The following is a 246,273-nucleotide window of genomic DNA, read 5'->3' on the forward strand; positions in this document are numbered from 1 at the left end:
CTTTGGGAGACGGAACAAAAAAGAAAAGGCCGACCTGGTAGGTTATGATGAAGGTCTGCGCGGCGGGGCTTCGTTCTCAGAGAGGATGCCATACAGTAATTAATGCCTAAAAAGGGGTTAATTGTCCAGCCAGAAGGTGGCGATAGTTGTAGCTGAATTGGTAAACCAGTTGAAAGACTTCGGAAGAAAACCCTGTGCAGCAGGAAGCACTGTGATTGGTAATCTTGAGAAGTTTCTACCGGCGTGCTGCGCGGCTCGCGTTTCTGCCCCCGAGTCCGCTCCTGGTAGCCTTCCCGCTCCTCAGCAGCTTCGACCCGGGACAAAGCCTCGCCTGTTCTGCAGCTGTTTGCTCCTTTAGGGCAGCATGTCGGATTACGGCGGAGTCTCCTCTAACGGTGTTGGCGCTGGGGTGAAAAAAGACGCCTTTGCAGACGCCGTTCAACGAGCCAGACAGGTCAGTCTGAAACGGAGGAAGCTAGCTAGCTGCTAGCATAGCTGACGTTAGCGTCTCACTGCCATTCATTGATTTTCTGTCTTTAATTCTATTTAATTCGTCGTTTTAAAAAAAAAAATACACTATGGAATGAAAATGTAAACATTTGATTTACACATACGAATATTTTGGTATCTGTTTTTACTGATGAATTAAAGTAAAAACAAGCTAAGTTAGCTCGGTTACCTAGTTGATGTTTAAGCTGATCATAGAGGTCTGTTAGCATCCCACATGAAACCTAATCTAAAATGTTACTTTACTATCGGCTGTTATATTTAAGCTCCGTCTCGCAGTTTTGCTACAGATCATTTGAAATAATCCGTGTAACGACCGAAAACGTCTTGTTTACATTTCATTTGTCAATCAATGAGGAGACACATGTGGAAAACGTGTCTGAGTACAAGAACCTGAAACAGACCTGGAAAACGTTATTTCACAGTTGATTTGTCTGTTAATTATTATAAGTAAGCACCCATCTAACCCAAGGTATTTCTTAACTTGGGTTAGAAAAAATATAATTTATCCGATCTTTCACTCATTTTGTATTTATACTTTAAAGACGTTGCTGAACATCTGTAGAGTATTTTTTCTTTTTTACATATTTCACAAACAGAAAAATTATTTGAATACAAACAAAAGAAGCGTGTGGCTTGAATAAAGGTCCCCGATTTTCCAGCGGTCCTCAGAAACGGACACGTCCGCGGTGAAGTCCCACGTTTTTCACACCTGAGGTTCAGGCCGTAATAAATGAGCATTCAGAAATCCCAGCAATGTTTAATCAAGTTTATGTAAAACGGAATCACTGATTCACGTTGATGACCAACAGGAAGGCAAACGGTCAACCAAACTGTACGTCAAGCAAGTGCAGAGCACAAAATGACGGAACTGTTTAACATTTATAAAACAGTTAATAAAATGTGCATTTTTTTTTAAAGCATTTTATGAAATACAGCTTTACGTATTTAAAAAATCTGCACCCGTTTTTGTTTTGTTTGCCTCAGATCTCGGTGAAAAGTTTAGTCGACTTGGTTCATTCATTAGTGAAGTCACCTCAATCAAATTCAATCAATCAAATTTTATTTGTATAGCACATTTCAGCAGCAAGGCGTTTCAAAGTGCTTTACATCGTATCAAACACAGAAACACAACGCAACATAGAATCAACAATCAAAACACAACATTAAGTCAGGTTCCATCAATAAATTTGTAATTGATTACATTTCAAATACAATCCTAAACAGGTGGGTTTTTAGTCAAGTTTGCATCCATAGAAGGTTTACCGGTTTCACTCCTACTGTGTTGTATGAAACAAAATACCTATTGGTATTTTTATTCCCACTCACGCTCACAACCACACAGTTTAAAACGATGTAGACAGCATTTTAATGGGCTTCTGGCACACGGCTCCAAACACCTCTTATACGAAATTTCGAGCTGGGACTCGGCCGTCCCTCACGGATTTTTGTGCAATTCTATGGTACCTGTTAGTGTCTAGAATTTACAGGGTTTCCGTTACGCGCAATAACCCTCAGTCACTCGCCGTTTTTCTTCCTGCACGGGGCTCCGTACACCTCTTTCATGGAATTCAACCATCTGAGAGCGCTGGGACGTCCTTTTCCTCCTCCTCAAAAAACTCCTGAATCTCTGTTATTTAGTATGTTATTGAAGGGACAAAAACAATAAATATCTTAAGAAATAAATCTTTTCAGTTTTAATGTCACACATGTAATCAGTGGTAGTGAATCTGGGGGGAATGAAATAAAGGATAGCTGTTCTAGTTAGATTTTTTTTTCTTGTATTTGCTCATCTTCTCCTTTTAGTGAAAGCAATAGTTTGAGGTTTTAGTCAGAGGACACGTACAAAATATCCACAGCTAAAATTTCTAAAAATGTTTTAAAATTTGACGCTTGGCACCAATACCAAGAAACGGCTTAAGTGAAATATGAATATTTCACACACTACTACGCTGACGATGTATTCGCATTATATTGTACAGCTTTAGTTTTGTGTTTCTGATGATTTATTTAATATTGCACATTGCTTGTTCGTATGTTCTTTGATGATCAACCAGAGGCATGTTGCCATGGTTTCTGAAAATTTCGTCTACTTTTGGTCGGACCGGGTCTTTAAAGAACACAAGCAGTTTAATAAATTAATATTGAAGTCTGCAACATGCAAATCATTTTCTCTCAAGCGCAGAGAGATGGAGGCTGCAAAGAAACAAAACATATTAAATGAGCTGCAGCTGTTGTCTTTTTTACATACCGTTTGTGTTCTGTATGCTTCAACCCTACTGAGAAGTTGGGTTGCTGAACAGAATAAGTCCAGTGAAAATGTCTCAGCCTCACTAAAATTTCATGGAACCTTTTAGAAATTATGATTTTGGTTAAAACTAAACAGGACCTTAGTTGTAAAAACTGTGTTTGGAACAAAAACATGATGGTGGCAGCTGAAGACTTTTCAGCCAGCTGAGTGGCTGTGCTCAGCAGCATTTGTGAGAGGATTAGATTTTCTCTCTATCAGGGCTGCAACTAATGACTCTTTTGGCAATCAGTTATTCTATAGACTATTCTGACAACCAGTCCGATAAAGAAAATGGCACATTCTACAGATTTTTCATTCAGCAATTTAAGCAATGTTATAGAATATTAGAAATGTATTATAAGGTGCAATTAATTCAATTCCTTTTTAAATTAAGAAAACATTTTATTGCCTAAAATACAACACCATAGCATTCCTTTAGGAAATGCTATGGAGAACCTGGTTCTCCTTATAGAACCAGGTGAAGATAAAACTATAAAGGTCTTGACTAAACCATACCTACAAACATTTATGTTTTTATCTTAAGTACAAAATGTATTTATTTTTTTGTACAGTTTTGGCTCTGTTACTGTTCTGAACATATGTATTTTCTCAGTAAAAAGGCCTTTTGAATCTGAATACTCCAGTTAATTAATTGATTACTAAATTAGTTGAGGGTTATTTCAATAATTGATAAATCCCTACTATAAGTATATAGGGTATATATAGCCCTTATAGAGCCGCAGGAAACTCATCTCTGGCATTTCGGTGAAAGTACTTCAAGCAGGAGGTACAGGATGATGGAAAATTTGACTAATTTTGAGTCTAGTGATAGTACCAGTAACTGACCCACTACCAGTCCTAAATATTAACTGGTCTTTCTGACTTGGCAATCAGTTTGTCCTTTTCTTCACCCTCTGCTCTCTAGATCGCAGCTAAAATCGGTGGAGAGACTGTGCCCCAAGTGACAAACAACGGAGGAGCTGAAAGTTATCCGTTCTCTGCACAGAAACGATCCCTTGAAGAAGGAGGTGGGAAATCAAAATCAAATAAGAACTTGGTCAACATTCGCTTAGTAGAAATGCCCAACTATTTATTTATTTATTTATTTCAGATGAGCCCGATGCTAAGAAGTTAGCATCACAGAGTGAAAGAGATTCAGCAATGTGTATGTTAAAAACACTCTGTGGATTTCTGAAAAGCTTTTGCTTTACTTATTCTCCAATTAATTGCGTTCTTCACTTTTCCCTCCCTCACAGCTATTGGAGCTCAGTTAGCTGCTCTGTCCCAACAAAGGTGGGTTTTTTCCCTCTGCGTTTGTTTTTTACATGAACACTTCAGCCTTAGTGGTTGTGTTAAACTGATTGTTTCCCCCTCCTGTATCTCCAGTGTCAGGTCCTCCACTATTACAGAAGAGTACAAGGTTCCTGACAGCATGGTTGGCCTCAGTGAGTACAAGCCCATATATTTCACTTCAACAACGCGGAATAGGGCTTCATGTTGCATTTGTTCAAATTAAATTCAAAACGCTTTTTTTTTTTTCTTTCGTTCCCATCAGTCATTGGACGGGGAGGGGAACAGATCAACAAAATACAGCACGACTCTGGCTGCAAGGTCCAGATTGCGCATGGTGAGTTGTGTGAATCTCTTTATTTTGCACCACCGATATGATACGTTTTAAATGTAACAGGCATTTTGTCTTGTTTATTTACAGACAGCGTCGGTCTTCCAGAGAGAAGCATTTCCCTGACTGGATCACCAGAGGCAGTACAGTAAGTTTGGTAACCTAACTGTTTTTTTGTTTTTTTTTTAAAGAATTTTGTTAGCTTTTTTAAAAAAATTTGAAACTTATTCATTTTAGGGTTGGTAAACCCACTACAAAATAGCCTTCCTGTTACCATTAGAAACTTGTTTACTTTCTGACAGCTTTGATGACTGTAGCTGCATTTCCATTACGAATGTATGCAAAACTTTTGTCGATATTCTGGTGATGTTGAAAAAACACAATTTCGGAAATTGCGGTATTTCAGTTAAATAAGAAATGCAATTCAAATTACTTGTGAATAAGTCTGTTCACAGGGTAAGCCATTAACAATCATGGAGGCGACGGATGTAAACACAAGATGGATATTTCAGGCATGGCACTGTAGGAGACGTTGGGATCTTATTCATATACACTCCCATGTAGATCAATAAGATCCCAAATGTATGCAGCGTTTTTGGAAAATTGTAGTTGGTGATTTTACAGAAGCTGTATGTATTCAACACTTTCCGATGATAAACTCAACTTCTGATGAACAGCATAATGCTGTGTGACCTCTGAAGTCAACTGAGCAATGTCTAAGTTATTGTATTTTTAATTGTTTTTGAATTGGATCCAAAAAGATCTTGTTTTTCCACATTTTCAATTTTAGTCTTGGATCAAAAATACAAAATGCAAAAATACGACCATAGGATGAAATTTGATTTTAAGATTTTATCGCTCGGGCTTTTGCAACCCCCAAAAATTTGTTTTTTAACAATTTACATTTTCTCCCAGGAGGGCCAAGGCTTTTCTAGAGGACATTGTGTCCAGAGGTCATGATTCAAGTAACGGTCAGTCCGGCTCCATGCAAGAGATCATCATTCCTGCAGGAAAGGCCGGCCTAATTATTGGTAAAGGAGGAGAGACGATCAAACAGCTCCAGGTGAGATGTCCGTGCTCTGCTTTGGAGAAATATTTATAGAATCAAATGCTCCAAAGTGCCGTTTTTTTTTTGTTTGTTTTTTATAATCGGTGCATCATGTTCCTGTCATGAATTTCTAGGAGCGAGCTGGAGTTAAAATGATTCTTGTTCAGGACGGATCACAGCCACCAAACATAGACAAACCCTTGCGCATCATCGGAGACCCTTACAAAGTGCAGGTACCGACTGGACGCAGACAACACGGGTTTGTTTTAAGACATGTCCGCTTTCGTTTCTTACCGCCTCTTTCTCTACGTGTTCCTGCTGCAGCAAGCAAAGGAGATGGTGAATGAGATTCTACGAGAACGGGATCACGCTGGGTTTGGAGATAGGAATGAATACGGCTCAAGGATGGGAGGGGGCGGCATTGATGTAAGTGATTCCTAGTAAAAAATTTTACCACACAGTCACTTGTAGATGAGTATTTTTCAGAATTTCAGAGTTGTGATCTGATGTCTTGTAATCCTACAGATAGCTGTACCGCGACAGTCTGTAGGAGTTGTGATCGGTCGCAGTGGGGAGATGATAAAAAAAATCCAGAGCGATGCTGGTGTGAAGATCCAGTTTAAACCAGGTAAACCACACACAGGCCAGATGCTGTTAGTGTTTTTGGTGATGAGAACTGATTTTATTTCAGTACACAAAACTGAATCATAGATTTATTTTGCTTTCTTAGGACTTGATCCTATTTTTTTTGTCTATTTTGTAAACTATAATTCACAAAATTAGGATTGGAAAGGTTCTTAAAATGCTTGATTCAGTTAGGTTTAATAGCAGTGGATAAACCTCTAGTTACAACTTAAACATAATTTACTCTGAAGGAAACATTTGGTCGTAAAATAAGACAATATTCTTTAGCATATCTTTTAATGGTAATGTCAAGTTTAACTAGATATAATGGATTACATCATCACTGATGGTTATTCCAAACATGAAAAATTGGCAAAAATAGCTTCTGTCGATTTACGATATTTTAACATCAAAAAATTATTTTAACATGTAGCGTGTTGCATACCTTTTTATTTTATCCTGGTTTATTTGGGGGGGGAAATATACTGAAATAAGTCATTAGATTCTCATTTTGACCATCTAAGGTTACAGCTGGGTATGACTGTACAACAATGAGGGTTTTTGTTGTTTTTAAAAGTGAATTGCCTTACATTGTTGATCTTAAGGACACCATTATCAGGAGGGCTTTCCCTCCCAGGCACGGCTTCTTACAAGTACAACTTGTACACTCAATTGTCCATATTAAAACAAATCCAAAGAAACTTAAAATGTTTGTTCCTTTATTTAATATCAAATGTCAGCACAGTCTTACTAAAAAACTCTCTAAACAACAACTTTGGCTGTTTTTAAGTAGTTTAATTGTATAATTTTACGAACTTACAAAAATAAGCCATAATCTCCAGTCATCTCTACATTGGTCTCTGTCTGAAATACTAGAACACATTAATAAAACCAAGTGCTTTCATAAAGGGCCTAAAGTGTTGTGGCGCTTTGAGTGAGATAAAACATGATGGTTTAAATTCTACAAAACTGTATAGGCTGTGCAGCAGGCTGTCATGACAACCAGGTCTTTACATCCAGGGTCAAATCTTGCATGCGATGATGAAGATACTACTTTTATGGTATAGATCCAGCACTTGGACTGAAACACTGACGTTCTCCCTGCTCCAACTCTGGTCTTTAGAGTTGCTTATTAATACCATATAAATTACAGATGACGGTACAGGCCCTGATAAGATTGCACACATCATGGGCCCTCCGGACCAGTGTCAGCACGCTGCTTCCATTATCACTGAGCTGCTGCAGAGCATCCGTGCCCGAGATGAAGGCGGGCAGGGGGTGAGTGAGAGGAAAGCTCTGGATTTCAGATGTTTGTTCCCACGCTTCTGAGGGAGGGAACAAATGGCATGTTGCTGACTGGAGTACGGTGTTTCTGCGATAGGGCCCTCCAGGTCCCGGTATGTCGTCGGGAGGCCGAAGTCGTGGTGGAGGTCAGGGAAACTGGGGTCCTTCAGGAGGAGAGGTGACCTTCTCTATTCCCGCGCACAAATGTGGGCTCGTCATTGGCAGAGGAGGAGAGAACATCAAGTCCATCAACCAGCAAACCGGGGCGTTTGTGGAGATTTCCCGTCAAATGCCGCCAAATGGCGACCCAAACTACAAACTGTTTATCATCAGAGGCTCCCCTCAGGAGATTGACCACGCCAAGCAGCTCATAGAAGAAAAGATTGAGGTAAATTTTAGGTTGGCTACTTATTGGTCGCGTAACTTCTCGACCAATCCTTGAATGGTTTCATCTGGTTTTTCCAGGGTCCTTTGTGTCCAGTAGGAGGTGGTCCCGGTTCTGGAGGTCCAGGTGGGCCGATGGGCCCCTATAACCCAAATCCCTATAATGCAGGGCCTCCTGGTGGAGCGCCGCAGTAAGTGCAACACGCTGCAGTTGTTGGTTTATTTACATTTAGACTGGATTGAAGTGTTTAAGGTGTTGTGTATAACTTTGTAGTGGAGCTCCTGGGGGTCCCCAGTATTGTTCTCAAGGTTGGGGAAATCCTTACCAACAGTGGCAAGCTCCAAATTCACATGACCCCAGTAAGTGTCTCCAATTGGCCAAATTCTCTTTTTCTGTGGTTTTGAAGCATGATTTATTTTATTGGTGTTTTTTTTATTTTATTTTTATTCTCTTTAGACAAAGCAGCTGCAGATCCAAACGCAGCATGGGCAGCATACTATGCTCAATATTATGGGCAGCAGCCAGGGGCCGCCATGGCCCCCCAGGCACCAGGTGCCCCTGCAGGAGCAGGGGACCAGGGCCAAGGAGCTCAGACTTGTGGGGGCCAGCCTGACTATACGAAAGCCTGGGAGGAATATTATAAGAAGATGGGCATGAGTAAGTCGGATGTGATGAAACAAAATCTGACTAAACTTTGAAATGCAGTTTAGTGGCTCAGGCTGCGCCAGTCGATCTGCTAGAGATTTTAATCCCCTAAATTTCTCCTGAATGGTTCGTATTGGTGAGCAGCGGGAGCAAATACTGAATTTATGTTGATAATTTTTTTTTCAGGGGATTGGTGTGTTAGTAAAAAAAATCACAATGGTGATTAGGAATAGAAACAAATAATCAACTAATGATTAATTGTCAACTAATGTTTTTTTTAGATTTAAAGTAGTAACAATCTAATAACAGTTCACTTAGACTTTATTTCAGTGTTGTAGTTTTGTCGCCATCCAGCAGAGGGCACCGCTGGACCTCCATAAGCAGAGTCAATTGATCAGGAATAAAGGTGGCAGGGCCATACAGAGTCTGGTTTTGGATGCAAAATCCTTTTGTTGTGGTTCTTTTGCAAAAGAACCACAACAAAAGGTTCTTAAAATTCTTTTGCAAAAGAACCACAACAGTGTTTTACAACAGTGTTTTATTTTTCTAAAGACCAACTTAAGAGGTTCCTATTTTGCTACGTTTTATAAATATACGTTTAATAATGTGAAAAAACGGCAATTAATCAGTCAGTATTGGATACAGTTGCGCTGACTCAAAATAATGCATTTGAATTTTTAATTCAGCATATCACAAAAAAAATAGTCCTTGATGTTATGGAAAGACGGTCATAACTCTTGATACCAGAGAAAACTGAGGATTTTTTAAAAATGGCTGCTTAGTCGATCCATTAGATCAATCTACTTAAAATTAACTAATTAATCAATAACTTACATCCCTAGTAGGGAATTATCTCTTTATCTCTATCAAACTACTTGCAGTGCATTTTTTTTTCTTATCCATTATTGCCTTGTCAGAATATGCTGACGAGACCTCAAAGAAAACGAGATCAATATTAACCAGGAAGACCGTGCATCTCTAGTTTTGTCTAGTGTCTAGTCTAGACACTCAAGTCCTATAACAAATTACTTTTTTGAAAACATTTTCTAACTTTCATTAAAACATACAATTGCAGACAAAGCACAGAAAATGACGATCTAAAATTGATATTTGAGTTCAAAAACTCAAATATTAAACAAAACAGCCTCATCTGATTAGCATCACACAGTAAACTGTCTAAAGAATGACAGTCTTCAATCTGGATGCCTTTAATAAAACAACTGGTGCATCTCTAATCGATTTTATGACTTACTGATGGATTATATATATTTTTCCAGCTCAACCAGGTGGAGGAGCAGCAGCCACTCCAGGCTCAGCACCAGCCGCTGCAGCTGCAGCACCAGGTGGCGCTGACGCTGGTGGACAGCAGGACTACAGTGCAGCCTGGGCTGAGTACTACAGACAGCAGGCTGCCTACTATGGACAGGCAGGGCAAGCTCCCGGACAGGCAGGTGGTCCACAGCCGGGACAGCAGGTAATGCACCTTGTTGCTTCTGATGAGACATATTTTTTTTGGAACATGTTCACAACCTAATATCTCGTACTCTCTGTTGAGGCTGCCAATTTATTTACTCTATGAGAGGACCTTAGCACACAAAAATAATCATCTTGTGTCTGTTTTCTCTATTCAGCCCCAGTAAACCCATGGTTGATCTGTTGGACGGCTGTATTGGATCTCAGGATGCGTTTACTTTTCCTTTATTTGGCTTTAATAAGACAAGGCCAAGGTCTGCTTATCCCTCATAATGTTATCCATGTGACATAGTTTTTTTATGGATTTATAAAGGGGAACACATTGCGCCCATAAATTGAACAAAGCACTAAATACCTTTCCTGTTCGGTTTTCCCCTTTACATGACTGCCTCACCTCATTATTCAAGTAAAGGTTTCTTTTTTTTTTATGAAAATGTGAATGAGCAATTTTGCTTGCAAGCTATCACAACAGCATCTCAATACTGATTCACATTTAGTATTTCCCTTCAGTTTTCAGAGGGTACAAAAAGCTGTCTAGCAGTATTTTGAATATATTCACTAATTATCTTTGTATGAAAGATAATTGCAAAGTCGTTTTGACCTAGGTACTTTTTTCCCCAACATTCCTAGTGTGTAATTTGCAGGTGTTAATCTTCCTGCTGTGATGATTTTTTAATTGTATTCTTTCTTTTTTTCAAGAGGGTATTGAGTGTTTGTAATACCTGTAATGCTACTGAATGCTACAGAAACTGAATGCGGTTTGGCAGCAATTGGTCACTAATTGTCCTACTAACTGTAGGCTGGTTGTGTGTGCATGTATATTTGTGTGCTTGACTGCCCTCTTTTTCATTGTCAGCTTTACTTTTGAAACATTTCTTCCATTAGGTTCTGTCCTATTTTTACTTCTTTTTTTTTACGGTTTGTTTTTAAAGACTTCAATAAAACATTAATATGATACCGCTGTGTTGGTGTGGCTCAATTCTTATCCACTTAGTGATTTCATATTGTTTCTCATGGAGAAATATTAACCAAGGCACATTTAAATATCCCAGTGTGTAGACTACTGCAGGGGCGTAACCTGGTTTAGCTTAACCCTTTGAGATTTTGATTGAAATGTCCACCAACCAATAGCAGTTCAGTATTGTATTGCAAGAACCAATCAGGATACACCTTGCTTCAACTGGGAACAACGGCTCAGTAGGATATGGCGCCCAGCTCGAAATCTGAAAAGGACGATAGCAAACAGAAACCACAAAGGAAACATAAAGACCATGTCGTAAAGCTTCTAGTACGTGGCAAGGCGAGTATATATAATACTGACCTAAAATTAGTTATCTTGTCAAGAGACGTAGACAAACTAGTTGAGACCTCCCCGTTTTTGCAACCGATGAGGCTATTAGCCAGTTGCTAACTAGCTCAGCAGCTAACCAAGAAACAACTGGCTACTGTCAGGTGGCTAATTAAGCTAATGCGACAAACAGTAAACCGTTGCCGTTTTCTGGTATTTTAACGTTTTCCCAACATTTTGTGTTCGGTTGCACTTCCTAATGAGCGCAGACTTTTTTAAGAATGAAGTTGACCGATGACAATAGGTCAGTAACAAGATAAACGATTTTTTTTCTTGCTATAATTCGTCAATGTCTGATACTACCTGTCTACTTGTGTCATCTCATTAAACTTTTTAAATAAATTGAACTCAATTATCAGGCCAGTTGTTTTTAACGATTTATTTTATTGTTGTATAACTACAGTACTCCGTCAATCCAAAATGCTAATAAACTTCAGACCTGAATATTTAAGAGTTCGTCCATGACTTTCATAAAATATGAAAAACATTGAAGGAGAATGAGCAGCTTCACCTTCCTAATTAAATGGGTTCTCTGATCACACCCCCAAATCTGGCTAATTTCAAGAATTCTGCATAAAGACATTTTTCTTTTGGGCTTTTTATCTGTTAATTCTTTTCTGGCCCTTTTTACCAGTGAGATATAGGCTGACTAATAATCACAGCTTGATAGTGTTGATCTCCTGAAGCCTCGCTTTCTCTGAACTCTGCAAACCTGCTCCTCCCAATACGCTCAAATTCAACAAGTATTCAAGTTTATGCAGCTTGAAGTTAGAAAATACTCTTAAAATTGAGTGGCAAAATTCTTAAGTTGCCTTATAATTGTGCAAACAGAGGTTATAATATTTATATTTAACTTTTTGAAATAGTTGTTGAAATGAATAATTTAATTTATCAGGATTAAACTGTAGAAAACCGGCCTGTCACTGTTTTGTTGCTACTATATATTTTTTTTGTTCCACAGCTGTCGGGACAGTTTTCTCAGCGCCTGTTTAGGAAGCTGCCGCCTAGAGTTTGTGTCCCATTGAAGAACATTGTCAGCGAGGAGTTTCTCAGAGCGGGGTCTGTGTTGCTTCATATTTAAAAACAAATCTCATCTACTCGCAAATAATCACTTAGCCACATTACCCAGTGGACTTCCAGCTAAACAACAGATAAGTGTTTAGATATTTCTGTAACAGAATAAATGCAGGAGTCATTGGCGATTTCTCCAGCTGCAGGGAGCAGAAAAAACATTTTTTCCAGTAGAAGGAAGAAAAATTGGTTGGGAAATGTTTCCAGTTTGAAAAACATTGGCAGCCATTGTGTTGAAACTGAAGATGTGCTATCCATCACTCTGACTGAGCAGCCAGAATATCATCTTGTCATGTTAAACTCTGCAAAAACTAAAAAAAAGACAGAAAAGGATATTATTCTGATCACTAAACTGTTTCAAACTAATCCTAATCAAGTTTAAGTTTCAAATCAACATAATGAACAAATGTTACTGATATAACTTCTGTTATTGCTGCTTTATTTAATATTTGTTTGTTTTTCTGTTTTAAATCAAAGCAGTTTGACATTCTTATACATTTTCATATATTTTATTGTAAGTATAGTGTTGCTGCGATATATTTCCAGAAGGTTATCATTAGGCCTGTCACGATAGCAAATTTTGCTGAGCGATTAATTGTCTCAAAAATTATTGCGATAAACGATAATATTGTTTGAAAACCTTTTTACACTGATGTAATGGAAATGACATAATAATCCATGCGATTTCTTGCCAAAGATAGATACACTTTATTTTCAAAAGAACACTAAACACTGGAACTGATAAACAAAATAAACAAAACAACCAAAAACGAAAATAAAATGGTCTCCATTAACAAAAAACGCACTTGAAAAAAAAACTAAACAACATAAAGTAAAAGTGGAAATAAATACTGCATTCAACCAAAAGACTGCAGATTATGAAGTCTGTATATTATGTTGCCCTTCAGTAATAATTAGATTTAAATAGAGAAGATGGGCACATCGACTACCTGATGCAATAGTTCACACTACACGATTTTTTGCTCCTATTTTTCCCTTTACAACAATCTTAAAACGTTAATCTTTCTAAGATTGTGTGGTGTGTTACGGTAGATCATTGTTGCCGCTCCGATCTAAATCAGGGATTTTCCCCGACTGGGCGCTTTAACGCAACCTGTTGAATGTGACAGGTAGCCAATCAGAAAGCGCGGATTCTCCTCCGTGCTTTCTGAGGGGAAATTACGGAGGGGAATCCCAAACAGCTGACACAGCGCAACCCGAAGTCCAGCGGACATTGGAGATGATAGTGGAAACAACATTAATGTTTATTCAACATGCAAAGAATATAGAAATGACAAGAGGAGGAGTTGGAGCGAAATTGCTACCGCAGTTGATAAACCCGGTAACTTTTCAGCTGATCTTCGACGTAAATAGGTTATAATGATTTTCATTCAGTCAGGACTTTACGCTGACACTAGCCACATGCATTGCAGGTAGATTGTAGTAAAGCATTGATTAATGCCTGGTTTTAAAATTAGTTCACTGGACTTGTAGCCATTATTTTGTGCCCATTGTTGGACACCACACAGCAGGAACGAATCTGATCGAACCAGAAATCCTGTCACACATTAGTCGACAGGATTTCTGTCGACTAATGTGTGGTCTCAGGTTTTGAAAATGGGCCGACAATCGGCCGACAGCTCTAAGATCGTGCAGTGTGCGCTGGGCTTTACACTGAGGAAATGAGGAAGGGAGGAGTCAGTGGAGAGCACCGGAGTTGAGCCTTTTTTCATTCAGTGTCATTAACAGAAAGAGAAAAAGGCTGGAAGAGACGATAATGCCAATAATTAAAATGACGTCGATAGTTTTAATTTATCGTACGATTAATCGATTTATCGTTTATCGCGACAGGCCTAGTTATCATACTGTTAGAATCTCATTTGGAAAAATGCCTATTTCAGATTATAATAACCTGCTTTTATTGGGGGACATTCAGGCCTTAAAGACACAATATAATATAACTAAAGACAAGTAAAATAGTTTGAATCTTTTGATTTTTAATCAGTACAATCTTCTTTTCATTCAACCTTAATTGGCAAATAATTGGATGAAAATGTAACTAATGCTTCATATTTTCACACCGTCAGATAAAACGAGTTTCAAAACCAATTGGAATGACAGAAACTGCACTACGTTTTAAAAATAGTTCATCATCACTGTCAGTGTGCAGCTTCTATACTGCACATATATTCCAAACGTTTTGAACTGAGTCTCTCTGCAGCAGACAGCCGTACCTCACTCACATCACTACGCTCACCAGGCTAAAGGTCACACTGTGTGGGAACAATTGTAGCGAAAGCTGTGAAAGAGAGTAGTGCTGAACGAGTAGGTTTAGTACAACTGATATGATTATCACAATATTAAATGTAACACTGCGCTTGCAGGATTTTTAGCCTTAATACCAATGTTTTCTTTTTCTAAAGCGTGAAATTGGATTTCTACATGCTGTCCTGTATACAAATAAACACTAATTGTAGAAAAACCATAAATGTTCTCTAAAAATGTGCATTATAGCATTGTTATAAGAGAGAAGTTGCCACAAAAAAAACAAAAACAGATGCATGCAAAAATGCTAATGAAGATGTTTCCATTGATTATTGAGAATGATGTAAATAATTTTCTGTTAGCCGTTGTCGCTAAAGTGTTGCAGTTCAAACGGCGTTAAGTATTACCGTTTGGTTCCAGGCACATCTTCCTTGGCTTCACCAGATGCGGCCGCTACGTTCTGTCTTACACCAGCGACTGCGGAGAGGACGACGATTTCTCTTTTTACTCCTACCACCTCTACTGGTGGGAGTTCAACCTGCACAGTCGACTCAAACAGGTAAGTGGAAGGAAACCAAATCGTCCTTGCAGGTGTTTTGATTGGCAGGCCTCTGTACGAGCATCTTCCCTGTTGTTCTCCTTAGGTCCATCATGTGCGACTGTTTGCAGGGGAGGAAATCTACAGCGACCTGTACCTCACCGTGTGTGAATGGCCAAACGACCACACCAAAATTGTCATCTTTGGTTTCAAGTAGGAAAATACTGCTGGCACACTTGATCTAAAATTCTGTCAGTGCCGATGTTTAGCTAAGAGGTTTTTCCTGCTCAGTACCCGCAGCTCAAGTTCTGTGTTGATGAACCTGATGATGAGTGATGAGAATAACCGGGATATCTACATCACCATTGCCTCCATGCCTCCGTCCCAGCCGTGCTCAAAGTGCTGTCCGCTTCCTTCGGCCACAACCATACGAACAGGTGAACCTCCACGCACACACAGCTTGCTCCTGCTCTTGCCTCCTTCTCCCAGCCGCATTAATCAGTTTGTCTCCCGCAGGAAGTGGTGAGTGCCTTGAACACGGGTATGTGCTGAACAGCAGGTACCAGGTGGTGTACCCGTTTCCCACGTTTCAGCCAGCTTTCCAGCTGAAGAAGGACCAGGTCGTCCTGTTGAACACTAGCTACTCTCTGGTGGCCTGCGGCATCTCGCTCTGCCCTGGTGAGGCCAAAACACAACGAGAACGATCTAAAACGTTAGCACGGATGCATTAGACACTTTCAGATTGCAATGCAAAAAAGAATTAAAGCAGTGTTTAACTTCACATCCACTTTAAAACTATGTTTGCGTTGTACAGGCATATCATTTCCCCTGAAAACCACTGAGGTGCTCTATCTTTATTAGGTTAAGCAGAAAGGGCTGAGCTTCTCACATGTTGGTAGAAATGTTTTTAGCTGCAGATTTATTATTTGATATGTTATTGCATTTTTGTATAAAATGTTTTCTTATTGGCAAAATGAATTATTTGTTTTCTTGCATCTTTTGATGTGTATTCAGTATTGTGTAAGAGACACTGAAGTGGTAAAATGAAAGATCTGCAGAATGTGACCATTTTGTAATCCAGTTAATCGTCAGAATCATCAGTTACTAAAATAATCATTAGTTTCAGCCCTAATCTTTATCATGATTAGATATTGTCATCATTTGCCTTACATGTTGTTTTCCTGAAGTCGATCAATAAAATTTTATTTGTGTAGCACATTTCAGCAACAAGGCATTTCAAAGTGCTTTACATAATAAAAACACAAAATCATGCAGCGTAGAATCAACAATTGAAACATTACATTTAGTCCAGTGCCATCATTAAATTCTTAATCGATTATGTTTCGAAAGCAGCTCCAAACAGGTGGGTTTTTAGTCTAAGTGTTTCAGTCCACATACATCACAGGTCAGGTTTTTTTTTCCCTAATCTGTGTTCACTTTCTTTTCAGAAAAACAAGACCAATCATCCCAGATCCTTTACACGAAGGGAGCTGCCCAGTCAACTCAAACCTCATCCTCTCTTTCTTCAACATCACCTGATTCTTCATCGTTACCCCAGGGATCTCCAGAAAGCCGACTTTTTCCCTCCAGGACCCCTCCGGTTCCCTCGTCGCCCAGCCAATCGCAAGCAGCCATGAGAGCCCGGGAGTTTGCAGCCGACCTTTTCCGGCGAGCCCAGGGAGGGTTTGGAGCAGCCAGAGAGACTGAGCGCCCCGGGGAGAGGAGAACAGCTGACGGTGACGACAAGGAGGCACCGCAAAAAGCGGCAGATAAAGGGATTAACGCAAACCCCTCAAGAGCGGAGGAGGATTGTAAAGACAGGAGAGCAGAGGACAGACGGACTAGCTCACAGCAAGCATCTACGTCATGCGGAAGCCCTCGTCTCGCCGCGTCTTCCGCCTCTCCTCCATCGTCACTTCCATCAACCTCAGCGCCGTCCTCAAGCCAGGAGCCGAGCCCCAACGAACCCGGATACGTCAACTACTCTCGTCTCCATTACCGCCTCCAACAGCAGGGGGCAGCAGAGCAGAGTTCAGGAGAAGCTGGGGGTGAGAGTTTCAGTGTCTCAGAGTTCCTTCCACACTTTCCTTAGTAAATAGTTTGTTTTTCCAGGCTATGAGGATGATAAAGTCCAGCTGCCCTTCACTGTTACCGATCTAAAAGGAAGAAACCTGCAGCTGGTCACTGGGCCGCATAATGGACAGGTGTGTGTAACATTGTTATGTTAGAAAATACGTCCGTCAGACCCGACCTTAACTGGTGGTAAAATAATTGCTTGACATGACTTTTGCAATCTCAACAATCTCATACTGACCTGCTTCTATGTTAGTCATAATGTTGTGGGGTTTTCATTGTGTGTTGTCCTCCATTAATTGAATATATGGTCGTAATAACTGAACAAACCATTCAATTTCCCATTTAGCCAGTTTCGAGCTGCCTTTGTGTTTCTGTGGCAGAGTGTTTGTGTAGAACAGCTGACTCTGGATTTCGAGTATCTCATCAATGAGGTGATCAGGAACGACGCTGCCTGGGCTCCTCTGTTCTGCTCCTTCAGCGATTATGACGTCGTGATACTAGAGGTAAATACACACCCACCCACTCACCCACCCACTCACGAGTCACATAGTTAAAACCTGTAAGGAATAGCTTCAGAATTTGGAAATATGCAGGTAAAGCAAGAGTTTGTTTTTTTGTTATCAAGAAAATAGTAGGTCGAAGCTTCCATAGAGGAAGGGAGAAAAAAAAGTAAAAACTTTTCATTCAGCGGCTCCCAGAAATCTTCAGACCGCTGTTAAAATATCAGCATTTTTTTCCAATTAAACTGTGGATATGGAAATAAAATCTGTTTTTGCTACATAAGCAACAGTATGCTTATGATTCTGCATAAGCATACTGTTTATGCAGAATCACCATTTTTGCAAATTGCATGCTTTCTATTCTACGATCCTGGTTTGTGCAACATAGGACAAGAAAGATGTTAATAGCAGGAACAGTACAAAAACTGCACATTATTAAAAAATATATATATTAAAAAGACAGTAAAGAAACCAGTCAGGGAGGCGACAAGAGCCAAGCAGCAACACCAAAGAAGTGGCAGGAATTTCCCACAGGGCTGCTTTTGTCAACATGAAGCCAAAAATATTACAAGACGTGGGACGATTACGGAGTGCTGAAACCGAAAGCTGTTGGATCTGTTATTTCAGCACAACTATTTAAACTTTTGAGAGGCATTGCGTATCTGTACCAATTTTTCAAAACTGATATTTTGAATATGAAATCTGGATACTTAAGTTTGGACAAATTGTGAAGTTAGATGATTTCCTGAAAACGTAAAACATGAACGATTAGCCCTATTTCGGCTTTCTTTACTCTTCCAGTCATTATAAAGTTTTGGCAAAGATAAAAGATAGGATAGATGCTACTATAGTTAATCTGGATTTTATATATCGTTTCTAACACTTTTAGAAAACTTTGTTTTTGTGTGAACCTCTATACCTTGATGCTGCTGTTATACCCAAATCTGTCCTTTGCTGGACAATGAAGTCTGTTTCTATTCTATTCTAAAGTACCTCTTGTTGGTAGGCTGTACAGCAGGAATCCTCTAGAGTCTGATTTATTTAACGTGATGATAAATGAAAAATGTCAGATAAATACATAAAGAGGGCTTGATGCTCCTCAGGTTTGCCCAGAGACCAACATTGTGATGATCAACATTGGTCTGCTGCTGTTGGCCTTCCCTGTCTCAGACGAGGAGCACTGCAGGTACTCCTTCTCTTCCTCTTCCTCCTAATTCTACTCTTTAGCTTTTTAGCTCAGCGTTTCTCTCTGTTCTTATTTTGTGTTTTTCAGGCCAAACACATACCATTCCAACCTACAGGTCAGTTGGGACCTTAACACAGGTGTGTGTCGCACTGTGGGTGTGGGTGACTTAACGGAGGTTAGGGGGCAGACTAGGTGAGCGCACACACACACACACACACACAGAGATCTGGCTGGTTCTTGAAAAGCTGAGTGTAAGGGTCATTCCTCTCTGTCCCTGGTAGTGGGAGTGTGTGGAGTTCCTACAGAAAGTCGTGTGTGAACACCGTGATGAAGTGGTTGGTTCCTGAGAGCAGCTCCCGCTACATCAACCGCATGACCAACGAAGCTCTGCACAAAGGTGAGCGTAGTGTTACACACACACACACACACACATCTGTGTCATGTCATCAGTCTTGTCAAATGAACTGGGATGAACATAAAAATAATGTTGGGCGATTTTATCGATTAATCTAAATTTTGCTTTTTGGAAGATGTGGATTTTTTTTTTTTTTTAACCAATCCTGTCTTTGGGGTTTCCATAGTTCTGAGTGATGTCTCATCTTGCTTGACAACCGTGTTTTAAATTTGAGTAAAAATCTATTAAATTTTGTGTGTGAATCCCCGCCCTAATTTTAAATAGCAGCTGTGGAAAAAAAAAATATATATATATATATATTGTTCCTACAAAATGTTCTAACGTCTTGATCAACTTGTCTCGCTCAGGCTCATCTCTGCAAGTGTTGGCAGACAGTGACCGATGCACCTGGATTGTATTATGAAGGGAAATTTAGAAGAAACTAGAGTTACAGAAACCAAATCACACATTCACCCATGAAGACGGGTCCTCTCTTCAGCGAAGACCTCACGTCACAGCAGCACTCTCCACTGTAGAGGTTTTAAGTTTAAAAGTCTAATTAAAACTAACCAAACAAAGGCTTGTCTGCTGCAGATTTGTTTTGTTTATAGATTTCTAGTTGTTTTGTAAATCTTTACTGTAATATTGCAGCCACCGAAACCAAGAGCTGAACAGAACAAAGATGTCTTTTGTACTTTGTTTTTTGTTTGGGTTTTTTTTTTTTTTTTTTTTTTACACAGGAAGGTATGCTGTTTTAACCCAGAACCAGCTCTGTACTGTTTTCATATTCCTGTCATTATCATCTCCCAACTGGATTAGAAATGACTGACTGACTGGAAATATTTTTGTTAAATTAAAATATCTGAATTTAAATGTTATTTCGAGTCTTTTGTGTTCACAACCTGACAGATTTCAACAGTGGCTTCATGTTACAAGATTGTATTTTAAAAGAGCAGTGTTATGTATTTTTCAGGCACATGCTGTCATTTTCTAGCACAATTTAGTAACTTATGTTGATTTATTATAAAAATGCCATAAATGTCAAGAAAAAAAAATTGACTTTGCAATTTAGCTCCTTGAAATTGGCCTCTGTCTCTTTAAGAAACTCCTGTTCTTTCTGACGGTCCGCCCTCAATACATCATCACAACAGAATGGTTACCATGACGACATCTTGACAGATTCAAGGATTTGCCAAACATGCATGACAGAATCATGGCAACCATTCATGTTTTTGATGAGAAAATAACACAATATGAAGTTCAAAGAGTTGATTTTACATAATGCAACCCCATTAAAACTTCTTCCACAGATATTGACATTAATTCCACACATTTGTTTGTGGAGATAAAGATAAAAGGTGGCACAACATAGCTCACCCTTAATACTTTCTTTACCCACTGATCAGCTTTGGTTTCAACACTGTCTTAAATTCATTCCAGCCACCAATTATGGTTGATCTGATTTACCTAAAATAAAGTTAATGTTTCTGCCGTTTTTTACATCCACATTTGCCTTCTTTAGTTGACGCCGCAGTTTGTAGAGAAGCTACAGAATGGAATGGAGGATGCAAAATTCAGTCTGACTACTTTCTTCTTGTGATATTAGTGTTTTGTTGGTTTTTCTTGCTGTTTTTAATGGGGCCAGTTGTACACTTAATGATCAACTGTGGCTGAAAGTTTAATGCTCTTTACACACTTACTGAATAAGTGGTCAAGTTGATCTGAAAATTCTGTGGCCACGGTATGTATACGGTATGTTGTGCAAGTAGACAACATGCTTAGATGTTGTCTATTTCTGAGTCAGTTTGTTTTCACATTTAATATACACATTAAATGTTGTTTTTTTTCTTCGCTGTGTCTAATAGTTACTATTATGACAAATACTTTGGACTTTTATTTTCTGTTTTCGTGTGACGGCCCCTAGAGGGCGTTGTAAATCAGAAATGATACACAAGTCTAGTGTGGCTTGTAGACTTTCGTGCTGCGCTTCTTTAAAAATAGTTTAAACTTTTGCTTCGAAGGTTAGCCTAAGTATTCAACATGCTAAAGTGACAGAATCTTTATCATTGCAGACAGAGCCCCTGCATGTCGTCTCATCGTATTAATAAGTGTAGATACTATAGTGTAGCTGCTACATTTGTGTAGGACCTTTATAATTCTTGCTGTGGCATCTTTAAGCATCTGGAAGCGGCTTGGTTTAGCTGGAGATTAAATTACGTTTGTATCTGATAGATGGAAGGGTGAGGCTGGAGTTAATTTACTTAAAAATAAGACATGTAACATTATGTCGGAGTTAAAATGGATACGTTTAATTTAAAAAATTGAATTTGAACTTAATTTGTATTGCAAAAAAATAAAATACATATACTACTGAAAACTTAAAAGGCCTGACTTGGCATCTTGATCAGATGAGAAAGACGTGTATAGGTGAGGAACAAAGACGGGACAAAACTCAGGCGTGGAGAGAAATCACATCTCTTTAGTTGAAGGGACGAAGCTACAAACGTCGATCACAGATTTAAGTACAAAGAGCTCCAGTATAACATCAAGAGGACAAAATTTAGAAAAAGGGTTCCCCAATACAAGCAAGGAACAAATTCACAAACTTTGACATCAAAAGGTTAATTTATACTTTTCAAGTCAGATATTTCTGTCATGTACATTTAAACAGAACATACCATTTTTTTTTTTTTTCTTTTCATTTGCAAAGATCTTTGGTGGGATCTCGGTGAAGACATGGTCCTGAGAGACATCCCACAGCTAGAATTTTTAGTTTCACACTTGGAACATAAAAGTCATTTTTGCTCATGCAACACAAGAAGCTGCAGGATGTGAGCATTATGTTCTTTGGAGGAGGGAGAGGAGGGGAGTCCACACAGAGCCACCACATTCACATGCTGAGACCGTTATCACAGAGGAAACGCACGCCATGTTTTCACTCCGGATGATGGACGTTAGGACAACATCTTAAGGCAATAATGGTAAGACGACATAAAAAATAGAGCAGATATAGATATTTAACCGTTTTCACAAAAGATACACAATAAAATTCATCCACAGTATGCCATTTCATAAAATAAACATCAACTTTCTTCTCTACAAAAACCTCTGGAGACAGCTGCAGCTGGTACGACGCAACGGAAATGCTCCTCAAGAGCCGGGATGGGCTTTGGCCTGGCCATGTGACCCGCTGAAAAGGGGCACAGCGTTGTAGAAAAGGTGTGTGTGTGTGTGTGAAGGTGTTGCACGTAAACCGAAAGATAGGTGAAAGGGAGAAAAGAAATAAAGACCATCACCTAGCAGGAGTGCCACCATCTTTTTTTTTTAGATAAATATACAACACTTTGCAAAATTATTCATACCTTTTTTTTTTTACATTAGAACCAAAAACGTACGTTTTTTTTATTGGGATTTTATGTGACAGATCACTTGGAAGTAGTGAGCAACTATAAAGTGGATGGAAAATATTAAGTTATATTTTATCTTTATAATAAATATTCTGGACAGATTTCCAGTTTTCCACAAGCAAAGTAGGGGGACACATGCTGTGGGAATACTTTTGTTCAGCGGGAAAAAGGAAGAAGGAAATTTTTTTTTTTTTTTTTTTTAAACTTGCAGGGAATAAATTCAATATCTAGATGTGGAAAGGTGGTAGAAACATATACCAAAGAGACATGAAGCTGAAACTGAGTTGAAAGATGATTTATGCAAATACCCGATTGACTGCAAAACAAAAACAAAACCACATATTTTTTCCTTCCACTTCACAGTCATAAAGTGCTTCCTGGTGATCTACTCCATCAAAATCCCAATAAAATCTGCTTTGAGGTGCGATTTTAAACAAAGAAGTGAAAAAGTTCAAAGGGTGTGAATACTTTTGACAGGCACACTAGTTACTAACTGTACTAAAGTTCATGACAACACCAAGACCACTTCACAGGACATTCATTTATTAATCCACAATGCAGAATAGAATATATGTGTGTTTATATAGATCACAAACTTTTTGTTTGTTGTTTTTTTTTTGAGATTAGAAATCTCTTAAAGGCACAGATCATCAGTTAGGTGGCCGAATCAAAAACAAACTCCAAAAAAAAAAAAAAAAAAAAAAAGCCAACCTCACCTAAAACTGTTCAGACATAATTCATGCTGCTGTATCATTCCAGATGCTACTCTTAGATGTAAGTTTCTTACAGAGACATTAATTAAAGTCCTGCACCTCCATCCCCCTCGCACCCCACTGCATAGTCATTTCATTAAAGGCAAGCAATGCGTTTGAGTTAAAGAAGTACTGCTGAAGGAGACGGGACGATTCTCATCGCTCCACAGCACTCAGGTCAGTGGTTAAGGCAGGACAGGAGGGAAGTCAAGAGTGTATTGTACTGACGGGCCAGGCTTTATGGGCGTGGGCACTGGGCAGACGGGGAAGGCACAGGGAGCAAGGGGAGATGGGAAGGAGACGGTCGAGTGAAGGCAAAGAGGTCAACGACAGCAACACAAAAGTACAGAACAGAAAGAGAGAGAAAAAAAATAATCAGAGATGGGCTCTTCCACATTCCCAGGTTTCACAAACAGACAAGCAGACATGATGCAGACCGCCGTGGTTTCAGGACAGGATGGCATGATCTGAAACGTAAAAGCGAGCGCGCGTTTAACTCAGGGCGATGCGCCGTGGGCCTGGGTCAGGGCGTGGTGCAGGTTCAAACTGGTCCTGGGCTGCTTGGCTGGCGGCTCCATGTCGCACTTCTCCTCGTCGTCCACCTTCAGGGAGCTGGACTGCAGCATGATCTCGCCGCTCTCCTCCTCGCTGTCCTCCTCGTCGTCGTCCTCTTCTTCTTCTGACGGACAAATGTCGGCGGTAAGGACAAGAGCGTGGGGGAAAGCTAAACGCGCGTTGCCGTCAAACAGAGGAAAATACATCTTCAGACATGATTACGTTATAACGTGATAATCAGACTGTACGAACGGTACAACTTCTTCCAGATGGTGGCGGTAGTGTGCTTTAGGCTGCATTGACGAGACTCAACAGAGGAAGAAGTTTATATACAAGCCTATTTTCGGAATGTTATGAGAAATAAATGGCTAAAAATATGGCTAGCTTATTGGTGCTATAACTACAAAAACAAAGTCGTAGAAATCTACATCCCCATGACATTAGGTTCAGGGTTTACATCAACCCGTAGCATCGACCACTTCCTTTGCCTTCGTTCCAAACTACTGGAATCAAGAAATTTTAACTAATGTCTTCTGTAGCTTTCCAGCCGGTCAATTAGGAAGGCTGGCCACATCTAAAGGCTTGGAGTGATTGTACTGGCCTTCATTAAGAACTAAAAGCACACTACCACCGCCTTCTGGATGAAATTATCACATTTATACAACATAATTATCTCGTTTTGTCCAACATAAGCGTAACGTTGTAATGTGACAGTGTGATAATGTTCAAAAATGTATTTTCCTCCATGACAGCAATGCTCCTTTGTGCATCAGGAATGTTTTCTTTACCTTTATCCAGATCTGGAGAGTTTCTGTTCTTAACGGTGCTGGCAAACTGCAACAGAGAAAAGACAAAACAGCAAAGATGAAAGGAAGATCGAATCCAAAAACAATTTGCACCTTGCGCCGAGAGAGCGCGCGCCGTTACAACGTACTTCTCCCATGACTGCGATGGGCGTCTCCCCTTTGGCCTTGGCCACCCTGTGCTCGATCAGGTAGTACATGTACTCGTCGTACAGCAGGCGGATCAGGTGGAAGGAGCCGAAACTTGCGGCGCTGCGCAAAGTCAGGTCCCGAATCACCATGGAGCTGGGGAAGAAGGAGGTTATGTACAAAATGTAAGTTGAAAGAAAAAGCTTGAAGCATTTCCTAGTCTGGGTTTCACCAACTTAAATTTAAGACTTTTTAAAACCACTATGAGTGGAATTTACAAACTTCATCCAGCCAACTGGCAATAAATGTGCACTTACCTATAGAAGGACCAGTTGAGCAGAAAGACTTTGGCCGCCTTGGGCAGCGACGCTGGGTTTTGCTCGTAGGGCTTTAGCACCTGGGAAACGACTCCGTCCAACCAGGAAGCCCACTGCTCCAGGGAGTTCTGCTGCTGCAGCGTGGTCTTGAAGTCCTGCTCCAGCCGCTGGACCACGCGGTCTTCACACTGACACACCCAGGATGCCTGCTCCTGAGGACGGGCACACGGGGCTCAGTGTCCAGCCACCCGGCTTCACAGAGACGGGCAGACGGCGAGTATCAACACCGACCTGCACATTGGTGAAATCGACGCGGTTGAGGTCGGAGAGCATTTGGTTGATCTGAGCCGAGTTCTTGAGGACGGCACGGGCGGCCTGCGCCAGATGGTTCAGGCTGGTGTAGCGGCGTAACGTCTGGGAGAACGAGCCCACGCACACGACCTGGAAATGAAACATGTAGTAGCCTTAGCAAATGGCTGAATGTCAGAAAATCACAACATAAACATCAATGTCAAGTTTTTTTTTTTTTTTCTTTAAACAGATGAGACGTAAAAATGAGGAAACGCATTTTCTTGACATTTTGCTGAAGTGTTAATTTCTCTGCATTTGTCATCTTACAACCAGATTTTAATTTGTGGGTCACAGTTTTGTCCTAATTGGTTCCAAAGGTCTCCATCTGCATCCACCACCAGACGCATTTTTATCATTTAGGGGCCACAGAAAATCAATCCATGAGCCACAAATGGCCCTCGGGCCACACTTTGGACACCCCTGATCTTAACCAAAGATGCGCTAGGAAAAAATTATTTTTGTTTGGCCCCTGACCACAGGTCAAGAATGGCAAAAATTGGTCCACCAATAGAAAAAGGAAACAATTGCAAAATTTGGAAATTGTCCGTTTTCCTTTTAATAAGGCAGCAGTCTGAAATTCCTTTAATGATATACAGATTTTAATAACTGTGTTTATTGTTGCGCAGGTAAAACACACAAAAAAAACAAAACAACACACAATAAACTTGTTTTTTCTTTTTTTGTGCCAGTAATTTAAATTTGCCAGTTTTGTCCACCAGAGCAAAACATTTTGGGCACCACTAATCTAGGCATTAAAATTTGACATAAATCCCACCAAAAAGACGGTTTGAGGAAGTAACACGACAAAATGTGGAAATGTTCAAGGGGTATAAATACTTTTCCAAGGTTTTGCAATCAAAGACATATTTAAACTTCTAGCATGTTTCTAAACCACCTTAATTAAGTTGTTCAAGTAGTAAAACTAAACAGGAAGTCTAAAACAACCTAGCATGGCAACCAGTCTGTAAAGGTTATCACACCTTGATGCGGACCATTTCCTCAGGGATGTTCATCATGGCGCCCGTCAGCCAATTCTCCAGACTCTTGGCAAAGTTGCGGATGGCCTGAGTTAAGGCACCTAAGGGCGAGAAATTTGTCATTAACACAATGAAATGTACCATGATCTCTCGAAACATTTGAAAACAAAAGGAACCGTTCTAAAGCAAGCTAAATATGCAACCAACTAGTAAAAAAAATTATATAAATATCACCACATTTACTGTAGTTTTTGTAGCACAAATTATTTTACATAATTAATATGAACAGATTAGATTTTTCTTGCTTTAAATACAAACATATGAAAAGAATTGCTACAACATTGTTCTTTGGTCGCTAAGTTTGACGCAGCTGAGAGTTGATCTCCAGGTTTCCTCGCTGACTTACTGGGGATGGGTCTCAACACGTCTGGGATCAGGATCTCCACCAGCGTCTGGTAGAGCAGGTTGTCGCAGTCCCTGGTCCACCGCAGCACCGGTTCAAACTTGCACAGAGCCACCAAACAGGACCTGGGCAACCGTTTCTCAGACTCGTCGTGACTGACGGAGGAGTTGCACAAGAGGAGAGTGTTTCTGTCTTTGTGGCAGTGAGTTAGGTCAGGCTGCAACCTTAAACGTTCATTTATCTCGTTGGGATTCTATGTGACGAAGGAGCCCACAGTCAGGAAGTGGAAGAAAGATACAGATAAAAAAAAAAAATTGTAATAATAATATACGACACGTCCCACTGTGTCAATAGACTATTATTTTAATAAACTGACATTTAAAAAGTTGGCTGTACTGAATTTTGCTTAGGGATGTCAGAGTAAAAGGGGGCTAAGTCCAGATGCACACCACACTTTTTAGATTGGTATTTTTGAAAAAGTTTGATCATACTGTCACTTCACGTCAACGCCACAGTCAGGCGCTACTGCGTCACATAAAATCCCAATAAAATGAGAATAAGAATATAATTTCTTGATCACCAGACGTGACCAGAAGTTAATCCAGCCAAAGTGCTAAATATTAGAAAATATTAGGTATAAAATGTATAGCACAAGTGTGAAATTACACGTAACTTAAATGGATAAAATTACCGGTAAATAAAAACAAATATGTACATGAAAATATGCAAGTCTATAAATCCACAAATGACTCCAGAGTAAATTTAAAGGTGTCGTATAGTCTGATGGCTACATGCAGAAATGACTTTCTGTGACAAGGTTCAAGGGGGAATTATTAATCCTTTTGAGAAATTTTACTAAGACGTTCATAATCGTGCTTAAGATGCTTACAGGTTGAGAGATTCTGCGTCGTTGCTCTGGCTGAACCTCCAGAAGGATTTCCACAGAGTCTCAACCAGAGTGAACTGAAGGTTGATCATCACATCCAGAACAGCCTGTGAGCGAGAGGGAGGAGCGCTACGTCAACGTTCGACTAGCCGGTATATTGGAAATGTATATTGTTTTTACTCTAAAAATCCAATAAGATGGAAAAAAATATGCAGAAGCAAATGGAATACTGTCAGTGAGTAAAGCCATCCGGTTCCTACCTCACAGTGCTCTCTGTACAGAGCCTGGAAGGCCTTCAGGTGCTCCAAGTGGATCCCATCGGGCAGGGCTTGATCATGCAGATCAATTTTCACAAATTCTGGCAGCAGCTTCGATGCTTCTGAAAGCACACACACACACACAAAAAAACAGAACATAAACACTTAACTTTTTTTCCCCTTCTCGTTTCAAGACAAAACAAACAAAAACACAAAGATGTTAGCATCTGTGGCCTTTCACTTAGTCATCAGGCTAAGAAGAAATCCACTGCTGTGATAAAACCATGTAACAATAAACAAAAGGGGGAAACATTTGGGGTTCACGTTTCTCACCGAGGAACTGTTGATACTGTTGCACCTGGGCGGAAATATCAGAGAGCGCCGCCACCTGCTGCTGACCCGCCACACCCGATGTCCCGTTAGCGATCCCCTGTGTCTTCTGCAGTGGCTTTATCCTGTCAAAATCATCAGGGAAACGCATCGGAGCGCACAAAAACCGTCAGAATACGACAGGTGGGAAAGCGGCTCATACAACACGAAAAAAGAAAAAGAGTAGAAAATGCATTTCAGATGTTACCAGATTTTTCGCTGGATTTAGGTCTGGACTTTGACTAGGTCATTCTAACACATGAATATACTCTAATCTAAACTAATTCAATTGCAGCTCTGATTGTAAGTTTAGGTTGCAGATATTCTTATATATCTGCAACCTTATCCAGCTCCATTCATCTCAAGTACCATTTTTGACATGTGAGATTGTGTACTGTACAAATTGCGGGCAGTTCCATATGAGTGGCCAGTCACCACTAAAATGATTAGTTTGTATTTCAGTCAATCTGCTTCTTTAAACTATGATACAAGTATTTTCATTTAAAGGGGCAGTATTCTGTATTTTTCAGCCACATAGCACCATTTTATAGCACAATCAAGTAATTATGTTAGCTCCAGTTACTATAAATGTGCTTTATATATCAATCACAACTTAACGGAAATTTGATTTCACAATTTAGCATCTTGAAATTGGGCCTCCGCCTCTTTAAGAAGCTGATTTTCTGTCACGTTCCGCCTTTAGCACATCATCACAGCAATGTCTCTCCATTAAGCCTTTAACGTTTTTCTTAGGAGCCTTGACCTGAGAAGTAGTTTGTACGATGAGCTCAGCAGGTCGTCAGGTGTTTGCTAATTACTGCTGCTGCTAGTTTGAAGGAGCTGAATGAGGAAGGCGACGGGGAGGGGTGATCCGTAACGTCTCCCCGTTTCCATAAGGAAACTGGAGGAGCTTTGTGGAAATACATGTTGCTTTGTGAAAACAAGCACTTAGGGACCCCTGAATGGTTGCCACGGGAGATTCAAGGTTTTCTCAAACGTGTGTGAAAGAACTAAGGCAACACTCCAGGTATGTTTTTAATGAGGGGATTAACGTTATAACATGATGTGAAGCTCTTAAGCCGATACCTGTTTTTCTGTGAGAAAGGCTGCTGCCTCATGGCCATGTGCTGCTGCTCATCCATGAGTCTGAGCAGAGGGGAGCCGGATTTGATCCTCAGGCCATAGTAGTGGTACTTGGAGTTTCCTCTGCAGAGGAACGCAAAGAGAAGAAGTGATGCCTTCGCCCTGGACGCCGCTCCTACATAATTCGGGTAAATGTGTCTACCTGGTGCCCAGTCTTCGCGTGCGGAGCCCCATGAAGACGGACCTGATGAGTTTACCAAAGGACGCAGCGTTAACTGGCTCTAGTTTCTGCTCCTGGCAGTGCAGGATGTAGTGGTAGTAGAGGGTGCAGCGGGGCAAGCTGACCCCTTCGGCCCCCTCGTAGTTTTCCAACAACCACTGGACCTGAGGGGAGGAAGGGAAGAGAGGGAGGACACCGCGGACATGAATGGACTGGACTTCCTGGTCGCTGCATCTCATTGGATCTCATATACTCACAGTAGCGGGAGGGGCGCGAGAGTTGGGGCTAGAGTAACTCTGTCCTCCCCCTCCCCCACCTGCTGCTGCTGCGCCTCCTCCTCCCAACATATAGCCCCCCTGGATGACATATCCCGCCGTGCCAGCCCCACTGTTGGCTCCTGCCGTCGCCACGGAAACCGCCTGCGAAGTCACAGATCCGGGGAGGTCTGAGTCAGAGCTGGCCGTGGCTTCGTAGAAGGCGGAGGAGGATGCGGGAGGGGTCTGGGTGTAGAGGGGCGAGTCGGAGAAAGGGAAGCTGTTTGATCGACTGGAGAGGGGGAAAAAAATCAGATATCAACACCTGCAGACAGAATGTTTCCACCTGAGTGTCAACAAAGGATTATGAGGCGATGCGCACATTGCGGATGTGGTAAAAGCCGCATCTTCTGCTCCATCCACGTACTGCACCTGGTCCGAGTAAACGTGCTCCACCTGAACAATCAAGAAAGACGAGATTAGCATTAATGGTTTCCAGTCCCATGGCAACAAAACTGGCACAAGTGAAGTTCCATTCTTAATCCATTGGGATTAACATGATGCAGGCTTTGGGCGAGTTTTAGAATCTTTAGAACGTTTGTGAGGTCCAACATCAGACCCTGATGTTGGACAAAAAAGACAGGCTCTCAGTCTCTGCTCTAATTCATCTACAATCTCCATTTTCTACCACAAAAATGGGACAAAATTGTCCAAAATGTGTTTGTATCCAGAAGCAATGAGTTAATTTCACTGGAAATAAGGGGCAAAGTCCAACAGTTTTCAAGCAATCTGATTATAACTTTAAAGTAACAACAACACAAGGTTAGTGAAAATAGTTGACAATAGAACATTTTGGGTTTCAAATTATTCTTGCTGAATATTTCTGCTAGTTTCCTTTGGCTGGAACAAAAGCAGCAAATGTGACTGACACCTGATAACCTTGAGAGTGAAACGCAAAACCAAACAATTGTTTGCAAAAAGTTGAAGGAGATAAGATAAAATAAACAAAATATTTAGGAAAATATTCTAATATAGCTAATGTTATCATGCTGGTGGTTTTATTTTGGAATCCTGCATTCCTGTCATTTTCATACATTTCAGGGGAAGTCAAATACTTGTCAGTATATTTTAGTCCTTCAAAGTAACTAAAGGGAGAACATTTTTGGATTTTGGTTTTTAGAATTGATGCTTTTCGGGCCACCTTTAGTTGTAATGTTAGTTCAAAAAAAAATAATCCCAAATTAGCGCATCAAAAAACTAAAGCTCCAGTGTTCTTCATTTTCATTATATCATTATTTTCTCAGGAGTCACCATAAAATGACTACTTCATTCTACTGATGTTGCAACTTTATTCTGGTAATATTATGAGTTTATTCTCAAATTGTTTTGACTTTTTTGTCGTAGTAATTTTTTGTCACAATAATATGACTTTATTCTCAAAATTAAACAAATTCTTAGCCTGGTCCTGATCCTCGGATCCCAAGGCAGTTTGAAGAGAAAGGGAGCACGGGTGAGTGAAGGGGCTGAGTTTTTTTAATTTATTGTTTTTTATTTATCAACCCAATAAAACTCATAATCAGAAAACCAGTCAGTGCCCTATTACCACATCCACTTGCTGACCAGGCCCAAAAATATTTAGCAGAGCGTTAATTTAAATGACAACCAATAAACTCACACCTTGCTTGCATAATCACAGGATCTTCAAAAAAAAAAATTATACCAAAAACAAAAACAAGCCGATTCAAAAAAAAAACAAAAAAAAACCAACCAATTAAGATCCAAATTTTCACTTTGAACAAATCATTTTGACCTCCTTAACTTGAACTTCGAGCTTTCTCCCACAGAGTATAACGTTAAATAATCAGCAATAAAGCTATGTTAAACATCCTATGTGTAACTACAAAGATGCAACTGAGATACATAATTTATGTGCTACTCGGGCCTACGTGAGCCTAAGTGCATGGATCTTATCTAGTGTGTGTTATGCAGAGAGAGAGAGTCTGTTTACCTCCTGGTTAATATGCACAGACTGCAGGCTGCTGATGTGGCCTGTCTGAATCCTCTTGGTTGGCTGCGTCACTGCCTGCAACACTGACCTCTGTGGGAGAGGCAGTCCCAAACTCATCAGTTAAGGCAGGCTGCTGCACAGTCGTCTGGATGGCATTGTGCGTTTCTCACCTGTGGCGGAGTCTGCACGGCCTGGACCACCTGAGTAGGGATGCCAGGAGCAGGTGGGCTGGAGTCCGACAGGCTATCGTTGGAGTGAGCCGATCCCTCTGAAAGACACCAGAGCGATGGAGGAGGGAGATGTTCACAAGAAGACAAAAAAACCCCAACAACAACAACAACAAAAAAAGAAAGGTCGCAGAGACCCCAACAACAAGTTTGGTACTCACGAAAAACCGCCTCCAAGTCATAATAACAGCCGGCGCAGAACATATTGCTACCTAATTTCTTTTTTGGGCTCCACGGAGCAAACATGGAAGAGGGAAAGTGTGTCTGCCCATCTCTCCCCTTCTGTCCTTATATCTTGCATGCAAAAGGACAGCCTTGGACAGCTAATCTCCCCAGATGGAGAGAAAAATCCCTCCATCTTGTAAACATGCAGATCAGATGAGAGCGGGAAATGAGAGGTGCATGTGGGCCGACGGACGGGAGGAGGAAAACAAAGGATGGAGAGCAGGCAGTGGAGAGGGCAATCACTTCTTTGTAACCTTCAGGATTTAAATAAAAAACCGAGAGCAGAACCCTTCTTATCCTGTTGCTTTCTTTCTTCAAACTTTGGCTGAGCTACTGAACCTCCACCTAACTGTGGCACATATGAATATTAAAATTTATAAACTATAGATCAATTCTCATATTAGATGTGCCTAAAGTGGCTTTTTTGTAATGCCCACAAAAAAAAGAAATGGTGGACAGTTAATGATGAAACACAAAAGGGTTAATGCAGTTTTCACCAACTCAAATTTAAGGTTTTTCCAGACCTTTTAAGATCATTATCATTTAAGACCTCTCCCACAACAGACATGTACAAAAGAAAAATAAAATAAATCGCATGGGTTGGCACCAGCAGTCAGCCAATGGTTAAGATGAACATCGTCCGGCCAACGGGTGATAAATTTCCACTTACCCATAATGGACATATAAAAAAGGCTAGCTAGCTTTACCCTTGCTAGCTTACTGGTAGCCACAACCTCTTTGAGTCACAGAACACAGTGAAGATGTCTGCATGTGACTCAAACTTTTGCCTGACAAAAAAGTCCTGTGAGAAAAACAAAAAAAGACTACCGGTAATATACAAGATTCAATAATCTGACCACAACCAAATTTAAGACCTGTGATTTGAGGCCAACTTACTTTGCTTTAAATGAAATTCAGAAATGTAAGGCCTTAATATTAGATAAATTTTAGACTTTTTAAGGATGTAAGGACACCCTGAATAAAGACTTAATCCAGATCATTCTCACAATATTTACCAAAAAATAAATAAATATATATATATATATATATATATATATATATATATATATATATATATATATATATATATATATATATATATATATATATATATATATATATATATAACTGTATGTCTTCCTGAAATAAGAGCTTTTTTTCCACTGTGCTATGATGGTCATTCAAAATGCTAATTTGAATAGCATTTTCAAATGTTGCTAATGTTGCTAACTGCAGTTTTAAGTCAGCAACATTAAAACTGCTTGTTGAATTTTATTTGAAAGAAAAAAATAAGCAACAAACTATACATTTATCTATGGGGTGCTAAAACAACACTTTTAGGAATTTTAAAATCCTAAAAGCTTATAGCAAAAAAAACCAACAACAACAAAACAACAACAAATAAGCTGAATGGGGTTATTTTATGAGTTGGAACTGCTAAGAAATATTCAGATTCAGTGCAACTAGTCCAACTAGTTGCACTTATGAAATGGGAACAAGGCCCAGGCCTGTGAGCTTTTAACTCTAGGTGAGAGTGCACAATGTTACCTGATACAATCAGGGAGAGACATCTAGGAATAGATAAGCCCTAAATTTAACATACAAGACACATAGGATCAAGTTATGGGAGGTCCATTTGTTTGAAAATGTTACACAAACGAGACAAAGAAACGTTGAGCTAGTAAATACCCATTAAAATTGATTAAAGGTATACCATGGTTTTAAAAACAGTTTGAAATCTTTTAATGAGATGCCAAAGAAAGTGAGAGCAAGCGGAGTTTTCAGCAGCTGTTTGGGAGCGTAGCGAATCTCAGCACGGCCCCTTCCTCTCCTGCTGTTAAGCACCGTTACTCGGCTGGCTTAGCGAAAGCTACCCCGTCCCCCCTCCTCCTTCCAGGGAAAACAAATTTAGCTGTTTAGAAATATTTCCTTTTAACAACAGCGGGAAATTTTTTTTTTCCATTTTTGTTCTTGAATAAAAGCAAGTTAAGTGTTTGTGTTACTATAATACTATATTATAATATACTATAATACCTTAAAAAAATACAAATTTTTTCCATGGGACTTTTCCATGAGTATTGAGAATACAGCTTGAAACCTTCGTGCCTTAAACACAGCTGATCTTCGTGCCAAGATCAGCTATAATCCAGCTTCAGGGGCGGAGAAGACGTTAAGTAAAACTGTTGTAGTAGCTGACCTACAGCTGCACACTGGCAGTCAGCAGCAAACAGGCTAGATTTTAGCCCCAGCATACGAGAAAGACAAATTCAGTGGTTTGGAAATATATCGTGCTGAACTAGTAAAATTTGTGTTAGTAATTAGATCATGTTAGCAATCAAATCATGCGATAAGCGTACGTTGATTGTGTCCAAACATGAAACTGGTGTATTTTTACTCAAAGCCATATTAATTATAAAAATTATATACGTTCAGGAACCCAGATCCAAAGATGGCGTCCAGCACTACTGTCACACAAATAAAGTTTCAAAAGTTATAATGCAAAATCATACCGAGTATTTTTGGTTTAGTTTCTAGTACAAATATCTTAGTACAATTGAAATAAAACAAAACTAGCTTACAAGTAACTTTACAGCAAGATATAGGAGATTGTATTAAGTTAATAATTTCTTAATATTGACTAAAAAAACTTACTACTTAAACTTGCAGATTAATCAATTTACAAGACATTTTTCCATGGTATGAGTGAAATAATCTGTCAGTGGAACTAGTACTTTTTAAATCAATAATAAGGAATTATTGACCAAAAACAAACTCCTATGTCTTGCTAAAAAGCATACTAGTAAGTTAGTTTTGTCTTAATCCAAGTGCACTGAGATATTTGTACTAGAAACTAGACCAAATACACTTGATAAGATTTAGTGTTTTTGCAGTGTATTGATATCCAGCAGGAGAGCAGACTTGCATAGAGCTGCTACTTTAGGACATTTTTAGTGCCATTCACACACAGTAATGTGGCTTCTAAAATTCAAAACAGATGGAAACATCTATTATATTTTATCTTTTTCTAAAGGGCGTAGCCTCTGCTTTGTTGATCTGGTCTGGTCACTTCATGCTAAAACTAAACAATCACCAGACTGAGTTTACCTAAGGGCCATAACGAATGAGGAGTAGATGAACTAACTAATGTGATGTAATTATACGACAGTCTCTCACCTGTAACAGTCACTATGATGTACTGGGGCGAAGCGCTCTGGCCATTACTCTTCTGGACAGCAGCGTGCTGGATATCAGGGCCCACGTAGTGCTGCGTGGGCGTACTTGGCACTACTGCCTTCTGGCTCTGGGTGGTTGGCGCTTGTGAACAAAGTGCATCCTGTCCTGCTTTGGAGGCCCTGGCTGCTTGGCTGGCCGACGAAACGCTTCCAGAGGCTGCCGGGATCTCGGACAGGAAGTGTGCAGTTTTGGCAGATGAGGGCGTGGTGGTAGCAGGCGTTGCTATGGTTACTGCGTTGGCCTGCTGAGGCTGAAGGTCCTCAGAGTATCCACAAGTCGCCATGGCAACCAATCCGTTGAGGCACCAGTTCTGTGGATGAAAAGGAGGCAGCGCTCATTAACTAAAGTGCCGGGAACAAACAATGAAACCCAAATTGCTTACTTATTATCGATACACTACATGTTTTACTCAAGCGGACCTTGTGTGCTTGCACTATTTTGTGTGTGTGTGAAGCAGAATAGGTCTAAGAACTTAGCAGTTTCCATTTTTTTTTAAATCTAGTAAGGATGTTTTAATAATAAATAAGAAAATGACCTCTCTTTCTAACTAATGTGATGTAATTATACATGTCTATGATTTTATTATATGTCTTTAGTGATTATATTTTATTATATATATTATATTATATTAAGTGATAATAAGTTCATTTGTATAGTACATTTAAGCAACAAGGCAAATCAAAATGCGTTACACAATAAAAGCTGAAGACAGTACCCAATTACGAAGCAAGGAGTAAGCATTACATTTTGTCAAATACCATCGTCAAAATCATCAAGAAAATATAAACCAAGTATATTGATCAACGCTACTAATCAAAGGCAGCTCTAAACAGGTGGTTTTTCAGCCTTGATTTAAAGAAACTGTTTCAGAATTTTTACCTTTTTTTTGGAAGTTTGTTTCAGGTTTGTGTAAGCCTAATATGGGAAGCAATTTTACGACATAATATGTGGACAGAATCATCCAACCAGATATTTGTCAAATCGGTTCTTCATATTTAAAATTAATAGTTATTTCAGCTGTGCAAAATACTGTTTGTGTTATTTCAGTTATCTCAAATGTAATTCCTGCTACAATAAATGAGGTCACTGTTACAGCTCCTGATATCTGCCAGAAAATCCACTATATGTGCCTGAATTTTTTTTTTTTTTTTTTGACTAAGTAATCACATTTTAAATAAGACCTCACTGCAGCAGTGAGAAACATGAGAATAAACAATTATGAATAAATTAAATAGATAGGGTTTATTATTACTAGTACATCAAAAAGGTGTTTTAGACATCAGCAAAGTAATTTCTGGCTGGAGCACACATGGAGTCATTTAACCCTTTAGTATAAAAAACAGCAAGCAGTTATCCTGTTACCATTTGGAGGTTGCTATGGCAATCAGGTTATAGAGAGTATAGCTGCCTTGGATCAAAGCCAATGAAATAATAACTAACTAAACTAATAAATTGAAAACTCTTGGTCATTTTGATTAACTATCATACAGACTTTACTGGATAGTAAGAATTATTCCGAATAATTTCCTAACTATTGTGATAAACTCTATTAATTATACTTGGACATCTGAAACTTAAAGTCCTATACAAATTAAGAAAGAAAATTCAGGTTTTTTGAAACAAAAATAATTAGCTATTTGATGGATGAAATGTTGAATGTGGGAAAGAGTTTAAATCTGATGTATTACTTTTCTAAACGACACATGTACAACTCACTGGCCAGTGCTGCCCTCAAAGCATCGTTTTTATACCCTCTGATCTTTCTTTTACATATGAAATCATTTTTACCCATTTAAATATTCCCAGCTGAAACCTTGAAATACTTGTTTCAAGTAGACGTCTTTCATTTAATTCTGATAAGTAAAATATATATATATATATATTCCGACAAGGGGGAACCGTATTATTTGCATTTAATAGTAATTAGTGATCCTAGTGTGATTTCACAAACGGCCTGCCATACCCTCCACTCCCCACAACTCGTCGGTCATGTGGCATACCGTGCGCTCGGGAGTGACTTCAAGAATTCAATGTCACACCAAAAACTTTTTCAAAGTCGTAAAAAGACGGTTAAGCATACGCATCTCTCGTTTTCAGAACGCATACAGACTAAAAAATGTGTGAGTGTTTGACTCGCGTCGATGATTAATGCAGTTGGACAGCTTGCTTGATAAGTGAGTTCAGCGCGAGAAAGTGATACGTAGCTTTCCGCGCTAGCAGCCTGCGTCGACTTCTGACGTTTAAGTGAGCTAGCTGCCTACTAGCTTCCTATATCTCAAGTAGATAACCACGCTACACAATCGCGCCTCAGCATAGTTTCGAGGAAACTGTCAAAAAACCAACACGAACATGAGGTCAGATAGAGCTAAAAAAAAAAAAAAAAAAAAGTACGATTGGCACTAGAAGCCAGCCGCCATCTTGTGCTCTTATCAAAGATCTGACATCGCCATAACAACGGTCTGCGTTTGGAAAGAAGCTAGCAACCACTTTTCATCACACGACACGCTCGACGGATTTCACGTTTCACCACAAAACGCACCAGCACACGCATGTAATCAACATAAAAACTACATGATCACTTCTGAGAGGTTTTCACCTATATTTCCCGGCGTTGTCCTGAATAGTCGATAAAGTTTATTCCCTTTGATCCCGCTTGTTGTTGTTGACTTCGGTTGCTTGGCTCTTGTCGCCAGGACTACCGTGACTATGGCGCCTAGCCTTCACCGGGGCAACTGTTGCTACCCTCCATACATTGTGCCGCCCCTTCTCAAATGCTGATTGGCTTACACGTGAGGCGGTTCTAACGTCAGTGCAATATTCGCTTTCTGATTGGTGGATAGGTTCTGTCTGTAACTTTCACAGAGGCCTGGCATTAAATCGCCACTTGTGGTGCTGTAATTCTTTTGTAAATTGCACACTGTTGATTGATTAAATCTGAAATTATTTTTTCTTGTCTAGTCATAATCTTTATTTAATCAGGGTTGGTATGAAGATGTTGTTTAAAATAAATCCGTACACAAATGATCAAATTCTCAGTATTTTATGCAAGATTGCACAGAATAAATACATTTTACGCTGAGCTCCCCGGACACAAAGTACTTTGAAATCCAGCAGTAATGTGGACAATTACTTGGTAAGTTGCAAAAGGCTGCAGAGGTACTCAATTCATGAATCTCATGCTGTTCTAATTGCTTCTAATCAACCAGTGAATGTTCTTGTCTTGAGAGACCACTTCCAGTTCCTGTTTGTGCTTTTTCCATTTGGGATTAGCTTTGATGCTGCTTTGTAAAATACATCAGAAAACAGGATCAGAGTTATGGAGCCTTGCTATCTTGCAGACAGTACATAATTGTGAAATCAAAAATGATACATACATACAATAAACACCCAATAAACATGAAAAAAGGTGCACTGATTACATCAGACCAAACCAACTTTTTGTCCTAATGGCGACGCCCAATCCTGAAGCCATTTCCTATATTTCTGAACAAAACAATAATAAGGATAGAGTATCTTGTGTGTGTCTCCAGCCTATTGAATCGTGGGGATTTTTAGGGTGAATGGATTGTAATCTCCATCCAAACTGGAACAGACATCGACGAGGAGACGATGCTGATGACATACGGCACAACCTGACTGATGTCAGGGACTGAAAGGCCAGCTGAAGGTCACAGGTGATTGGATTACCGAGAGTTCTGTTGACACCGGTTCTCGCACCATCCATTTTCTGCCAGCATTGTTGCCCCTAAAGGTTACCAGTTTTATCTCTGAGGATGCTGATAAGTGGAAGTGAGGCTCTGAAGTCTTTATAAGGTGATGAGACCATCCAAAAATAAAAAATAAAAATCCTGAACCACAGAGACATCCATTCTGTCACCATGTTCAAAGGAGCCCTGTTGACATTAGGCCTGGTCATGGTATTTGTGCACCTCGCACAGTGTACCGACGGTCATTCTTCACTTTATGGGGTAAAACTGTGTGGAAGAGAGTTCATACGAGCCGTCATTTTCACATGTGGTGGTTCTCGCTGGAGAAGAAGCGTGGAAGACTCAGGTAAGATAATAAAAATTCACTTTGAATTTATGGCTATTTTCGTCATTCAAATTCAGATCTTCTTTACTGTCCCTAAAAGGGAAAAATTGGATTGACAATCATAGTAAAAAGAAACAAACAAAAACAACCACCAGTATTCTATAAAATAATAAGACAATGTTTAAAGTAGTTTATTAAGAGGTATAAAAATCGATAGAAAACCAAATAAAATAACAACAAGAAAAGATAAAGAAAGTGCTAGTAGTTCAAAGTGAAAATTAAACATCGGATGTAATAATGTGCAATTATTTCTTTGACTTCCTTTCTTAGGGAGGAGGTATGTTTTTCTTGAAAGAAGAGTAAATTATAAAAAAGGGACCAATTATTTGGCCAGAGATCAAAATTTACCAGTTTTTCTTGAATGGCTCTAACTGGTGATCTACTGGTCAAATAATTAAAAATCTGATTCTTTTTTTCCCCCTATTCATTAAACACATCAAAACTAATCATTTTCCTTCTAAAACCTCATCAAACAACAACCTGCAAGTGCTATGGGCATATGGCTTGATTCAATACATTAGGGTAATCTTGCATTTCTTTATTTTCAGTTGAACTAAAAACTACTACGTCTATCAAATTTGCAGCTCAAGCCTTAAATAAAACCTTGAATCTGTACCATCCAGGATAAACATTAGCAGCTCATCTGTAACGAGTTCCTTGAAAGGCTTTTCTGTCACTGCAACGCATCACGCAATGCTGCTGTACACCAGCTTTTTAACAGGCACCAATCACAAAATTGGACAGACATTTTTGCTTTGTAAAAGACTGGAATGAAAGGAGATTGTACAGAACGTCACATTTGATTATGTGACACTTCTTCAGAATAAAACCACTAAAGCATTTTTTTTTTTCACTTCAAATGTTTTCAATTTGCACCAAACAATACCTGAAGGGTCATTTTTGTAGATTGCAGGAATGTTGTAGTTATTCTGAATTGTGTTTTTGTTAGTCACTGTCTTGAGGAACCTGTCATAATCAGCCATTTCCACAGCTAAAAAGAAATGACTGATGTAGGAAGAAAATGATTGATATGTCCTTGATTAATTAGTAAACGGATAGTTTGATATTTTTCTTCCTCAGTGAAACACTTGGTATGAAAAGAAACTAAATTTAACTGATTTGGAAAGCAGCCACATGAACTGTTTAATTAAACCAGTACAAGATGTTTTCATGTTATTCAGCTTTACATTTATGTTAGTCACTCAGACTGGAAATGCTTTTGCTCTCAACAAACATCTCAACTATTAAAAGATTCTTGCAACAGCCTTTGCATAATCCGCTATGACGTTCTTGATTTGTTTCAAGATGGTTTAAGTTCGCTTTAGTCTTGAATCCTCTTGGGCATGTCGTTGCCTTCAGCCACAGGACTAACTAGCCTGGATTTAGAATAAATGAAAACTCTAAGATAGTTTATCTACTGCGGGTGAAATATGAACTGCTTATAAAATTTTAATAGAGATGAAGGAAGTGGATGCTGCATCATTTCACAAAGTCTGTCACAACTTGGGCTGATGGCTAACTTCTCCATCCTGTAGCGGGCTGACTCACTATTATTGTGCCATCAGCAAATTTCAGGAAATTCCTGAATGTGGCAACTTTTGATGTCATTAATATATAAAAACACACAGAACCAGAAAAAAATAACACTCTCCCTATAGAGAGCCAGTGACCGACATCACCGTGTTTCATGTTTCCTCTGATGTCAAACCAGGATTTTGATACATGTTCACCTTTTAATCAGGCCTCATTGGAGAAGAAATCCTGGATCCGTGGCGGGCGAATCCAATCCCTCAGCTTTCTGAGCAAGATCCTGCTAATTCCCAAGCACTGAAAGATCAAGTGATGAATGCTGTCGGGTTCAGCCGCTCAGCTCGCTCACCGCTCTCAGAGAAATTGCTGGAGGTTCTGCAGGGGGAAGGCAGGAAAGGACGGGAAGTAGAGTTCGGACTGTCCAACGCTTGCTGCAAGTGGGGCTGCAGCAAGAGTGAGATCAGCTCTCTTTGCTGAAGATGATTTACCCCTCTTAACTGACTGACATGCAGAATTGTTTTTATAAACCCCATCTTAAAACTAATAATTTTCCATATATTAATGAAAAGAATTTACTGTGACTGTCATATGCTGAAAATGTGTTTAATAAATCTTTGAGTTATCGATTTAGAATCTGTTCCTTTAAAAAGAACAAATGTGATATTTCATGCAATTAAAGATGTTTCCACTTACACAAAATATTGTTTCACAAACGGTGTTGTCAAGGATTTCAAAATAAAGGAAGTAGTGATGACAATACATAAAGACGTAAAGGAGTTTCGAAAAGGCACAATTTGTTATGAAATATTATTTTGTCCTGCGAACCACAACTCGGGTGCCTTTTATTATTGGAGATTTGTTGTGTGCTTCAATAAGCTCCTTGTGTTTTCCTACCTTTATTTTTAAACAGGAGGATTTTAGAAAGAAAAACATAAGAAATCATTCAACTGATTGTTGAATGATTTCAACTGCTTCAGTTGAACCTTCAACTGAAGCAGTTGAAGGTTGAACCTTCAACTGAAACAGTTGAAGGTTCAACTGAGGTATAACTGAATCATTCATCTGAAGTATAAAGTAAAATCCTGCCTTTTATATATAAATTTGTGCATTTAGGGACAATTCTAGAGATTCCACTATGCAATAACCCGTCAACCAAAAGCGTTGTCAAAAGAACAAACCCTTGTTTTAAATAAGAAAACAAAGAATCACATAATAGCATAATTAAAACAAAATATACATGCTTAAATACAATGTGTGTTTATTATTTATTACTATATTTATTATAAATGAATATTTGTCTAATTTGTCTAGCTTATTTCATCCAAATGAGCATCAAACTCCTACCTGTTGCATGTAGATATTGATAAATCAAGATTGAACTACAGTAATCAGAACCTGGCGCCATCTAGTGGTCAAGAGTAAAGCTCAAAAGAAGTCATATACAGTATTCACGAAATTAAACGCACTGCGTATTTTTGTACCAACAAGATGCATTTTAAAAACCGAACAGCCACACTTATAATAAGAAAAAGGCAGTTATTTCAAAACATGTCTTACTGCGTAATCACCTGGTTCAGCTCTGTTGTCTACGGAAGCCGGCAGGAATCAAACAGGTCACCCGGCTTGATCGCAAGGCATGCAATCTCTGTCACACACAAGCTAGCGTAAGAAATACACAGACCTACAGAGACTATAGTTTTTTACACAGCCACACAGACAGCTGCGATATTTTGTTTAATGTTAGTTTTTTACAGCGTGACTGCACTGTTTTCCGTACAAATATAAAACCAGCACACCGGAGTAACCAGGTAAAATCTTTCGCGCTACTTTCACACAGATGCTAGCTAGACATGCTACATGTTCTAGCTTTGGGTTGATGTCCGGTTGTTTATATCATGCATTTGAAAGTCTTTCTGTAATTGGTGTTAATTACACGTTCAGATATAAAGTACAGTGACCGGGAATCTGTGTAATTTACGCCTTGTAGCCGTTTAAAACGAGTGAATACGCATTTTAACCCATGTTGACATTAAGCTAGCTTGCTAGCTGTCTCAGAGACATTGCGCCGTCTGGGCCTCATGGAGAAAAACTCTCCTCAGCTCTTAGTTTATAACTTATTAGAACTTACCAAAGCTAACTCACCGTAGTTTAGCACTCGCTTTTATTATTGTTGGGAATCATACCTCAGAAAACAGGAAATGCTCCTAGCCACTCATGCTATCAAAACGGGTTCTCGATAGTATTTACAGCCTTTTTCATTTTCTGAGGTTTTCAAAAACCAGTTTCTGTTTGAGGCAGATAATATAACGGATCGTCAACTATCTTTAGTGAGTGGCTTGCTTGTTTTCTACGTATAGGTGTGAGTGAGAGCACTTAGAGGCGTTGTTGTCGTGCCTTTCAGACAGCTCATCAATGTGTTATCTTCACAGGATGGAGTGGCAGCCAGACGAACAGGGTCTGCAGCAAGTGCTTCAGCTGCTCAAAGATTCCCAGTCCCCAGACACAGCCACGCAGAGAGCTGTGCAAGAAGTATCCTTACCTCTCAGTCTGTGTGGAAATTTAACCATGTCTAAATGGATGCCTGGTGGAAAGCTGCTTTGCGGTGTTGCCTCACTGCAAAATGTTTGGTGCAAACCCAAGCTGGACCTTTTCAGAGTGGAGTTTGCATGTTCTGTGTGCAGGCACTCCGGCATCTCCCTAAAGCCCAGGGTTTCTATGTAAGCTGGAAAAGTATGGAATTTGATTCAAGTATTTTCCAGGTCTGGATTAGTATGGAAAAAGAAATGTGATCATTTAACTGTGCAGTCAGGCATATATTTTATTATATATACATTTATTAAATTGCATTTTTCATGGCTAAAATGACTGAAATATCTAGAAAATGGAGTCTGGAAAAGTCTAGAATTTGGACATGTCAAATGAGCCAAGTGTAAAAATAGGTAACATATCATATGTTAAGTGTGTGTACATGATTATTTGTCCTATGTCTCTTTCATGGATCCCAGTAATTTGCCTCAGCACCACTCTTGAGCAAGATTTATCAAACATAGAAGACGCATAAATGCCAAACAGAGGCATAAGGGTGCATTCACACCAGCCCTGTTAAGTCTGCCTTTATCTCATTTTAATTTATCTAGAAAGTCTGATTTGTTTGTGGAGGTGTGAATATACAATAGTACTCTGATGCAGACCAAAAAGGCAAACTCTGGTCCACCTAAAAACCTATATCTCAGCTTGGGTGAATTGAACTCTGGTGCTGTTTGAATTCATATGAAAGCCAATCAAACCAGAGACTGCTACAAAAGCAAGAAGTGGACTACCGCACAAGCAATTCTTGGTAAATACACCAAAACACACGCAAGACTCCTATGCCATAGGGAGAAATGGCTTCTGGTCTTTTACCAAGACAAAAGAGAAATCCTACAACCATTAAAATCTGACACTACTCTGTTTTTGTTTGCATTTCATGAAGAAGGAAGTTGCGCTCATGTCTTCAGAAATTTTTGTGTCGTTTCCGTCAGTGGTTCTTGGTGCAGCACCACCACAGGCGAGGGAGGGAACAGGTTTTTCAAAGGGTTTGGTTTTTTTGACAGTGCGGTGTGAAATCAAACCGCACCAGCTGAAAATATAACAAATGTTGCCACTTTGGTCCTCAATAGAACAGAGTTTACCAGACTATGATGCGTGAAAACACCCTTCGTTAGATGAGGGTGTGAGGATGTTTTTGCCAAGTGTGGATGGTTGAATTTCTTAACTGATACCCCAGAAACTGGAGCAGCTTAACCAGTTTCCTGACTTCAACAACTATCTCATCTTTGTCCTCACAAGCCTCAAGTCTGAGGGTATGATTGAGTTAAAAAAAAACATTCCATTGTCAATATTGCTGATCTTTCTTTTCAGCTGTGCTAGCGTCATGCTAATATTTCAGTTCTGCATCCAACATCCTGCTTCTCACATGGTAAAATGCTGTTTCATTCTCTGTCTCTGAAGACGAACCCACTCGCTCTCTCAGTGGTCTGATTTTGAAGAACAATGTGAAGGCTCACTACCAGAACTTCCCCCCTAACGTGGCTGACTTCATCAAACGAGAATGCCTCAACAACATCGGAGATCCGTCGCCGCTTATCAGAGCTACGATTGGTGAGGGTGTGGCAGAAAGGGGAAGGTGGGAGGGGTGGGAGAAAAGCAAAACAAGAAGCGTTACCCTGTAGTGATTGTGAGTCAGTCTGCCATGTGGGAGGCTGACTTGTTACACAGAAAAGTTGCTGTGTGGGTGCTCGAAACAGTGTTTTGCAGATGTTTATAGCTGAAGAAGGCTATGTTGTGTTAAATAGGGTAATCCAGAACTTTCAGCTGCAGGTTTATTTAATATTTTTTGTCTTCGTCGTGAAGGGATTTTGATCACAACTATAGCCTCTAAAGGAGAGCTGCAGACTTGGCCGGAGCTCTTGCCTCAACTTTGCAATCTGCTCAACTCTGAGGACTACAACACCTGCGAGGTACAGCCTCTGCACGACTTATTGAGTTTCTAATTGTTCATTTGATTGAATCGCTCTGATTTCCCCTTTTATTCAGGGTTCTTTTGGAGCACTGCAGAAAATCTGTGAGGATTCGTCTGAGCTGTTGGACAGCGACGCTCTGAACAGACCTCTCAACATCATGATCCCCAAGTTTCTCCAGTTCTTTAAGCACTGCAGCCCCAAGATCAGGTTGGTAAACCACTGTTGTTTTTCTGTCATGTCCCTTCTCCTTTATTCAGGCTAATTTAAGTAAGCTCTTGGCTTGGTTTTCCTTTAGGTCCCATGCTATCGCTTGTGTGAACCAGTTCATCATTGGACGAGCTCAAGCTCTGATGGATAATATCGATACTTTTATTGAGGTGAGGGATAAAAATATTTCATCTGGCTTGTTCCGCAGAGTAGAGCATTTAAGCTCTGGGTCATTCTGATGGTGGAGGGCCAGAGTACTGCCTGTTTAAAATCTTCCAGTCTGTGGAGACACCTTATGTAGAGGACTGAGGTGAACTTAGTGTTGTACTGAAGAGTTAATTTAACTTTTCGGATGAGATTTTTGGAAGACCCAATACTGGTCTTATATACGCAGTTTCCTATTTATTGAATGGTTTTAGAAAACAAAAGCGGTGAAAGAGTTGCTGCTGTCTGTATGAACAGAAAAAACATATTTTATGTATTCTAGATTTGGAGAAGGAGCAAATCTAAGATGGCAAAGAGGCCAAGCAGAAGATACAAAATAGCTTTTTATTGTGCTGCTGAATTAAAAACACGACTTCAGGCTTGTTGTTTCAAGATGTCTAGAGAATGCTGTTAAGAAAACCCAACTTGGTAAATATTTTATGTTCAAATATCTAGAATGTTATTTAAAAAAACTTCAGAAAATCCAAAAATTGCAAGAACCCTGGACATTGCGTAAAACGTTTACTTTGACTAATGTGGTGGAACGCAGCAGATTAGGTTCCTTATTACCCCAAACCTTATTTTACCATCTTGTTCTCCAGCTCCTCCTTCACTTAATCCGTTCATCCTTCTTCTCTCCTTTTGCAGAGTCTGTTTGCCCTGGCCGGTGACGAAGACAGTGAAGTGAGGAAGAACGTCTGCAGGGCTCTGGTCATGCTGCTGGAAGTTCGCATCGACCGCCTCATCCCACACATGCACAGCATCATCCAGGTGAGGCGACCGTTGGATCTTCTGTCACCATCACCATCGTAGATACGGTCCTCCTCCTCTTCCTCACCACCAGCCGTTGTGTTTCTGTCTGCAGTACATGCTGCAGCGAACGCAGGACCCCGATGAGAACGTGGCTCTGGAAGCCTGCGAGTTCTGGCTCACTCTGGCTGAGCAGCCCATCTGTAAAGAGGCCCTGTCTGGACACTTGGTCCAGTAAGTCAAGATATGGTGACAGATGGATTGAGGTAATGAAGGAGGAGCTCACCTGATTTAGATCTTTTTTCTTTTTTTTTTTTAAGACTGATTCCTATCTTGGTGAACGGGATGAAATACTCAGAGATCGACATCATCCTCCTAAAAGTAAGCAGCTGTTGTTAAATTAAATGCTTCTTCCACACAAACTCTGCCCTTATAAGAATCTAGTTTACTTCAAACTTAATCTTTATCGTCCTCCAGGGAGACGTCGAAGAGGACGATACGATTCCCGATAGCGAGCAGGACATCAAGCCTCGCTTCCACAAGTCTCGCACCGTGACTCTGCAACACGAGGGTGGGGAGGGCGAGGAGGGCGAGGACATAGACGAAGACGAGGATGACGACGACGACACGTTGTCTGACTGGAATCTTCGTAAGCTACTGAAATGCATTGAGACATTTAGGGTGCATTCACACCAGATTTATTTTGTTTTACTTGGTTCGTTTGGGGAGGTGTGGACTTGCAGTCTAACTCTGATGCGGCCCAAAACAGCGAGGTCTGGTCCCCCTAAAAACCTAGATCTCAGTTCAGTTGAAGTGAACTCTAGTGCAGTTCAAATGCATATTATTGCCAAGTGGACCAGAGTTTGCTCCAAAAGCAAGAAGCAGGCTATTGCACAGGACATTCTGGATAAAGGCATCAAGATCAAACTCACGAATCTATTGCTAGCGGGAGAAATGGCTAGTGGTTCTTTTTACCAAAGACAAAAAAGAAACCCTACAATCGCAAAAATCTGGCATGTTTGTTTACATTTTGAGAAGAAGGACGTTGTGCTCATGCCGTCTTTGGAGGTTTTGTTGTCGTTTCCTTCAGTGGTTCTTGTTGCAGCGCCAGCACAGGCGAGAGGGGAAACATGTTTTCAAAGAGTTTAAGAGTTTGATTTGTTTGATAGTGCAGTGTGAAAGCGAACTGCACCAACTGAAAATGTAACCAGTGTTGTAATTTTGGTCCCCAATCGAACCGAGTGTGAAAATATCCTTAAACATCTGGTATATTTCTATTTCAAAACTTTTTACCTGTCCAGTTGTCTCAGTCTTATCTGTTTCTTGTTTTTTTCCCCCTCTGTTTTCATCCATTGTTAAAAAGGAATTACCGTATTTTTCAGACTATAAGTCGCTACTTTTTTCCCACGCTTTGAACCATGTGGCAGTTTTTTTTAAAACTTTGTGGGTGCGGCTTATAGTGAGGTGACTATAGAGGTGACAAAATGACAAATGTCATTTTGAATGACAAAATTCTTGATTTTCTCATTAGAAATCCAAATTATGTCAGATGTTACCATCAATTTTATTGGATTTTATGGTATAGATCAACAAAACGTGGTGAATAACAGTGAAGTGGACAGCAGAAGTTATTCTCCTATCGGTGCGTCTCCTAATCTCGTCCGTCGGTCTCTGACTCCCAGGAAAATGCTCGGCTGCGGCTCTGGACGTTCTGGCCAACGTGTTTCGTGAGGAGCTGCTTCCACACCTCCTGCCTCTGCTTAAAGGCCTGCTGTTCCATCCCGACTGGGTCATCAAGGAGTCTGGCATCTTGGTGCTTGGCGCCATCGCTGAGGGTTAGACATAGACTCACAAATTACATTAAAATCTAAATTTTAATATAAAACAGGAAGAAATGTAAGCTCTCATCCTCTTTTCAGGCTGCATGCAGGGAATGGTTCCCTACTTGCCAGAGCTGATTCCTCATCTCATCCAGTGCTTATGCGACAAGAAGGCTTTGGTGCGCTCCATCGCCTGCTGGACCCTGAGTCGCTACGCCCACTGGGTGGTCAGCCAGCCCCCCGACGCCCACCTCAAGCCCCTCATGACCGAGCTTCTCAAACGCATCCTGGATGGAAACAAAAGGGTGCAGGAAGCGGCTTGCAGGTGTGGCTCTCAGCTTTCCTCTGTGCTCTTCTCTGTGTTGTCTGTTGCTCAGACATCTTTCTCACTCATATCCTGTTGGCCACAGTGCCTTCGCCACCCTGGAGGAGGAGGCGTGCACGGAGCTAGTGCCGTACCTCAGCTTCATCCTGGACACGCTGGTTTTCGCTTTCGGGAAATATCAGCACAAGAATCTGCTGATCCTCTACGACGCTATAGGAACGCTGGCTGATTCTGTGGGACACCACCTCAACCAGCCTGTGAGCTCAGCAGTCACACACACATTCACACAGCTTGGGACTGAAACATTTACTTTTAGTTTTTTTTTTTGAAGGAGTACATCCAGAAGCTGATGCCGCCTCTGATAGCCAAATGGAACGAGCTGAAGGACGAGGACAAAGACCTCTTTCCTCTGCTGGAGTGTCTGTCGTCGGTTGCCACGGCGCTGCAGAGCGGCTTCCTCCCGTACTGCGAGCCTGTGTACCAGCGCTGCGTGACCCTGGTCCAGAAGACGCTGGCTCAGGCCATGGTGAGCTGCGTTACAGCATTTTACCTTAACACCCTGATTTTAATAATCAGGGTTCGTATGGGTGCTTGAATTTAAATTAGTTTTTTTCAGGGTTTGGAACGTGCTTGAAATACTTGATATTCAAACTGCAGTTAAGTTATTAAGTCCATAATAGAGAATTGTATCTGTCATTTTTGTTTCATTTCTGTTGTTTTTATCTGTAAAGTGTGGTGCTGGAAAAGTTTGGAAACTTACCTTGAAATTGCTTGAAGTTTACTGGGTTAAAGTGTGTGAAACATGTGTAGTTGTATGAAATGAGAACCACTATGTTGGTGTTTCTCAGATGTACAGTCAGCAGCCAGACCAGTATGAAGCACCAGATAAGGACTTCATGATTGTGGCCCTGGATCTATTAAGCGGGTTGGCCGAGGGACTCGGGGGCCACGTCGACACGCTGGTGGCCCGCAGCAACATCATGACCCTGCTGTTCCAGTGCATGCAGGTGAGAGTACTTCAGTGGATTTCATCACCTTCACATCCCATCTAGTCTGAGAAAACAGCTTCAGGTCTTAATGATGTGGAATTATGAAAATTGTGTTCATATCTTCTCTTTCTATAATTTTTATTGCAGAAAAAGTGTTCCCATCATTTAAACTCTTTCACATTTTTTCACATTACAACCACAACATTTTTTGATTTGGGTTTTTATGTGAAATACCAAAACAAATTGTTGCATACTCGTGAAGTAGGTGGTGTTTTGGGGTATCATTCGGTGATGGTGGAGCCAGAATATTCTCATAGTGGTGATCAGGCTGATGTGGCGGTTAACAATTAATTGGTACTATGGCCGCTTTGGAGAACAACATCCGTATTTGCCAAATAATTCACTAAATACAGAAAATATTTTCTGGAAGCTAATAAATAAATGCCATCACCACTGCCTCCAACTGTTTTGGAGGGGAACTGCTTGTTCTGGTGATGTGCTCTACTGGTGAGTTACCTCCATATTGGAACGACCAATTGCCTGACCAGTGGGGGGTCCAATGATTGTCCAGGGGTTAGAGGTCATGGCCACCCCATGGGAACCCCCTTTCTCCGCCCCTGCATTTCGGGGTCTTGACCAAGCTCAACTTAAGCTCAGTAAAATTAAACAGAGAGCGTCTATCTGCCACAGATTCTTACATAAATCTACATACAGCCATCTTGTGGAGATCTAATGATTCTCTAATTGAACAAAGAAGAAGAAGATAGTAATCCTGACAATGCCGACAGTTGTGGGAGGTTTTAAACTTTATTAATTGTAAGTTGTTGTGACAACAATAAATCAAAATTCTTATCATGACAAGAAGCTTATCATGATAAATGATAAACAATACGATAAATGCCCACCGCTAGATTCAAGGCATGTTGAAGGCTTTTGAGAGAAACAGTTTTATCCCCAAACTCGTTTACTTGGTGTAGAAAATTATACAACTGAGTTTTTCAGATTTACATTTAGACACGGATAGACCGACCCACCCGTCCCTATTCTGCAAAGTTAGTCCATCCATCCATTTATTGATCTGTCCGTCATGCGTTTGTCCATCCAGGTAATTGGATGATGTGAAAATATATAGGAAACCTGTTTACTTGTGTGTCGGCTCTGAGCAGTCCCAGGTAGTCAGTGGATGTGCCATTAACCCATTTTAGATCAGCAGATTTTGTTTATATTGGTCTTTGTTTGTATGTTTTTGTTTCAGGATACGATGCCTGAGGTGAGGCAGAGTTCATTTGCTCTGCTGGGTGACCTGACCAAGGCCTGCTTCCCTCATGTCAAACCGTGTATCGGTAATTATTCCTTTCTCTTCCTCCCGAACACTACACTCAGCTTGTTAAAGGCGCTTGACGGGGGCCTAGCACAGTGGAGAAATCTTTTTTTGTGAAACGTGATCGTAAAAAGTTAGGAAAAAAATTACACAAATCTGGATGATTATTTTTTTAATTACATTTTTGTCCTTTAGCTGAATTTATGCCGATCCTCGGGACAAATCTGAACCCAGAATTTATCTCCGTGTGCAACAATGCCACCTGGGCCATAGGGGAGATCTGCATGCAGATGGGTCAGTACCACCATCTTGATGCTCCTAGTTTAAACTTTAGATATTGTGCGTCTGACCTTGTTCTGTCTTCTCCCATCAGGAGTGGAGATGCAGCCATACATAGCTATGGTTCTAAACCAGCTGGTTGAGATCATTAACCGACCCAACACACCCAAAACCCTGCTGGAAAACACAGGCATGTAGACGTTCGCTCCTCATGTACTGCTCATGGCTGACACCTTTGTTACTTGCTTAATGGTATCTATGCTCGTGTTGCAGCCATCACCATCGGCAGACTGGGTTACGTTTGCCCTCAGGAGGTCGCCCCCATGCTGCCGCAGTTTATCCGACCCTGGTGGGGAATCCTCGCCTTTCACGCAAATCGCAGCTGTGAGAAAACCGTAGAAATCTGCTGCTCATTGCTTTCTTGTTGACGTCCTCCAGGTGCACATCTCTCCGCAACATCCGAGACAACGAGGAGAAAGACTCTGCCTTTCGTGGGATTTGCATAATGATCGGCGTGAATCCCGGAGGCGTGGTGCAGGTGAGGCGTCGTCCGCTGCAGCTGTACGCGTCGTCCAGTTACCGTCTGTTGAATTACACCTACTGCACCTTTTTCTGATGCTCAGGATTTCATCTTCTTCTGTGACGCTGTGGCCTCCTGGGTGAACCCTAAGGATGATCTGAGAGACATGTTCTACAAGGTATGTAGCAGAATAACCCAGGCAAAATTCAACATCTTATGTCACATTTTGCCTTGTGAGTCACATTCTGCAGTTCAGGGATTAACCTGCAAACACAAACCTCTGCAGATGAATAGGCCTGTCACAATAACACATTTTACTGGTTTATTGTCCCAGAAATGATTGCAATAAACAATAATAAAAATATAGATAGCTATCTAGCTAAAGATAGCTATCTAGCTAAAGATAGCTATATATATAGCTATCTTTTGCATCTATCTTTGGTTAGTGCAAATTTATTGCCAGTTTGCTGGATGAAGTTCGTCTTTGCCTGTGCAATGCTACAGTCATTCTGTGCAATAAAGCTTTGTACTACTACGCTTTAAAATATGCAATTTTCTTTATTACATTTCCATCATGATTAGGTCTTAAATTTAATTCATAATGGTCTGAAAAAGTCTTTGAGTTGATGAAACCTGCAGTAATGCTGTTAATTGATTAATTGCTTATTGCTATGGGCTTATACACAACGTCAACATAAGTTAAACATAAAAGGCGTTTCCCATGTACCCTCGACATCAGTTATGTTTATTAAATTTTTACTTTTAATAATCCTCATTTAAATCTTTAATATCTCCTAAATATGTTCTCTTTGCTCACACACGTTGGATTTGCTGACCGTGTGTGTTGGTCTCCACAGATCCTTCATGGTTTCAAGGAGCAGGTCGGGGAGGAGAACTGGCAGCAGTTTTCAGAGCAGTTCCCCCCACTGCTAAAGGAGAGACTGGCAGCCTGCTACGGCGTTTAGGTTCTCCACACCCACCCAATAGGTAAGCCACCACACATTGGGTTAAAGTAAAAAAAAAGTTGCATTGTTGCTCCATTAACATCTCCATGTTGGTTTGTGTTTTTTGCCTTCAGGTGAGCCAGCAGGAGGAGGGTGAATGGGAAACTCATCCATCTGTGTATTGCACGGCCCTGATCTGGGGGGAGGGAGAGGGACGCTTTTGGCCGCTCCCCCTGATGGACGGCCCCCACGCCCTATGTGTTTGTCCATAGAGGGAGGGTGCGCGGGTGGGAGGGAGGGACAGGGGGGACACCTCTAGATTAACTAGGCAGGGACCTGACACAGAAAAAAAAACAACAACTAACTGGTAGGGACAGATAGAGGAGGAGGAGACCAGCTGGAAAAGAGAGCGGCACAAAGAAAAGTTCAGGGACAGACAGGGAGGGGATTCACAACGAGGCAGGGACAGCAGGCAGGAGAAAGCTTGTTTCCTGGCTAGAACGACAGGGAAAGTTAGGATTTTAATGGGATTCTTAAACTTAAACGAGTAGCTGGTTGCTCAACAGACTCACAGACATTAAGTTGTACATGCAGTACCTGGGACAGACTGTGGGTGGCACTGTGGTTTAGACTTTTTACAGACCTACTACGTAGCTAGGGACAGACAGGTAAAAAAAAACAACCTCTCTAATAACTTCATTTTTCTGGGGGAATAGGATTCTATATCAAATACTCCATCTGTGCTCCACCCTATTCTGCTTCTCTGTAAGATGATCTATCCTCATCCATGTTTCCTACCTTTCATTCTTACCAGAGTGCTGCTTTACAGAGCTATCATCTATCACACATATTGCTGTCTACATGTTTTTTTCTACCTGATCGAACGAGACAGAGAGAGAGAGAGAGTGTGGGGAAGCCTTTTCCCACCGAAAACAAACCATTTCTCTGGGAAGGGGGGCTTAGGGCTAACACTTTTGTTTTCTCACCTGAGCGGGAGGAAATCTTACAAAGAAAATGCATCCTTAGTTTTGTCTCCAAGGTTCAGCTCGACGTGTGCATGTTGCAAGTTTGTAAATCCTGATTTCGGCATTCTTTAACGGTGTGTGAAATGTGTATTTTTTATTTTTTGTATTTGTTTTTGGACATGGTACCGAGCTAAAACTTGACTCCCCACCGCAATGTCCTTGGCACCTGTTGACTGTGACCAAGTGTTTGTGTATGTGCGTGTGTGTGTGTGTGCGTGCGCATGTGACTGAGTGTGTGTATGTGTCTGTCTACATTTGTGTTGATATCCATTTGATGCCATATTGATATCTTTAGTAAAACTGATTGGTTGTGATCTTTATAATGTTTTATAATTGGTCTTTTTTTTTTTGCTGCTACTGACGAGTTTTGTTTCTGTAGTGAACTGAAATTCACACACTTAACACAAAAATTGAATTGATGCTATATTCAGTGACTGTTAAGTTGTTTTTTTGCACTTTTTATTTTATTCAGTTTTTTTTTTATTTTATTATTTGTATGGTATATTTTTTTTAACTTCACCCATATGATATGTCTTGACCCTAATGTCAGTGTTTGTCATACTGTGTTGCACTGTGAAATTAAGTGTCTTTGACTGGCAAAAATATCTCAATACTAAATGGCAAATAAAAGCAAATTTGTGAAACTGCGACTAATCCGCACTTTTACAATTACTAACCTTGCCATAATGCTGTGTGTGTGTGTGTGTGTGAGAGATCCTGCATGAGAGAGTGCATGAAGAGATTTAGTATTTGCCAATAAGCATGTTTGACGGAAGAGTGTGATACGGTTAAAAGTCGGGATGTAGCCTGCCTCAGCATAGTTTGTATGCATGCTCTGCCTTTCCACAGTAAAGATGTACAGTGCCTTGCAAAAGTATTTGTACCTCTTAAATGTTTATACATTTTGTCTGAAAACTACAAACTTTAGTGTGTTTTATTAGATCTTTATGATAGCCCAACCCAAAGGAGCATATAATGAGAGAGACATTTCTGTCCTTTCTGCTCTGTAAAGTGACACAACTACTACTAGCCAACTCGAAAATAAATGTCAAGTGGGGCTTAGGTCGGGACTACCCTGGTAAAAACCAGCACTTGTTCTATGCTTCGCTTCATCCAGAGGGTCTGGACTCTTGACTATTGAGAAGCAATTGTTTACTGGAGGCGTGGAGTTTGTTCAAGTCTTAAATGTTACCCAGTCGCTAACGTTTGTCCATGACGTAGCCGTCCTCCACTGCAAAGAGAGAAGTGCCAAGCTGAACGAGGCGGCTGTTAATATTGATTCAGTATTTGGAAGTGTGGCCAACACAGACTGAACGGCTTCGTTCACTTCCTCTGCTGCCATCACTAAAACTACAGACTACAATTCTAAAACGGCGCAGAAAATTGACATCATTCACAACTTCTCCTGTTCACTGATTGGCCTGGTCAAAAATCTATCAGGGAGAATCCCCTTCAATGGGAGAAAACCTAGAAGGAGCAGTGAAGAGAGATTGGAATTTAGAAGCCAGTGGCCGGGCTAGGTTGGGACTTTGACTAGGCCATATTTTGCTCAGTCTCAAGTCTTTTTGTAGCCTCTAATTGGTTTTCTTTCAATATTCTCCCGAATTTGGCTCTCTGGTCTGACTAGCTTCCTTTGCCCTGCTGAAGATCCCCTCAGCATCATGCTGGCAACCACTACTCTGAAATGAGTAGCAGTTGTCGTGTTGAGATGCTCCAATCTGAGTTGTAGATCTCTGTGACTTATCCAGAGTCTCCATGAGCTTCTTGTAAGCTTTTCCAATGACATGATGTCCTTTACGTTGAGTGTCAGCTTATATGGATGACCCTTTTTGGATTGATTAAACAAAGCTCTGTGGGACATTCACAGCTCAACATATTGTTGTACAACATATGACTGTGCGCTTGTTGAGATCATAATACAAACTACTCACTTCAACGCTCTTGGGAACAGTTGTAAACAGCATAATGGCAGCATTGTTGTGATGACATGCTGAAGATGGAGAGTTGAAAAAAGTAGTAGCTTCTTAAAGAGACAGAGGCCAATTTCAAAGTAGTTTGCGATGTCAAATGTATTTGATGTCATGTTTGATATATGCAGCATTTTTATAACACCTGAAGCTTACATAGTAACTTGATTGTGCTACAAAATAATATACTTCTTCTTTAAACTTCTCCTGAACTTTTCTCCCTGACCTGTCTGTTCCATATCCATATATGCCCACCACACTTTTCAGATATTCAGTTTTAAAAATTTAAAATCCCTTTTCATTTCACAATTACACACTACTTTGTGTCAACTCATCAAACGCCATTCCAATTAATAGGTGTATCAGTACTGGTGTGGGCTTGTAAGAGGACACAATGTGGAAAAGCTCAACAGGTATGAATACTTTAGCAATGCACTGTATGGATGTGTGTGCAGTAGTGCATGTTTGGTGTATGTTTCAGAGTATTATGACTGCCCTTTACACACCAACACACCACCTCGACTGACAAGCAGAAAGGGACGGTACATTTAGATAAAAAGCTAGGACACTGCCAAAGAGCAATAGCCACTAAATTAGAAAGTTGGATTAGAAGCAGGGGCCACCTGGAGCGTGATGCAGACACACAGGTACAGCCGGACTGTAAGGAGGATTTCTGATCACGATTCTGCCAGCAAAATTCAACACAGGGAAGCGTGTTCATCTTTTTAAATGTTTTTTTTTAATTTTATTATTTTTATTTTCTGGCTCATAGATATTTAGATGTAGACAAAATGTTGCCGCTTGATTTGACCTAGACTGTGACCATTAAGGTAATTGAACCAATCATCCGTTACTTAAAATTGGAGACAATCCGAGTCTGTTTCCTTTCTCTCAGTTCGGATTGGGAGGGATTTTTATTTTATTTTTATTTTTATAAATGTCTCAGTGGCTCAATATTTTTACGTGATTTCATGTGCTTCTCTGATGTTTTCTAGTTCCATGAGATTTTTGTATTGTGAACTTTTTAACGATACTGTAGAAGTCTGGTTGTGGACCAGTGATGAATACAAGTAGAGAGAGGAGACATGATTTTTTTATTTTCATTTTTTAATTTATGTTAATGTAATAAGAAGCATGATGCTGGGTAAGATTTAAACTTTTAACATGAAAAATCAGCCTGATTTATAATAGAGCAAAAATAATTTGGTACCTGCCTTTAATCTGTTTCCCTCCATTTATTATAATTTGGGAGTAGAAATGAAATAGTTTTGGGGTGATTTTAATCCTTTTATAGTTTGTGTGTAAAACTGACTGAAAATCCAGCTGGATTGTGGATTACCTGAAATAAATGTTCTTGTCATGCATGCTGAGAAATGGCTGTTATGATTTTTGGTGCTTTTTTTTAAGTTAATGTTTTGTTTTTTTTTAACTCCGTTTCAGATAAATAGCACAGTTCCTGGTATATCAACTCTCAAATTAAAATTCAATGTAAAATGAGGAGTGCAATGTGGGCACTTTTTCTGACAGTCACCTTCATTGTTCAGACACGAAGGTGTGATTATTATTTTATTATTATTATTATTATTTTTCAAAATTTGGGTGTAAAAGTTAAAATTTGCAGCATATTTTCATTAATTCAAACATGTTTAAATTTAAGTATCCAACAATAATATTTGGAGAAATGTCTCTTACCATGTGGCAGAAAACCCACTTAGTTTTGGTTAAATCAAAAACTTTATGCTATATCTTTTCATCTCTTACAAAAAAAAAGATGATGTATGTTTGGACTATTTTAATATTACACGCTCGGTTGTGTCAAATATTTTACTATCCAACTGACAATGTGTTGAAATTAAAGATGGCTGAACAGTCAGCCATCTTTAATGGCTAATTATTCCAGCCATTTTGTCCAGTGCACCAGTACCACTGGAAGCCAAATAGTCCCAAAGCATGATGCGTCCACCGCCTTGCTTTACAGTTGAAACAGCTTTTAAGTTTTACCTTAATTCCACCAAACACTCAGCTTGTCATTTTATCCCAAAAGCCAAATCCTTGACAATAAAACCTCTGCCTTATAAAAATATGCATATGATCTCAGTCCCATTGAAGAGTCGTGGTCAGAGATGGGAAGCAGCCAACAAACCTGGCTCAGTTGCACCAGTTCTGTCAGGACGGAGCGAGTCAAACCTCCACCGAAACGTTGCGAGAAGCTTCCGGAAGAAGAGCATGGCTCATGTCATGCTGTTTCAAGGCAGTGCAACAAAATACTCAAGAATTGTGTGTAAGCCTTTGAGTCTGAATAAAAGATTTAAAAAATTGTTTTTGTTGTGTTGCCATTTATCGAATAATGTTATTAATCCTAACTTATGTGAAACAGGAAATGTTACTTCAGATTTAAATGTCAGATCAGACCGTAAGAAAAACAAATACGTAGAAATTTGAAAGTGATTCTAACAATTTTGTTAAAATGACCTGAGCTGAAAAAAATCTTTAAAAAATAAAACACATCTACTGTGAAACCATCTGTGAGTAAACAACCACAGATGTTGAATATGGACACAATGTTACAAGAAGATCCTCTTGTTGTCTGCAGCTTGATGTAAGTTTTTTTTTTTCCCCCCAGAAGCTTAGGGTGGAGTTTAGGTAGAGCCAGGTTAGGAAAGTCCCTGCATTCTTTCATTTCTGTGCTGCTATCGCCATTTTGTAGCACTGTTGCAGACAGAGTAGTCTGTGCTACAAATTTCCACCCTGCAGAGATTGTGAGAAAGCTTCATGTTTTGAAAGACAAATTAGGCTGCATAAGAAAACAATCCAAACCAACCTGGGCCTTTTCGTAGCACTTTATCTCCTCAGCTTAGAGGCACTTACGGATGGTTAGATTGTGTGTTCTTTAATTTAAAATGTAGACAAAGTTATTTCCTGTATTTCAAAAACAAGCTATTTTGTTTTGCTTTTATAGCCTTAGACAAAAAATTGCCTTACTGGACTGAGGAGATAAAACAAAACTCCATAGGGTTATAAAAGTTGCTGACAATTTGACAGGAATAAGATGTAGGAAATGCCCAGGGATCAGAAATCGAACTCTGGTCGCCCCACATCCTCCATATATAGCATCTTGCCCCTGATGTACCACAGACACACATGCACACACACTTACACCTGAGGACAATTTAGAGACTGATGGTTCTGTCATGTTTTTCACATGTGGCAGGAAGCTGCAGCACCCATTCCGGCTTTATTTGCATGTTTTCTGAACATTTAAGTCCAACGTTTGAGATTCAAAATGTAGATTTAACATTTAGGATTTAGATAAGAATTGAGCATTTAAATTTATATTTGCATTGAAGATTTGCTTAAATTTGATTCAACATTTGTCTCTTTTATGCGACTATGTGTTATGTTTTTTATGGGTCATTCATCTTTTTAATCATCAGATGTTTTTAAAAAAAAATCTCTGTTCCTTTGTTTTTCCTGTATTAATGGTGCTATGCAAAAAAAAAAAAAAAAAAAGCAAAGTAAGAAACTTGACATTTGGCTATGGCTCTAGGATTTAAATTCAACATGTGTACGAAGATTTAATATTTGAACATAACCATTTGGACATTTAAGTCAAGTTCAATATTTTGACTTGCCAAAATTATATGAGTTGTCGATATTTCATATTTTAAAACAGCTTCCATCTCCAGTGTGACAAACATCTGCCATGTGTGAGAAAAGTGAGCTGAAGTGGAAAAGTGTCGGCTAAATGTTTTACATTAAAACGCATCACTTGTTGGTCCATATTTGGGGAACTGCAGCCCTAAATAATCATGGCAACACACACAGATTCTAAAGGTTTATTCACACCGTTAAATGTTTAAGCCAAAGGAAGATGGAGAAATGTTTTGAAAAATCAAATGGAATATGTAATAAAAAGCACTAATTTAACAGTATTACCATTCGAAACATACTAACTAAATGTGATCAGTCGTTATTTATTTTATAAACTAGACTAATCATTCGTTCTGTGTGCACATTTAAAGTTACACAGCATCTATTACGGAAAAATGTTGTATTTGACATAAATCATAGGTTCTTCTTACCAACATATGTCAACAAAGTTTCATCTAAACTGATGTTGGAAATTTTCTGCTATTAATACAACCGTCATACGACATAATGTTGCATGCTTACTTCCTGTTTTTGTTATGATGGCCTTCACATATCTTTACAACAGACTTACACAGTAACAGAAAAATAAAATCAGCTGCTGACAGATTACAGAGAAAAACGGCAAGCCTGAAAAATTCTCGACACAGATCAGGTCCTATAAGAAATTTTCCGTGGTTCAGATGCAACTTATTTGAATATTCCTTTAGAAAAGTTTCTTCTGTTTGATGTCCTTGCAGTAAAGCTGTTGACATCACAAGATCTGCTCCTTATCCTGCAAGACCTTCGTACACTAAAGCAGCTTTTGCATGTGCATATACTCTTTGTTGAAGAGGAAATATGCTTATTGGAGTTTTAAAGCTTAGAATCAGCTGAGTGATGAGTTGTAGTTTCTTTCCCATGCCAGCTTTAACTAGGCATCTCATTAAAGAGTCTCACTGAAGTTAACTGTTCACATTGAGAATAATATTTGATATTATGGACTGATTTCACACTAAACAGTAACTACCTTTTATTTATATTTCTGTCCACACGTGTAAAAGATGGAAGAGTTTGTTTTTTGGTATAAATAGTGCAGGTTCATTAAAATTTCTCGGTTCAAAAGTTGCTGAAGAGCTCCTGCTTCCTGCTCCAGTCCATAGGGGGCGCTCTCTTCTTGTTGCGGGTGGCGAGGACCTTTTGTCTCGCCTCAGCAGCAGTGGGACTCAGGCGCAGGCCGTTCTCCATGAAGGGGTCTGAAATGCGGCTGTCGTCATCTTCAGGAACCTGGAGTCCGTGCAAACAAGTCATGATTCGCTCCAAACCGAGAGCCACTGTCGTGTCTCTCGCTTCATTCTTCACTCACCTGGAAGCTCATGTCTGAGCTGCTGACCTCTGACTGGGTGGTGGAGCTCCTGGACGAGTGAGACGCCGAGCTGCCGTTGGCTCGGGATTTCGGAGACGTGTTGGCGATGTCAGAGTCTGTCAGAGTGACGCTTATGACAGGCGCGTCCGACGCGGGGAGCTCAGTGGTCGGGGACGGGGTCGGCGGGGTGCTTTCTGCACGTGTTTCATCCACGTAGACCTCTGTAGAAGTGGAAGCAAGCACAGTTCAGCATCGTCTCAGTGGAGTTGCGTGTTAGAGCCGGAGGGTTTGGTTGACCTTTAGTGTGGGTGATGGTTGGGGTAATTCCCAGTCTGCGGAAGAGTTCATCTGTTTCCTGGTCGACCACCAGAAGGCTGACTTCATCCCCTCTGGATCTGATGAGCGCCACCACCTCCGAGTGCCGAAGACCCTTCGTGTTTACGCCATTTACCTGAGACACAGAAAAAAAGTCAAGTTTATTCCTATAGCAAAATTCAGCAACAAGGTGGTTCAAAGTGCTTTAATAACAACATAATACAATCAAAAACTATGAAACAAGCAATAAATATTACATTTTGTCAAATGCCATCAGTAAAATCTTCAAACAAATGCACATCAGATATGTTGATCATTATTCTAGTTACAACTAATCAAAGACAACCCTAAACAGGCTGGCTTTAGACTTAATTTAAAGGAACTCAGCATATATGCAGTTTTCTAGAAGTTTGTTCCAGATTTGTGGTGCATAGAAGCTGAATGTTGCTTCTCCATGTTTGGTTCTGGTCCTGGGGAGGCAGAGCAGAACCAGAAGACCTGAGAGGTCTGGAAGGTTGATACAACGACGGCAGATGGTATTTTGGTGCCAAGTCATTCAGTGATTTATAAACTAACTATAAAGTATTTTAAAGTCTCTTCTCTGAGCTACAGGGAGCCAGTGTTTGGACTTTAGAACTGGTGGGATGTGCTCCAGCTTCCTGGTTTTAGTCAGAATGTGAGCAGCAGCATTCTGGATCAGCTGCAGCTGGAGGATTAATTTTTTAGGCAGACCTGTGAAGATGCTGTTCTAGTAATCAATGTGACTAAAGACAAATGCATCTCGGTCTTAGGGGAACATTAGTTCTTTAATCCTGGAAATGTTCTTCAGTGTGATAGAAGGCCGACTTGGTTATTGTCTTTATGAATTGTCTCTGAAGGGTCAGGTCTGAGTCCACCTCTACATCGGTGCAGATAAGGTTCTGTTGGAAAGAGGAAGGCATCACTAGTGGTGAAACACGAGAGGCAGGGTGCAGTGCTGCGCAGATAGTGTCTGTGATTTGAGAGGAAGCCGCTTTGCATGAAGTCTTTTCCTGCGTCAGCACTCTCCATTTCCGCGTCATTAACCGAGCACTTGATGCAGATGAGAATGAAAATAAAGTCTCAACTGTGCAACACCATGACTCTGCAAAGCTGCTACACACAAACTGGCATACAGGACCCTTCAAACCTATTAGCACCCCCGGAACTAAAGCCTTAAATTCATCTCTTTTTTGTTGCCAATATTTTGTCCATTTTCTCAGTAGGAAAACGTTTTGTATTCCCTTATAAAATTTCACATGGTTGGAGCATAAAGAGAGAAACATTATGTAAGGGGTACAAGCTAAGTTTTTATTTTTTTGTGCTACTTTTTCAGGACTGCACTACATGTTATCCAGCTGCAGTTTTTTCAGGATTTTCAGCATGGTGGCTGGTTTGGTTGGTTTTGGGTTCATGCAAGAATCTCCACTGAGTACAACATCCACATTATTTTAATAGCATGTGCTTCCCATTTCTTGAAGAGTGGCCAAAAGGAAAAGTCCTCTGTGTCACATTATATTTAGTCCCCATTTTCAGTGTAAGAAAATATAAATTCAGTTAAGGCCTTTTACTCATCTTTGCCAGATGTATCAATCAGGCTGGAGAGCACTGTGGATATCGATCCAACAATGTTTAAAAGAAATGCCACAAAACTAAACAACATGCAACCCTAGGTTATTTATAAGACTAGAAAATATTTTTCCTCCGATAAAGCACTTTTAAACCCTCCTTTTTTTTGTAAGTAGGCACATCTGTCAGCTGTACCTCCACTATTCTGTCTCCAGTTCGGAGGCCAGCTCTCTCTGCTGGTGAGTTGGGGTCCACAGAGCGGACGAACTGGCCGCCTTTCTTCTTATCGCTCTGCAGGTTGAAGCAGTAGCCGTTCTCCCCCTTCACCAGGCGGCACAGACGAGGGAGCAGCTCCACCGTCGGCTCAGGGGACGGCTCCACCTGCAGCAGATGGAACATCTTTGATGCTTAATGTCTGCAAATTAGTTTGATTTGAACCTTTAGGTATCTTTTTCTATCCACAGTAAAACATGGAGCTACGACTTGTTCATTTTTTGCATTACTTTTTGTTTGTTTTAGAAAATATCACATATGGACGGGTTTAATTTTTTTTATTTAATTAACCCATTTCCGTTCAGTTTTCAGGACAGTTGTTGCCTGATAGATGTGTTGGATCATGTCATTGACAGACAAAATACTTGTCAAGTTAAAGTTATTGTGAGTCAAAGTGAATTTTTTTTTAATTATTGCTATTGAATAACTTTAAAAATATATTTTAATCTTATTTTGATTTAATATTGTTGATGTTCTGGTTTACAGTTCCCTGCAAAAGTATTGACACCCGTAGAACTTCTCCACATTTTGTCACATGATAACCACAAACTTTATTTTATAGGGATTTTAGTTGACAGACCAACACAAAGTCGTGGATAATTGTCCATTTTATTTATTTATTTATTGTAAAAAAAAAAAATTACTGCCAGATGTTTAGAAAATACTTTGTTTTGTTTGTCATATTATATCTGAGTCTCTCCATGGCCATTCCTTGAATCCAGGCTCTACTTCTGCTTTCAAAGTAGTGGATGATTGCTACTGAAATGATATATGATTTTCAGTTAAAAATATTGATTAGAGAAAGGATATAAAGTAAAGTTGGAGTACCAGCTTTATTGGCCTCAAAACTTAACTTTTTTTTTCTTTTTTGCCTGTTCTTTGTTATAAAAAAAAGTTCAAACTAAGTCAGGTTGAGTGGAGAGCATTTCTCATTATACATCTTCAGATCTTGCTCGGGATTCTCAATTGGATTTATGCTCAGATTTTGACTGGGCCACTCTAAGACATGAATATGCTCCGATCTTAACCACTCTGCTGTAGTTCTGTCTACTTTGTTTATGTCTTCTGAAGTGTCTCATAGGTTTCCTTCCAAAGGTTTCCTGCTACTTCCATATTCCCATCTACACTGACCAGTTTTCTTGAAGACAAGCATGCTGATGCCATTGCAATGTGTCACTGCAGTGTGATGTCTTTAGATATGCAGGGTTAGTTATTCTGCTATAAATGGCGTTTTGCTTGTAGGCCAAATTTTTCAAAGAATTTTATGTGGCTGTATCAGGGCAAAAAAGGTCTAAAAACAAATGCACAATACATTTGTGAGTTTTATTTGCAAAGAAAATAAAGCAAGGATGGCTCCTTGCATCAATTCAGGAGGACAGATTATAAATACCTGTTACTCTCTTCAGATAATTTATTTGCAAAACTAAAGTAATATTGTGGTTTGTGATTATAAAATGATGAAATGTGAAAACATTTTGAGTAGCTTTGCACGACACTGTGTGCTATCGTGGGTCGTTTGCTGCCAGGTTGACCTGGTGGTCACAAAGCTGACCGAAGTCGACTAAGTGGATCTGTCTGAGCCATTCCAGCTGATCCCGAGCCTTGTGTCCAGCAACAAGAGCTGACACTCTGCGTGACACCAGCCTGGACACCGACCTCCACAACAAGCCTCATGCTGGGTGTGTGTGAGCACGACATGCCACAGGGGCTTTACGTTAGCCACCGTCCTGCAGGCAACGGCGCTTAGCGACCGTCTGGTGATGCAGCTGAGGATCTACCTTCACAGTGAGCTGACCTGAGGGCTGACGGGCCTATTTCCACCGTCAACAGCAGGAAGAATGAAGGGAGAGTCTTTGTTGTGTGTGCATCTGTGTATCATATCAAGCGCACCGAACTGTTTGATACTTGTATTGTAGAGCTGCAGTTATGAAACAAAGGCTCTCAATGACCAAACATGCCTGCTTGTTTTCAGCGACCTGTTCATCGCGCTGACCTGTCAAGTAGCTTCATCTGAACAACAAACTCGAGCCATACGTATTGCTCAGCTGTAATGAGCCAATACTTTTTTGTTTTAAAAGAAAGAGAGAGAAAAAAGTAGTTTTAATACAGTATGTTGTCATAATAATCCCTTCAATTATTGCTAATCATGACACGAAGTAATTTATGACAGTGTTTGCAGAGCCCCCTTAAGGTATACACACATTTCATCCACAAATTACAACATAAGTTTATCTTTAGCACAACAGTACGTAAGAAAATCAGCTGCAGCTGATCCAGAACGCTGCGTTCTCACGAAAACCAGGAACACAGAGCGCATCACCCCAAAGTCCTTCCACTGCCCTCCTGTAGCTCAGAGAAGAGACTGTAAAATACTCCTGTTAGTTTATAAATCACTGAACGGCTTAGCACCAAAATACATTAAAGATCTGCTGTTGTTGTATCAACCTTCCAGACACCTCAGGTTTTCTGGTTTAAAGTTACTCAGCATCCCCAGAACCAAACATGGCAAAGCAGCATTCAGCTTCTATGCTGTACAAATCTAGAATAAACTTCCAGAAAACTGCAAAACTGCCAAAACACCGAGTCCCTTTAAACCAAGGTTTGAAACACACCTGTTTAGAGCTGTCTTTGATTAGCAGTAACTGGAGAATTAATTAATATATGTGTGGTGCATTTGCTTGATGATTTTGATTATGGTTTTTGACAAGAAAATCATATTTAACCGCTTGTTTCATAATTGGTTCCTGTGCACTTTGCCTTGTTGCTGAAATGTGCTGTACAAATAAACTCGACTGAGCTTGACTACATTACTAGAAGGAATAGGGTACAGCCCCCTTTACTCTGATACACCAAAAATAAACAAAAGTCCATCTGCATGTAATATAATCTCAGGAAACATTCTCAGGTTTCTGTACATCTCACAGATCATTGTTCAATCCATATTTAAAATGAAGACAGAACAAACTCATATGTTTTGTCGAGTGGAAAATGTAATACTTATGGAAAAAAAAACATGGATTGAAAAAAAAAAGTTTGAAAAATGTATATTTCTTTTTCCTTTACTATTATTTATCATGGAGTTATTGAACCAAGCCACGTGGAAAACTTCTCAAGGTGAGATTGTACTAAAATGTATACATAAAGTAAATAGCTCAGTTCTACATAATCTTTGACCAAAACGACCAAGAAATATCAAATATAAAGTTGTAACACGAACAATTACTAAAATCGGATATGCATACGTAGTTATGCAAGAGGCAGTAGATGACATGACTGAGTGAGATTTGTGAGAATACGTGTGTGTGTGAGTCAGCAGTCTGAGGCCATCTCAGTCGTCTGCTGCCGTCATAACATCACGCAGCTGTACTGTATGTTCAGAGAGGTGAATGTCAGTCACAAGGCAGTGAAAGTGTGTGTCCTTTGTGAACTGGTGGCGTTCGTCTGGGATTAATTTGCCATTTTGGTTAATCAAAATGAGGCTCCATCAGCGCCTTCTCTTTAGATTACTGATTAAATACAAAGTACTTAATGCAGGTGTTGACCTTTACATAACTGCTTCTGGTTGATCTCATAATGTTTTACCTCATTTTCCAAGTAATCATTTAACTAAAACGGAGACAGGCAGCTGCGCTGCAGGGCGAGGGAACAGCCTTTATTTACTCTGCTTTCAGCTAAACACATGGCCAGTTTGACATGAACTGCTAGCCTCGCATATCTGGGCCCGGTTTGTTTGAAGTCAAAACAACGAGCCCAGTCCGTGAGAGTCAGTTCCCGGTTATTCTGACTTCCAGACGTCGCACAGACGTCACAAGTGGAAATGCATGCCACACGCTGAATTTTAGGAATCTGAATGTGTTCGTTTGCCGATTTTTCAAAGCAAATGGCATTAATCTGGCGGTTTCCAGCGACTGCAGCTCATTTTATTGTGCATGTGGTCAGTTCTGCATCCACAAGTCAGATGTCTTGTGATCGTGTTTAATCGATATACATGGCTTTGTTGAATTTGATCGCTATCTCCTATTTTTCCCCAGACCACACCCAAATGTTGCTCTAGACTCACCTGGACTCAAACGGTTTAAATACATTGTAACAGTTGTAAAAGCAGGCAACTGGCAAGAAGAATTGCTGCAAAAGTGATGAAATAGCTCTGGAAAAAAATTAAGAGACCACTTAAAATGATCAGTTTCTCTGATTTTACTCTTCATAGATAAATGTTTGAGTAAAATGAACATTGTTCTTTTATTCGATGAACTATTAACAACATGTTTCTGAAATTCCAAGCAAAACTTTAGTATTTATTTACAGAAAATGAGAAATGGTCAAAATAACAAAAAAGATGCAGCGCTTTCAGACCTAAAATAATGCAAAGAAGACGAGTTCATATTAATTTAGAAACAACGATACTAATGTTTTAATTCAAGAGTACAGAAATCAGTATTTGGTGGGATAACCACGAGGTTTTCAATTGGTTTCAGTCCAGTGACCTGTTCATTTTTTCCAGAGCCGTATTTTAAACTCCTAAATATCGTGGTTTTCTATTTCTTGCAAGTAAAAGTCTGAAAAGTGTGGAGTGCATTTGTACCTGCTCATCTCTATTCTGATATCTCTAAATAAAACAACCAAATGCTCTAACAAGCCAGCTAATTAATGCAGTTCAATTTCATCAATTTCAAATAATGTTTCATAATGAAACATTATTTGTTCCCAAGAGGCAATTTAAGGGCACTGTGGAGCAGAACAAACATCGACACATTAAAAAAACAAACAAAAAATATATATAGACAAAGGGTCATCATGTAAAAAAAAGTCACTCTTTAAATTAAAATTAGTAAATAGAGTCCACCTCTGTGTAATTTATTCTCAGTACAAATTCAGCTAATATGTAAAAGTCTCATTAAGAGAATTAGGAGGTGGAGGTATTTTTTGTTGCTTAGGAAAAGCTGAAAAAACCACAATGAATAAAATCTAAAAGATCAAAGTCCAAGATATCATCTGAGTTCTGGAGGAGCTGCACAGATTCACATTTCATGAGGGAGAATCTTTTGCACTCTCTACTTCATCTCTATGGTGAAGTAGAGAGAATAAAAGCTATTTAAAAAAAAAAAAAAGTTCTAGAAATTGCAGGCTGCCTTTTCTCAAAGGTCATGTAAACGAACATGTAGAAAAAGAAGAAACAGACCAAAACAGAACATTCTAGCTTAGATGCAAAATGTGATGTGTGCTGGAAACAAAATAATACTGCATGTCATGGAGTGGCAGCAGATTTTCCTGAGGGAATGTTTTTTTTTTTTTTAACAGGGGGAAGAGAGGAGCAGGAGAATAATTTTTATTTGAATTACGAAAATAAACATTTTATTGCCTAAAATGCAATAGGCAATATTGCCTACTATACAGTAAGTGTGTCGTTTGTGGTTTTTATATGTAAAAATATCTAAAATCATGGAGCTGTTTTTTTACCGTCTTCACAACTATGCGCTACTTTGTGTTGGTTTATCCCATAAAATCCCAATAAAATACATTTAAAATTGAGGTTGTAACAGGAAATAATGTGACAGTTCATGGATGCTCATTTGTTTCAACATTTTGTTTCTTTGACATTTATTTTATTTCCCCTCCATCTTTCATGGATCCACTTTCTCGATGTCGGTGCTTACCTCGGTGTCTGGCGCTGAACTTGACGTCGTCGAGGTTCTCGTTTCTTTGTTTTCAGAGGATACCTGAGTGGGTGAGTCTGCAGCAGGAAAATGGAATAAGTATCTAAAGTTGGATTTGAGAAACAGCGGGGAGCCCTCTCTTGGTACGGGTGACGCTGAGGGCGTGATATTGGGGGATGGGCGTGGGGAGAGGTTCCCCATTTCAATGGCCTGGTCCTCTGTGCAGGCCAGGCCCTGGCTGCGCAGGTAGTCATCCGTTTCTCTGTCTACTACCAGCAACCTGGTGCGGTGGGGCGTCTCACAGATACGGTTCACCACCTGCAGACAGGAGAAACAAAGACGCAACAAAAAGATTGACTTGATTAACACAGAAACGTGTTACACCTGTCACGGTCATGGAGACGACTAACAGTCGCCAAGCAGACAGTTTGCAAAGTTATTTTGGTGTTTGGAGGAGATTCACAGTGTGAAGTCTATGGATGAAGCTTAAAGAGTCACAACACAGAGACTTATCAAGGATATGGGCTGCTGCTGCCACAGCCACTCCTGAACCAGAGACAGCTTCAGACGCAACCTAACTGGACCCGAAACTGGTCCAGAGTCATCTTCTTAAACAAAAGTATATTTTATATTTAATTTGGAAACCAAGGTCCCAGAGTGTGGAGGAAGAGTGGAGACTGAGGCCCAGAATCTCAGAGTGAAGCTTCCACAGTCAGTGATGACTTGGGGTGAAATGTCTTCTTACTGGTTTTGGTCCACTGGTGTTTTCTGAAGTCCTCTGTCCATCTACCAGGAATTTTTTTAGAGCACTTCATGCTTTATTCAGATAATGAGCTTTAGGGAGATATTGAATTTATTTTCCAGCAGGATCCAGAAATGCAACTGAGCCAAAAGCCATAAATCAACCTTAGAGGAGAACCTCATTTGAATCTAGTAATCTAAGCCTGGTTGTGGGAAGGGATATTAATCCAAAATAGATGGTTAATTACAGCTAAAGTCACAAGTATTTGTTTCACATAGGACCAGAGGTGGGTAGAGTACCCAAAAATTGCACTCAGCTTGGAACTCATTGCACTCAGCATTACTTCTAAATATTTTTACTCGAGTAAAAAAAAAAAGTAGCCATCCTAGAAATTACTCAAGAGTAAAAATGTATTTGAGTAAGAAGTCTACAAGAACTGAGTATTTGATCAAATCATCAACCACTGAATATTTAAAAATTACCCCATCAGACAATGTGTGGACATTTTGGTATTTAAAAGATCAAAATGAAAATGTTTCATATAAATAACGTATTTACAAAATAACAAAATCAGGCAAAGGAAAACATTTTTTCCCCAGATTGTAAGGATTTGGCTTTTTTCTGTGTATTCATTTAGGTTTGTGTCTATTGAGTCTCTGATGTCCCGTCTACCCCTTGTCCTGACACCAGTTTCTTGTTTCCCCTGATTGTCTCCATGTGTGTTTAAACCCACCGGTGTTCCTTGTTCTTTGTCGGGTCCTTGTCTTGTCAAGCTGTCTAGTCGTGTCCAGTCTGCTGTCAGATGGCTCTTGTTTTCCAGTTGCTACCAGTTTTGAGTCTTAGCCTTCCACTCATTCTGTGCTGCCTGGATTTTTGGATTTGTATTCATATCATCATTAAAAACATCATTCCTTCACTCCAACCTGGGTCCTCAGCGTCATCCTCACCGCCTCTACTACTGCAAATCATGACACAGATCAATTTCTTTCCATATAAAACTTATGAAACTTTAACAAAAATCCCCCCAGAAATCCAGTACATCATAATTTAAAAGTTACTCAAGTAAATGTAACTAGTTCCCAACACTCCATAGGACCAAAGTTGGTCAGGATAGTTTCTTTGTCTTCACAATAAAATCAGTTTTTTTTTAACTACTCAATGGTATGTTTTGGGTTGGGTTTTTTTTTTTGTCTGATACTTATTTGAACATCTAAAACATTTTTTCAAAAGCATAAACTGAGAAAATCGGAATTGGGACATTTTATTCACAGTAGCGCTATACATATTTACTTTTTGAATGGAATTGTCTTTTTTTTATGATTAAGCATCATGTGCACAGTTTCAGCATTTTGTCAATCTGTTTTGCGTCAATTGAAATTTTAGGCTGCTGCAGAGTTCGCTTACATTTCGGGCCTGGAGCTGATTTGAAAAATAATTAATACGGCATTTGGCTCTCTCGGCGCCTGCTGGCATATAACGCTTTTGTGTCATGACAAAGACGAGCTGTGATTTCCATTACACAGGCTCACACTGACCCATATAGGGCCACCCTCGTCTACAGGCAAGAAAGAAAAAGTTGTCCGACAGGTACATAGTGCATTGTTCCTCTCCTGGCTCATCTTTACGTAAAAATGTCACGCAGTGTGCAGTAAGTCACTCGCCTGATGATGACTTTCTTTTTCCACATTCTCCCCGTTCACCTCCACCAGTCGATCCCCCGGCCGGAGCCCGGCCAGGTCAGCAGGGGAGCCAGGCTCCACTGTGCGGATGAACTGTCCGCCTTTCTTCTTCTCTCCGTGCAGGTGGAAGCCATATCCGCGCTGTCCTTTGATCAGAAAGCAAAGCCTGGGTCTCAGCTCGTTCTCCATCGGTGTGTGAAGGTGAAGAAAAAAACAAAACAAAACAAAACAAAAAAACTCAAAGTGCGTCCCAGGAATAAACGGGTAGATCTTCTCCAAGAGCTTTGGGGAGTTTCTGGCTCCTAATCCAACGCGCTTCCACTCGCTCCAGAGACAAAAAGCTCATCGTCGTTATTCGGCATCATACAAATCCCGTAGTAATCCACAAAAACCTGAAGAGTGAAAATAAAAATATGGCAAACGCCTCCCACTCCTCTACCCTCACCCAAAAAAAAAAAAATAAAATAAATAATCTGGGGATTAATCCATTTTTAGGGAGCAAACGCGAGCGCGCAAAGTGGTGCGTAAAATAGCGCTAAAGGGGAAACATGGACACGTTAAGTCCCGTCCATCAGTATAATCCAAGAGATCAGAGATTAGAAAGCCGGTCCACGCACGTAACACTTAATTCTCCTCGCCAGCGGGGGCGTGTATCCTCCTGAGCGACCCGGCGAGAGTGGGGAGGCTTCAGGAACACACGCCACTACCCCCCGCAGCGCACACCTGGAGACTCAGCCCCGTCGCGCTGCGGGCTGGTAGGACAGCAGCTACTCTAAACATATAGGCGGGGACACTTATTGTTGCCTCCACGCACACCTTGGAGCGGGCAAACTTCGCCCTGAGCGGTGCGGCTGAAACCCGACAGGCTGTGACCTGAGAAATCAAATCTTCCCCATCAGTCCTCTGCCTCCGTATCTCTGCTGCAGATCACCAGAAGAGCGACTGCGTGAAAGCGGGGTGTGATGCACGTGAAACAAAAGCTTTTCCGTGCGAATGTCCATGCGTATGTGCACGGAGTTCATCATATATGCTTGAGAACATCTTACTTTCCTTGATTTGACTCAGATGCAGGGAAGATGAGAAGTTTGCATTTTTGCAAATGAGTAAAAAAAAAAAAAAAAAACTTCCTAGACTTTTTGAGTTTGTTCAACCCTGTTGGGTCATATTCCCACACACAAACAAGAGAGGAGTGTCTTTAAACCTTAAAGTTGTAGAAAATCAAAGGTGATGATGCTCAATTTTCACTTGTTTTCTTTTATAATTGCTTTAAGAAAATAGTGAAAAATACAGAATTTCTAATCTTGTATTTAAAAAAAAACCCAAGAGAAAAGCTAAAGTTTTGTTTGCTATTGTGTCTCCTGCTGCTTTACATGTTACAGCTTATGGTAATGTATCCTAATATGTTGTGCATGACTATATTTCTGAGTGCATAGGGTCCAAAACAATGAGCAAGATACTAAAAGCTTATGGTATTTCCAGTTAAATTAAAACTGATTTTTAATTGGTCTGTCACAACTTAAAGTATAAAACTTTAAGAACAACAACAAAAAATTCAAACACGGCGCTACAAAAACTTCAGTTCTTACTTTATTTATTTGAGTTGAAAAAATAAAACAGTACAAAAATATTCCTATCAATCACTGCATGTGTTTAATTATGAAACATATCGTGTTTTTTTTCTGGCCAACATCATAAATCGGCAGTTCAGTGTTTGTTTTTTTACAATCCTTCTTAGTCTGGTGGCTTCAGGTTTGCTGCCGATTTACTTCTGGCATCACTTTCCTGTTCAGATTCGACCTTAAATTTGCGCGATGGACCTGGAGAGCGTGGTGATCCGTGTTTGGGTCTTTTTGCGGGAGAACATTTGTGTGCAGATGGACAGCTGTACTGGTTCAGACACACGGAGCAGAGCGGGCTAACTGGAAGACAAACCTGCTGTCCAAACCCAACCAGCAGCCAGTTGATCTCGCTCCACAACTCCCTGCAGCAGAAACAAAACAAAAAACATTCAGGTGAGTCTCAAACAGATTTCTGTTTGTCCACCGGGGGGCAGCATAACCATCTGCAAAAGGAAACATGCCTGATTTTTACGTGTTAAAGATATAACACTGAAAATCATTCATTGAAAAATGTTTTTGTAGCCACCGGATAAACATAAAGTCTAAAATAAACTAAATATTTTGGATTTATTTTAAGTCCAGATATGAAAAAAATTCTGTATAATAAACACTGAAAGAGAGAAAGAAAAAAAAGAAAGGAATAAAGAAAGAAAAATAGAAAAATGGAAAAAGGAAGGACTGGAGGTAAATGAAAGGAGAATTACAGAAAGCAGGAAAAAAAGACAGACACAATGACACAAGTAAGGAAAGTCAGAAGGACAAAAGAAAAATGGACATGAAAGGAAGGGAGAAAGAATAGGGGACACAAGGAAGGTAGGACATTAGGAAGAAGAGAAACAAAGGAAGAATGCAAAGAAGGAAAGGAAGGAAGATAAAGCAGAAATGGAGAAAGGATACATGGCATGCGGAGGGAAAGAACAAGGGCAAAAGTAACTTGAACTAAAAGCAAATCTTTAAGTAAAAAAAGATCTACAATCTTTGTGAGTCTACTTTTTAAAGCTGTATCGGACGTGACTTGGTTACCTTGGCAACCACTCCTCCAGGGCCTTGCGTGTGTCTTCTGGGTTCTTGGTTGGTTTCTTGAGCCAGCCCAGCCTGTTGGAGATGCGATGCACGTGTGTGTCCACTCCTAAACACAAACCACCAGTGAAGACAAATCCCCCCAGGGAGCATGCTCACACACACACACACACACACACACACGCAAGCACACACTCCTGCAGCTGTGGGTCAGCTTAGAGACGAGGTCCTTTAGAGAACAAGGTTCGCTACGTTGTTCATCACTATCCAGGCAACACTTTACTCATTTCTTATGACAGGTAGTTGCATATATTTACATTTTGAAACTATTGCTACTTCAAAATGGCCACCATTAGTGATAAAAACCTATGCCAGACACTTGGTCCCAGGCAATGTCCATAGCCAGGTGGGCCATCTTAGGTCCGACTCCCGGCAGGCGAACCAGACCCTCCACGCTGTTCGGGATATCTCCCCCGAACTCTGTCACCAGCATGGCCGACGTCTGCTTCAGAAACTTTACCTTGTTCTGGAGGAGGAGGTTCAGTTTTGATTCAGAACTTTTTAAGTAAAGAGAAGAAATTAAACAAGCTGGTAAAATCAGGGGCGTTACCCTCCAGAAGCCGACGGGATAGATGAGCTCTCCCAGCTTTTTGTTGTCGGTGGCGACTATATTCTCTGCAGTGCAGCCATGCGCCCGAAGTCTCTGCATCGCTGCGCCCGTCACCTGGTCCTTTGTCTGGCTGGACAGCATGAGCGACACCAACACCTGGAAACGCCTCACCTGTGAAAAGGGATGGAGTATTTAACTCCACAGACACAGTTTATTGCAGAACTTTAAAGCAAACACGACGCAGCTCACACCTACATGTGCGGGGGCTTGTGTGTCGTAGCATTTCTCAGCTCCCATGTTGTCCACTGGGGCGTCTCGACAGCTCCTCATTTCACGGATGAAACCCAACTGTTTCATCCAGTCCGGAGGCTCCCAGTGCTCCGTCTTTACCCGGGAGGCGCCATCGTCTCCGTCATACTCCACCTTAACCTGTCTCCTCCTGCGACCGCGAGGAAGCAGCGATGACGCTTCAATCTCTGTGATAGGCCGGAGGCGTTCCTGGCAGCCGTCTAGACAAAAGAAAACATAATAAATGGAGTAAACATGGCATCAAAAAAGAGAAGGATTACACAAGAATACATTTATAAGAGACTAAATGTTATAAACATGTCAGTTATCTGTTCATTTCATAACTTGCAGACCTGTCTTGTAACCAATTAGGACATAAAGGGCTTGTGCATGAAAACTGATGGGAAGAGCTTTAATCAGAGAAGCAGCCAAAAAGTTCATGGTAACTCTGGAAGAGCTGCACAGATCCACAACTCAGGTGGGAAACTAACACTGCAGATCCCCCTAAACACACCACTCCCATGGTGAAACATGATAGTGGGAGTATAATGGTGTGGGACAGAGTTAATGGGGAGAAGGATGGAGTTAAATACTGGGCAATCCTAGAAGAAAACTTTGTTAGAGACTGCAATGTATCTGAGACTAAAGTAAAGGTTCACCACTGCAACAAATCCATAGAGTTGAGATTTTGTTGCAAGATTTAAAAATCAGTTTTACGGAAACTCTCTCCAATATGACCGAGTTTAGACTGTACCACTGGCACTCTGAAGAGTAGCTTGAATCAACAAAGTTAGGACTTATTTAGTACGGAGGCCGTCTGGTGACATGGGAGGAAAAAAAGCAAGTTGTAGCCACAACTTAACATCTCGAGGCACAACTTTTATTATTTTCTTCTCTCATGTCACCAGACGGTCTCCGTACTTTAGACTTTACACATGCGCAAATAACCTTATGCAAAGTATTTAAATAAGGGCCTGTTTCTGTTTTGTCAGATTTATAATGTCAGTGTTTCTGGTGAGCCTAACGTGAACATACCGCTGGATGAAGGGGTCAAAGAGGGCTTCTCTTCGGACACTGTCGCCTCCTCCGCCTCCACCTTCCGTGCAGGAACGGCGTCCACATCCCCCTGTCTGCTGCTGAGTTTGGACCTCAAAGAGGCCGCGGATCCACCGCCCGCACCGTGACTGCTGCTCCGGGTGAGAACAGCGCTGCTTTGCATGAAATACGGAGAACTCATTTTCAAAATCTGAACTACATAGCACAGTCTCCTCGTCTCACAGCGGACATTACGAAGCATTGCACAGGGCAGTACATGAAGTTGGTTTCAGGATCGTAGTCTCTCAGCTCCACGAGGGATTTATAGTATAATAAAACATGTTTAAATATATATGAGATTATACACTACTGTAGTGGTAATCTACAGATTTTTTTTGACGAAAGGCATAATTTTCCAAAATACAATGTAATTAAAAAAAACATTATAGCTAATAAACTAAACAAATAAACTTTTCTTATGCAGCAAAGGAAAACCAAATGTATAATTCACAATTTCTATAGTACCACAGTCTTTGTTGTTGGATATTTGGAATATCACATTTTCTACAAATTTTGAACATTTTTACTTTTTTGTTGTCTTGCACTATGGCAGTGGTGGCTCTAAGGTAAGTCGTCAAGGGCTAGGATCCTGCTACTTTAGTTTGTTCATTAGCAGATCTCTGTAGAACACATTAGCACTTGTATGAAATTAAATTGGGGATATAAAGTCTGTTCAAAAGGAATAAAACATGAAATTGAAAAATACTAAATTTCAAACTGAATTTTTTTTCAGTACCAAAACTTTTTTTTTAGTTTCAGATCTTGTCATTTTAATTTTTTTGTTTTAATCTTTTTTTCAGTTTCATTCGTCTTTTTTCCCCAGTTTAAAATATTTATTTAATTTTTCAAAATATTTTTTCTGTTTCAAATCGTTTTTGTCCGTTTCCTTTTTTTTTTCTTTTGAAAAAAAATTTATTGCTCCAATTTAGCCAAAAACAAAATCACCTTTCAATTTACTTGTGTAAACGAAATGTTCAGGTTGTGTTTGAGTAAATACACAAATGGCTTGCCATAAAAGCACCTAGAAGACGTCCTATATCAATAAGAAGCCAACTTCAGCAGTTAGCACAGTTAGCTCACTCTAAGGCTAATAACTGTAAAAGCTTCATCTTACATAGCTTGTCAAAGACTTTCCTACAATAAATAGTTTCACTGTGGTTTATGGTACCATAAAAATTGCTTACTTGTTTTGAAGACACGCTTTACTCACAATAAAAACTAGACTAGAAAAAAAAACAAAAACACATTCAACTGTCCTAGAACTCCACTTCCCATGAGGGAGCGCGGCAAGTGTGTTTTCACAGGAAGTGTCGCTTGTCAGAGCATTTATGTGTCATCCGGTTGGGGAGTGGAGGTCTGAGAACAGGTTTTCGGCAACAAATAGTAAGTTATATGAATGCACAGCGGCAGCGGATGGCCTGTTTGACTTCAGCCTTGGATAAATGACGAAAACAGCGACTCCGCTTCCGTAAGGTGAGAGAAAAGAAAGGGCCAAGAGGTGTCGCTATTAAGTTTAGGTCCATAAATCTTCCAATACCAAAGCAATGTTCGCCTGTGTGAGGCATGGCAAAGCACAGCAGAGCCTTCAGCCGAGCCATTGTCCGTTTCTTATGATGGCGCATTGTTTGTAATGTCCTTGCAGTCATGTTTTCCTGTGGCAGGAGGACACCTGGCACAGATGTTGTTGGACTGAAACAGACCAGCCGTTGTCTGGTTGCTCCCTCCCTCCCCTCTGTCAAGTCCACATGACAGTAAACTCCTAAAACCAGCCCCCTGGGTTTACACATTTACGGGCTGCCGAGCTGCACTGCGCGACAGCATTAAATGACCTGTTTACCATCCGCTGATGAATTTACGGAGCTACGCCTGATAAAACAGACTAACCCTGCACCCGTTCTGCCCCTCCACCAGAGGAGATGTCAGCTTTCTAGAGTTTGAACTCATTCACATTGTGACACCTTTGCAACCGCAAACATGGAAACATGTTATAATTTAATCTCAGCTATAAATCTAGCTGACCCAACACAAGCTCATTCAGTCTTCCAGTCTGAGTGAGCTTGGCTGTTTTGCAAAGAATGCTGGGTAAAAACAATTACATACTCGATGGGCACAGCACTATTTGGTAAATTTAGGTAATAGATTTTTATAAGACTCTATACACGCCAGTCATTTAGAAAGAGCGAAATATGTTGTTTTCTCGCTGTTTTATATTTGGTCTTCTTAATCTCAACAATTTATAGTTTATGGAGTTCAAGTACAACTCAGGAAATTGCTGATTTGCAACCTCTTATCACTATATCTGTTTTAAAAACTAAATGATGGCATCCTTGTTTCTATTTCAGGCTGCCATCAGAGGCAGCTTTGAAGGACTTTCGCCATGAATAAGCAGCAAAGCAAAGAAACGCTAAAAGAAAAAGTGAAGGGGATCTTTGGGCTCGGGACGCAACGGCAGCAAACGAAGCAGTGCGACTCGAAGCTGCCAGAGTTTATAATCACAGCCGACATAATAAAGGTGAGTAAAACTGCGTTTCTGTACATATTCGTTCAAACCTTGTTTCTGGTCCTTTCCCCGGGCGCTCCTCCTTCGGTTGTGTCTTTGCAGCTGAGAGTTTCCCTGTTAAATGCAGCTTGAAATACTTTGACTCTGGTGAGATAGGAAGCCTTTGTCAGTGCAACCAAGCTGATATTTTGCAGATGTTTTGTGTCTGGTATCAAAGAGCCGTTCTGCATGGTCATTTCAGACAGATTACACCATGGAAGTGAAACTGATGAAAGAATGTCAGTTTCAGTTGTGTTGCATATTTCAAGGCAGAATGTTTTGTGATAGTTTTTGTGGGTTTGAAGGTGAAAGTTACTTAGAAACCACAAACAGAGGTTTTGATTAATAAATTTAAAAAAAAGAAATTAATCTTCTCATGAATATTTTCAAGTATTTTGGTCTTACCTGATACCTTCTCTCATATTTTGCATGGCACCTTTGCTTTTTGTTGTTTTTTTTTTTTTTTTGCAGGAGCTGCATCCTGATTGTGGCCTGAGCAACCGCATCCGGGTGATGAACCAAATCTGCGATCTGGCAAAAATCAAAAAATTTGAAGAGGTGATTGACGTGTTTTTGTTTTTCTACTATGTTTTTTTGTTTTGTTTGTTTGTTTGTTGTTTTTTTTTTGTAAGAGCAACATGCAGAATCTTTCGTATTCATGAAACCTGTGATTTGTGTCGTTCAGAATGCAGTGGAGGCTGTGTGGAAAGCCGTGGAGGACATGCTGTCCCCGGAGCAGCCGGCAGACGCCCGACACACGGTCCTGCAGCTTCTCAGGGCCATCATACAAGGACAGGTAGACATGATTCATCTTGTGCAGCGTGTGCAAAATATGTACAATTTAAAGGGCAATATAATATTTGTTTTAGTATCTGAAGTCGAAACCAAATCCTCAAACAAACTTGCAATGAGAACAGCTGAACCCGGTGCAGAAGAAGAATGGCATCAGAACAGGGAACTTAAATCTGGGCATCGACAAACGATAGCATGCCCATCCAGGAAAGAAGCAGTGATAATGAGTTGCCATTAAGTGAAAAGCCCAAGAAGGACAAACAAAATAGTTTCATTTGTGTTTTTTTCATTGTACTATGGTAGGTTCCAGATTCCATGCAGTAGAAACAATAAAAAATGGCATTCCTCAGAATTTTTTTTTTTTTTTTTTTACCCCTCCAGGGGGTCTTTTGTGGGCTCTAGTGTCCCTTATATGATAGTAGGCTGACAGGAAACGGGGAAGGAGAGGGGGGAAGACATGCGGCAAATATCGTCGGGTCCGGGAGTCGAACCCGCGACAGCCACGTCGAGGACTCAAGGCCTCCAAATATGGGTCGCGCTAACCACTACGGCACGCCCCATTCCTCAGAAATTTTAATTTGAAATCAGTACACAGACTTCAGACACAACTACAAGCAGAAGGCTCAAACAATAAGTCTGATGTTACACACACACACAAAATGTCATAACATCTCTAAAAGGGTCAGATATTGACTCCCAGAAAATGTAATTTTGTTCCAGTGAGTCCAAAATGTCCTAATCAAAGTGTTTTTTTTAAGGGTGAGTGGCTCGGTCCTCTGAGGGCGTACTTTTTTAAGGTGATCAGAGACTACCAACCCTGCAACGAGGACCTTTCAGAAAGACTGGAGGTGTTCAAGGCTTTGACTGAAAATGGGAAGGACATCACATACTTGGAGGAGGACATAGGTAAAAAAAATAGTAAATAAGTTCTTTTAATTAGCAGTTTTTTCTTTTGCATCTTCTCAACACACCGGTCCTAATAATAAGTTGCTTCACTTCTCATTTCCACAAAGACTTAAAAAGTATTCTCCTGTCTCTCTCTCTCAGCACGGTTTGTCCTCCTGTGGATGGACATAGGTCTCACCTCAGACTTTCTCCATGTTCTTGTGAATTTGGTCAAGTACAACAGCTGCTATCTGGATCAGAACGTCTCCAGCATGGTGCAGTAAGTTTCAGTAACACATTGAAATGCACTCATTGCTGAAAGGGATGCAGGGTATTTTTAGAAACTCCAGAGCCTGAGGGTTTTATTGCCTTATTTCTGTCAGACCCACTTCTATATATATTCTATATATATATACTGTATATATATATATATGTTTTTTTTTTTTTACAGTTTGTTGGTATTTTGCATGTAGAAAACCTTATTGACCGTCTGTGTTTCTGCAGGAAAATCTGTCTTCTGTGCAACAGGACAACATCATCCACTGACATAGAGGTTGGTGTTGTCTCTATGGTCCACTTCTAAAAAGAATAACTGCTTTTCTTATTGAAATATTGATTTGTGTCCTTATACCTTTTCTACTGTCTGGCTTACAATACTCTACAGGATAATCCATATTGGATAAAGGTTATAGATATTTCATGTCCAGATTTCATCATAAGACTTTATTTGTGATGTCAGGAGAAGATATGGTTTTAAATAAAAACAAAGAAAAACTGTTTAACCCATTTCACTTTCATTTCTGACATTTTTCAAAACTAATTAATAGCTAATAATGTAGTAATTGAAATAAGCTTAATTAAAAGCAACCGTAAGTTTAATAGGGACTGTGATGCTCTGGCATCCTATCCAGAGTTTACAAATGTATTAATGCTCCTCAAGAACAGTCAGTTGCCTTAAAACATAACATTTTCTCAGGTATCTTCTTGATCAATCTTCCCTTTTACACTAAACTTTCAGAAGAAACTATAAAACTAGCAGTCATAACCAGTGGTGGTACTCAATTATAATATTTCTGTGTAGTTAAGTTGCATGTTAGTGATGCTAATCATAGTTTTGGTTGTGTTTCTTGCGTCCAGGTGGCGCTCCAGGTCTTGGATGCCGTTGTGTGCTACAACTGCCTGCCCTCTGAGTCCCTCACCGTCTTCATTATAACACTCTGCCGTACGGTTAACGTGAAGGAGTTCTGTGAATCCTGCTGGAAGGTGGGGAAGGGGACCGCTGTAGATAAATATTTGTTTTGATTTTTAGAAATGCTTATGCATCTGTTTCTCATGTATTTTTTTTGTTTTTGCTGCTGTGCGTCTCCAGCTGATGAGGAAGGTTCTGGGGACACATCTGGGCCACAGCGCTATTTACACCATGTGCCGCATCATGGAGGAGAGGTATCGTTCTTGTCTTTTCTGTTTCTTCTTTTCACTAATGCTTTGTTTGAAAAAATAAATATTCTGGTGTTTAAAGTGAATTCTTCACCAGGGTGTACATGGAGGACGCTCCACTGCTGAGAGGAGCCGTGTTCTTTGTGGGAATGGCTCTGTGGGGTGCCCACAGACTCCCTGCTCTAAAAAACACACCAACACTAGTGCTGCCGTCGTTCTACAAGGTAACCAATGCTTTTATGTTCATCTACTCACACACATTTACAGCCTGAGTTGTGTCATTATGTACACTTATTTGTCTTAAATTGTTCATATTCCAATATGAACACATCTGAATCTTCCTAATCAGACTTCACATGAATGTTCCAAATATGAATTTTCCTCCAAACATGAATGTTCAGGATGACTATCCTTGGCTGTGTGTATTTGTTTTGCCAGTGGGCCCCACTAGTCCCCCAGTTTTTACTCTGCATGCTGCAGCCACGGCGTTTAAGCCGTTGGCAGTAAAGAGGCGAAACAGGCCAGCAGTGGGACGGTTTTTGTCAAAACTCGATACAGAGAAATGTCAAAATTTGCACAGAAACATAAAGGTAGAACCCCAAATAATCTACTTACACAGTTTATTAGCGATGCTCACAGTGGGAGGTGGAAAGACTTCCTGTCTCAATCAGCGTTATGGCAGACAGATGCAGAAGGAGCTTGTTTATGTGCCACCTTCTGTTTAATTGTAAGCCTGCAGTGATCTGCGCTACTAAGATGAAACTCGGGGAGCTTGTCGAGTGTTTATATTTCACATCAGAACCGCAAAAAGTGCATTTTGCATCTTACACCACTCTGGACCATTTCTCTTTTCCGTTTTTGGTATGGCTGCCATTTTTTTCAGCATCAACTGACTACTTCAGGATGACCAGTGGCGCTCTCTGCTGGATGGCAGCCAAACTGCAACACCGAAAGACGATCTATGCCGACGTTATTTGTTAGACTGGAACTAATAAAGTATTCATTTTTTTGGCTTCCAGGTGCTTATTGGTCCGAATATTATATGTTCTGCCATTCTGCTCTTTTCAGATAAGCACAAGTATTAACACTGTGATTGGCTTGTTAATAGTCAGGGAGTCCTGCCTAGACTGCGATGGTCTGCTTAAAACAGAATATAGTTTCAAAACAAGAATAATACATGGTGCTTCTTTTGTTCCAGCATCATAACTTGACTCATTTTGAATCATCAGAAATATATTGAAACAGGTTTAATACTTTGTCTTACAAGTAAGAGCAAGATGTAGTACTCTGCTTTCATCCAGCTGCCAGACAGCGTGCAGCAACAGATGCTTCACCCTTAGGCTAGCGCACTTATTGCTCTTACATTTAGCGTTTATTTAAATCAAAGCATACAGACGAGTCAGACAGACCTGCTGAGTAATAACTGTGGCCGCCTGACTTCTGCTTTCAGGCCATGTCATGTGCCAACGAGGTGGTGTCGTATGAGATCGTCCTCTCCATCACCAGGCTGATTAAGAAATACGGCAAAGAGCTCCAGGTGGTGACATGGGACATCCTGCTGGGCATCATAGAGCGGCTGCTGCAGCAGATTCAGGTTCACACATAACATAACACGCATGGAGAGAAGGTGGGAAATCAACAGGTCTGTAGAGACTGAGCTCGTTTTATTTTTGTGTGTGTTGTCAGATGATAGGAAGCGCAGAGTTGAAGGCCATCGTTTATGAGCTTCTGACCACAGTGGAAGAGCTGTACGAGCAGAACGGCTACCACGGCTCCACGGAGAAGTTCTTCAGTCTGGTGGAGAAATGTGCAGACAAGAGACCCGTTCGTACTCCCTGTGCTGCCCTGCGTTTTATCCTCTCCTCCAGGTCACCTTCCGTTCTCATTTTTAATCTCCGTGTGCGACAGGACGCCTCAGTGCTGACCCTCGTCTCGTACAGAGCACAATCCATTCAGCCTGCGAAGGATGGCTGGATTCAGAGCCTCCACTGCCTGATGGAGAAATTCTTCAGGTAGGGCGCGCTCTGTCGGGAATCGGTTCACCTGTTTCGGCTTTGATTAGACTTCTAATGAGTCCTCTCTTTGTCACTCTGGAAGAAACGAGACGCGCAGTGGCATCAGGATCAAAGTTCTTCACATCCTGTCGTTCGTTCTGAGTACTAATCGCCAGCTCTACGAGGTTTGAACACTCAGCTACGTTTTCTTGTAAATTCAGTGCACTGATCAGATGAAAGACTTTCTAGTGTGGGATATTTTCCACTTCAAAGCTATTTAAAAGTTAGAAACTAAGCTTGTTTTTAAACATCTCTTTACTTTTTGACGGGTGGTGAAGTTTGATCATTTAAATTTTTGATCACTAAAATAACTAACGATTATTTTAGTCATCAATTATTCTGACAACAGATTAAAAAAAAAAAAAAACCCTCAAGTCTTTTTATACAATTTTAGAAAAATAGCAAATGATGCAAATTAACGAATAATTCAATTCCTTTTCTAATTTTAAAATTTCAACTTTTATTGCCTAAAATACAACAACGTAGGATTTCTTTAGTAAATCTGAAGTGGTTGAAGCTAAAACTCTGCCACTTGAGAAGTTTTGGCTAAAAACATATTTACAGACAACAGTGTTTTTATCTTAAATGCTAAATGTATATATGTTTTATATGCTTAGGGCTTAATTACTGCTCTGTATGTTTTATTTTGTTGTTTTATTTCAGCAAATGATTTTTTTTATTAGTCTGAATACTCCACTAACAATTAATCGATTACTAAATTTGTTGAGTATTATTGATTATTTCAATAACTGATTAATCGTTTCAGCCCTGATTAATTTGATATAAAGTAAAGATTTATCTAAAAGCCCCTGCTCTTTTTTTTTTCATTTTGTTACTTTTTCTCCAGGACGAGCTAATTGAGAAGGTGGTGATCCCTCAGCTCAGTGGGATCGCTGAAGACCGGGACCTGGCGGTCAGAAAGCAGGCCACCCAGCTGCTGGTGGACCTCGCTGAGGGCTGCAACACGCATCACTTCACCAGCCTCCTGGACATCATCGAGCGGGTAAACGCAGGCAAAGACGAGATCTCAGAGACATTTAGTCACTTCCAGTTCAGTCAGGTTGAAGTCTAGTTCTCCGTACAGGTGGCCAGTCGCTCTCTGGTTTGCTCTGGATCCCTGGAGGCTTCTGACCCCATAGCTGACTCTCCCATGGAGGATGTCAAGACTGCAGTGCTGGGGCTGCTGGAGATCCTGCAGGTACTTCTCTGGCAGTGTTGTGTCTGTTTTTACATAAATCTGTTATTGGTGTGGAATTGGATCATGAAGAACTCGTATTCTGTCCTGCAACAGAGCAAACTTTACAGCCTGCCAGCCAGCCATGCCAGTCGTGTTTATGAGCTGCTTATCAGCCACCTGCAGCTCCACTACAAGAACAAATACTGCTCAGCTATCGCTTCTGCTGTTAGGCTGCAGGTAAAAACCAATCAATTTTCTGTTCACATTTTCTCTGCTCAGCTCCGGCCTGCATTATTTCTTTTTTTCTTTTCAACTTGTTTGTTCAGGTGTTTGACTTCTTCCTGATGATGCGTGCCGACTCTCTGCACCGCGTCGGGGTGCCCAACAAGGACGGAGTGATGAGGTTCAGCCCTTACTGCTACTGTGACGCTGGGTAAAAACGGAAACGTGCACAAAAGAAGCTCGTCTCGCTTGAAGCAGCCTGAATAAGACAAAACTGTTTTGTTCTTCAGGGAGCCAGAGAAGCGGGTTTGCGATAAGAAGCCGTCAGGGTCCATATCGCCCCCTGCTGGCGGTCCTGCTGCAGCTGCTGCGGCTCCTCCTGCTTCAGCAGCCTCCATCCGGTCAGCCTGTCTTCCCTACGCGCCTGCCTTCAGCGTCCTGCTGCAGTGCCTCAAGATGGTACACAGAAACATTCAAATAATGCAACACAGTGAAGCCGCCTACATCATTTTTATGACTTTATGAGGACAGGAAGGATTTATTGTGAAAAAACTAATAATCACAGGGGTTTTAGACACATTTGTAGACATAAACTAGATCAGGTTTCCTATGCACACTTAAAGTTTAGAATGAGTTTTTATCATGTTCCAAGTATTGATCAGTTTTAAAAAAGGATACAATGTAATAATTCTTCATAAATACATTGATTTTAACACAGAATTATATTGAAATGGTTTGTTTTATCCCTTATTTTTCACTTCAATGATTTAGCATTTTACCCCCTAATATTTTGGGATTTTGAGTTGACTCAAAAGTTGACTTGAGTTGACTGCACGCTCATTACTCATTATAACTCAGAATTGCGTGAGTAAATATATTACGGTCTCTTATTTAGTTATCTGTTCTAAACAGGTCAGCGCACACAAGATTTTAATTTGGTTTCATTTATTCATTTCCCAGGAAACTGACTGGAAGGTGCTGAAACTTGTTCTGGACAAACTGCCTTGGACACTGCAGTATAAAGTGCTGCTGCTCACCTCGTCATGCAGCTTGGACCAGCTCTGTTCCACGCTCTGCGCCATGGTAGCACACACACACACACCCACACACACACACACACACACACACACACACACACACACACACACAGGCATTAACGAGTTCACAAACCAGTAATCGGTGTTGACCCGCATCGTTTCTGTCTGTAAAGGTGACGGATCGTCAGATCTCGGAGCGTTTGAAAAAGATGCCTGAGGGTTTTTCCCGCACAGATGTCCAGCTGGCTGTGGTTCCCGTTCTCACGGCGATAACCTCTTACCATAGCTACCTGGACCAGTCCAGACAGGTAGACATTATTAGGTTTAGAATTTAATTATTTTTAGATTTCAAATTGATACCGAACCTTCCTGGCTTTAATTTCCTTCTCCTAATGCAGAGAGAGTTAGTTCAGTGTCTGGAGACCGGCCTCATCTATCGCTGTGCCAAGCAGTGTGTGGTGGCTCTTACGATGTGCACAGTGGAGATGCCTGACATCATGATCAAGCTTCTCCCGGCTCTGATAGTCAAGCTCACCCACATCTCTGCTACCGTTGCCATGGCGTCTCCCATGCTTGAGTTTCTCTCCAGTGAGTCCGCAAAGCTAATCTGTTTAGTTATAATCTCAGACTGTAAGTGTGTAATGTTTGGTATCCTCTGTGTCTTGCAGCTCTGGTGCGCTTACCCCATCTGTACGCCAACTTTGTAGCCGAGCAGTACGTAAGCGTGTTCGCCATCTCGCTGCCCTACACTAATCCATCCAAGTTAGTGCCGTCACATGTTAATGTGCATTTTGTCAGCTGCACAGGCTCTCTCTGATTTATTTCTGTTTATCCCTATCAGATTCAATCAATACATCGTATCCCTGGCCCATCATGTGATCGCCATGTGGTTCATACGCTGCAGACTCCCCTTCCGCAAGGACTTTGTTCAGTACATCACCAAGGTGAAACAAGGCAGTCATTGACAAAACTTATTTTTAACGGTTCTTTACATAATATGAATAATGTTCATGTTTAATTTGGAAACAATCTAGGTGATTGGATTGGGCCAGGTCGGGTCAAAGTTATTTGCTTGAGGGTCAGGTTGTGTTGGGCACAGGCTTCTGTGGTGCGTTTAAAAAGCCTACAATACATACAGCACAGAGAAAACCAAATGAGAATCCACCATATATAGTTGTATTAAGCTACTTATTATAGTCTAAATAGAGGAATTGACAGCGTACCCTGTTGAGAAAAGGACAGGTGCAGATGTTTATAAATGTGTGTGCAGCCTCTCCCTGCTCCGCTCCTATCAGTCACAGACGATTTCCACTTGACTCACACTGTGGTTACAACAAGCAACAAAATGAAGCTGGAAGATGTTAAACAGAAGCTAAAAATGGGAGAAGTTACTCAAATTATGGAATAAAAACGAAAGCAGTAAAATCTTAATTAAAATATGTCTGTTTTACTAATTAAAGTAAAACAGGTTGTAACGGGCTCAGGCTGGGTTGGATTTTTTTTAGGCCTGATATAAACTCTATTTTTTTTTTTTGTTGAATTCTGTGGACTATGTACCACATTTAAGGTGGAAAAAAACTCAAAATAATTTGTCTTACGTGTTTACATCACATCATCCTGGCACTTAAACCCAGAGAGTGGTTTGAAATTCACGCCTGTTCTCAATGTTTGCCTCTGGACTGGCTTGGGTCGGTACATTTCAGAGTGACCTCTGGAAATGTTTCTCTGCAGGGCTTGCGCTCCAACGCCTTGCTTCCGTTTGACGACGGACACGAGCAAAGCCCTTTCCGCGCGCGAAGCACCAGCCTCAACGAGAGACCCAAAAGGTAAAGCACATTTCCTCCCTCTGCTGACGTAGCAGCCGGCAGCACCGCACACAGCCCAATGTAGCCGATGTCAGGAGGGATGGGGGTAAATACGCTGATGTGTTTAACCGCTGTGACTCCTCTCGGGTTGCCATGGTGATCATTATTCCTTCTACATCTTCTGTTCGCATTTTTAAAATCGGTTCTGTCACAATTTGTCATGCAAGTGATTCATAGTGGATGCTGTTTTAACTTCATCACTTGTGTGATGTTGTAGCATTTAATTGTTTTTTAGCTGCTAGCATCATGTAATTCGGCTGTTTTTTTTTGTTTTTGTACTTTGTTTCTCACTCACTACTTTACAATCATACGAACACCAGGATGAGATCAGAGAAAAGCTAAAGTTCTTTCTTCTTTCTCACTTCACTGGTGTTTATGATAAGAAACACATTCCCTGTTCATGAGGGGAACTCTGAGTTGTAAGCAGCGTTCTTTGAGTAAGTCGTTTCTTTTCCGTTTTGCAGTTGAACCAACTAAAAGAAACAGTAGTACAAACACGGCTAAGGATCCTATTGTTTTGGATGAAGTCTATCCAGCTGAAATTTAATGACTCAAAACATCTTCTGACGGGAGAGCTGTAATTTTAGAACTATTGTAAAATAAAAGCAGAAAAGTTATATTAAAAATACTGTTTTATGGACTGGATCTTCATGTCACTAGAAAAATCAGAAAACACCATTGGCTATTAGTTCTACTTCCACCTGAACAGCATTAAAAAAAAACATTTAATGCTGTTCAGTATTAAATAAAATCAATACTACACGGGTATTGATTTTTCTTGCCTGAAAGTAACTGGAGCTAATTAGCAAATATTGTTTTGTTAGAAAAATATGTATATATAAGAGATTAGTTTGGTTTTGAACATAAGATCAGTTCCTCTAAAGTACCTCATGAAAAATACCAAACAAAAATACCTCTTCCATCCTCCAAAATGCTTAATGAATGTGGTGTTTTCACTAATATTGGACTGATATTCAGTATTCAGTACTGCATTTGCAGTACGGTGCCTTTCAAGAGGTATTTGTAACTTTAGAGTTTGTCAAGTTGAAACCACAAACTCCTGCTTTGTTAATGTGATAGACTAACACAAAGTGGTATATATTGGTGAAGTGGAAGCAAACCCATGCATTGTTTTCATCTCAGAAAAAACCTTAGAAGTGTAGTGTTCATTTTAATCTTATACCACTAAATAAAATTCGGTGCAACCCGATATCCGGTATTTGATTGTTTTAGATCAAAACATACTGATTTGGCGTAAAAGCCACTGGATGTCTGTTGTCCTATTTACTATCAAACTAAATTAGTGGTAACTTTTTTTACTATTTTTGTATCTGGGTCGAGGGCCTCCGGCTGCATTTGGACGTTTGGTGTGTAATATAAAATGTCTGTGGTTGCAACATGACAAATATGACAAATGCAACTGGAATGAGAACCTCTGCCAGGTTCTCTTTGTGGTTCCTCTACTAATATTACACCAATAATCAATATTAAGCCACCTCCAGTAGCTCACACATGGCATCATCATCCTTGTGCTTTTAATGTCTGCTGCAGGATTGGTGCTCAGCACGTCATTACATTCATTCATTCAATGCTGGTTTACTTTCAAGATTTTTTTTTTTTTTAAATCCAAAGCTTTGCTCGCATTCTTTAATATTTGACCCGCTGTTCTCCAATCCACATCTTTAGTCCAATAGTTTGATTTTGTTCTATTTCTGATGTTTTGCTTTCTATTTTGCAAAACCTGTGCTTTAGTCCTGTCATGGGCCAAAACTGCCACAATCCAGTAAACGCAAGTTTACTTCAGTCTTATGGACGTGATAATTTAAGAAAATGGAGATAATCATTTGGAATTATAATTGACTATAAATATTGACAGTCTAAATATTGGCAGTCAATATTTAGACTGTCAATTTATTAAATACAGAATAAAAAACAGTTTGTGTGTTAAAATCATGTATTTTTGTAATTTAAAAAATATGTTTTTGTACTTTAGTTCATTAAACAACAGACCAATGGCCTTGTCTTTAGCAGGCTTTGCCCCGCCCCCCGACTTTGACAGGTAAAGTGTACAGATAAACACTTAAACTTTAGCATTTTGATTATATTTAAATAATTTAGTTTTAATGTTTTAAATGCAGAATATAAATAACATCTATAACATTGAAATATTTATTTGTGTTTTATCAGAACACAAATAAATGTTGTCTGAAAAAAAGGAACACATTTCTGTTTTATCAGAAATGTGTTATATGTTAAAATGTTAATATTTTAACATACTTAAGTGTTTATTTAGCAACTTTATTTATTTATTTATGGATTGTGGCACTTTTGGTTCTCCATACGACCCATCACTACTTCTATAATTCTGTCACATTAGTTGTTTCCGTCACTTTGAACCTGCAGAAATGTGTATTTTGTTGCTCTCCTGAATACTTCCTGTGTATTTTTTGATTTCTGAGTAGCAGAGGCTGTTTGACCCTCTGCTTTGTAGCTGGTGTGTTTTATTTTTGGTTTGACCCTTTCTTAAATCCTCTTTTCTTTCTCCGTTCTCCTGTTATCTGACTCATGTTGTTCACTGCTGTTAATTTTCACCTTATGTTTGTTTTTTGTTTCTTTATTTGACCCTCCTCCTCTGCTGCCTCCTGCGATTGGGTGCTGCGTTGTGGTTGTGGTTTTGGGGGTGGTTGTGTCATCCTGGATCCTCCCCCACATTGCTCCTGGCCCCTCCCCTCCTTTGATGTCTGTGCTCTGTGCCCCGCCCTCCTCCCCTCACCCTGCGTGGCGTTCGCCCCCCGTCAACTGCTCGTGTTGCTGCGGTGCTCGGGTGATGATTCCTGCTGTCTCCTGGTGTACTTTTGAAAAACCACTCCTTCCACTTTTGCTCCCAAACCACTTCCATCGTCATGACAACCCACCCCTTTACCGCCCAACGTATTGCCCACCTCGGTCCCCAGCCTGCGGGCTGGAAAAGTGGCAAAGCCGGCGGCATCAGTAGCCAATAGCAGCAGCTCTCCAGTTAAAGAGCTGAGGGACCTTTCGGCCATGGAGGCTTTCCGCTCCCGCAGCATCAGCGTCTCCGAACACGCGGTTCGCAGGTTAGAAAAGAATCTCCTTGGTAACGAAGCAAAAACAAAAAAAAAAACAAAACAAACCAACAATAACAGCTTAAACACTTGTTGCTTCCTCCATGGGATGGTTGATGGGGGGTCAGATGGGTCTGTCGAGGAGTCATAGGGGGGTTGTTGTAAGCGGGACTCCTGGAATGGGTGGTGCATGCTGGAGGAAGGTGTGTGATGGCCTTTTTGATTTGTTTTCGGCTGTATCTGTACATGTGCTGTTTTGGATTTTGTTCCTATGATTTGCTTTTGCATGCCGTGTTTGTTGAAGCCACTGGAAAACATCATTATCCACTTTGATGTTTTTATTTCTGCTCTAACACAAGTTTTGCTTTTTTAAAATTATTTTATGACTTGTTTGCACTTTTTGATTCAGCTTTACTTTTTGCTGGGTGAATTGCTGACTGGTTTCGATTGGCTTTAGTAGCAAATGAATGCCAAGAGGGACTGGTGCCGAGCACGTGCGTTCAAAATGGCGCCGTCTTCATTTCCCTTTTTACAGCAACTACGACCCACAGCTTTGGTCTCTTTCGCTCAGTCGGGGCGGGACAGGCACTTCTCCTTCCTCTGCCAATGATGGGCACAACAGCTTTGTTTGCCTGCTTGACATCTTTTTGGTTTCATTTGGCTTCACTATGACCATGGCAATCTATTAGGCTGGGATGATGCGAGTAGCTTGGGCTGAGGTGAAACTTTGACTAAAAAGTTCTCAATCACCGCACACACTCACAGATTGTGTCTGCATCACTTGTTTGCCTCATTTATGCTCGTGTGTCTGAGTAAAAGGAGATCAAACGCTGCAGTTTAATGTGGTTACAATGTTGCTACAGAGCCTTGGAAAAAGTATTCACACGTCTTGAACCTTTTAACTTTATAACCAGAAATATCTACATGATACTGTGGGATTTTACATGATGGGCCAACACAAATAAGAGGACTGAAAAGAAAACACATTATCTCTTTACAGATATTTTTCTTAGCTAAATCTGGAAATCCTTAAAGGGGCTGTGTCGTGTATTTTCCATGAACACGGTGCTGTTTTATAGCACAATCAAGTAACTATTACCTTCATCTGTTTTAAAAATACTGCATATACCAAACAACTTTAAAAGAAATTTGACTTTGCAATTTGATGCCTTGAAATTATCCTCCGTCTCTTTAAGAAACTGCTGCTCTTTACTATATGCTGCAATGCTTAGGAGCGTTGGACTGAGAAATAGTTTGTATGATGAGCTCAGCAGATATTCCACCAATTGCTGCTGCCGCTAGTCTGGAGGAGCTGAGTGGCATAATAGCTCAAGTTCATCCTGATTGGATGGAGAACAGTCAGACTGATTTTCAAGTTTTGTGACAGATTCTTAATTAGATATAGCTCTGGGTTTTGATTGGACCATTTCAACATATGATGGCTCTTTAAAGTAAACTGTTCTAGCGTAGCTCTGGCTGTGTTCTTATTGTCATTATTCTGCTTAAACATCTGCCATAGTTTCAGCTCGTCTTTCAGCGAACAGCTGTGAATAAATTACTCACAGGTGAGCTCAACTTAGGCTCAGGTTGTTGACATTATTTATAAGAACCAAAGGTTCTTAATGCCGACCACACTTCTTGATTATTATTCATTTATTTGCAAAAAAATGTTTCACAGTTATGTCATGTGTTATGTTGGTCCATCACATAAAATTCTCCCAAAATTCAATTCTATGAACAGAATTAGTAATAACAGACATATTACGCCTCAGTTTACCAACAGATGGCAGCAAAACAGTGACATGTGTAACTTTTGGTTGAGAAACTGTTTTATTAGAAAACTGCAGTGTAGATCTTCTTAACCTGCTTTTATCTGTTAAAAGGCTGCTAATATATATATATATATTTTCTTTTTGAAATTTAAGTTTGTTTCACTTTGTTAAACCTGTGTCCATGTGGGCACCAACTCCAACATGACCATATTTAACACTTGTCAGTTTTATTTATTTCCATTGATTATTTACTTTAAAAGCACAGGAATATTTAACTTTGATGGCTATAAGTTTGGAGTGTTGAGTGGTTGTGTTTTTATAGAGTTTGTGCCCACTGCATATTAAAAAAAAATTAGTTAAAGAAGAAGAAATAAAGGTAAGAGGAGGAAAAGATTGTAAATATGATTTAATTCAGATTCCAGGGCTTGGTCTGAATGAGAGTTGAATATTTATCCTTCTAGAAGGACAATATTTGTAACATGAAGCCATTTTAATTAATTTTCTTACTTTTGTTCACAGACCTTATGGTCTGTATAGAGAAAGCAATAATAAACAAGCAAATTAGTACATCAAGAGGAAGACATAAGGCTAAATTAATTCATTTTGATGCATTCAGTTAATATTCAATTGTTTCTGGCCATCTATTATTTGTAGATACTATTTCTTTTTTTTCTTTTTTTTTTAGGTTTTTCTGTCTTAGTGATTTGGATTTGAAACAGTCTTGAATAATCCCTCCTGTCAACAACAGAGACGTCTCGGACCACCTGAAGTGTGGCTCTGAAACAATCGTTACGACCGCAGACTCCGTCTGGTTTCCGTCTAAATTCGACTGGACACAGATAGTGATTTGACTCACTCTTTGCTAGTCCTTTCTGTCTGACTTGAGTCAAAAATATATCATTAAATTGGTCAATTCCGCAGATCTGCCTGCATAAAACTAACCAAACAAAAATAACCTAAAAATATTTGTTGCCTCTCCGCTCACTCAGACCAAGCTGCAGCCTTTGTCTGTGTTTTGTGTTTTGTGTGCTTGATGTAAAGTCTTATCATTTTATGTTTAAGCGTGCATATTAACGCTCTTTTTGCATGTGATGTAGGTAGAAATGTGATCACTGGTGTGCTGTCTCTGCATTTTTTAAATTCCCATTTAATTCCTGTTGTCTCGGAGCATGCACGCCTAGGTACACTGACAGTGCATGCCTTTCTCTTGCTCTCCTGCTGTTTAGTAATCGCTCATTTTTCCCATCTTTTAGGATGCACACTTCTACCACGACCTGCAGTCTGGGCTCTGCTGATGAAAATGCAGCGTCTCAGGCCGATGAGGGACTCAAGACCGTCCACCTGGAGCTCACGGAGACGTGTCTAGACATGATGGCGCGATACGTGTTCTCAAACTTCTCTGCTCTGCCAAAGAGGTTTGTGGTGGTCTGTGTGTGCTTTTGTTTGTGTGTGTCTATCTCTAATCAGATGTTTAAATGGCTCGTCACCAGTCGGGGTTCAAAGGGCTGGAAATGGTCAGATTTCGGCCACCAGCTGATTTCTCTTGCAGTTTCAGTATTTCTGCTGGATTGTTGTATTTGTCGAGTAAAATGTTAAACGTTTAGCTCCCCGCTGTCGTCTTAGGTCTCCGATCGCTGAGTTTCTGTTAGCCGGAGGTCGCAGCATGACCTGGTTGGTGGGCAACAAGCTTGTCACCATCACAACGAGTGGCGGTGTCAGAACGCAAGCTTTGCTGGGAATGGATATGTCAGAGCGTCTGGGAGGAGGAGGAGGAGAAATGACCAGGTGATGCTAGCTTTTGTTGTTTTCTTTGTTGTTGTTTTTTTTTACACCTATCTGACGACCTCGCATGTACTTCTCATCAAGCAAATAACACAAGAAGGTGTCAAATTTCCTCTTAGCTGTTTGTCTTTAAGAAAAAACACATGTATTCAATTTAAAAACAGCTTTATAAACAGCCAAAATTTCCTAAAAGCAACTATTTTTTCATTTTTTTCTGCCTTCTACTACTTCGCTCAGTCTGGAAGGATTTCTGAACTTCCTTTCCTCCGTTGGGTTTGCAGGTCAGATCCGTCTCTTCACACCCGAATGACTAAAGAGGCTCCGGCCAAACTGGAGTCGCAGTCCAGTCAGCAACAGAACAGAACAACTCGGACGCGAGTCCGCTCCCGGTCAGGTAAGACTTGCTCAGTTTTACAGACGATCACCAGCCGGAAAGCTCCTGAAATCAGGTAGCTTTTATTTCCTCCTGGACATGTCACTCTGTTCATGTGTTTGCGTTTGTTTCCTGAATTTTTCTGATTCCTGATTTTCGCTGTGCTGTTTTTATTCTTATTCTCTAACTTGCTGATCTGTGTTCTTTTTCTTCCTCTTTTCGGTGTAAATATCTCATCCGAGCATCTTTTTGTCTGCAGTCCAGTGTGAAGAACGCCTGTCTTTGTGATTAAAGAGACTCCCCTTATTTTGCAGGTGGTCACGCTCTGCGTGCTGGTCCTATTCCGAGTCTCAGTCCTCTGGTTTCCCCCTCTGAGGGAGAGTTGGCCTCTCCTTTGTCTCCTTCCTCTGGCCCCAACCTGGATGGCGTCGGTCCTCCCTCCTCTACAGCTGCCGCTCTGTCTGCCCCTCCTCCGCTCAAAGACAACCCCAGCCTCGCCGAGTTTGTTCCAATGCTCACTCAGGGCTGGGCAGAGATCTTCATACGGAGACCCTCAGGTACATCATCCCTGGGCTAGGCCCTTTGTGTTTTTGGGTTTTTTTATATCCACTATTATAACCTGATTCAACAGCACAGTTGTGTCTTCCTGGCGCTTTGTTACCTCAGGTAACACCAGCTGGCTGATGTGTCTGGAGAACCCACCCAGTCCCTTCTCCTCTGAGCTGGGCAACATGCCGCTGCAGGAGCTCTCCACCGTCCTGATGGCGATGGAGGGAGTGAAGGAGCCTCCCACTCAGACAGCCAGCGCTCCAGCCAGCACGGCCGCCCCAGCGCCAACGTCTGCCTCCGAACCGCTCACTCAAACACACAGCAGCGCCGGAGGAAAGGCCAACCTGTTTCAGCGCTCCAGCACCGGTGAGTGGCAGAATAAGGAGTCTTGGCGGACATGTTTGTGGTCGTGAGTTGGATCTGAAATTATGAATTTATCGCTCCACACTTTATATAAGCAGAACAGAAATTTGTACGTAACAGGGTTGTAACGAGATCTCATGATATTAAAACATCACAATATGTCTCGCTGAAGTGACTAGCATGGCCTGATGAAGCTGTAATGGAAGATGCTCCAGCTATTAAATAATTTGTTTAGGTTTCCAGTAGGAACGATAAATAGAGACACAGTGAAATAATTATAAGTAGGACTGAAGAAATTCATTGGATTAATCAGAATTGATCGATCACTGAAATAATTGTCAGGTAATTTACTAATCGATTAATCGTTAATTGGAGTATACAAACTCAAAAAAGGCCATTTGTTGCAAGAATAACATAGTGAGAGCAGTAATTAACCCAGAACTTTACAAATATATAAACATTTTGCATTTAGGATGACAAAAAAATCTTGTAAATATTTTCTACCCAGAACTAAAGGGGCATAGTTTTAGCTTCATGTGGTTCACATTCTCTAAAAAGTCTCCTGTTAAGCACCGCTTGCCATCCAGTTTTTAATCTGTTAATGTAAAAATTAATCAACAGATCAGACTATGGTTTATTTTATGTCAGGCCAGCCAAAATATTGCATATGTGTGACAGATGGAGTACAAAGTCTTTGATACAAAATTTAAAATGTGTAGTGCATTGCTTTCAGTCCGCTGTGAGTCAGTGTTTTGTTAAACCATATTTTCTCAATAGGGTTTAGCTCTGGGATTTGACTGGGCCTTTCTGACACACATGCTTTTCTTTAAACCAGTGGTGTACAAACTTTTTGCCACACAGACCAAAATCTTCAAATTGAAATAAGTCTGGGAATAAAAAAAATATTTGTCCTATTTAAAAACTAAATACACATTTTCAGTCCATTCTTTAAATTTGAACCTATTCTAGCAACAAACCAAACAGCCAAGATTTTCATGAACCAAAGTAATTGTCAGATTTTCCTACAAACAAGATGCAAAATCATTGTAGATCTCAAACATTTCTTTTTTAAAAAAGGTTATAATTGAGTGAAAATCTCACTGTTGAAGTTTTGAATAAAATCTGTATCAGCTGTCTGTGGACAAATTGTGGGAAAGTTTAACAGCTACAGATGCTAAGTATGTCTGGTAAGTAATTATGTCCTTCAAAGCACTACGCTCAACCCCGACTTACCTGCCAGTGCTTAATCTCAGTGGAACCGTTGTCAAATGACCAGCTGGTAAGAAAACGGACTAATCCTTTTAATCTTCTTTTTAATTCTGTAATTTCTTTGCAGCAGTTTTGTTCTTTTTTTATTCTGGACTTCATTTTTGAGTTTATTTTGTCTTTACTCTTTATTTACTCCCATTATCACATCTTGATTTTTCACTCTTTTTTTTTTTTCTCCCCCAACATTTTACCCCCTTGGTCCCGATTGGATTCTTCTCATGGTGGGAATGCTGGTTTGTGTTTGGCTGTGGTGTGTTTTGTGGCTCGATGTGCCCCTGCCCCCCCTCTCCCGTTCGTCCCGCCTGCAGTTGGCGGCTCGCTCTGGTCTCTGGGTATGGCCAGTGGCCCCCCAGGACCTCCAGCTCCTGGCAGGTTGCACAGGAGCATTTCCTGGGCAGGTACCGTCATCATGTGTGACCCCACACCTCTGCCTCCCTCCCTGCTTTCCAGAAAACTCCTGGGGTGGTATATTTCTCCTCACTTGTACAAAACAGTGGTCTTTCAGGCACAATGCAGAGACGCTTTGGTGTCATTCTGGAAAATTTGAACTGAAATATTGAACAGATTTAAGCAAATGAGACAAAAATGCGTAACATCCGTTTGTATTTAGGAAACACATTAACGTTTAAAACAGTAATGGAAATAGATAATGAATATCTTGCAAAATGTTTTCTTTTTTTCCCACTTACAGATTAAATATTACGAGAAGAAAGTGATATGAAATGAAAGTCTTAATACTATGAAAATAAAGTTGTATTATTTTTGTGAATACATCTGTAATGTTACCAGAATAAGGTTGTGGTAAACACATCAGCATCAGCTTCTAATCAGGAGCTGCTATAGCTGCTGCTATTATGAATTTATTTTCACATCACTACGATGATTCCGGTATTCTTACAACTTGTGATATTGACTGTTTTATATTATTTTGACTTTATTCTCATAACACTTTGACTTTATTCCTGCAATTTTATTTTTTCTTAGCCCAGTCCTAATGCTTTGTGATACGAGACAACACTTTCCCCTGAAGTCTCCTCTGAAAACATTAGCGTCTTTAGCTTTCTAAACTGGTGAACTTCTGACAGGATCTTGTAAATAATGGAGCTCAGAACTTCACAGTTGTCATTAGGAACAATTATGAAATCACTGAACTATAACTTTGTACTTTCACTCCAAGTGAAAGACAAATTAAAGGAGCGTCTTGTTAGTTTTCTATCCTGCAAACATGAAATAAAACTCTGTTGTGTCTTACGACGGGCTGTTTTATGCTCAAACTTTGTACAAGTTGGGAACCTCACCGTCCCTGCTTTTCATGAACGTCTCTTCCTAACCCTGGAGGGAAGGTCATCTGTGACTGATGACTAAGTCGTGCCTGCTCTTGGACCGGTCAATCAGTAGCAGAGGAAAAGTGGAGTTAGTGGAGTTTTTGACCCCTCCTTTGATTCTTTTTTCTCTTTTCTTTCCTTTCCAATGTCTAACTCGGATTTCTGAAATATACCCCCAGGCTGCCCGTTAACCTCTGTTAACAGGAAAGCCCAGATCTCATTAGGCACTTCTTTGCTCTACTGGGAAACCAGTGAAGCAAAGAAGCGGCCGAAGTTGCATGAATCTGAATGATAATGGAGTAGACAAGCGTGTGATGAATAGAACCTGCCAAACTGATCTGAGCTCAGCATTTCTGTGTGATTCTCTGTAGGTCGTGATCTCCTTCATGGGCCTGAGTCTGCTGATTGATGTTTAAATGTGTTTGATTCTGTTTCATGTCAGAATGAATCATTTGCCTCTAAAATCTTGTTAGACTTCAGAGAGACTGTGTCAATAATAACTACTGACAGCTGCTGAAATATTTACCCCTTCACTCTTACAGCAGTACATGTCCGTGTGACTAACCTGGACGTAGTTCAGAGTGAATCGTTGATGCGTCTCTCCCATCTGTGATGCGCATAACGATTGGCGTGTCCTGCTGCAGACTCTGCGGTGGTTCCGGAGGAGGGTTCAGGGGTCACAGCAGAGAGCGCCCCTCTCGAGTGGGTAGAGGGTGAAGAGTTTGAGCCGATTCCCTCCGAGCCCATATTCATGTCTGACAAGGCTCCGCTTCCCGGACCGCTCAGCAGGGTAAGTCGCTGATTGTGGCCGAAACGAACCCAAGGAAGTTGATTCTGACAAGAACCAACAAGATGGTTCCTGCAGAATTTATTTCTGTTTAACTCTCAAGAGTTTGATGTGATAAACGGGCTGCTTTTGTGTACTACTACTTATGACTGCAGCGAAGAACAAAAACAATTTATTTTCACCCACTCGCGTTCATACTTAATGGAGTATGGGGGGCCGTTTTAAAAGGACAATATAAAGAAAGTGGTGAGAAAATGCTTTTTATTAGATTTATTCACATCTACATTTATTTGTAGGCCTGCCAGGAAAACACATTTTGCTGAGCAGTAAATTACCCAGGAAGCTATTGCAATTAATTTTCTTTTTTGAGACAACTTTGAAATAATATAATGATAATTGCATAACAATGCAAGTACACCCTCTCAAAGATCAATAAACTTTAAATTGAATCTCTTACTTAAATGTATGAGTTTATGTTAATGTTCAGCAGGAGGCTGTCACCAAGATTAACTTAGTTTTTTTTAATGCTTGACCTTTTATTCTATGTCACTAAATGTGAAGCATGATGATGGAAAACACTGTTGGAGACTTGATTTTTTTTTTTTAAACAAAAACAAGATTGTCTTATTTGTTTAACTGTTAGTGTGTTTTTTTCTAATTTGGGACAGAAAAAACATGTTTGGTAGAGTATAAATAGTATTTTTGTTGCACCCTGATGTACGCTGGGATCTTCTGGTTTGGTTATTATGCCATAAATCAACTTGATTCCTCTTGGAACTAAATTAGATATATTCTTTGTTACTTTCTGCAAGTAATAAAATCTTGTTAGGTTTTTTTATATATAATTTTATGAGTTAATCTGCTAGAATATGCTAAAGGAATAAAAATGTCCTTGTCTTCTGCCTGACTTTCAGTCCTCCTCCACCTCCAGTCAGGATGATGAAAAGTCCACTCTGGAGGAGGTGAGCGAAGGAGCGATTCCCATCGATCAGCCCAGCGTTGGCCCCTCCACCCCGGGCAGCCAGGGCCCTGACCTTCCTTTTCAGAGCCACTCTCAGTCCCAGGGTCACGGACTGAACAAGTCGAGCTCCTCCCCGGAGCTGCAGACGCTGCCGGAGGCCTTCACCAAAGCAGCGCTGGAGTCTGAGAAAAGTCAGGTCGACGCCGCTCGGCCCAGAGCGCCCTCAGATGGCAAGCCTCAGGCACTGCAGCAGCCCTGCTCAGACAAGGACAAAGTAGAGGGGAGCACCGGGGCGGACTTTAATGGACCAGGAGGTCCGGCCCAGGGTGGTGAGGGCTCCGGCTTGTCATCTCAGAGTGGAGGAGCTGCCATGAAGTTGGCTTTTCCAGCAGCGCCAGCTCTGCCTGGACCCATCTCTCCCGGCGGAGGCCACCGACCCCGAGGTCACACCATCTCCGTCTCCGCCCCTTCCTCCAGGAGAGAGAGGAAGACCGAGAGGGACTCGTATCACAGCCGACCCGGGCCCAGCAACGCAGAGAAGATCTCCGGACTGAGTCCCAGGTAGTCAGCAGATTATTACAGACAGAACTGGATCTGGGCTTTAATCCAACATTCCTGGACAGATGGGAAAAACAAAAAGACCTAAACGTTATCTGCATTTTCTCCAGTAGGAGTTGTGCTAAATCTCTTCTCAGGTTTTAAGTAATTTTTTGAAGATTACATTTAGAGATTTACATTTCCAATTCATGAGGGATTCTCTGGAGCCCATTTGAGTAGTCAGTGTCTTCCCTTCCCCAGACTGATAAATATGAGGGTGGCCTCACTTGTAGGCAAAATCCACAGCTGAACAGATCAATCCATCTTAGGAGCATAAAGTTTTATATCTAAAAACAAACCAACAGCGTTTAGCACATTCAAAATATTCTTCTGAATATTTTATGTGAAGATTCTCATTCCAGGATAATTTCTTGAAACATTTTCTTCTTCTTTTTTTTTTTAGCTTTGTCTTCCTTCAGCTATATCACTCTCCTTTCTTTGGGAATGAAGCCAATAAACCGCTGCTGCTGCCCAAAACTCAGGTAAGCCGCCTCTTCCCCATGTTGGTCTGATCCGATCCAGTCAATGAAAACGAAGCGCTGCTGCATAAACAGTCAAAAGAAAGCAAACTCTCTTCCAGTTTCTAGGAATATATTGAAAATGATCTGGTCATCATGATGTATGGAAATGATTGAGATGTAACCACAAGTGTACGAGACACAGAACTGGTTCCCTACTGGTATTTGTATAAAAAAAAAAGTAATGAAAAAGGCAAAAATTAAGTAAATCCTTTCATTCAACTGCTTGTATTGATTTCATTACCTGGTAAAGATCGGATCATTCTTTTATTATGCCTGGAAATGTAAGACTTTACATTTTATAAATGATGCTGAATTATTGCAAAAATATGATTTACCTCAGAAATGTAAGTACCTGTTGAAAGGTAACGCCATGACAGTCCAGTCTCTCTAAGAAAGACATTAACCCTTCGCTGTCCGCTGTGCGTCCATCCTGTCCCCGGCTGCAGGTGATTGATCGGGCTGTGAAGGTTCTGGACCAGATGCCTCCTTATGATACCCATAAGATTGGAGTTGTGTTTGTTGGAGCTGGCCAGGTGAGAACACACCTGGCTTATTACATCATACGCAGCTGTGAAAAGCGATTCAGGGAGGCCAGCAGCAGTTAAAAACACCTGGCGGAACTGTGCATCTGCTGAGTTTATCATACCGAGTACTTTTCAGGGCAACGCTGCTGAGAGCATAAATAAAGGCTTAATGGAGGAATGTTGTGAGAAATTTGATATGTATAGCACTTTTATAACAACTGCAGGTAATAGTTTCTCAATCATGTTATAAAATGGCTCCATGTGCCTGGAAAACAGGTAACACCGCCCCTTTAAGGAAATAAAAACTATCCAAGCCAGTCTGGGTCAATGTGGAACAGTAATTACCCCTAGGAACAGGTTCATAATGTATAATGTTTAAAACCGTTCAGACTACTTCATGTTGTCAGATTCTGTTCTTCGTTATTTGAAAACTGCAGTTTATTTTCTCTGGTTATTTTGTCTCATATGCTCCCATTTCTTTAATGATGTAAAACATTTAGGTGTGGCAAAATAGCAAATGCAGAAGAAGTTTGTAAGTATGTGCAAATACTTTCTCACAGCACTGTCCACCTTCATCCTCTTCGTTCTCCCTCTTTAGGTTAACAATGAAGTTGCCATCCTGTCCAACGAATACGGGTCGAACCGCTACGCCGCGTTCCTCACCGGGCTCGGCAAACTAATCCACCTGAAGGACTGCGACCCCGACCAGATCTTCCTGGGCGGGCTGGATCAGTACGGGGATGACGGAGAGTTCACCTACTGTTGGCACGACGACATCATGCAGGGTGTGTGCACTCGCGTCACAACTCCGGCCGGCTATTTCCATGATGACTGGTGGTTAAACTTTAAATGAAACCGTGTGTCTGCAGCCATCTTCCACATAGCCACGCTGATGCCGAACAGAGAGAGTGACAAGGGCTGCTGCAACAAGAAGCGACACATCGGCAACGACTTTGTCATGGTGGTCTACAACGACTCGGGAGAAGATTACAAACTGGGCACCATAAAGGTAAATGTGCGAACTCATTCAGAGAAATCACTAGAATGCATTTTAGTTCTCATTACAGAGTACGTTTCTCTCCATTTTAGGGTCAATTTAATTTCGTCGAAGTGGTTATTAAGCCACTGGACTATGAATGTAACCTTGTGTCTCTGCAGTGTCGGAAAGGTGAGTTAATTGCTGCCGTCTTTGCTCCTCGTCATTATCGATGTGACTCATTTTATTCTGCCTTTTCAGACCTCGAGGGCCTGGTTGATACCACCGTTGCAAAAATCGTATCTGACCTCAACTTGCCACTCTTAGTTCGACAGATGGCTCTGCATGCAAATGTGAGTCTGATCCGTACTTCTGCAGAGTCTTGTGAAAATATTCACCTCGGTTGAAGTTTTTCACGTTTTGTCAAGTTTCACCCAGAAACTTCAACGCATCTCATTATAGACCAACTCAATTTAGTATAATTGTGAAGTAGAAGGAAAATGAGGCATAGCTTTCATGCCTCATTTCAAATTTTTAACCAGTTTAAACTTCACATCAGCCTCCTTTGCTTGTATTCGTGTTCCTCGGTCTTCATGATGTTGTTTGTTCTCTATCCGGTGAAGTTTGAAGGCATTACATTAGGAGATTAAATATTTATGCATTACACATTTTCTATAAAAGTTTCAAAGTCATGTTTTCTTTTTCCTCTTTCTCTTTTCTGCTACTTTATCATATAAATATTCCAATAAAGTAAATGGAGGTTTGTGGAATTGACATTAGAAAACATAAAATACTTTCAGGTGGTAAAAAGCACAGAGACCGTAAACAAACATTGAAGGAAAAAATAAAAAAAAGAAACTTTCTGCTGCACACTATGTAGATCTTTTATTTAATTAATTTATTCCGTGAAAAGACTCTTCACATTCAATTTCTTCCCTAAACTCCCCCAGAATAAATCTTTGTTTGCTGTGTCTAGATGGCTTCTTTGGTGCATCAGTACAGAGCGAATCCCTCGGATGCTTATGCTTCCAAGTGGCTTGCCAGATTACGACACATAAAGAGGATCAGGACCAGAGTAAGTTTAAAAACTCAAGAATTAAAAGGCGTACAACACGTTTTTCACTTACATTTGCCAGTCTGAATTTAAACCGTCTTTTCCAACTCTGTGCTGCACGTCAGGCTCAGGAAGACATCCAGTCCCGTTCGACTCCAGGAATCTCTCTGACCCAAGGACACACTCAGCAAAATAAAGCATTTCAACAAGGAGCTTCAGCTCCTACTCCCGAGACGTCGGGACAGAGAAAAAGACTTGTTTCGACGGTGGACGACTTTACTGATTTTGTTTGACTTTATTTGCAAGGGTGACTTTGTTCGGCAGACTGAACACACACACGCCCACCCCCTCTCTCACACACACACACACACACATACACAAACAGACTGGTTGTGTTTGTTTCAACTACTGTATCAATTAAAAGTGATCATTTAAAAAAATCTGAAATCTTGTGTTATTTTTTTAGCGTGAGGAAACAAAGCCTATTTGTAAAAAACTTAAGAGTTTTGTCTTTCAGTGCTGAGGTAGTTAAACTCTTTACCAACAGTCTGAAGACACTACTTTATTTTATTTATGGCCAAATACTTGAGATGTTCAGATCTAGTTTTTTTCTGGGGCATCTTGCCCAGTCCTGACATTTCTATTTCCAGCATCTTCTGGTAAAAAAATTTTCTGAGCAGGAATGTTTTTTTGAACATTTAGTGTTATTTCTGGTCATTTCGCTTCCTCCTCCTCTTGTGCCTGTTATAGTTTTGATCATTTGGAGATTTCACACTGACGTCCTTGGGAGTCATATTTTGATGTTATAGCTAATTAAAAACATTTTTTAAAAACAACTAAATGTGGTTTTATAACTACAAAATATTATGCAGCATGAAAATCCATCAGAAGACTAAGTTGACTCAAATAGGGATCAGGACCAAAATATATAGAAATAATGGTGGAATAGAAAATGTTCAATTATCCAAAATAAGTTTAATACTTAAAAAAACTAATTTTTTTTTTTTTTACTAAAATCATAGAAATTGATTACAAAAAAGAAACTGTCAGGGCAATAGTGTGAGCACATTGATGCAAAATAGTTTACAGATAGGAAATGGAAGTAGAGAGAAAACTGCTAAATGAACAACTGGTTTACCCACAAAGGCGCTGATGTTTTTGCTACTGCAGTTTTTTGGCCGCTACTTTGTAGTGATGTTTAAATATAAGATGGATTATAAAGTAGTGTACCAGAATGAGCCTTTTTATAATAAAAGAAAAACTCCACAGACCTGCAGGTATCAGTGAAAGCAGTAACGGAGTCACCATTTGATACTTCAAGCATAATCTTCATATATTTTTGGGTTTCCAAAGTACAGTAGATATATTTTGTTCAGACAAAACTTTTTTGGACGTTAGTGTAGCGTCAGTTAGTGCTATATTGTGAGTTGGCGTAGGAGAAACTTTTTTCCTTTTCTTTGGAATTTTTTTATTTATGTTTTTGCTTTGCTTTTTTGTATTTTGATATTCACTTTATGCCATCCATTGGTGAGAAATCCGCACTTTCAGGCCTTTTTTTGTCCCGTTGCCATGGTGAATCAGGTGAATCGGTGTCTGCGCTCCATTGATGAGGGCTGCTTCTATTATATTCATATTCCTATTCACTGAGGGGCAATTTCACTCAGAGTTGTGTTAGCTAGCGCTGAGTATCACAGAGCTAAGTAGGTTTATTCAGTGTATCTAATCAGGCTTTTGTTAACTCGGCTTTCTGAAACGGGGCCCTGGAAGTTAATAAAGCAACAGTTTTCAGTCAACATATTAGTTTTGTCCCAACCCAGAATTACTTACACCGTCCAGGGTTTAGCTGTCAAACACTTTATTCGACTTTGTCAAGTGCAAAAGCATGAGAGGTGCTACAACTGCATTGATACAAGGGGGAGTAAAGCACAGCGAAATGCTTTTAAATTCACTTTCAAATCACAAAGCTTTATACAACAGACTGCAAAAAGATACACACAGTTTAGCTTTTTTTTTCCACCATGCTCTTGCACACACTACACAAAGAGAGGATAAGTGACTGCTGAACTTCCTGTGGTTTCTACTGAACTGACAGTTCTGTCAAACACTGAATGACTTAAACGTTTTGGCTGTTGTGCATCAGTTAGACCAGAAAAATGTAAAACTTTGGAGATTGCAATGCCAGTGCTTGACATAAGTGTGTGCCACTGTGCACAAATAATACAGATACTCAAAAAGCGGAAATATATACATCCCAAATAGGCCCAAATATATACACAAATTGTACACAGTGAGAAGGGGTGTCTTTCAATGCTGGATGAAGTAAAAAAACAAAACAAGAAAATCTGTTGGAAAAGCCAAACATTCATCCTCTTTTACAATGAGGCCAACACAATGCAGTACCGCTCCTTCAGTATTTATATAACAAATACCAGTATGGGATTATCTTTTAATAACTGGACACTTTTGCTTGGATTTGGCTCCAGCTGTGACAGAGAGAGAGAGAGGACGGGTTCCCTGAGTTTTGTCCACTGGACACAGGAAGTGCGCGTGTTGATACGACAAAATTATAACAAATCAAAGAGCTGGCGAACGAACAAACAAATAAACGCAAGCCACTGCTTTAACAACACGGCGGAAATACTTACGAAAATGTCCCTTTAACGTAAATGTACTCATAACCTGACACATGATTAATTAAATATGGTGTTCAACATCATCTACGTTAAAGAGTAAAGTGCAAGTACAAAAAAAAAAAAAAAGAATGAATGTTTGTCTAGATAAAATCAAAATGCATAAATGATTTAAAAGCTTTGGCAGCGCTTCTGGTTAAGTAATTAAGTACAGTATGAGTGAAGCTTTCTGTTTTTGGCATAGATACCAAGCTTATTACTTTATGCCACATCGCATTTAAAATGACCTACAATAATAAAAAAAAAAAGTGCTTTAAATTCGATTCCATATTAAACACAACAAACAGGAAATATAATCAGAATGGGAGTCAGTATAGCTTTATAATTGGTGAACTTCTGTCATGTTTAGCGGAAACAGCCCATATAACCTTCATTTCCATCCTTTAGTCCCTTATTCTGTTAGCACTTACTATGACTCTCCTTCAGAACTTTGCCTTAGCGTACTGTCGCTTCTTCTGGTTCCGATCTCCCTTCTCTCACATGAACAGTGCTGGTCACATTTGCCATATTTATTGAGGAAAAAATGTGTGAAAAGCCGTCAAATAAATCATCTAGTATTACTGATCTGCTGATGGTTTTTATGTTTAAATGTATTTTTAAAGTGCTACTTTTGAGGTTTGAGCACATACGAGACTTTTCTGAGATGTTGTGTGAAAACATCTCATACTTTTTAATGTTTGAAACCATGAGATTCCACCATTGCCTGTGGTGGCACTGCAGCTAGAACCGGTGAAGGACGTGATCGCAACTTCCTCCTTCACAAAATGTAAACAAAAAGAGGGAGTGGTGTCAGATTTTAGCAGTTGTAGGATTTCTCTCTTGTTTTTGGCAAAGACCAGGAGCCATTTCTACCGCTAGTGAAAGACTCTCACTTTTGTTTTGGCGGTATTTACCCAGAATACCCTGCACTATGATCCTGCTTTTGCAGTTGACTTGAACAGAAATGTGACCGAGGTTTTAAGGCACACCAAGGTCTGATTGGACGTTTAAGGCAAACCAACCAGAGTTTGATTGAAGCGGACTAAGCAGGACGGGTGTGAAGTGAACATTTCCAAAGTTTCACAAGAATCCGACAAAGTCTAGACAACCGTCACAACTGAGTGAGTTTACTAGACTACTGAAGTTTAATTCTTTATTTTGTCTGTGCTGCTTTCATCCTTTTCAATAGAAACAGTCTGTTCTTTTTGCTAGTCTTTCAGTTTGCTTTAGTACCAATCATAGTTCTGTTATTAAAAATCATTATTTCTGTGCACATATTTTCCTCACCGAATCAATGCTCTCAAATTAAAGTTTGAGATTTTAAACAAATTTTCAGCGTGATATTACTCTGCTGTGCTAAAACATTAGTTAAACTGTAAGACTTTTGCACACGTTTACCTCTATATGTGGCCGGCACTGTATCATCAGCACCCTCAAGAAGTGACTGCTGAAATCACAACAGCGTCACACACGTGCACGCCTCTCCTCGTACCTCGTAGGGCCGGTTGCATAAGGCACATTTCCATCTACTGATATGTAACTACAGTGTTATATACATGCGTGTACGATGTGCGTTCCTGTAGGAATCTTTGGTTCCAGGATACATGGATGGCTTGAACCGGCACCCGTGCTGTCCAAACTGCTGACATTTAACAAAATGAAGACAAACAAATATACAGAGAAGTGTGGCTGTACAGTCTGGTGAGCACCTTCCTGTGCTCCTGTCACAGCGCCATGAGACCTCCAGGATCACATGACGACGGGGAAAGGGTGAGGGGGTTTTGGAGAACTAAACACAAGTATCTCTTGGTTTCACTGTTTCATCGGTCAGCATCCAGTGACCTGCACCATGCTTTAAGAGTGAGCCAAGACCTAATTCTTCTGCTTCCGATTACCCTAAATCTTTTCAAACAACTGGCTCAATTATTCCGTCTTTACGCAACTTTCTCATCTCTTTGCAATCCCCCTCGGTTTCTCTTCTCTGTCCCAGGGTTTAAAGAGGTGCGTCTGGGGACAAGACCGGCTGTCCTCGTTCTCCTCTCGTCCTTAACCCAACGTTTTCCTCCTACGTTCTCCTTCTCCTCTAGTTCCCACTCACCCCTAAGGGTTTTGGGGACGACCTGCTAAGTGGGGTGCACCTTGTTTTTTAGGGGCGGGGGTTTCCGTTTCCTCTTCCATGTGGGGATGGTGGTGGTGTGAGCCGGGTGGTTGAACAGACTCGAGGAAGGGAGGGTCTCTCTGTCCACCTGCGGGTCCAGGTCTCGGGTAATAATGGGCGTGGGGCCTCGGGCGGTCGGCAGGGAGGGAGTGGGTGCTCGGGGATATGAGGGAGCGGAGGGTGTTTTGGTGGGTGGGTTGTGGAGAGAGGAAGTGCTCGTTGGGGTGGGGTCAGTGGTGGATTTATCTGTGACTGATGATTGCGAGATGTGGGGCTGTGCGGAGGCCAATGTAGGTCTGGGCTTTGAAAAGGGAATCGGAGTGACGACCGGAGTCTTTTTGGTAGCAGACTCTCTAGGAAGTTCAGTCTTTTTCTCCTTTCTGCCCCTGGTGTGCTTCTCTTTTCCAGTCCTTCGTTCTTTCACGTCCTTGTCGTCCCCCTTCCCTGTCTGCTTACTCTCCCCTCTCCTGTCATGAGCGTCCTCTCCTCTTTCTCTCCTGCTGCGCCTTCTTTTCCGCTGAGCCCGCTCCAGCCTGCACTCAATGTGGTAAACATCGTCTGTCGTCATGTTGACTCGGTCGAGCTGCTGCAGGAGAGCGTCCAGGGTTGGGAGCAGCCTCCTCAGGGAGGCCTCCGTCTCCGCCCTCTCCCTCCAGCTCGTGCCCCCTACCACCACTCCAGGGCCGAGACCCAGACCCAAACCCAGGCCCAGGCCGAGACTGACCCCGGGCGCTTCCGTCAGGCTGCAGGGGCTCGAGGAGGCTGGACGCCACGAGGCCTCTGAGCCAGCATCGATGCTGTCCGGCGTGGGCGCGGAGTCCGGGCTGTCCAGCGGGGGCAGACACAGGGACTTGCAGTCGCTGGTGGAGGACGAGCGGGACGGCGGGAGCTCCATGCCTTCGAAACGGACTTTGTGACGAAACTGTGAGGGAAAGAAGGAATTATCAGACTGAGTATTTGTGGATCTAGTTTGTTCACTTTTTTTCCTTATAAAACTCTTGCCAAATTCAATACTACTCAAAAGTTTGGGGTCACCCAAAAACATTTGTTTTTCCAAAAAACCTCACTTTTTATTAATCTAATGTACTGCTCCTATTCTGCTAGAGACAGTTTCCGATGTTCTTTGAAGGAAGTGGTGCACACCGTGGTATGAGAGCTTCACTTTCTTGACAAGTTCTCTTCTGGAATAGCTTTTATTTCTCAGAACAAGATTAGACTGACAAGTTTCAATAGAAAGTTTTTTTTTCGGCCATTTTTAGATTATAATCGAATGCACAAATGCTGATGCTCCAGATACTCAACCAGCAAAACAAAGATCAATTTTATTGCTTTTGTTATTTAGTACAAATGTTTTCAGCTGTGCTAACATCATTGCACAAGCTTTTCCAAATGATCGAATAGCATTTTAGCATGATACATTTTGATTTTCTAACAGAACCGACTATTGGAACGCAGTAGTGATGATACTATGTGGATTAATGTTTTCCCAATAAAAAAAACAGCCATCTCCTGCTTTAACAGACATTCATCACATTAACAATGTCCAGACTATATTTTTTTAAATAATGTAATCTAATGTTATTTTAACTGAAGAAAATTGTGTTTTTTATCAAAAAAATAAGGAGATTTCAAAGTGAACCAAACTTTGAGCAGTAGTGTAAATCAAATTAGACACAAGCCAAATTATCATTTTTTTATTTGGAAAAGTGCTTCACATTTTTACCCTTTTTTTTTCCTCCCCAAAACTTTATTTTCAATTATACAGAATGCTGTTTCCACAATCTCAGCATTTGGAAAAGACAATTATATGTATGAAGATAATCTAAGCAGAGAGGGGAATGCTAAAGGAGGATTCGGTCAATACATTCAGTGCAGTACATATCTCAATTCTTATAAGTGCCAAATTTTCCAAATAAAAGACTTGACCTCATTGTAAAAACAGCAAAGCATAGCTTTCTGTCAGAGTATTTGCTACAGTGAATATGACATTTTTCCAGTATTAGTAAATTATTTATAAGGCACTCAGAATTATTATGTATGTGTTTTCCATAGAACACAGAAATGTGGGTTTAATAAAAAAAGTATGCTTAATGAAAGCTTAACTGTCATCTTCAAAAGTACTTTAAATCTGATGAATGAGCCTCATCAGAAAGCATATTGTAATGTATCTAATACCACTGTCGACCTTGTCTATCTTTCAAATGCACAGTGAGCTGTGGATGGTATGTTTTTGAAAATCTACCTAATTTGTTTCCTTTTTTGGTCAAAAAAAACTTTTCTAGATTGTGGTGCCAGATGCATACTTTCCCAAATCTGTCAATCTGAATGATGTGCTCGAGAAAACGCTAATAAATTCTCCATCCTGTCTCACAGGTGAGGTGTGTCCTGGTCAGAAACTGGCCAAAATCCCATTAACCACGGATGTAAAACAAGAGGCGTACCTCTTTGGTCCTGCTGAGTCCCATCCACATTTTCAGTCGTCTGACAAACAGCTCCACCATCTCGTAGTCTTGGAGATCCACGGCAGGGCGGTACAGCTCTGCTCGGGCGCGCCGGTAGTTCCTCAGCAGCACAGAGATGATCAACCACAGGAAAACCAGCCGGAGGACAGCGAAGGTCGCGTGGAACGTCAGGGAGGAGACGGTGTTTGAGGGACCGGTCATTGTCGAGGCAGGGAGCCACGATAAAAGGCCCCTCCCCCCGGCTCCCAACAACGACAGACAGGCGGCGCTCACGCTGCCATAGCCGTCCAGCACAGAGTGAAAGAGCTGCAGTGGGAAGTCACAGGAGAAGAGGCCAAACAATCCAAAATAAATGTTACATAAAAGTTCAAATCTGCACCAGAAGATGCAGCAAAGGACAAACCAAACATGGGGGGATATCTGACCAGGTGTCCTGCGTGGGAGTAAGCCAGGAGCAGCAGCAGCAGAGCCGACGCCACTCCCAGGAGCTCCCAGGCCGAGCGCCGCAGAGCTCTGCCGAACACCGCCCACTCCCGGAGAAAACGCAACTGGTGCGACGCCTGAGTGCCCAACAGGGGAGAAAGTACAAGATTCAATAAATATAAACAAAGGGAAAATACTTTACATGCACTTTAGTTGTAGTAAATGCAGCAATGTATTTTAAATTTCCCTCATTAGACTCCAATAAGTACCAAATAAACGTTACATATCCTTATTTTAAAAAAATACTGATTTTTTTTGCACCCCCTTTCTACATTTTATTATAGAAAGTGAGATTTTAGTAGCAAAAACTCACACTAAACCAGAAAACCAAACGTTTAATTTATGTACAATAATTCTGTAGGTGAAAAATATTCACTATTAAAAACTGATTTTAACCAAAATAATGTTATTGAGTTATTGACACCACTGTTAGTTTTTTGTGAACCTTTCACCTGTCGATGCAAACTTTAGCCAGTTGCAGTTTCTCTGGAAGAGCTTCAATTACCTGCATTTAAATAATAATTACACTAAACATTATGTAATGCTGCAGTCACTAATTATTAATATTAGGAGCATAGAGAGTATTACTGGAAAATTGGACTGTACTACCATTATAAATAAAATATTTAATTAACTTCTGATTCCTGGTATCGCCTCAAATCTCACTTTTCATAAAAGTTCACCATTTGTAAAAGAGTGAACTTCAAACCTGTCTGGACTTGTCACAGAAAATATGCTTCCCATTTAAATGCCTTCTGTGCCTATCAATGAAAAATGATAACATTGAATTTTCTTCCCACAGTAACGACTTGTTCACCGAAGAGTGTTCTTGTGACTGTAACTGAATAGGACTCAGATTTGATGCGCTCACTGACAGTAAATTGATAAAATTTTGTTTCTGACTAGTTGTTAACAGCTTAATCCATCCAGCCTGATTTCTCTTTGCATCTCTGGTAAAAACAAAAATCTCCAAATCTCACCAAGAACTACAGTCAGGTTTATGCTACTGCAATAAAAGATGGATTTATTTCCTGAATTATTACACATACATTACGTACAGCGGAAGCCAATAAGTGTTTTATAAATATCTTTTTTTATTTGATTTTCACCCTAAATTGTTTTGCAGCTGAATGTTGTTTTTTCTCCTCTGCATCTCAGAGTTTCACACAATTACTGATCCTTTTAAATAACCAAGCATCATAAGTGTACCATATTTCATTTTTTTTCTGCGTTACCTTTAGCACCAGAATGAACAGCAGCATGGCAGACATGACGGCGTACAGCTGACTCTGCCTGGCCAGCGGGTGGAAGTCCGTGAAGGCATCTCGGCGTCGCTTCAGGAACAACGTCCACTGCTGCCTGGCCATGACGGAGCGGCTCAGATGGAGCCCGCACACAGATGCTGCCAGACACAGCTTGAATATACCCAGCACTCTCCACGATGACAACAGGTACGTGTAGCCCTCCCTGAGGAGCCCCAGGATTCCTCGCACCAGGAAGTACAAGATGAGGCAGAGGAGGACCAACTGGAAACCACAGACAGACACAGAGGTCAGAGGAACGGAGGAAAAGGTTTCATTCACGTCTCACGTTTTGCTGCTGTGTGAGGCGGATTTACCGTGAGGAGAAGCTGAAGGTCCAGGCCTGTGATCGGCCACAGAGTGAGGACACTGAGCTCCAGGCTGGACTGAGCGCGCTCAGAAACTGGGAACTCAAACAAAAACCTGAAAACAGCCAGCAGATTCGTGTTGACGTTGTAGAGGGAGAACTCCACACACATGGCTCGAGTCCTGCAAACACACACACACACCCCCACTCATCAGACTGACGTCTTCAGCATGTTTCACTTGCCGTTTTTAAAACAATGTGCTTGTGTCAAAAGCTCTATTACAGAAGAAATGCTAAAAAAGCAGAAGGGTTCAAGTTACATTTATCGTCTTTAATTGTTGCTTTCTCCATTGTGAACATTAGGGACCTGGAACAAAAGCTGTCCCAACAAAATGAAAGACCACACTGAGTCCATTTTTATTTTGTAATAAAATCCCACAAATGTGTCGGAGTCTTTGGTTGCGACATGTCAAAATGTGAAAAGTTTGACGAAGTATGAATACTTTTGTGAGATGTTTCACATATTTATGCAGCAGAGGACATATTTCTCCATTTCAAACCAAATCTCCAGATTTTCCTACAGTCACGTCGTTACCTGTGGTCGATCCAGTGCAGCTGCTGCAGCTGCTGCAGGGAGGAAGAGGCCTCCTGCAGGCTTCTGTTAAAGTGGTGAAGCACATTTCTGCTGTCGGACTCCTCCATCCGAGTCCTTGGAAAGTAAGTGAGCGAACACAGTAAAGATTACTACTTTACTACTATATTCTTTCATATGTTTGAAAGAAATTGTTGCCATCCAAACCGTGTAAAGCCGAGAACAATCAGTCGTGTTGTCAATGTTTTTCTTACCAATCTATATGGCTCGCACCAGTAACCGTGTCATTCTCTGCGGCTCTTGTCAGGGATGTAACCAAGGGAGGCGATTGTTCTCTTGGTCTGAAGCCAGCTGCAGGCGGAGGAAAATGTGAGAGATGAGCAAAACAACAATCTGATCATCATCTTAAAATTCCATCGGTTCTACAGAATAAGACTTACTTGCTGATTTATTTATTGGATAAGAAAAAAAGACTTCAACATATCTTTTTCGGTTGCATTTCCATCAATACAGACAAATAGTCAAATAGTTTGAGAAAGAGAGAGATGGAAGGTTTTACAGAGACACTTATTGGGATTCTTGGTAAAATAGTGATGATCCTTACAGCATATTTATGCTTTTTAAAAGCTGTTTGAATGAATTTACTTAGACAAAGAATTGATCTAATCTGCTTAAGCAGTAACAGTTTCCAGACCACTCGGGTCCAAAATTCCACAAATATGGAAGGAATTTCCAAAAAAACTGCAAAGATGCTGAAACACTGAGCTCCTTTAAATCAAGGCTAAAAACCCACATGTGGAGAGTTGCTTTTGATTACTAATAACTGGAACACTGGTCAACATATTTGATGTGTATTTGCTTGATGATATTAGTGATTTGACAAAATGTATTTTACTTGTTTCATAATTGGTATGATGTTTTTATGACGAACATCACTTTGAGCTGCCTTGTTGCTGAAATGTGTTATACAAATAAACTTGTCTTAATAAAATGCTTTATGCCTAACGTTGTGCAGACTTAGCTCACGGGAACTGTAGATGGTCTTAAGAGCAAAAAAAAAAAAAAATCAACAAAATAAAAAGCATCTCTACAAATAAACTACTGTCAGTGAGGAGCTGTGACTCATTGGTGGGTTAAAGGTCAAAGTTCACAATGAAGTTAACTCACCTTGTATGTCACGGGTTTGTCGGAGCCTCGGGGAGCCGAGCAGCAGGCTTCCTGTGTCTCTGAGGAGAGACGACTCATCCAGCAGCCGAGGCAGCAGAGATCCATTAAGCCAGGTCAGGACGTCGTCTCGTCTTAAAGACAAAGAAACGTATTCGTCACCCACACAAAGGAGACGTACAATAGAGACGCTAGAGTGGGCAGAGAAAAGCAAATTAGCTTTTATTGATGAACCTCGCTCTCTTTTGTTCATTTCAAACTCGTAAAAATGTCTCAAAAAACAAATGACTTCCCCACACTTGACAGATCAGCCAAATGGGACTGAAAAATCACAGCAGGTTACATTTTAATACCACGACTCCACTGTGTGAGCACCTGCTGATGGTGCGGTACTCTGGAGTGTGCAGGGCTTGCTGCAGCTGAGTCCGCAGTCTCAAGCTGTGCGTGTCTTTAGCCGAGTCAGAGTAGTTCAGAAGCAGGACGACCAGCAGGAAAAACATGTAAACCAGAAAATTCTGCAAAAAAACCCAACAAAAAACAGGAACAATAATTTCTGTTAAATCAACAAAGCAAAGATTTGAATGCCTCCAGCTCAGAGTCTCTGTTTCCCACCAACCTTTAGCATGGTGTGCAGCATGTGGACCTTGCGGGCCTGGTGCCGGGCCTGAGACAGAGCGAAGCCCTGCGGCGGTCTCACCCTGGCGACCCGCTGCACCACTCGCTCCTCCCGTGGGAAGTCCACCAGCACGTCGCTGTCCTCCGGACGCAGCCGGCGCACACACACAGCGAAGTAAACGGCCTCGCAAAGCACCTGAGAGCAGAGGGCAGCTGTTAGGTCTGTAAACGTTGGATCTGCACTAAACCAGACGCCCGACTCTGATCAACTGCAGGAGGAACTGAAAAACCATACTGGGAATTTTATCATTTTAAAATAAACAAAGCCTGGAGTATATTTAGCCAAAACAAACATCATGTAAGTGCCAGAAACATAAAGGGAAGTAGTTTGAATACAAGTTATCGATTAATGAGTTAATCTAAAGTTGATTGATCTTATCAATTGCCTAACAACTTATTGATAAGCAAATATTTTCTTAAAAATCTGAGTTTTCTCTTGTGTCAAGAGGGCCAAACGTCTTTCCATAATATAACATAGCTGACATTATTTGTTGTATTAAATACTGACTGAATAGACATTACTAAACTTCAACATATTTGTAAAATACAGCAAAACAGGAAACTTGTGGGTTGCGGAATAGAGAAATAAAAGATGAAAAGAATAAAATATGTGAAACACATAAACCCCCATGAACAGAGATAGTCATACAAAAGTACTGTCTGTGGTTGCTCTTGAAGCAATATCAAAACTTCGCTCCACGAAGTGAATTAACTCACGAAAGCCCTCAAAATCAATCTTGTCACATCATTTCTTTTTCCAGCCTGTTACAATTTTTCTGCTTTATGCTCTCTGCTTTTCTGTCACCACATCCTCGTCTTATTAGCAAATCAGTAATTTTTGAATGGGAAGTTGACCCTGCTCCGTCATGAAGCTCAGCTGAATGAGCGCCATTAAGGTGATGACTTAAGGAGTTTGTCGAGTGTTCATATTTCAAAATAGAACCGAGTAAAGTGTTCTCTTTCCTGTTTTTGGGCCTGCCGCCATCTTTATTTCTGTATCAACTGGCTCAGCTTAAAGATGACCAACTGTGCCCTGCGCTGATTGGCAAAATCACGACAACACTAAAAGAGTCTAAACAGACATTATCAATAAATTCAAACTAATTTTAATCTAATAAACCTTTAATTGATAATTAATTGTGAGTTAATTCATTGTTTGCATTCCTATTTTGAACTGATGAACGTGTAAAACATGATTAAATTAGAAATTAGTCTGGCTGTGGATAAGAGTTTGGGTGTGCTAACCTTAATTGGCTCCAGCAGCAGACAGGAGCACAAGAAACTGGCGAAGCAGGAGATTAACCACATCATGGCCGCCTTCTCACTGAACCCATGGCCCGCCCAAATGGAAACACAGCTGGCCAAAGCGATTCCTGCCCAGCTGCCCCACAGCGCCGCCCGTCCACACCAGGGAGGGAACCGTCGGGGACGACACACATCGGTCACAACTAGAGCCACAGAAACAGGAATCAATGGTTAAAACACATCAAGAAATCTGAAAAACTACAGTGCTTTGAGAAAATGCTCATACAACTTGACCTTTTAGAGATTTTGAGGGAGATGATTTAGCTAGACACTGCTAATGATCGTAAAAACACTTAACAGAAAACCATAGCTTTCCCTTGAAAGGTTTGTTTTGAAAAGTAATGAATATGGAGAACGTTACGTTTTGCGGTGCCCATGGTGGGCAGAGATGCAGTTTGTAAAATAATTGATTCACGTGGGGGGAAAAAAACAGTTTCTGTGACCTTTAAAGTCCGACTGAAGATTACCAAATCACGTCGATTCAGCCTGGCCTTTAAGAAGTTAGCTGCAGAGAGACTTTCTTGTCCTTTTCAGCAATGTAAAGTTGACCAAACTCACCTGAAAATCTCAGTAACAAGAAAAATAAACTATTGACTTCTCTCTGTTGACATGGGCCAGAAACCCATTATAATGCTAACAGAAAAATGCCACTAACAGGATCTTTTTCCTTAGTATTTCTCAAACTTTTTTTTCTTTATGTTTTTAAGCTTGTACGTGTATGTAAGCACAGCAATGATGTCTCACTTTTGCTAATATTAATTCTTCACATTCTGATTTAACCAAACCATGTATATCAATTTGTATTATTTGCTATATATTTAGCATTCAGTCAGTACACTGCCTTGGAAATCTCTTCTTACCTCTTGAACTTTTTCATGTTTTTTCACAACCACAATTATTTCACTGTTTGTATAGAGATTTCTGGTGATAGAGTAACAAATTAACGCGTAATTATGACACATTGTTTTCTTTTGGTTTTTGCAATAGAAATCCAATGTTTTTGGAAGGTGTGTCTCTTATCTTTCAGAAAAAGCGCAGGGTAATGTTCACTGTTGCAATGCATTACACTGAATTTTCGTAGAAAACGGCCAGATACAAATTGATGCCACAATTTTCTGATTTGCGTTTAAAAATATTTTATACCACTAAAAATGTTCTTTCTATTTCACAGTTATGTTCCACTTTTACTGACTGTTTCATAAAGTCTCAGCAAAACACGTTTATCTTTGTGGATGTAGTGTAACAAAATATGGAATATGATTCCTGAAAAAGCTCAAACTAACGATTATTTTAGTAATCGATTATTTGAAAATAAATAAATAAAATAATTGCCACAATCTGCAGATTTTTCATTTAACCACCTAAGGCTTATTTTTTATACAATATTAGAAATGCATTAAAAGATGCAAATAAACAAATAATTTGATTCCCTTTTTAAACATTAACATAAACACTTTACTGCCAAAGACACAATAGAATAGCATTCCTTTAGTGTTTGATTGATTATTTGTAGATTAATTGATAAATTTCTGTGCCTTTTGGATGTCAAAAGGTGCTTATAGGAGATTTTTATTTTTTTTAACCAAATTTGAACCAGGTGAAACTAACACTATGCCATATATATATATGGATGCACGAGCAACCTGAGTGCAGAAAACGTAAATGGGCTTTTAAACTGTCCCTGGTTGCCATAGTTACCCAACATTAACTTGTTGTTTTGACATTGGTTAGGATGTTGTCAGAATAGCTAGCCTAGGCTACTATAACTGTTCAAAACTGAGTGATAAAATAAGATATGCTATGATTAATCGTTTCAGCTCTGAAAAACTTGTAATTTTACATGGATAAAGTGGGGTTAGAATTACACACATTTGTGAAACAGACCTGTATTTGAGGTGAAAGCTGTTTTCGGTGGATCCCTCCTGAAGGATTCTACAGTAAGAGGCTCACTGAGTTTCTGAAGGAGAATCACTTCTGTCTTGTCCCCAAAAATACTTGACCTAAAGTAGAAGTCATAGATTTAAATCAAACATCAGCAAATTGTTCTTATTTGCTAAAATGTTACCAAATAGGAGAAGAATAACGTACAGGTCGGCCATCTCACTCTCGTCTGCCTGAGGAAAGAAGTTTTGCCCATCTTCCAGGATGTGTTTGATCAGATCCTCATCTGTAATAGGAAGCAGCGCGAGGTCAATGTCGTGACCTCTGAAGTGTCTGATTCGACATTACTCCCTTTGAGCTGCGGCTACCTGATGAGGTGAAATGTTTGTTGTGTTGCGGATCGGATCCTTCATCCTCCTCGGGGTTAAGGGTCATGTCATCCCCCAGGTACCGGCTCCCTTTCACCCTCTTCAGCCTGGGCATCCCCGCCCCGTGTCCGGCCCCTCCCATCACCGATTCTTCGCTCATCAGCTCCGGCCAGTCCCGGTCGTCCGTGTCCTCCTCTGGCATGTCCCAGGTGTCCTCGCTAAGAAGAGCAGCAGAAGACGATTAGAGAGCAACACCGAGGCTTTGTCCACATGAAGCCAGGCCTTTATAGAAACAAATACCTCCACCACATCATTTAGAAAATACTGTACACACGTGATCGGTTTCAGAAATGCCTTCATTTCCACAAACTAACATGAAGCACAAACATTTAAACATGCCAAACCCACAGGGTTTGGCATGTTTAAATGTTTTGGATAGCGTAAAGCTAAAACCCACACACTTCTGACGTAACAATCCTGACCTCGCACTGCTTTCTGTTCGCAGATGAGGATCTGATCAAACACATGCTGAAAGATGGGCAAAGTGAGTATTTGGATATATTTGCACATTATTTGTCACAGACTGTAATGGGGATGACTCCAAATCTCTGTTTCCTCATGAATACACACAAAAACAGACAAAAGGTTTTCTCTCAGATCTCACCCTTGGTCTGAATTTTTATAAATAGTGACTTTTAGTGACATTAAACAGTTTTTGTGTGGACTAAAGGCCACAATGCATAAGAGTTTATTAGTTTCCAGAACTATTCGGATATGTGAGGACTAGGCCTGAAACTAGTCTCATAAATCTACATGTGGTGCCAACAAACATGGACCCACACTTGTTTAAAATAAACAAAAACATCAAACTCACTTCCACAAGAAGCATAGTAAAGCTTGTACTTATATAGAAACTAGGCTCTGAAACTCAGAGAGTCTCTTCAATGAAGTGTTGATCAAACAGCCTTGAGAAAGTTGTGTAGTGACTGAAAGAAAAGATTTTCTTCATCTCATATTAAATGGATGTCAACAAAAAAATATTTCTACCAGTACAGTCGATTTTTTCTAAGAAAGCAGTCTTCTTTCTTTCTTTCCTTTCATTTTCTTTAAAGTTTGCTTTTTCGTGACATCTCTCCGAGCCACACACAGTCTGAAAATAGACAGCGAAGATTAGTTCACCTCTTGATAGATGGAGAAGGCAGATCCATGTTTGTTTCCTCCGAGTTGGTCTGAGGAACAGAGGCGTACAGACAGATTAACGCACCCATAAAACAGTTTATTTATTCAATAAACTTCTAAGTTTCAGAGTAAACCTCACCTCTCCGTTGAAAAAGAGGAAAGAACTTCCTCCCATAGAGTCTTCCAGGAGGTCATCGATCTCAACCGACTCCTGATCCACTTGTGACGACACCTGCTCCACGGTCACAGACTGGAGACACACGCAAACACGTCAGCTCTGAGCTTTCTGTGCCGAAGCAGGGAACAGGAACGTGGTTGGTGCTAGCGGTACTGCACCTTGCTGCGGCTCATTCTGAACACAGTGAAGACCAGCAGGTAGAGGGGATAGACGGTCAGACAGGCCACCACACCGGCTGCTAGCGTCTCTCCGCTCAGCGAGGAATGCTGGGACACCGCCCTCTGGCTGCAGGACGAGATGAAATCAATGGGTGTAAAGGCGTTCCCACATCGGCCCCTTGAACTTTTTATATTTACAGCCTCAACGTTTTTTGTTTTTTCTACAGAAATCATAGAAAATAATATATGGTTTTCTACAAATAAAAATCTGGAAAGTTTTGCCGCGCATTTGTATCAAGACCTCTTGAGTCCACTCCTCCTGAGTTTCGAGTGTTACTTTTCTGAAACATGTAACATCTGGCAGGCTGTCATGGCTGCTGTGCTCCTTGGTCTGTTTGTTCACTAATGTTCTCTAACAAACATCTGAGGTCGTCAAAGAAAACATGGATTTACAATGAGGTTAAGTTAGTTACACAGTTATAATCTGCTGCAGTGACTTCTGACTTTTAACTAATTGCACTGGATTTCATTTAGGGGTGTCAGTATAATAGAGTTTTCACATTTTGATTTGTTTTCTTCCACCTAATTATTTTGTCTATTGATACATTTCACAATATCCCAGTAAAATGAACTGAAGTTTGTGGCTGTAGCATAAAACGTGAAAACGTTTGCTGCGTGGATTTAACAGGATGGAAATCTCACACACCTGTGCCTTTTGTCCACTACAATACTGTACCACAGGGTGTTTGCCAGCAGGATGAGCTGCAGCAACACAGCACAGCATGTGGCTCTCTGCAGGCGGGTGAAGGGGCTGCGGGGGGGCCTCTCCCACAGAGACAGCCAAAGGTGACTCTCGCACAGCGCCCTCTGCAGCTCAGACCTCAGGAGTCGAGGCAGGCGACGAAGCACAGCCTCCTCTGGGAGAACAGGAGCAAATATGTTGACATGAGCCACCCGATGACGCCAGGCAGCCTTTTAGATGTTCGGTACGCACCCGTGGCCTCCACTTCGATCTCCACTCGTCCTCTGGTTGTTTCATTGTCAACTGACAGCCACTCCTCAACCAGGAAGTAGTAGCTGCTTTCAGTCTGCAGGTCTTTGACCAACACATACTGTGGCCTCCACGCCGGGGACAGGCCTGCGGAGGCAGCAGTGAGTAACGGTTGCAACAGATTCATAAAACAGGTTTTAATGACGGAGTGATATTTAGACAGAAGCCTTCTTCTACTACTTTACCTTTGTTGTCATGCCAAATCCGGATCTTCCACACGCTGCCCAGACTGGTGTCCGTGGCGATATGAAAGATATCGAGAGCATTACGCGTGAACGCTCCTTTGCTGTCAAGATGGCGGTGTCCGCTGCGGCTCTCACGTCCATACAGGCTGATTCCTACATGAGCTGTCGTACCTGTACGGACAGAAAAGGGATTTTACTAAAATAGTGCAATTTGTAGAGTCACATCCCGGGCTGGTCAGAGGTTCACTAATTTGCTAATTAAGTGAGATTTATGTGCACAAGTTTTAATTTGTTGTTAATTTTCCCTTAATCCACATGAAAGCTAAACAATAAAGATTCAATGTTTGTTGACACACACTTCCGGTGGCCTTTAACACACTTCTTTCACAGTTCAGGCTGGATATTTGATCAAACGGTAGACTTCATTTAAATTCGTTAATGATAATCTGCTGTTTGCACTCTACATGGAGGTCAACATGCTAGCAATACCCCACATGTCGGTATTTTAGCTAGCATTTAGTTCATTTTAACTCATTCACTGCTCTTACTGCACTGGATAATTACTATTTTCTGCTCAGATTCCTCAAGAGATGACCTTAAAGTTTAGTTTTGTAAGTAATGTTTTGCACTTTTTTTTGTGAAAAACCTTATTTTAGGGAAAAGGATAGGCAAAAGGCACTGCCTGCTAATGTTTGTGTTGATGTTAACACACTGCCTTCTGATTTTTACTTTTTTAAAAGTAAAAATCAAAAGTAAAAACACTTCTGGCAGCGAAGTGTTTACTTCGTTACACTTCGCTGCCAGAAAGCACACTCATCTCTTAGCAACAGATTAACAACAAATATTGTTATTGTTCAAAATACATAAGATTTCTTCTGCTCTTTTGAAATACTTCTTATCTTATACAACCTAAGCTATTTCGAAAGAGCTTATGTTTACAAAACATAAACTGTGGCTGTCGGTTGGACCCAAATCAGGGGTTAAAATGCTAAAATTTAGCATCAATGCTAAACTTAGCCAACCTGTACTCAATGGTATGTAGAGAATTACAACCCTGTTGACTAACATGGACTTATTCCATTCAGTGTGCTAAAATTTGCGTAGAATCATTTCAATGCTCTCCTACGTATCGCTATGGCAGGCCACTATTATGTTACTTCTGACCAGCACTGATATCTATGGATAAAGTTTTATTTATGAATACTGAGTTCAACTGTTTTAGTAGGAATGATTTTCTGCCTCACCTGCCCCTCGGCTCCAGCCCGTTTTGACCTGGATCTCGTATTTGAAGCTCCCGTTCTGGCCGCAGAGTGGAACCACACCCGCTCGGCGGAGATCCAGCTGGTCCAACTTGTGCAAGATGGCTGCTGCCACAATGTAGCTGAGCAAGCCCAGTATGCACACCAGCAGCACAATCAGGCTTGGTGCACCTGAACGCTCCTAAAATATACAAGAAGGCGTACATTTGGGTTGCTTCTTCAACACCTGTCACGTAAAAAGCTTTTTTTTTTTGTTGGTGGTGGTACTTACTGGCATTTTAAAGCTAACGGCATTGGTCGGCACAAACAGGCCCACGGCAAACGATGTGAGGTGTCTTGTGCGGCAGACGGCTCTGCTGAAGTTGGTCTCTGCCAGCGGCACCATCCCGTCCGTCCTCCACTGCTTCTCGGCCTCGCTGAAGTACTGACAGAGAACGGCAAACACCCCGACCTCCAGGCGAACACGGGCAGGCTGAGAATCAGGGCCGCAGGGCGTGCTTACATTGATGAAGTAATCCTGAGTGGTGTCGTAGGATCTGGTCAAAACAAACGCAAATTTATCAGAGAAGATCAAAAATCAATACTAAGAATCAAGGAGTGATCAACATACGGAGATATACTTGTCTGTTGCAAGCTGTCAAACATAGGATACCATATTTTAAATACCTCACAAACCCACTCTGCCTGTCAGTGACATCATCATCAGTCAGATAGACTCCATAAAGCCCAGCATTATTTAATAATAAAGAAACAAAATAAATAACTGATTGATTGATATTCAGTTTTCAGAATTGGTATCACAATTGAATTTTGTCCTGACAGCCCAAATATGGCAGCAATATGTTTGCTTTTAGTTGATGCCTTTTCTATCAGAAAACTCTGGCTTCACTAAAAGAACCAACATCAAAGTTTCTCTTTTTTTGTGGAAGAGTTCACAACCACAACCTAATTCAGATGAGAGCAAACTATTTTCTAAGATTCAGAAACTCTTACTCTGGTGACAGGAAGAAGGTGTACTTCCTGTGGTCTTGCCCTCTGGTCATACTGAGAGTGATGCGCTTCCTGTCCGTGCAGTTGAACTCGTTGGGTTCCTCGTGGGAATGGAGGTAGGCGTTCAGGAACGGCTCCTCCTCCGCTTTTTCATCTTCGTCGCTCTTGTTTGCATCTGAGAAGGGAAAACAAATGCAACCATGCAATCAAAATACTGACATAAAAATAAGAAAAATTTTAATTAAAAGCAAACATTTGGACAGTATCAATATCCAAATTAATCCAATTTGTTTACACAGCACATTTACAAAAACATGTTTGCCTAAAGTGCTTTACAAAAACAAGACAAATCAAGGAATAGAAGTCAAAACAAAACAGTAAAATCGCTCACATCTAAAACGCACATAAAATTAAAGACAATAAAAATAATGCATCAAGTCACAATGGGCACAAACGCTATTGGAATAAAAGTGCTTTGGGATACTCAGTCCGAGTTGTTTTATTACACGGAAAACAGCTGAGTAAGGTCTACTGGGCCAATAATTACTTAGTATAAGGTTCTTGTGTGCACAATCTTTTTAAAGTCAAAAATACAAAAAATATGTTATTTTTGCTTCCTCATCAATCATCAAAACGTGCAATACTTTTATGAAACAGAAAAAGTTGTCTCTTTCCCTGGAAAAAAATGTCTTCAGTCAAGTTTATTGGAATAATTTTTTTTTTAATAGGTCCTGTATGTTTTAGATCCCACTTACTATGACACTAAAATGAAAGCACAAAATGTAGAGAAACATGAAATTACTATTTATTTATCCACCAAGGAAAACTGCAGTTTGGACACATAGTGAAAGAAAAAAACAATGAAAAACAACAGCAACAAAAAATTATTTATGCTTTTATATTCTGGCCGAATGTGCTCCTTCATTTTAATACGAAGGTGAACTTATGACTTATAAAAGCTTCAACATGTTGCTTTGATTCTGCACAGTAAGTAGTTGCTCACCTTCGATAGAGGTGAAGTTGAGCTGGACAAACAGGCCCGCCTGTCTGTTGCTGTTTCCTGCGCTGACTCTGACCACCACCGAGTCGCAGCGGCTGATGTTTACCGCTGCGGCTGAGGGAACTCCAGCAACCCCAGGACCCTCAGCGCCTGCGTCCCCGCTGCTGCTGCTGTTGCTAATAGCAACGGTGATGGCCATGCTGTCGTCGAGCCCAGAGATCGGGATGTGGGTGCCGTTTTCGGTGCGAAACTCCATGGACGCCACCTCGGTGGAGACGGGATAATTGGAGATGTAGTTGAAAGGGAAGGGGTTGGACTCCACCTGGGGGAAACGGGTGATGGAGGAGAAGAGCGGAGGCAAAGTGAAACTTCAAAAGAACGCCACAGTGTAAAGATGATCCGCTTCAAGAAGTCAAACTGCGCTGCTAATGAAACACTCTGTCAGCATGATTATGAGGTCTTGCTCTAAAGACACCGTTCATCTTGAACATAACTCAGTAGTTTTCATCATTTGGTGATATTACCTGAAAAAGTAGCTGCAAGATGCTGTTTCCTGCAGCAGCTCTGCCGAGGCTTTGGTTAAAAGCTCGGGGGATGGAGAACCGCTCACATTCTGGAAGAAGAGGAAAGGATCAGTGGAAATGTTTGGACACAATGAGGATGTAGAGCATCTCTAGAACCAGCTGTAAAGATGAGCAGAAAACTTTCACTTTTGGTGTGATCTGACCAGAGGACATTCATCCACATGTCTGCCTATCTCTGCCTACATGGCTTGTCTCAAACAAGAACCAGGATTTGTTACTGCTTGCCTTCAAAAATTCAACAATCTTGTCACGTCTATAAGGTAGAGTGTAGGGCTGAAATGATCGGATTCATCGTGATGAATCGATTATTTTAAAAATCATCAACTAATTTAGCAACTGATTAATTCTTAACTGGAGTATTCTGACTCAAAATAAGGCCGTTTGCTGAAAAAACAACACACTCAGAGCAGTAATTAAGCCCAAACTGTAATCATTTTGCATTGAAGTATTAGCACAGTAAATTGACTTTGCGCTTTACTATAACTGTTGTATTATGTGTTTCTCTGCACCAGTACTCTAATCCTATGTATAATTTAGACCTCTGTCTTGCGATGACATTTGTTGTGAAGTTGACACTATTTAAATAAACTGAGTGGACCACAAAATCCTACTGAAGAATGTATTTAGTTTGTGTTTGTTACGTGACAAAACATTAGAAACACTCGGAAAAGTGTGGAAATTAGTGGGGTGAAGGACTTTGGCATTTAAAACCCAACAGTTCCCATTGGTTATACTTTTTTGATTATTCAATATTGTTGACCTTACTGATAAAAACAAATTCTACTTAGTAATTTTGTGCTGATGGTTTTTATACAGAAATAAGTAAAATGCAAGTGATAAATAATTAATATTTTATAAAAATCAACATAATCATATACCAAACTACACACATTAATTTTATTTTCATGAATAGTCTTCTGGTATTTATTTAAAAAAAAATATTAATTTAGCCCAATCGCACGTTCCTAACAGACTAAAAACACAAGCAAACCTGGACTGCCGTTGCCATGGTAGCAGAGGAGACTCTGGGGGTCGGCCAGTTTGCCTGTGGCGGCTATCTCGGCCCCTCTGAGGACGAGAGGCTCCTCGTTGAGCACCCGGGTGTGCATGAGGATCAGCATGAGGACGGAGGACAGGCTGTAGGCCTTCGCCGCCACGCGCAGAGGATGAGTTTCCAGGGAGGAGGCCGGGGCGTCCATCAGGCTGTTATCATGATCAGCAGATGACGATGAAGAGGAGGAGGAGGTGGAGGAGGGAGAAGGTGCATCCACATAGCCGGGCTGGAAGTTAAAATGGGAGGCTGACTGGCTGACCTGATGGATCAGATCACCTGATGAGAGAAGAAATTAGATAGGTCAAGCAATCTCGGCTGACCAGGGCAGCTCCTTCCACATGTTTCCTTTGGATTCTTCGTAACAATCTCTTCAGACTTTTATTGCAAAATTATTATTGTATTGAAATGATTCTTGAAAAACAAAATCTCTTTAGACTTAAACTCTCACTCACCCATGATGTTTAGGATGTTATCGGCTATCTCTGTCGGGGGGACCGTGCCCTGCTTGGTGTCCGTCTGCAGGATCTCCAGCATTGACTCCAGCTTGCTTAGCGTGCTGTTCTGACACTCCTCGCAGATGAACTCTCGACTCACGGCCTTAAAAAAAAAAAGCACACAGAAACCACAATTTTTCCCCTCTATTCATTCTTGCTCTTTTTGTACCTCCCACACCCGTCTAATCTCACACAGCTCACCGTGCATTGAGCCAAGGCGGCAGACGTCTGCTGGATGTCGCTGACGGTGTTCAGGTCGAGAGCAGTCAGGGCTCTGGTGATGTTGCTGCGGACTCTAACTCTGTAGTCGCGCTCGTCTCGAGACACGCGTGAAGACACCCTGGTTTGTTCATACTAATGAAAAACAAAGCACAGACATACACGGTGTGGTTGGGCATGCAGGCATGTCTAGGAGTTCTGGGTGAACAGGGGTTTCTTACCTCATTCAGCACTGTAATGAGAGCCAGCGATAACTCTCGGACCCTTTGGGAGTCTCCCTGCTCTAGCAGCCTCTTCAGCTTGCTGTCGGTGATCTCAGACAGCCAGTGAGGAAGACTGCTGTACTCAGGAGGAAGATCTGGTAGCACAACCTCAATGGTCCTGGATGAAAACGCAGAACAAACCGATGCTTCAGTCTCGCCATTTCATTAGTTTAGTAGGTTAGGCCCAAGGAGTCTTTTGTTCTGCCGCAGACGTTTTGTTTCTATTTGAGAACTAATAAAGTTTCTATATATTACTCATAGTCTGCTATAATACATCATGGTTACATGTCTCTAATAAATATCTATCAACAGTTGGTTTGGCTTGATTGAACTTTCTCCAGTTGAACAGAAACAAAACTGAAGTTATTATCTTTGGGCCTAAAGAGGAACAATCTAGAGTCAGCTCACAGCTTCAGTTATTACAGCTTGAAACTAGAGATCAGGTCTGGAATCTGGGGGGAGGGATGTACTCTGACACATAAAGACAGTTACAAAGTCAGTCTTCTATCACCTGAAGATCATTTCTAGGATTCTAGGACATTTATCTTTAGTCCCATTGATCACTAGAACAGTGTCTTTACATGTCTGTTAAAAAAAATCAATCAGACACCTGCAGCTGATCCAGAACGCTGCTGCTTGTGTTCTCACTAAAACCAGGAGGATAGAGCACATCACCCCAGTCTAAAAACATAAGTATCAGTTACTTGTTAAGTGCGAGGTTGGCAGCACCCTGGTGGTCCTCCACTGTGATGGACACGGACACACGGTGTCGAGCTGAGCGGAAGCCCGGTGGCAGGAAGGCTGAGTGCTCCGGGTTGCTGCCTTTGTAGATGCAGAAATCCTCGCAGTAATCCTCTCTGCAGCGCGTCACCAGCAGGCTGTAGAGGAACGGGGTTTCTGAGACGCCCAGATCACTGTACCCTGTGCACAAAGAGAACGCTAACATATTTACTGGGTTATATAACACTAAATGGTGAAAAACCAGTTAGATGTTAATGTCAGTCCTACCTGAGCAGTTGAAATGGACCCGGTCCAGCAACGTCCGGATCCTCCAGGCGTCTCCATCCCCGTAGAGTACTCCCGCCTCCCCTGCTCCTGTCAGGTGACACTCCCCGCCTTCTGGGGGCATGTTGTGGTGCAGTATGATAGACGCAGCTCCCTCACCATCCAAACTGCTGTCAGTCACATGCAGCGTGAAGATATAGGAGTCTTTGTCCCTCAGGACTCCCTGTCGCAGCACCAGGTTCGTGCCGTCACTCCCAGTGGTGGTGGAGGACGAGTCCAGGACCAGAGTCTCGTTGCGCAGCGTCATGGCGCTCCAGCGCTGAACGCAACGGAGGGAGAGCAAACATTAGCGGCACAAAGAAATGTTGGCCAACTCCTCAAAATTATAATGAAAAACATATGGCAAGACGTACAAATATATTTTTCAGATATCTTCTTGATGATCAGATTGCTATGAGCAGATTGATATAAACCAAATATTTGGAAGCAGAAGTGACAGATGCAAGCAGTTAGCCATGTGAATGATTCATACGGGTGGGGGAAAAGCTGCGTGGGTGGTATATAAGCTGATTATTTAAAGGCAATACTTTCACATGTTACAAATTTAAGGAATAGTTTAACAATATTTAAGCAATAAACACATCATCACCCTTCTCTCTGAGCAAAGGATGCTGGGAGATTTGCACAAAAGGCAAAAAAGGTCCAAGAAATTGTGGGAGACTTTCCTTAGAAACTTCAAACAACTTTGAAAAAATTAACTGAGCTTACTGTACTGTTTGATAACTGGGATTAATTGGAATGTAAGAGTGAATGAATTTAAATCATTTTTTTATAAAGTGGCTCGAGATGACATTTGTTGTAAATTTGGGCTGTATGAAAGAAATTGAATTGAACTGACTTAAGTCATCCACAGTTTAAGGAATTTGTTAAGCTTCCCTCTGTAAGGGAATGTAAGAGAAACCAAGAACATTTACGAGAACTCATTTATCCCAGTAATCTCTGGGACGTTATTGTGGTTTTGTTCCTCTTATGTGTTGTGGGCGTTTTATGTTTTTTAACCACCATGTGAAGCCAAAGGCAAATTTCCACATCTGTGGACAATAAAGATTATAATTATTATTAATTAAAAATGGGTAAAAGTTACAACTTTTTTCTCTTTAAATTGTTGGACAGTGAGTAGAAAGTTGCAAATGTTTCAAGTTATTAAAAAGTTGGTTGAATAAACACCTGTGTTTGGAAACATCAATGGATGGATGCACCATTTAAGAGTATATATGGACTAAAGACTGTAAATACAATCTAATATTTTATGATTTCATCATAATTCAATGGTGGGAAATACGCCAATCATATTCTATTATTTTTCAAGACTTTGTAGGAACCCCGAGAGACACAGAGCTCGTGCGAAAACAGATCTGTTTTACATCCAGGCTGATTCAGACTTATGCCAATAACAACAAATGCAGTTTTTTTTTCTCTCTACAGAACAGAACCCAAAGCTGCGTTTAAGAATTGAACCATATTATTGTGCAGCCGACAGCAGCCAGCTGGTTTGGACTGCCTGATCTCCAGCAACTCGACCAATGGTTTCCTTGTGTTAGTTTGGACATAACATATCCTCTCTGGCTCAGGATTACAATGACCTCATTTACCTCGCACACACAAACACACATCTGTGCAAAAATCCAAAGAGAAGACGTAAGAAGGAAGAGAAGGACCTGGAAACGCTGACTTCACTCTGACAGGAAATGGACAGCCACACACATAAACACTGTGCCTTCAATTGATGTGTGTGTGTGTGTGTGGGTGGGTGTGCGTGGGCGTGTGTGTGTGTGGGTGTGTGTGTGTGTGTGTTTACCCCTCGTTGAGAGCCCTGGCAGTTGGTGCAGGTTCCTTTAAGGGAGACAAACGAGTTCTGGCTGACCTCGTAAATGGACTGGGCCTTACAGGACACACACTCCAGATACACCATGGGAATGTCGCCGCTCTGCACAAGCACCTGTTGCAAATACAGAGCGATCGCAATCAGAAAATGTGGTTTATCAAAACATAGATTTTCTACTTTTACGTGGAAAAAGGTTCATATTTATGGAGGGCCACTCATGCCATAATTAGGAATGAATAACTCAGAAATAAATGAGTGTGTCAGTAAATGCAACAAAACAATGAAAAGATTTACATAGCAATTGATCAATTAATTAGGTTTAAATGTATGTTTCTATTTCAATTTTTAAGTTTTCTAATTTATTTCTGTGCTTTTTTGCATATTTTTTTTATTTAAACCAACAGTTTTCAGTCACTTTTTTCTTCAATGGTATAGTTTTCTTTTTGTTTATTTATCACACACCCTTGATTCTTCCATATTAATTACCACCCAAATATATTTAAAACATGCTTTTCACCCCTAAAAATATAATTTTAAAATGATTTGACTCTTCTTTTGTCTCTTAAACATCGAAATATTTTCTCCTTTTTTATACTTCTTTTGGATTTTTTTTTTTACCAAACAGATTTCACTAAACCTAATTATTTCCATCTTTCTTTTTTACATTTTTTGCTCAGGTATTGTTTTATTTTTAATTATGGGAGGATTGGTCCTTCACATCTATTGATCACTCATCACATCATAAAAAAAAAAACTGATCCTTCTCGGCATGGAGGACGTTTTGTGTGGACTCACAGTCTGAGTAGTGGACTCTGGTGCCATGCCGTCTTTGCTGATGGTTAGTTTGAAGGTGTACTCGACGCCTGCCTCCAGCTCCGAGCCGGAGACTCCCAACACCGGATCTGTACCCAGGCTGAAGTGCAGGCTGGAGCAGTGCTCCGGACCCTGGGAACAGAAGACGGCTTCATTACATTTGTTTAAATACAAACAGGAGCACTGACTGGGATAAGGTAACACTCTCCAGGAGAGAAGAGGCAGAATTACAGATTGAGAAATAATGGTTTGCCTTGATGCACTGAAACTCTCTGAGTGACATCAAACTCTTCCTCCCCTCTATCTGCAGCCATGCCTGCGGTGTGTTTGCGCCTGCGTGCGAATGTGTGTGATACTGTTGATGTGGACTGTGTAATTGTCAAGGGTGGGGAGCAAAAGCACGGGCTGAGGAATGCTGAGTTTATCTCTAAACAGTTATGTGACCCTTTAAATGGCTGATCCAGAGAGCAGCGAGCAAATTCACAACTCTACAAGAATTGGTGCAAAACCAATTGAACACTTGACCTGTTAGTGTTCACAACATCTAAAAATAAAACACAGTATTTACATAATGGACATATAGCTCCATTTTGCTGGACACACCCTTCTCATTTTCTGCTGCTGAAGCTTAATGCGTCACGCCGCCCTCCACCAGGGCAGGAGTGTTTGTGAAAAACATAAAATCAACACAGACCGTTCAACAATGGACGTTTAAGAGATGCACTGACAGACATTTTCTCTGTTTGACGTCAATGCTGCTTTGCAGGGAGCTGTTTACCCAAAGCATGCTTTACCGCCCGTCACAGCTCTGCTTTGTTATTCTTTGTCCTTAGAAGACAAAGTTAAATAAAAGTTTAACTTGTTTGACAATTCAAATCTGTTGTTCCTGTGGTTTAAGTTAAAGATTCAAAGCACAGAGAAGGTAAAGAGATGCCAGAATAAACTTACTGTGCATTAATCCTAACTGTCGAGGCGAGCCACACAACTAACTCTGGAGCTGCAGAGTTCATATTATACGAGCCAGAAGAAAGTTTTCAACAGCCTGGAGAATACAATCATTTAAGTTGGGTCAAGCATTTAGGATCAAACGAACCATTAAATGACTGTCTACTTGTTTCTGCCGGGTGAGCAGTGAATTGTGCTATTTTAAGTAATTAGTCTATGATAACGATGCTATGGCTAACAACAAACTAACCCAGGTTATTTCTATGAGCTTGGATCTGCCGGTAAATCATTTATTTAGCTTCTGTAAACACAAATTCATGCAGGAGTTGTATGTTAATGTTGAGTCGTTGTAGGACACTGGATTAAGGTCCAATGTAGGTCAACTATTCTTACCAATCTACAGAAACCCCATGTTTGTGTCTGTTCGTGGTCAGACACGAACCATGTGGGGAATAGTCACAGCTTACTGTGACTGTATGCCTGGGTAGGTTATATTTAATTTATTTAGACTTTTATTTATTTTTTTTACCATGAAAGTCCCACTGAATGAACATTATATTTTCTGTCCGTGACTCGGCACTGAGCTAGCTGCTAACAACATTAGCACTCTGAGGACAACCATGCTAGGGCATAAAAATAATATATCTCACCTTACATAAGAATGCTTGTCCTTCTTAGTAACTGTCCAATAAAATATCTGAAAATACTACTTAAACTATGCGATCATTACCTGTTAGAAAGCAGGCGCTGCAAACTCTGGCATTGTTAGTTTTCACACCATCTGTTTTTAGCTGTAGATTATTGATCCACTTTTCTCCTCTTTTTTGGTAAGTTTTTTTTTAATTTAACTCCCTTGTGACCAACTACCTTCGAAATACGAAAATAACATTTATTTATTTTCTCTATTAGACCGGTTGAAACAACCATACAGGACACAGACTTTAGACATTTTGATGCTGGATCAACAGAAATAAATGGGCTGCATGTACTTCCTGCCCTCCATGTGCATTGGGTGACGTCGGTGCTACGTCATCTGAAACCCAACAATAGCTTTCGCTCTGTTTGTTAATTAGCACTCTGCCAACATGACACCTCAGATGAGTGAGTAAGATACCTTAGAGGTACTTTCACACTCCCAGAAGTAACGCAACAGAGATTGGTTGTCTAGGTCCATGTTGGGGTCGTAGGATTGCTCTGCACTGAGCTGCAGGTCCCGCGTCCTGGACCACACCCGCCGGGTTCCTCCTTCAATAATGGGCTTCAACCTGATAAGAAAGATGAATTAAAATGTCAGTAAAATAGCGGACAAGCTGCAAACATGTTGCTACAGGGATGACTGGAAATGTTTCATTTCAATAGATGAATATGTATATTGCATGGATGTGGTTTGATAAGGAATTAGGCTTAATTTGCTAAGCACACTCCAGTACTCTGATGTTGTGTTTTTCCATATTCACTTTTAAAGTGTGCTGTGATCATGAATGCCAAAAGAGCATCATCAAGCCACAGAGTCAAGCTCGTCTCTCTTTCATGCAGATTTTGTTCTCTATAAGAACCGAAGAAGCATAAACTTAAATTGTGTGATTTTGTACTCACTTAGCAGTCATTATACTGAGTTGCAGACAGGCAGCTTTCCGTAGCGGCACGCCTTCATATGACAGAGAAAACACTAAGCAGTAGTTCCCTGCTGCCAAAGCCATCTTTGGCAGCTGCAACTGTAGCCGCCGCACATCCACCTCCACAGGCAGGCGGACAGCTTGGCTGGGAGGAAACCGAGACTCCAGCGCGGGGGGTAAAGGTCTCTCTTTCATTATTTCGTCTTCGCAGGTTGACTTTGAGAATACCTGCCAGAGGTACTGAACTCCGTAGCGCACGCAGCCCTTCAAGTCCATGCTGGCTTCCACTGAAATGGGCTGGGAGCGCCAGACCACCAGGCGGGACTGAGAGATCTGCACCTCCGGCTCCTCACACTCCAGCACTCTGATGTTTACCTCCACCTCGGCCAAAACCAAGCTCACCAGGTTACTGCAGTTTACCTGGCAGGGAACAGGCAGGCATGACAGGATGTAAAGTTTTTACCATTCAGTAGCTATGAAATCGATGACTATCCAAAAGGACCTTGAAAAAATATTCACACCCCTGGGAGTCTTCAAGATTTTGACACGTAACAGCAAGCTTCATTGTGGTTTGTTGAGACTCTATATGAGACCAACTCAAAGAAGCACAAAATTGTGAAGTAGAAATAAAATAATACAAGCAAATGTTGACGTTAGGCATGCAAGTTGTCAATGAATGAGGTAATGTAAAAAAATTTGTTGTTGTTGTTTTTTTTACCCCTCCAGGGGGTCTTTTTGAGTGCTCTAGTGTCCCTTATATGAAAGTAGTCTGACAGGAAAGGGGAATGGAGAGGGGAGAAGACATGCGACAAAGATCGCCGGGTCCGGGAGTCGAACCCACGATGTCCGCGTCGAGAATCTTGAGGCCTCCAAATATGGGTCGCACTAACACCTATGCCATCGCGGCACGCCCCGAGGTAATGTAAAGTTAATTGATCTTATCGTTCGACTAATGATTAATTAATAAGTGGTCATTAGTTTTCTCTTCAAGAGGGCCAACTGTCTTTCCAGTAACCTTTTAAATGAGAAGTTGTTTCTGCTCCATCATGCTTTGTTTTTATTTTAAAACAGAACAACATAAGGTGTATTTTGAATCCCCCAGTGGACTCTGTTTGGACTGTTTCCAATTTGAGCTTGAGCTTACAGAACAGGCAAAAGTTTCCATCTGAATGTGCTATTAGCAACTTAGAGTTCCCACCTGGTGAAACGGAGTCAACATTTGTCAACATGGTCAAAAAAAGGTCTCAAGACATACTGGATTTTGATGAAGGGAGGACAAAGTGACAAGCTTCCAGGACCTTGGGGATACATTTGGATTGCAGAATCCGGATTTGTTTAGATACTTACAAATCTGAAACGTTTTAGGGAAGAAAAAATGAGCAAAAAGTTTCTAATATCAGTGAAGACATTTTTGATATTGTCAAAAATGCATTTAAGAATATATAATTTCTATGCTATATCTCTAAGCTATATTTGGTAATCACTGCAAATTTTACAGGTAAATAACACAGTGCATATAAAAGCAAAATGGAAACAAAGGGCAATGTGACGTAAAGTACAGGGAATCTGTAGACAACAGTGAAGTACAACAGGCACTCCCTGCTGGAGGGAATTCAGCTGGAGGAATATGATCCGCTACTTTTGCACACCGGCCCAAAAGACTAAATATTCATGCCGGGCCAACTGTTGGAGACTCTGTGGATCTACATGAGCAAATCATTTTCACATTTTTTGGGATTGAACTCATGTGGTTTCATTTTGGAGAGAAATACACAAAGTCCTGGAGCCAGTCTTCAAAAGGAAAATACAATTTCAATTTGTGGTACTACCTATGGGTAACTTGGATAGACCAGGATTACAAAAAAAGATAAATTTCTACTTAGAGAGCTATTGGTTTAAGCAAATAATAAATAGCCATTTTGGAGTAAAACCACAACTCAAAAATGGTTTAAGAAGGAAACTTCGAAGATTAATGAGTGGGTTTATTTGACAGTACTTTCATAATCAAATGAATAATCTTTTTTTCTTTTTTTTCTCCGAAGAGTTTTTGCGGTGCTAGTGGCTCGTATTTTTTAGACAGTAGGCAGACAGGAAGGAGGGTGAGGAGAGGGGGGAAGACATTCGGCAAAGGTCGTCGGGACCGGGAGTCGAACCCGCGACGTCCGCGTCGAGGACTAAGGCCTCCAAACGTGGGGCGTGCTAACCCCCTGCGCCACCACAGCACGCCCCACAAATGAATAATCTTTACATTGAAGTCACAAGGCATAGTTTTTGAAAACTATGATGGTGTCTGAATTATCAAACCTGATTTTGTGTAATTATCTATCTTTACATAGATTTTATTCTTTTCCTCCTGCTGATGTTGCAGTTTCTTTACTCAAGTTAATTTGTGATGTACAAAAACGAAAAATCAATTAAATATAAATGACATTGAATCATTTTACTTCCCCATCAGGTGCTACTTTGTCAGTAAAATCCCCCAAAATTCAATGAAGCTTGTGGCTGTAAGGTGGCAAAATGTGGAAATGATAATTGGGTTTGAATGTTTTTTTTGATCAATGGAGAGATAACATAGAGATGTACATACTTGGACCAAATAGTTTCCTGGATGACTGTAGCGCACAGTGGTGGTGGTTGTGTTGGTGGCGACTCTCACAGAACCGTCCCCGAAGTCCCACAGGCAGTCCACTGGGCTGGACGTGGGCGTAGTATGGGCCATCAAGGTGATTGTCTTGTTGACAAAAGTATCCTGCGGCACCGCATACAGCTCGGCGGAGTTCATGCGGTTCTGCACTTGTATGTGCTCAGTGATGTTCTGATCTTTCACGTTGTTTATAGCCCTCAGAAGAATGATCAACAGGCCTGGCTTTTCTGCATCGTATTGCACCTGAGGTCATTGAGATAAATGTCAACATCCTGGCGGATTGACTGTGCTGTTCTGACACTAATTTTAAAATCTGAGAATGCTTCAAGTGTGAGGAGTCAGACCTGTTTGCCCACATGTGTGACCTTCTGGTGAGTCAGTTCAAACGTCCACACGAAACTAACAGGATTCCCCTTCTCGATGTCGGCCGTATACATCCTTTTCTCGCCCACGGAGATGGCTTTGCTGACTCCTTGGATGGAAAGTCCACTCACCGGCTCCATCACTTCTATTTGAAGTTTGTGATTGTAACAGCATATCTGATGAGTCAAGCAGAAATAGAAATACTTTACTTTGAGTTATTGTCCATTAGACTCACAGCCACAAACAAGAGCAGCTTTCACAACACTTTGAACTAACGGTTACATAAAGAAGGGAAGAAACAAACATGGAGAATAAAAAAGGAAGGAAGAAAGTAGGGAAGGAAGGAAGGCAGGAACAAAGGAAGGGACTGAACAAGGACATAAGGGAAGAACGAAAAAAGGAAGGGAGTAAACGGCACAAGCTGAACAGACATTTACTCCTACGGCTGAAAATAAAAATGTTCAAATAGTCACAAGCATGAAGTCTGACAACCAAATTTTGGTGCTGTAAAAACCGATCATGCCCCATTTCTGTTTTTGCTTTCATATCATCCAATAAATATTCATCAAAAATAACCAGAATGTATCCAAGAACTTCAACTTGATAAGACAGAGAAGCAAACCAACATGACCCTATGCAAAAATGTAACTGAGTCCTTTGTTAAAATATGAATTAACTACAATGATTGACCACCTTTTCTAAAAAGAGTTAAATTTTATTAGTGGTCACCAGTCCTGGTTACTGGAATCAGGACATCACTCAACTAGAATCTGAAGTATTCTGTGTTGGATTATCAAAAATGTAACTGAGTCTATAAACCTATACAAAATAAATCCAAAGTATCTTCAAATAACAGGCTTGTAGTTGTTGATCGGATGGGAAGCAGGTGTTTGAAATCAATTGCTGAGACTGTGTTGTCAGTGGAAATTATGAGAAGAATAGAAACCAAACAACCCCTGTGTAACGTCAAAGGGAATCAGGGTCACGCACAACAAAAAGAAACACACAATTTATTTCATCCAGGTGGAGTTGATCTGAAACAGACCATCTGTTCTTGTTTCTTAATACCTCCATTAAGTTAAACTTTCCCAATGCTAATTTTACATGAAGTTTTGCTTAATGAAAACTATGAAGTGAACAACTTTGGCTGAAAACGTCCATTCCGGGACAATCACCATGTAAGCATTACTTAGGACTCAATAAACTATCTGGGAATGATGCAATACGTTTGGTACTTCTGTAATAATATGTGATCCAAAGCAAGCTTTTAAAGATTGTTTAAAGATTTGAGGACAGGTATGTTTTCAACAAACCAATCTACGTTTCCATTACCTTGTTGCATCCCTGCAGATTCACGTAGTAAGTGTCCACCTTGCTGAAGGCGTGAGTGTAGGTTTTGTTCGGCTGAGGGTGGATTTTTGCATCAGGGCTGAAGGTGAGGGTCAGACTGACGTTCGTACCCTCTATCAGAAGGGGTGTGAACTCCACCTTTTCGTTAACTGCTGCATACTCCTTACTTACTTTCAGTTCCACTTTAATCTTGTCCTGAAAAAAGAACTCCCTTGAAAAGGCCTTACTGCTAACGTTGTTGGTGGCGTTCAGAGTAATGATGACTGTTTTAGGCTCAGAAAAATTGAGAAAAGTTTGCCTTCCTGATTTAGTAGTTCCTTCCACCAGCCACGTCCACCTCACATCAGTTCCCGTCATCACCTCCCCCTCCAAGTTGATGCCAACTCTGGTTTCAAAGTGATTCCGGTCCTTGTCATTGGCTATTGAGAAACTTAAGCCAGAAATTATATCTTGGACGTCGATGGTCTTTGATTTAATTGTTGAATTAACTTTATTGAACACCTCCACTGAAACTTTTTTTCGACCTGGACTATCGAAGGTGTAGGCCAACCAGGGTGCGGTCGACGGCTGATTCTTTCCATTCACAGACCACCGATACTGTAGTTCTGAACCCTTCATGACCTCTACTGTCAGGTTTGTTGTAGCTCCAGTGGCAACTGGGTTGTTACTGATCTTTAGGTCAACACCAGAAGGTGGTTCAAAAAAATAGATGGTTTTGTTGACCAGAAGATGACCCAGGAGGTTCTCCGCTCGTAGAAAGATGTTACAGGGTCCTGGCTTTGAGAAATTCAGCTCCACCATTTTTCCACTCATGTTGAATGAGCTGACAGTATCCTGCTCTCTGACAATGTTCCAGATAAATGTCATGTTGGTGCCCTCCTTCAATCCCGCTTGAAGATGAAGAATGCTGTTTGTTGCATAGCAACAGCTTTCCAGCGCTGCGCTTCCGCCTCCTTTGATGTCCTCTGCCAAAATCTGCAGGCCCTCCAGCTTCCGTTGGACAAACAGGGAGATGCTTGCATTTGCTGTTCCCACGCCGTTCTTCGCTATCACAGTGATGTTGAAGGTGCCAATGGAGTGAAAGGTGTAGAACATGGTATTGGTCCCTGGGATCGGGGTGCAGTGGTCACACAGAATCCAGGAGTAGTCTACACTGTCTCCATCCTCCTGGTAGGCCACAAAGTTGACTTGCTCATACAAGGGGGCATTTACGACGCTAGCATTCACTTTCAGTCTTAAAATCTGCGCAAACACAGAAACCAATAGAAAAGTCTCATTTTGACTAACACTGTTGGCAGCTTTCAGTGTGATGTTGTAGTTCCCAGAACTGTTGTATGTATGGAGGATACTCTGGCCGGTAACCACTTGAATATCTCCAAAACTCCAGGTGTAAGTAACATCAGAGGCCAGAGAAGAAGCTGTGAAAGTGTATGGAGCTCCTCTTGTCAAGTTGTTGTTCTTTGTCCCATTGTGACGTATCAAGATCGGTCCAATGGGAACCAGAACATCAACGACAGCACTCGCGTTATTGGCAGAGATGTTGTTGAAAACATGAACAGTTATCACATAATGACCTGACTTTTTATACTTTGCTACAGCATTTCCAGAGCCATGGGTGAAGAATGGCTCCTCCCCTCTACCAAAGTCCCACTGGTAGCTGTAATTGAACTCTGGCTCAGCTATCACTTTGAATTGTACTTCTTCTCCAACTCCGTAGTGTGATTTTTTAGGGAAGATGCTGACATTTGTCACAGCTGGCTGCACACACACCCAGTTGAAGAAATTGGCCTTGGTGGCTTTGTTGACTCCACTGGAGAGAAGCAAAGAGAGGTGGTAGTTCCCACTCAGCTGGTAGGTGTGTGAGACGCTGGAGTTGCCCTGAATCGTCTCATTGGGACTCCCATCCCCAAAACTCCAATTGTACTGGTGAATTGTTGCATTGCCGGATGCCCAGGCCTGAAAGTTGACTTTGGTCCGCTCCTGGACACATCCTGAAGGCTCCATTCTTATGACTTGGAAGACGTACACATGAACTGAGAGGGGCATCCAGCCAAAGCTCACTGCGTTCATGGCAGTCACATTCACTGTGTAGTTGCCCTCTTTGACATAGTTGTGCGATATGTTAGGATGAGATGTAATTATAGGATCAGTGCCGTCCCCCATGGAGAAAATCCATGTGATGTTGTTACCAGAACTGAGCTGTGCCCACACCTTGGTGGGGCTTTGGAGCTCTGTGGGAGAGGAGCTTTTGGCTGTGAGGCCCTCAATCTCCTCGTAGACAAATATCTCTGCACAGGTCGATGTGAAACTGATGGTGTTGTTCACTGACACACAGACGTTGAAGTTGCCGCTCTGTGCGAAGGTGTGTGACACCCGCCGACCTTTGAGGGCGGTGCCATCCCCAAAGTCCCAATCGTAGTGAATACCATACGGCGAAGGCAGAGGATGGGCCTCAAAGAAGGACGATTGGCCCAAAAGCACAAACTGCCGCTCTGTTTGTATGTCGACATGCGTCAGGATGCTGTAAACACTCATGTTGATGCTCTGGCTGATGTTGTCATAGCAATTGGATACGGATACCTGCGCTGTGTAGATACCTGTACACACAGAGGGAAACAAAAGGGAATGAGCTGAATTATGGCTGCACAATAAGTCGATAACAATATATATTACAATAGATAATCAATATTAATAGAAAATATGTCTGACAGAATGGTCAATAATTTCACTGAACTCCAATCCAGAACCGTACAGCATTCTGGGGGATGTAGGCAGAGGAAAGGATTTAGCCTTTTAACCTCTCACAGCCAGCTAAGCAAGCTTGGTGGCATCAACTCACTCACTCACTTATTTGGTTACCTAGCAACAACCTGTTGAGTAACCTGCACAGCAGCAGCTTACGGTTTTGCCATCATACCTCATAATTGCTTAAAAATAAAAGTGTGAAGTGTAAATTGTAGATAAAACAGGAAAGGTCATGCCAACAGTTTTTCAGTATTTCTGATATTTCTAAACAAAAATTAATCAATAGCTATCAATAGACTGGTATGGAATCGTTATATCATAATACATTTTATAGCCATAAATAGCCACTCTAAGTAAAATGCTATGAAGGACACTTGCTGCTGCTTTATGTTTACCATCAAAAAATGTATACTGACAATAAACATCCACCTAAGTAATGATGTATGGATTTGCAATCCAGGACTCATGGGTTCCACTGTAAAGGTAAACTACTTTATAAAGAACAATTTTATAAAACTACATGAATTCATAACGAAAACAAACAAACAAAGAAAACAACTAATGGATATACTAAAAATAAGTTTTCAGTTTTTATGGGATATGTGATGTCATCAGATGCATGGAAATGTGAAAACCTTTGTTTTGTTTTGCAATTGTAGGTTTCAGTTTAAGTAAAGCCAATTCACATCAAAAACTAATCACAGCATGTTGGTCAAACACTATCTAAAAGTAATCTTGCTGATTAAATCCTGACTTCAGCTCCAGCTGTGCTAATTTATCTGACAGGTTTAAGAAGGAGGCCGTACCTGGCTGAGAGTAGATATAGGTGATGTTTTTGCTCAAGAGAACTTGGTTAGGGGAGTCTTTACAGAGGAGAGACGGAGAATATGGAGGCTTTGACTCAAATTCCTCATATCCACCGTCACCAAAGGACCATCTGCAGAAGAAAAGAGTCGATGAAAGGTCAACAAAAGAGGATCTACTTTTTCTCTCTGTTTGATGCCTAAAGCTTCACAATGCGAGTGACGGATTGGGTACACAAAAATACACACACTAGACTGGAAAATGTGAATCTTTTCTTAAAAAGGGTTCAATGGAGGGTTTGGAGAAGAAGAAACGGAAAGTACAAACTTGAAAGCTCTTTAGACTAAGAAGATAGGAGTGGATCAGGGGTTGGGGGGCAGGGAGAAGAGTACTCCAAAGCAAAAGGGCTAGGAAGGGGAAAAAAGGAGTACTGGGGAAACAGTTGCACAGAGAGGAAAATTCTTGTCAGCAATCTTCCCTGACCACACGGTTATAAATTTAAAGCTCTGTTTCGACTGCTGTGGTGCTATTATGGCATACAGGAAGCTCAAAGCTGAGAAATGAAAGGAAAAAGAGACAGAATGAGAAGATGGAGAGCTTTATTACTTCATAAACAGTGAAAGATAAACAAAATATCACCAGGTATATATCTGAAAAGCTGTGTATTATTAATTTAGTGATCCTCTGACCCCTCTCCAACGATTCGTACCGAAATGTGGCTGGCACCGACATGTCCACGAGCACAGAGGTGGTGAGTGTCTGATTGGACCCCTGAGGAACCACATCCGGCACCCCCTTTACTGTGAGGTTGGCCATCGGCTGCAGTCGATCAACAGTTATGTTGAAATGCTTCGTCAGTGTGCTGACATGGTTTGAGGCTGTCACCTGGAAGAGATGCAGGACAGTTCATAGGAGTTTGTAGTCTGGAGCCATGTCCAACTTTACGATTACAAGATCAGGGTATCTGCAGACCTCCACAAGTCAGGTGTAAGGCTTTTTAAGACTGTTTTTGTGCTGCCTTGAGTTAAATTTAAGACTGAAAAACTATTAATATCAAGGACGGTTGGGGGAACCTGCTGCATTAAAATCAAGCACAGCCAAAACTGTAAACCCGGCTTTATTAGCCTTCTCACATATGGCTCTCTTCAGCCTTAGCCTAGCTTAAGAGTTTGTTTTGCATCTTGGCTCATATAGTTTGGCAACAGAAGTCAGCCAGAGGCAAAAATGAATGTTGTCCAGCCAACTGGCGATAAATTTGCACTTATCCAATATAGACACAAATAAGCTAGGATGGATATGTTAGCAGCTAGCTAGCTAGCGGTAGCCTCAACTGTGTGCGACTCAAACTTTTGCCTGACAGAAGAAAAAAGCAACATTAAATACTCCTGTCTCGATAAAATATAAGACCTGTGACAAACATGTTTAACTTACCTTTTTAAAATGAAGTCAAGACTTTTTAGACCTTATTTTAGACACAAATCTAAGATTTTTTTTAAGGATGCACAAACATCCTTGAGACTATGGTAAAAAAAACACACAAAAAGCATTACAGTAAGCTAACATTTACTGATCATATGTCATTTGGTAAAAGTTATCCATCCAAGTCAGCTCAGCTAATTGTCTTGAGTCATTGACTTTTACAGGGGAAAATTTTTTTTTACAGCATCGTCACTGTAACAGAAGCTGATTATTAATTGCGACTAAAACATACTGTGAGCTTGTAGATGGCAGCGTTCTGGTAGATCACGTTGAGAACACTGTTGAAGTAAGTGAAGTAGGGCTTATCATCCACAGTCCACTTGAATGTGGGATTAGAACCTTTAAGCACCGACGCAGTGTAGCTCTAAAACACAGGCAGACGACACTAATGTTAACTACATCTGGTCAATCTGCACCAAAGTTGGCCAAAAACATAAACTTACCACAACGGACTCCATCAGGACCCTGTGTTCTGGATCTGGCTGCACCACTAGCCCTTCGAGTGGATCTTCCAAGTAGACGACCAAAGGCAGGGTGGCTTCTGTCACATTATTATGCGCCTCCAGCTCCACCTGCACTTGACCTCTCTGTTCCTCTTCTCCCAAACTCAGATCTAGCACCGCATACAAGACGGGTTCAGAGGCTTCGACTGTTGAACCCGACTTCCACCCGTTATCGCAGACAGCTGGGCTGGACAAAAACTCAGCAGGGCATTTCGACTGGAAGGTCACACTGACACTGCTGCCTTGTCGCGATACCCTCGTCTCATAGGGGGACTGCACACGGAGTACAAGCCTGGTGTTGTTGGGCTGCATGTAGACCGTGCCGTTGTTCAGAGGAGGGTGGAGGATCGTCAAACCGAGGGGAGGTACAACTCGGAGCGGACAGGATGCTGAAGATGGGTATGATGGTTCAGTGGTGGAAACCTGTCGGCAACGTTTGGTTGATTTATTGTGGCTCAAACCTCCAATATGTTTTCTTTTACATATCTTTTAAAACTGTCACAATGTAGTGAAAATCTGTGAAAAAAATGTAACTCCTCTGCCATCTCCCTAACTAACTACACAACTAAACCACTCGGTCAGAAACAATCAATCAGAACCAGGAGGAGGGTGTGAGTGCTGTCAATCAAGCTTGTGTTTACACTCTGCTCACATTATTCCTCTTTCTTTCTGCTGCGCTACAGCTTCTCCCCATCAGCATAACTAGCCTGCCATGAATGCTCTGGCTACTTAGCATGGCCTCCGATGACAGCAGATAAATATTTTTCCTGAAACAATTTGCTTCTCCACCATTGGCTCAATGAGGAGCGAATACACAAGGTTGATTGACAGCGGTAAGATCTTTCTCTGATTAGTTGTTTTTGACCAGGAGCATAGCATTTCAGCAGACGGCGATAGTAGCTCAAGCAGGACATGGACCTTTTCACAGATTTTCTGTGTTATAACATCAGGACATGGAGACAGTTTTAATAAAAATGTTAAAAAAAACATTTTTATTAGAAAATAATACTTCTTTAAACAGCACTAACAACAGCACAATTATTTGATTAAAGATTGAGTTCTACAGCAATAAAAACTACAAATTCATGCATGAAAGGCTTTTCACTTCAGGCCAATAGTTCCTAAGTGGCCTCTTTTTGCATGCACCATTTGTCAGATGCATGCTGGGAAATGACATGAGAATTGATGACTTACCAGCAGGCTGTAGAGTCCAGGCTGGGGTAGACCAGCAGACAGCTGGGCTCCCCGCAGCTGGGTCCTGTTTTGTCCCACATACAGCACTCTGATGCAGCAGCTTTCCTCCTCCAGCCAGCCCCCCTCACCATTCCTTATAAAATTCTCCACATTCAGATCTGGGAAATCTGCAGACTGTCTGGTGTTGTTCATCCAGAACCACTCGGACAAGTTCAGGGCTAGGACCGGCTGTCGCCACGGTGACTGTGGAGACGACTGACAATGAAGAAGAGCTGATGGGCCGCCGTCGTGCTGCAGAGCGATTACGTCGCCGGGTGAGACCAAGATGTCCTCCAGCTGGTCTTGTATCAACTGCAGAATCCAGACAATAAAGTTTAGAGAGCAGAAAGACAAACTGATCTTGATGGCAAAAAACTCCTCCTCTCACCAATGCACGCGCTGGTCCTGGTGGGAGAGCGAAGACAATTTCATTCTTTAAGGTGTACTGGGGCCTCGACGTCCCTGGTGGCAGGTGGTGACCCCGGGTGCAGTTAGTACACGAAGATGGGTGGCATGGTTGGGCCAGAGTCAGGCAACTATCCTGGAAGGGACACCACTGCTGTGCCGGGGGGCAAGATAGCGAATCTTTGATCAATGTTTGACTGGGGACACAAACTGCCGCCGGAGAACAAGCTGGACCGCCGCAACCTGAGACAGAATATTCATTTTGATCATTTTCTGGGGAATACACAGAAACTGCTCTTAGTAATGCTAAGTAAGCTACGTTAGCAACGCCAAGCGAACGTTTAAAGTACCATCTCACATTTATTTTATCATCTAAAATCAGACTTAGAAGGTCAAAAGTTTGCAAAAATCAGAAATCTGTCCCAAATCTCTGATCAGTGTGTCTCTGTTTTAATTGCACTGTTTTAAATTGGATTGGAATCAAGTTCAGAAACTCAAAAATTATATATTTTTTCTGATCAGAGAACATTAACAACAACTTAACAGCAATCTTCCCTGTAGAAGTTATTGCTAAGGGAGGAAGACTCAAAATGAACCATTACCAGTATTTTATAGGGGTTTAGAAATGAACTCAGTGGAGGCACAAAAGCTGTAAGAAACTATTTAAAAACAACATATCAGCTGTTCAATTAGGTTTCCAGACCTGGAGCCAGACCTCAATGGATGCTGATCATTTCACCATTTCATACTTCGTAGCTTTGGTCGTTTCTCAACCAATCTTGCAGGAAGCCTGAATGAATTACTGTTCTGCTTTATTAAATAAAATTTTGAATTTGGAAAATGTTTGTAAATGTTTGGAAAAGTCAGAGTCAGAGAAATTGGTCTACACTCTCAAGGAAAAATACATGGTGACATCTGTAGGTAATGATAAATATGCTAAATGAACTGAAAGTGCAAGTTGTTAAAATAATCCTCTGAAGGAAGTTTAAAATGTGAACTCCAAATTATTTTGTCTTTGTTTTAAAGTTAGAAAGGTTATATAAACATATTAAACATGTTTATTGTAGTTATTAGAGAGAAATCTGCTGCAGAGTCAAAAACTAGAGATTTGAAATTTGCATGAATATTGCTGTAAGTGTGGTGATTGTTAATGACTGAAGGCCTCACAAAGGAGTGGATCTTGTTTATTTGATCTCTCATTTTCCTCTCCAGTTTGACCATGCTTTGCCTCCATTCACACACTTTCCTTGTCATTTACCTTAACGTCTTCAGACAGGGGCGGTCAGTGTAAGAGAATATGTGTGTAATTGGAGGTGTGGGCTCAGGTGGCCTATATGTGTGTGTGATTTTTAACCCCTGCTGGTAAACTCTGCAGGTCTTTTACATGTACAGAGTACATGAGTGTGTTTCTGTGGCTGACTCACTGGGCAGCAGCAGGTGCTGGCCGGGACATTTGGGTCTGTAGGTCTGGAATCTGATGTGGACTTGAGAGCTTTGCTCCTGGATGATGATCTCCAAAGAGGACAGACGGCCAGCCTGAACAAAGCTCATCGCAGGAAACATGAGCATCTGAGAGCGGGAAAAAAATGTGAAAAACGATATAAAAGATTATTTGACCTCACAATTATATACTAGTCGGGTCATCCAGCAACTTGAAAACCAGTGTTGTATAGTAACGAAGTAAAAATACTTCACTACTTTACTTAAGTACATTTTGGAGTACTTCATACTTTCCTGGAGTATGAAAATGTTTGATGACTTTCACTTTTACTTCACTATATTTCCGAACTCAATTGCGTACTTTTACTCCGATACATTTTCAATGTGTGGTTTAGTTACTCGTTACAAAAAAGCGAGAGAGAGAAACGAAGTGTTTTGACCCCACCTACTGATTAGCAAGCAGGCTACCGAACAAAGTCGTAGCCTGCTTGCCTGGCTTGTTCATCACCTCCAATAGGATACACCTGTTTCGCTTCTCCCATTGTTGGGGAAATCAGAAATCGGAACACCTTGCATCGGGTGGGAGGGGGGGTCGAACAGAGAAGAGTGCTGCCCGCACTGACGCGGCTCAGGGATTACGTGACACGCAGCGCCGTGCCCTATAATCCACTGTAAGCTATGTAATGTGTTTTGAGGCAATTGACCAAAATCCCGGACAATTTTTAAATTCCCCCCGGACATCTTTTTAGGTCTGAAAAGTAGGACATGTCCGGGAAAAAGAGGACGTCTGGTCACCCTAGTTCAATGGGGGACAGAAGCCATAGCGATAGCAATTTAGACTAAATTTAACGAATATAGGAAAGGCATGCAAGTTCAAAACCACAAACCATTAACATGTGCTACTCTTTAAAACTGGAACAATTTATTAGCAGGTTTCATTTTGCCTGCACTTGGTTGGGTACATTATTTTAAGTTTATTTGACAAGTTTACCAAGATATAAGAAATGTCATTCAAACTTGCCTTGTTTTACTTTTTACTTGTACTTTTCATTACATTACTTGAGTACATCCATTTTTACAGTAATTTCCATACTTAAGTACAAGAAGTTTCAGATACTTTAAGACTTTTACTCAAGTAACATTTCAGTCAGTGACTTCGACTTTTACCAAAGTCGTATTTTGGAGAGGTACTTGTACTTTTACTTGACTCTGAGATTCCAGTACTTTATACAACACTGTTGAAAACCAAAAGCCTTTCTGCTACAATGTAGGGTTTTTGGAATGGTTTTGTATGCATGTTAATATCTTGCTTGTGAGATATCTGAAGTTTTATATATTTTTCTTTCAGATACAAATGCAAACTTATGTGCAAAATGTAAAAGCAAAACAGGTCAAGCAATGGCTTTCCATTCCTTCTAACACAAACAAAAACCGTCCATAAGAAGGAAAGAAAGAAAAATACATTCAAACTATTTGGACTATTTAGTTATTTTCAAGGGGCCTTTTCCATGTTGGTAGTCTGAATGATTTATAAAGGACTGTTTTCATGTGCAGCCCCATCTCAACTTTACACAAACCAACATGAACACAGTTACTAAATTGATTTTCAACCAGTTTCTGCACAAAAAGCATGCACAAACATGTTTTCACTGAAGATCTTTAAAGGTGCAGATTGGCTAAGCGCATTTTTAAATCGGCATTTGTTTGCGTTGTGTCTGTATACAAAATAGACTTTTTATGCAAGGGAAAGGAAGGTACTTTTGGAAGGTATTGCAAAAGGAAAAGAAAAATCCCCCATGTCACCTAGGGGGCTTGAATAAGCTTTAAAATAATGACGTCTAATTAAACAGAAATCCCTCTTTACCTCAATGACACTGCTGAGAGACTGTGGAGCAGAGAGCAGGGTTGTTGATAAATGGAGTAACGGATGGTCGGTAGGAAAGACGGCCATGCCCAACAGATACACTCCGGCATCTGGAACGCGCACTGAAACAGGAAAAAAGCAGAATAAAAAGTAATTTAATACCAGTTAGATTCATTACACAGAGTGATTTCATGTGTTTACTTTTATTAAAACTCTATATCGCAAGGACAAGTCTCAAAAGGTCATTGCTAGAGAAGGTGGTTGTTGAGAGGGCTGTGTCCAAGCATATTAATAAAAAAAGTTGAGTGGAAGGAAAAAGTGCTGCAGAAAAATGAGCACAAGCAGCAAGAAAAACCACAGAGGATTCAAGAGGTTTGAGAGAAATTTATGAGGCATGGAGAGCAGCTGGAGGCAGTGCTTCTAGATCCACCACACAAAGACGAATACAGGACGTCGGACCACAATTGTTGCATTCTTTGTGCTAATGTTACTCCAGAACCTATTAAAGTACCATTAAAGCTGGACTGTCTTAACGTCTCAGCAGAGCCACAGACTGATTGCCTCCACGCCAACTGCACTGATGTAGTAAATGCTTGAAATATACCACTCTATGTGTAATAGATATAAAACACAAGTCTCACATTTTGAATATAATTAGTAAAATAAGTATAATAAAAATGGATGATATTCTAATTTACCGAAATACACTTGCATCTTCAGTTACTAAGTATACTAAATGTAATGTGATCCCAAAATTTTAGTAAAACAGTTTACCAAATAAAAAATATTGGTGGAAATATGAAATATTCTCTATTAGAGAAATGAAAACAATACAGTCCAATACAGTGCAGTAGTTGCTCTATTATACTAACCAGTTAGATTTGCTATAGAGGTGCACAGGTGTGTTAGATGTCAGACACCTATAGGGCATTTTGGACGCTGCTGAATTATGACAGCAGCAGCGTTTGAGCCTGAACATAATTTATGTGGCGTGGATGTCTCTGCTGCAAGCTTGGAAGCACAGCAGCTTAACCAAGAAAGCTCAGTTACACTAATTTCCTGGACAAGCAAATCCAATCAGATGCTCTGAGCAATTGTCCTTAGTTACTTTTGCCAATCATCTAAATCTTTTTCATAAAAACCTCATCATAATAATTAGGGATTTTTTGCTTAAGTTGACAAATTCAAATTTGTCACTACGGAGAGGCCAGCTTAAGAGAAATCAGAAACAAACGTTTGTTAGAAGAAAGTCACAGAGACGAAAAAAAAATCTGAAAAAACAACAAGACTTGAATTATTTATTTACTGAAGAGTGACACAAGGAAAGATGAACTGATAAGAACAAACGACGCACCATGAAAGACAGATAACCAGTGAAATCAGCTGCTAGCCACACACTCATATATCCATACATCTACCTAAAATATAACATAACTATCACGCTGTCCTGATTTCTACTCTATTGCATTTGAAATACTTTGAGGGAATACCAGGCAGAGTGAAACTTTTTCAATTTGAAGACTTCTTTGTTTATAGTGACTCATTCACATTATGTAGCACACTTAGCATTCAGATTAAGTAAACATTTTGCACTTGGCACTTGGGAAGCAATCAAGTGTGCTCTCCATTTAATGGTTTTGCAACGAGCTCATTTCGTAGGAAATATTTTAAAAGCCCTTTGACATTTTGCTAAATACCCACATGTTGAAGATTTAATATTACATTTATTTAAAGTGCTACATTTTTCTCGTTTACTGCTACAATAGAACCAGAAATGACTATATCGATGGTCTGTCACTTCCAGCAGAGTGAAATTAATTTTTAGTCTTCAGGTCCTTCACCTTGACGCATTAACGCCACTCGTAGCGAGTGTGCTCAGCACACATGGATAATAATGGTGGAGCTATTTTAAAGTTGTTGTCCAACTGGAGCCAGTACAGTAACAACTTAATGCGCATTATTGTCTGTCATTGTTGTTATTTCTCTTCCCGCTTCAGAACTGTACCAGAACGTTTATTGAGTATCAACGGTCACATCTGAAAACATCAGATAAGTTTAAGATTTAGAACCACATATCCAAGTTCCTTGGGTTCCATTTCTAAAAATCAGACCTGAAAAGATCTGAAAAGAACAGACAGAGGTCACACAACGGCAAAAATATAAAATCTGATTTGGGTAACTTCAGGCTGCAGTGTGAACGTAGCCTTAGAGTCCAAGGAAAACGTGTTAACACTTATTATGTTGAAAGTGGCGGAAATCAAAGCTCTCGCACAAGGACCAGTCTATACAATTTGTGCTCCAGTTATGAGAGGAGCTTTAAGAAAGGCCGACCTACACTTAGATTGTTTAGCTGTGATATTGAGGGCGCCTGCACAATCTAAATATGTGGAAAATTCATATAATCAACCTTGCGGTTTGGTGCTCGAGGTGAACTGGAGGGAATTTGCATTTGCATTGACTGCGCCTCTTTGCATATGATCAGAGGGTGTGTGTGTGAGCATACCGTGGGGGTTGTATTGGCAAACATAAGCCCTCTTGGAGTCGCAGAGGTGAGAGCTGGTCTGACCGCTCTGATCAAAAGACACGCACACGTTTCCGCCAGAGATGGATGAGCGCGGCTGCTGGCCCTCCTCCCCGTCCTGAGCCTCAGATCCGTTCACCCAGAGCAGTTTTCCCGGAGAGTCGACGTCGCTCAAGCCCAGCCACACGCCTCGCTCCCTGGTGCAAAAATTACCAGAACATTTTCAAGTAGTCAAAAATAAATAAATAAAAAAAGAAAGCCATGTGCATAGGAAAAATACAATAAAACGAGTCAAAAAAACCCCATCATTGATTGAGAAGACTCACAAAAGAGGCTGTGAATTATGTCCCAACTTTTCAATCAATGATTGCAGCCAGAAAGGGAAAGGAAGTTTTAATTGGACTTTAAGGGGATTGGATCATACAAGTTTGAACTGTAGGACAAAATCTTGTGGATATGCGATGTATTTTTTCATTCTGAGGTGCATACTGAGCCGAATCAACTCCCCACACTCATTTTCCTTCCTGTCACATAGAGAAGGAAAATAATCGTTTTTTTCCACATCTGTGAAAACAACATTAGATAATAACTTACTGGAAAGGGCTCAAGAGGAAAAAGAGAAAGTTTTGAAGTCACTCATAAAAAAAAAAAAGCACGAGCCCTCTTATATAAGCAAGAGGGAGGAGAAACAACAAAGAAGGAGGAGAAAGAGGACAAGCTCCATCTGCAGCATTTTTTCTTTTCCTTTTTCTTTTATTTACGTCAAGCTAAGAGACCAGGGCCTCTACCCTCACATTAACACACACACACACCCACACACCCACCCACACACACACACCCAGAGCTGGTGGGAGTCCTGTGAGGGTGTTTAGCTCACAATGCAGCTGTGCTTTCATAGATGTGTTTTTGGAAATTTCTTCAACCCAAACAGTAAACACTTGGGGTCGTTGGGTCGGCTCAATCGGGACGATTCCCAAAGAGTTCAGTCCACAAACAGCTAAAGATAAGCAGTGGGAGCTTTTGAGGATCATCTTGACATGCAGAACACAATGCATGGAAGGTTAATAGTAAATTGTACCAGAGGATAAATGCAAGGCAGAATTTGCCACCTCAAAGTTTCTTTGTCCGTTTGTCACACTAAAATGTTGCAGATCTGTTTAAAACCAGGGAATGATAACCTAAAAAATATATTAAAAAATACAACTACTAAATGATCCTGATCAACCGAACCCCATGTGAATATGTTCTAATCACGAATTAATTTTGATGAACCAGATAATTAGAAAAGCTAAATTCAAGACACAACCAAGCTTGATTATTGCCAAACATGTAGAATAAGAAAAGAAAATAACGTAAATAGATAATAAGGGTGGCACAACCAGTTATTACTTTCTACAGGGTCAGACTGGGTTAGACTTTTCCTCCCTTAATAAGAAAAATCAATATTTGAAAAATGATTTTTGTGTTGAGACAGGTGTTCTTTGTCTGATAATAAATTTGTGTTACTGATTTGATAATCTGAAAAACTATTTTTTAAAACCATGCTTAAATATGTCATTTAATAACCCAATCATATGGTCCAGCTGAAAACAAACATTAAGCACATATTAAGAATCATTCTATCAAAGTCGATCCTCTGTATAATCATATACATTCAAGACAGATACCAAGGTTCCCCACAGTGCATTATAAGCCTGGCGGGCCACCAGGCTTCGCAATTGTTTGCATTTTGTAAGACTTTATAGTTGGTGTTCCGATATTAATCTTCCAATCTTCCAATATCAAGTGATATTGTCAAATTTCTTGTCAACTTTAAACATTTTTTAACTCAAAAACACGGCGGGCCGCTGGATGAATGATTGTCGAGCGCCACAACCACTGGGCTTAGCAAGTTTTCTGGGGAAAACCTCAGATACAACAATCAGGCAAAACACTATGACTACCTGCCTACCAGTGTTAGGTTCCTTTTGGTGCCAAAATGGCCCTAAAAAACATGGTGGCGTGGATTCCATAAGGCCCCTAAAGAGGTGCTGCGCTATCTGGCAGGAGTTCCTTTATGTCCTTTAAGTCCTCCATGGGTCAGACTAGTTTGCTCAGCACTTCCCACAGACGCTCGATTGGGGAATTTAGTCAACACCTTAGAGTCTTTGGTGATCTTGTCAAGCCATTCCTAGAGCAGTTTTTCATTTTGACATGGAGCGTGACTCTGTTGAAAGAGAAATAAATCTGAGGATACTGCTTTCACGAGAAGGTGGTCTGCCACAATACTTCTTCTTTTTTCAGTACAAAAGAAGATCCACCTGGATGGCAAGACCCAAGATTTTCCAGATGGACATTGGTTTTTGCTTTCTGCTCCGGGTAAGGGATGGATGCACTTGAAGGTCAATATTTCTCACTAACAGGTGCCACGGCAAAGAGACAATCTTATTCACTCCTCTTGTTACTGTTGTTAATCTTGTGTTTGATGGGGTTTTATCCAAGTCCCTCTCTGAACCTTCTTTCTTCTGAATATACAACATAGTGAAAACTCCACATGCTTATTCCATCGAGACCAACAGAGAGCATTGGTTGCACTTAAAGCTCCAAAACCTTGTGAGAGAGCTGACAGGAAATTAGATTTTCACTTGAAAGCTTCCTACACGTCCTGGTTGAATTTGCCTTTCTTCCGCTTGAACTCACTGATGGAAATCACGGCACTGGCTTAATGTTATGTCATTACAACGAGAAAAACACTAAGGCCCCACTTCACTCACTGTGTGACTTTGCATGCCAGCAGGTTGCGCAGTTCATCACTCCTAACCACAGCCAGATCCCCGTTGCGACTCAAACACTGCTGTCGAGCATCTTTCCAGCTCAGCTCCGCTGGAAAGATCTGGAAGCAGCTGGAGGACTTGCTGTGCAACACCCCTTCCCTCGGAGGACAGTCCGGGAAGGCTGGCGAGAAAACAGCAAACAGTCGTGTGATTTCTCAGAATATCTGAAGTCACACTATGAGAGGCTTTTATCTGACTTCATCATGGCATGCTCTCCTTCTTTGTCGATTTTATTAATGGTTCTATTATTGTTGAAATAAGAACCTAACATGATCTGATAAGAGATTAAACATAATAAAAAAATACTTTGCATAAGCCAAGACTTGAAAAAGACCCACAGTGGATATTAATTAAAAAAAAACAAATTGTCTTAGAACGATTTGGCTTAGAACGTTTATCTCATATTGATGATTTATTACAGCTGCCCTTCAAAAACAGAACATAATTACATCTTTTCTTGAAGAATAGTGAAATTAGACTAGATTCCAGTTTCCCATCTGACAACCTTCCACATTAAACTAAATCCAAGATCCGCATCATAAAGAAAACAACGAGCATGTTAGAAAACATTTCTAGGGATCGGTAATCTGCACATCATCATTAGTTTCACAAAGTTTGTGTGTCAGTATTTGTCTTTTACCTTTGGCAACCTGGACATCATTCTGTGAGATTGTCCAGTTCACATTTAAGCCGACGCCGCCCCAGCTGACCAGTGTGACATCCACACTCTTGTTGGCCACGACGAACGCCGGACAGTGCAGCTCGAGTTTGGGAGGAAGAGCCACGGTCACATCTGTCCGCGCAGGCACCTGAAAACCAAACACAAAGCCAGACGCTTATCGTTTTTACCTGGTCACAAATGTTAACAATAATTTGGGTTCATAATTGTAGTAAAAAACACATATTTCTATTAATGAATGCACAAGTTTTAATGTATTGAATCGTTTTATCTATTTCTAACTCTTCTTAGTAGAATTGGTGGATATTGTGAATTTAAAATGGTTGGTTAATGTCCCAGACCTGGCACATCAGGGCATTACCCGGCTTTATCTACCTCAAAGAAAGTCTGACTATTTGGGGATTATTATTGTCCTTCTGGAGCATCATCTTGTGTCCAAATTTCAAGAATGAAGTCATTGATTTGAATTAAATTAGATAGTTTTCAGGCTATTATTCCACTTTATCCAACATACCTTCACTACTGCCTGGTCGTTACTATCTCACATTATGCTATGACAACAATTTACCAGTATATTTCAGTTTATGATAAACTTTTACTTTTTTTTTTACATCTGTATCAGATTGTTAAACCTGAAGACAACATGTTATTCCAACAGGACAAAAGACTCCAAATACACATCAGAAGTGTATTGGGAATGGATAAAAGAAGCTACGAGTACAGTTTTGGAAAGCTCCCAGTTATATCAGGCATGTGTGAATTTTGCTTAAAAGCCTGGGTCAGTGCCAGGAAAGAAAGCAGTTTAAATTAATGAATTAAACTTTAGTGGTCAAATATCCAGACTGAGTTTTGTCCAGAAGCACGTCAATGCCACAAAAAGACGTTTCACCAAATAACATTCTGAATTTATGTTCATATTTAAGCTTTTGTTAATAGGAAAGAGGAAACAATTCGCTGCAAACTCCAGGTAGGATCTTGAAAAGTAATCATTTAAAAGCATATTTTTAAAAGTGTAAACTACTGACTGGCATGGGAGGGCTTAAAAATAGACCCAAAGGCCTTCTAAGCTGTAAATGGACAAAACCAGTTCTAGGAATAAATGAGAAGCATTCAGTAAAAAAATGTGTCTCTAACCTCCTTGTGTCCAGCCCAGGCCTTCAGACTGACTTCATAATGTCCTGGAATTGCAAACTTGTGAGCTGCTGTGGTGACACCCTTTTCCGTAGAGCTGAGACGAGGCGAGAGATCGCCAAAGTCCCAGGAAAGGGTCACGGGCGTGACAGAGGAGGTGGCGGAGAAAACGATGAGGTCGTGCACGCTTTGCAGTGGGAGAGCCCTGAGCGAGACGGAGAACTCCACCGCAAACACATCACGGGCCAGAGTCCACCGACATTCCTGTCAATCGAAGGAAAGTATGTGAGGAAGTGGAGGTCTTGGTGTTAATGCAGACGAGGGTTTTAGAAGCAAAACAAGCTTTATTTGTTAAAAAACAGAGTAAATAAAAGTACTTGGGCGGAAAATAAAGTAAGAAGAAGGGACATGAAGAGCGAGAGTAAAATCTGAAATCATGTAAAAAGAAAGAAGCATTAAAATACAAACTTTACTGCAAATTAAAGGCTGAGGCATAATCTAAATGACTGAATAATTATTCATGTTTACTTGAAAGCTGACAGACACTGGGATGTTTTTTGTCCTGATTTTAAAACGCCAACAGTTCCTGCAGGTCTCAGGTTTTTAGGGAGTTTGTGTCCAAGCTGAAGAGCAAAGGAACTAAACGCTGCCGTCGTTATTTAGTTCTGGTCTTGAGAGCACTGAGTCTCTGAAGACTTCAGGGTTTGAACAACTTTAAAGTAAATTAGTCCCGATTTGACAGAAACCCCTTTATTTTGGCGAGTCCGATCTCTAACGTTGCATCTTAGGGACCAAAAATAATGTTTTCTGTCTTTCTTCATTAACCAGAGAACATTCTGTCCCATCCACCCACAAATATTACGGACACGCAGAGTTGAAGCGCTCCATAATCTGAGCGAGAGAAAGCGCATGTAGTTAAGTCCAAAATTATGTACACCTCTGGCAGATTTAGACTTAAAATATTTCTCACTCAACATGGAATATCTCAAAATGAATAAAACAAAATGTATATCTTTTGAAATAAGATGACATCTACTTTGATTTACATTTCATCAAAAAAATATGACACGTCAAAAATTTATTCTCAAAATCTCTATAAAATTACAATGAGATTGAATGATTCTGGGCTTGGCTGTGAATGAAAGTGAGCCAAAAGTGTAGCCTTGATTAACTCCCCGTAATCTTTGTTCACTCAGATTTGCAGCTGGGAAGTGACACAAAACAGTCTGTCAAAGAAGATCTCAAAATAAAGTCTGAAGTAAAGTAAACAGAATAAAGCAACACGCGTACCGTCATCACATGGCGGTTGGTGCAGGCGGCCGAGCAGTGGGAACCGCTGATGAAGTTGGGCTCGTTGTTCGTGCTACACAGACACTCGTGCCTCTCTCCCAAGCCTCCGTAGAGGTGCGACAAACCGAAGCACACGCTGTTACACTGCTCGCGCGTGTAGTTCCCGGGCTTGGAGTAAGTGAAGATCACAAGCTCACTTCGATCTCCTCCTCGGCTGCTGCTGTCCTCCAGACAAGCGGCGTAGCTGAGACCTGAGCCGCAGACGGAGGATTTAAGGTTTAATTATAAGATCTCTCATTTTAGCAGGAGAAAAGGTCAAACGGTGAAGTGTTTATCGCTCTAATGTCTGCACAGATTATCATGAGTCCAGTGTAGTAATATAGCAATAATCTGAGTTTTAAAGATAGGCATGAAATAATTAGAAAATATCAAACAACGCTGTGATGAGGAGATCTAATTTATTTATTTATTTTGCTGCCTTTGTTTTTGGGATTCAGAGGAAGTATCTGAACCAGTCACAGGTCTCTGTGGACAGGATAAGGTCAGCCGGATTAATCTGCTAACCAGAGATTAAGGATATGGATGCAAGTGCATGTCTGGTGGGAGAGCTGCAAGATCTCCAAATATGGATTGCTTTCTCCTTCTTGATCTTCATTCCTGCTTTCTGCAGATTGATATCAGCTATGCATTTTTTATTGTTGCTCCAGAAACGGCCCGTATGGGTGTTTTTTTTTTTTTTTGCATGCATGCATCTAAAAAGGTTTGTAAGATTTTGGGTAAACATTTGGATTTTTTTTTTTTACCACAGGTTTGCAGGCTAATGTTGAGCAGAGGCTGTTGGCGAAGCGCAGGCGGGTGGTTGCACAGCATAGCATGAGGGCGTCGGACCTGGACTCTTTTTTCCTTGAGGCACTTCACCAACCGGAACAGCTCACAGTCACATTCAAAGGGATTATTGCTTAGATCGCTGTGGAAACAAACACACAGGACTAAAGATATCAAAAGGTAAAATTTTATATATTTTTTAAAAATCCGAATAGATCAGAGTAAACAGCTTTTGTTGTCATTTCAGGTTGGACGCTCTTTATAATGAAAGTTTGACTTTTTCAACTTTTGACTAACATGCCAATTTTTTAACATCTCACCAAAAAGCTAAAATGTAATGGTTTAAATCAAAGCTAATTCAAGTGGTAAATTGGTCTAGTCAAAGTCCAAACCTTAAAACAGAGGAGACTCAACAGCAAAGTGAAAAATGCCCATTTTTTCTATTTAATTTCATTGAGCTTAAAGGGCAAGAAATGTTTTAAGGAATAGACACATTCCTTAAATGTGGCAACAAAAGCTACTTCCAGGCTTTACCTCATGTGGTTCAATACAAATTCACACTTAAAATAAATAATTTTCCTCCTTCTTATTTACGCATAACTCTGTGCTTGTCTAGCACATAAAATCCAAAATCTAGGCAGTTGAAGGGCTGTGAATACTATTTCTAGGCTCTGAACAAACTATCCAAATTTAAATGCTGTAATTCACGCATGTTTATCTCATTTGATTAAACCACATTCTGAAGTTGTTTACAGAAAGCATCATGTCTTTTCTCATCCAATAAATTTTCCTGGAGGTAATAGTGTGTGGAGAAATCACTGAGCAAAACTGGATGCAGTGTCGCTCCAGTGAAGCTGGCACAATGGCTACATTCTGCTGAATTTATGGCAATTAATAAATATTCCTGTGGCAGCGGAAAGTGGTTTTGGCTTACAGCGGCGACCAGCTGTGAGGCATTTTTAATCAGTTTCCTCGGTCTGCCGCCTTAAACGCAGCAGCGAGCTGATGCTTCGTCCTGCCAGACGCCAACTAGCCTGACTGTCCTGAACACTGTCAGCTGCTCACGTCACTGCTGCAAAACAGGCACGTTTCAGACAGACAGAAAAGCACGTGCACTCCAGAAAACAATCAACAAATCATTAAAAAACTGACCTTAACAGTCGCATTCAACAAATTAGAATATTTTTTAAAAGTTTATTTATTTCATTTGCTAAGTGAAGAGCATTGTAAAGGTTAGCGCCAGAGAGATCGACGTTTTAAAGCTTTAAATTTGGGTTGTTATGATCATTTTCTGCCTACAGCTGATGAAACGGCAAACATGTTAAGATATTACCAATAAAAAACTGAAATGCGGGCAAAATGAGAAGTACCTTTAATACCAGCTTCACAGTTGTTATTTTCAACAAAAGGTATTTTTAATCTAACATATTTATTGCAATGTATTCTAATTTATGCAATATGTCTATTAGAGAAAGAACAATATTAGTTAAAAGATTTATGTAAAAAATGTATTTGTTTGGACCAAATATTTAATCGGGTGTCTTCATTTTTTTTTTAATCCAGTGTAAAATAATTTCAGTTTTGCAACTCATTAATTCACAAATTACTTTCTGAAGTCAAACTTCTAATGATTTCACTTATATCCCCCAAAATGCAATGATTGTGACACGTTGATGCTTTAGAGAAGGTAAAGCTTTGTAAATTAGAAATGCTGCAGCATTTTTAATATTTTCACGAGTTTGTAAGCCAAAGATTAGGTATTTAGGTTAAATATTAAGACAGGTTCAGCTTTTTACAATCATGGACATTCAGTCTTGCAGGGGCTAAAAATATATATTTTGATGATCCACCAAACCATCATGCTGATCAGCATCCAACAGGGAAAAAAAAATAAAACTATTGGGAACTTTTGGGATCTTGGTTGAAACATAAAATTGTACAAAAAAAGTAAAGAAAATCTGGAAAAGTTTTGCTTCTTTAACTAAACCAGCAACACAGAGCAAATAGAAAAAAGGTACAAATAGAAATATCTTATAAGAAAAATAAAAATAGCAGAAATAAATATAGCATAGTAAAGATTAGAGTACAAAAGCTGCTGAATTGGATTAGCGATGCACCATTTTTGGTAATTTCATACTTGCAATGATCCCTGTGGAGAGTCAAAGAGCTACAGAGAGAGTCACAGTAAATAATGAATACTTACATTTGTGTTAGGTTACATAAGTTGTCGCATATCCTTTCGTCGATGGTGGTAATTTGATTGTTGCTCAAATCTCTGGGGGCAGAAACAAAGAAATCATTTTTGACATTGGAACAAAAAGTCTTGTCTCTTCCTCTTTAATTGCACTATTTAATTACTGCCACATTGCCACTTTGACAAGATCAGCGTTGTGTGGATTTGCCAGGGAATCAAAACTCTAAACACAGAAAAAAGCCCTTTCATCAGAGAGCGTCTAAAACATTTTTTCCTGCTTTATCTGGTTGTGTGCTAAGGAAAAGGAGCTTCGGACGACAAGATCACGTCTCTCTGAGACGATGACATCACGAGAAGGCTGCCGGTGTTCTCGACAGAAAACACAACACACCCCAGTTCTGTAAATCCTCTGTGATTTATTCTGCCAAATATGTTCTCCTTTCATTTAACTAATGGTTATTTTAAAAATCGATTAATCAATTAATCAGATAAAAGTTGGAACATTCTGCAGATTTTTCACTTGAGCACTTTTTTTTATATAATATTAGAAATGCACTAAAATATGCAAATAAATAAACAATTCAATTCCTTTTTTAAATGAATAAATAATCATTTTAGGGGAAAAATGTTTGCTAAAAGTAAAAACCTCTAACATCAACATAAGGGCTATTAATGCTAAGTTTGCCTGACTTAGCATTAATAAAGTGCAGGGCTTATGTGTTCATTAATTTTTATTTATAAACCAATTACTAATTAGTTAATACATTTCTTTCATAAATTAATTTAATTTAATTATTGTTTAATAAGAGATTTTGCACATATGTTATAGGCAGAAAATATGTACAGATAAAGGTTTTCATTATCTTAAATACAAAATGTATATATCATTTGTACAGTTTTGGCTTAGTTACTGTTTTTCTTCAAGCACGTGGCCTTTTTCGAGTACAGTTAATCGATTACCAACTCAGTTATTTCAATAATTGATTACTCAGGATTAATCACTTCAACCCCACTCTTCATCTATGTATCCTGCTTTCTGTCTCCTTTCCCCTCTTCCTCTCTCCACTCACTCCCTCCTCACTCTGAGAGCTGAATAATGGGCCCGTTGTGTGGTGGTTTGGACGGAACTGATGGAAACCATCAGAGCTCGCCCTCATCACACACACACCCACGCCAACATGTGCTTAAATGCCCGTTCAATGAGTGGAAAAAGAAAAGTAATGCAAGAAAAAGATGTAAAGATGAAAAGAGGGAGGTAGTGGGAGCCCTGGGCAGTAAGCTGTAATTGAACTTAATGGTAGCGTGATTCGCATGTGTGCGCACTATGCAGGGCTTTTTTTAAGCGCCGCAGTCCGACTGACATACTCCTGGGATTTCAGCCTACTTACATTCAGACTAAACCGAGATTTTTCCTCCTCTGCTCTCTTTTCATCTTCCTCATTCACTTCTCCTCTCAACTCGGAGATGGGCGGCTCCAAATCCCCCCCTCTTTAACTTTATGCTCACAGAACCGACGGCGGCCCGCAACAGGGGAGACCTTCACGATGACTGACTAAAATGTTCAGCACTTGAGTCATTCCTCTTTTTGCTTCCAGTGACCCAGACTTTCTTAAAATCACTTAAAAAGATCCTGATCTATAAATATTCTCTTCAACATTTTTCTTTGAACCTTCACTGCTGTAAAAGAGACTGATCATCTTCTCTTGTGTTTTCAGCCTGAGGTTTTGTTTTTTATCCGCCGCTTGTTCACTTTTTAGGGCACACGGTTCAAAAATATACAAACATAGAAATAGAAAAATCCAAAAGGAAGCTGCACGAAAACTGAACGAAAACCACTACAAAACTTTGTTACAATATTAGTATACATACTGTATACGTAAATATAAAAAATACTAATGTTGTCTTCCCTGTAGATGGACTATTTATTAAATGATTTAACTGTGTCTAAGTTAAATTGCTGATTTCGATATTTAATGTAAATAAAAGGATGTGAAATTATGAGCTGGAGTAGAAAGCAAAGGAATTCATGAACCTTGCCACATTTGTCATATTAAAACCACAAACATCCATGTCTTGTGTTAGAATTTTATGGAATAGATTTAACACAAAATAAGACATAATTAAGTGCAACGAAAATGATATGTGGTTTTCAAGATTTTTAGAAATAATGTTAATGCCCCACTCATCAAAGTAAAACAGCAAAGAGTTAGGAATTGATACCATTTTTGCGTAAATATTTTTTATTTAATTCACTGAATCGTTTCTCCACGTTAGGTAAATGTACTCAGACTAAAGGTTGGATTAAAAATCTTGCGCCCTTTCTGTCATTTGTCTTACTTTTTATACATTATTCTTTACTTCAGTAAAAAAAAAAAGATAAAAATTTTTAAAAAGTTAATGACAGTTTGCAGCAAAGATTCGCCTTCTTTTGCAGGAGACAAATATCTTATCTTTCCTCATAAATGTGACATGTGAAATTCTCTCGTTTCAAGTTATGCTTGTGCAGGAATATTAAGGAATTAGAGTTTCACCACAATGACAAATGGATAAATAAGTCGAGATAAATGAGTCGAGGAGACGATGACGCAGCACAGTGTTTACTTACAGCTCTCGGAGGCCCGTGAGACGATCCAGCAGGCTGGTGTCAAGGGAGGAGATGTGGTTCTTGGACAGATCTCTGTGGGAAAAGAAAGAAACCCAATATGTCCACATTTAAAATAACCCCATGAACACATAACAACTCAAAAACACATCATCGTCATCAGTAGCCAGAAGTGAATTATGTAGGGTAATTATTTGGGATTAGGAGAACCACACGCTCAACCAGCGGAGTAACGAAAGACTGAAACATTTAATTAATGAAAGTCGAGATGGAGACGAGCACAACCCCAAGCAGAAATATGTGAGACACAAGTGTTCCCGCTGAAGTTTTATTCACTGTAATATGACAATAAAAATGACTAAATGCTTTCACTAAAAGCTAAGAAGTAGTTTCTGAACTCGTAAAGTTTAAAGCCAGAACAGAAACAGGAAACATGGACGACGTTGACTAATGAGGAAATAACACTACAAAGGTCAACTCCTCACATGCACCTGCTTTAAAGCAGCGTTTGTCAGGACGACAGCTAATTATATACATCTGCTTCATCCGCTCCTCTGGCTCTGCTCCTGAAGCAGCAGTAATCCCTCACTGATACGCTTTCACACAGTTCTCATTGCTTATCAGTGACAGGAAGAGGAGATCAGAGCCGAACGAGTGTTGAGGGTTCGGTTTGGTACTGAGCAAACAGAGCAGATCGGAAACCACTATCTTACTGTAAGGATGTTCTTTTCATTATTCATGCTAAAATACTGAACGTTCATGGCCTATAAGAGAGAAACGAAGTTAACCCACTTAATAACACAGCTTGGAGTGAGAAAAGTTTGAGATACTCAAATCTACAGTATTTTCAATCTCTGGATTTGTAATATTTAATATAAAAGAAGGAAAGAAAGGAAGAACAATCATTTTAATTATATGACAGAAAAACTGATTGAAATCTGCAGTTTCAAAATTTTGTTTTTTTTTCTCAGAATTTGAGATTTTATGGTTGAAGTTGGTAAAAATTATTCTTAGAAGTTGGGATATTTATGTGGGAAAGAAAAAAATTTGCACAGACCTGACCTCACAATCCAATATGGCTGTCTTGCATACCAACTTATGGTTGCAAAAAAGCGCGAGAAAAAACCCCAACAGCTTTATTTACACTTCTAAAAATCTTCATCCCATTTAAAATTTTGTGCCCTAATGATTTTAAAGCCTTCTTTCAGACATGTTCCTGCAGAAAAACGGAGAGAAATGCTCTGTTATTGGCATGATTTGCTGCCTTGGTTGCTGACAATATAAATGAAAAAATCCCACTTGTTTTCAAACCTGGAACTGGAACACAGTTAGGTTGGGTTTGACGCCATTTCAGGGTCAAAGTTCAGACCAAGCAGAATGAAACCACCATTATTTTGTCCCTGGTTCTGTGTATTGCACTTCATCACTGTTTGTTTTTACCTCACAAATAACTCAAAACAAAATCTCTTTTCAGATTAATGTGGAGTTTATCCCAATGTCTTGTCATATTTATTGAAATAACACTTAAAGACAAAAAGTATTTAATAATTTTTCAAATTTATTGATATTTATTAACGCTCTCATGGAACCAACATTGAAAAAAACAAACATATTTAAGCCACAATGTCAGTTTTCAGGGTTTGCATCATAAATTTATACTTAGGCCACAGTTTGAGCAATCGCGGATCTAAATGAATCTTTACAGAATGCCAGCCCTGCAGGATGCTGTTCGTTTTGCATGTGGTTTCGAATGTAATATAAAGCAAAGTGGCACTAAAAAGAAAATCTGAATCAAGCCTGTTTCCATTCATGAGCTGTGCTGTGTGGAGCAGCATCTGCAGAAAACTGGATTAGCTATGCTGAGCTTGTCAATTCTTTTCCTGAAAAAAAAAAGAATGCTAAAAAAACCCACTTCAAAAGAGCCTGAGTATATTTCTCCAAAGATGTTTACGATTTGTAATTTTCACATACACAAAATGCATTTTGTGTACACACACACAACCGCAAAAATGGAAATAAAAGAGTCTGCAGATAATATTTCAGAGATGTGTGGAGTTAAGTGACTTTGGTTTCCACTGTCGGGCTTCCCAGCAAAGTTTCAGCTGCACGTGAGAATGAAAATGCAAAAAAATATATGTCTAGGAACAAGAAGTATAAAGCTGCAGGCAGACAAAAACAGTCTGCTAATATGCAGCAGTGAAATAAATAACTGCAGTAAAGTGTCGCTCAGCAGGTTCTAAATTCACAGAAAACACACCAGAACCAGAGAAAAAGAAGGTTGGAGTGGATGGGATGGCACGCCTCTCTTTCTTCTCTCACACTCTTACTTTTCGTGTGTGTGTGAACAGAGTAGGACGCCCGTTCCCAAAAGGAAACATCTGTACATTCCAGACCAGCTGTGTAAGAAAAGATGGAGACCGAGAGACCGAACGAGAGAAAGAGAGAGAGCTCTGCTCTGCTAAAACCATCAGACGACGAGAAAAGGGAAGCAACGGGAACGAAGCCCCGCCCACTCCCCGATCGCTCAAGCATCACGTCGACAAAACCGGCCTCAAGTCACGGGTCTCCACCCGGCGTGTGTGTGTTTCTCACACCTAGAGTCAACTCAACAGAGACAACCAGAGATAGGACAGACAGAGAGAGAGACTATACGTATGTGTGCTTAACATGACCATATAATCTGACCTTCGGCACGACTATTAGCAACAGACTCCCGTTCTTTCTGCTACCCCTGGACACACATGGTTTCATTTATACACACACATACAGCGCCGAACACATATGGTTCTGTTTTGCTAACAGTGTGGCCAATGATCTAACAACTCCTTATAAGGCCTGTCTGGTGCCACTTATTCTGAGCTGGGAGATGAAAACACACACAGAAAATCCTCGCTGGCTCTGCTGTGTTTGGTCAGATGGGATGACAGGAGGAGCTGGAAGGGACAATGAAGGAAATATGGATGGAGAAAAAGGGGGAAAAAAGATGACCTAGCTGAAGAAATAATTAAGACAAAAAGCAATTACGAAACTGATATCCGTTTGTTCTTCTGCAACCCCCCCCCCCAAAAAAAAACGACATGTAGATGGCAGACTGACATCTGTTGCATCTTGGCAGCAAAGTAGTCCAAGTCCCGGTAAGTGAAGGCCAACGCTCCACTAATCCACTAAACACAGGCTCCTCTGTGGTGGCTTTCATCCCCTCGGCCTCTTTTCCTGATTACTGTGCTGCTCCCTCGCTCCCCCAGTCACTTCTCTGCTTGTTCTGCTTCCCCCAAAACTGCTAAGAGTTGGAAAGTCTGCGCTAGTAAGTCGACGGGTTAGCTGACACAGTCTGAACCAGAACTGGGGCTCCTACTGGAACTGTCAGATCAAAATGTAAAAAAGTTCCCAGATACAAATATGAAAACCTAAAATCTTGGTTTTTCTGGCGTTATCAGATTTAAAACACCACTGAGAGATGTATGTATGGGTGGATGAATAAATGGACTTTAGACAATGGGACAGGGACTAAATCATGACATTTCCATATATACAGACATTAAATACATTTAAATCAAATTCCATATGTTCCCAGATTTTTCTAGGAAGCATGGAGGTGAGGAGACAGCCGAGGCATCATGAGCCTCTATTGACTGATTTCCCTTCTGCAAACATGGAAAGTCTGGGATACAGATATTGGAAAAGGAGACATGCGATTAAAGAGGCTTTCTGGTCTAAAAGTCTATCATCTTGCCTCACATTTTGGCTCCTCTCCGCTCATCTTGCTCCTCTATTTAGAACATTTTGTCCAGTTTTCCAGCCGCTGCTGCGTGGGTTGTCCGATGTCCAGCTGGCAAGTGAAGGGCAGCTGTGCACAGCGGTCTGACACACTTAGCCTAAAAACGACGCACTCACACATGCACAGAGAACGGTACATGCAAATGATAACATCTGCAAGTAGAGGAAAAGAATCGGCCTGTTTATTGTCTTTGAGACTGTACCAGTCAAAAACATCTTTATTTATATACTGCAGACTTAGAAGACAGAAAATGCATGTCAGGACTGCAGTGGTGGATAATTTTGAGTGAAAATATCTATGCCGTTTGCCTGAAAAACAAAACTACCCCTAGCAGTACCAGTAACTATAAAAACGGTTATTATCCAAGCAAACTTGGAAGCAAACATAAACAAATGTTTCGAGTAAACTATGGCACAGTTGGAGCTGCAGCTTCCACCACTTGTCTGTTTGGATTTCCGACATGCAATGGATTTCGCAACGCACGCCAAATATATGTGGTGTAGTGAAAAGAGAGAAACCAAACTATCGTCTGCAGTAATTTCTGCATCAACAAATTATAACCGCCAACTTTAATCCCACTGAAAGAGAATCCTTAAGTAATATGAAATAACCGAAGCCGAGAAGAGAAAACACCACCATTCAACATTAAAAAAACAAAAACAAAAGAAAACATTCACGAATATATCAGTCGCCCAAAATGGTAAATTGCACTTTTTTTCCCCAACATTATGCGAGAAATAAATGGTTTTATAATTTGGATCCGGCTGTTTTGCATTGCTCCAATAGAGTTAGTTGCATCCGACAACGAGAGCTACACATCACAGCTGTATATCCTCATGCATAAAAGTCAGACACACCTCTTGCGTCTGACTTTTCACTCTAATCGGACTTTTTCCTGACACACAGGCTTTCACTCGAGGGTCACTCAATGGACCACTGGACTTGTGAGAATATGTACCAGAAATTGAGTCAACGAACATAAGCTGAATTTCTTGTTAGGACAAGTTTATTTATTCATTTATTTCAAACACGACAGAAGTATAAAGTCACACACACGAACAAGGAATGCAAAAGACACATATTTTTGTACCACGATAATCTTATCATGCTCAGAAAGGAGTAGGAAGTAGCAAGAAACTTATGAACTTCTACTCCACAAAAAACATACAATATTTTCAGACGGACTCTCATTAAAAAGTTTGATATTTTCTTCTCTACTTCTGATCTCCTACCATAAATAAGTACACTGCTTTTGTTTTCTGGAGTAAAAGATTTTAGTTCATATTTTCCCTCAAAATGGACGTGTCTCACTTTCCTACCGTGTTTCGGTTGAGCTGGTTGGTCTCACTTATGACATCCCGGCCAGATTAGACCCCTAGTCTACCTTGGTCAGACTCAGTCACAGGGACATTGCTAGCGGTCAGACACCAAATCGGATTCAGTGCGTCTTGGCCTCTAAGGATACCTTGATAAGAAGATCTTGTCCCAGAAGATTGTGTGATTTTAAAACACCACAACAGATCTCGTCACAGTGATTTCTTCCCAGTCAAGTCAAACCAGCTGCCATTTGTGTATGACTTTGACTGGTGGAGTTATAGTGCAATCTATTTTCACGAACCCTTTAAGCCTTTCACTCCTTTGTATTAAATGTTTGAGATTCTGATTTAGAAGAAAGACAAAAAATAGCTCTTGAATCGTAACAGAGTGGTGAGTAAGGACTCCCTGTTGAGATGGTTGACAACACTTAGAAAACCAAATAAGCCTCCACCACTTTTAAATAAATAGTGTACTTGTATTTTGAGTACTTGCACAAAAAAACAACATAATTTGAAAGCACTGTGGCAGTATTGTGACAGGTTAACCGTTAGCTGCTAATGATGCTAGCATTAGCTTAGTTGGTGCTATCCAAGAATTAGACCAGAATAAAAACTACAATATGTGAACCAGTCAACTAGAACATTGAACCCAATTCTTCAAAACAGTTTGTAATTTTCAAAATCGTTTCATTATTTGTGAAAACAAAACTAAAGAATTGTTAGTTTTACTAAAAGATATTGCCAAAATCTCATATTCACGAGCTGGATTGTGTTGTGACGCCCTTAGTATTAAAAAAAAAAAAAAATCGCTTAAACTGCTGCAAATGAGTGTTAAAAAGTTTGAAATGTTTTAAAGTACACTTCCTGTGTAGTTTTGGTTAACTTTTCTTCTTCCATTCCTGTGCAGAGGGAGTACTAATCACAAAAAACCCTGAAAATGCTCCATTATCCATTCATCCATTTTCTAACACACTTATCCTTGCAGGAACGAGAGAGGGTTTGGTGCCTACAATGCTCCATTACCGTTTTCTAAAATTGAACAAAGGTGCCATTAATTTTAATCTATGTTTTTAACGTCTTTGTTCTGTGTAAAATTACTTTGTTTTTGCTTGATTAGTCAATGAATTTACAATTTTGTGCCTTAGTTTAGCACTGAAAATAAGCTGCAGAGTAATTGCTAACTTCAGGGTTGTTGGTGACAAAAGATTAGCCAGTTGAGCTATATTTACAAATTGTTTGTATCTTTCTATCTCTTTCTTCTCTTCTCTTTCTTTTCATTTTTTATGGGAGCTCAAAATGCTGTTGTCCAGTTCCATAAAGTCTTCTTTTTGGTCCTAAGAGATGAGTCAACATTCTCATGTTTCCAGCGTTCCCATTTATTTGCCATGCAGTCATGCCACACATGAGGAGAACAGAGCAAAGAAGCAATTTAAAGACTCAACTCTTCATATAAACTGCTGCGACAAACACCAGAGAGCCTGTTATTAAGTAAGCCTCCAGAGCAGACGATGAGTGTGTCAGTGACCTTGACAGCAGATGTGACTGCTGAAACAATCTTTGGTGAGGATGATAAAAGTCTCAGCTCGGCGCTTCTATTTCATACCTGTTCACTTTGCTCTCTGTTCTCCCTGCTTCTTTGATCTGTTTCAGGTTCACTGGCCTGAAACCGAACTAAACTGGACCTGCAGTGACTTCCTCCCTGCAGATAAACAGCGGATCCAGACTGTGGTTTAAAATGAGAAGCCTCTGCAACATTTCTTCGGTTTTATGGCTTTAGCTGTTTTTTTTTCCTACTCTTTTAACAGTCTTGTACAAAGAAATGACTATGTAGGGAAATCTCCTCATTTACTGTTGGTGGATAAGACACATTCCTGAAATTAAAGCGAAAATGAAAAACATGTTCCATTTTTATTTTATTTATTTTTTTGGTGTGAATGTAAATTATGACAGAAAGAAAAAAACATAGCCAGTTCGCATTTCATTGAAATATTTGACTCGCCTGTTATTCTGTGCTTGACACATTCTCCGTTTCCACCCTGAAAACCTCTTATTACCATTCGGTGCAAGCTGTGCCGGGTGTTATTCTAGGATGTCTTCAAGTGTTTGAATCGCCACCCTTGTGTAGTGTGTGCCGACTCCAGAGACAAGATTCAACTCGAGCACAAACACACACCTACAAGGTCACGCGAAGACGACTCCTGCCGTATGGATACTGTCACTCTTTAGGAAACAGCAGTGATGAGCATCTGTGGACGTCAAATGCTACCTCCTTGAGTTAAATTAATGCAAATGTATATTTATTTACATAGCATGTGAGATACTGGTAACTGAAACTTTACATATTTTAATTAAACGTAGAGGTCAGACGTTTCCAAATATTTTTTTCGCTTAAAATTACAGATTTCATTCATATCCAGGCCAATCGGTCACCAGTATCAGTTTGGCTAAAGTTTACCTCATTATGAAGTCATTAGTTCCCATGCATGATTTGACAGGAGGTAATTGAAAATATAACTTATACTACGGCTGAAACGATTAATCAAAATAATTTAATCCATCAATCATTGAAATAATCTGCAACTAATTTAGGAGTGGATCAATTGTAAACTGGAGTATACAGACTCAGAAAAGGCAATTGGTTGAGAGAACATCGGAGCTGTAATTAAACTAAAACTATAAAAAGAATTTACATATTTTATATTTTAAGACAAAAAAATCCTTCTTTGTCTGTTACGTTGTTCTACACCAAACTCCTCAGGTGGAATAGTTTAAGCTTCAACCGTTTCTCATTCTGTAAAAAAAACTCCTAGTAAACATCTTTTGCTATCCAAAAAATAATCAACAAATCAGCACTACACCGATGTTCAGTAAACTCTTGACCTTCAGTCGTCTTTTGCAACAAATGTTCACTAAATGAGTTCTATCTTATTGGACTTTAGACATTAGAATGTTTATTTATTTAGTTAAAAAATAAGTAGAATTATTTAAATGATTAAATAAAAAAACCCTGCATTATATGCCAATTTTTAATCTCTTTAATTGATTAACTGTCAGAATAATTGACTGAATAATCAATTACTAAGATAATCATTAGTTGCACTCTAACTTGTACAAAACTAATTTAGAAAGAAGAAATGCTTTGTTAGCAGGCAGGATGAGATGATGACTGAAAAATTTAAAGACTCAACTTAAATGAGGGTGGAATAGAAAAGAGACAGAAACCCAAAGAGATAAAAACTTACAGTCAAACTCAGAGGACTGCTTTTTATTAAAACAAAGTTAACAAAGTGGCTTTTATTGGGGGGAGAAGTTTTGTAAGGGAAACTCAAACAAGAAACATCGATCTATCAGCTGAAGTAAACAAAAAACATTTTCACCATTAGCATTTCTTCATTTCTGTCAGACTTTTTAAAAGTCTTTCTCCTTTTGTCAGAGAAAAAAACAAAACTTTTCCAATGATGTCAAACAAGCCCTTTTTGATTTGAAAAGTTCCTAACTGAGATAAATGAGCGTAGCAGCCATAAAAGACTGCTTCAGATTGCAATGAAAGCACCGATTTCTCCTTCATGCTTTCTGTTGGAATAAAAAACGTCAAACTATCTTCCCTACAAAAATTCACTGGGACTTAACATTCAAAGTGATGCTAAAATCCGGCAGTAAACAGGCTTTTAATGCCTCGTATCAGTTTCTTTTTCTCTCTTTGAGGTTTGACCCGCCTGTTCTTACTTTGGTAGACGAGCTGTAACAGATGCACATGTGTTTGTGGAAACTTTGATTTAAGTCAGTAATATAATAAAGTACCTTCGCTGCACTGATATACTGCATTTTAATGCAGTTTGTTGTCTTTTTAATGTTCAAAACATTCACATTATTCTAAAGGTCATCCTACTCAGTTGGATTGTGAGTCCAATATTTATATTTCTGTTAACTACACAGCAACTGTGCCGCCATTATTACTCTTAATCTTGTTCTTTTATATGCATTTTTAATCCTTTCTGATATTTGTGTGAACTCATACACTTGAATTTCCCCACAGTGGGACAATAAAGATCAAGGAAACAAACTCAAATAAAGGTCAATTAAAGGTCTATCATTGTAATGTATGTTTTTATGCCTTTTATTATTAATTATTTTACTATTACTGGAGCAATGCAACAAAATGAACAATACGTACATTTTAAACATGCAGCTCAGTGATAATAAAGTCTGTCAATGACTATGTCTAAAGGCCATTTCTACTCTATTGTATCTTTGTTTATCAAATCATGCAGTACTGTGACAAAGTTATTGCCTCCTCCTCATATTCTTCATATTTGCCTGTCTGTGTTTCAGAATGTCAAACCAATTTAAATATTAGTCAAAGACGCAACTGAACACAAAATGCAGTTTTTAACTCGGGGGGGAAAAAGTAGTAAGGGTGAAAAATAAAATCAGAACTTAGATGTGGTTGATCACACCCAGGTTTGATTACTGCCTTAGTTAGAGACAAAATGACAAACATCTTCCTTTTGCAACAGAGTCTGAGAATAATCTGAATATGCTGTGAATTCACAGCTTAAGAGTTTCCTCAGGTGCAATTTAGATTAAAGAAATAAGCATCAGAGCAGATGGAGTATTACTCTAGTCAAACACAATAAAAACAAGCTAATCATATTTTCAGTTTGGTTCCCACCCAAAATGCATCAAATACAAATAAAACTATAATGTCTTTTTGTCCCCCTCCCACACTGTTGAACCACCAGATGCAGGTTCTGGATCCATCCAGTAAAAACAAAACCTTTTTTTACATTAGACCAACACTGAGCTAATGGACACAGACAGGGAAGAAGACATTGAGCTCCATCTTAAGTCCGCCTCATTTCTTGCCTCATGTTCTCCTTTACAACCAGCTGAAATGTCTGAACGTCTGCGAGTGATGTCATGGGTTACGTTTGCCATGGAAACCAAACAAATTCTCCCTTGCGTATTGTCAGAGCGCCCAACCTTCCCCACTCGATCTCCGTCTGCAGAGTGTGTGGATGGCTGTAAGGTCAGTGGCCACCTCTGGATTAGGAGGCGAGGTCGGGCACGCAGTGAAAAACGAAAGTGGAGAAATTTTTTTTTTACATTCAGTCCCATGTGCTGCGCAGATGTATCGTGACTTGCTGCAATCTCACATTGAACCAAGTAACCCAGCTCCAGTTAAATGGCTGTGGCGCATCTCTGTGTATGTGCATCCTGCTGCCATGGAAACACCACAAACTTCATCAGAGTCAAACAGACACGACCTTGATATGCTAAGCAGACAGCAGGTTGCAATAAACAAAATTGCTATACAACACAAAACAAAAAAACACTATCATTCCTTTTTCTTTACTCATTTATATCTAGTAATATTTAAATTACGTGCAACATTACACCTACATTATGGTTACAATCGTATTTACTAATATTTAACATTGTGAATGGAGTAGCTTGTCAACTAATAAGCAATTTTCCCTTGGAGATAAATAAAGTTTATTCATCCATCCATCCATTTTCTAACACCCTTGTCCCTAGTGGGGTGGGGAGGGGTTAAAGTTTATTCTATCCTATTTTTTAAAGGTAATTTTTTCAGAGTCTTTTGCCTTGGGACAAAAGCGTATTGTCCAACTTTCCTTGAAGCAATCTGCATACGAAGGAAAGGCACTTCAAAAAAAAAAAACACTGAAGCGGTTTCCTTTCACTAGCATTTCCCAAAAATGACTTCAGAGCTCCAAAATTCTCTAAAAAAGTGTTATGAGATTTTATTATGTGTGTGGGTTGGAGCAGATGGGCCAGTGTGGAGTATGAGGGCTTTTTTCCCCCCCCTCCAACTTCCTTCTGCAGAGCGTTACAGCACTCTGCTGCCACTCAATTTTTTTTCTTCTCTTTAACGAAGAGAAGAAAAAAAACGGAGGGCGTATCCACCGTATTTACATTTGGGGCCAGATAGAGGCACAGCCATTGAGGCGGTTTTGAAACGCATTAATTCACAAATATATCGTTCTTGTAAAGCTGGACAAATGCCAATCTTTTGAAAGCAGCAACTGGGCCCTTCAAAACAGGACCACAGCTGATGTTGAGAAGGAAAACATAAAAAAAGCACCACTTGTGTTATATATCTACACAGAAACAACACTGTGTTTGTGATGGAAGGCAGAAATCTCAACTGTTTCAATTTCTGTTTCCAGGTGTCTGCTTTGGCTCCTTGTTTCGTTTAGCAATCATATCAAAGCCAGCTTGTGCTCCAGTTGCATCCCAGGAACCCGTCACAATCATTGTTTATCTCAGAGACCAGGCTGTGAAAAATAACCTTAAAAAAACAAAAAAACATCATAACTCCACTGTGTGATGCTTGAAGTGGGTTGTGGAGGACAGAAATGTCAACAGGGCAGAAGAAGATGCGTGATGGAGATCTGATTCAGCGATGAAACTGAAAACCAAGCAGAATCCAGCAGTGAAAGAAAGAAACCAAGGAGCTTGAATGCTGTGGAGATGTGGCTTTGTGAACCAGTTGAGCCTAAGAGAAAACTAAATGGAGACACGTAGGATCTAACTAAATCTAAGGACCAAAATCTACATAAAGAGACATGGGTGAATTACAAATGTATTTAGATCATTTTAGTTTTATTGTCATTAGGGCCTGTCCATGTTAGTGCACAAGTGGGAACAAAATTGCAAACACCTGTGGATCATGACGTACGCCTATTTATGCAGTTAAGCACTGCTGCCACACATTTGCCAGTATAAGTTGAATAGATCTTAACTATAGAGCGGAGACACGCTGACGGATGTACAAAAAATGTAAAGAACTGCAGAAATCATTCCGTAGAAGGAGGCCATGTTGTATTGTTTTCTTATACTTTCCATGATGAGTTTGAAACTTTGAGTTTCTTCCAGTTAATTTAGCTGAAATTGTGACTGAAACTTTAAATTGAGCACATCACGATTTACAAGTATCAATACTGTAAATATTTAAAGCTTAACATTACAAATCTGCTTCATGTAAAAATAAAAGTCACTGCGTGAGGGTTTCAACAGGCTTTTTCCAAGAAGAAACTCAAATCCGCAAATCCTGTTGCTGTCCTCAGACTTTAATTAAACTCTGCCAATTTTAAGTTAAAGTAACATAATTAAATCAATGACACGTTCCATTGAGTCCTATAAGTCGTATCAAGTATAATGTACCCAATTATAGAAATTTACAATCTAAGTTAATTTTAGTATTTTGTACAAAATAATTAACAAGTAGAATAGACCATTTGAAAAGGAACAGATTAAATAGTTTTTCCTTTACATCGTAATATAAATAATCTAAGTAAGTTGCTGACATGTTGGGAAAAAATCTGTTATAAGCATATGAAGGAGCTACATTGTTATCATAATTAAGCTTTAGAAGGTCAAAGCTGTAAAAATTTTTTACAGTCTACCGTATATTGAAGTAATGAGGACTCAAATGAAGGAGACACGTCCCGACAAAATTAAAAACTCAAATATGAATCAACATCCAGGACCAAAATGAAAACATGTGACAAGAACCGAGCAGGAAACAAAGCGGCAGCAGAACTGCACTCGGAAAATAGAAAAACGACAAGAGTTGTGTGACGGCCGGACGAGTGACAGGTGTGCTGATTGTTGTCGACGGGAGGTGAAACTTGAGAGAACCGAGGGAAAATGAAGGCAACAGAGAATAAACAAACCTACTCAATATTGGAAAAGGGAAACCAATCAGAAAAGCATACAAAACACAACATTAAGAAGAAAACCCTAACATTATGTACGGCAAAACCGAGAATTGGTATCTTCACCCACCATCTAAATCTTCTGAAAACCTCTCAGCCACCAGATGACTTTGCTTACCCAGCTTTTTTTACTTGATGCTTAAAGGAAAGTTTTTCTTGATTTTACCAGACGTAGTCCTTTCATCAACACTGTCATTTCAGCTCCAAATATACTCTAACGATCAAATGCCCATTGATTGCACATGCGTCTGTTCAACAAATCTTCTAATAGTGAAGAGTCTGTCAAGTTGTCTCTAAAGATTGTGTCACATTTGTAAGGACAGGGGATGTGTGTGTTAGGCTGCTTATTCAAAATCACTTATTGAGTTGGACAATTAATGAGAAACAACATATTGGTAACTTACCAGTTTACCCAGTGAGGGTTGAACAATACAGAGCTACATCAATCCAGCACCTCCTCCACATGCTGGTCACCAGGTCGGCCACACACTACCGTGGGACTGTGCTTCTACTGGTACTCTAACAACATGCCCACAACCTCTCAATGCGGCTGAGTTCAGAACTACAGGGAAGAATGGGAACGCAATCCAGAAAAGGTGCAACTCTGGACGACGTTCTGTCCGAGGTAGTTTCAGTTCTGCGCTGGCCGGTGAAACACAAAAACTTCAAAGCAGTAGTTTGCCATGAGGTGCGTTTTTTTTGGGGGGGGGGGGGGTTTCTGTGTTTTATTTTTCCTTTTGATAAAGTTCCTGAGTGGCTATTGGTGAACATCTTTTGACTGCATTACATCAATCGAAACGGCTGCACGTTTACAAAAAAAAACAAAAAACAAAAATAGAAATAAAGCGCCACAATACAGACAAAAACTAATCAGCTAATCTGAGCTGTTCTCATTACGTTTGGGTCAGCAGTTAGTTTCTAAAATGCGGACAAACTGCATTATTTGGGCTAATTTGAGTCCATCAGAACCACAACCGTGAAAGTTCTCCTTTGCTGAGTGATTCTACAAACATCATCGGAGTCTCGACCACGGCTCCTCCACGCTGCTGTCTTTACTCACGCCCACAATAGCAAAGAACAAACGCTAATAGAGACAAGAACCGAACCAGACGAGAAACGGTTAGAGTGAGACTTAACAAAAGAGAAATGGCATTGAGACTTTCTCCTGTGATGACAAACATGTTTTCCAGTGAGGGAAAACCTGTTGGAGAATTTGGTGTAGGTGAAGTGTTTGGTTGGTGCAACCTTCATATTAAATGCGATGTTTGTGGAAATAAACAACGAAATAAAGAACCCAAAGATGCATTGATCCAAGCGAGACAGAAAAATAAGTCAACCAAACAAAAACGTAATTTCTCTTGCATGAAGTATATTTCCTAAACTAACAGAACAAAGGGATGAGACAGAAAACAAGTAGCAGGTTTTTAAATCATAGGTAAATAGGTAACACATTGCAGACACTGCAGATGAATAATTATAAGCCTAAACATCTATTCTTGCATAATTCAGCATAAGACTTTCAGTGTCTTCTTCTGGTAAAATGAGCCAGATACCTAATTAATAAATGTCTATAGAGTTCGCAGTCAATCACCTACATGGAGCAAGCTGATAATTAACATCTCAGTAAAGCCTCAAACGTTACAGTCAGTTATTCTCACCCGAATGGGAATCTGTCTGCAATTAATGAGACACTTAGCAAGTTGCTCATCTTCTCTTATGCAATTGGTATCGATAACATTCAAGAAAAATATGCACATGTAAAATGAGCCAACATATACATTCTGTACATGGAGCAGAGATTGATTTTCTGCCAAAAAAAAAAGGAAAAGAAAAACATGATGTATGTACTACGTAGCTTTTTATGTGACGTTTCCAGCATAACCAAGACCTTAAGTAAAAAGTAAAGCAGTGATTACATATGAGCCAGAGCAAGTTAAGATTTTAGGTTAAATAAAGACTATATACAGAGTGAAAATAAATAATGGGTAACATATGGCTTCCAACAGCACAGAACATAATGTTCTCTCGCTGACCAGACTAAAAACTCAGGACTGATCCACACCGCAAGCAGCAGCTTTAAGGTTTAGGTGACCACTTATACACAAACACACACAAGCTTCACATACTACACATGCAATAATACATCACATACTAAAACACACACGCCCACCTCCACGCCCACCCGCAAGCACACACACCCACCCGCAAGCACACACAATGTCATCAGTTATTTGACCTTTGAAACCCATATCTAGCATTACCCAAAGAGCAACTCACAACTTTCTATATTTAATGCTCATTTGGATGGCTTCATGTTTCTTGTTCCTTTAAATCCCAGTTTCCTTTCCAGCTCAATATATTCCACAGTCCAGATGACATACAAGCCAAAAAGACGACATTCATCCAAACATAGCATCTATCAGCAGTGACTATATCTAAGTGTCTGATATGGTAATAATTATTTTGATAGTTACTGAGATGAAAACATGATGAAAATATAATAGGATCCTATGAAAAAGGACTATTAATGCAAAGATGCTCCATAAATGGGTGCATACACAAAAATTGACATAAAGCTTGACAGAATATATTAAGAATCATGAAGAGAAAAATAATGCATTAAAAAAAGCGAACACAATAATGTGGTGAATTAACTTGATTTCAGTCAGAAGTAGCAAAATACTATATAAAAGAAAATAAGAAAAAAAAAAAGAAATTGTACTCAAACATTTATTGTTATTAGATGTGAAACTATTGTTTTTATTGTTGTTGTAAAGCAAATGATGTGAAGTGGTAAGACTTGGTTAAACTATTTGGCTGTCCCAGAGCCGGTCCAAGATTTTATGGGGCCCTAAGTGACTTTGATTTTGGGCCCCAATTCCAGATTGCACTAGTTCTTAAATAAATGACAGTAAATAAACATTTAGAAAAACCTATTTCTCTAACTTACTGATCTGTTGTACGGACAGCAGTATTTGAGGTAAGGTTTAAAAAAAAAAAAGGCAACTAAAACCTCTAAATGTTTCACAGTTACAATGTCAGATATCTTGGCAGAGTACATTTTGTAAAAGAGGCTGCCTATCAGCTGGCTGAAACACCACACTTTTCTTTCACTTCCAAGGAAGACATGTTCAGCTCAGAGAGTCATGGTGTGAATCTAAGTCACTCCTAATAAGTTACTTGAGTCAATAAGTAATGAGTCACTTAATAGTGACTCATAATAAGGTAATTCTATTTAAAGACATGTTTATTTGTTTATAGTTAAAATAGAGTGAAAAAGACACTAAATTATGCAACGTCCTTTTGCTTTTAAATTTTGTGAAAACACAGAAATCGTGTTGTGATTTTTAACTCAAGGTTAAATTTATTCCGTTAGTGTCGTTCTGACCATAGAAGAAGAGCATATCCAGCAGAAACAGTGAGGAGGAAGCACTTGAATATTTTTATTATGAGGTTTTTAGATACATAGTCGATTAAATAAATAAATGAATGACCCTTATCAAATGATAAATATTTCCCTCTGTATTATTATAACTATTGTATTCCTGCTCTAGGTCCAAAATAAATTAAAATTTTTGAGAATTATAAATAATTTCTTTAACTTCAAATTTGAGATATATATTTTGTGCGAGAGGTGAAACACTTTTGGAGAAAAGGAAGCAAGTCTCGGGGCTCGATGCAGAAACTTTTTCGCTAATTCCTCGGGCCGGCTCTGAGATAACCGATATTTATGTAGTGCGTAACTGTTTTTTTTTTTTTTGCTTTTTCATCCTGTGAAATACTCACAGTGCGTTGACGGTCGGCGGAAACTCAGCAGCCGCTGGGGCCCTTTCCAGTCCGAGGCTGGAGCAATTAACGACGCAGAGCCGCTGGGGCCCCACTGGCGCACAGCTGCAGTTAACGGGACAGGGGCTGCAGCTGCCGCCGCCGCCGCCACCGTGCGGCCCGGAGCCCCACACCTCCAGGCAGCACAGCGCCACAAGCAGACCGGGAAAGAAGCTAAACCTCGGGACGCAGACGCCATGTTCTCGCTTGGATAAAGTCTGTCCATTTCCAAAAGGCATAGCTCACTCACATCTCATCGCCTCTGATGGTGCTAAGTCCCCTCAGGCTGGGAGGAAACAAAAAAAAAAAAAAAAAAAAAGAAAAAGAAGAAGAGGAAGAAAAAAACACGCGTTTCCACTTTTCACGGCTTTCAAGTAAAGAGAGTAAAATAAAAAAAGAGGGATACACTACTGACTTCGTAGTCCGCTTTTGTCTTCACGCAGAGTTATAAGTTTTTTCCTGATCAAACCCCCCTCCTCTGGAAATCTAACGGAACGTCTCCAGAGTCTTTTCAGGGAGGAGAAAAAAGTTTGGGAGAACTTCCTCTCTCCTCCTCTTTCCACTCCGTGCAGTTCCCACAGCCACCGCTGAGATCCTGGGAGAATGACAGAGGAGGAATCTTATTACTGCGCGTTTTTCACATGACGACTTATTTTAGCCACCACTTGAATTAAACTACGGGCCGATTTTTAGGTTGATGTTGTTGATTCTTCTGGGTAAAATTACGGAAACCTTTTAAATAAATGATATTGAACATGTCATTTATTTCAGTAATTCAACTCACTAAGTACTGAGGATTCTTTCCCTTAACAGCTAGTGAAAACATGAAATTTGAGAATAAAATATTGGATCAGACTAATAAAAGACATTTTAGTAGAGAAAAGTATGTTAATGCAGTTAGAAACTGCATTTAACACACAACAAACTCACATAATTGCAAATACAAGCTCAAATACTATAGAAACTACATGAGTGAATTCACTGCCTATCTTATTCACTCATTTAACATTAAATCAGACTACATGTTATGTTTTGGTTAATAATGTGATTGTTTTCTTTTTGCTAAACGCAGCAATAATAGGGTCATAAAAGGGTCATTTTTGTACTTATTGACTTGTAAAACCTGATCTTTTTAACCACATAGAGCATTCACTCTTTAAATATGTCAAAGTCTTCATTAAGTAAACAGAGTATGATCAAAGTGTTTCAGGACTGGGCCAAATGTCCTCTTTTTAAAAAAAAATAAAACACATGGTCACCCTTCACAGTGCAGTTTTCTATGTATTTTATTTTGCACCACTGTCACATAAACAGTTTCATTGTGCTTCAAAATTGTCAATAAATGCTCTCTTGATCCTGATCTTTTTCAGGCTGTGCAGTCAGTGCTTGAGACAGCTATCTCAAAGAGGACAGGTTGTTGTTCCCCTGCAGGACCTCATCAGAAACCCGCAGAGACGTGAAACAAGATGAGATTCCAGGCCTTCGGGGGGATCTGTCATGGAGAGCAGAGTTTTCTCTACACAGCGACATTTTACATGGTTGTGCTAATTTGCATTGAGAAGTTTCAGCTAAGTTGACGAATTTAGAAATCGGTCTGAAAACCTTCGTTCTTGCGAGCTAAGATAGGAATGAAGAATTTAAACAGAAAAACCAAATGCAGCAAAATTAGATGTTGATTACCCAAATCACCAAATCTCTGATTGTTAAACATTGTGTTCCCATTGCATTCCTGTCGCAACCTGGCATTATGTTCTTGATATTGGTCACATATGCAATTGCTCATCAAAATGATTAGAGAATGGGTCATAAGCACTTATCAGTTGCACTTTCAACATTTTTCTTCTATTAGGAGTCTATGAGTCTGATGGGGTTTTCCTAAAAAATAATTCCTTATTTGGGAAAATGAACTCTCATCATTGTGCTGTGCTTCCGAAAGAAGCTCTTAAAAGTGTCTCCTTTCACAGCTAATGTTTACATTTTCATTCTTATCTTAGAATCTATTGAACTGATTTGTTGATTGTTCAATTATAACCAAATTTCTAACAATTTGTGGGTTAAAAACAGATTTAAAAAGTCCCACCCTAATTCCACTGGGTAAGGACTGTAAAACAGTACTTGTGTTGGAAATGGTATTCCATAAAAAAAACTCACCTCATGTTACAGCAACATTGCTAAAGTACACAGTCAATGTTTTTGTTCCCAGTATTGGAAATCTCAAACGGACAAGCGTTTCCCCATGCCAGATTAAACTACAGCGACTGCTGAAAATGTGACAAATGTGAAAGGCAGGCTTCAGGACCAAACACTCCGCCCCGCTCACATCTCTCTTTCTCCCTGCAGTGCTTCCTGAAGCTGTGCGTGGCACGTGTTTGAGGCGTTTCCCGGGTGTTTGACTTGGCCGGGTCCCACCGGTTCTCCCTGCAGGCATCTGGTGCTTTGCACAAAGAAAAGAATCACAGCAATATCACTCTTCCCTTATCCTCACTGGCGTCGGCTCACTATTAAGTTTGTACAGTGGAGGCAAAACACGTGTGGAAGGAGGCACAAAATGTTCCAGCTCAGGTAAATATTTAAGTGACTCTGAAGGTGTTTGGGCTTTCATTTTTTATTGTTGTCCTTTTCACTTTTAATCACAAATAAAAAAACCTTTAATCAGGTTTAAGATCAAAAGCTGTGGCCAAAACTGGCAGCATACAGAGAGTGGAAGCAAAAATATTGCCTGAAGGATTGTACTATACAAACATTTACAGACCTTGTCAAACTCCATCTAAAAAGTGACTTGAGTTTTATTTTTCCTTCTTTCAAATAAAATAGTAAAGAGTTCGCAGTGAGCCAAATGTTATGGTAGATCATGGTGCCAGTACATGAAGTTCTGTTCAGACTGAAATCTGCTCTCCATTCTCAAAACAAACGATGCATCATCCTGATGTAACCAATGATCCCAGACATATTCTCTTGCTTTCATTGATTGCTTTATGCTTTCTTTGTATTTTGTATTTTTAGGTTTGAAAATCCAGCAAGCATACAGAAGCAAAGATTTTTAAAATCAGCTGGTTCACTTGAAGTGATGTTTTGTTTTTAAAGACTGATTTAGTTTTTAAGATCCCGACTAATTGAAAACAACAGTTTTTATAATGAGCTTAACCTCACTAATAAAAGACAAAAACGTTCAATATGACAAATATTATCTTAATGTTCAGCTTTTGAGAAACCTAACCAAAAAAAAGGATGTTTTTGAGTAGATAGCAAAGCCTTTTAGGGACTTTTAATTTGTTAATTTGCTATTGAATCACTGTTAATGTGTTTCAGATTAAGGTAGAACATGGGGTTGTCCCCACAAAATTCTTAGAGAAAAACCAAACAGGAACAGATGCCTGACAACTCTGCATTTATTCAGCTTTGAAAGCTTTTGTCAACAGTCTGCCCACATTAAAGAGGTCATTGTTTAATTTGAATTAAACTTTCAATTCCCATTTATCTGCTCACATAAAATCAGCAGTTGTAAATTTATCACAAACCTTCTGAGGAGGACAAATTGTGTGGAAAGCTGATTTTAATCTCCGTAGTAAATTTCTGTCACAAGAACATCCCAAAAGTTTCTGTGTGAGTATTTCTGGTAACTTTATAAAAGCGGCAGATGAATGCAAACATCAGGGTTTCATCAGAATGCATGTAATTGGAGAGATAATTCAGACCAGACGACAGCTTGAAATGTAATCTAATCTCTTATATGAGTTCAATCTCAAGGCGTCACTTAACAGAAATGTGTAAATAAACTGAAGCAGTCTTATCAAGGCGGAGCTTGATAAGACTGATTTACTTTGATAAAACAAAACCGTATTTAGGTCATAATGAAGTGTTTTTAAGTCATTTTCTTACCTACCTGGTGAGTTATAAATGTCTGTCAGTGTTTGACTCACTGACAGATGAAATTAATAACAGAGCTCAGGTTTGTCAGACAGTGAAGCGCATCTCCATGCCCTTTAATTTTACACAATTTTTGCATATATATATTAAAAGCTGATACATCCTTTTCAATGCATCTCCGCCACCTAATCTGTCCGGTTTCTTCCTGACTGAAACACTCGCACATCAAACTGGGTTCTGTAAATACAACCTGCAGGGTTGTTGGAGCCAGTTGGTGTATTTTGTACTTTTCTGGCCTGAACTGGTCCAGTCTGGACAGGCTGAAGGTAAAATGAGCTCGGCTCCTGTTTGGTTATGGGGAGGGTCCACCCATCAGCCAGGAAAACGGCACTTACTGAGGTCTCTGCCTGTGTTATTGTAGCAGTGCAGGAAGAAAGGGGGAGCTGGGGTGGAGCCTGCAGACAGACAGATAGAGGAAGGGTCTCAACAGACAGATGCAGGCATTTTGGAAAGTGGTGAACCAAAAACAAAGATCAAACTAAACACGCAAAGGCATATAAATACGACACAGACAGAAAAGAGCACTGACCTAAATCCATTCAGTAAAACAAAAAGTTTTAAAAACCTTTCTTACTTTTTAAAGTGTTAGATTGCACCAGGGGACAAGTTGCAACTAAATCAGTCCATCATGTCTACAATGCTTGTTGCTTTATTTCTTTTGATAGATGCAGTTAGATTATTGCAAGAAAGTCCAAGTAGTGGAGGGAAAATATGATCTTGCAGTTGCTTCTGCTCTTTATTTGAAAAAAGAAAATGTTTGAACTTGCTGGTCATCTGGTGCCTCCATGTGGTATTCGAATGACATTTTAACTAAAAAAACAAAAATAACTCCATAACAATCAGAAGAAAATTTTAGAGGCAAAATAAGAGGGAAAATCAAATTTTGCTGAATTTCTTTCTTTTTTTTTTTTTTTACTGTTATTTAAATTTTTCAGTGTTTCCTCTTTTACTTAAGATTTTATGGTATGTTTGTTTTGACTCCAGTTCGATTCAACTGGAAGATGCCACTTGCAAAAAATAATTGATAACAAGCAGGAATACGACCATCTCGATAGACATTTTAAAAGATTATGGCAAACACGGGTGGTTCTACACAGGTTCTAAACTTCCTCTGTACTGCCGGGGATGCAGGTACCAGGCTTTTACCAAATGCATATTTAATAAACTAACTTAACCAACCCACACAGATGAAGCTGTGTGTGTTTTATGAATGTGTGAAAACCCAAAAGAACAGAGCCGCTCTCTCAAAGAAGCCTTTTTCTCTGCAAAAGCAACCGGCGTGCGGCCTGTTGAAACCCCGGAGAGCAGCTGATGTGTTTGTGTTCTTCTACCACCAAACCCCTCCATCCGGTTAAAGTGGATCTCTTTAAGGCAGAGAACCACAGGGAAACACAATAAACACATTTCTTTTACACACACAAAGGAAAACAGTGGTTATCTTTTTTGTTTTGATTTGACAATTTTGTATTTTATTCACAAATTTGTTGTAAAAAGACTGAAAGCAGGATTTTAATGAATGACTCAAGCAGCAGGGGGCTGATTTGACTTTAAGACAAGTGCCAGCTTCTCTCGCAGTGAACATCTATCTGGTCTCCTCCGATGCTGGAGCGTCTTAGGAAGAAGTCGTTTGTTTTTTATTTGTGTTGCTCAGTTCTTTATTATTGTGTGTGGCATTTAAATTGGAGCGGGGCGCACAAATGGGTAGTTTCTTATTTAACCTTCCCTCAGAAGGGATTTTGTAGTTGCGTTGACATTCGATAATGTTTTTTTTATCCTCCTCAGCAGCTGCCAAAGCTCTGCAGGACTGCAAAGGAGTTACTATTGCAAAAAGAAACAGCATTCACAAAAACAGAGAACACTTTGTGAACCATTTAGTCTAGTCCAGGGGTTTTCAACTCCAGTACTTGAGGCAATTCAGAGAAACTTTACAGAAAAATCAAGGAACAATCCACAGAAGACAAGCACAAAGCATTGCATAAAAACAAAAAATACCAAAAAGAGGAAAAAGGGGAAGAAATGTTGAAATGATAAATTTAGGTAAATAAAAACATGGAGTGTAAATGTACATTATTTTATCAGTAAAATGTTCTTTTCATGTTTCAATGTTGCTAAGTAGGAAGACGTTAGCAAGCAGCAGTTGGGGACATTTTACAAATGATTTCCTCCAATTAAAATAATTTCTGATGCCTTTCCAGGTCAAAACAGTTTTCTGATTAATTATTTCACCCTTAAGCTTTCTAATTAAAAGTTGCTTCATATGAACGTCATGGTTATTTCCTCAATACGTCCGCTACGGCAGCCGGCTCCGTTCTGACCTCCGTTTTGTTGGCGTTCAATAATTGTATCTCTTTCAGCAAAGGTCGCTAAGGCTAACATGATGCCTGATGGAACAAGGAAAGAATCCAAGTCTGAACAAACGAAAGAAACCCAAAAATCCTTTTCATTGTTGTGCATAATATTCAACCAAGCTTAGCATTTACCAATACATTTGATAGTTTGCATACAAATCTTCAATTGGACTTGTTTTCTTCTTTATGGTACAACTACATAATAAACTACCTCTATATTTTTTAGGCTTTATTGATGCAAGTAAGAGCAAAACATAGAATATTAAAAAGATTTTTAGGAGCAGCAACTTTCTTTAAAACACTGAACCAAGACTTTTCAGACTTCCCAGGTAACTCAAATAGCTAAGACATATTTTTCACTGTTTTAGATTAGCGGCTGAACACCACTGTACATCCAGAGTAGATGGAGAAGCTTAAACTCATTTAGGGCATTAAATGAGTTAATGCATATTTTTATCTCAATCTAAAAATATGCATTTGTGCTCTCAGCTGGATTGATAACAAGTGAGTGTTTAACCTTGAAAAACCACAAGCCACTTCAACCCGTCGATAGAAACGACATTCCCATAATGTCAGAGTGCTTACACAAACCATAAAGAGAAGATGCTCATATTTAACAAGATTGGTCCTGAAAGGCGTCTTTCATATTTTACTGTAATTGAGTAACTGCAGCCCTTTTTTAATGCCTCACTTGTTTCTTTTCTGGCTGTTCTTCTGCTTCTGTGGCGTCAATTGAGACCAGAAGATCAAGTTCACGCAAAGGCAGTGGAATGAACAGTATTGGTATCACGCTTTGTTACTGAGCTATATACTGTATATATATGAACGAAAAAAAATAATTATATACATATATCCATCCATCCATCCATCCATCCATTATCTAACATGCCTATCTCCAGTGAGGCATACATATATATATATACATGTAATTCCATCTGAAACGAAATTATCAAATGCACTTCCAGTTTCTAATAAGCTTAGATGTAGCAGAAGGACAACGCAGCAGTTTTGTCCTATATGTTATAACAATATCTGTCTTGTGTTTTTCTCCTTTGCATGTCTTCTCTGGATGCCCACAGGACAGTAATGTCCTCTGACAAGCTGCTAAGGTCAGCCCTGGGGCTGCATGATCGCTTCACTCCAGGGGACTGCTGTGGACGCGGACAGATTCCTCTGCCTACGTCTGCAAAGATTCACTAAAACCTTGTGGATTTTTGTGTCTTTGATCGTGAAGGTGGGTGCGTGTGTAACGGGTGGGTAGAGGGGCTGGTTTGTTAGCAGGCATGAGGGTCGTCCTCCTCCTCCTCCTCTCCTTGAAATCAGGCTCCCTACTGAGTGAGAAAGGAGGAAATGTGAACAGAGGTAACCTGGGAAACAGTGGAGGAAAAGAATAAAGGGTTCTGGTCACAGAGGTGTAAGCAGATCTGGTAGATCGCCTGCTGCTGCACTCTAGCTCTCTTTCTCTCTCTCTGCTGCAAAAATGGCTGGAAGTAATTTTCCAGTGAACAACATCCATTACTGTAGAGATGCATAGTTGAATAATTGAACAAGTAGGACAGTATAATTGAAAAATCTTAACTAAAATTAGTTGCAGTCACGACTCAATGAAAAGACACCATGACCTTGTTGAAGTGGTCAATTTGACCCTGTTTATTTTTATGTCTGTTTTAGTTTTCAGCTAACTTTCTATCAAAGGATAAGTGCAATATAAGTCATTATTTTTTTTAGTCTTTTTGTAAGTGAGACATAGTTGCTTCATTAAGCAGATGTGTTGCTATGATTCAACCCAGCCTTTTCTGTGTTCAGGGGATTTCATCTTCTTCATCACCAGTGATCAGTATTCTCAGCTCTACCGGAGCTCTTTTACTAACATGTCGGGGCTTTTTGATGGCTGACTACAGCACCTTTAGACAAGTATTTAAACACCTACTTTCTTAGTATTGTGTGTGCACTTTTGCTTTTAAAAGAATGTTGACTGAAGCCTTTCAGGGAGAGCAGTGGAAAACCTCTTTGCTCTTCAGTAGCTCCACTTTTTCACAGAACAAAAGAGCTTTCTGTTCCAAGCGCTAGCGCTCTTCGATAATGTCTGAAAATTACTTACCTTTGGCATCTCCATTCAGCCTCTGAGTTGATTCCACTGACATGTTTTATGTTGTTTTTTTATTTTAAATAAAATAGCTTAAGATAAACATAAACATGTTTTAATATTAGAACCTCATAAAACTAGTTTGCAGTTCCAGTTGATTCTCATATAGATGAGAAAAGTAGAAATCATCAAAAAGAACAAATTAAACCTTTTTGAGTTGCAAGTGTTACGAGTGGAGATTAGGAGTATTTGCTAACAGAATCAGCAATTAACTTACTGATAATCACAATAATATGTTCCATGACTGAGTTTGGAAAAAACAACCAAATTGAAACTGAAACCACTTCAGGAGAGATTCAGGGAAAGATCCCGCCTGTCGCATTGAGGACTTACAGTCTCTGTTTACATCTTTGCTACTTATGAACCATTTAAAAACATTTGTGCACAAAACTGCTCATGGATGCAGCGCTAACCTGAAAGCTTTTAAAGAAGATGCATCCCTGTTAGGGCTGCAGGCTGAAATTGCTGTTTTTAAATGAAGTTTTTAGTTGGGATCTGCCATCTGCTTGCATTTAGCTTATTCTCTGCATGTATGTACGAGTTCACGCTGGTTACTCCAACTCGTTCCCACCAATGAAAAACATGCGTGGTAGGTTTATTAGCCTCTAAACTGCCTTCAGGTATGAGAGTTTTTGCCCGGTTGTTTGTCCTGTGAGACTCTGTGTTGCCCCCGTGACGAGCTGCTGATTTGTTCTGGGAGAACCCTGCTTGTCGGATTGCATTTTGGTTCTTTACATGCTGGTTCGTCCTAGAACAAGGTTGTAGGTGGCAAATGGAGTGCCTGAAATTGTTATGCAGTCAGAGAAAAATGTAGCTAAATATTTTTGAAAAACCTATTCAGCGATGACAGTGAATGCATTAAAACTCTTTATGGTTTTTGAAGATGAATGAGGAGGGTTTTTTAAATCATGAATCACATGAAAGATGGTTCAGAAAAGACTTGGCTACAGGTGTAGCATTACTCCAAACTGTCCTGCAGCCCTTGCTGTCTATCTGTTCAACCTTTGCTCTTTCAGTCCTGTGTTGTGGCACATGGTCTCTGACTTGCTGTCTGTCCTGCAGCTTTCCTTCTCTGATTACATCAGGCCAAGTCTGGCTTTTGTGTATACTGTCTGAAGTGAGCCAAATGTGTGTGTGTGTGTGTGTGTGGGTGTGTGTGCGTTTGCGTGACCCTCTGAGCATAAAACAAATTAGATGTGAAAGAGAGATCATTTCTACATTATTGGATTTGACTGCTTTGTGTTCTTTTCTGTCACGCTTATCTCTAGAGGTGTTGGGCTGAATATTGAGATTTATGCAGTGAACAATCTGTAGATTCATCAGTTTGTGCTTGTGTGTGTGTGTGCGTGTGTGTGTGTGTTGGGGGCTAGCTAATTATATCACATTATGAACCTGAAGATGTTTCATGTGCTTCAAATATCCTTTCTACAACAACATGTGGCCTGTTTATTCACTTTGGGAAAAACTGTAATAACAGGCAGGAGCGCCATATAGGTGGGAAAAGTTATTTCCAAGGGCCCCTGACCAACAGACCAAAGAAAGTAAGGCAGTTGCAAGCCTTTAAAATTGTGATGCTTTTGATGGGTCCGATAGACTCAAAAAATTGTAACAGCAGCTGCATGGGGGGGCCCAATTACATTTTTTGTCATGGAGCCCAAGATTCCTGGCAGTGCCCCTGATAACAGGTCTAGTCAGAGGCTCACAACAATTCCCCCTGGGACCTTAAATGTGTCTTAAAAACAGTAATTGGGTACATGAGTAAGAATTTTCTCAGCTGGCTCAAAAAGTTGCACACGCCCCCACCAGTATTTGGTTTCATGCTGATCTACATCCCGTCTGCAGCCAAAAACAGACCCTGGAATGAAACTGGCTTTTTGTTTGGTATAATTGGTAGAGCAAATTCAAATTGACTGCTTTCCCACCACCGTCCCAGGTTTAAATCACAGTTTTTACATTTCAAATAGCGTTAAAGTTAGGGCCTCTCCAGGAGCTTAATGTTAGCCTTCTTTATTGATTCAGAAACTAGTTTTGCATGTGTAAGGAATTGTTTTGGCAGTAGAAGAACATATTTTATGCAAGTTTTAACCATCTGATCCATGCTGTCACCCTCTGCTGAAGGGATATCAGCTATCAACAGCTATAAAACTGCACAATGTGCCTGTAAAATACATAACATTGCCCCCTTATGCTACTATAATACTTTTAGATGGCACTATCAATACTGCAGATACAAACAGAAACCCCTAAAACTTACAGAGAATGTAGTTTGTTGCTGGTAGTCAGTTTTCATTCTGGTTCAGAGAGGGAGCTCCTGAGATAACTCTGGACCTTGACCCGAGCCTGAAAGCAGAACCAATCTGGTCAACGTAAAGCCTGTTGCTCACATTGTGAACCTCCTAAAATCCACTCAGTGCTTATTTTCCTTCCACAGATTCAGTCTGATCGCTTGGAGTTGTTAGGACGTGTTTGTGCAAGAAGAAGAAGAAGAAGAAGACATGACCAGATTTTTAAAAACGTTTTATTTCAAGGACATCCAAAGCACCGGTACATCTTCACAACAATGACTATCAAGTATTCAAGAAATTTGTGCGTAAAAGCCTTTATGATGAACAACCTTGGTTCGTTTTCTCTGAATTGTTGGCTCCACTTGATCATTATCGACCAATCAGCTTCTTTGCACTGATGAAAAAATTACTTTTTCCAAAACACAAAAGGCCCAACAATCCATCAGAAAATGTTCTACTTTCACATTATGCACTAAAGTGCTTTTTCAATAAAAGTCTCTGCCTTCTTTATATGATGTCCTAAATTAACTTTATATATTTACACGCAGGATGATTGTTGGATATGACTAAAAGAAGAGACAAAACACACAAACAACAATACAGCAGTACTGCCGGCACAATTTAGCACTAGAAAAAAAAGTCTTTTGAATTTTTATTCACAGAAATTTAGTTTGAAAATCCTTAAGCTTCAAATGCAAAACTAATGAGTTTGAAACTCATTTGAACTGCAATTGTACCACGAATTGTCCTTTTCATAGTGTCCCAGTTACAACTCCACTATAATAATTTTTAAAAGCTCAAGTGGAAATATGATCGTAAAGCCCAAGAGCTAAATACCTCATCTAGTGTTTAGCGAGGAATGAGTCTAAGCTAAAGCCCTCAATAACCCAGGAAGCAATGTGCTCACAGAAATTGTGGAGTTTAAAAACATCTTTTGAAAAAAACAAATCCATGTAAGAGACACAAATAAAGCTGAGCAACCCCCCGACCGACACACACACACACAAAACAAATAGAGTAAAAGAACAAAGAGGTCAGAGGTTTTGTGTTCGATGCTGGATGAGTTTTTTCTGAGCTGCCAACCGATTACATTCACTGTAGGAAACAGCAACAAGCCTGGTTTAAAAATACACACATAATATACAGTATTAGACTTCACAAGATATGCAGATGCTAATCCATCAAAATCACCATGTCATCATGGGTGACAGCATTATATTAATTAGGGTTTTTTGTGAATAATTTGAGTTTGAATTTACAGGAAAGCAAAGATTATACAACATGCAATTAGTGTTTGTTTTTTTTAAGATTTGGTACACAAGTTTGAATTTATTGTGAATTTTGACTACCCTGACCTCAGCTCAGTCTTTAACTCAACCAACCCAGAAATCTATTTTTACACAAAATGATGGCGTCTCAGCAGAGGTTACGCTCTTACGCCATTGCATTTGGGAGTTGATATAGAGAGTGTGAACAGATTACTGACCCATCTGCAAAGGTGTTGTCAGCAGCCAATAAAAAAGTCCTGCAGGACAGGGAGCAGTGTCAGAAGACAACTTGAAGTAGGCAAAACATCAAAACAAATGTGAACCTTTATTTCTATTGGATTTTTTCAATTGGCTTTAGCTAGTCTGAAAAATCATGTAGCCTATATTCCCCAGTCAGGCATAAGTTGTTGTGTGGTCTTTCAGTAGTCATCCAACAATTTGGTTAGTGTTTTGCAGGAAAGCAAATTTTAGTTACCACCAACACAGCCTGGTAAAAACCAGCTCCTTGTCCTATGCTATTTACTTTGTACAGAGGATCTGGGCTCTTATTGACGAACTTCCTGGAGGTGTAGATTGTGTTGATGTTTTAAATTTTACCCAGTTGCTAACGTTTGATGTGATGTACAGTACAGACCAAAAGTTTGGACACACAGTTGTGTCCAAACTTTTGGTCTGTACTGTATGTAACGCAGAAGTTTGACGTTATGAAGCTTACCAGAAGTTGCCAGTGATTTAAGTAACCATCCTGCATTGTGAAAAGAGAAGTGCCAATCCGAACGGGGTGGCTGATAATATTCATTCAATACTTGGAAGTGTGATCAAAACTGACTGGACGGTTTCGTTCACTTCCTCCGCTGCCATTCCTAAAACTACAGGCAGACTACGACTCTAAAACAGCGCAGAAAAACAACGTCATCGTTCACAACTTCTTCTGTTCACTGATTGGCCCGATAGAAAAATCTACCAGAGGGAATCCAAGTGAATGGTAGAAAGCACAAACTGTTCTGTAAGTGAGAATTTTACTTAGCGCAGGAAAGCAATGGCCAGCCTACCATCAACAAGCTTCTGGTCTAATTCTGGCTCAATATTGGATCCATGTTTTAATCAGAAGAGAGAGATCATTTTAGTTGGTTAATTCTCCTGGAAAGAAACTAGCATTTCAGCTGGTTCATCCTTTGTCAGGATAGGGTAGATGATTTGGGAATGAGGTGAATGTTTGCCTGTTTTGATCTGGGTTTGGGATCACTTTCTATTCTTTTACCTACTTTGTGTTCTTAGGTTTGAAAGCCTCGCCGAGACTTTTCCAAAAGTTCTTCTTTTTCATTTGAATTTGAAGGTGCTAATTTTGAAGCAGGCACTTCTTGGATGGCATAAACTACAACTGTGGACAAAGACACTGGTGTTGCAGCAGTTTCCACTCAATGACAGGCATGAATCTTAACAATTAATATATCCTTACCAGTTTCCTCTCTCCAGAAGGTGAGAATTTGGGTCAAATAGTTGAAACTTTGACAAACTTTGACAAAGTTGCGCAATCCCAGGTGATTGCGCAAGCTCTCGCTAACTGCACTGGCTGCCATTCTATGGGAGCATGATCCTCCTGTTTGTACGTCGCCAATAAAATGGTTAAAAAGCTTTTAATATATGAACTGATTTTCCATCATTTATCTTATGTATATAATGTACAGTGCTTGTTGTTACTAACTATGTGTAACATGTTTCGTGTGCTGAGGAGCGATCAAAAGTCAAGCTACACGCAACGAGTCTATGTGTAGCTTGGCCGATACAGAGAAAATGGTGGTTTGAGTTGTACTTCAGCGGGTTTTCCCTTTGCTGTGCAGCATAGCACTAAAATAATATCTATATTTCCAAGTTTCATTGAGTTAACGGAATTATTCTACCATGGCAGCACGGCTATGGGTGGCATGTGAAAGTATACTCTTTTTGCCCTTCAATGTTGTCCGCATGCGCAAAATTTCCGTATGTACAACATGCAGGGGCTCTTATGATTTTTGATTAAGCCAGTTCCTCACCAGCCATGAACCTCACCGCACGTCACTGTTGAATATGCAGACGAAGGGAAAAACATAAATCACAATAAGTTGTAATTTGTGGAACTAATGAAGTTGCATGTTGTATAATCACTTCTTCATAGAAAAAGGAAGGTTAAATTCATAACTTAAAGCCCAAACTGAATAAGATATTAATGCTCTTGTTGAAAGGATGTTAATTTTGATCATAACTGTATAGTAAATGATAAGAAATTAGTGTGAGCATAAAAAAAAAACATTAAGTACAAATTAAAACATTGGTGTTAGTTATATGAAATAAACTGTACAAATTCTATTCTCTGAATGTAAAAGGCATTTGGGTCTAGTAAGCGTAGACATGGTTACAAGCTAAAAGAGTCCTTGACACAAAGCACACACAAAAAAAAAGATTGTGTGAATGTTTCTGCCTTCCTTTAGGAGCTGAGATGATTACTGAGAGCTGATGAAAAGGCACTTATGTCAGAGGGAGGCTTAATGAAGAGTTGGGCTTGGTAAACAAAAATCTTCAACAGTTTGTCACACAATGAGAAGCAGAAGTGTGGCAATTTGTTTAAAGTGAGCTTGCAGTTTGAAAGAAAAAGAAACAAAATTTTTTCGGTTTGATATCTTAAACAGCAAGTCCAGCCTCTCTCTGTTTCTCTTCTGTAGACCCACTCTGGGGCCCAGAGTCCACTCACTGCTGTTCCTCTGGAGCTACGGAGGCAGAGGAGGCGGCGGCGGTCAGGGCCGTGGTAGTGGGAGGTTCGGGTGCCTCAGAAGTAATCAAGACGTTTCCGGCCGTAGTAGCGGCTGTTCCCGGGAACGTGGAGGAAAGCTGGTACTTAGGGGTGGAGCGGTTCAGGTCGGCAGCAGAGTGGGGGCCAAAACAGTCAGTGGGGTGAGGTGAGATCTTGAGCAAGGCAAGGAGAATAGGTTAGAGAAATGTATAAAAATTATTGCTGATGTACTGAGAGAAAATAAAGGAGGAAGTGGAAGTTGTAGTTTCGCTTGGTAAAATTACTGAGGAGACGGTGCCTTGAAAAAGTTTTGATACTTTTTCATCTTTTCTCACATTGAAATCACAAGCTTTATTTTTAGCTTTGTGGGATTTTACGTGTTAGAACAACAAAATGTAAGTTCAATGAAAAAAAGAGATGTGGTTTTGAATATTTTGTTAATTTGACCAAATGGTGTCCTCCTGTGTCAATGCTTTGCAAAAACAACGTTAGCTTCTCTTATATCTGAAAAGGTTTGTCTCTATCAGCTGGGCGGATAGAGACTAACATCTCAGCTCATTCTTAGCAGATTAGCTCATGTTCAGTCATACCAGTTTGAGAGTGCATCCAACCTGCCAGTTTTGATTGTGTTGCACTCCCTCAGTTTTCAGATGATGGATTAAACACATAATGCGCAGCAAGATATTGTTTTATAATCCAAACTTACATTAACTTCTAAATTACTTTCCCTCTGACTTGTCTGCTGTGTTTCTTAGACTTCATGATGATTTTTCTTTTACCTGGCACACTTTTCAGATTTTTAGTAAACATTGCAAAACATCATGGGTCAGTTTCCTTCATCTTCATAGTTATGCAGTGTTTTGTGTTGGTCTATCTCATAAAATCCTAATTGAACACAATACAGTTTGTAGTTTTGTAGTCAAGTGCGAAAAAGTGGGAAAGTTTGAGGAGCTAAAGCACTTTCACACAAATCTAAACATCAGCAACTAAATGTCTGAATTTGTGACTTATGTTTTCATAACACTGAACCAGCTGGTATAGCATAAAGGGAGTCTCAGAGCCATTATGGCAGATTTACAGCTCTTCTTATTGGACTTGATGAAGCTGCCTGAGCCAAAGTGTTTTCTGTCAGTTCTTCGTCCTTAAAGGCCAATAATGTAATTTTCCTGCATGATACCAGACGACATTCATAATCTTTACATAAAGGACCCATTTATTTTCCTGCTTCTCCTTTATATGCACCAAACATCATCATTTTCACATTATCTCCCGCACAACACGACCTACATAGCGAGGTTACCTGGCTGCTCTGTGCGTCGTGGTAGACCTCGTTACGAGGGGAGAGCAGGATGCAGTCCTGTGCCGTAGTTTTCTCTGTGCGTGGAGCGCTGGGGTCCCCGTCATCGACACCATTGGCGGCACACCTCATACCCTTAACACAGAGCACCTGTAGGGTCAAAAGAGCAGCTTTAAAGGTTGTCTAGAAAGGTTATACAGCCACATGAGAGCTCTCCAGGAATTGGAACCATGAATCTGTACGGGGCAATTTTTTTTTTTTTCTCATTTCCGTGGCATGGTGTCAGGGTTCTTGCTTTCTGGGATACTCACCAAAATTTACAGCTCAAATGGAAACCTCTACAGTCCAGAGACTGGCTGGGTTTGGGCCGTGGGCATTGACAGATGTGCTGAAATCCATAATCATTAAATATATATAAAAATTAAAACAAAAAATGAGATACACTCTCTACGTGTAATGAATCACAATAAAATGACCATTTGAGAAATATTGCACTTTTACAATATCTGTTTCCTTACCTAAATCCCTACGTTATAAAACAGAAAAACATAAAATGTGGTACCTGCAAAATGTAACTAGTGGCATGTTGACGAAGAGGCACACCGTGAAATTTAAGGCCCCGTACCAATCCACATCCACCACACAACCTCAAAAGTGTCATAGATACTTTATAAGTAGGTCAGGAATCATTAATGTCACAAAATGTGCTGCATTTCTTTTATTATTCAAACCAACTGAAAGTGGAACTTGCCAAAAGAAGAAACACGTGAATCATCTGAAGATGGTAAGGAATAAAGAAAGGCAGGAGTGACAATACTGAGCCTGAGGTGCGATTGGAAAACCAGGACCTTAACCAAAGAAAGAGCACAAAGACCAACAAAGTAAAGCAGGAAACGAGGCGAGTAATGGAAACAACATAAACAAGAAGAAAAAAATGTCTGACTGTTGCACAACATGGCATGGCAACTTCGAGAACTTCATCAATTCTGTGGTTTCGTTTTAAGGCTGGAGGATTTTCAGCCGACCTTTCTGAAGCTTTGCTTGAAGTTATCCGACAAAAAGCCGTAGAGCAGCGGGTTCGCACAGGAGTTGGCGTAGGACAGGACGACAGCGAAGAAGTAGATCCCGGCAGTGACACTGGACTCGGGGATGATGACCACGAGGTTGACCATGTTGATGATGTAGAACGGCAGCCAGCAGAGCACGAACACCACCACGATGACCACCACCATGCGCGTCACCTTTCGCTCTGAACGGCGGCGGTTAATGAAGCCCACCCTGGCCCCAGATGACTTCACCTGCATAATATTTAATACATCTTTAACGCCAGAAGGGACGTATGACAGATAGGTGATATAAACGCACCTTAATAACAATGAGCAGGTAACAGAGGCAAATGACGAGCAGTGGCCCAAAGAAACCCACTGTGGCAGTGTAAATAATGAAGGCCGTCGACCACACATCCTTTGGCTCCGGCCAGTTCATGTTGCAGGAGTTAAACATGTCCTGAGTGACATTAGAGGGAAAAAAGATCTTTTTAAAACAGATTGGTATGAGTACGTAGAAGATTGAAGAATTAGTTTATTATTACAGAAGGTTGTTCTTGTTTCAACAAGAAGTATGCGTTGTCACTTTTTTTGTTTTGTTTTTTAGCATTTTGAGATTAAATTTAGAACTAATATTTTGCTCTTTCTTTGTCACTTCTGTTTTGTACATTATCACAGATGTTCCCATTTCATCGTGTTAAATCAGCTTCCTTGGCAGGCGTTCCTGTCTCTGTCACACCTGAACAGGGTGTGGTAATCAGCACACCTGTTCCTCCTCTCCATTAACTGCTTATTACTAATAAGCCACTGTTTTTTCTTATAACATTGGTTCTGTCTTTTAAGCCAATGTGAGTTTTCTTATTATTTATGCCTTGTCTTAGATTTTTTTTTGTTTTAGTTGCAGTTATTTGATTATTCTGCCTTTGCAGCTGTTGTTGTTAGATTTTTGTTGGCAATTAGTATCTTACCACCAGTTCGGATGTTACATTTCAAACCATAAAGTTTACGCATTAGTTAGAAAGATACAATAAAATATGGCATTTGCACCATTTTTGAATGGCATCGTGGCTTTGCTGTGCACAAGCACAGATTAACAAGTTCCTCTCAACAACTGTATGAGCAGAATACTATGCTTTTTCTTACAGCCACTAAGTAGTTGTGCAAGTCTCTTTTTTTTCTCCTCATAATTAGCCAGTATTTTGTAACATTACTACAAATTAGCTGTTAAAATATTATTCGAAGGGCGCACTCTGTCAAACTCTTTTCATATGTCCGCCATCTACCCACACAGGTAGATGTTAAGTCTGATGGTACACAAGTGAAAATATCAACATGCTCTTCATATTTAAAAAAGTTTCTCCCCTTATACGATCAGACACTGAGAAAGATCTGCTACCTTCATTAATCATCCATAACCATGCAGGAGGAACATTTGGAAAATGAGCTTGCCGAGTCATCAGCAAATATTTTGTGACTATACTGGCACATGAAAGGCAAAAACCAGTGTAAGAAAAAATAACTTTCTTGAAACTTTGTGCTTACATTTCCCCAATGAAACGTAAGCACAACCAGTTTTCTAATTACCACAGGTTCTAGGTCAGTGCAAGCATTGCTGTGTCATCACATATCATCACATGTGAAGTGACACATCAGTATTTATTGCAAAGACACCATTTAAAAGGATTTGCATTCCAATAAAACCTTATTCGCTGCGTAAAACACTTTAAACAACCAACATCGTCTTCACACGTGGAGCATCAACCATGTGCCCCATGTGTTTCATATGTTAGAAAAAGGAAAAACACACATGTGAAACACCAATGAAATACAAGTGGAAAACATGTGAAGCACACGTTAAAGTACAAAGTAAATCACGTTCCACTCAGATAAGAACTGGTTAAATAAATGGGATTTAAAAAATAATAATATTAAACACCTAAACCCAGAAGTCAAGAAACTTTTATATTAACTATTTTATTCCTCTTTAACAGGTCAGCTGATCATTAAGTGCTGAGCATGAAATAAGATTTATTTCTCCATGAAAAACTGAAGTCAAACAACTCAAGGTTAACTTTATATAAAACTACATCAACAATTTGGACAACAGAGATGCAGCAGAACAGCAGACCAACAGCACAGGAGAAAATTATTGACCGTCAGCTAAAAATCCGGATTAGTTTCCACATCTTCATTTATTCAGAAGGACATTGATGCAACTATTCAGAAAAACAGAAGGATATTGAAGATATGATTATACAACAGAAGTTAATAGCTGAATAAATTTGTAAAATCACACAAAATGTGCGTTAAAGTGCAAGTTGGAATAAAGAAACTGTGGAAATTGAATTTCAAAGTAATTTTTATGCTGATGGAGAAGCTGCAGTAAACAATGAAGGTTTCATTCTGTATTTACAGGAACCAACAGTTTCTGAACACCTCAGCTTTTCATGCAGTTCGTTTTGGGCTCAGCAGGTAAAAGGTTTGATCTGTAACTGAGCAGGGGTTGCTGGTTCAAATCCCTGCTCTATCTGTGTCACTTTGTCGTTGTGTTCTTGGACAAGACAGACATGTGAACTTCCATAGGTTTCACACGTTATTACCATGGAGAAATGTGTGCAAAACACAGGAGGTCGCCTGTTTTGCTAACATCTTATCACCCATGTGTGTTTTTTTCCATAAAGGAAGTTATAAACACATTGAAACACACAGCCCTATACAAAAATAATATCAGATATAGCACAAAAACGAACTTAAAAACAACTCATTTGAAAATAGCTCAAAATTGATCTGGTACTAAAACACAATACAAATGGCGACTGTGGTCTTATCACTCTTAGTTGTAGATTTTCCGGCAAAAGAAATTGGCATATATACACACTTACTTATTTATGGGTTCTGCATTTTTTTGACACTTTGATTATGTCTTAATCCTGACTGTGTTTGGGTCCACTTCAGCAACCAGCAGAGCAAGTCTACCACAGACTAATCATCTCGACTTCAACATTGGCCCCACCCTCTAACTTTGATCTGCAAGGTTGGCAGAAAATAACTCCTGATGCGACGTAGCGCCCCCTTTAGATAGATAATGAAATGTTTTTGTAAATATAATAACCATAACAATTAACTCTATAATTATATGACGAGATACTTTATAAATAATTTATGTTTTATGTCGGACCTTTCAGTAGTTACTGACACAATAAAGTATCTTCAATCTATTTTTTTTTTTATTTGTTGCACTTTTGGGGTTCAATAAATGTTGTCTTCCAACTGAATGTTTATATTTAATAATAATGATAACTTACTACAAATAAAATGAACATATTGCCTAAAGATATACCTGCACATCAGAGAAGATGACCACTGGCAGGACCACGATAAAGGACACAGCCCAGACCGCTGCGCTCACCACCTTGGCCACGCGAGGGTGTCTCCATTTGGTGCTACGGATCGGATGGACCACAGCCAGATAACGATCCATGGACATGACCGTGAGGCAGAAGATGGACGTGAACTGGTTCATGGAGTCCGCAGTCATCACCACACGACAGAGGAACGATCCAAAGGGCCAGTACGAGAGAACGTTCTGAGTGGTGAGGAAGGGCAGTCCGATGATGTAGAGCTCATCGGCCACAGCCAGGTTCAGGATGTAGATGTTGGTGACGGTCTTCATCTTGGCGTAGCGCAACACCACGTAAATGGCCAGTGTGTTGCCGGTCAGACCCACCAAGAAGACAGTGAAGTAGATAATAGCGGTCACCGGGGTGCTGCTGCCCTGGAAGGGGACACTCTGCGTGGACATGTTGGAGGAGACGTTCAGGAGACGAGGGGAGGGAAAGAAAAAGGGGGAGCCAGCGGCTGCAGAGGAGTTGGGCTCTGGAGGGAGTGGATACCAGTACGGGTCCGGAGGGTCCATCGTGTACAATCCACATGCAGTTGTGATTCCCCTGATTCCGAAAATAGACTGTACTGATCTTACTTTAGAGCAAAAAAGAAGTAAAACCGCTGCGACAGTGAAGTACTACTTTCTGCTTTTCTTATGTAAAGTCTTTTTTTTTTAAAAAAGAGGCTTTCACTCAAATATAACTAAGCTTAAACAAAAGACAGTTAGATCTCACATGAGAGGTTGGTGTAGTTGGAGAAGCTTCACGTCAGCCTCATTAACGATAAATAAATACATATATTAAAATCTGACAAATAACAAGACGAGCAGAACAGTGCGCCGCGCACCAAAGCTGAATGGCACCGAGCGGTGTCACCGCTTTTACGCACAGCGCATCTGCTTGGATTTACATTTATATATCTGGATTCTGCAAAAGGAGTTTTACAGGATAAATTATAAACCCTTGCTAAAGCTACTCCTTTTTTTTTTTTGATAATGGCGGAATACGATAGGCTATTTAAGGAATTTGGAGATATTTAACGCACATAGAGTAAAAATATACAGTGAGGGTTCGTCTTACTTTGAACAGAGGTAAAAATAAAAAATTTTAAAAAATTCTTCGTAAGCCCAAGAAAAAGCCTCTTTTATCTTCGACACATTCTTAGGATTTTTCCACTGCTTGACCAGAACGGATAGAAAATGTCGGCATCGTTCGCTGTCCGTGGTGCTGAGCTGCAGCTCCGCCGCTTCTCTTTTAACTTTGAGCTCAAAGCTTTTCTCCTTCTCCTTCGTAGGATTTGAGCAGAGAGAGAAAGCGAAAGAGGGGGATTCAGAGAGACTCCGCAATGAAGCAATTAAGTTCAATTTTCGTTCTCTCTCTACTTTAATAAGAAGGACTATGCCATCTTTCATCAACTGTTGGGATTTTATTTATCACAACACAAAGCGCTCCTGGTTCTTTTTCATTTTGTCAGATTACAAACTTTTTATTTAGTGACACAAAGTAGTGCATCATTTTTAAAACACAGGGGAAAAAACAGAATTCAAATATACTTTTAGATTAAAAACAGAAAATGTAGTGTCTATTTGTATTTATTCCCCCGTGAATCAATGTTTTGTTGTACCGTCTTTCATTGGTATAACACGCCTAAGTATTTAAGCTATGTCTCTACTAGCTTTGCACATGTAACAACAGATCCTTCCCCAATATTCCCTCCCAAATATCTCAAGCTTAGTCAGAGTGAAAGAAGAGTGTATATGTAGGTCAATTAACATCAACAGAACAGAGTTAGAGCAAGAAAAGGAGAGGAGCTTAAATACTGGGAGTCCTGATTACTGGATAAGAAACAGGTGGCTGATTGGAACTGGTTGCAGGTGTGAAGGAAAAGCAGGGGGCAAACAGGTTAACAGGTTAACATGAATGAAGCTGAGGAAGAAGTCAACAATGACCAGAGGGAAAAAACACTCAACACCAATAATACGCTCAAAAATGATAGAGAACACAAAGCAAGGGACCTAAATATGAAGGAATGGACTGAAATGGCAACATCTAGCATAATTAAATAAACAAGTAAATAATCAAAAATATGAACACAGATGGGGGGGAAAAAAACCCCACCCAGAATTGTCAAAGTATTATTTCTCCAAAATGGCCACTGACAAGAAAAAACATCTTCAAAATGACTGACAGCTGGAGCTTAAGCTGTCAGGGGTAATGGTGCATTTGCAAACTTGAATATTTTATCCAATACCACTAACACAACTTGAAAGTGAACATGATCGGGTGTAATTTGAATGCTGGGAAGAGATTTTTTTCTTTTTCCAGCCTGCATTTCATTATCTCAAACTCACAGCTGTGAGGAGAACAGAAGCACTGCCAGCGGGCAACAGCCCTCATCTTGTTTCCGTCCATCAGAGGAACTTTTTGCCAAACAAATAAATAACTTTGTAGAGAAATAATTTAATGTGGCATTTGATGGGCATGCTTACCTCTGTGCCTAAAACTAATGAGAAACAACCACAGGCAGTTTTAAATTTTCATAAAGGACGCGCAAAATTTAGCAACATAATCACTTGATCCGTTTTGTTTTGTTCTTAGAAAACAACTGGCTTTGTTAAACAAGGGTCTCAGAAATAATTGTATCAAAATGTTCACCCTTTGCATAATAAGGGAAGTAACTTAATTCAAGTTTGACTTCATCCGAAAGCAGGTGATGTGGTTCGTAATGTAGGGTTTTAACATCAATACAAGCCCTCAGCCAACTACAAAGTAGCAGATATCTTAACTGAGTTTCACTGACGCTCCTGACACGAGCTCTTACCTTTCAGTTCAGATGAATTCCTGTCATGAGCTGCAGTTTGCAGCTGTAATTCCCACCCACACAATGTCCTCATCTCTTCTCTGTAATTTTCTCTGTAATTTTAACACATTTCGTTTTGACTGGCTTTTAAGACACGCCAGTCAAGTAGCAAATCTTCACTCAGTTTCAGACAGGTTTCCTTATTTGGATCAGGCCTTAAAATGAGTCACTTTTTGTTTCGATTGTCAGTTCACCTGTCTAAAAGATTTAAAGGACGGTTGATCGCTCCACTGAGGCAGCGGACCTGTGGCAGAGAAAATAAAAAGGATGAAGGGAGGCGCTGCTATGCGTTAAGTTTCATTGACAGAAAGATCATTGAATCTGGATTAAGGTTTGTGAACGGCAACTTTAGAGGAGAAAAAACTCACAATGTTTTTAAATTATATTTTCAGATATTTCTCAAAGACTTTAATGTTTAATCTTACCCCACAGTGTCATGTACATTGAACTAGTTGGAACAATTAGAAACCTTTAAAAAATGACAACGTGCCATAATTTGGTTCTACAGCTCACGGTTCACATTTGAACACTTCTTGAGTAATTTCCTGACCAGGAAAAATGACACAGAAACAAGAATGTGGTAAATTGGATCTTTCTCCTGTTTATTAAGCTGCTGTTTGAGAGCTCCTGGTTCAATCAAACTGTTTCCTCAGGAATGTGGTGCCTGTCAGTTGTCATGGAAGTATAGATTGCACTTTTGCAAGCATTTGTGCTCTGAAGAGTGTTCATGCGAAGAAAAGGCAGACGGCAAATAGAAGAAATCACAACAAATCGCTCTTTGCATCTCTCTTTTTTTCTTACCATAAATCCCTTTTACAAGCATGTTGAGTTACACAGAGATATGTAAACGACAATGAAGTACATATGACCTTCAAGAGAGGCAACAGTGAGAGAGATACTGAATGACATTTCTGGCATTGTTGCATGGGAAGAACAGAAATGTATTCATGTAAATAGAGAGAGGTAGAAAGGAGGCTGCAGTCAGGATTGTTTGGCAGCCTCTCGCTCCAGATTATTGCATCTGTGTTTACCCTCTGTTGAGTCAGTTTATCAAAGAGGCTTCACTCAGTCACCCGTCACACACATCCGCAGCATCTGCTCCAACTCCACAGCTCTTGGTCCTTTCAAAGCTTCGTCAGTCGTCATGCTTTATCTTTTAGCAGTCGTTTGCTTTTTACTTTGGTGAACTTGTCTCCAATTTCTCAGTTGGCAGTCGTGTTCATGCAGAGCAATCATGCGTCACACAAAAAACAGTAATCGCCCAAAACAGAACAAATCCGTCCTCTGTGGAAAGGAACACAAAAGGACTAAGGCGGTTTGTCGATTGTGTCGTAAATACTTCCACATTTCCAGAACTCTTCCCATTGCACTCACATACCGAACAGAGCTGTTATGTATGTCAGGGTGTTATTTGTAGATTTAAGCTCGGCATTAACTGCGGTCATCCAGCAATAAACGAGTTACAGACTTCAGGTCAGCTTGACCGCAGCACATGGAGTGGCACACCTCCTTAACTCTCACTGTGAACACAGGTAGGCCTCAGGGATGTGTGTTAGGCCCAATGCTTTTTTACTCTGTTTACATATGACTCCACTGTAGTGAGGGCCACCTTCCTTTAACTTGCACCTAGAAAAATTGCTTTTCCATGGTGTGGAAGAACCAGGAAGTACCGTGAAAGAGTATTAGTATTATCGCCTTAGAGATTTCTTCTGTTTCTGTTGCTTTGTCACACTTATATGTTTCATGTTTTAATATCAGACAAAAATAACCTGAGTAAAAATAAAAAGAAGTTTTCAAATGGGGATTTTATTAAGGAATAAACGCTATCCAAGCCAACCCACCCCAATATAAGTGCTGTTGTTTGTTAACTTATAAATATTTCTGATTCACTTTCACTAGCTCCATTCCTGTAATAGCTGAGTGAGGAAGTCGTAGGGGAGGGCTGCTCTGTGATGCGGAAGCTTGGAAACTGCAGCTCCAAGAAGGAGCTGCATCTCGAAGGCAGTGCTAGGTCCACCTGGGTCGTTTTGAGCAGCTGAATGGTTGCCACGGGAGATTCAAGGATATGTCAAACATGCATGAAAGAATCAAGACAACACTCCAGGTATGATTTTAAACAGAGCATAACATTAATTAAAGCTCTCAGAAGTCTATTTTACATAATCCTGCCCCTTTAAGAGATGTGGTAAACTCAGGACAGTCCAACAGAAAAACCCACAAAATCATCAAATTCACCAAACCTGGTCCACTTGACTAAATATTGTAAAATAGTTTTTACTCACCGTCACATTTTTGTTCCAGATGTGTAAGCTTTAAAGCTCCTGGCAGCTTCACTGATGTTTTGCCTCCATGCGCCTCTGTGGTAGAGACCAGAACCCAGTAAAGAACAAAATCGCTTTTCATACTTTCTTAAAGCTCAATTCCAAAGTCTAAGTGAGGAACCCACTGAGACATCACCTGTCCATCTGAGGGCTGACCTCCACATAGCTGTGTGTTGGGATATTCCCAGTTGGTAATGTCAACAATGGGCTCCATGAAACCTGCTGAGGTGTACATGCAGCCCCTAAAAAGGAATGGTACTGTAAATAATAATTTCATGTTTCAGCAGATTTTTCTGACATGAAGTAAACATAAGTAGCAATCTGCGTTTTGAAGAGGCACGCAATACATAAAACAAAGATCGACTCTTCCTGTTACGTTTTAAATTATTTCATCAAGAACTCTTCAGACTTTTGGGAATTCCTAGGTTGTTTTTATGTAATCTGAAAGAGAAAAAGTTTTGTTTTGTTTGGATCTCCTGTCAAGATTATTCAAAGTTGACATTTGGACATGAAAGGTTAGCATACCGTGCGGGCGACAGGGACGGGGTTGAAGCCTAGTAATTGCCTTCCCATCTTTTGGAGCACGACGATTTTTTCCAGTCATGGTTGGTCTTGTCATATTAGCAGCTTCAAAGATTAGATATTTGGTCCCTCAGGACTTCATCTGAGGTTAGATTCCCTTTTCACTTCATCTCCCCTTTAATTGCTGTCAGTTTTTGGTTTCAAGATGAAATTCCCTAGATTTTATGTTTTGTTTCTCTTTTTTTGCCATGTAATAGCTTACAAAAATATCTCAGTTCATAAAAAAATCTTGTCATGTTTTGAAATATATAACCAAATTATTATTATTTTTATTATTGATGGTTAATTAGGAGGAAATTATTTAGTTTGGAATAGCTGCCGCCTCAAAGAAGCTTGTTACCGTTTTCAATAATCCACAAGGAATGAGAGGCAGTGGGGTAGACAGTCAACAAGCTGTCAACACGGCACTGTTCAGCAAAATATAGCAAGACAAAATCTTCATTGGCTGTACAGCAATTAAATTCTTGTGATTGCTGAGCAGCTTTCTGAATGTCTCCACTGGTATTTGTAATGACATCTGATAAGATACAGGCTTTTCAGGTAGGAAGGCTTCTTTGCTATCAGGCTACTCTTTAGCTCCCTCCCCAGATTATCTGAGATTAAAGTCTGGACTATTTTTGGCTATCACTTCCAGTAAGAAGAAACATGTCGATGCAAAAAAAAAAAAAAAAGAAAATAAATTTAAAAAATAACTTCATAACTAAAATCTTCCAGATTCGCAGCCCTCAATCTTCTCCACCAGACCTGATGTTCTCCTTGTAGCCTGTAAAACTGTACCACAGTTAGAATCTACACAATACAGGTGAGGGAAAAGCTAAAAGCCATGCATTCATCACCATGTTGTCAACTTGTCTTCCCTGGCTGTCCATTAGAGCTGTCAGATGTTTAATTATGAATATATGGGTCCTCCTGGATCTCCTCCAGGGAACAATGATAACACGTCAAGCACAGTTGAAATTAAATGTCACAGGTAACAAAAAATAAACCAGAGTGTTGTCTGAAGAATGTTTAATCAACTTGAGTGGATGAAAGCATGGACGCATGGAAATGAACCACGTGAAGTCAATTATGTCCGCAAATTGGAGAAAATTAAGAACTCAAGATGAAGACTGTACTTTCTGTGAATTTTTATGGGCCCCATGAAGCTTTTGTGCGTTTTTTAAACATTACATTTGCTGAAAGTATTGCGTATATACAGTATATATATATACAGTATTTTTTTATCTGCTTAGTGTCATGCTGGGTTCCAGCTTCTTAACCCACATGCAGAAAGCAAGGAGAACAGGAAACAGATAAAGTTTATTTAAACAATATGAAAAGATTGGTTGAGTGGATCTGATCCTTGGGTCAGGCTCACGGAGTCGTCTGCACACTAAAGAACAGCAAAGGGAGATGGTGAGTTTGTGGTTTTCAGAAATGGGAACTTCGAGAGTAGTTAGACTGATCTTACTTGACTTGATTATTTCCACCAAAAAGAGGGGAAACTGCAGGTTCGTGGTTTTGGTTCCTTGTTCTTATCTTGTTGCCTCTCACCTGAGAGAGAGAGGCAACAAGAGTTGATTACTAAGACTGACTTCTCGGGAAACCACAGAGCTCTATCTCAGGGAGGCTCAGGGTACCACTACTGGCAAAAACGGCGATGAGGTGCAGGCAGTCAGCTCCTCTTAAGCTCCAGGATGATTGGATGATGAATTACAGGTGCGCTGAACAGCGGGCACGCGCCTCCAGGTGTGCAGCCTCTAACACCATCTGGTGGATGAAGAATGAAGCAGCAGGCGAACAGAGGAAAAAACCTACAAAAAAACCAAAGCCCCGGTTCCCAACGCTTAGCATGCGATACTTCATTTACAGTAACAAATGTGATGCAAAATATTATATAAAATATAAAATCTTGCATGCAATGAACTTCATGTCTGTGGTTGATTGTTTTATTTTCTTTTTATAGAAAGTTTTGGGGATTTTTCTATTTTGTTGTGTTTTTGGTGAAATTGTGAAACACCTTTTTCAACAGCTGTTTTTAAACTTTCATGAAAATAATAAAAAGTATAATAAGTATAGTTTGGGTTGTGTCTTACAGAGAATATCTCACCGTGATATTTTGGGTTTTCATTTGCAGTACTCACCCATTTTTGTCGGGTCAAGTTTTGTCCTCTTTAATTGCAGTTGTGAGTTGCAGAAAATCAATAAAAGGGCAGCAAATGACCTGTGGGTTTTACTTTGCACTTTCCTCAATAGTATCCCTCATCCCTAAATGAGGAATAAAATATACTTACTGATGTTCCAACGGATGTAGAAATGACCCACAATGTCACATGTTGTTTTCCTCATTGGGTTTTTCACTGGTTAGCCTAAAACACACGGCAGGTTGAGTTGAATTAGAAATCTCTATGTCAATTGTTATGTGTGCTTTACTTGTTTCCCTGAGATTTCAGTTTAGTTATAGAGAACAAGAAAGTAGGCTGCAACCTTGAAAACAAAGAAAGCTTTTCACTTTAACGTTAAAAATAAGCCAGTGTTAGAAAACCAGAATCACTTGAAGAACCTTGTTTCACAACAAGTACAACTCAAAAACTCTGAACGTATTGAACACTGAAAATGTTCAATATTTTTTTAACAGTGTAATTATATCTTATAAATTCATTCATTACATGTAAGGCCTGATCTATATAGATGGCTGGCTGTCATTGCAAGTAGTGTCCATAGTGTCTATAATAATAATAATAATAATAATAGCAATACACTTCATTTAATTAAGTATACATAGCACAACAGTCAAAAATCAATCAAAATCAATCTCTAAACAGCTATACTTACGTGCCCCCTCTAACTCGGTCGGCCTGATCTCACCTTCAACATCTCTGTGACAAAGAAATAAGTGATATTACCAAATTTTTATAGGTCAACCTATAAAAATTTATTACAACATGAATGTGCTTCATCAGCCTGAAATGTTTGCACTTTTGGACATTTCTTTTTGTTTTATCTTCAATATCCCTTTGGCTTTATGGTGGTTTGTGGTCTCTGGAGGAGCCAGAGATCACAATTAATATTTTTAAAAAGCCAGATTACAGTTTGATAATATACTTAAGGACCATATTTTTTTTATCAATCAATCAATAAAATTTCATTTGTATAGCACATTTCAGGGACAAGGCATTTCAAAGTGCTTTACATCATAAAAACACAAAGTCATGCAACATAGAATCAATAATCAGAACATGACATTAAGTCAAGTTCCATCGTTAAATTCGTAAATTATTACGTTTCAAATACAATTCTAGACAGGTGGGTTTTTAGTCAAGATTTAAAGGAACTCAGTGTTTCAGCAGTTTTGCAGTTTTCTGGAAGTTTGTTACAGATTTGTGGTGCATAGAAGCTGAATGCTACTTCTCCTTGTTTGGTTCTGGTTCTACAGATGCAGACCTGACCGGTCTTCTGGCTCTGGAAGGTTGATACAACAACAACAACAACAGATCTTTAATGTATTGTGGTGCTAAGCCGTTCAGTGATTTATAAACTAATAACAGCATTTTAAAGTCTATCCTTTGAGCTACAGGGAGCCAGTGGAGGGACTTTAAAACTGGAGTAATGTACTCCATCTTCTTAGTTTTAGTGAGAACGCGAGCAGCAGTGTTCTGGATCAGCTGCAGCTGGAGGATTGCCTTGTTAGGCAGACCTGTGAGGACGCTGTTGCAGTAATCGATTCAACTAAACGCATGGATGAGTTTCTCTAGATCTTGCTGAGACATAAATCCTCTAATCCTAGAAATGTTCTTCAGGTGATAGAAGGCCGACTTTGTAACTGTATTTATGTGGCTCTGAATGCTCAGATCAGAGTTCATTGCTACTCCCAGGTTTCGGGCCTGATCGCTGGGTTTTAGTTGTAATAAGTGACTCTAGATAGCTCCTCTTTAGGTCCAAAGATAATAACTTTGGTTTTGGAGACAAGTCTTCTAATCTGACAACCATAATTACCATTTTCACATTTGGAGTAAAAAAAAGGCGGTGCTTTCAAGCCTCAAAACATCAGAAAGTATGGTGGTGGCAGAATCATGCTGTGGAGTTGTTTTAATGCAGGAGGAATTGGAGCATTACATTTAGTAGCATCATAAGGAAAGAACATTATGCAGAAATGCTGAAACAACATCTGAAGACCAGGTTCCAGTAACTCCTGCTCTCCTCTTTTTTGTGTGTTTTTAAGATTTTAAGAAGTATACCCAACCTTACGGATTGCCAAGAAAAATCCAAATAAAACTAAAGTAAATCAGTCTACTCGTCGTTTCAAATTTACACTGGGCAGCAACATGTTTCCAGAGGATAACAATCTTTTTTAAACAAGTTTTGTTTCTGACTTGCTTCCTCCCACCTGCTCTGTTGCTCCACCTTTGGTCCGGTAGAGTTGGTTTCACATCTCATCGTTGTCCAGTGTCAGATGACACTAAGGCGGTGTGGCTATTGTACATCTACCTGATTGAATTTCAAGGCACTCAGCAAATCCTTCTGTAGGTGAGAAAATCTAAAACATGTACAGATAGTGAAGACAATTTGTAGTATTATTAAAATCTCAATAATACATTATGTTACCTTTTTAATTTCTATGAAAAGCACAGACTTGATCAGTTTCTTAGTAAAGCTGAAGGAAACCGGTTTTGCTGGTTTCTTTCAATGTTTATTATAAAGTACAGGTTCTTCTCGTATGCGCTCCAGTGAGAATTGTTTTTCAGGCTAAAGTACTTTTTAAAAACAGTAACCTTTAAGCAGGTTTTTAAATTTTTTTATTAAACCCACATTGGTGTATCAAAAATGCTTTTGTTTATTTGTCTAATGTAATATTCTTAGATTAAATGTCATTTTTTTATTAGCTCTAAGTGAAAATAATTCATTATAATAAACAGAAATAAAGGTTTGAAAATATTAGTCTACATTTATCAGTTTCACTTGAAAGAAATACTGAAAAAATGTAACTTTTCTAATATATTTAGATTCCCTCAGAAGGACCTGTAAATGGAGTTTACAGCTAATATAGAGTAAAAGCAAGTATATGTTTCTTACAGATATAGTGGTGGAAAGTGCGTCAGTCGTTTTTGGTGTGATATTGAAAGAGCAATGGTCATATTGTAGCTCTGGAACCAATTCAATGTGGCAAACAAAATCCTTTTTTAGTCTGGAGAAGCGTTGGGAGTAGTGTGTAAAACAGATGACAATGTTTAAACAAAATGTGACTTCTTTTTAATGTGGACTGGTTCAAAAGGTCAGCAATCTTTGGCTATTTGGTTTCTTTTCAGGCGCCTTCCTCTTTATTATCAGTAACCCTTATCACAATGTGCATACTTTGGGTATACAGATGCTGGTTTAATCTTACTGTATGTAGCTCTAAAACCTTTTACACCATTGTACATTTCCTCAGAATATAACATGGAATATGTTGGTGCATATACATATATATATATATATATATATATATATATATATATATATATATATATATACATACAGTATATGTATATATATAAGCACCAACCCACTATAAATCAGTGTCTCATGTTCTGTTTTTGTCGGATCATCCTCTTACAGAGTAAGTATAAATGCTGCATTATGTATTCAATGAGTATTTTTCAGGGAAGAAGTCAAGAGTTACTTATAAATGTTCCAACCTGACAGACAACGTTTCATGCATTCTTTTCTTCCCTCTTATCTTCGGCCCTTGACAGGCTTGGTGTCACATTTTAGTTCCTCACTCAAAGGCATCAGAAGAACTGATGGAGACATATGATATTTTACAACTTTGCTATCATGATTTTTTTTGTTACTTTTTTAAGATAAAATGGAAAAAGGTGCTGGACCTCCTCCATATGCTGCAGCTACTCCAGAAATTTTAGCTCAGCCATATCCTGGTCCACCACTGAACTCCGGTGCGGCGCCACAGCTTGCTGTTCCTCAGTATCAGCAACCTGTTGCTCAGCAATATCCCCAGCCTGTTGCTCAGCAGCATCAGCAACCTGCTCCTCAACAACAAGCTGTACAGCAAAATCAGACTACTCAACCTGGTGAGTTACTTTCTCAGTTAGTGTCTTTTTATTGAAGATGAGTCTAAAGTTTAAGAATGTATAGAGTTGGTGGTGAGTTTTTAACAAAGTGTTACTGACAGCAACCCCTGTGGTGGTGGTGCAAGCGAGACCAACTGAGGCTCCTGGAAGCATGTTGTGTCCACACTGTAAGACCACCGTTGTGAGCACAACCGAATACAAATTGGGCATGCTCACCTGGATCATTGTTGGAACACTGTTTTTTATTGGGTGAGTAAAAAGTTGAAGTATTGAAGTATTCTTTTCTAACCAACCGGTTTAGCAGTGCTGCCGCCTTTGCAGCCACAGGAGGACAGTGATATCTCAAACGGGGTCAGTTTGACAGCTTTCATACGGCAGGGAGAAAATTGAGAGGAAAAATAAGAACAAATTAGTGCAACCAATTATTCCAAACTGACCTCAAGAAGAATACCAATAAAGTCAGTGCCAGGGGTTGAAATTAGTGTGAAGTGGCGTGTAAATTGGAGCAACGCACCCGCCACTGTGGCAGGTTTACAATTTGAACAGAAAAAAAGAAGAAGCTGCATTCAGGTTGAACGTCTGTCCAGGGGAGGACTGACCGTCTGAAGTACAGACCATATCTGGCGGCCCTATACTGTCATAATTTAACAAACCGCCACAGCTCATTGGTTGATTTTATTGACGGACACTGGGTTTATCCAATGAAATCCCTTGGTTCTCCTTGGCCCGTCCCTCCCTTTTACGGTTATAAATACCGCTATTTCAGCTAACCGGAGTCCGAGAAAAGTGAGCGGATACGAGAAGGGGCGGGTAAGAGAAACCACGACAACAAAAGCTAAAAAGCGCATAAGCACATTCAAAAAAAATGTGTCAAACTAACCGATAAGTTTACCACACAAACTTCACCTGCTGGAGCAGATTGAGGAGCAGAGAAGGAGGAGAATTAGCTATTCAGGGGATTCATTATCTTCGTTGTCGGAGGAGGATGATGAGAGAGATTGTGACCGGACACAATGAGGAAGAGTTCAGATTAGCTGCTGCTGCCCAGTTAGGAGTGAAAATATTCATGCAGGGAGGAGGGCAGGTGTGTGTCTGGGAGGGGGAAGCTACACTAAGCTAGCAGGCAGTCAGAAAAATACTTGAATGACAGAAATAATGATGGTTAAAAATGAAGACGTTCTGAGATATTTTAGTAATAAGAATAATTGTGAATTTCAATAGAAAACATAATAAGTAAGGGGAAACACGTAGAACAGTTAGAAAAACAGCTTTTGGTACCATTTAAAAATGTTTTAAAAAATTACTAGATCACTATCTGGGGGAGTTGTAGCCAAAATGTGGAAATGTTTGACATAGGAAATGATTGCAAGAATGTTAGGGTTGTGTAGTTAAAGTTTGCTGTTAGTAATTACTTCAAGTGAACTTATTGCACTTCACCTTTGTTAAAGTATCCATGCTTTATGTTAAATTAATCTATCTATGTACATATGTATGGTAAACTTATTGTCAGTAAATCAGATTTTATAGGGTTAAGAATAAATCATATATTTTATATAATTTGCTTGTACTGGTGGGGCTGGTGACCGAAGGAAGAAAAAAAAAAAACAGTGGCTGGTGAAATGTCTGAGTGGCTGGTAAAAAATGTTCTCTACCAGCTACTGGCTGGTGGAGAAAATGTTTAATTTCCACCCCTGGATTCACTCCTTGTTTGTTTAGCACTTTTCTTTACGCCTTCGTTCCATGTACGTTCAGGCAGTTTGCTTTTTTGTTTAAAACAAACAAACCAAAAAATACACTAGCTTTTTTATTTATTTTTTATTTAACCAAAACGAAAGTTGGGATAACAGACCATTTTCTGGTTTTTGCACTAAATGGAGAATACAGATAAATACTGCACAGTTTCGATTGAGTTAACTTTTTTTTAACTCGAGTAATTTTACTATTATTGTTTTGTCTTTTTTTATCATATTCCTTGTCCAGGTGTTGGCCTTGCTGTTTGATCCCGTTCTTCGTGGGTGCTTGCAAGGATGTGCAGCATTCCTGCCCGCAGTGCAACAACGTTCTGCACGTCTACCGTCGCATGTGAACCATAGTGGTCAATCGTGCAGCTACTGAAATTTTGTTGTCTCTATTCATTAAGGTCTTCCTACACTGTACAAAGTTCTTTTTGAGCCTAGTGGAGAGCTGCACTGTAAAACTACAATTCCCAAAGTCTGCAAGAATTGACGCTGTCTTAGAAATAACACTTCTGAACTTCCTAAAAAAAAATTTAGGGAGTGTTTTGATCAGTTCATCGTTGGTAAATACATTTACATAGAGTGACTGACGTATCACCCCTTATAGTCCAAAACTAGGCTCTGCCTTTGTCAAGTTAACTAAAGACTCTTGCCTTGTGTGATTTTGTTTAAAGATAATATTGTTCATCATCTCATTAGAAATTTTGTTTCTTTAAGTAGAAGAGCCAAAACTGTGACAGCCAAAAACTTGTAAACTGTAGTGTTTACCTGGAAAGACCTGTGTGTGTGTATGTGGGCTTGTATTGGATACATGTTTTACCAGAAAAATATTACATTACTTTATACGACTAAATGTAATGACATAATAAACATAATGAAACATAATACATTCCTCAGAGAGCTTTATGCTGAAATGTTCCATGCATTCCTTTGAAAAATGATCAACTACTCAGTCAATTATTGTGGCATGACTGGCAGACATCAGATCGATTCTGTTATGTGATAAAAAAAAAAGATATTAATGTGGAGCCTCATGAGGCACAGGGCTACATTTTCCTGGAAGGAGACAGGGTTATTAACTGAAGATGTAAAACTGATGCATGTAAGATTGCAGCCAGGTTGAAGCAAATAAATACATAATCCTGTCATCAGTGATCAGTATAGAGCTTTTGTTTTAGTAGCCCCAAACTACAATTTACTTCATTTAATATTTAGCCTAACACCATGAGAAAAATCATGTCAACAAGAGAAAATGAATAGTTGTAGTTTTTTCAGACATTTAAAATTTTACATTATGGCTGGATGTCACTATCAAGTGGCCAGATGCAGGTATTACACCCACTCTCTTTGTGTTCAGAATACGTGGGTCCTCTGGTTGCAAAGAAAATGGATATATAAAAAAAAAAAAAAAGTGGTTTACAAAGTACTAAACTCCAATACTCGGCTCAGGAGTGTAGAAGTATTGGATATAACGAGAATGCAAAATTTCATGCAATTTAAGACTGCTTCAGAAATCTGCAAAGAATTTCCTCTTTATTCACTTCCGATGAAGACAAAGGTTTAACGCTTTGAAAAAATAAAAGTGCCATTGTCAACCCATTCCTAAGCTGAAAATAAAGCACTTTCAAAACATGTATTTTATTTTTTTATTGAACTTCCAAAATGCTACAAAATATGTTTTGACTTGACAGAGTGCAAATTCAAGATACCAATAATGTCAAAATGTTAATTCATATCTCACATAGACAATCTGTTTAATTAAAGATTTCTCTTCATTTGGAAATATCCTATAAGGATTTTGGACAAGCAAAACTTATAATTCCAAATATTTCTAATTTTATTTTTGCCTAGTCATTATGTGCTTTCAAGATATCTGTAATTTAATTTGCACAAGTCAAATCTATTAAACAACTATCTAAAAATAAATTTAAGACAGATATAATTAGAGATATCTTCATCTTAGAGATGTTTTCAAGATACCTAGTCTGTTCCAGCCCATTTAGGGTATTAACATACTCGTTGTGATCCATTTCGCCCTGTTTTGAACTGGAGAAATCCACTTCCAGACCTCCAGCTGAATTTCGCCCATCATCCGAGTCACAGTGTCTGAAAACCAGTTAGGATAATTCCAAGGACCCCTGACCACACAAAATATTTTTTTTTCTTCATAGAAATAGAAACAAATTGGGGCAATGTCAACTACAAAATTAATCATATTGTGTTTGTAGCAGTAAAAAAATAAATATTATCACTCCCATACCAAAGAGCACACATCCATATTTGCACTGAACCTGCCCCCCACCCTCTTTGGTTCGTTCCTGCTTAGCACGCTTGATGGTGACGATGTTCAGCACCAGTCAGAACAAGACAATGCTGCGAAGAAAAACAATAAAATCAGGTTTTCAAAAGGAAAGAGAGAAAAAAGACAAGTGTCAATTTGTAGCCCAGTTTTTCTGCAGGAGAGTTGGGTAGATTGTGTGACATTATCAACCATTTAGCATAGTTAGCTTAGCTACAGACTGCTTGCCTCCATTTCACTAGCATTAAATGAACAAGGAAAAAAACAGATCTAATCAACCTGGGTGCAAAGTCAGACATTTTGAAGTACCTACTGGTTTCAGTTTAAAATAATATATAGGGTTTACTTTGACTTGGACACAATGTCAATGGGCTCGGGCCATGTTAAATTTTTTGAAGGTCCCATTTATAATAGTGAGACGTTTTTGACATTTTTAGTTCTGAAAAAAAAACAACAACAAAGTTTCCCTTTCTGTTTCATTTTTTTTTATCACCTCAAATTGTTTACCAGTTGTGTGTAGTCTGTTTAGGTTTAAAAGTCTTTTTCAATAAATTATTTTTGTTTTGTCTCTTGCTCCTGTTTCTTCTAGTTGAATTTGAAATTCAACTGGCATCCAGCAGATGTTTTGTTGCAGTTTTTTAATGAAGTTATGTTTCCCACCTACTTCTGCCTACTTTCTATCTTGCTCCACCTACACGTCAACACAGTTTGTTTCACATTTATTCATTACCTAGAGACGGATAAATAGGTCGTTCTGGTTGTCGTGCTTCCTCCTTACTACTTTTCAAGACATTCAACAAATCCATCTGTAGGTGAGAAAATCCAAAACATAGAGATTAAGAATGAAATGAACATTAATTGATAGTCTTGTGTTTTGGCTTCTTAATTTAAAAATACCCCTAGTATCTTTCTATCAAGATTTTATTATACATATATATATTCTGATGATATTTTTTTGTCAAATTAAAAGTATCTGAAGATAATCTTTAAGCAAGTATTATACATACTTATCATTGTGTGCAACAGTTTCCCTTGAATTGAGATATGGAAGCAATTTACCTTTTAAATGACATTCAAATTCAAAGAGATGCATCTGTAAATGCAGTTTTGCATGTCATCACTTAACATAAAGCAAAAGCAAGTATATGTTTCTTACAACTATAATGCTTGCATATGTGTCTCAGTCATTTTATGTTTTTTTGAAAGAGCAGTGGCCATGAATTTGCTCTACAAATGAACAAACTCTATGTGGCAAAAAAAAGCTTTTCAGTCTGGAGAAGCATTTGTTGTAGTTTTCAAAAAGATCACAATGTGCAAACAGGAAGTCTTATCTTATAAAAATAGCTTGACAGGTTCAACAAGATCCACAATCTTAGACTGCTTTGGATTTTTTTCTTGTTTGAATTACTTTTTACGATTAGTACCCGTCAACAATCCTTGCATTCACCACATTGTAATGAAACTGACTCACTGCTTTACACGTTGGCAGCAGCTTTGCCTCTTTCACATTAGAGTCAGAGTGTAATTCCAGGATATTTTGGGGAAAACAGATGCTTTCTGCTCGGCCAAAACACCTCGAGAGGCGAGATGCTGAGGTTGTGGACGTGCCGCAGCAAGGTGGGCGTTTCAGCTGGGTAATTCTAACCCCGCATCTTGAACACTGTTCTGCAAAATCAGAACATCTAAACACGGATTTAGTCTGCATGCATCTCTGTTCCAAGGCATTCCTGATCACCACTATTTACACAACAAGCAGCTCTGCGCAGCTGCGAACCCCAGAAGTGCTCCAAGAAGCATACAGGGGAAATGAGAGATCGCACAATAAAGCTAGTAAGATGCATGTGATGTCAAATAAAATATTGTAGTACTCACCTTCAAAAAAAATTGCTCTTTCACTTTCACTTTTCTGCCTTGGTTGAAGATCCTGTGGTGACTTGAGCAAGAGAACTGACCAAACTTTTCTTGTTTTAGGTCAGTTAGAATTACCAAAATTATTTTTGTTTGCTAAATGCCTCTATAATGAGAAAAAATGCGACTGGCTCTCTCCAGTCAATTGTTTTATTTATTTATTTTTTCGAGAAAGCAGCTTGCAAAGTTTCTCCACAAACCTGCTTAGCAACTTGTCAGTTTTGATAAAGAGTATTATTTTTCACTTTGTGTCAACCCCACTCCCTGGCAAAACAGGTAGGCAATGCATGGGAAGGTGTGCAGACTAAAGGTCTTATAAGCTTGCTTTTGTTTGTCTCATCAGGCTGGAATATATGTTTCGTACATATATTTCACCTTTCAGCTGTTGTCCATTTTACCAACAAGGAAATACAAATTCCTCTGCTCTTTGAGTACATATGAATGACACCACCTTTTCAGTTTCAGTTTTTCCCATATATTTTACCCCATTACATTACTTGTAGAACCAGAATCAATTAGCATTTTCAGCTCAACTTATTAGCGCCACAGAAAATGTTAGCTCATCAGGTACATCATTGTCTTTCACAATGAATACATACTCATCTTGTTCAAGCACATTCACATTTGGTCCTTATATCCCTTTTGTACGACACATTTTAGAAAAATGGTCACCATTGTCATCTATCTACTGTATGTGGTCAGTAAATCTACACCTGTAAAACTATCTGCCCTTTTTATTCTCCTCTTTCATTTTTCTTGCAAAGAAAGAAATTTTTCTTTCTTTGCAAGAAAAATTTTTCTTTCGATTTCAAATGCTTTCCTTTCTTTGTCGTCAAAATCAGGTTGGCCTCTTTTCTTCTCCCCGTGACGCTCATTGCTGCAAGTTCTCAATTCATTCACGTTGTGAATCCACTGCTAATGTGCCAGAAAATGTTAAACATGTTTAGATATCTGTAGACCTCATCTCATCAGGGATTTTTTTGTTTTGTTTTTATAGCTCCACAAGTTTAAGAACAGCACAACTAAAGCGTGAAAACAATAAAATAGTAGTGTCAAATAAACATTATCATCAACAATAACAATATATACTAATAGGAATAATAACGGTTTTTCACCTTCCCTCATGTGTTTAAATAGACGTGCTTAGGCCTCATACAAATGCCTCATGAGGCTTTTGTGAGTCAGAGTGAAAGATAAGCCCTAACATCACTTCCTTTCCAGAATTTGTACTCACAAGCAAAACAATACTACTTTTGTTTAGTCTCTTCCTTGTTGTTGAATCAACACTGACCCTCCTACTGTTTCATGCTTTCTTGAGGACAAAATCTTGTTTCAGTGAAATCTTCCACCCTGTACCCAATACTTTGACAGCTTACCCACCATTACTACATCTACTCTGAGTCTTTTGTTTGCTTGCCTTCAGCATGCTTCAAATGCTGTATCTGGTTTGCCTTAATATCAGCCTTCTGCCTGCTCTTTGTCTTTTTAAACCCTGCCATATCAGTCAGTTTGATTTCAGAAGAGGCTGACGACATTTTTATTATAGCAACATTAAGTTTCCTCTTTCCATGTTTAAAATGAATAGAAGAAGTCTCACGGTGTGAACTGAGGGCAGCCAGCAGTGAACCATTCAGGATTGCCAGATATACAATGACACCTAGGTAGAAATTATTTTTGGAACTTCTTGAACCGGGACGAAAAATAACAGAAAAATAAAAAGTCTGAATATGTAAAATTTTAAAATTTGATTAAATACATAGTACATTTGTCTGCCATTTGATTCTCCCTTTGTGCTTAGATGAAGGAATTTGGTAAACAGGCTTGTCAGGTTCCATGTTGACGTAAATTTCCTTCATCGCTTGATGCTCAACACTGACTTTTAACAAGGACTATAAATCCTCTGCAGTAGTTGAACTGTGAAAACTGTGGGAAAGAGGTGAGTGATTTGATGTTAAAAATATGAAGAAACATATTTTAGAGATAACAGCAAGATAAAGAAACTCACAAGTGTTTCAGTGTTATTTTCTGAAATATCTTACACAACATAAGATTCCTGAAGGTTTCAATAGCTTCATAAGTTTCGTTTTGCTGATTCGGTTCTGTATTCGTTCTTTCTTTTCCTTCTGCTTGGTTTATCCTGCTCACAACTTTGTGGTTTATTACATTATACCCTAATAAAAACAATTCTAAGTTTATATTGTAGCTTTAAATAAATTTATGGACATGGAAAATTTGAAAACAATTTCAAGGGGAACATTACTTTTACAACACTATGCAGGGAACAACGTGTTTTATTTGTCTTGGTGGATAGTGGTGGCAAATGCAGAAGTATGAAGGTGTGCAGTAGATAATGAAAAAGATTTAATGAAAAAAAAATGATGAAGTCTAAAACTACAAAGTCACAGGTGTCCAGGGCAGCAACATAAATCAAAACTCCAAGGAAGAAACCGGCAAGGAGACATGAGGAGAGTACGGAGAAACCAGGGGAGTAATGGAAGGAACCAGCAAGGAGTGACTGAAAGAGAGGAGCTTAGGTACTGGAAGGTTGATTGCTGACACAAAGAACCGGGCTGATTGGCAAACTGATCTCACATGTGAGAGGAGAGAGACAGACTGGGGAGAGGGAAAGAGAGGCACAGGGGGCGAGGGTCCATCGCCAGTCCATCGCAGGGCAACACAGGGTCAGACAGAACAAACAACCATGCAAGCACACACTCACACCTAAGGAAGATTTATAGAGACAGATCAACCTAACAGTAATGTTATTGGACTGTGGGAGGAAGCCAGAGTACCTGGAGAGAACCCACGCATGCACAGAACCCACGCATGCACAGAACCCACGCATTCAAACTCCATGCATAAAGAATAGTGGCTGGGAATTGAACCTAGAACCTTCCTTTCTTACCATCTGTGCCACTATACAGGCCCAAAACAAGACTAATCTAATCAAAATAAGAAATAACACAGAATAGTGATGAAACTAAAATAACTAATAAAGGACTGAACCAAGGTCAAACAAAATAGCTGATCTATATAATAATAGAGGACTTACAGAACACAGAAACAAACAAAACCCAACTAAACAACCCGAAAGTCAAAAGAGTAAAATGACTGCACATGTTTTTTATGAATGTATTTTTATATTTTTAAAAAATCCTGTTTAAGCCTTGCCACAAAGGAGATTTCTGGATATTGTGTCCGGCTTTTTAGACATCTGGTTGCAGGATACCTGATGTTACCCCTCCCTGATGGGGTGTAAATAAAAGGTGTTTATTTCCTTTTTCATTCCTTTTAAATGTTTTAATCTGACAGAAAACTTTTTGTGCAGTCTTTTCTTCCGTCTTCTTTTCTTAGGCACTTTACAAGCTTGGTGTCACATTTTGGCTCCTCACTGAAAGTCATCAGAGTAACGAATGGAGACATATGATATTTTACAGCTTTGATGTCATGTTATTTTATTTTATTTTACTTTTTTTTACCTTTTTGACAGGTAAAATGGAAATAGGTGAAGGACCTCCTCCAGACATTGCAGATATTCCATATATTCCAGACATCCCATATATTCCAGACATCCCATATATTCCAGATATCCCAGATATTACAAATATTCCAGACATTGCAGATATCCCAGCGCCGCCATATCCTGGTCCGCCATTGGACTCAAGTGTGGTCATCAATCAACCTACCCCTGTTGATCAGCCAGTGACCCAGCCTCATCCTCAGCAGTATCAGCAACCTGTCGACCAGAAATATCCCCAGCCTGTTGCTCAGCAGTATCAGCAACCTGTTGACCAGAAATATCCCCAGCCTGTTGCTCAGCAGTATCAGCAACCTGTTGACCAGAAATATCCCCAGCCTGTTGCTCAGCAGTATCAGCAATCTGTCGACCAGCAATATCCCCAGCCTGTTGCTCAGCAGTATCAGCAATCTGTCGACCAGCAATATCCCCAGCCTGTTGCTCAGCAGTATCAGCAATCTGTTGACCAGCAATATCCCCAGCCTGTTGCTCAGCAGTATCAGCAACCTGTTGACCAGCAATATCCCCAGCCTGTTGCTCAGCAGTATCAGCAACCTGTTGATCAGCAATATCCCCAGTCCGGTGTCCAGCAGTATCAGCAACCTGTTGACCAGCAATATCCCCAGCCTGTTGCTCAGCAGTATCAGCAACCTGTTGATCAGCAATATCCCCAGCCTGTTGCTCAGCAGTATCAGCAATATCCCCAGCCTGTTGGTCAACAGTATCAACAACCGGTTAACCAGCTTGGTAAGAGATCAGAGGTCATCTTATTTATTCTGCATTTCAACATAATTTCACCCCTTTTCCTCCAATCATTGTCTCTTTTCCTATATGTGCTGAAATCTTGTCCAGTTTATGCTTCATTCAGTTAACTCCAAGTTCAATGTTTTTATACGTCTAGCTCAACAACAAGCTGTACAGCAAAATCAGACTATTCAACCTGGTGAGTTACTTTCTCAGTTAGTGTCTTTTTATTGAAGATGAGTCTAAAGTTTAAGAATGTATAGAGTTGGTGGTGAGTTTTTAACAAAGTGTTACTGACAGCAACCCCTGTGGTGGTGGTGCAAGCGAGACCAACTGAGGCTCCTGGAAGCATGTTGTGTCCACACTGTAAGACCACCGTTGTGAGCACAACCGAATACAAATTGGGCATGCTCACCTGGATCATTGTTGGAACACTGTTTTTTATTGGGTGAGTAAAAAGTTGAAGTATTGAAGTATTCTTTTCTAACCAACCGGTTTAGCAGTGCTGCCGCCTTTGCAGCCACAGGAGGACAGTGATATCTCAAACGGGGTCAGTTTGACAGCTTTCATACGGCAGGGAGAAAATTGAGAGCAACGCACCCGCCACTGTGGCAGGTTTACAATTTGGACAGAAAAAAGAAGAAGCTGCATTCAGGTTGAACGTCTGTCCAGGGGAGGACTGACCGTCTGAAGTACAGACTGCTGCACATACTGTCCATATCTGGCGGCCCTATACTGTCATAATTTAACAAACCGCCACAGCCCATTGGTTGATTTTATTGACGGACACTGGGTTTATCCAATGAAATCCCTTGGTTGTCCTTGGCCCGCCCCTCCCCAAACCAAGGTCAAACAAAACATAGCTGATCTATTTAATAATAGAGGAATTACAGAACACAGAAACAAACAAAACCCAACTAAACTACCCGGAAGTCGAAAGAGTAAAATGACTGCACATGTACGTATTTTATGAGTGTATTTTTATATTTTAAAAACATCTTGTTTAAGCCTTGCTACAAAGGAGATTTCTGGATATTGTGTCCAGCTTTTTAAACACCTGGTTACAGGATACCAGATGTTACCCCTCCCTGATAACATAGAACAGTTAGAAAACAGCTATTGGTACCATTTAACAATGTTTAAAAAATCACTAGACAGATCTTAGCTAAATACTATCTGGGGGAGTTGTAGCCAAAATGTGGAAATGTTCGACATCGGAAATGATTGCAAGAATGTTAGGGTTGTGTAGTTAAAGTTTGCTGTTAGTAATTACTTCAAGTGAACTTATTGCACTACACCTTTGTTAAGGTATCCATGCTTTATGTTAAATTAATTTATATATGTACATATGTATGGTAAACCTATTGTCAGTAAATCAGATTTTATAGAGTTAAGAATAAATCATATATTTTATATAATTTGCTTGTACTGGTGGGGTTAGTGACCGAAGGAAGAAAAAAACAAACAGTGGCTGGTGAAATGTCTGAGTGGCTGGTAAAAAATGTTCTCTACCAGCTACTGGCTGGTGGAGAAAATGTTTAATTTCCACCCCTGGATTCACTCCTTGTTTGTTTAGCACTTTTCTTTACGCCTTCGGTCCATGTACGTTCAGGCAGTTTGCTTTTTTGTTTAAAACAAACAAACCAAAAAATACACTAGCTTTTTTATTTATTTTTTATTTAACCAAAACGAAAGATGGGATAACAGACCATTTTCTGATTTTTGCACTAAATGGAGAATACAGATAAATACTGCACAGTTTCGATTGAGTTAACTTTTTTTGAGTCGAGTGGTCTTACTATTATTGTTTTGTCTTTTTTTATCATATTCCTTGTCCAGGTGTTGGCCTTGCTGTTTGATCCCGTTCTGCGTGGGTGCTTGCAAGGATGTGCAGCATTCCTGCCCGCAGTGCAACAACGTTCTGCACGTCTACCGTCGCATGTGAACCATAGTGATTCACATGCAGTTACTGCAGTTACTGACATTTTTGCTGAAAAAATACATTTATGAGGTTTTCCTGAAACCTTTTAACGAACTATTGATATTTTACTCTTTATGGTGTCTCATTAACGAATAATTTTAAAATTTTTTAACTTAAGATCGGAAGAAAGTTTTTTCCTCATTGTGGCCTAAAGAGAAGCTCTGCTCATCCAAGTTGTTTTTAATGACCTTGACATATACAAATATTTTTGGAAACATTAGTTAATGTTTTAAAGTAATGTAAAAATATTTAAAACACATCTTGATGAAGGTCAACATAATTTTACATTTTAATTAACACTTTAATAATTTAAAGTCTTTCCGTAATCATTCAGCATTAGTGTATATGTTGTTCTGTTACCATTTCCTTAACAATTATTACCCTAATCTAATTATTACTCAGTGATTTACTTGGATACTAGCCGCTGACGTGAGAATGTTGTTCTGGTTGCAAAAGTAGATTTCTCTTACTTTAAATAGTGCAACATTTGATTATTGTTGTAATGAATCATGAATCAGAACATAATATCTACAAAAAATATCCTTCAAAATATCTGAAATGTTTAATTTGTCTGTTGATTGAGGTCTTCTTGCACTGTACAAAGTTATTTAATTGAGAGCTGCACTGTAAAACTACAATTCCCAAAGTCTGCGAGAATTAATGCTGTCATTGAAATAACACTTCTGAACTTCCTAAAAGAATTAGGGAGTGTTTTGATCAGTTCAGTTGGTAGATATATTTATATGTGTTTTTCTTTAAAGGTTATCTCATTTATCATCTTATAAGCAATTGTGTTTCTGTAAGCAGAAGAAGAGACAAAACTGTGACAGCCCAAAATACAGTGTATCTGGAAAGACACGTGTGTGGGCTTGTATTTGGTACATCGTTGGGCCTATTTTTTTTTTTTTTTTTTACAAAAAATGCTACATTCCTTTATACAACTGAATATAATTACATAATAAACATAATAAAACTTAATACATTCCTCAGAGAGCTTTATGCTGAAATGTTCCATAGATTCCTTTGAAAAATGATCAAATACCCAGTCAATTGTTGTGGCATGACTGGGAGACATCAGATCGATTCTGTTATGTGGTAAAAAAAAGAGATTAATATGGAGCCTCATGAAGCACAGGGCTACATTTTGTCACTGGAAAGAGACAGGGTTACTCTGATTAACTGAAGATGTAAAACTGATGCATGTAAGATTGCAGCCAGGTTGAAACAGATGAATAGATTATACTGCCATCAGTGATCAGTATAGAGCTTTTGCTTTAATAGTGACAACCTGTATTTTATTTTATTCAATATTTAGCCTAACACCATGGGAAAAATCATGTCCGCAACATTTTAAAGTAAATGAACAAGTGAAAGTGAATAGTGGGATGTTTTCTGAGACGTCTAAAAGTTTACAATATGGCTGAATGTCACCATCAAGTGGTCAGATGCAGGTATTACACCCGCTCTGTTCTGAACACGTAGGTTCTCTGAAAATATGGAAAATAACACTAAATAAAACAAAGTTTAGTGATCACAAAACATGGGAAGTTTTGGTATAATACCTTTTACTTTAGGTATTATACCTAAAGTAAAAGGGATAGTAAAAGGGATAGCAGTGAGCACACATTAGCTGGCAAAAATAGTAATGTAGTGTAGTTGCAAAAGTTATTGCTATTGTCAAGCCATTAGCTGAGCCAAAACACAAATACACCCTCAGTCTGTTAAGATTTGTCTTCTACATCGAAGCCCGGGACTAAAGCTGTCCACCACTGCATGGCAACAACAGTCATCACAGACGAAAACCTCCTAAAACACCTTCTAGCTTTTCTCCTCCCATGGTCGGGTCACCTCCAACAATCAGCAATCAAAATCTCAGGATCAGGAAAAGAAATTACAGATGCTCACATTTTTACTGGTGGATCATAACTAAGTAGAGCAGTAAAAAAAAAACACTGTGCAGGAAGGCTATGTTTATTTGAAAACTTCCTTACTGAAACTGGCTGTTTATCAGCTAATCAGACATTTACGAAAGTGAACACGAATGTAGCTTTTGTGCCTTTTTCTGTTAGTGGTTCACACTTTCACGACATCAGGATGGTAAAGGAAGAAAGCTGTTCTGTCTTTGAAAGTGGAAGGACCTAGAGTTTAGATTTACAGCTCAAGTCCCATCTGACCTCAACCTGAAATCCAGGAGTTCTTGGGGCGAGATTATTCCCCAAGCCAGGTTTGGGTTCGACTTTGCCTTTAGTGGTGCGGTTTAATAATTCTACATAGAGAACAGAGGAAAACCAAAAAGCACTACATAAAGTTGTGCTAACCTTTCAATTAGAAATAACAAATAGCAGCGTAATAGTTTACCCTGATTATGAAAGAAAGAAAGGTTAGACTGTAAGCGCAGCACACTGTTTCTCTGCTGTGCATGTGTTTCCACCTGCTCGGCTCCTATCAATCACATTGATCAGGACTGACAAAACGGAGTTGGAAGACGTTAAACTTTTTGTTTAATGTCTTCCAACTCCGTCTTCTATATCTATAAAGAATAGATTTCAACTGAGCGACATATTTAGGAAGAAAAAATGAAAATATAAAAAAAAGGTTATATTAAATGATTTAACCGGTTCAGATTTAATCAGGCTGAGTTTCCACAGACTCAGACTTCTGAGTGTTTTGCTAAAGTTTCTGCATGAAGGTTCCTGATTTCCCCATAAATCCTCCCAAAAAAGTTAAACTGATAGTTAGAAGTCTGACTTTGCAATAATATGCAGAGTTTACTTTGGGCTTGGACCATGCTGAATTTTTCTAAACTTTAATGGTGAGAATGTTCTTTACACTTTTAGTTCTGTTTTCTAATTCATTCCCATCCTAATTGCCCTGATCCTTAAATCATCTGTGGGAACCTTGATTAAGTGTAAATGTCTTTAAATAAATGGTCTTTTATTGATTTTTGTCTCTTTGTCTTGTTTTTTTTTTAATTGCATCCAACATGTTGTAACAAGGTTCAAATACGTCTAACTATTTTGCCATTTTTAAAATTTTGATCAACATTGTTTTCCCCCATACAAATTGTCAACAAAAAAAACAAAAGTAAACTAAGAGTCAGTCTACACTTCTTCTTATAAAGCTGCACTTGGCCACAGGATGTTTGCTGAAGTTATTTTTAAAGAAGCTACACCTACTTCTGCATGCCTGTTACGCTGCACCACCTTTTAGCTGGCACACATCAACAGAGTGTGTTTCGCCTTAACCATTGCTCAGTGTCAGATAAATAGGACGCTCTGGTTGTTGTGACTCCTCCTGACCATCTTCCAAGACATTCAGCAAATCCATCCAAAGGTGAGAAAACCTAGAAAATACAGATTAAGAGAAGACATGAACATAAATGCTCTAGTACTAAAAATACACCAGTAGTGCTGTGTATCGATCACTTAATCACAGGTTACAAGTCAAAAATTCTCAGTTGTATCTGGAAAACTTTCTATTAATATTTATTACGACACACAATTTAAAGGTAACTTTTGAAATTAATCTTTAAACATCTAGTGGGCATAAGTTCTCATGTCTGTAAATGTTTTATTTGTTTGATGTTTTATTCTTAGCTTATTATGTTTTCATAAGCTGTAAGCAGAAAAACATCATAATGAACATAAATAAAGCTTTAAAAACATCATTCTATGTGTAACAATGTGAATTGAGGTACTGAGCCAAATTACCATGCATGGCTTAACATGAAGTTAAAGCAGGCGCATATTTCCTACAAGTATAACGCTAGAACACGTGTCATTTATCATTGTGAAAGAGAAATGCCTATGTTGTATATGGAACAAATCCTGAAGGACTAAAACCCTTTCAGTGTGGAGAAGATTCAGTTGTAGTCTGAAAGCAGATCGCAGTGCATAAGCTTTTCATAAAATAGGTGGGGGACAGGTTAAACAAGGTCTGCAAACTCAGGCTGTTAGGGATGTTTTAATTTGCTTTCCTTTTCATTGTGTGTAATCACCTGCGTCCTTTGCATTCACTTCGTAATAAAAATGACGCAATACATCCAAGTTTTGGCAACATCTCCAACCCGTAGGGTGTTGTTTGTAAAGTTACACACTGAAAAAAATAACATCAATATTTTAGGTTATTTAGTCTAATAAAATAAATTGGGCTCCATTTTATCAAAGACATATTTTCACTATGTTATGCATATATTTCCAAATGTCACAGTTCCAACATTTATAAATATTTAGTTCACAAACCAAACATTCAGCTGCAGACTAAATATTTTTGCTCACAGCTAAGTATTCTCTTGTTTTGTTAAGTGGAAGTGGACTGCCAAAATAAAAGCTGGGTCTACCAAGCTTTACGTTGCTTCAGTGCTAATACAGTCACAGCTGCTGTTTATGGTAAATGTTGGCATTGCCATTGAAACGGCTCGTCTGGTGTTTCTAGATATAATCTGGGATAGAGTTTGGAACTGTGACATTTTACAATTTAATAAATAGCATATGATTTTAAAAAACATGAAAAATGAACAAGCTTTACAAGGAAGAATGTTGTAGAATTTCAATGTCCAGAAGTGCAAGCCTGATTAAGACCTATCCGCACAGAGACTCACTTCCCAAGGTGGTAGAAAATACCAGACTTAAGATCAAGAGGGACTTCCAAACAAAAGCTGATAAATTGGTCATGTTAAATGAACTGAACATGGCGATCATTAATTAAAAGCAGAGGACAACCATTGTAATCAATGTCGCTGTTACGCCCAACTCTGGAAACATCAAGAAAAAAGAAAACAAGAGAGTACAGAAATACCAAGTGCATCAGAGTAAAATTAATTCAATATATGCTTATTCGCCAAATACTATTTAAAATTATGCATTTTCCTTCCACCTTAAAATGAAACACTACCCAATATTGATTTAATACAATCTTTAAAGGCAAAACGGTTCAAGCGGTGTGAATAGTTTTGAGAGGTAGTGCCCAACACAACTAAATCAATATTTATTGAAATGTTTGACGGGTTCGGATCCAGCTGAAGGGTGATGGGGATTGACTGGATTCTACTGATTGTGACAAGATTTACGTGTCCAAAACACACTGTTCCCTTTTTGTTGACGTCATCAAAATGGACGGAAATAGCTGTGGTGGCAAAGAACAATGGTTAAAATGACTCAGCTAACAAGCATCCCGCTGGGGCCTACCGATGAGTCAGCATTTCACCTGCTGAACTGGTTAAGCCGAGTGGAAAGCATCTGTTTCATACCCAAAGAATCCAAAAACGACATTCTGGCTCTGTTCACTGTGACAAAGATTGGAAGGGGCGCTGTTTGTCAACAATCAACAGCAAAAGTCCTGCCATAATTTATGTATGGCTTTGACTGGGCCATTTCAGAATGTCTGCCTTGTTGTCTTCAAATCACTTCTGTATAGCTTCAACTGGATGCCTCAGTTTGTAGTCTTGCTTAAAAAAAAATTCTCTGAAGCCATCTTGCCCCAAGATTTCCCTATATTTTGCTGGACTTATTTTTTTTAAATCTTCTACCTCTACAGGTCTTCAAGGTCCTGCTCATTCACTTAATCTTGGAGTCTCCTTGAGTCTTGATGTGAGTTTTCCTCAACAGGGGAATTCTCATTGCCAAACTCCCATAAAGCTTTGACTGGTAAAGAACCAACCCGAGGCAATGTATGCTTAGTCTCTTCCATCTTGACTGCTGAAGTTATTAACTTCTTCAGCTTAGTCAAAGGAGTTCTGGTGGCCTCTTTCAGTAGTCTCCTTCTTATAGTGACAGTTTGTAAGGATGGCCTGATCTGAGAACATTTACACATGTACCATATCCCTTCTGTTTCTTGATGAGGAATTTGAAGGGGTATTACATACTTTCTCTATGAGAGACCGAGAGAGGAGCTACACAAGGGCCTTTCACGCTTTTTTATCCTACAAAAAGTTTACAGTCAGGTCTTTTTCCTACTTATTTGTGCTACCTTATGTCACACCTCATTCCTCTACATTTTGTTGTTCTACCACATAAAACCACTACATGATTTACTAAAATTTGTTGTTGCATTGTAGGTGACTCAAAAAACCATTTGTTAAAATACATTAAAATGACACAGCAAATAATTTTACCTGCTCAGTTTAAATATTTGTCTCATGGCCTATTTTTGTCAGATGATACTCTTACAGAGTGAATGTGACCTTATGCCGTGTTACGTACACAATGAGTTTTGTTTTGGAAAGAAGTCAAGCATTACTTTTAAATGCCCCAACCTGATAGACAACTTTTCGTGCATTCCTCCATGCTGCAGTCAAGCCCTCTATTTATCTTTAGCTTTTGACAAGCTTGGTGTCACAGTTTACTTCTGCTTCTTCAATGAAAGGAATCAGAAGAACCGCTGGACATATTTGATATTTTACGCTTTGCAATCATATTTGTTTTACTTTTTTGACAGATAAAATGGAAAAAGGTAACGGACCTCCTCCAGATACTGAAGGTACTTCAGAAATTCCAGATATCCCAGCGCCACCATATCCTGGCCCGCCTTTGGACCCCAGTGTGCTCACCAGTCAGCCTAATCCTGTTGGTCATCCTGCTGCTCAGAATAATGCTCAGTACAACAACCAGCCAGTGTCCAAGTCTGTTCATCAGGAACATTCCCAGGATGTTAATCAGCAGAATCCTCAGCCTGTTGGTCAGCAAAGTGCACAGCCAGTTCCTCAGCAATACCCCCAACCTGGAGCTCAACAATACCCCCAACCTGGAGCTCAGCAATACCCCCAACCTGGAGCTCAGCAATACCCCCAACCTGGAGCTCAACAATACCCCCAACCTGGAGCTCAGCAATACCCCCAACCTGGAGCTCAACAATACCCCCAATCTGGAGTTCAGCAATACCCCCAACCTGGAGCTCAGCAATACCCCCAACCTGGAGCTCAGCAATACCCCCAACCTGGAGTTCAGCAATATCCCCAACCTGGTAAGAGATCAAAGACCATATCAGTGTCATTGAACCTGCATGATCATAAGGGAAAACTAAGTTATTGTGTATCTTCATATATGTTTATGCTGTAATCTTTTGATCAGTTTAAATTTCATTCTGTTCACTCCAAGTTCAATGTTTTTATGTGTCTAGCTCAGCAACCAGTTGTGCAGAATATTGCCACAATACAACAAAATCAGCCTCTTCACTCAGGTAAGTCTATCGTTTGTCAGATTTGTTTCTCATTACTGAAAATTTGATTAAAGTTTAAAATATGTATACTAGTGTTTCAGAGATGGTGATGGGTCTTAACAATATATTACTGGATTGGACAGTGTCTATTGGTTGTGACGTGCGCCCGCAGACTACATTATTTTCACATTACTTTGCATTGCTTCATGTGAACCAAATCATGTTGTTATGATGTGGGATGACCATGAATCTGCCACAAGCTGGAAAATATTGCCCTTATTTTCCATCTGATTTCTATCAAATATGGCTTAAATTAAAGCTGAGAAAATTTCCAATGTTGTGATTTTTAAAAACATGTTTTTGTTTTAATCTGGGGAAGTTTGGTTTGGGATTTTGTCATTTTTTGTGTCCCTTAGTTTTGTCTTTTAGTTATGCCTTGCTTCCATTTCCAGATCAGTTCTTGCTTAGTGATTCTATTTTATGTTTCATTGGTCTAGTCATTCTTTAGTGTTATAGTTATTTCCAAGTCAATGTGTACTCTCCCTTGTCGCCTGTGGCACTTTTTCTCTCCCTCTCCTCAGTCTGCCTCCTCCTCTCTCCCCTCACACCTGCAATCTGTTAGCTTTTCAGCCCAGGTCTTTTGTTCAGCATTCAACCTCCCAAGTATTTAAGCACCTTATTCTCTGTCACTCCTTGCCGGATTCTCCTGTCTTCTCCGGTTATTTTTCCCATCTGTTCCCTGGTGTCGTTTTCCCCCCAGATTTCCATGCTTGTGTTCCTTTTTGCCCTTTTAGATTTTTCTGTAAATTGGTTCATCTTTTCATTAAGATGAACTCAACGTTCCACGCCTGCTGCATTTGGATCCGCTCAACAATATACGCCTTGATAGAATAATCCGGCCACAAGGACCCAGCAGATTTGCTTTTTTTAAAAGAATTTGAAAACTTAAAACTGTGAAGGAATCATTGACACTGTGGCTAAACCCCGCTCTGTCTGTCAATGTTTTCCTGTGGCTACAAACCGCATCTTGTCGTAGTGTTGACAATTAATAGCAAAACACTGCAAACCCGTTTTGAAATATTTTGCGTTATATTGTTTGCAGCGTGTCGTCTCCCCAACCATCAGTGTTCCCGTCTCAATGTATAGCAATGGCGCATGTGGGTCCAATGGTAGTCACAATATGTCCAATCCGTCATATATATATCGACTTTGTGTTTTAACAAAGTGTGCTTGACAGGTAACCAGGTGTTCTTGGTGCAACACTTGCCTACTGATGTTGCTGGAAGTATGCTTTGCCCGCATTGCAAGAACACTGTTGTGACTTCGGTTGAATACAAAGTGGGCATGCTAACATGGATCATTTTTGGAGTGCTGTTTTTGTTTTTGTGAGTATAAACTACCACATAGAAATACACACAATGTCAGGTGGCGGGTTCTTTACAAACTAATGATGGTCCAAGAAAATTAATGATTCTGGGCCTGTTTGAGCTGTCATAAAACATAAAAGTTGTAAAACTTGAAATAAACATGGATACAATGTGGACAATAACAACATTCTAATTAATAAACTTTAAAATATAGAGCATCACCACCTTTAAAAACATTTTTTTTTGCCACAAAGTGAAGTTGCTTCAGTCTAATCTGCTTTAGGTTCCTGCTGGTTGACTGGTTGCACTGCTTCCTCACACAGTTCATGTATTTCATTTTATCATCGATTACCCCCAGATGTAAAGAACTTCCAAGAGCAAACTGAATGGCAGTTTGTAGAAAATATTAAAAATGGAAAGTTTTTCTGAGTAATTCATGCTTGAGTCAAAACTGCTTATTTTTCCATCCATTATCCTACACGCTTAGTCCTATGAGGTCAAGAGGGGTGCTAGTGCCTATCTCTAGCGGCCAACAATGGGCGAGAGGCGGGGTACACTCTGGACAGGTCGCTTATTTTTATATTCCTGTAAATTATGCAGACTACGTTTAAGATTCGTTTGAAGTCTAGTCCTTAGGTTATCAAGATTGCAAGCACAACTGATTGGGTGTGGTTGTTGGTCAGTAAATGCGCTTCCGTTGCCATACTTCCGTACTCAACAAAAAGCTACGGCGTCAAACGACGTCACCAGAGAATTCAGGAGTGACAGATAAAAAAAATAAATCCCCATATGATTCTACTGCCCCCAAGAGGCACTTATATGTCATTACACATAATCACGGATTTGCAGAGAATTATGAACAAATGGAGGCGCTTAAGTATAAAGCCCTGGTACAGCATCAACTCTTAATTTAGAAAATAAAATTAAATAACTCTTCAAGCTCAAGTATGAATTTTACTTTTTTCCCCACAACTCAGCAAACAACTCATGGTGAACCAAATATTTAATGACCAAAATATTATTGTTCTCATGATTCATTATTATTCTTTTTATCCTATGCTTCACATCAGCTGCTGGCCGTGCAGTTTCATTCCCTTCTGCGTGAATTCTTGCAAGGATGTCCAGCATTCCTGCCCACAGTGTAACAACGTCCTGCACCTCTACAAACGGAGGTGAAATCCATCAGTGCCTGACACGCATGCTGGACATCCATTAAGATGGACTGTAAATACATTTATTAAGTTTTCCTGATGTCTTTTATTAAGCTGTTAAAACGTGACATGAACTTGTACTGATTTACTCTGAATTATGTTTCATTGCTAAAGGGTTATTTTTATAACTGGGTATGATCATTTAACTCAAGAGCAGGAGTTAAATGCAGCCTTTATTTTCTCTGACAATAAAGGCTGCAGTAGGAAACTTATCAAAATGTGTTTGACACTTTAAAAACTGTCTCTATTTTGTGACAGTTTAATATACCATGGGGTATTGTTATCTCTAGAAATACGCTAATCAGAGCCAGGAGGAGGGTCGTAGCACTGTCAATCATGCTTGTGTACAAGATGCATGGTGTAAGCCTTGATAACAAGGGAAAAACAGCTTACAGTTACAGGAAAACTAATTATCTGTCATCATCTTTGGCTTTGCTAAATAGCCTGAGCATTTATGGTAGGCTCTGCTGATGGGGAGAAGCTGTAGTGTAGCAAAGAGTAAGAGGGAGGCTGTGAGCAGTGTGAACAGAGGCATGATTGACTGCGCTAACAACCTCCTTCTAGCTCTGATTGGTTGCTTCTGACAGTGTATTTTTGCATGACAGAGGGACCACAGGAAGGAGGATATACTCTACTATCACAACATAGTGACGCTTTTAGCAAATTTGTAAAAAACATATCTTCTTAATGAAAGTTACATTACATACAGCAGACTTAAATGTGAAAGCAAAGCTTTGCTCATCATCATGTTATTGAATGTCTCTTTAATAGACTGCTTTTGTTGAAATATTGATGTTTTATTGAAACACTGAAAGGTTTTTTTTATTTATACAAACAAATAATTTTATAATTTTACAATTGGAGCATTAGTCAATGTGTTAAACATATCAAAATATATTTAAAACCAAATTTCTTGAAAAGATTTGCATGAATGTCTGTTTTTAATAAAAATGTAATATGCTCAAATCTTTTTAAAATTATTCAGTTAGTTTATATCGTATGATTCTGTGAACATTTACTTAGTGATTATTACTCAATTGCCATTGTATTTAAATAGTAAATATCATGATTAAATCAAATTCTAATTTTCAAGATGTAATTTTTAATTTTTAGACCAAATATACTCATTTAAATTTATAATGTGGTATCATGTGTGTTTTATGCTTTGATGTGGGTGAGGATGCGGTTTTGTTTTCGAAAGTAGATTTCTTTGACTGTAAATAGCACATTTCACAGTTGTTCAAAAACTTAAATGAATCTCTTTCCATGTAAAATTAAACAAAATCCTAAAATATTTCAAAAGAAATCTGAAAAATGTTTTTTCTTTTTTTGTGCTTATTCATGAAGGTTTCCTTGCACAGTACAAAGTTTTATTTCACAGGATGGAAAGTTGAATTACAGTTCCCAATCTTTCCACGAGTAAATACTACCCTTCTTCATAGAAAGGCACCCCCTACCCTTTTGACTCATCTCGTTCTTGCGAACTCAATATCATGTCTCTTCCCATCTCATGAGTTTTATATATTGTTACACCTTACTTGTAAGAGTTAAGAAGTTGTTCAAATTGACAGATAGATTTTGGGTTTCTGGCTCAACAAAACAGTGCAAAAATGTCTCACACACCAATGCCTTTATGGACGGCATCCTTGTCATGACATTCCCTGTGTCCTTCTTTATCCCCACATGTAGGGGGTTGGAGATTACGTCTCTCTTAACAGACTTAATTGAATCATGTCTTCCAGGGTGTTATGCAACACTCTCTACTGGGATGGTCACATGGCCAAAGGCTCACCTGTGTTTAGAGCGACCATCTGCTCTTTCTCAATCGAGATGCCCATTTTCTGCAGCATGCGTCCCATCTTCATCTCCATTTCAGATCAGTTCTTAATAACACGGCAATTCATCATTCATCAGCAAATATCCCCCACAGTTTAGCAGGGACTGAGAAGTAGAAGATGTGGGAGCATGAAGGCGGGAAATAATGCCAAGATGAAATAACACCAAGATGTGCAAACAAAGTGATTAATGCCGGACAGGCTGTGAACTGCCATGCTTATGTACTGAGCCTATTTCCTCTTTTCTTCCTGGTGAGACAGGTGCAACAGCTAATCACGCTGCCCCGTGTGTGTGGGCGAGCAGAGGTAAGCTGGGACTGCATCGCTCTCTCTCTCTCGCTCTGTTGACACCTCCGCAGATTCAGCGTGAAGCTGGGAGAGAGAGACAGAGAGAGAGCAACTCAGACATGCAGACTGCACGAACAGAAAGATGAGGACAGAGGGAGTGAGAGAGAAAGGAGCGAAAGAGGCTGAAGATATATTTGACCATGTGGGTGTGTGAAGTCTCGAGGCATGCATCATAATTGTGGCTTCTTCTTCTTCTTCTCGGAGCAGCTGGACAAGTCACTACATCAGCAAGACACCCGAGGTCTTTCAAAGTGTGCTGTGGTACTTTTAAGCAGTCAGAGCTGAAAGGAAACACAGCGACAAAATGGAAACCGATTTGTTTCTGCTGCCTCAAGGACTTCATTAAGTGAGAATCTGAAAACACTCAGAGACTTAAGTCATGTCAAATAATGATTTGTGGGAAATGATGATATATCTGCACTGTGAGTAACCCAGAATTCAAGTCAAGAATTCATCTGAGGTGAGTTTTACTTCTTTCTATGAAATGTGAAACCATAAGAAAGCACTGATTTACAGTTGGGGTTTTTTTGGTACAAGCTTTCTGTATCAAGATGACAGTTAATTTAAAGGTGCATGTTAATGCTTTGGTAAGGGCTGGGGAACGCATTATATTCATTAAATCAATCCAAGTGTGAATAATTATTGTGTATGTATGTGTGTGTGTGTGCAGAATGTTGTGTTGTTCTGTGCTTTTAGGTACTGAACTCGACTCCTGAAAAGCCCAGTATGCAATGTAACCAGCCCACGCTGCTTCCCATTTCCATGGAAACTATTGCCCAGTGCTGAAACCTGTGCTATTCTGTGGAGCGAGTGTGTGTATGTGTGTGTGTTTGAACAACATCACACAAGAGGCTTGTGGAATAAAAGCAGAAATTGCTGTTTTCACCATTTTTCTCATAATGAAGATGTAAGAGCAGCTGATGTGCTCATGTAACACCATGTGAAGTAGACCTGAATGGATGAAATGACTTGTTGCTTATTTAGCTCTAACTGTGTCTCTCTTTTCCCTGTTTGTCACCAAGATGGCCGTCAGCCCTTTTGTCATCTGCCTCCTGACTTTGATCAGTTGCAGCTCGTCTCAGCCCACTCCCCCACCTCCCCGAGGATGCAGCGTGGGCGTGGAAGCCCCCTACAGAGTGCTGTGTGACCTAGAGGCGGTCTGGGGTGTCGTCCTTGAGGCCGTGGCCTGCAGTGGCGGCCTCACCTCTTTGGTTCTTGCAGTGTTGCTCATCGTCAAGCTGCGTGGGGTTTCTGACCCAGCCAGGCGCTCTGGCCTCGGCCCTCTGCTCCTGCTCCTGGGGACCCTCCTCGGGATCTTCACCATCTCGCTGGCTTTCTTGGTAGGGAAGACCCAGGTGCTCTGTGTGGTGCGCAGGGCCTTTTGGGGACCCCTCTTTGCCCTCTGCTTCTCCTGCTTACTAGTGCAAGGTGTGAGACTCAGGAGGCTGGTGGCTGGGAAGTCAAGCCCCACTGGGAGCACGCTGGCAGCGCTGGGACTGGCATTGGCTTTGGTTCAGGGGATAATCTCTGCTGAATGGGTTCTGTTGACTGTCGTGAGAGAGGGTCACCCAGCATGCGAGTATCCTCCCTTAGACTTTGCTCTGATGTGCAGCTACACTCTGGGCCTGCTCCTCATAGCCATGGGTCTCTCTCTCGGAGTGGTGCTCTGCGGAGGAGAGTTCGGAGAAGATGGAGGAGATGGCAGAGAAGAAGACAGAGAAGGAGAGACTGAAAAGCGACGATGGAAGTGTAATGCCGTCTGGGTCTTTCTGTCCAGTTTGGCGTCCGCATTGCTTTGGGTGGCCTGGCTGGGGTTTTATCTTTACGGCAACCAGGCGTTGAGAGGGAAAGGGAGCAGGGAGAGAGGAGGAAACAAGGATGCAAAAGTATTGGATGAGCCTGCACTGGCTGTGGCCTTGGTGATCCAGGGCTGGATCCTGCTGCTGTTCCACGCTATCCCAGAGTCCCACCTGTGTCTCCAAAATCCAACACAATCTGACACGCAAGATTTCTTCGACATTGGCCGCGCGTCACCTGCTCCTCATTTCGGAGATGATCACCCCGCACATTCTCACCAGTCTTTTCAAGAAAACCAGGCCTTCTCAATGGAGGAGCACAGTGCAAGTAAGCCCGATGTGTGCTTGTGGTTCTGTTTGTCATGTCAGTGGCCAGTGGTCATGCTCCCCAGGGAATTTCCAGCATATCTTAGATGTGTACCTGCTGCCACTTGTGTAATTGAATAAGTGAATCATAAACAGATTTCTACAGAGCTCGGTGGAAGTAATGGAATCATTCAAATAATGAATGCATTTAATTAATAAAAAAATATCTGAAAGAAGTTTTACAGTAAGCTATGAAACCACTGAGTCTAGGCAATCTAAAGAAAAGTGAACACAGTGAAAACAGTCACCCAATGCAGCTTCTCTATAAAATAGCAAGAGTAAGTAATTTTGAAAAGGTATGACATTTTCAGACAATTATATGATCAAACCTATAGCATCGGTAGATTGACAATTGGGTGGGGTCAACAGTTTTCCTTGCAGAATGTGAAAACCAAACATTAAAAGCTAAGTGGATAAAATTAATTATATCCAGTTCAACACCTCTAGCAATTATTGGTCCAAACTGCCTAAAAATAGACCTTACACAACAAGTGCAAACCAACACAATGGACTTCTAAAAATAACACTCATCCTCACAGGGAGGAAGATGTTAACACCAAGTAGCATTTCCAACAGCGTGGTTCCCGCTAGCAATAAATAAATGGAGCAGCAATTTAATCTACCAGTTTTTAATGGAGAATATCAAATTAAGAAGGAAAACAACATCGATCTTTACTTATTTTCAAGTTTGTGTTCAAGAAACGCAGCAGCAATGCATTCATAATCTTCATTACACTATATTAATGTACATGAACCTAAAACATTCGCCTGAAAAATGTCTTTCTCTTTCCATTTAAACATTTCTGTCATAAATTCATAGAAGCAGGGAGATTATGGTGTATTTGTCACATTAGCATGTATTTAACATCAGTTCTGCCTGATTACATTTCAATTTTTTAAGAAAAAAAACAGCAGGAGCATATTGTAGTCAAACATTTATTTTTATTAGTAATCGCTCCAAGTTTTAAATGCTAATCATTAATGTAATTAAAATAAAGATGCTACCACAAGCTGCTTTACAAACTATTTCTACAACTAAGAGGGGGAGTTTTATGAATAAGAAATTTGTTAATTTGTTTCAGGTGTGTTAGACCACAAATGCATTCAAAAGTTAAATCACCTGAGGACTGAAGTTTCACACCTCTGAGGTGGAAAAAGGTTCATGCATGTGAAATGTCAGCTCTGCTGCTCGTGTTCAACACAATAATAAACAGATTGTTTTGTATATTGTATATTATATTTGTGAAGTCAATATAACTTATCTAATTGTATAAAGTTTAGATCATAGGTGTGTCTTGTTTTGATCTTAAATTAACAGTTCAAGAAAATCAATAAAGCTGGCAGCCAAAGAAGAGACTCCTCCTATGTTTAAACTTAGCAAGTCATTATGAATTATTAGCCATCAATAATGTAATAATCTTACTGTTGTGCCACCTAGTGGACAGGCAGTGCTATTTTTATATGTCAGTTCAACAATTAGGTAAAATCTTGAAAGGCAAAACTACAGTAAGTTCACAACTCTTCCAGGGGAAAACCATGACCAAAGCCACAATGTTGTTTGACGTTTCACATTTGGCAGAAAATTTTTTAAAATCTAGTTTAAAAACAAAAACAAATGATGTACGCCCTGCTAATGACAAATAGTGAAATTATACCTATAAAGCCACCTTCAGACATTTATCAAAAATCAATTGGGAATCTCTGAAGGAATTTATCTACTTACTTTGGACCAGCTTGGATTGGATTATGAAACTGACATCACTGTCAGGGCCTATGTTGTTTTGGGATTTGATTTATTGATTCTAGTTTTATTATTATTCTGTGCTCCTTAGTCTCTTTCTTTAATTACATCAGCCTGGTTTCTGTTTTATCAAACAGAAACAGTTTAAATACCGTGAGCATTCAGCCTCACAGTATTTAAACACATCTCCTGCTTCGATTCCTTGCTGATTCCTCCCATTATATCCCGTTGCTTCCCTGTTCATCTTGCTGGGTTTCTTTTTTTGTTTGTTTGTTCCTGGCTCCTCTGTTTTTTGTTCTACCCTGGGTCCCTGTGTTCTCCATAATGCTTTTTTGTTCCTAGTTCCTGTGTTTTATGTTCAACCCTGGCTGCCTGTAAGTTTTTTTATCATCGTTTTTTTTCATTAAATATTCATCACTTCAAACTACCCACTGTCTCTGCCTTACTGCATTTGGGTCCACCATCAACACACATTATGACAATCACTTATTTTACTGCAAATATAAACATCTACGAGTATAAATTGATGTGAAAGCCTCCTTCATACATATTTATAATATATTTATTGTAAATGTGTGAATACAGGGAATGTGGAATATATAAATGGATTGTCCCCCAATCTGGTACATTTACATAATTTAGACGGCATCCAAGTTTTCAATAATGGTGCAAAAAAAAAAAGCCCACACATTTCAATCTGAGTCACATCAAGGTTTGAATATCTCCTTTGTTGTGGCTTTGTGTAAATCAAACCGCCCATCTTGTGAAACCGCTTATTTTGCCAGGGTCGTTGGGGAAGGAGGTGTGGCTGGGGCTGCAAGGATAAGTACCTGCTGCACAAAACAAAAAACCCAATTAAGTCTCATGAAATGTCTGAATATCCACCAGCCTTTACAAGACGGAAATTTGTGAGTCATTCCTTTTCAACTAATCGCTACATTTTTCTGAACCCAGCTGCACATATCAGGAGTTGATCTTTGATAAGACATAATGTAGACTGCAAAGTTGACATGCATTCTGCAGGAAGCTGCTGGCATACAGTGATATTTAGGAATCAGAGTTAATTACAGGGGCAACATACAACCAAGTGCCTGATAGAGTTAAAAGGTGATGCAGCACATTTTAAAATATAGAAATGTTTTACTCTCAGCAGAATCCTTTCTTTTTAATTTGTTCCAAAGTTTAAAGTCTCCTTTACATATCTTAAAAAATAAGATGTAAAACTGGAGTTTTACTTCCTTTCATTATTGATTAAGCTTCTTAAAATAAAAAAACAGCACAGTTTAGATGTGTACAAATTGTATATAATTTTCATTTCTATCTTTGTGATAACAGATCCGAAACTCAAGCCAGGTATGTTTTATGGTGCTGTTCCAACTCCGCTGAAAACACTTTTCTTTTGTTACAGTAATGACATAAAATATCAACGTTGCCTTGGAGACCGCTGTATCTGTAGGCTTTGCCAGTGAGCAGCCGTTCCAGACGGAGAGTGAATTGATAAAACAGAAAAACATACAAGACTTTAGAGGGGCTCCAAATTACCTACTGCAAAACGGATTCAGCAGCAACCATCTGTTTGTTTCCTCTCAACCGTCTCTTCTGTATCGTTTCAGTACTGCTGAATTTCTGAAGAAGCTGTTTCTCACGCACAGTTATTCTTAAAGCAGCACAGTGATTCAGAAACAGGGGCTGAAACAATGGCCGCTTAGGCTGCATGCCATCTAGCAGGCAGTCGTTTTAAAAAGTGATATTGTGCTTTCTTACTGATGTGCTTAAATGTAAAATGTGTTGAAAAGTTCATTTTGATGATACAGCCCAGAGTCACGCGGCTGCTTTGAAGAACAAATGCAGAAAAACCCAGGTCATAAAGGCAAAGTGAATCTTTGTGTTCACATGATTCATCATTTTGACCAGTTTAACAGTAAAATTAGCAAAGACTGCAGCTAATATGTTAAATTTTCTTTTTCTTTTGTTTGTTATAATTTTTTATTGGAAAAAGCATAAACTAGCCACTATAGCTATGCTAATGGGTATCTAGTTAAATGACGCTTGTTCTGGTTAGTCATCCCTGTTGTTGGTATTGCCAGTACATGTTAAGGAAAGTGTTACTTAGTCAGTAAAAAAAATAAATAAATAAAAATGCAAAAGGGCAAGAAAAAAAAGGCTGTTAGCAGAGGCAAATGAGAAAATAAAATGGCTTCCTACATGATCTATGGTCCTCAGCTGACTCATCCACCCTAAGGAAAGCTTCATGTGAAAATTGTTTTTTCTTTTTTTGTGGTCCTCGCAGGGTAATGGTCAACATTTCATTACGACACAAATTATGAAGGAAGATTTTTGAAATGTCTGCATTCCAAGACTTTTATTCAGTCCTTTTTGATTTTCCTGCACGTAGTAAAATTTAGAAAGACATTTGCGGTTACGGTTATGAATTTGGTTTTCATAACCACAAGTTATGAAAACTTATGGTTTCATAAGTTTTATGTAGGAAAAAACTTAATTTGGAAAATCGGTGACTGTTACTTGAGCATTTTATTCCATTTATTCACCCATTTAAAACCAAGGGTGTTCACGAAGAGTCATGCCTTACACGTACGACTCAAATACATCCTGCTGTTCAGGTGTGTTTGAGGGGATTTTAGAAACATAACATGTAGACTCTGCCACACTGATAATTTTTTTTTTTGCATGTTTTGCATCGACTGTTCTTGCAGCTGTCCGAAGTGGAACGTACCACAGCAGCCATGGCAGCATGCGCCCAGGCATCGCCTTCAGAGGCCATGTCTACCAACCGACTGAGATGGCTTTGGTCATGAACGGCAGCGGTACTGTAAGTATCGACAGGCACACACACTCTACATCCTTAAATCTGTAAATATGTTCCTAAATATTCCTGTATCTCTTGCAGATGCCCACAGCTCCCATTAACTACACTGGGAGGCGCTTATGGTAACACAACACAGGATTACAGTCAAGCCACTTTTGTGATGCTGAAGAGTTTCCCGTTACCTAAGAAGAAGAAAAAGTATTTTAATGTGTTTGTGTTTCTGCACACATGTTTTAATATTATATTTAAAAGCCAACTGCAAATAGTATTTCAGACTAACTTTTTAGCTTATTTTACAGATCGATTTGACAGCACCACATAAGACAAGGATGGAGCATAGTGGCCATATTTACACTGAGGAATACATAAATATGAGGAACAAGATTTATTTGAATGAGAATTACCGAACATGTTGAATTTGAACATGTGAAAGTCAACCTTAATGTGCTGAAGTAAACATCCCATCTAAGCACCTCGACACCAGTGCCATGGCATCTGGTCTCTGTTAATAAGAGTTAATAAGTGTCTGTTAATAAGTGACGCTTACTTCAATAAACTGCACTTTTGTCAAACTCAGCCTTTTAGGACTTTAATGTAAATGACAAGCAGATGCCTACAAAGCTTGCTTAACCTCTGTGTTGTGTTTCAGGGTTCTTCTTTCTTAGTGACCTTCTGACTCGCTGGGACACTTTGGCACACTTATTTGAAAACGTTGGATTATCAGGTGCTGTTAAGGGGTAAAGAAATGTCCCAACTTAGTAGTTACAGTATATTTTAAGTGTTATGCTTTAAGGAAGCATATAATAAAAGCCATTTGATACTGCAATACCTAACCTGCACAGACAGTCATCAGTACAGAGATCATGGTGAAATTGTGAGATTAAAGATTGTTTAAGTTGCACGTGAAAGCACAATGTGGGGGGAACAGTATTTTATCTAAATGTTTGCATTTTATGGATGTTTTTTTTTAAGTATTTTTTATTTATACAAACATTTATATGTACTGTATGTATATATATATAGCAAAGGGAGTTACTTGTTACAATGTTTTTATAGTCAATTTATCATCATAGTTAAAGAATTAATCAAATCAGTCATGTCTATTTAAAACCAACATAAACTGGATGCTGCCTTATTCAAGAAAAATGACACTAATTGCACATTTTCTCATGACTCCAGAGTATCTCATAAACAAATTAGTATTGATCAAAACGAACCTAAAGAGCATGCTAGACTTTTTTTATTGCCAAATTTGGGGGATTTGTGGTCTGCAATTTTACTAAAGAAAAAAGAAAAAGAAAAAAAAGAGGTGGTTACATTTTCTACATTTCCTCTGTTTAATATTAAAGATGTCAACGCTTAGAACAACCCCAAATACTCCACTGTGTTGTCCTGGTAGTCATGCATGTATCCATGCTTCTTTATTTTACTGTTCGATTATTATTATCACAAGTTACACCAGTCAAATTGGAAGACTCTTACATGCTAATCTTATTAATAGATGGATCTTGATGAAATGTTTGTAATGTCAAGAAATTATTTGCAGCAGCTGTTCCAGTACAACACTGAAAATGACATATTATGTGCTTTCACTGCTCATAGACGGTATGTTTTTGGTAATTAGAAACTTTATGGCTTTATACAGCGAATGAAAACCCAAAAATCCAGTTTCAGAAATCTGAACATTGCATAAGACCAATAAAAGAAGCATTTTAATATAAAAAACATATAACCTACTGAAAGCTACTGGACAGTTTGTCCTCTCAGTATTTAGCATGAATCACTGCGTCAGTACAACACGGCATGGAGGAGACTGGCCTGCAGCTCTGCTTCAGCAGTGAAGGAAGTCCTGCTTGCTCTAATAGAGTCACTTCGCTCTTTTGCATTGTTGGCTGTGGTGTCTCTTAACTTCATGTATACCGTCAGTACAGATAACTGGAAAGGTTCAATAAACAATTCGGCATATCTTTATTCTTTATTTTAACTGCTGGGAAATACAAAGATAATGTTTATTGATCCCAAACTGAATTTATAAAAAAAAAAACAAAAAAAAACCTTATGTATGTTGCTTCTATTACAGTCTTATTGCTTTGATAGCTCTAGTCCGAAACAGCTTTTCAAAACCGGTAATTCAAAACACCATTTTGTGTACGTATGAGTAAACGTTTTTCAGCTTCATCTCCTGAGCGACAGTGAATTCAAGCTGAGACAGTATATCCAGTTAATGCGTTGTGTATGTGACTGTGACCAGTCCTTTTTGCTGTAACTCCAATCAAAAATAAGTTAACTTGTCAATGGCTTTGTTTTTGTGTGCAGGTGAGTGCTTGTACATTGTTCAATGAAAATATGGGATCAATATGAAAAACTCTGTCTAACCTGATTTTTAACTTTTACTGTAAAGAAAGAATGCTTTTCAGATGGATTTATAAGAACAATACTGTCACTGTTTTCTGGCAGCGTTAAAATGAATGTTTGTAACGTGACTTGCACTAAGTGGCTATTACATCCTTTGCACAGTTTACTGTCTGGTTTGTCTTTCCTTCTCCTTCAGGATCTGTTGCTTTTAATATCAGGTGTCAACAAAATCGTTTCCACACAGCACCGATTTCCACAAATACAGAAAATCTCAGAAAAGGGGCTACCATAAGAAATGTGCAAATTATTTAACAGTTTGCGCTCTTAAAATGACTAAACAGAAATCCTAACTGTATCGATGACATAAACGTTTCAAAGTAATTGAAATATTTTTGTGACACTAAGTAGATTTTGCAATATCAACAGTCAGAAAAAAAAAGCTGCAGGCTAACTAGCTACTGTTTAGCCCACTTCAAAATCAACTGAAAGCACAATGATGGGTCTGTGAATATATTGTGCCACATGACATAACATTTCAAATCTCACAAAATAGTCAAAAAATATCTTACTGCCTGTGGGAGTGTTTCAAATTTAACCATTCAATACTGAGTGAGTCATCGCTGTGTAACTGCAGGGGCTGCCCAGGGCTGCAATTTAAAAACTGGACTGCAGCTGGACCCTGTACAGCGCCCAAAGCACCATTATATTTAGTTTCTTTCAGAGTCTGCTTGACCCAAACATGTATTCCACAGAACGAACATCATTTTCTGTAAGTAATAAACATTAAAATTACAAGAAACAAGAGACTTGAAGTATTTCATTGTATGTGCATTTGAACTAACACATGAGGTTTAACTTTATGAAATTAAAGTGAAAGAAATATTGAAGGTTTTCTCGATATACAATTTATTTTAAGTAGCTTACCCGTAGGAACTGCCTGGTTCGAGCACAGGACGATGGGGGAGAGTTTTATCGGGAAAACATGATCCTTCGGGGAGGGGCAACAAAACTAGAC

The 246,273-nt window shown here is 39.8% G+C and overlaps 14 protein-coding genes and 1 long non-coding RNA gene across 27 annotated transcripts; 9 read left to right on the plus strand and 6 right to left on the minus strand.

Annotated features, from left to right (window-relative positions):
- Positions 1-210: 210 nt before the first annotated feature.
- khsrp (KH-type splicing regulatory protein) lies at positions 211-10,834 on the plus strand. Its single transcript, XM_032562105.1, has 18 exons — positions 211-454; positions 3,723-3,825; positions 3,909-3,962; positions 4,054-4,090; positions 4,184-4,242; positions 4,353-4,424; positions 4,509-4,566; positions 5,334-5,481; positions 5,601-5,699; positions 5,791-5,892; positions 5,992-6,094; positions 7,244-7,368; positions 7,472-7,762; positions 7,840-7,949; positions 8,033-8,118; positions 8,216-8,416; positions 9,682-9,878; positions 10,036-10,834. Exons 1-18 carry the CDS (start codon positions 365-367, stop codon positions 10,042-10,044), a joined length of 1,944 nt encoding a protein of 647 aa, XP_032417996.1. The 5' UTR covers positions 211-364; the 3' UTR covers positions 10,045-10,834.
- Positions 10,835-11,045: 211 nt separating this feature from the next.
- On the plus strand, positions 11,046-20,133 carry dcaf15 (DDB1 and CUL4 associated factor 15). Of its 2 annotated transcripts, none has more exons than XM_032562106.1 (13): positions 11,046-11,177; positions 12,187-12,284; positions 14,982-15,120; positions 15,206-15,312; positions 15,391-15,536; positions 15,616-15,777; positions 16,548-17,147; positions 17,212-17,303; positions 17,556-17,678; positions 18,779-18,861; positions 18,949-19,053; positions 19,143-19,258; positions 19,624-20,133. In XM_032562106.1, the coding sequence occupies exons 1-13, from the start codon at positions 11,082-11,084 to the stop codon at positions 19,677-19,679; spliced, it is 1,923 nt and encodes a 640-aa protein (XP_032417997.1). In that variant the 5' UTR covers positions 11,046-11,081; the 3' UTR covers positions 19,680-20,133. The 2 variants fall into 2 exon arrangements, with proteins under 2 accessions (XP_032417997.1, XP_032417998.1); XM_032562107.1 differs by having other exon boundaries at positions 11,047-11,165.
- Positions 20,134-21,714: 1,581 nt separating this feature from the next.
- On the minus strand, positions 21,715-38,463 carry rfx1b (regulatory factor X, 1b (influences HLA class II expression)). 3 transcript variants are annotated; one of them, XM_032562104.1, is made up of 18 exons: positions 38,309-38,463; positions 35,653-36,022; positions 32,197-32,294; positions 32,027-32,116; positions 30,401-30,474; positions 30,022-30,310; positions 29,747-29,928; positions 29,548-29,667; positions 28,426-28,547; positions 28,096-28,214; positions 27,839-27,942; positions 26,953-27,104; positions 26,550-26,647; positions 25,510-25,659; positions 25,219-25,430; positions 24,904-25,057; positions 24,758-24,803; positions 21,715-24,090 (listed from the first exon to the last, which is right to left on the minus strand). In XM_032562104.1, exons 2-18 carry the CDS (start codon positions 35,993-35,995, stop codon positions 23,912-23,914), a joined length of 2,532 nt encoding a protein of 843 aa, XP_032417995.1. In that variant the 5' UTR covers positions 35,996-36,022; positions 38,309-38,463; the 3' UTR covers positions 21,715-23,911. The 3 variants fall into 3 exon arrangements, with proteins under 3 accessions (XP_032417995.1, XP_032417993.1, XP_032417994.1); XM_032562102.1 differs by having other exon boundaries at positions 21,715-24,093; positions 38,309-38,462; XM_032562103.1 differs by lacking the exon at positions 38,309-38,463 and adding an exon at positions 37,713-38,120 and having other exon boundaries at positions 23,912-24,093.
- Positions 38,464-38,805: 342 nt separating this feature from the next.
- rln3b (relaxin 3b) lies at positions 38,806-42,033 on the plus strand. The gene is made up of 2 exons (XM_032562027.1): positions 38,806-39,765; positions 41,546-42,033. Exons 1-2 carry the CDS (start codon positions 39,591-39,593, stop codon positions 41,809-41,811), a joined length of 441 nt encoding a protein of 146 aa, XP_032417918.1. The 5' UTR covers positions 38,806-39,590; the 3' UTR covers positions 41,812-42,033.
- An 889-nt stretch (positions 42,034-42,922) lies between these two features.
- On the plus strand, positions 42,923-58,497 carry tnpo2b (transportin 2b). 3 transcript variants are annotated; one of them, XM_032563040.1, is made up of 24 exons: positions 42,923-42,998; positions 43,764-43,863; positions 45,101-45,176; positions 45,325-45,474; positions 45,727-45,833; positions 45,910-46,043; positions 46,132-46,213; positions 46,896-47,018; positions 47,113-47,231; positions 47,318-47,378; positions 47,475-47,646; positions 48,680-48,832; positions 48,917-49,142; positions 49,228-49,399; positions 49,474-49,668; positions 49,991-50,149; positions 51,387-51,474; positions 51,648-51,746; positions 51,826-51,921; positions 52,005-52,080; positions 52,170-52,269; positions 52,355-52,429; positions 53,109-53,238; positions 53,330-58,497. In XM_032563040.1, the coding sequence occupies exons 2-23, from the start codon at positions 43,765-43,767 to the stop codon at positions 53,214-53,216; spliced, it is 2,670 nt and encodes an 889-aa protein (XP_032418931.1). In that variant the 5' UTR covers positions 42,923-42,998; position 43,764; the 3' UTR covers positions 53,217-53,238; positions 53,330-58,497. The 3 variants fall into 3 exon arrangements, with proteins under 3 accessions (XP_032418931.1, XP_032418932.1, XP_032418933.1); XM_032563041.1 differs by having other exon boundaries at positions 42,924-43,142; XM_032563042.1 differs by lacking the exon at positions 42,923-42,998 and adding an exon at positions 43,411-43,661.
- Positions 58,498-60,009: 1,512 nt separating this feature from the next.
- On the minus strand, positions 60,010-72,360 carry nherf2 (NHERF family PDZ scaffold protein 2). Its single transcript, XM_032561816.1, has 6 exons — positions 71,413-72,360; positions 69,010-69,327; positions 63,278-63,463; positions 61,478-61,631; positions 61,181-61,401; positions 60,010-61,101 (listed from the first exon to the last, which is right to left on the minus strand). The coding sequence occupies exons 1-6, from the start codon at positions 71,617-71,619 to the stop codon at positions 60,934-60,936; spliced, it is 1,254 nt and encodes a 417-aa protein (XP_032417707.1). The 5' UTR covers positions 71,620-72,360; the 3' UTR covers positions 60,010-60,933.
- A 640-nt stretch (positions 72,361-73,000) lies between these two features.
- Positions 73,001-76,264, minus strand: nthl1 (nth-like DNA glycosylase 1). The gene is made up of 6 exons (XM_032562763.1): positions 76,003-76,264; positions 74,935-75,188; positions 74,680-74,850; positions 74,436-74,595; positions 74,073-74,178; positions 73,001-73,411 (listed from the first exon to the last, which is right to left on the minus strand). The coding sequence occupies exons 1-6, from the start codon at positions 76,262-76,264 to the stop codon at positions 73,162-73,164; spliced, it is 1,203 nt and encodes a 400-aa protein (XP_032418654.1). The 3' UTR covers positions 73,001-73,161.
- Positions 76,052-104,453, plus strand: tsc2 (TSC complex subunit 2). Of its 4 annotated transcripts, none has more exons than XM_032562759.1 (42): positions 76,052-76,163; positions 78,405-78,574; positions 79,073-79,159; positions 79,287-79,397; positions 80,152-80,299; positions 80,441-80,558; positions 80,783-80,831; positions 81,416-81,541; positions 81,648-81,721; positions 81,813-81,939; positions 83,166-83,309; positions 83,402-83,539; positions 83,624-83,727; positions 83,813-83,894; positions 84,617-84,772; positions 84,854-84,967; positions 85,061-85,183; positions 85,273-85,379; positions 85,459-85,627; positions 86,129-86,251; positions 86,379-86,513; positions 86,604-86,793; positions 86,874-86,967; positions 87,047-87,149; positions 87,937-88,031; positions 91,025-91,165; positions 94,179-94,340; positions 94,549-94,710; positions 94,989-95,101; positions 95,395-95,637; positions 95,747-95,995; positions 97,570-97,659; positions 99,231-99,376; positions 100,288-100,895; positions 101,335-101,413; positions 101,899-101,985; positions 102,575-102,761; positions 102,846-102,985; positions 103,066-103,144; positions 103,214-103,305; positions 103,929-104,027; positions 104,132-104,453. In XM_032562759.1, the coding sequence occupies exons 2-42, from the start codon at positions 78,440-78,442 to the stop codon at positions 104,297-104,299; spliced, it is 5,697 nt and encodes a 1,898-aa protein (XP_032418650.1). In that variant the 5' UTR covers positions 76,052-76,163; positions 78,405-78,439; the 3' UTR covers positions 104,300-104,453. The 4 variants fall into 4 exon arrangements, with proteins under 4 accessions (XP_032418650.1, XP_032418649.1, XP_032418652.1 ...); XM_032562758.1 differs by lacking the exon at positions 76,052-76,163 and adding an exon at positions 77,361-77,535; XM_032562761.1 differs by lacking the exons at positions 76,052-76,163; positions 91,025-91,165 and adding an exon at positions 77,362-77,535.
- Positions 104,454-105,840: 1,387 nt separating this feature from the next.
- Positions 105,841-180,361, minus strand: pkd1a (polycystic kidney disease 1a). The gene is made up of 55 exons (XM_032562757.1): positions 179,757-180,361; positions 163,138-163,209; positions 160,542-160,613; positions 158,317-158,480; positions 157,514-157,764; positions 156,227-156,487; positions 155,054-155,222; positions 154,354-154,534; positions 151,583-151,797; positions 149,080-149,201; positions 147,200-147,344; positions 145,759-146,018; positions 145,332-145,682; positions 144,078-144,560; positions 143,867-143,998; positions 142,865-143,040; positions 142,158-142,288; positions 138,589-141,203; positions 137,238-137,432; positions 136,837-137,136; positions 134,230-134,669; positions 133,748-133,898; positions 131,671-131,820; positions 130,849-130,989; positions 128,994-129,309; positions 128,690-128,906; positions 127,944-128,103; positions 127,705-127,857; positions 127,462-127,606; positions 126,947-127,285; positions 125,896-125,984; positions 125,375-125,693; positions 124,375-124,546; positions 123,653-123,917; positions 123,367-123,562; positions 122,123-122,293; positions 121,881-122,024; positions 121,593-121,803; positions 120,887-121,013; positions 120,690-120,800; positions 120,551-120,600; positions 119,372-119,589; positions 119,211-119,289; positions 119,007-119,122; positions 117,063-117,265; positions 115,759-115,953; positions 115,518-115,657; positions 115,146-115,276; positions 114,233-114,329; positions 113,982-114,095; positions 113,397-113,568; positions 113,014-113,304; positions 111,721-111,855; positions 111,275-111,601; positions 105,841-109,755 (listed from the first exon to the last, which is right to left on the minus strand). Exons 1-55 carry the CDS (start codon positions 180,032-180,034, stop codon positions 108,799-108,801), a joined length of 13,815 nt encoding a protein of 4,604 aa, XP_032418648.1. The 5' UTR covers positions 180,035-180,361; the 3' UTR covers positions 105,841-108,798.
- Positions 180,362-190,716: 10,355 nt separating this feature from the next.
- On the minus strand, positions 190,717-201,619 carry LOC116720822 (somatostatin-like receptor F_48D10.1). Its single transcript, XM_032564272.1, has 5 exons — positions 200,220-201,619; positions 197,199-197,339; positions 196,859-197,131; positions 195,837-195,983; positions 190,717-194,709 (listed from the first exon to the last, which is right to left on the minus strand). Exons 1-5 carry the CDS (start codon positions 200,793-200,795, stop codon positions 194,494-194,496), a joined length of 1,353 nt encoding a protein of 450 aa, XP_032420163.1. The 5' UTR covers positions 200,796-201,619; the 3' UTR covers positions 190,717-194,493.
- A 2,089-nt stretch (positions 201,620-203,708) lies between these two features.
- LOC116719593 (uncharacterized) lies at positions 203,709-206,244 on the minus strand. Its single transcript, XR_004339226.1, has 3 exons — positions 205,580-206,244; positions 205,405-205,479; positions 203,709-204,406 (listed from the first exon to the last, which is right to left on the minus strand). It is a non-coding gene; the product is annotated as an uncharacterized LOC116719593 (long non-coding RNA).
- Positions 206,245-210,401: 4,157 nt separating this feature from the next.
- Positions 210,402-214,693, plus strand: LOC116719500 (cell death-inducing p53-target protein 1 homolog). Of its 2 annotated transcripts, none has more exons than XM_032562029.1 (4): positions 210,402-210,527; positions 211,845-212,072; positions 212,174-212,321; positions 214,053-214,693. In XM_032562029.1, exons 2-4 carry the CDS (start codon positions 211,850-211,852, stop codon positions 214,156-214,158), a joined length of 477 nt encoding a protein of 158 aa, XP_032417920.1. In that variant the 5' UTR covers positions 210,402-210,527; positions 211,845-211,849; the 3' UTR covers positions 214,159-214,693. The 2 variants fall into 2 exon arrangements, with proteins under 2 accessions (XP_032417920.1, XP_032417919.1); XM_032562028.1 differs by having other exon boundaries at positions 210,403-210,531.
- Positions 214,694-216,809: 2,116 nt separating this feature from the next.
- Positions 216,810-226,207, plus strand: LOC116720823 (altered inheritance of mitochondria protein 3-like). 2 transcript variants are annotated; one of them, XM_032564274.1, is made up of 5 exons: positions 216,810-216,919; positions 221,506-222,279; positions 222,434-222,475; positions 222,577-222,724; positions 224,116-226,207. In XM_032564274.1, the coding sequence occupies exons 2-5, from the start codon at positions 221,511-221,513 to the stop codon at positions 224,219-224,221; spliced, it is 1,065 nt and encodes a 354-aa protein (XP_032420165.1). In that variant the 5' UTR covers positions 216,810-216,919; positions 221,506-221,510; the 3' UTR covers positions 224,222-226,207. The 2 variants fall into 2 exon arrangements, with proteins under 2 accessions (XP_032420165.1, XP_032420166.1); XM_032564275.1 differs by having other exon boundaries at positions 216,824-216,915.
- A 1,254-nt stretch (positions 226,208-227,461) lies between these two features.
- On the plus strand, positions 227,462-235,130 carry LOC116720671 (cell death-inducing p53-target protein 1 homolog). Of its 3 annotated transcripts, none has more exons than XM_032564057.1 (6): positions 227,467-227,590; positions 229,793-229,902; positions 230,693-231,217; positions 231,374-231,433; positions 232,650-232,797; positions 233,850-235,130. In XM_032564057.1, exons 3-6 carry the CDS (start codon positions 230,698-230,700, stop codon positions 233,953-233,955), a joined length of 834 nt encoding a protein of 277 aa, XP_032419948.1. In that variant the 5' UTR covers positions 227,467-227,590; positions 229,793-229,902; positions 230,693-230,697; the 3' UTR covers positions 233,956-235,130. The 3 variants fall into 3 exon arrangements, with proteins under 3 accessions (XP_032419947.1, XP_032419948.1, XP_032419949.1); XM_032564058.1 differs by having other exon boundaries at positions 229,793-229,845; XM_032564056.1 differs by lacking the exon at positions 229,793-229,902 and having other exon boundaries at positions 227,462-227,590.
- Positions 235,131-235,565: 435 nt separating this feature from the next.
- Positions 235,566-245,422, plus strand: gprc5bb (G protein-coupled receptor, class C, group 5, member Bb). Its single transcript, XM_032564055.1, has 4 exons — positions 235,566-236,633; positions 237,196-238,297; positions 242,791-242,906; positions 242,985-245,422. The coding sequence occupies exons 2-4, from the start codon at positions 237,196-237,198 to the stop codon at positions 243,027-243,029; spliced, it is 1,263 nt and encodes a 420-aa protein (XP_032419946.1). The 5' UTR covers positions 235,566-236,633; the 3' UTR covers positions 243,030-245,422.
- Positions 245,423-246,273: the final 851 nt, after the last annotated feature.

The sequence above is a fragment of the Xiphophorus hellerii genome, chromosome 5 (genome assembly GCF_003331165.1).
Source record: "Xiphophorus hellerii strain 12219 chromosome 5, Xiphophorus_hellerii-4.1, whole genome shotgun sequence".
NCBI lineage: Eukaryota > Metazoa > Chordata > Actinopteri > Cyprinodontiformes > Poeciliidae > Xiphophorus > Xiphophorus hellerii.

What these genes read in the sequence shown, in the direction of transcription:
- dcaf15 (XM_032562106.1), top strand. Translation starts at nt 11,082, where the DNA reads ATGGCGCCCAGCTCGAAATCTGAAAAGGACGATAGCAAACAGAAACCA. An exon ending in GGCCACAACCATACGAACAG is followed by an intron (nt 15,537 to 15,615) that starts GTGAACCTCCAC and finishes TGTCTCCCGCAG; the next exon opens with GAAGTGGTGAGTGCCTTGAA. An exon ending in CTGGGCCGCATAATGGACAG is followed by an intron (nt 17,304 to 17,555) that starts GTGTGTGTAACA and finishes TTTCTGTGGCAG; the next exon opens with AGTGTTTGTGTAGAACAGCT.
- LOC116719500 (XM_032562029.1), top strand. Translation starts at nt 211,850, where the DNA reads ATGGAAAAAGGTGCTGGACCTCCTCCATATGCTGCAGCTACTCCAGAA. An exon ending in AAATCAGACTACTCAACCTG is followed by an intron (nt 212,073 to 212,173) that starts GTGAGTTACTTT and finishes TGTTACTGACAG; the next exon opens with CAACCCCTGTGGTGGTGGTG. An exon ending in GGAACACTGTTTTTTATTGG is followed by an intron (nt 212,322 to 214,052) that starts GTGAGTAAAAAG and finishes TTCCTTGTCCAG; the next exon opens with GTGTTGGCCTTGCTGTTTGA.
- LOC116720671 (XM_032564056.1), top strand. Translation starts at nt 230,698, where the DNA reads ATGGAAAAAGGTAACGGACCTCCTCCAGATACTGAAGGTACTTCAGAA. An exon ending in AAATCAGCCTCTTCACTCAG is followed by an intron (nt 231,434 to 232,649) that starts GTAAGTCTATCG and finishes TGTGCTTGACAG; the next exon opens with GTAACCAGGTGTTCTTGGTG. An exon ending in GGAGTGCTGTTTTTGTTTTT is followed by an intron (nt 232,798 to 233,849) that starts GTGAGTATAAAC and finishes GCTTCACATCAG; the next exon opens with CTGCTGGCCGTGCAGTTTCA.
- tsc2 (XM_032562759.1), top strand. Translation starts at nt 78,440, where the DNA reads ATGAATAAGCAGCAAAGCAAAGAAACGCTAAAAGAAAAAGTGAAGGGG. An exon ending in TGCTGCCGTCGTTCTACAAG is followed by an intron (nt 81,940 to 83,165) that starts GTAACCAATGCT and finishes TTCTGCTTTCAG; the next exon opens with GCCATGTCATGTGCCAACGA. An exon ending in GTTTCAGCGCTCCAGCACCG is followed by an intron (nt 95,996 to 97,569) that starts GTGAGTGGCAGA and finishes TCCCGCCTGCAG; the next exon opens with TTGGCGGCTCGCTCTGGTCT.
- nherf2 (XM_032561816.1), bottom strand. Translation starts at nt 71,619, where the DNA reads ATGGAGAACGAGCTGAGACCCAGGCTTTGCTTTCTGATCAAAGGACAG. An exon ending in AAAAAGAAAGTCATCATCAG is followed by an intron (nt 69,328 to 71,412) that starts GCGAGTGACTTA and finishes TCCTGTCTGCAG; the next exon opens with GTGGTGAACCGTATCTGTGA. An exon ending in AACCATCACCCACACTAAAG is followed by an intron (nt 61,402 to 61,477) that starts GTCAACCAAACC and finishes CCACTTCTACAG; the next exon opens with AGGTCTACGTGGATGAAACA.
- pkd1a (XM_032562757.1), bottom strand. Translation starts at nt 180,034, where the DNA reads ATGCCTTTTGGAAATGGACAGACTTTATCCAAGCGAGAACATGGCGTC. An exon ending in TGATGTCCAGGTTGCCAAAG is followed by an intron (nt 154,535 to 155,053) that starts GTAAAAGACAAA and finishes TTTTCTCGCCAG; the next exon opens with CCTTCCCGGACTGTCCTCCG. An exon ending in GTAGTGGACAAAAGGCACAG is followed by an intron (nt 121,014 to 121,592) that starts GTGTGTGAGATT and finishes CTCGTCCTGCAG; the next exon opens with CCAGAGGGCGGTGTCCCAGC.
- rfx1b (XM_032562102.1), bottom strand. Translation starts at nt 35,995, where the DNA reads ATGGCGACTTGTGGATACTCTGAGGACCTTCAGCCTCAGCAGGCCAAC. An exon ending in CTCGCGCCCCTCCCGCTACT is followed by an intron (nt 29,929 to 30,021) that starts GTGAGTATATGA and finishes TCCTCCCCTCAG; the next exon opens with GTCCAGTGGTTGTTGGAAAA. An exon ending in TCGATTTCACCAATGTGCAG is followed by an intron (nt 25,431 to 25,509) that starts GTCGGTGTTGAT and finishes GCCCGTCCTCAG; the next exon opens with GAGCAGGCATCCTGGGTGTG.
- khsrp (XM_032562105.1), top strand. Translation starts at nt 365, where the DNA reads ATGTCGGATTACGGCGGAGTCTCCTCTAACGGTGTTGGCGCTGGGGTG. An exon ending in TGGGAGGGGGCGGCATTGAT is followed by an intron (nt 5,893 to 5,991) that starts GTAAGTGATTCC and finishes GTAATCCTACAG; the next exon opens with ATAGCTGTACCGCGACAGTC. An exon ending in GAGATGAAGGCGGGCAGGGG is followed by an intron (nt 7,369 to 7,471) that starts GTGAGTGAGAGG and finishes TTTCTGCGATAG; the next exon opens with GGCCCTCCAGGTCCCGGTAT.
- LOC116720822 (XM_032564272.1), bottom strand. Translation starts at nt 200,795, where the DNA reads ATGGACCCTCCGGACCCGTACTGGTATCCACTCCCTCCAGAGCCCAAC. An exon ending in TCATCTTCTCTGATGTGCAG is followed by an intron (nt 197,340 to 200,219) that starts GTATATCTTTAG and finishes AATGTCACTCAG; the next exon opens with GACATGTTTAACTCCTGCAA. An exon ending in ACGACGCACAGAGCAGCCAG is followed by an intron (nt 194,710 to 195,836) that starts GTAACCTCGCTA and finishes GCCTTGCTCAAG; the next exon opens with ATCTCACCTCACCCCACTGA.
- LOC116720823 (XM_032564274.1), top strand. Translation starts at nt 221,511, where the DNA reads ATGGAAATAGGTGAAGGACCTCCTCCAGACATTGCAGATATTCCATAT. An exon ending in AAATCAGACTATTCAACCTG is followed by an intron (nt 222,476 to 222,576) that starts GTGAGTTACTTT and finishes TGTTACTGACAG; the next exon opens with CAACCCCTGTGGTGGTGGTG. An exon ending in GGAACACTGTTTTTTATTGG is followed by an intron (nt 222,725 to 224,115) that starts GTGAGTAAAAAG and finishes TTCCTTGTCCAG; the next exon opens with GTGTTGGCCTTGCTGTTTGA.
- rln3b (XM_032562027.1), top strand. Translation starts at nt 39,591, where the DNA reads ATGTTCAAAGGAGCCCTGTTGACATTAGGCCTGGTCATGGTATTTGTG. An exon ending in AAGAAGCGTGGAAGACTCAG is followed by an intron (nt 39,766 to 41,545) that starts GTAAGATAATAA and finishes CCTTTTAATCAG; the next exon opens with GCCTCATTGGAGAAGAAATC.
- tnpo2b (XM_032563040.1), top strand. Translation starts at nt 43,765, where the DNA reads ATGGAGTGGCAGCCAGACGAACAGGGTCTGCAGCAAGTGCTTCAGCTG. An exon ending in GTTGTCTGACTGGAATCTTC is followed by an intron (nt 47,647 to 48,679) that starts GTAAGCTACTGA and finishes TCTGACTCCCAG; the next exon opens with GAAAATGCTCGGCTGCGGCT. An exon ending in CCGCAGTTTATCCGACCCTG is followed by an intron (nt 52,081 to 52,169) that starts GTGGGGAATCCT and finishes GACGTCCTCCAG; the next exon opens with GTGCACATCTCTCCGCAACA.
- nthl1 (XM_032562763.1), bottom strand. Translation starts at nt 76,264, where the DNA reads ATGCTTCGTAATGTCCGCTGTGAGACGAGGAGACTGTGCTATGTAGTT. An exon ending in TTTGACCCCTTCATCCAGCG is followed by an intron (nt 75,189 to 76,002) that starts GTATGTTCACGT and finishes TCTTTTGTCTAG; the next exon opens with ACGGCTGCCAGGAACGCCTC. An exon ending in GGACCAAGTGTCTGGCATAG is followed by an intron (nt 74,179 to 74,435) that starts GTTTTTATCACT and finishes GTTTGTGTTTAG; the next exon opens with GAGTGGACACACACGTGCAT.
- gprc5bb (XM_032564055.1), top strand. Translation starts at nt 237,196, where the DNA reads ATGGCCGTCAGCCCTTTTGTCATCTGCCTCCTGACTTTGATCAGTTGC. An exon ending in AATGGAGGAGCACAGTGCAA is followed by an intron (nt 238,298 to 242,790) that starts GTAAGCCCGATG and finishes CTGTTCTTGCAG; the next exon opens with CTGTCCGAAGTGGAACGTAC. An exon ending in TCATGAACGGCAGCGGTACT is followed by an intron (nt 242,907 to 242,984) that starts GTAAGTATCGAC and finishes TATCTCTTGCAG; the next exon opens with ATGCCCACAGCTCCCATTAA.